The sequence below is a fragment of the Mustelus asterias genome, chromosome 17 (assembly GCF_964213995.1).
Source record: "Mustelus asterias chromosome 17, sMusAst1.hap1.1, whole genome shotgun sequence".
In the NCBI taxonomy this organism is placed as follows: domain Eukaryota; kingdom Metazoa; phylum Chordata; class Chondrichthyes; order Carcharhiniformes; family Triakidae; genus Mustelus; species Mustelus asterias.
This window is the reverse complement of record NC_135817.1, coordinates 66,964,456-67,214,927: the sequence shown is the minus strand read 5'-3', so window position 1 is coordinate 67,214,927 and position 250,472 is coordinate 66,964,456. Positions and strand designations below refer to the sequence as shown.

Sequence of the window (250,472 nt, the reverse complement as noted above, 5' to 3'; positions counted from 1 at the left end):
CAGATGCTGCCTCTATTTTGACCTCCAAATGCCAATGTCTGACCGGGTCGCTGTGGGGGTGAAATTGAGTGAATGTTCATCTTATACCTCTTGCGTATAAAAGGCACAAGGTTAAGGTTGTTTTGAGGAGTCGGGGGGTAAATAAGAGGGGATTGATTACACCATCAGACGCTTGAAAATCAGAAAAGACAGTGAGATGAGGAGAAAGTGGGATATGAGAGGGAGGTTGAGGTATGAAGATACTGTCACCTTTGAAGGTTTCAGCTTAGTTACTAACCACAGACTCAGTAATAGACATCCCAACATACACATCTTTGGACACTAAAAATCAATTTAGCATGGCCAATCCACCTAACCTGCACATCTTTGGACTGTGGGTGGAAATCAGAACACCCGAGGAAACCCATGCGGACACGGGGAGAACGTGCAAACTCCGCACAGACAGTGACCCAAGACCCGAATCGAATTGTGGTCCCTAAGGTTGTGAAGCAGCAGTGCTAACCACTGTGCCACCCAAGCCTTCATTGTTAAAGATTGCGATGGAGTGACTATGTTGGTGTGACGAATTGAGGAGTAACTGAAGTTAATGGTGCATTTTGTAGGAGATGACATTTCAAGAGTCATTCATTGATCTTGACCCCTTGTGTCAGATCATTGAATTTCTTACGCCACTCCTTCCAAGTCCTTGGGGCTTGACTCCTAACATTGACCCTCAAGGCAATCAGTTCCCACTGCCTTTAGAGCATGCCTCTGGAGGACCTCCTGCCTACCTGTGGATATCTCTCCTCCTTTCCACCTCTTCCAGCAAGGAGCAAGGAGCCCTCCCTCTCCCATGTTGTGCCATTCTTCACAGTTTCTCATGTTAGATACACTTTCCACACAACAAGCTGTACCTCTTCCAGCCACAACACACATGCCCATAAGCAGGTTGGCTTTGAGTACAGCAGTCCTGCTTTAAGTGGTGCTAGAACATTACAATTTTGGGATCCCTACTGATGTGTGCAGCCAGTAAATAACACAGTTAGTGTTGGCTCCATACAGCAGCCATTCAGCTGAGCAAACAGCATGAAGTTAACATGTTTCCTGCATTACATGGAAAGGGGTGGGTTAATCTCACAATGTCTGCACCATTTTGGGGGGTGCGGGTAGGGGGGTCTATCCAATTTAATCCTCAAATTGTTTTAGGGTACAATAACTCCAGGAATCAGCTGTAAAGGAACAGTGTTTTATTGCACAAAATAAAGCAAAAGCCACAAGCCTGTGATGAACGCAACCGGTACCAACCTGGTCAATGGAATAATGGACCCACTCAGGGGCTTGCTTTATACAGGGCTCAGTATATGAGCTCCACCTGGTTGATTAATTACCAATCTCCAAGGAGCTCGTATTCTACGAGTCCTACAGGGAGGTCAATCAATGCTTCCCCGTGCAAGTCCTGGGGGTTATCACATAGGGAAATAAATTTAATTTTATGGGTCAGAGGAGGGGTTCAAAAGGCTCCAATCAGATCCAAAGAGGCAGTTTGGACCTCACTGATTTGGCTAACTCAGGGAAGACTTTTATGGGGGTGCGGAGAAGTTCTAGAAGAATTTCTTCTTACTTGGATAGAGTCTCAGGGTAAGGCAAAAAAAAAATCGGCCTAATAGATGAGTGCATGAATGATTTTAGTATGTATCTAAGTGTCAGTTGATAAGAATAACAATGAGAAAATCACTAATTTAAGCTGGATTCAGTGCCAGGCCTGGAGGGGAACAGAATAGTTCTGCAATCAACTCGGCCACCCAGTTAGTCAATGTTTAGCACATGTTGCAAATAATAAGACAGCAGAGATTGATTTCAAGACTTGAATCATTCCTAAAATTGTAAATTTCCTGTGATCGCGGAAAGGTTATGCCGACTAACTTAGGATGAAAAATAGTGGACATGAAATATTAATTCAATCCTTGTGAATGGGAAGGTTTATCTTTATTCCAAAGGATCGATGACACAGTAGTCAGCACTGCTTCCTCACAGCGCCAGGGATCCGGATTCAATTCCCGGCTTGGGTCACTGTCTGTGTGGAGTTTGCACATTCCGTGTCTGCGTGGGTTTCCTTCGGGTGCTCCAGTTTCCTCCCACACGCCAAAGACGTGCTGGTTAGGTGGATTGGCCATGTTAAATTCTCCCTCAGTGTACCCGAACAGGTGCCGGAGTGTGGCAACTTGGGGATTTTCACAGTAACTTCATTACAGTGTTAATGTAAGCCTACTTGTGACTAATAAATAAATAAACTCTCTCTGGAATTAAGTTGTCTTTACGGTGCTTGAGTAAAATGTATTGATAGAGGTTTTTATTTCAAATAATTTTGATAGACTGTGCTGTAAGAATGTCCAAATTATGTGACTGTGGGTTGAGTAATGAATCAATAGCTCATATTCAGTGCTTTAAATTGATTTTTAATGGGACGATTCTCCCATTCTGACCCGCTAATTTTTTGGTGGGTTCAGTCAGGAGATGCATGCATGAATGCCAATTCGCAGGATTCGTGCATGCGTTCCCGACGCATGTGTGTCTCCACCTCCGGAAATCAGGCGCGCTCGGGACAACGCAGGAAACCAGCGGGAAGACCAGGTAAGTACTTTTAATCTATTTTTACTGTTATTTGCATGTGATAATCGGGCCCGGAGACTTCAGCAATCTGAGTAGCTATTTCACTCTGGCGGGGTTTAGAGTAGCTCCCACTCTCGGGGAACGAGCGGGAGACCCCACTGGAGTGAAGGAGGGGCAATTGGGGCCCCACAGGGGGTCAGGCAGTGGGGAGGGGTGGTGCCTCCTGGGCATGGGCACACTGGCAGTGCCAGCCTGTGCCCCCAGCACTACCAAAGGGTCAAAGTGCCCATGTCCAGGGGGCACCATGGCATTGCCCACCGGACATGAGGAAATGTAAAGGGGTCGGGGCCTAGGGGGCAGTGTCAAAGAGGTGGAGCCTAGGGGTGGGGTCTGCTGTGGGCGGGGCCTAGGGGCAATCGGGGGGGGTCACTCTGCCACTCTGCATTGGGATCCGGTCGGGGCTGGAGGGAGATCAGTGATCGGAGTGGATTGGGGGGGGGAGGGGTCTGCCAGGGTGGGGGAGCGAACGCCAGGGTTGGGGGGGGTCTGCCTCTTGTGGGGGAGCATCTGCCAGGCTGGGGTGCTGTGGGGATTGTCACTGCTTGGGGGGTAGGGGGGACTGGAGATTAGGGCTCTCCGTGATGGGAGGCAGGTCAGGGCTGGCCCGGGAATGGTCATGGGGGCCCCAATTGGGCCGTGGGGGGCATTGGAGGGGCAGCACTATGGGGATCCTGGGCTGGCCAGCGATCGAGCTGGCCAACAAACTGCAGGCTGACAGATCAGGGCCACTGCGCATGCGCAGAGATCCAGAACTGTCAGACTCCGCCGTGAGTAGGCCCCGCCCCCTCTGAGCTTTTAATGATATTCACGATTGTGACCTCTGCATTGCACAGAATGGGGAGATTCAGGTCTGAACTCCCACTGAAAAAACAATCGTGATTTACACCATTTTTCCTGCGAATTCAGCACTTAGAATTTTTTTGGGAGAATCGCCCCCTTAGTCTTTGAGCTTCAGAAGTTGCCAACCAATCCACATGCTTTAAGTTATCAGCCGGTTTTGTCTGTTATTGCCGTGTCAGAATGCTGGAATTTTGTCAAGCAGAAAACTTGCAAGTTTATTTCTTAGTGTCACAAGTAAGGCTTGCATTAACACTGCAATGAAGTTTCTGTGAAAATCCCCTCGTCCCCACAGTCCGGCATCTGTTCGGATAACACTGAGGGAGAATTTAGCACAGCCAATGCAGCTAACCAGCACACCTTTCAGACTGTGGGAGGAAACCGGAGCACCCGGAGGAAACCCACACCAAAACTGGGTGAACGTGCAGACTCCACACAGACAGTGGCCCAAGCTGGGAATCGAACGCGGGTCCCTGGCGCTGTGAGACAGCAGTGCTAACCACTGTGCCACTTGAACTTAGCAGATTGTACAGCTATTAAAAGTGATGGTTAAGTACCTGTACACAACAAACAATCGCCCGTGTGTTGCAAATGAAACATTTGTCAGTGTGTCATTCTTTCTCCAGCATTGCCCCACAAAGTCTGGAAGGTTTTAATGAAGCAGTTGCTCTTAAAGTATTGGAGCAGGACATCCACTGGGTAAAACAGGTATCGCCGGCATCTCCACATCATAAAGCAGTTTATTTCTGACAGGCAGTCCCTGTTTAGATACTCAGTGAGTCTTCCACCACAAACTTTAATTTAGGACCTTATCTTAAATGGATTAGATGCCTTTGCATGTTATTGCTGTTACAGCAAAACATCAGTCAACCTGTCAACAATATAAATCATTTTACACTACTGAAAGCCACTACAGAGTGACACTTAGAAATCATAGAAACCGTACAGTGCAGAAGGAGGCCATTCGGCCCATCGAGTCTGCACCGACCACAATCCCACCCAGGCCCTACCCCCACATATTTCACCCACTAATCCCTCTAACCTACGCATCCCAGGACTCTAAGGGGCAATTTTTAACCTGGCCAATCAACCTAACCCGCACATCTTTGGACTTGATAAGAGCATATTACAGTGAGTTTAATCTTTTATTAAATGTAGTATTTCTTGATCCCTATCATAAAAAGCTGCACATTAAACACATGAATCCATCTGCTCTTTTGATAACCGAGGTAATGGTTTGCTACATTTTCTAGGCCCAGACCACAGTGACAGAGCCATAAACTTCCTCCCCATCACTGCCCCATCGGAGGGAGGTTTCCAGCAGGAAGGAGGATTAGCTGCCCTGTTGCTGGAATTTTACTGGTAATGAAGTGTACCACATCCACCCCCACCCCCCCCTCCCCCACCCCACCCCCCTTACCAAGGCTGCCAGTTTAATGGGGCTGGGCTCCCTGTGACAACCTGGGGAGTTATCAGAGATGGAGGCTTCTGTGGCCCCAAAATCTCCCTGAAAGGATTTCCCCCTCTAACACTCCACCTCCTAATTATTTTTTATTTTCTTGCTTGGAGGTTCTCCTCGGCCTTTTAGCTGCCTCAGCAGTGCCCACCACTCCCACTGGGGTTTCTGAGGTTTCAGCGCTGGAGGATCTCTAATTGGGCTTAATTGGAAGTATGGACTCGTGAACTGTTCACTGCCTCCACGCTGAGTTCTGAAGCCCTGGGTAAAAATCAGCCCATAGAAACAATCCGCTCAATTATATTGTAGTTATCAGTGATAACTTGCTCAAACTATCTTTGTGACTAAATAATACAGCTGCTTATAAGCATACATCTCTGATTATGATGCTAAAGGTAATATGCGTGCATATTTATGAGTGTGTGTATGGTTATGTGTTGTGTATGTTTTTATGCGTGTGTGTGACTATTTATTCCTGCAGAAAGAAAGAGGCATGTTTTGTTAACTGATTGCTGCATGTAGTCTTCAGATCCTTCAGTCTGAATTCCAGATGTGAGGTGAGAGTGACTGCCTTTTAACATCAAGGCAGCTTTTGACCGAGAGTGACTGAGTGTCATTGGGTCAGAATCCTGGAACTCCCTCCCTAACAGCACTGTGTGTGTACCTACACAGCATGGACTGCAGCGGTTCAAAAAGGCAGCTCCCACCACCATCTTCTCAAGGGCAACTAGGGATGGACAATAAATGCCGGCCTAACCAGCGACCCCCCCATCTCTTGAATGAATAAAAATTTAACATAAAGGAGCAAAGTTGACGTCAACGGGAATTGGAGGGGGAAATGTCCCAGTGGTTCGAGTCATGTAGCACAAAGCAAGATGGTTACAATTGTTGGAGACCAATTATCGCTACCCCAGGACATCACTACAGGAGTTTCCCATGGTAGCCTCCTAGACCCAATCATTTTCATCCGCTTCATCAAGAACCTTCCTGCCAACATAAGGTCACTGGTGATTCCACTATGTTCAGGAACATTTGAAACTCCTCAAGTAATGCAGCAGGATTAGGACAACATGCAAGCTTGTGCTAAGTGACAAATAACATTCAGGCCACACAAGTGTCACGCAATGCTCACCTCTAACAAGATAGAATTTAGCCATCTCCTCTTGACATTCAATGGCATTACCATTGCTAAATAACCCAATATCAACATCCCACAAGCTATCGTTGACAAAACTTAACTGGACCAGCCATATAAATCATGTGGCTTGGGGTGCAATTCTGCAATTCTGCAAATAGGGTGCAATTCTGGTCACCCTATTATAGAAAGGATATTATTAAACTAGAAAGAGTGCAGAAAAGATTTACTAGGATGCTACCGGGACTGGGTGGATTGAGTTATAAGGAGAGGCTGGATAGAATGGGACTTTTTTCTCTGGAGCATGGGAGGCTGAGGGGTGACCTTATAGAGTTCTATAAAATAATGAGGGGCACAGATCAGCTAGATAGTCAATATCTTTTCCCAAAGGTAGGGGAGTCTAAAACTAGAGGGCAGAGGTTTAAGGTGAGAGGGGAGAGATACAAAAGTGTCCAGAGGGGCAATTTTTTCACACAAAGGGTGGTGAGTGTCTGGAACAAGCTGCCAGAGATAGTAGTAGAGGCGGGTACAATTTTGTCTTTTAAAAAGCATTTAGATAGTTACATGGGTACGATGGGTATAGAGGGATATGGGCCAAATGCGGGCAATTGGAATTAGCTTAGGGTTTTTTTTTTAAAAAAGGCGGCATGGACAAGTTGGGCCAAAGGGCCTGTTTCCATGCTGTAAACCTCTATGACTCTCTGACTCTATGGCTACAAGAGTCAGTTAGAGGCTTAAATTCTGAGTGAGTAACTCAGGCTAAAATCCAGGTCCACCTGTCCGAAACCATCCTGCTGTAAAACAGGCCAATCACTTAAAAATATATATAGTTTTAAATTGATTCTATGTCAAGGGTGAGACAGGTGTGGCCATTTGTATTTTCTATCTGGTTTCCGATTCCTGCTGTTGGGAGGTTTCTCATGTTACCTAACATTTGCCCTTCCAGTAATATATTCCTGACCTTGTGTTTCCCAGATCACTGTTTCATCAAGGTATGTCCAAAGTAGTTTTCAATGAAGCATTTATTCCTTGGCCCAGACATTTTTTTTTTCTATTGTGAATCAGGCTGTGTTTTTCCTTGACTCTCAGCAGTAGCTACATATCTTGGATCAAGTCCTTGTGGAGAGTTCTGAGGGAATGCTTCCAGTTCCAAAATTCCAATCTCCAATGACATTTCACAGAAAATTATTGAGTGCTTGTGAAGGAAAGCATTCGCCCCAATTTGATGATATAATGCTTGGGAATGCTTGCTTCTTTGCCCGTACAAATCCGAGCACGCTAGCGGTTTCAAATAATGATCAGGAGCCACAATTTATATCTTTTGCTTGTATTTATCGAGCAAGAACGTTAAATCGATCAATCTTTAAGAACAATCTATCAATTATAAGAGGCTGGTGTCCACGAAAGAAAAATATTTGCCCAACACCATGTAGATCATAATTCGGTTCACTAAACTCAGCAACTTCATATTTATAAGTGTATCAATGTCTCAGCGTAGGCTATCTTAACATTTATTCTGAATTCCAAATACTTTGCCCTCCAAAGAGTGTTTTCTTTTTCATTGCAGCTCAGTGTAAGTTCTTTGTTCTGTCCTGTAGTCAACATTATTCCATGTGATACTGGTGCACAACACCTAGGGATGTAGGCAGTATCCTAAGATGAAGAACAGGCAATGGAGCTGCTTTGGTGGTGAGCTTGGTGTGCCCGAGTGAGGGGTGAAAATCCCATCTGCAGCCAATTAGCGCTCCGCAGAGTGTTAAATGGTTGTGGCGCCGCTGTGATCAGCAGAGGTGCCTTCCCCGCCAACTCTTTGGGTAACAAAGGCTGCCATTCAAAAGATCTTGCCCAGTACATCCAAATCTTTTGATCTCTGCAGATTTTGAAGTTTCGCTCTGTACACCCAAGCCCGAGTCATTGATATATGCCAAGAAAAGAAACGACCCCTAGGGAACCCCATATGTAGTGTCACCCTGCCCGAAAAACAAATGTTCACCATCACTCTGTGTATGCTGTCCCTCAGCCAGCATCCTGGCCACACAGCCACTATCCCTTTTATTTCATGGTCTCCAATGTTGCTGGCAAGCCTGTTACAACACTTTTTTGAACCTCATTTGGAAGGCCATATATCAACCACATTACCCTCATTAACCCTCCGCCACCTCATCAAAAATTCAATCCAACTACTTAAACACAATTTGCTTTTAACAAATGCAAGCTGGCTTTCCTTAAGCACTCCACGTTTGACAAGTAGTTGTTAATTTTGTCCTGGATTATCGTCTCTCAATGCACCACCACCATTAAGGTTAAAGTTGTTGAGTTTATCCTTACACCCTTTTTTTGAACAGGGTTATAATATGTTTGAAATTCTCCAGTCCTCTGGCATGATTCCCTGTATCTAAGGATGACTGGAAGATTTTTTTACTCAGATGCATCCCATCCAGTTCTGGGTAATTAGCAACTTTACGTACAGCCAGCTTTTCTAAAACCTCCTCTTTATCAGCTTTTTCTGAACAATATTTCAGGCATTATTCCTGTATATCTGTTGTGGACATCAAAGCAGAGGCATCCTCACTCGATGGCTGAGACACTCCAGTCTCCTCATTCAACTATGCTGAATCCTCATCCTCCCTGGCAAATTCTATGACCTCTTCCTCGACTGGGGTGAAGATTCTTGTGTCTAGACACCTCCTTCAGTTATATTGCATTCCCAGTGATTATAAGCATTTTTTTCCCCTACAGACAGATGATTGAGTGCCATCCCAATGGGTAAATAGTCACTTTATGAGCATGCATGCCTGCCTCAGCTTCTGAGCCCTCTCCAGTAGGTGATTGACACCCACACTGAACTGCAACATTCACCGCATGAAGTGGTTCCCACGCATTCAGTCCACATGTTCCATCTTGCTGCTGAGGCCTACAATGCAAACTTCTAATTGGCATCCCTCTGCACTCACACATTTACACCGCGTGGTGCCCTTATGAGTGTCACTTTGCTGCGACTACACAGTGCCATTTATTCTGGTGGAGTACAGCAGACCGTTCAACCTCTTCCTATAGTGCATCCGGCTTGAGGATTGTACCCCAATGGGGCTAACCAGCGCTGCAACCTCCATGCCGGCCAACTTGATCAGGAGAAACAAAGAGAAGTACAGCACAGGAACAGGCCCTTCGGCCCTCCAAGTTCTAACTAAACTTAAAAGAAATCACCTGCCCTTACTCGGAACATATCCCTCTATTCCGTCCCTATTCATGTCCCCATCCAGATGGCCTTCCTGCCTTTTCCAGGCAGCATGGAGGAGAACCTGCAGTGAGATTTCTCTGAACTGTGAGGCCATCCTTTTGCCTTCTTTGAGACATATCTGGAGGTGGGGGAAGATCCAAAGATCTGGCTGTAGCCTCAGCATCCACTTGGACAGACAGACTGATGCTGCTGGCTTGCAGGGAATTAATGTTAGTCCTAGTGCCCTTTAAATATGGCGCTAGGACTTTTGACCCCATGAGGTAATGGTGGGGCTGCCGATTCCTGCCAGGACCTGCTGCAAGCTTTGCCACGCTCCTCCACCATGCATAGCTGACTGGCTGGTCATTGTAAGGTCTCACATGGCTATTCACCCCCCCTCCTCCCCCCCGCCAAATCAGAGGTGCTGCTCACTTCCTGTTATGCTACAGGAGCCTCACCGCTACCACAACATTCCACTCCACATTTCAGTAACTCTTCCCCCTCTCTTCTCTTAGACTCTTCCTAGCCCAGTCTATTTTGGGATAAGTAAAGCCTTATATAATTTCTACACCACCAGGTAAGCAGAATCAAATGATCCTGACATGTCAGTGCAGCTGCTTTATCTGCTCATAGGTTACACTGAGAACAGCAACAGTCAGAAATTTAGGGGTATGGGAAATCATTCAATTTAAATGTGACAGTGATGTTAACTGCTAGGAGGAATGTCGCAGTTTTTATTTAGTGGAGTTACCTGTATTTGCAAAAGTGCCTTCCTGCATCTTATTGCTCATTAAGCATAAACAGTTAGTGACAGCTGTGTATATTTTAAAAGAATAATTCCAGCCGATGTTTAGAAACCTTTTTTAACAGTCTGTTACGCCTTATCTATTCTTGTACATAGAAGTGGTACATACTCCAAGGTCTGCCAGTGTCAAACCTTCACCAAATCATAGGTGCAGTTTCCAGTTTTGTGCCAGAACAGACAAGTGAACGATATATTCACAGCACAAATCGCCCATCATGTTCTGTGCCTTGTAACATACGCTTAGAATACAATTTATAAAAGAGACACATTCTCTCTTCCTCTCATAGAATCTCTGCAGTGCAGAAGGAGGCCATTCGGCCCATCAAGTCTGTACCAGCCACAATCCCACCCAGGCCCTATTCCCATGGCCACACACATTTACCCTACTAAGCCCGCTGACACCAGGGGAAATTTAGTATGGCCAATTAACCTAACCCACACATCTTTGGACTGTGAGAGGAAACCGGAGCACCCGGAGGAAACCCACACAGACACAAGGAGAACGTGCAAACACCACACAGACAGTGACCGGAGGTTGGAATTGAACCTGGCACCCTCATGTTGTGAGGCAGCAGTGCTAACCACCATGCCACCGTGCCGCCCTCTCAGATACATATCAGGTGGAGAACAATCCCATTGAGAGTTCAGTTACCACTGTCTCCGTGAGAATGCTATTAACTGCGTGTCTCTGCCACAATGCAAAGTACAGCAATGGTCTTCCTTTAACAATGGCTTCAACTAAATTAGAATTGATGCTTCAAAACTGGATGGATTCCTGAAACATTTTCTTAATTAGAACAGTCAGTGGCTGAATGATTTGCTTCACTGAAATAAAGACTTCCCCAGCTCCCGCTGTGATGTTTGTCATTCTGGGTCACCGAATCAAACTGCTTCAATGTCAGCTCAACGAAATGTACTGATTTTAATAATGCCAATAATTCATATTTCGCATCAGTTCTTCACGGTGGTACAGTGGTTAACACGGCTGCCTCACAGCGCCAGGGACCCAGGTTCAATTCTGACCTCGTGTGGAGTTTGCATGTTCTGTCTGTGTGGGTTTCCTCCGGGTGCTCTGGTGGCCTCCCACAGTCCAAAGATGCGTGGGTTTGGTGGATTGGCCGTGCTAAATTGCCCCTTAGTGTCCAAAGATGTGTAAATTAGATGGATTAGCCATGGGAAATGTGTGGGGATAAGGCAGAGGGGAGGGCTTGGGTGGGATGTTTTTCGGGTATTTGGTGCTGACTCGATGGACCAGATAGCCTCTTGCTGCACGATAGGAATTCTATGTTTAATTTATATTAGGCTTGATTGGGTCCCATGATCCAATTATCAAATAAAATTCATAGCTGGTATATTGTGATACTCCCTTTAAATTTCTTAAATGTTAAATCTATGAGAATATTTCAATGTATATATATATAGTTATTCATTATTGTTTTTATAAGGAATGAAGCATGCTGCAACCATTTTGATTATTTATCCTATTGGAACATTAGTTTAGGAGAAGGATTCACATAGGATGGAAATAAAAATACACAGCATCTGTTTAAAGATTCTACATTGTGGAGACAGGAACGGATTGCTTTGATCCATGCAGGTTAGCAACTTGCCTTCACACCCAAATCATTCACTTCCCCATTCATGTCATGGAAACCTATCTCTCAATATTTGGATAATGGAGGAGGGAAAGTTCACCCAAATGCCAGGTCTTAGAAAGTGGCTTTTTAAACATTTTCCTTTAAGGACCAGTGCTTCTCCCAAACGTTTGGTGACTGTCTGACCTTGGACGTGCCTCTCCCTGTTGCGAGCACTGCCCGCACCCCCACCTCCCCCACCCTCCAACCACTGGAGCCTCTTACCCATGTGACAATATGAAGAGGATCAAATGCATGTTAATGAAGGCCATGGGCTGAAATAGCCACATCCGAACCCTGCCATAGGCCGCCTGCAAACTAAATCATCGATTGGTGTTTTATCATAGAATCCCTACAGTGCAGAAGGAGGCCATTCAGTCCATCAAGTCTGTACTGACTCTCCGACAGAGCATCTTATCCAGGCTCCATCCCCGTAACCCCACATATTTACCCTGCTAATCCTCCTCATCTACACATCTTGGGAAACTAAGGGCAATTTATCATGGCCAATGCACCAAACCTGCACATCTTTGGAGTGCGGGAGGAAACCAGAGCACCCAGAGGAAACCCACACAGACACGGGGAGAACCTACAAACTTCACACAGTCACCCAAGGCCGGAATTGAACCAGGGTCCCTGGCGCTGTGAGGCAGCAGTGCAAACCAGTGTGCCACCGTGCTGTGTACCAGGGGGTACATTACGCCGCCATTGTAGCGGGATCCCTCTTTTTAACTCCACTGGGCTTATTTTAGGTTTGGTTCTCCGTTACCCAAACCCCACCAATGCCCGAGTGATTCTCTCTCCCGCCGATGGAACAACGGCCACCTTGCGCCTACTTCACTAGAGTAGCGCTCCCAAGAGAGAGAAAAGGAAACTGCTGCCTATCCACTACCTGGCAGCCTTTCCTGAGTGGGCGGGTTCGAATCGCCCAGAGTACCCTCGGTTCTCGACTCCGGAATTATGGTAAGGAATATTAAAATGTGACCTGACCAGAGACAGCTGATGAGAAAATGAAAGAACAAGATGGGCTCCAATTGAGTTCAAATCATATATCTTTTATTAAACACCAAAATTAAACCTCATCAACACCAGAAAACAACATATAGGTATCTTATACTCTATGACTATAACTATGGGACAAAACTAAACGGGCACAACGGAAATTCTAACTTTAAACAGTGTTAGCAATATCTTATACTATGAAAAGGTTCATGCACCCACCATTCCCACAAAAGCCTCCACTGCTATGTTACCCTCGGGAACTTCACGAATTACTAGGAAATACTCAGTTGAGCTGATCTTGACCTTCTGGGCTGGCTGTGTACTGGAAAACTGCTGTCTGCAATGCAGTTCAGGAGGGTGAGAGAGTTGCCATGCTGGTCCGAAGAGAAAAGAGAGAGAATGGCTGTGAAGCCACACTTTTTAAAGTTCAGATTTCAAAAGTCCCGTGAGCTACGCCCCCACCGGCAATTGCAAGAACAATGGTCCCAGATCGCTATCAGCCTCAGTGATAGCACAGTCTATTGAAATCACAAATGGCTGAGACTGCCTTGTCCAGTATGAATGGCCCATCGATGTTCCTAATCACTTTACCGGGGCTTACAGATTGTTTTCCCATCATGGAGATGGGTTTCTCCTTACTGCTGGATAGCCCCATTATCATATCTATTGTATCTTATCCAGGTACATTGTGGCTGGTATTGATCTTCCAATCTCAATGCAGGTCTGGTCTGGTGACGTCATCTGCTCCCTTTGTGATACAGTTAATCTAATCAGCAGCCCGTCTGGACGCTGACTGTTTGTGAATTCAACTGGAGGCAGGCAGGGCTGAGCCTGCTGGGAGAAAACAGCCAGTTTCTGCAGCCAAATGTGGCCACTTCTACCATTTAAATGGCCAATGTGCGTTTTACAGTCCTTATATGCATTGGTGTTGCCCAAAAAACTTACAGCCGCCAGTGACTTCCCACCAAGGAGTTCAGAGCAGATTTCCTGGAATGGAACCAGAGATTACAGTTATATGGAGAGGCTCGAGCAACTGGGGTCGCTCCCCTTAGAGAGAAGGAAATTAAGGAGTGACATAGTAAATCTGTAAAGCTGTTCAAAATTAGGAAGGACTCTGATAATGTAAACATGAAGGATCTCATTCCAATGGTAGAAGGTTTGGTAACCAGAAGACACAGATTTAAGATGATATTTGGCAAAAGAACCAGAGGTGAGATGTGGAGGAATGTTTTAATGTTTTTATGCAGTGACTTGCAATCGCCTGGAATTCTCCTCCTGCAACACTATTGCAACAGCAGGTTATAAAGAGAATTTGGATAAATACTTGGAGGGAAAATGTTTGCAGATTATGGGGAAAGGACAGAAGAATGAGACAAATTAGATGCTCCTTTAATCTGCATCATGGGCTAAATTGTGCTTTCTGCATTGTATGATTCATGAACAGTACTTAATATTTGCAATGGAGGTGGAGCCTGTCAAATGGCTGGAAAACAGGTGGGAACCCCAAGGTACTCTTTTTTCTTTGGGAGACCTGATGGTAACCAGACACTTAAATGGACAGTGTCAGTCCTCGTGTAGAAGTAAACACTGGGCGGGACAGAAATCCTCTCCTGAGATCTACTAGCCAACCAGAGGCTGGCTGCCCTCCAGTTCTGACAGCGCCACTGGGAAAGGTGGCCACTACTGCAACCACACTCAGGCCTTCACCAGATATGGACAACGGAACCCTGGCGAGGGGTAAACCTGGACATGAGGACAGATCAGGGAGGGGGGGCACCGGCAAAGGAGGGGGAGAGCTGTTGATAGGGTAGCTTTCTGTGGGATACCCCTTCCTGAGGCCTGGTCCCTCAAGTACAAGGGACACCTGCCGCCACTCCACTCCCCACCACCATCCAGTAGGCTCCAGGAATATTCATCAGGATTCTCCCATGGTCTGCATGAGTTCCAGTGGTGGCAAGATAAGACCTTTAACTGGCTTCTTAAGGGTCTGAATTAGCCTCCTTGTGGGGAATGTAACCCTTTACCTTTTCCACCCAGAACTTGATTTGGGGGGAGTTGGCAAGCTGGCAGGATCTCCAGCCCTTATGATTGCATAAACTGACTGGCGATTAAAATCTTTGCATTCCATCCAGCTCCAACTCAAGGAATGAATGTTTGGGTTGCTTTGTGGAATGGGTTTGCAGATTCCGAATCTGGTTCCAAATGGACATGGCTTCACAGTGAAAGCTACCCCTGCTACACCAGAGTATATATATATAAATGTTTAACATGCAAATCCTGTTCAATTGCACAGGTAGCCTGTCAGGATTCTGATCAAAGTCTTAATTGGGAACAATTCTGTCATATCGATATTACTGATTAAATGAATCATCATAGAATCATCATAGAAACCCTACAGTGCAGAAAGAGGCCATTCGGCCCATCGAGTCTGCACCGACCACAATCCCACCCAGGCCCTATCCCCTTTTTCCCTACATATTTACCCGCTAATCCCTCTAACCTACGCATCCCGGGACACTAAGGGGCAATTTAGCATGGCCAATTAACCTAACCCACACATCTTTGGACTGTGGGAGGAAACCGGAGCACCCGGAAAAAACGCACACAGACACAGGAAGAATGTGCAAACTCCACCAAGCCGGGAATCGAACCCAGGTCCCTGGAGCTGTGAAGCAGCAGTGCTAACCACTGTGCTACCGTGTCGCTCTGTGTCATTAAATGAAATTTAATAACAAATTAGCAGATATCTTCCAGATAGGACTGTCTGACGTGGTGATGTGATTTACAGGGGCATCCGCTTACATTCTAAATTGGCATGAAATTCAGTGCGTGGGATTAATCAGGTGGCAGAACTGGTGGCATCAATGTTGGCAATGCAGGGCAACACTGTAGAGCCAGACAATATTGATGCTCTCGGGCTTGGCTGCCTCACCTGCTCTAGTCTCCTGGGGTTGGTGTGGATAAATGAAGGTTCTTTGGGCTGCTTCCGCAAACCACACAAGCAAAGCAGCTTGAAACAGGAGTGAAAAATGAGAACATCAGCCGGGATTCTCCCCAAAAACATTCTAAGTCCCCAATGTGCAGGAAAATGGGAGTAAATCCTCCTAGTTTTTTTTAGCGGGATTTCCAGAATGAATCTCCAACACTGTGTGCATCACAGAGTGCCTCAGCGTGATTCCCTCTGGAAATCTGTGGGCGGGGCCTATTCCCGCTGGAGAGGCCGGCAGCATGGCGCTGAGCAGGCCACTGCACATGCGCCGATCTGTCAGCGCAGAGATCCACACGTGCGTAGTGGCCCTGCATGTCCGGCCTCCCCGGGCAAGTCCCGATGTCCCCCCACCCCCCCCCCCACCCCCCACCCACCCCAGCTAGCCCCAATCTCTCAATTCCTCCCCCCCAACCCCCGGCAATTCTAATCCCCTGATCACCCCCTCTAGCACCCCAATCGCCTCCTCCCTCTCCCAGTCATCCCAATGTAGAATGGGGTCCCCCACCCTCACCAATCACCCCCCCCCCCCCCCCCCCCCCCCCAATAGTCCCCGCCGGTGAGTGAAATGTAAATGCTGATTTCCATGTTGTAATCAGCTCCGCGCCAATTTCCGGGAAATTACGCTGAAAATCTTAGTTTCGGAAACTCGCGGAGGACGTGATGCCCAGCAGAAAGCCCTCTGCTGATGAACCGTCCCTGTCATGTCTCCAAGAGCTGGGAAAATGAATCTAATTTGAAGACACTGTCCTAGGAGATAGCGGATAAGTTCTTTTATAAATGTGAAAGTAACTAGTGGAATACTTTCTACTCCCCTAAGCTTTACTTTTTAAATTCCATTGGAGAAAATGGACAGGTCTCAGAAATAAGACCCTGTCAACCACAAACAGGACAGGGTTGATAAATGAAGAGTAGTTAATGAAAACAGTTGAACGCAGTTACATATGTCTTACTGTTTGCTTATAACGCAGGAGAAACATTATTTCGACATGCTTTGATGCTTGGGTGGAACAAATTCAAACAGGTTTGAACTATGTACATTGGTTGTGAGCAATTTCATAGTCACTGCATTTCATAATAAATAAGCACATTTCAACATAGCAATCGCCATGCTGGTGGTCTTCAGAACAGGAGAAGCTCTTGATCCAACAATTCTCCCAATTGTAATACCTTCTGCATTATGCATCAAAAATCTATGCACTTGTTATTCTCTGCAATTAGCAACTAACAACATCAAATAAAAGTGAGAAAAATTGTTAATTTAAATTTAGCATGTAACAATCCACCAGAACTGATTAGTGTTGGAATGTTTTTGTGTGGTTCCAGTGAGGTCTCTTCTGGTCTCCTGCTTCACCCCTATTCATAAATTGTTTGAGGAGCTACAGAACCAAAGTGACCAATACATTTCTGGAGCAAATAGAATCAGAGAATCCCTACAGTGCAGAAGGAAGCCATCAAGTCTGCAACGACCACAATCCCACCCAGGCTGTCTTCCCATAACCCCACATATTTGCCCTGCTCGTCCCACTGACACTAGGGTCAATTTAGCATGTGATGCGCGATATAACACACGAGAGGCTGGATGTACTCGGGAAATAAAGGCTTTTATTGCCAACAATAACAGAGCTACTATATACAGTATACAATCCCAGACTAAAGGGTCACCAGGCAGAGCAGTGACCTTTATACCTCTCCCAGGAGGCGGAGCCAACTGGGGTGTACCATAGGACTATATTAACAGGTAGAACAGCCCAACCCTAACCCCAACAGTAACATATATACAGACTCATAGTACTGGCCAGACCATGGCTCAGCACTACCTGGTGGGAACCAACAATGGTTCACCACATTCACCCCTCCTTTGAAAACAAAGGCCGGCGGGGTACAAAACACAGAACAATTGTTCATCTGTCTATAAGTTCAAACGGTCTGGGGGACCGCACCGTCGCTGTGACCTCCTCAACACCGGCGATGACACCGGTTCAGGCAATGGCGGTGACGTTCTCTCCAAGGCGGTGTCCAGCGACTCCTCCAGTGCCTCACGGGCCGGTAGACCACGAGGTGGTGACAATCCGCTGAACTCGGGCACGCCTTGAAGTGGCGACCATCTCCTGGACTCAGGCAAGCTGTACACGGGAGTAAGAGGGTTAAGTGGTGGTCCCGATACTGCCCGCGCCGTGTCAGGAGGGGAAATAATGGTTGGGGGGTCCCTAACAGGAGGTGTGGGAGCAACAGGGGTTTCCAAGCCCCCTGCTGGCGCCAGATCTTGAATCGAGACCGTGTCCTCTCGCCCGTCAGGATATGCCACGTAGGCATACTGAGGGTTGGCGTGGAGGAGATGGACCCGTTCAACCAAAGGGTCGGACTTGCGGGTCCTAACATGCCGCCGCAGGAGGACAGGTCCTGAGTACGTCAACCAAGACGGTAATGAGGTCCCAGAGGAAGACTTCCTAGGGAATGAAAACATTCTCTCATGAGGAGTAGCGTTGGTTGCCGTACACAGGAGTGAGCGTATGGAGTGGAGCGCATCAGGGAGTACCTCTTGCCAACGGGAGACTGGAAGACCTTTAGACCTCAACGCCAGTAAGACAGCCTTCCAGACTGTAGCATTCTCTCGTTCGACCTGTCCGTTGCCCCTTGGGTTGTAGCTCGTGGTTCTACTAGAGACAATCCCATATGAGAGCAGGTATTGCCTCAAGTCATAGCTCATGAACGACGAGCCCGTATCGCTGTATATAACAGGGGTAACCGAACAGGGTGAAAAGATCACGAAATGCCTTGATAACCGTGGCAGCGGTCATATCAGAACAGGGAATGACAAAAGGGAATCGTGAGTACTCATCAACCACATTGAGGAAGTACACGTTCCGATCTGTCGAGGGAAGGGGGCCCTTAAAGTCCACACTCAGTCTTTCGAAGGGATGAGTGGCCTTAACGAGGTGTGCCCTGTCAGGTCGGTAGAAGTGCGGTTTGCATTCCGCGCATACCCGGCAGCTTCTGGTTATGGACCTGACATCCTCCACCGAATAGGGTAGATTCCGGGCTTTTATGAAGTGGAAGAGCCGAGTGACCCCCGGATGGCAGAGGTCATTGTGGAGAGCCTGCAATCGATTCTCGTGCATACTAGCGCATGTTCCACGCGACAGGGCATCCGAGGGCTCGTTGAGCTTCCCTGGACGGTACATGATATCATAATTGTAGGTAGAGAGTTCGATTCTCCACCTCAAGATTTTATCATTCTTGATCTTACCCCGTAATGTGTTGTTGAACATGAACGCCATGGACCGCTGGTCCGTGAGTAGAATGAACCGTTTTCCCGCCAAGTAATGGCGCCAATGCCGAACGGCCTCCACAATGGCCTGGGCCTCCTTTTCCACCGCCGAATGTCGAATTTCAGGGCCTTGGAGGGTGCGAGAGAAAAAGGTGACGGGCCTGCCCGCCTGGTTAAGTGTGGCGGCCAGGGCGAAATCAGATGCATCACTCTCCACCTGGAAGGGGATGGACTCATCGATAGCGTGCATCGTGGCTTTCGCGATGTCGGCTTTTATTCTTGCAAAGGCTAAGCGAGCCTCTGGTGCTAGGGGAAAAGAGGTAGACTTGATGAGCGGACGGGCTTTGTCCGCGTAATTGGGAACCCACTGTGCATAGTATGAGAAGAAGCCTAAACATCTTCTCAGTGCTTTGATGCTAGTGGGCAGGGGAAGTTCGAGGAGAGGACGCATACGGTCTGGATCAGGGCCAAGGACCCCGTTTTCCACTACGTATCCGAGGATAGCTAGGCGGCGCGTGCGAAATACACACTTCTCCCTGTTGTAGGTCAGATTCAGGCGAGATGCAGTGCGTAAGAATCTAAGAAGGTTGGCATCGTGGTCCTGCTGCTCATGGCCGCAGATGGTGACGTTATCCAGGTATGGGAAGGTAGCCCGCAGCCCGTTCTGGTCCACCATTCGGTCCATAGCACGCTGGAAGACCGAGACCCCATTCGTGACACCAAAAGGAACCCTTAAAAAATGGTACAGGCGACCATCCGCCTCAAAGGCCGTGTATTGTCGGTCCTCTGGGCGAATGGGGAGCTGGTGATAAGCAGATTTTAAGTCGATGGTGGAGAACACCCGGTACTGCGCAATCTGATTGACCATGTCAGATATGCGCGGGAGGGGATACGCATCCAGCTGCGTGTATCTGTTAATGGTCTGACCATAGTCTATGACCATCCGGGGTTTGTTCCCATTCTTAACCACCACGACTTGCGCTCTCCAAGGACTAGCGCTAGGTTGGATGATCCCTTCCTTGAGGAGCCGCTGAACTTCAGATCGAATGAAGATCCGATCCTCAGCGCTGTAACGCCTGCTCTTTGTTGCGATGGGCTTGCAGCCTGGCACAAGATTCTGGAATAGGGAGGGTGTGGTAATCCTGAGCGTTGAGAGACTACATGTGGAGCGCGTTGGGCAATTTAGAGGCTGCGGGTCTCCCACTGAAAGCGGAGGGAGTGGCCCATCGTACTGCAGGGTTACACTCTTCAAGTGGACCATAAAATCTAGTCCTAGGAGTATTGGCGCGCAAAGGTGCGGTAACACAAGGAGCCTGACGTTCTCGTAAACCGTGCCCTGCACCGTCAGATTGACCACACAACTCCCTAGCACGGTGACAGACCGGGACCTTGACGCCATCGAAATTGTCTGATTGACGGTCCGAATCTGAAGACCACACCGCTTCACGGTGTCCGGGTGAATGAAGCTCTCCGTGCTCCCGCTGTCAAACAAACAATAAATCGGGCGTCTGTTTACCTGTATGTCCATCATGGACTTGTCGAGTCTGTGAGGCTTGGCCTGGTCCAGGATGATCGACGCCACCGTTGGTTCGTGGGTGCAACTGCAGGCAGCTGAGATGGTTGATGACGACCCCTGCTGGTCATTCGCGGTCGGTGCCGACAAAAATGGCTGCCCCCATAGGTCGCACGTGGACGATGGCGCCAAAACCTGCGGCCCCTGCAGGTCGCACGTGTCTTGCGACTCCGTCGTTCAGAATGGCGACGTCCTGGAATCGCACGTGGTAGAAGACCTTGAAGACGCAGAAGACAAGGAGGCCGGCTCCGGGGAGTCACACGCCGCACTGCTGTTTTTGGATGGAGGTTTGGACCGGCATACTTTGGAATAATGCCCCTTCTTGCCGCAGGCGGAGCACAACACCGCTTTAGCTGGACATCGCTGCCGAGGGTGTTTCACCCCCCCCCACAGAAGTAACACCGCGGGCCACCTGGAGCTGTTGCCGTCGTCAGGTCCGAGGCTGGGAACGCAATTGCGCAGTTTTTCAAAACCGCTGAATAAAGTGGAGTCTGCGACTGCCCCTGCCACACTGTCTCCACGTGGTCGTCGGGGTACATCTCCAGACTTTTGGAGGCCGTTTCTAGAGCGTCAGTTAACTCTATGGTTTTAGTGAGATCGAGGTTACCTTGCTCCAACAGCCGAAGGCGGATGTACGACAAGCCGATTCCCGCCACGAACGCATCTCGAACTAGGTCGCTCATGTACTGGGCTGCCGACACTGACTTGCAGTTGCAGGCTCTGGCTAGCTGTTGAAGCTCGCACGCGTACTGTTCCGTCGTTTCGCCGGGCTGCCGCCGTCGAGTGGCTAGAAGGTGTCGAGCATGGATCTCATTCGGCGGTTTGTTGTATCGCTTCTTGAGAAGCTCGAGGGCCCCTTTGTAGTCGGTGGCCCCACGGATCGCTAAGTATACAGCGTCGCTTACCCTCGCGTGGAGGACCCAGGAATTTCTTTTGACAAATTGGCACAGTGGGAGAGGACAGTTTTAAATATGTTAACGAGGCCTTCGCTGTGGCCTGCCATGAGTAAAAGTTACCCAAGCCATGTACCACTGTGCAGCCCAAGGATGTAAGGAATGCCAAAAATGTGAGGAAGGTAGAGTCCTTCTGTGAAAAAGGGATTATTCAGCCCAATAGGCTAAAAATAGGCTTCCTCTTCCTGAAAATTCTTAATTAGCTCATGCAATTTGATGGCATAAAGTGATGTGGCTGCAACAGTTGAGATGATTGATGGAATTCAGTACTGTAATGTTCACAATACTCAATACTCTACTGGAGGGATCGACATACTGCAAGATACAAAGGAGGGTTGGGTCGCATTTAAGGGAGAGGTTGATAACACTGATATTATTCAGTAATGTTAAGAGGAGAGGAGATTGATAACAATTACTAATACAGAGGAACAATCAGTAACACCCAATGATGTAAGAGAGGGATTGCTCATTCTACAACAAGAAATTAAGCAGTGCTTTAGCAAAAAAACGCATTTAAGTTTTAAATAACCCATGAAAGGTACTTGGGAAAAAACTACAGACATTAGGATTTTAAGGAGTTTTATGGCTCCTAGATAGAGATCACCAAAAAAAGTTATATTGGGCAAACTGATTAAACAATTTAAAGCACATTAAACTTTTATTTTCTACAACTACAGACTTTTCCAATTCAGTAGGATACATGCTGCAGAATAACAGAATGAGGATTCATAACTGCACTGGGGCGCCACGGTAGCACAGTGGTTAGCACTGCTGCTTCACAGTGCCAGGGACCTGGGTTCGATTTCTGGCTTAGGTCACTGTCTGTGTGGACTTTACACATTCTCCCCGTGTCTGCGTGGGTTTCCTTCGGGTGCTCCAGTTTCCTCCCACATTCTGAAAGACGTGCTGGTTAGGTGCATTGACCCGAACAGGCGCCAGAATGTGATGACGAGCGGAATTTCACAGTAACTTCATTGCAGTGTTAATGTAAGCCTTACTTGTGACTAATAAATAAACTTTACTTCTCAGTACACCAGGATCATTGCAGGGTGCGGGCACTACCTCACCGTCAGGGAAGGCAAACTTAGATGTCATGTCACCTGGGCAGTCCCGATGCAATTTGAAGCAGATGCAACAAGAGTTCCTGGGCAACATATCTAAAACTCTTATAGTTCAATTTGTCAAAAGAAATTCCTGGGAGGGGACAGTTTTAAATATGTTAACGAGGCCTTCGCTGTGGCCTGCCATGAGTAAAGGTTACCCAAGCCAATATGGTGGCTGGCACAGATCCAGGGGAACTTGAACACAGGAGATCAAAACCCAAAGTTCAGCTCCATACAATCTTACAGCAGATCAACTTAAAATTACTCCCCGCCAGCTCATGTCTAACAGACAGAGTGCACTGACGATAATTCAAGGATGCCAGTCTGGGAACTAGGAGAGAATATAAAGAATCAATTCATTATTTCACACTTACCATAACTACTTACTTCAATTTTCCAAGTCTGTTTTATGATATTGATTAGAGTATTAAATATGGATTATTTAATCCCGAGGTCCCTTTGCACATAATAACATTTCCATTTATTTTAACCGTGACTCACGTAAAACAGGAATTTACAGACCTGCATCAATGAAACTGGATGGAAAGTTATGACAAGGGCACTTTGATTAGTCATGATGGAAAATTAGAGCACTTACAAGAAACAATTAGTCAGTGAATGGTAATAAAAGAAGTTTTAAAGTTTATTTATTTGTCACAAGTAAGGCTTACATTAACACTGAAAATCCCCTAGTCGCCACAGTCCGGCGCCTGTTCGGGACAATGCACCTAACCAGCACATCTAACCAGTGCTGTGAGGCAGCAGTGCTAATCACTGTGCCACCATGCCGCCCTGAACATGTGGCAAATAGCGACCACAATTCTGTTAGCTTTAGGATAGTGATTAAAAGGATGAGTGGTGTCCCAAGGGTAAGGTGTTGGATTGGGGGAAGGCTAACTTTAGTGGGATTAGGCAGAAATTGGCAGCTGTTGATTGGGAGAGGCTGTTTGAGGGTAAATTCACATCTGGCATGTGGGAGTCTTTTAAGGAACAGTTGTTAGGGCTGCAGGATAGGCATGTGTCTGTAAAAAGGAAGGATAGGAATGGTAGGATTCGAGAACTGTGGATAACCAGGGAAATTGAGGGATTGGTCAAAAAGAAAAGAGAGGTGTACGTTAGGTCCAGGCAGCTAAAAACGGAGGGAGCTCTGGAGAAATACAAAGAAAGGAGGAAAGAACTCAAACGAGGAATTAGAAGGGCAAAAAGGGGTCACGAAATGTCCTTGGCAGACAGGATTAAGGAGAATCCCAAGGCATTTTATTCATACGTTAGGAACAAAAAGGTTGTCAGGGAAAAAATCGGACCTCTCAGGGACAAAAGTGGGGAATTATGCTTAGAGCCCAAAGAAGTAGGGGAGATCCTAAATGAATACTTTGCGTCGGTATTCACAAAGGAGAGGGAAGGATGTGTTGACTGGGAGTGTCTCGGAGGGGAGTGTTGACCCGTTAGAGAAAAGCTCCATTACAAGGGAGGAAGTGTTAGGTTTTTTGGGGAATATAAAGACTGACAAATCCCCAGGGCCTGATGGAATCTATCCAAGGCTGCACAGGGAGACGAGAGATGAAATCGCTGGGCCTCTGACGCAAATCTTTGTCTCGTCACTGGACACAGATGAGGTCCCAGAGGATTGGAGGATAGCTAATGTGGTCCCGTTATTTAAGAAGGGTAGGGAGGATAACCCGGGAAATTATAGGCCAGTGAGCTTGACATCCGTGGTAGGGAAGTTGTTGGAGAGGATTCTTAGAGATAGGATGTATGCCCATTTAGAAAGGAATAAACTCGTTAACGATATTCAGCATGGTTTTGTGAGAGGGAGGTCATGCCTCACTAACCTGGTGGAGTTTTTTGAAGAAGTGACTAGAATGGTTGACGAGGGAAGGGCCGTGGATGTCGTCTATATGGACTTTAGTAAAGCATTTGACAAAGTCCCTCATGGTAGGTTGGTGCAAAAGGTTGGATCTCATGGGATAAAGGGGGAGGTGGCTAGATGGGTGGAGAACTGGCTTGGTCACAGAACAGTAAGAAGTCTCACAACACCAGGTTAAAGTCCAACAGGTTTATTTGGTAGCAAATACCATAAGCTTTCGGAGCTTGCTGCTCCTTCGTCAGATGGAGTGGTCTCTGTTCTCCAACAGTGCACAGACACAGAAATCAAGTTACAGAATACTAATTAGAATGCAAATCTCTACAGCCAGCCAGGTCTTAAAAGGTACAGATAATGTGGTTGGAGGGAACATTAAACACAGGTTAAAGAGATGTGTATTGTCTCCAGACAGAACAGCTGGTGAGATTATGCAAGACCAGGGGCAAGCTGTGGGGGTTACTGATAATGTGACATAAATCCAACATCCCGGTTTAGGCCGTTCTCATGTGTGCGGAACTTGGCTATCAGTTTCTGCTCAGCGACTCTGCGCTGTCGTGTGTCGTGAAGGCCGCCTTGGAGAACGCTTACCTGAAGATCCAAGGCTGAATGCCCGTGACTGCTGAAGTGCTCCCCAAAGGACTGTTCCCTTCCTGTGGGGGAGCACTTCAGCAGTCACGGGCATTCAGCCTTGGATCTTCAGGTAAGCGTTCTCCAAGGCGGCCTTCACGACACACGACAGCGCAGAGTCGCTGAGCAGAAACTGATAGCCAAGTTCCGCACACATGAGGACAGCCTAAACCGGGATGTTGGATTTATGTCACATTATCAGTAACCCCCACAGCTTGCCCCTGGTCTTGCATAATCTCACCAGCTGTTCTGTCTGGAGACAATACACATCTCTTTAACCTGTGTTTAATGTTCCCTCCAACCACATTATCTGTACCTTTTAAGACCTGGCTGGCTGTAGAGATTTGCATTCTAATTAGTATTCTGTAACTTGATTTCTGTGTCTGTGCACTGTTGGAGAACAGAGACCACTCCATCTGACGAAGGAGCAGCAAGTTCCGAAAGCTTATGGTATTTGCTACCAAATAAACCTGTTGGACTTTAACCTGGTGTTGTGAGACTTCTTACTGTGCTTACCCCAGTCCAACGCCGGCATCTCCACATCTTGGTCACAGAAGGCAGAGGGTGGTATTGAAAGGTTTTTTTTATCCGGCTGGATGCCTGTGACTAGTGGTGTTCCGCAGGGCTCTGTATTGGGACCTCTGCTGTTTGTGATTTATATAAACGATCTGGAAGAAGGTGTAACTGGGGTGATCAGTAAGTTTGCAGACGACACGAAAATGGCTGGACTTGCAGATAGTGAGGAACATTGTCAGAGGCTACAGAAGGATATAGATAGGCTGGAAATTTGGGCAAAGAAATGGCAGATGGAGTTCAATCCAGATAAATATGAAGTGATGCATTTTGGTAGAACTAACGTAGGGGGGAGCTATACGATAAATGGCAGAACCATAAAGGGTGTAGATACGCAGAGGGACATGGGTGTGCAAATCCACAGATCCTTGAAGGTGACGTCACAGGTGGCGAAGGTAGTGAATAAGGCATATGGCATGCTTGCCTTTATAGGACGGGGCATAGAATATAAAAGTTGGGGTCTGATGTTGCAGTTGTATAGAACGTTGGTTTGGAATACTGCGCCCAGTTCTGGTCGCCACACTACCAGAAGAACGTGGAAGCTTTAGAGAGAGTGCAGAGGAGGTTTACCAGGATGTTGGAGGGGCTTAGTTATGAGGAGAGATTGGGTAAACTGGGGTTGTTCTCACTGGAAAGACGGAGGATGAGGGGTGACCTAATAGAGGTGTATAACATTATGAAAGGCATAGATAGGGTGAACGGTGGGAAGCTTTTTCCCAGGTCGGTGGTGAAGTTCACGAGGGGTCATAGGTTCAAGGTGAGGGGGGGGAGATTTAACACGGATATCAGAAGGACGTATTTTACACAGAGGGTGGTGGGGGCCTGGAATGCGCTAACGGGCAAGGTGGTGGAGGCGGACACACTGGGAACGTTTAAGACTTATCTAGATAACCACATTAACGGAGTGGGAATGGAGGGATACAAAAGTATGGTCTAGTTTGGACCAGGGAGCGGCGCGGGCTTGGAGGGCCGAAGGGCCTGTTCCTGTGCTGTATTGTTCTTTGTTCTGATAAAATACAATAGAGTAGAACAGCAATAAATGCAAAGGATTCTGAGAAAATGTATGTTCTTAAATACAGCTAGTGGAAAGAAAGTGCCTCAGTGTTGTGTCTGAGAAAGATAACAGAGATCCATAGTCACTTCAGGGTTTGTTTTTAATATTCTGCAGACCGATTTATCTGTGTCCTGGTTACTGTCTGCTCCATTTTATACACAAGATTCATGGACAAAATAAAACGCGAATGAATTTATAAATCTTCACATGAACCCAGGTGGAACCCAGAACATGAATGAGCCACAGAGACAGAGAGAGCAGACAGTTCCTTACATTCTCCACTGAAATGTAACTTAACAGCAGCATTCCTCTGGCTGCCAAGGAATAATTCAGCCTCACAGTTCTACATTGTTCAGAACCTAATTTAACATATTTGTAATGGTAAATTTTAGTGGCTTTCAGAAATATTCTATTCATCCACCAACCAGCCCCCCCCACACCCCCACACCTCCACCCCCCCCCCCCCGCCCCCCCCCCCCCCCCCCCCCCCCGCCCCCCTCCCACCCATCACCACCTCCTTTACTCTATATTAACTCCTAAAATTGTAGAGAACCAGTGTGAATATCAGTCAATTTTGTGGGAAAACTGTTTTTCCTAAGGTGACATTATCAGATACAGAAAGCATTCCTGTTCCAGGTTAGGTGGACTGGCCATGCTAAATTGTCCCTTAGTGCCCCAGATGTGTAGGTTAGGGGGATTAGTGGGATAAATATGTGGGGAAACAGGGATAGGGTCTGGGTAAGATGCTCTTTCAGCGAGTCGGTGCAGACTCAATGGGCCAAATGGCCTCCTTCTGCACTGCAAGGGTTCAATGTTCTACGAACCAGGATGTACTAATAAAATGTCTATCATTTTATCAAAGATATTTATAAGCATGTTATGGGATCCTATGCCTTGGATTGTTGGGATTCCCTACCCAAAAGTAAAGTAGAGTTTATTTATTAGTCACACGTAGACTTACATGAACACTGCAATGAAGTTACTGTGAAAATCCCCAAGTCGCCAAACTCCGGCACCTGCTCGGGTACACTAAGGGAGAATTTAGCATGGCCAATGCACCTAACCAACACATCTTTCGGACTGTGGGAGGAAACTGGAGCACCCGGAGGAAATCCACTCAGACACGGGGAGAACGTGCAGACTGCACTATACTGGCAGAAAAAGGTGGATTATATTTCTTAGAATTTATTTTATCAAGACAAAAAGAAAAGGTAAATGATCTTCCTAAACTCTGGTGCTTGGTTTATTTGTAAACCACGACACTCATTATTATCAGCATCTCCTTTTCTCACAGCAGATCATCGGGTTTCCGAGTATTTAGTCAAAAAGAAAAATGTTGCATTTTATTTTCAAATGTGCTGCCTATGAAATTCCAGTAACATGTTACCTGCATTAAGAGGTCACATACAATGAAGCCCTTCATTATTCCACCAGTTTATCATCCTGATGTGAAGAAAACAAACCTTAGCTTTACAATGGCGACCAAATACAGGGAAATGAGTGTGTGTTGACTTTTCAGCTCAGACTAATATTTATAATTACTTTAGTCCAGTTAATTGTCAGGTGTATTGCTCTGTAAGAGAACAATTGCTGAATTAAAGCATTTCTATAATATAACTTAATTCCCCTTTTAATTAGTGTGTTTGACATACACTGATCCTTTGACAACATTCTATATGTAGCACTTTTGGTGGTCTAATTTCTCACTGATCTGATGAAGTTAAAGTACTAAAGTTTATTTATTAGTCACAAGTAGGCTTGCATTCACACAGCAATGAAGTTACTGTGAAAATCCCCTAGTCGCCACACTCCGGCGCCTGTTCGAGTACACTAAGGGAGAATTTTGCATGGCCAATTCACCTAACTTACACATCTTTGGACTGTGGGAGGAAACCGGAGCACTCAGAGGAAACCCACGCAGACACAGGGAAAATGTGTAAACTCCACATAGACAGTGTCCCAAGCCGGGAGTCGAACCTGGGCCCCTGGTGCTGTGAGACAGCAGTGCTAACTACTGTGCCACCGTGCTGCCCCAACCACTGTGCTACCGTGCCAATCATACATTGTAGAAGTAGCCATAAAATCTACTGTCCTTGCTGACCTATATTTGCTCCCACAGAGTCTTTATAGTGTAGGTGGAGGCCATTCAGCCCATCCAATCTGCACTGGCTGTCTGAAAGAGCATTCTACCTAGAACCATTGCCCTGCCTTATTCCCGTAACCTTGCACATTCTTTCTTTTCAAATAGCAATCCAATTTCCTTTTGAATACCTTGATTGAATCTGCCTCCACATTCCAATCAGGAAGTCCGTTTCAGATTCCAGCCATCCAGTGAGTGAAAGAAAATGTCCTTGCATCACTTTTACTCCTTCTACCAATTATTTTGAATTTGTGCCCTGGAGTTCCGGATGCTGTCTTGTGCGGGAAAAAATTCTCATTATTTACCCTGTCCATACTTTCTGGATCCTGAATCCTTCTATCAAGTCTCCTCTCAGTCTTCTTTTCTCCAAGGTAAACAGTCCCAACTTCTCCAATCTATCCTCATGGCAACAGTTCTTTATCCATGGAATCGTTCTTGTGAATCTTCTCTGTACTTTCTCCAATGCTTTCACGTTCGTTGTACTCCAGATGAGGCTTCACTCGTGTCTTCTGCAAGTTCAACATGGCGGCCTTACTCTTGTACTTATGCTCCTATTAATAAATCTTAAGATACGAGATACTTTATTAACGATGCTCTCAACATGCCCTGTCATCTTCAATGCCTTACGTACACATACACTGAGATCCCTCTGTTCCTGCACCTCACTTAGAGTTTCTCCCTTTTCTATACTGTTGCTCCATATTCTTCCTGTCAGAATGAATCACCTCACACTTCTCTACATTGAACTTCATCTGTTACTTGTCTGCCCAATCCTCCACCATGCCCGTGTCCTTCAGAAGTATAAACAATCCTCATCACAGTCGACAACATTTCCAATCTTCGTATCATCTGTAAATTTTGAAATCACACTACAATATAGATCATTAATATATCCCAGGAACAGCAAGGGTTCCCATGTTGACCCTAGGCAACTCCACTACAACCCACCCTCCAATCTGAAAAACAACCATTTATCACTGTGCCCTGTTTCCTATCATTCAGACAATTTCTTATCCAAGTGTCTACTTTCCCTTTTATTCCATGAGCTGAAATTTTGCTCACAAGTCCGTTGCGTGGGATTGTATCAGACGCCTTTTTGAAAATCCATATAATACATCAACAGTGTTGCCCTTATCACTCTTCTCTGTAATCTCCTCAAAATCTCCAGCAAGTTAGTTAAATGTGATTCTCTCTTAATTAATACATGCAGGCTTTCCTTAATTATCCTGCATTGGTCTAAGTGATTATTGATTTTATCTTGAACTATAGTTTCCAGAAGTTTTCCTACCACTGAAGTCAAAGTTGCCAGTTTTGTCCTTGCAACCCTTTTTGAACGAGGGTGTGACATTCACAATTCTCCAGTCCTCTGGTACCATCCCTGTGTCTAAGCAATACTGGAAGATTATCACCACTGCCTCTGCAATTCCTACTCTCACTTCCCTCAGTACCCTTGGATGCATCTCATCTGGTCCCGGTACCCTATCTTTCTTATATAATGATAACCTTTCTAACACTTCCTCCTTCTCAACTGTAAATTCTTTAATTGTACCAGTTACCTCCTTTTGGTAGATTGAACCAGGGCAGGACTTATTCAGTTAATGGTCGGGCGTAGGGAAGAGTTATAGAACAAAATGATCTAGGGGTACAGGTTCATAACTCCTTGAAAGTGGAGTCACAGGTGCACAGGGTGGTGAAAAAGGCATTCGGCATGCTTGGTTTCATTGGTCAGAACATTGAATACAGGAGTTGGGACGTCATGTTGAAGTTGTACAGGACATTGGTAAGGCTACACTTGGAATACTGTGTACAGTTCTGGTCACCCTATTATTGAAAGGATATCATTAAACTAGAAAGAGTGCAGAAAAGATTTACTAGGATGCTACCGGGACTTGATGGGTTGAGTTATAAGGAGAGGCTGGATAGACTGGAACTTTTTTCTCTGGAGCGTAGGTGGCTTAGGGGTGATCTTATAGAGGTCTATAAAATAATGAGGGGCATAGATCAGCTAGATAGTCAATATCTTTTCTCAAAGGTAGGGGAGTCTAAAACTAGAGGGCATAGGTTTAAGGTGAGAGGGGAGAGATACAAAAGAGTCCAGAGGGGCAATTTTTTCACACAAGAGGGCGGTGAGTGTCTGGAACAAGCTGCCAGAGGTAGTAGTAGAGGTGGGTACAATTTTGTCTTTTAAAAAGCATTTGGACAGTTACATGGGTAAGATGGGTATAGAGGGATATGGGCCAAATGCGGGCAATTGGGACTAGCTTAGTGATTTAAAAAAGAGGGAACATGGATAAGTTGGGCCGAAGGGCCTGTTTCCATGCTGTAAACTTCTATGACTCTATGACCTCCTCTCTCACCTCAACCTGCGTAGTATTTCCTTCCTTTGTAAAGATAGATGCAAAGTCCTCGTTTAATGCCTCCATTATTTCTCCTGCCTCCACATGCAAGTCCCCTTTTTATCCCTAATCAGTCCTAGTGTATCTTTTACCAGCATTTTATTGTTCATATGTTTATAGACAACCTTGGGATTCCCTTTAATGTTGGCTGTCAGACTCGTTTCATGCTGATTAGTTTTTTTCATTTCCCCTCTGGTTCTTTTATATTTAGCCTGATTCTCCATTGTATTTTCTACCGGATAGGGGTGGCACGGTGGCATAGTGGTTAGCACTGTTGCCTCACAGCGCCAGGGACCCAGGTTCAATTCCGGACTTGGGTGACTGCCTATGTGGAGGCGAATTTTCCCATTCAGCGGGAATCATAGCAAGTGAAGAGCGAACCATGGAAAGGTCCGTTGACCTTGGGCGGGTTTTCCAGTTTAGGGGCGAGCGCGGCTGGTGAAGTTTGCATATTCTCCCCGTGTCTGAGTGGGTTTCTTACGGGTGCTCCAGTTTTCTCCCACACTCCAAAGGCGTGCAGTTTAGGTTAATTGGCTATCCAAAATTGTCCCTTAGTGTCAAGGGGATTGACAAGGTAAGTACATGGCAGTTACGGGGATAGGATCTGGGTTGGATTGTTGTCGCTGTAGGCTCAATGGGAAGAATGGCCTCCTTCTGCACAATAGGAATTCTATATCTGTCAGGCATGTACTTCTTCCTTTCCATCGTCACCTCTATCTCTCTCGTCATTCAAGAAGCTCTGGATTTATTTGTCCTACCTTCCCCCTTCAAGGGAATATACCTTGACATGGCCTGCAACATGTTTTCTTTGAAGGTGCCCCATTGTTCAGCCCCTGTCTATTCTGCCAACATTTGATTCCAACTCATTCGATAGAGATGCAATCTCGACTGATTGAAGTTGGCTTTCCCCCAATTCATGATTCCTTGCTCCCAGTCCTTCAACATTTTGAGTTTAAAATTCTCAATCTCAAGGTTTCACATCTCTCTCTAATACTGGGACTCCTTGAGCCTACTACCCAATACTCCTGCCCCCTGAGTACTCTTGTCCACATTTTCTGTATTCAGCTCATTTGTATTCGATCTAACTCCCAATCCTGAATGTAAGTGGAGAGTAAAAATTGCCACGTTGCAGCAGGCTGTGAACTCAGCGAGCATTTTCTCTTGCCCAGTTATTCATATGATTTAATTCAGACACTGCCACACCTCGACACTGAAATGGAGAGTTGCAACTGCTTGAGCTTTTATGCTTGTACTAAAGTTAACAGACAAGGATCCAGACAAAGAAAGAGCCAAACTGTCAGGCTGCATGGGCCACTATCCACGGTCTCCAGCAGTGATTATTTTAACTATCATAAAACTGCTATTTGATATTTGCAAAATCTTGATTAATTGTGCAGTCCATTAGATCTGTGCTTGGGGATAAAGTTTTGATTGGCACATGGTTTTCTTGCTTTCTTTTAAAGAAACAGTGAAACACAGCCTTGTTCTATGATTAAATATTACCATATCCTCAGTCAGAGCCCAAAGATGAGCCCCTTCAGATCAAACATGTGGACACATGGCTAAACTAAGACTTCTTCAGACACTGGGAGAGGCATCTGTTACAAACCGAGCTGTATCCGTAGCTATCAACATCAATTCTGTGTTCTGCTGCATTCAAGTTTGCCAAGTTCATGTTTGATATTAAAAATGAAGACAGACTTTGTACTTTCAATCTGCAGTCAATAGTTATATAACAGTTTAAAACCAGGCTAAGAATAAACAATAAAATAAGTCAAAATGATTTTCTATTGCTAAGTGGCAAAAATTGTACTCAATATTTAAGTTATGTCAAATTTTAATGCAGTCAAATAATATTTTTAGTGGTGATTAATTCAAATGTTTTTCATGGTGTGTACAGAACAATAAATCATTTTTCTCCCCATGTTCAGCTTCCACTGTCTGTTCTTCCTGAATGCTGACATATCAGCACAATAGCAATGAGAAACTCAATGAACATTTCAAATGCAATATTCTATTGTTGCTGCTTACAGATTGCTCTTTGCTTCATTACTCCCCGCCTTCCAAACATCCTTCTGTCTGACTTCCCAACGCATACCCTCGTCGTATGGCTTGAGCCATTGAATCTTCTTCACTGCTTAACCAGTGGTGGTCAAGTGTTCCGCTGTCATGGTCCTGTGTACTAAATGCCTATAACTCATTTTATCTGTCAAAACATCTTTATAACCTTGCTCTTCACCTGTACCTTTGAGCATTTCCCAAACCCTTTACTCAATTCCTGCTAGGTGTAGGATTTCACCTTCCTTTTCTCTTTTTCTTCTTCACTATGTTAAAGAAGCTGTAGACGTGGAACCTGTTGTTACAATTCAATGTCACTCTCAGTACTCTCAACTTTAATGGAGCACAGCCCTTCTACAAACCCCAGGGAAGATTGCAGGACTAAGTCATCTTATTTGAACTTTGGACAACAGATGGTTTATGTTTATCACAATGCAAGGATCACATACAGACTACAAGACATGGTAATAGCGGCTCTGACAAAGGGCCATCCAGACTCGAAACAAGGAACAAAGAGCACAGGAACAGGCCCTTCGGACCTCCAAGCCTGTGCCGATCATGATGGCCTAATTAAACAAAGAAAAAACCTTCTGCCTTTACTTGGTCCATATCTCTCTATTCTCTCCTTGTTCATGTACCCATCCAGATGCTAATGTGCCTGCCTCCACCACCTCCTCTGGCAGCGTGTTCCAGGCACCCACTACTCTCTGCATGGAAAACTTCCACCGCACATCTCCCTTAAGCTTTCCCACTCTCATTTTGAATCTGTGCCCCCTTTTTAATTGACACTTCCACCCTGGGAAAAAGCCTCTGACTATCCACCCTGTCTATGCCTTTCATAATTTTGTCGACCTCTATCAGGTCTCCTCTCAGCCTCCATCGTTTCAGTGAAAACAATCCTAGTTTATTCAATCTTTCCTCATAGCCAACACCCCCAAGACCAGGCAACATCCTGAGTGAACCTTCTTTGCCCTCTCTCCAAAGCTTCAATGTCCTTCTGATAGTGTGGTGACCAGAACTGCACGCAGTACTCCAAATACAACCTAACCAAGGTTTTATATGGGGGCAAAATGATTTCCCAGCTCTTGTACTCATTAGCTCTATTCTCCACAGGTGTTATCAGACCTGCTGAGATTTTCCAGCATTTCCTATTTTTGTAATAGCAAGTTCACTTATAGTGGTCAGAATGTTCTTGTTTAACATGTTTGCTGATATCCACCCTTTGTGTGTTACAAGCACCTCTGCATTGTCTGAATGCAATACTATGAGAGCAGTGATGGGCGACATGTTGGATACTCACGAGTTGCAGGATGGATGTTACTGCATCACCGAATAACCGTGAATGAACTGTATTAGTGCCATGAATATCTTTTAGAGAGGTCACTTTCATTGGAATATGGCTGGATGATGGCACAGAGTTCCACTGAATGGTTGGAAGCGCGGATAATGCAGAGATGGGTAATGTTTTGTAGCTGAAGGTAAACAGTAGTTCATGAGGCCTTGGGGACATCTCATCACAAAATTAAGATTTTCTATGTCTGCAAAATACCGCAGATGCTCGAAATCTGAAATAAATATAGGAAATACTCAGCAGACCAGTCAGCAAGTGTGAAGAGGGAATGTTTCAGGACCCGGGACTTTTCTATGCTTGTGTTGGCCCATTCTCAACAACAGTCCCGTGCTCCCCAGATGGATTTCAAACACTTTTTCTCTCTTGATACTAGTTTTTCTTCCCCATTTTTCCTGTAGAGTTGGATTTTCATGAATCATAAGCTTCAAAATATACATTTTGTTTTCAGTTCATTAATTTTAGCGAAACAATTGACATTTTATTCATTTCTCAAAAAATCAGTGATTTGGCCCTTCAATTATACAGTAATTTAGCAGAATGGGAAATGAAGAATAATGGTCCAGAGTTTACTGGAATGGGACATCTCACAGAATGCCTCCAGGTGGATTTTTCCTCACCCTTCAAGTTCCAACAGTTTTTTGCCTTACAAATTGCTGAAAGTCAGAAGTGACAACAGCAGCCTGAGATAAACATGGCATCTGGGACCTTGGAGAATGCTGGGGCCAATTGTCTATCTCCTTAAACACTGGTATTATAAGGATAGAGAAAGAAATGGAGTGAATGACCGAGAGGGAAATAGGGTGAATTAGAAAGGAATAAAGGGAGGGAAAGAAAGATTGGATAAAGAGAGAAAGCAGAGAAAAAAAAATCAGGGAAAAAAAATGGTCGACGGGATTCTCTGGTCTCCCCGGGGCGTTTTGTTTGGTGGCAAGAGACGATATACTGGTGGCCGGTGGCGGGATCTTCTAGTTCTGCCGCTGTCAATGGGATTTCCCACTGATTCCACCCCACACAGCCAGGAAATACCGATGGAAGTGTGCCTTAGTGAGACCAGAATTCGCGGCCATAATTCTGAAATTTAACTTTTAGAAAAACCTGGAGGGACAAACTGCTTTATGCAGAAATGGAAGTCCATAAATTGAATTGTTCCTATACTGGGATATATCAGGACCTTTAATTACCCCATTAATTGGTTCCTTGTGCTGTAAAATAGTAACTGCATCTCTTTACGGTTAGTTCAATGTGTATTTGTAGCATGAATCCAGCAGTTGATAATGCTGATGGGGAGGTTGACAATAGGATCAGTATTTTACCAAGGCAGCTTGCAACAATTTGCAACTCACAGCATTGCTACACACTGCTGTTTTTATTGTGTAATAAGGACAATGAGCAACTCATCATTATTTTCCCAGAAAATTCTGGGCCCACGTTAAAATAAAAATGAATTAAAATTCAAAAAGGAGGAAGTGATTGAGATGACAATTAAAGAGAAGACAAGTAAAAACTCAAATTCTTACAGATTTGGGGAAATGTTAAGTATGCAGTGCACAGACCAAAGACAAGTAGATTTCCATGCGAATATTATCAGTTGCATTTCCTTCAGTGCTTTCAAACTCACTGTTCATTATCCAAGGCCCAACATTATGCAGGCATTTTGCCCACCGCTTGGTAAGACATCAGGCTTGGAAATGAAATCATAAATTCAACCACTGCTTCATGTTTGACAGGCCTGCAGCATCAGTAATGGCCATCACCTGGCTACTGTCCAAAAGCAGCAGCCAAAAGAACACTCGCCCCAATCCTTTTCTTCTTACAAATACTAAAAGAGATACATGCTTCCTGCTTGTCTCCAACTGGTGACAGCCCAGGCTGTGCTCAGACCATCTGATCTGAATAGACTGGGCACAAAGCCTAAGGTCTTTTTCTTCTGGGTTGTTCTCCAAATGGGGCACCCACCCTTCGTGGGGCAGGATAAGGAAGGCAAGAAGTCACATCAATCCAGTCTCATTTTTATGATGTTTGAATGCCTGTGTCTGATCCAGGCGCAAGTGCTCCATCTGCCCCGGACCCTGGAGAAATCCTAGAGCAACGGAAAGGGGGGCAGAGGACTGGCAATGCCAACTGCATGCTCCTTTTTCCTGCGCTTTGTGTGAACTTGGCACAAAGCAAAGAAAACTGGCCCTTTGAGAAGGGAAATAAGATCCTTGCACCTTGGGATCATAGAATCATAGAATCCTACAGTGCAGAAAGAGGCCATTCAGCCCATCGAGTCTGCACCAAAGACAATCCCACCCAGGCCCTATTCCCCCCCCCCAATCCCATGCATTTACTAGGGATTGTAGTAAATTCTTAGGGTCTAACCTGGTTGGTCTCTGAAACAGCATTTAAAGGGATCCTCACCTGCAGCAGATTGGATCATAGGGCCAATGTACTAATTGAGTTGGCAGGAAAGGTTCCACTTTCCAGTTCATTTCATCCTCGTTTAGTTTTGATTTCCCACTCATAGCAAATTTTATTTGATGGATGCTAGCTAGTCCCCCTGATGCTAAGGGGTAATTTAGCATAGCCAATCCATCTAACCCACACATCTTTGGACTGTGGGAGGAAACCGGAACACCCAGAGGAAACCCACACAGATGTCAGGAGGACGTGCAGGCTCCACACAGACAGTGACCCATTCGAACCCAGGTCCCTTGCGCTATGAGGCAGCAGTGCTAACAACTGTGCCACCGTGCCGCCATTTACAGCAGAGATGTGAATGGTGGCATTGGGTGGTAATATGCAGTGACGACAATTAAAGTATGAGGGATTTTGTGCATTTGCAAGTGGGACTATGAGAAGCAGTTGATGCTCCTGTAACAGACTGGAAGGAGTCAGTGGTGAAGATGTTAACACAGTGATGGCTTTAACAGCCACTGGCAAAGTACAGCCCATGGTCCAACAGGCAGCAGGTCTGTGTGCAAGTGGCTACAGAAGACATTGAGTTGCCTGACTGGAGAAGTGCAGTCCCCCGATGTACAACTGATGGGTCCAAGGGAGTGACTCTGGGCTTGTGCGCCATATACCAGGTATGGCCTCCTACAAAAAGAGAAGTGACACTCCGAGAGCTTGTGCCACCAAATAAACCTGTTGGACTTTAACCTGGTGTTGTGAGACTTCTTACTGCTCTTACAAAAACCTACCCTCCCACCCAAGCCCTTCCCTTCCCTGCTGCTTTCCTTTAGGCCTAGCTATCACTGCTGGCTGTTGACTGCTGCTCCTCCTCTTCCTGTTTATGCTCCTGCAGTGAAACACAACAAAGAATAATAGCATCCATCAAATAAAATCTGCTATGAGTGGGAAATCAAAACTAAACGAGGATGAAATGAACTGGAAAGTGGAACCTTTCCTGCCAACTCAATTAGTACATTGGCCCTATGATCCAATCTGCTGCAGGTGAGGATCCCTTTAAATGCTGTTTCAGAGACCAACCAGGTTAGACCCTAAAAATTCTGTGATTTCCTGGTAAATGGTCCTAACTGTGGTACATGCTGCTATTGTTAATGGTTCCTCAAACATGAAGCCCGCACTTGCCTGGGGCAGGTCCCTCTGTTCACCTCAGAAAGAGGTGCAGTTAAAGTGGCATCAAGTGGAATGCATCGGGAATGTAACAATAAGTATTTAATCACCCACCCAGCTTATTTCTTGTTGAGTGGATCCGGTTAAAATCAAGGCTTTTGACCATTCAAAGAAAACAAAAGGAGTCGCTGTAAGGAACAGGCTGTTTGGATACACCTATGGTGCTGCATCGTACCAGCGATAACCTCTGGAGATCAGCCACACACTGTGCATATCTTCAGACAGGCATGCATCTGTATGTTATTAGGGAAGGCTTCAGCACAAGTTATTCGAGGTGAAGAATGTTTATTTTGTAATTTCAGAAAAACGGCCATTCATTTATTCATTTTTGTGCGTGGGCCACAATCAGAAAGTCTGAGCCCAGTCATTAACTTTAATTTGCAAGATATCAAATGGTTTGGCATCACATAACTGGAAATTCCTTGTAGATGGTCAAACGTGAAAGTTGAGACAAGCCCACCCAACTCCTGAAATGATGGCAAATAATTCTACTGCTGCTGTGACAGAAGAATTATTCTGCCATATTGCTCATTTTGAAAATGGGACCACTCCTGATGTCTGGCATAATTTGTTTCGATTTATTGTTGCCACATCTATTAGAATACAGTGAATTGTTTCCTGTGCATTATACAGACAGAGCATACCGTTCATGGAGTGCGTACAGGAGAAGGAAAGGAGAGGGTATAGAATGTAGTGTTACAAAGAACAAAGAACAAAGAACAATACAGCACAGGAACAGGCCCTTCGGCCCTCCAAGCCCGCGCCGCTCCCCGGTCCAGGATTGAATCCTGAATCCAGGATCCCCGCCCAATTTTCCAGCCTATCTACATACCAATATCCTATCCACCGAGCTGTCCCTCACAGCTACGATGCTTTGTTCATCACAACCTATTAACTCACCCCCACCCCCCCATTCCAGACCATGTGATCTCCAGGGAGAGGCGAAAACCCAGAGTGAAAACCCCAGGGCCAATATGGGGAAAAAAAAAATCTGGGAAATTCCTCTCCGACCCCCTGAGGCGATCGAAACGAGTCCAGGAGATCACAATGGCCCTGATCGGAAAATGCTTCCCAACCCTAGTCATTTCCACTTCCACGAACACCATATGAATTCCCTGCCCCCGAGACAGGTTCCCAACTATCCGCAGTCTCGCTCTGTACTGGCACCAGCAAGATGATCATAGAATGAAGCCTTGAAACGAGAAACAAGGAACAATTAGCCCGCGCCGCTCCCTGGTCCAAACTAGACCACTCTTTTGTATCCCTCCATTCCCACTCCGTTCATATAGCTGTCTAGATAAGTCTTAAACGTTCCCAGTGTGTCCGCCTCCACCACCTTGCCCGGCAACACATTCCAGGCCCCCACGACCCTCTGTGTGAAATATGTCCTTCTGATATCTGTGTTAAACCTCCCCCCCTTCACCTTGAACCTATGACCCCTCGTGAACGTCACCACCGACCCGGGGAAAAGCTTCCCACCGTTCACCCTATCTATGCCTTTCATAATTTTATACACCTCTATTAAGTCTCCCCTCATCCTCCGTCTTTCCAAGGAGAACAACCCCAATTTCCCCAATCTCTCCTCATAACCAAGCCCCTCCATACCAGGCAACATCCTGGTAAACCTCCTCTATACTCTCTCCAAAGCCTCCACGTCCTTCTGGTAGTGTGGCGACCAGAACTGGACGCAGTATTCCAAATGCGTTACAGTCATAGCTAGGATGTAGAGAAAGATCAACTTAATGCAAGGTAGATCCATTCAAAAGTCTGACAGCAGCAGGGAAGAAGCTGTTCTTGAGTCGGTTGGTACGTGCTCTCAAACTTTTGTATCTTTTTCCTGACGGAAGAAGCTGGCAGGAGTCTTCAGAGGCCTGAGGATTGCCAAATCTGTAAGAGATTGAGATAGAGCTTTGTTGGAGAGTTTATTGGTGTCAGAGTACAGTTTTAGAAGCATAGAATGAAAGTAAAAGATAGAATTAGAAGGTATGCTGGGGACAGCTCGCAAGAAGTCGCCACGCTCCGGCGCCATCTTGAATTTATAATCTTTATAATTTTGCAAGAATTTCTCTTACATGCAGTGAAAGAGTGGATATGTGGTGAACCATAGATGGTTACCACTATGGGTACTTGTACATATGTTACTCTTGTTGCTGTTGGGGTTAGGATTGGGGTGTTCCACCTGTTAGCATTGTTCTGTGGTACACTCCGTTTGGCTCCGCCTTCTTACAGGGGTATAAAGGTCACTGCTACTTCCTAGTAGCCCTTAGTCTGGGATAGTATTGTTAAGCAGTGTGCTCTATTCTTGTTGTGAATAAAAGCCTTTATTCCCGGGTACGACCTTGTCTCCCGTGTGAATCAATCGCGCATCAATTTTATTCACAACAAAATACCGAAAATTTTGTTCGAAGAAAAATGGAGCAGATGCTGAAACCCGATCGGCTAACCTTGGATCCGCGTGCCGCTGGAGCGTCGAATACTTTTGACCATTGGTTGAAGTGTTTCGAGGATTACATCGACGCCTCGACAGCAGTCCAGTCCGACAGATTGCGGATCCTCCACGCCAGGGTGAGCGACACCGTGTATGCAATAATCCGTGATTCCCAAAATTACAAAGAGGCCATCGAATTACTCAAGAAGCTGTACCATAAACAGCCAAACGAAATCCATGCTCGTCACCGATTAGCCACTCGACGGCGGCAGCCCGGAGAAACTACGGGACAGTACCTGCGCGAACTTCAACAGCTAGCCAGAGCCTGCAACTGCAAGGAGGTGTCGGCTACTCAATACACCAACGATCTTATCCAAGACGCATTCGTGGCAGGAATCGACTCATCCTATATTCTCCTGCGGCTGCTAGAGCAGGGTAACTTGGACCTGGCTTAAGACGGTAGAATTGGCCGATGCAATGGAAACGGCCTCCAGAAGTCTCAAAACCTACCCCACTGACCACGTGGGAACAGCGTGGCAAGCACAGCCACCGCCTCAACTGTACTCAGTGGCTCCTCGGAACTGTGCGATAATGCTCTCAACTTCAGACCTGACGGCTGCGGCAGCTCCTGGAGGCCCGCGGTGCTATTTCTGCGGATTGGCGAAGCACCCTCGTCAGAGATGTCCGGCCAGGACGGTGTTTTGCTCCGCCTGTGGAAAGAAAGGTCACTATGCAAAAGTGTGCCGAGCAAAGACCCCTTCCAAGCCCAGCAGTGCTGCGTGTGACTCCCCAGGATCCATCTCCTCGTCTCCGGCCTCGTCAATGTCTTCAGCCACGTGCGATCCACGGGCGCCGCCATTTCCTATGACGACGACGCGAGCCACGTGCGGCCTGCGGGTGCCGCCATTTTCAACATCATCGACCACGTGCGATTCATGGGCGCAGCCATTTTGGTTGACACCGGCCGCAGAAGACCAGCAGGGGTCCTCGTCGTCGGCTATCTCAGCTGCCTGCAGTTACACTCGGGATCCAACAGTGGCATCAATCATCCTGGACCAGGCCAAGCCTCACAGACTCGACAAGTCCATGATGGACATTGAGGTAAATGGGCGTCTGGCACATTGCCTGTTTGACAGCGGGAGCACGGAGAGCTTTATCTATCCGGATACAGTGAAACGGTGCGCTCTCCGTGTGCAAACTGTCAGGCAGACAATCTCCATGGTGTCGAGGTCCCGATCTTTCGTCATTCTTGGGAGCTGTGTGGTAACCTTAACAGTGCGGGGCACAGTTTACGAGAACTTCAGGCTCCTCGTGTTACCGCACCTTTGCGGTCCGGTACTCCTGGGGCTAGACTTTATGGTCCACCTGAAGAGTGTGACCCTGCGGTACGATGGGCCACTCCCTCCACTTTCAGTGGGAGCACAGCAGCCTCCAAATTGTCCAGCGCGCTCCACATGCAGTCTCTCGACACTCAAAATTATCCCGCCTTCCCTATTCGAAAATCTCGTGCCAGGCTGCAAGCCCATCGCGACTAAGAGCAGGCGTTACAGCGCTGAGGATCGGATCTTTATTCGATCTGAGGTTCAGCGGCTCCTCAGGGAAGGGGTCATTCAACCGAGCACTAGCCCATGGAGAGCACAAGTCGTGGTGGTCAAGACTGGAGACAAGCCCCGGATGGTCATAGACTATAGTCAGACCATTAATAGGTACACGCAGCTGGACGCGTACCCTCTCCCGCGCATATCTGACATGGTCAACCAGATTGCGCAGTACCGGGTGTTCTCCACCATCGACTTGAAGTTAGCCGACCACCAGCTCCCCATTCGCCCAGAGGACCGCAAATACACAGCCTTTGAGGCGGATGGCCGTCTCTACCACTTTTTGAGAGTCCCTTTCGGCGTCACTAATGGGGTCTCGGTCTTCCAGCGTGAGATGGACCGAATGGTGGACCAAAACGGGCTACGGGCTACCTTCCCGTCACTATCTGCGGCCATGACCAGCAGGACCACGACGCCAACCTCCAGAAGTTTTTACGCACTGCGACTCTCCTGAACCTGACCTATAACAAGGAGAAGTGCGTATTCAGCAAGCCCCGCCTAGCAATCCTCAGATACGTGGTGGAAAACGGGGTCATCGGCCCCGATCCAGACCGTATGCGCCCCCTCCTTGAACTTCCCCTACCCACTAGCATCAAAGCACTGAGAAGATGCTTAGGCTTCTTCTCGTACTATGCACAGTGGGTCCCCAATTACGCGGACAAAGCCCGTCCGCTCATAAAATCTACCTCTTTTCCCCTGACAACAGAGGCTCGCCTAGCCTTTGAAGGGATAAAAGCCGACATCGCGAAAGCCACGATGCACACTGTCGATGAGTCCATCCCCTTTCAGGTGGAGAGTGATGCATCTGATTTTGCCCTGGCCGCCACACTTAACCAGGCAGGCAGGCCCGTCGCCTTTTTCTCCCGCACCCTCCAAGGCCCTGAAATTCAGCACTCCTCTGTGGAAAAAGAGGCCCAGGCCATTGTGGAGGCCGTACAGCATTGGCGCCATTATTTGGCTGGTAAACGGTTTACCCTGCTCACGGACCAGAGGTCCGTGGCCTTTATGTTCAACAACACGTTAAAGGGAAAAATCAAGAATGATAAAATCTTGAGGTGGAGAATCGAACTCTTCACCTACAACTATGATATCATGTACCGTCCGGTGAAGCTCAATGAGCCCTCAGATGCCCTGTCACGTGGAACATGTGCCAGTGTGCAGGAGGACCGGTTACAGGCCCTCCACAATGATCTCTGCCATCCGGGGATCACTCGGTTTTTCCATTTTGTAAAGGCTCGGAATCTGTCCTACTCCATAGAGGATGTCAGGTCGATAACTCAAAGCTGCCAGGTTTGTGCAGAGTGCAAGCCGCACTTCTACCGGCCTGACAGGGCACACCTCATTAAGGCCACTCGCCCTTTTGAACGACTGAGTGTCGACTTCAAGGGGCCCCTTCCTTCGACAGATCAGAACGTGTATTTCCTCAACGTGGTTGACGAATACTCCCGATTCCCTTTTGCCATCCCCTGTTCTGATATGTCCTCTGCCACGGTCATCAAAGCCCTGCGGGGTCTCTTTACCCTGTTCGGTTACCCCAGTTATATCCACAGTGATAGGGGTTCGTCGTTTATGAGCGACGACTTGAGGCAATACCTGCTCTCAAAAGGGATTGCCTCAAGTAGGACTACGAGTTACAACCCCAGGGGTAATGGACAGGTCGAGAGAGAAAACGCTACAGTCTGGAAGGCTGTTTTACTGGTGTTGAGGTCGAGGGGTCTTCCAGTCTCCAGTTGGCAAGAGGTACTTTCTGATGCGCTCCATTCAATCCGGTCCCTCCTGTGTACGGCAACCAACGCTACCCCACATGAGCGGATGTTTACCTTCCCTAGGAAGTCTTCCTCTGGGACCTCACTGCCGTCTTGGTTGACGTACTCAGGACCTGTCCTCCTGCGGCGGCATGTTAGGGCCCTCAAGTCCGACCCCTTGGTTGAACAGGTCCTCCTCCTCCATGCCAACCCTCAATATGCCTATGTGGCATATCCTGACGGGCGAGAGGACACGGTCTCTATCAGAGATCTGGCGCCTGCAGGGGACCTGGAAACCCCCGTCACTCCCGCACCCCTGGTTAGGATTCCTTTGCCCATTCTCTCCCCTCCTGACTCGGCGCGGGCAGCATCGGGACCTCAACTTAATCCTCTTACTCCCATGTACAGCTTGCCTGAGTCCAGGAGATTGTCACCACCTCGAGGTCCACAGGTGGGTGAGGAACTGGAGAAGTCACTGGACACCACCTCGGAGAGAGGGTCGTCACCACGGTCACCAGAACCGACACTGGAGCCAGTATTGCGGATGTCGCAGAGACGGTGCAGACCTCCGATACGGCTGAACTTGTGAACATATGGGACGGTTCGTATTGTCTCCTTACCCCACCGGCCTTTGTTTTTAAAGGAGGGGTGAATGTGGTGAACCATAGATGGTTACCACTATGGGTACTTGTACATATGTTACTCTTGTTGCTGTTGGGGTTAGGGTTGGGGTGTTCCACCTGTTAGCATTGTTTTGTGGTACACTCCGTTTGGCTCCGCCTTCTTACAGGGGTATAAAGGTCACTGCTACTTCCTAGTAGCCCTTAGTCTGGGATAGTATTGTTAAGCAGTGTGCTCTATTCTTGTTGTGAATAAAAGCCTTTATTCCCGGGTACGACCTTGTCTCCCGTGTGAATCAATCGCGCATCAGGATATAACACATCAATTCCTGTTATGCTACCAAACATCAATCAGTAAGTTTGAAAATAATCTGTCTGACTGCGGCAGTTGAGGTAACCCTGAGTACCTGTAACAAATCTTCCATCCACCATTTTTATCCAGTTTATTGTATGTAAGTGACTGTATAATAAAATTACATTTCCGTTTAGTAAATAAAAGTCATATTCCATTTACAGTCCTTGCACTGACTTCTTTATAAGCGAATGATTTCAGCTTTAGAATCCCGTGTAGTGATTACACATCTTGCCTTTATTGGACGGGGCATAGAATATAAAAGTTGGCATATGATGCTGCAGCTGTATAGAATGATGGTTAGGCCACATTTGGAATACTGCGTCCAGTTCTGGTCGCCACACTACCAGAAGGACGTGGAGGCTTTGGAGAGAGTACAGAGAAGGTTTACCAGGATGTTGCCTGGTATGGAAGGTCTTAGCTATGAGGAGAGATTAGGTAAACTGGGGTTGTTCTCCCTGGAAAGACGGAGGATGAGGGGCGACCTAATAGAGGTGTATAAAATTATGAAGGGCATAGATCGGGTGAACAGTGGGAGGTGACGAACACAAGGGATCACAGGTTCAAGGTGAGGGGGGCAAGGTTCAACACAGATGTCAGGGGGACGTATTTTACACAGAGGGTGGTGGGGGCCTGGAATGCACTGCCAAGCAAGGTGATTGAGGCGGACACGCTGGGATCGTTTAAGACTTAGCTAGATAGCCACATGAACAGACTGGAAATAGAGGGATACAAACGAATGGTCTAGTTGGGCACATGAGCGGCGCAGGCTCGGAGGACCAAAGGGCCTGTTCCTGGGTTGTATTGTTCTTTGTTCTTTGTTGTCTGTATCACTTCCACATTCAGCTGTGTATTTTCCTGCTGTGTACATAACAGTGAGATTTTCAACAACGAAAGTACATCAGATCACCAATTCACAGTGACCTAGGGTGATATTTTATGGGGCCTGTAAGAACAGGAAATGTGACGGAAGGGTGATGGTATTATTGCTACACTATTAATCCAGAAATTCAACTAATGTTCTGGGGACCCGGGTTCAAATCTCGCCATGGCAGCTGGTGGATTTTGAATTCAATAAAAAAAATCTGGAATTAAGAATCTACTGATGACCATGAAACCACTGTCGATTGTCGGAAAAACCCATCTGGTTCACTAATGTCCTTTAGGGAAGGAAATCTGCTGTCCTTACCTAGTTTGGCCTAGTTTGACCCAGTTTGACTCCAGAGCTGCAGCAATGTGGTTGACTCTCAACTGCCCTCGGGCAACTAGGGATGGGCAATAAATGCTGGCCAGCCAGAGACACTCATGTCCCATGAATGAAAGCGTGAATTAATTTTGGTAGGAACCAAAATTTAGCTTTCCTGATGGGTGGGCTGAGATGCAGAGATGAAGCCAGCAGCATTGCAGTGGCAGGTTGGGCCTAACGCTAACCCTGGCAGGTTCCTACACGCTATACATTTGCATGCTGTGAATATCATTGACCTGAATTTTTATGATGGTGGGGCCTTGAGCCCCATCATCCTGAGAGACTGCAGGGAACACATCCCCGCTGACTTCAACAGGCCCGTTGCCATTTTACTCTCTAATAAGCATTGATTGGTAGCAGCCGGGACCTCTCTCCTCATTGGAAAGAAGCCCCACCTTGGAGTGCTGCTGGCAATACAGATTGGCTGACAGCTCTCTAGCCCATCTAGGCACAGCGCTGCGGTGGCCAGAAGAGGCACTGCGGTGACATACCTGGGATGAGGTGTCAGGACATGGGAGGCCAGGCTGTGGTCTGGGGGGGTGGTTGTATGCAGAGGAGAGCGATTGAAGTATCGGTGGATAGGGAGGTCCTGAGGCCTCTAATCCTTGACAGGAGGGTACCCCAGTCACAAGGGGGAACTGGTGGAGGCACACCCTTCCCTCACCCCCCAACATTCTCACCCAAGATCTTGAATTTAAAATCTTTCTATTTCCCATCTTGATATATCCGGCACTCGCCAGCCTACAAATTGAGTTGGGCGGGAGAAGTTGCCATTAAGTGACCATTTAAGGGCCTAACTGGGGCAAGGCCGGCCTTTCCATCCATTGCTCTGCCAGTTCCAAAGTAAAGTCGTAACCAGGAGGGAAGCCCATCCATGCAATTTCCCACTCCGGCCCATCTCAAAACTTGCCAGGGGAGTGTAACATTCAGGCCATTATACTAAAGATTTTTGTGAATATGTCCCACCTTCGAGATTAAGTGAGAACAGCTTTATGTTCTGGTCACCGGGCTGTGGGGAAAAATCTGACATTCAGCAACAGGAGGTCCAAGTTATGAGGAAAGACTGTAAGATTTGCAATTTAGAAAATAGGCAAATAAGGGATCACCTGATTGCGACATATAGCATAATAAAGAGTAAAGAAGGTAACTTTGGAACATTACTACAAACTAAACCATGATAGTAGGACAAACGGAAACCAGATTGGACTAATAAAAGAAACATTTTACCGAGCTCTTATTTTACAGCCCATGGAAAGGACTTTTGGGCAGGGTAAGGGGGTTGAAAGCCATGGAATTAATTTAAACCCTGTTTGATCTTGTTGATGGGGGACACATCTGTCCTTTCTGGATGGATGAGCTAAGGTGAGTCAATAGTCTTCTTGATGACAACCTGTCCTGGTCCCCCCGTGCCGACACTATAGTTAAGAAAGCCCACCAATGCCTCTACTTTCTCAGAAGGCTAAGGAAATTCAGCATGGCCACTACAACTCTCACCAATTTTTGCAGATGAACCATAGAAAATATTCTTTCCGAATGTACCACAGCTTGGTATGGCTCCTGCTCTGACCAAGACCACAAGAAAAGGGTTGAGAATGTAGCCCAGTGCATCACACAAACCAGCCCCCCATCCATTGACTCCGTCTACACTTCTTCCTGCTGCTTCGGAAAAGCAGCCAGCATAATCAAGGCCCCCATGTGCCTGGACATTCTCTCTTCCACCTTCTTCCATCAGGAAAAAGATACAAAAGTCTGAGACCACGTACAAACCAGTTCAAGGACAGCTTCTTCCCTGCTGCTGTCAGACTTTTGAATGGACCTATCATACATTAAGCTGATCATTCTTTACTCACTAGCTATAACTGTAACACTATACTCTGCACCCTCTCCTTGCCTTCTCCCCTATTTAGTCTATGAATGGTATGCTTTTGTCTGCACAGCGCAAGAAACTGTATCTCAATACATGCGAAAATAATAAATCAAATCAAAATCAATAATGACCTTGTAATTTGAAATGTTGTTTTAATATTTTGGGACCGCTGCTAGTGGATTACAGAGAGAGATAGTTATTTCAACTTATGTGGCAAAGTGACTGAATAATTTGCAGGAAGACAAGCCAACCAACAAACTATTGCTCATCTTTTGGTAAAGGACACACATGAAGATATTGGTGCCATCAACAACACTGTTTGACCAATATGTATGTTTGTGCCAGCACTGAAGTAAAAAATCTACTGCTAGATATGAAGAGTACATGCCACACCATAACATTTTCTAACAGATAGCTGAATAGAAGGATTTAACCAAATGTTTGAAAGCATTCTTCTAAAACTCTATACATCAGTAACATCATTCATTTTGGGCTACTTTTGGCACATGCCTATGGAACCGCATCTTACAAGTCCACATGATTTCTTTTGCATGATGTACGGGCACAAGGTGATTTTACATATTGTGGTCTACTTCGAAAGAAGTTTGTGCTGACAAAGGCAACTATTCACTAAAAATACTGATGTTATTGGAGCAAGTCCGAACAGATGTTAAGCAACAGCTTCCAAGGTACAAACTAAGTGCAAGGAATGTTATGATAGGAATGCTTTTCTAGTGAAATATAGAAATGGAGACTATGCTTGGCTGTACATTCTGATTGTTAAGCCAAAAAAAGAAGCAAACAGTGAAAGTACGCTATGGAAAAGAGAGTACCACGATGCTAAGCACGTACAGGCCTAGTGGGAAACCGAGTCCAAGCAATAGAATTCAATCAAGCTTATATTGTCACTCTGGATGTTAATGATAATGGTGATAGAAATGATAAATGATCAACTCTAATTCTAGTCTGAAACAAGCTGGCTGATCTCAGCTGGGGCAACATGTCAAACCACAAAATTTGCCTTCACCGCTTATTCTAAAGAAGGAAATAAATCAGTCACTCCAAATTGCTATCCAGCGATGCCCGTTAGAAAGTGATTGCCAGAATAGTGTAGGACCAAGCTGGACAGAAATGCCTCCATTAATGAATAGCCGACTTGCCACTTGTTGTCCAAACTCCTACATAAGGACAGTGTGAGGTGCCAGAGAGCTTCATTGAAACTCAGTGACAGGCAGAAGGAAGGAAAATTTGATTTGATTTATTATTGTCACATGTATTAGCATACAGTGAAAAGCATTGTTTTTTGTGTGCAAGACAAAGCATTACGCTCATAGAGAAGGAAATGCAAGAGTACAGAATGTAGTGTTACAGTTATAGCTAGGGTGTGGAGAAAGATCAATAGAAATGAATGGGGGAGTAGGGCAGGAGGGGACAGATGTTTCCGGACACGATGTTCCATCCATGATGAGAGTGGGGCAGGGTCTTTCTATGTAACTCATGAAAAAATGAAGACAGAGTATATATGCTTCAAAAAACAAACACATACAGTCCAACCTAAACATGTCATCACGGCAAAGGTAAAGAATTTAATTCAAGAAACAAAAAGGTGAGATATCCATAAAGAAACAGAACCTGATATGAAGCTGTTAAAGACCTTGGTGGCGCAAACCAGCAAAGGGACTTCACAACCTCAAAAGTGTCATCCAGGAAGACATGGAATTTCCATATGGAGTATTAATTCTGGGCAAACAATTGGATATGACCTGTGAGTAAGCATGAGGGTCATGATGCACAATGACCCCGCACTCGGTGGAAGTGATGCAAGCAGCATGCAAATTTCATGCTGCCCACTCAATTCCATGATTGTAGTGTGCAGCCCAGTGCTGCTGAATAGCTGCACGTTCAGCAAGGGGCTAGCACCCAACCTGCACCTCTTAATGGGACCCTGCCTTCTAGCTGCAGCCAGTGGTGAAGTGGAAGTGAGAGATTTTCTGTGCAGGAGCCATGTAGCAGCATGCCAGAAAAAGGCATCCCAGATTCTCAGATCAGCATTAGGGGACCTTAGTTCAAGAAAGCTCGTCTTTCCAAAGGGAGCTCTCCAGACATACACTGTGATGGTAATTGGAGCAGAGAGCTGAGGAGATCAACGTTCGGAGTCTGGCCCTGAATACAGTATTGGTTAAAAAGTTGAATGAGCTCACAGAAATGGTACAGGTCAGAGAATGCAGCTTAAAATCTTCTATCATCCACACTACCAACCACTCAATGTACCACACTCACATCACTCACCCATCAGCACTGTCTACCACTCAAGATTTATGCCTAACATTTATCGACTCCACCTCACCCTCACACTTATGCAAGTCTCATACCCACATCTCACGGCTTCCACATTCTTCCACCTATTCAATGATGACACAGACATATAACCCAAACACATTGGTACGCACTCAATGACATGTTACCTTCACTCTTATTGGACAAACTGATACATAACAGGAGGCAGCAGCAAGGAACCAGCAGGGGACAAGTCGGGCTGAATGTCCTTACTCTCTCTTAGAATGACAATACGCCTACTACCACCACTGTCACTCTGCCAGTGCCTCTGCTGCCAGCTGGCCAAGACTGATGCAGCCCATGCTAAAGTGGAGCAGTACAAAGACCAGCCTTCAAGGCCCAGAGATCTTTGAGGGAATCCAGCAAGACCATCTGGAGTCTCCTTGAGCAGCCTTTCACCAGCCATGCTACAGCATTGTGGTAGCGCTGCACAGGGGCACCAAGACAGGCATGGCACCCACGGCACCCGTAAGACTGGCACGATGGGAAAGTATAAAGATGAGTAGTTGAATATTGTGTGCACGATTGGAAGCGTTGCTTGATAAAGTTGCTATATGGAATGGTTGTGTTGTAGTGTTTATTATTTCAAGATGGCCAAGAGAATGCGATGATGGTCCATAGTGATGGAAAGATGGGGAAATGTGGAGCAATGGTGAACCACAATTTCTCAAGGGGCTGGAGTCTGATTAGACATTCACCCATTTGGAACAGTGGTGTCCTGCATTCCTCTTCCTTTCATCTTTCGTTTCTCTTCTTCCTCCTCCCAAGGTGATTGCCGAAGACCTCATGACAAGGGCTGTACCTGATAATGGCCAGGATGTGGAGGACACAGAAGATCACCACATGCTTCAGTGAGTGTTGGAGGGTTTCGCCAGAGCAATCCAAGCAACAGAACCATTGTTTGAGAATGCTGATGGTCTACTCTGTGATGTTCTTGATCACAGCATGGCTCTCGTTGTATGAGCACTGCCCTTGGGTGTTTGGCTGACAGAGGGAAGGCGTGAAAGACATGTAGAGCAGGTATCCCTTGCTGCTGAGCCGACACCCTCTGATTTAATATGATGGCTAAAAGGTGACAGGAACAGATGACTGGCACAGCAAGAAAGCAATGTGACTGCTGCTAGGATAACAGGAATTCACCAACATGTTGATCTATGCATATTCTCACACAAACAGCACCTTCAGGGAATGGGACCTTTGCAGTTCCAGCATATCTCTCCATTGAGAGACGGCAGCCATGTGTATGAAATTAACAGCTTCCCACATCATTGTGAAGCCGTCACGAAGCCACATAACCTCTCCACTTGCTTCTCTCTGTTTAGAGAGAAGACAATAAGCTCTCCTCTCTTGGTGTACGGGAATTCATGATCTCCCTGTTGCAGCAATGTACAGCAAGTTGGAAAACGTTGGCAATGTTGCCTGAAAGAATCCACTGGTATAGAAATGAAAGATCTTGTGGTGTCATTGACGGCTACTAATGTGTCATCCTCACCTTGTTCTGCGGCTGCATATCCGGTTCAAAGAGGTAGCACAGTTCAGTAACCACCTCCTTGGTAAAGTGTAGCCACCGCAGACACTGCACCAGGCTGAGGTGCAGTTAGAAGTGTTTCCTGAAGATGCAAGGTATTAAAGACCATTGACTGAGAGCTCCCCTGCTCCTTCCTTTGTGAACAGCTTTTCCTCCGGGATGGCACGGTGGCACAGTGGTTAGCATTGCTGCTTCACAGCGCCAGGGATCCAGGTTCAATTCCCAGCTTGGGTCACTGTCTGTGTGGAGTTTGCACATTCTCCCCGTGTCAGCGTGGGTTTCCTCCGGGTGCTCCGGTTTCCTCCCACATTCTGAAAGACATGCTGGTTAGGGTGCATTGACCCGAACAGGCGCCAGAGTGTGGCGACTAGGGAATTTCACAGTAACTTCATTGCAGTGTTAATGTAAGCCTTACTTGTGACTAATAAATAAACTTCACTTTACTTTACTCCCTGCTGCCCCTGCTCCATCAACATGCTATGTTGTAGTCCACTGGTGATCGCAGCTATAACCTCCGTGACTGCGAGTAAGTGTTCATTGACTTTTTAATTAAACAGCAGTCTTTCTAAAGGGAGCAGTCCTACTCCCTTCTCCCATCACATACCAAATCCACCAGCATCTGTGAAAGAGGAAGGGTCCCTCCCAAAATAATTCTCTGATAATTACTAAATTCCCAGCAGCTGTTTGTTCGTGCTTCACATTTTACTTCACAGTAAATTAACTGAACTAAGGCATCAAAGAACTTCTCTTAATTCCTCCAACAACCAAACATACGAAACGTATCTGCAGCAGCAAAAGAAAATCAAAAGCACCTCACCTGAAAGTTGAATGGTGATCTTCTTAAGTAGCAGAGATGGGGTGGAGGAGTGAGTGTTTGATCGGGATGGGTGAGGTGGGGGGGAGGGCGGGTGGGTGGATTCTCATGCTGTTTAACAGTGTGTCGCCGACTTGGGTACAATCAAGACTATGGCACTTAGAGTACTCAAACTTCCAAGCTTTATTACTTGTGCACAAGGAGGATACCCATACAGTGGGGTGCACTGCTGGGTGTACTGTCAATTCATACAGATGATTTGCTGAATAGTTAATTACAGCAAATGAGAAATGAGCAACATTCTAATCCTTAATTTACATACATAGTCCACCAATCATAGTATATCTTTTTGTCCTTTCTTATCCAATTGAAAACTATCTCCTTCTAATCCATCATTAGCACAACATGTCACCATATCTTGTTTTTGGTCTTTGTTCTTGTCCTTGTTTTGGTTCATTCCCTGGCCACGCCCATGGCCGGGAACACAGTGTTTAAGAAACTGACACAGGGTTAGATCAGTCACGTCTCTGAATAAGCAACCTTTGGCCTTCCCCAGGCCTTGTCTGCACATGAGCACTTTCCATCCTTGCTGACAGAGCTGTCTGCCATAGTAACTTAATTTCCACAAATTTCCACATTTTGAGAGGGCAATAACAAAACGGGTAAGGTCCAAAATGACAGGCCCCTCACCAAAGTAGCATCAAGATGCTGACTGTCGTCATGATCCACCCACTCGGCATGCTCTAGGCGCACATTTTGTCAAATTTTGATCATTCAGTGCAGAAGGAGGCCATTCGGCCCATCAAGTATGCACTGACCACAATCCTACCCAGACCCTATTCCCATAACCCAATGTATTTACCCTGCTAATCCCCCTGACACTAGGGTCAATTTACCATGGCCAATCAACCTAACCTGCACATCTTTAGACTGTGGGAGGAAACCGGAGCACCTGGAGGAAACCCACGCAGACACGGGGAGAACGTGCAGACTCCACACAGACAGTGGCCCGAGGCCAGAATTGAACCCGGTGCTGTGGGGCAGTACTGCTAACCACTGTGCCACCGTGCCGCCCACCTGTACTATCTATGGATTTTATTCTGTAACTACAATTTTAAATTAAGTGGTTCAGTTTTGACTTGTTGGGCAATTAACAATCAAAGTAACTGGGAACCAAGGAAAGCAGTTGTTTGTGAAGAAACAAATTGTTTTGTTGCTTAATGATGGCGCTCTTTCGAGTCTTGAGCTGAAGCTGTTTTAGTGGAAATGCCATTATGTGTGAGGAATTTTCCCGATCCGGTTGCCACGGGAATCGTAGCAGGTGAGGGCTGGGTGAGTGGCGGGGGGGGGGGGGGGGGGGGGGGGGGGGGCGGGGGACCATGCAAAGGTCCATTGACATCGGGCAGGATTTTCCGGTTTTGGGGGAAACACGACCGGAAAATCCCACCCTTTGTATTTGTTTTTAAATCAGTTTGAAGGAATAGCTAACGCATTGAAAAGTTAAAGTTAACACTGCAATGAAGTTACTGTGAAATGCCCCTAGTGGCCACACTCCAGCACCTGTTCAGGTCAATGCACTTAACCAGCACATCTTTCAGACTGTGGGAGGAAACCGGAACACCTGGAGGAAACCCACAAAGACACAGGGAGAACATGTAGACTCCACACAGACAGTGACCCAAGCCAGGAATTGAACCCAGGTCCCTGGCACTCCACCCACATTGTCTGTATCTTTAAGACCTGGCTGGCTGTAGGGATTCGCATTCTAATCAGTATTCTGCAACTTGATTTTGTGTCTCTGCTCTGTTTGAGAGCACATTTCCACTCCATCTGACGAAGGAGCAGCTCTCCGAAAGCTTATGGTATTTGCTACCAAATAAATCTGTTGGACTTTAACCTAGTGTTGTGAGACTTCTTACTGTGAGACAGCAGTGCTAACCACTGTGCTACCGTGCCGCTTAAGCTGATACCTTATGTTTAAACAAACCATACATTGCTTTTTTTTATTTCAAAAATATACTTTATTCATAAAAAAGAACTCTCAAATAAACCATTGCAAACCGACATATCTAAAAATTACAAACAGTGCACAAAAAGGTCATTTTAAAAGTCCTATACAATGCCTATTTACACATTACATTCATTACATTTCAAAACTTAAAACTATGTACATACATCAGAGTTTACTGTGTGCTGTTATTTTTCAGGTTGGCACACAGTTACGCAGGCCGAGGGTATTCTGCAGTTACCGGGCCCTCGGTCTGGTCTCGGTTGAGACGCTTTACACGGTGGCCTTTCCCCACTGTGCCTTTGCGGCGGCTGCCCCAAGCTTGAGTGCGTCCCTGAGCACGTAGTCCTGGACCTTGGAATGTGCCAGTCTGCAACACTCAGTCGAGGACAATTCTTTCAACTGGAAGATCAGCAAGTTTTGGGCGGACCCAAGTGCGTCCTTCACCGAGTTGATGACCCTCCAGCAGCGGTTGATATTTGTCTCGGTGTGCGTCCTTGGAAACAGCCCGTAGAGCACAGAGTCCTGCGTCACCGAGCTGCTCGGGACGAACCTCGACAAATACCACTGCATCTCACTCCAGACCTTCTTTGCAAAGGCACATTCCACAAGGAGGTGTGCGACTGTCTCATCACCCCCGCAGCCGCTTCGAGGGCAGCGTGCGGTGATGTTGAAACCTCGAGCATGCATAAAGGATCTGGCAGGGAGTGCCCTTCTCACCACCAGCCAAGCCAGGTCTTGGTGCTTGTTTGTGAGTTCTAGTGATGAGGCATTCTGCCAGATGACACTGACAGTCTGCTCAGGGAACCATCTGACAGGATCCGCCGTCTCCTTTTCTCTCAGGGCCTCAAGGACGTTACATGCTGACCACTGCTTGATCGCCATGTGGTCAAAGGTGTGTTTGCGGAAGCATTTCTCCACGAAGGACAGGTGCTGCGGTACGGTCCAACTACTTGGAGCATTCCGAGGCAGTGTGGCCAGTCCCATCCTCTGCAACATTTGGGACAGGTAGAACCTCAAAAAGTAGTGGCACTTGCTGTTAGTGTACCGAGGATCTACACACAGCTTGATGCAGCTGCACACAAAGGTGGCCATCAGGATGAGGGTGGTGTTGGGAATGTTTTTCCCTCTGTTCTCTGGAGATTTGTGCATCGCTTCCCTCCAGACACGATCCATCTTTGATCTCCAGATAAATTTGACGATGGCCTGGGTCACTGCTGCTGTGCAGGATTTGGGGATGGGCCAGACCTGCGCCACGTACAACAAGGACAGTACCTCGCACCGGATGACCAGGTTTTTTCCAGTGATAGAGAGGGAGCGTTGCTCCCACAAGCCCAATTTTTGCCTGGCTTTGGCGATGCGCTCTTCCCAGTTTTTGGCGCATGCCCCTGCCGCTCCAAACCATATCCCTAGCACCTTGAGGTAGTCTGCCCTGATGGTGAAGGGAACAAAGGATCTGTCAGGCCAGTTCCCAAAGAACATGGCCTCGCTCTTACCCTGGTTGACTTTGGCTCCCGAGGCCAGCTCGAACTGCTCACAGACTTGGAGGAGCCTGCGAACAGACGAGGGGTCCGAGCAGAAAACAGCCACATCATCCATGTAGAGGGAGGCTTTGGCTTGCGTCCCTCCGCTGCCTGGGATTGTAACCCCTTTGATGCCTGGGTCGCTTCTGAGGGCCTCGGCAAAGGGTTCAATGCAACACACAAAAAGGACGGAGGAGAGAGGGCAACCTGCCTGATTCCAGACCTGATCCGAAACCTATCTGATTCCCACCCGCTGATTGAAACTGCGCTACTGATGTCTATGTAGAGCAGTTGGATCCAATTGCGGATTCCCTCCCCAAAGCCCATTTGGGAGAGCACATCCATCATGTGGCTGTGCGATATTCTGTCAAACGCCTTCTCCTGGTCTAGACTGATGAGGCAGGTATCCACCCGCCTGTCCTGCACGTAGGCGATCGTATCCCTGAGTAGCGCAAGGCTATCAGAGATCTTCCTGCCGGGTACAGCACAGGCTTGATCAGGATGGATCACCGACCCCAGAGCAGACTTGATCCGGTTGGCGATGACCAAACCATACATTGCTTTAATTGATCAGCACCAGAGAGGAAATCTTTATTTGCTGACGTTATGTTAAGAATGGGTCTTAACTGTTGATTTTAATAGCTTTAGTGTGGGGTTTGGGTTAAAATATGTTGACAACAAGAGAATGTGACTTTATTGATAGCTTCTCTGCACCTGGAAAGAAAGGTGCATTTATTTGTATTGGAAGGGAAACTCTGGAGTTTATGATCCATAAGGCAGGGGTTGTCATGAGATCATTTGCATCCGATAGCCAATAGGAGGAGTGAATTTGAACAATCTCCAAAAAAGGAAGGAGGAATGGGAAACAGGGGATAAAAGTTGGAAAATTGTAATTTTGGTTGGCACGATGTTACCATGGCTTCTGGGGCATGACTCTTCTGGACACAGTTCAACATCACTTCAAAGACAAAGAAGAGGGACAACATCCTTGCTGACAATGATCCTGGGATCTTGAGAGATGAGAAACCTCTATGTTGTCTTCATTGCTTCTTGTTAAGTGTATGCAAAATCTTGCTGAATAAATTCTATTTGAATCATAGATACTAATTATTTGTACCTTGTAGATCAAGCATTACAGAGGACCCTCGTGATAGAAATAACAAATTCAGGCATTTAGAGTTTTTTTTAATTAGAAAGGTTTTATATCTCAGACCTTACACATGGCACGCCCATGCTAGTACCATTCAAAACATGGTGGTTGGTACAAGCAGGGAAGGGAGTTGGCATGAGTGGACTGTGCCATGTTTTCATTTCCTGGCTCTCATTGCAATGAAATCAACAGCTCCAGCTGTTTTGCAACATTTAATTTATATCTACAGCTTAAGAATTGTCCTTCTTTATCAATATATTTTGAATATACCAACCAAGTTTATCTGGAAACAAATCAAGTCGCCAAAGTCTTATGAATATGCCTAACACCATGAGATAACGCCTGTCGCTAATCGGAAAAGCCAGTAGCAATGCAGACAATTTCTGCATTTAATTTGGTTTGATTTATTATTGTCACATGTGCTGGGATACAGCATATTGTTTCTTGCACGCTATACAGGCAAAGCATACCGTTCATAGAGTACATGGGGAGAAGGAAAGAAGAGGGTGCATAATATAGTGTTCCAGTCATAGCTAGTGTGTAGAGAAAGATCAAACTAATATGAGGTTGGTCCATTCAAAAGATGGCAGCAGGGAAGAAGCTGTTCTTGAGTCAGTTGGTGCGTGTCCTCAGACTTTTGTATCTTTTTTCTGACAGAAGAAGGTGGAAGAGAATATATCTGGGGTACGTGGCATCCTTAATTATGCTGGCTGCTTTTCCGAGGCAGCGGGAAGTGTAGACAGAGACAATGGATGGGAGGCTGGTTTGCGTGATGGAATTTGAATAAGACAGGTGTATATTTTTGTGATATCCCTGAAAATTCAGAACACTTATCCAAATACACTTTAGCAACAGTGAAGGAATTAGAAGAAAAGTTAAAGTCAGTCCTCAGATAATCTGGTCATTACGCCATGCTATTGGAATTCTAATAAAGTTTTTTGGAGTCAGATGCCATAGTGCCAACAGGACATTCTATGAATAAAATGCTACAAAAATATTCTATTCCAGAATAATAGCAATTCACAATATACTGCTACTGTTAAATAATTTATTCCAGTTTCTGGACAGGGTGATGCTATCAACCAATTACACTGATACGCGCATCAGGGGACATTTTTACCCGATCCTGTTAAATGATACTTGTTAAAATCAGGATCCTTGTATTTTCTGTGGCAACTGTATCGGTCCCTAGTTCTTTGACAATTATAGCCTTGTTTTCCAGGGGATCATGCTGCTTCTTCGGCATCCAAAAAGAGTTTTAAATATTTCAACATTATGTCCTCTCCTCCATCTGTGCCTGAACATAAAAAGCCCTGTTGTTGTCTCTCATCTGCCTGGGTTCTTAAGGACCACCGCCCCCCCACCACCCCCCACCGACCTCTCCTGCCTGCTTCTTGGAACAGAATCGCTTTCCCTTTCTGATAGTATCATACTACCACAACATCTGTGAATCAATATTTATTAAGGGCAGTGTCACGACTTAAATATTCCAGAGGTAATACAGGACGTTTCTTTAATGGAAGCCATGAATGCTGGAAATCTAAAATAAATGCAAAAGAGCCGTTACATATGCATAGCAAATCCACTGGAATCTATGAAAGAGAAAGGGTCCCACCCAAAAAAAACTTCGATAGTTGTTAAACTGCTGTGAATTCCCAGTAGTTTTACCTTATGTTTCACATTTTATTTCATGGTAAATTAGCAGAACTAAGGCATCAAATGTGAACTTTCACAACAACAAATGAAGGTTTGTCAAATGAAAATGGAAATGTTTTAATTCCAAGAATGTGTTGCCATGGGAAAGGTTACACATTGTCAAATTAAAACACTATGGAGCACTGCAATAAAAGCACCACATAAAACTTTTTCACACTACCATCTCATGCAATTTTTCTTATTTATTCAATTTCCATTTTATTATGGGATGAAGGATCACATTAAAAAGGGCGCTATAATTTATTAAAACCTTCTGCAGTTCCGTCAAAACACAATGAGACACTCCAGATATACAGTTTGTTTCAGTTAGGATCAACTGTTACCCTTGTAAAAATGAAAGTGATTTTTCTATCCAGAAAAGTAACCTTGCTTTTCAGTATGTGTGTAATAGATTTTCATCTGTGCTACCTGTAGGTTGGGGGAGGTTGGGTGGAACATTTGGGATGCCTATCTAATGGCACTAGTGGGATGCCCCAACATTTTTCCATAGGACCTCATTTAAAATTCATGATGAGCTGCCCATGAGTTTGGAGTTGTCCAGCTTTCTGATCGAGATGACAAAGTTCCCAAGACACTGTCATAAAGTCAAGCAGCAAGGAGGCAGTTGTCAATTGGAGTTGGAGGAGATCTAATAGTTCCAATGGCGGACAGATCAAGCATTAACATTCTTCCTTTCAACCAAAGAATATATTTTTATATAATCCTGACTTGTGTTGAGATTGAGTTCAGGTGCAATGCTCATTAACTCTGAACTCAGTCAAGGCTACATTCAGTGCATTGCAATTGGTCTCAGCGTTCATGCCCTAGAATAAAAAGAAACCCAGGCACCAGTTGCTGTTCCTTATTGCTATCTCTAATGCACCAGCTGGAAAATGCGCAAGTGTGGACATCGGATGAAGACATAATTGAGCTTAGTTTCAATATTCCTCATGATCAACTAGTTGTCCAACACTTGTTGAATAAGGTCAGGGAACAGAGGTGAATTTCCACAGCAGTTCTCTCCCACATGTCTTCTGTAGAAGAGAGAATCGTAGAATCGTACAGTGCAGAAGAGGTCCTTCAGCCCATCGAACCTGCACCGACACGAGAAACACCTGAACTCCCATCTCATCCCATTTACCAGCACTTGGCCCATAGCCTTGAATGTTATGACGTGCCAAGTGCTCATCCAGGTACTCTTCAAAGGATGTGAGGCATCCTGCATCTACCACCCTTCCAGGCAGCATATTCCAATCTGTTACCACCTTCTGGGTAAAAAGCATTTTCCTCACATCACCCTTAAACCTCCTGCCCCTCACCTTGAACCTATGTCCCCGCAATGTCCCCTCCCCCCCACCATCCCCCCTCCTGCCCATGCAGAAACTCTGGAATAATGACAGGGATAGCTTTGGAATACTTAATGCTGGAGGTGACAAAGGCACATTTGAGGCTTTCAGTAGCATAGAGGCTAAATTAGGAGGGCATCTTTGCGATGCAGGTAATATGAGATCTGCTTGTTGGAATTTATTTGTCAAAGAATTGAAGACAATAACTTCAATATTTCAAATGTTTAGCCAACAGAAGTCATGCCGTAAGCAAGATTGACAGTCAAAAAAGCAGTTGGACAAATGTTTATTTGTTTGTGTCACAAGTAGGCTTACATTAACACTGCAATGAACTTACGGTGAAAATTCCCTAGTCACTACACTCCAACGCCTGTTCGGGTACACTGAGGAAGAATTTAGCACTGCCAATGCACCTAACCAGCACATCTTTCGGACTGTGGGAGGAATCCGGAGTACCCGGAGGAAACCCACACAGACATGGGGAGAACGTGCAAACTCCGCACAGACAGTGACCCAAGCTGGGAATTAACCCAGGTCCCTGGCGCCATGAGGCAGCAGTGCTACCCACTGTGTCACCATGCCACCTGCAAAGGATGCAGTCATAAGGGATGGATAGATCTGGGTGTCAAATGTACATGTGAAAATTGACCGCATGACATCAATGATGTCTTCCAGATCCAATTTGTCAATTAGGAAGAGAAGGAGGCCAAGGATGAATTCTCGAACAATTCTGAATGTTGATGGTGAGCGGATGGGAATTGAAGTCATTGCTAGACATGTGTTGGCTACAGGTAGGTAGATAAGATTTTAACCAAATAAAGACAGTACCTAGACAACGCAGGACAAACAATGGTGGAGGATCTTTTGATCAACTCCGAAAAAGACCACAGAGAGGTCAAGGAGGTGAAGGAGTAATAGTAAACTGCAGTCACCATCAAGGATAGTGTGGTTCTAGACTTGGTTGGGATTTGATTCAGTGCTGTGGGAGGGGAAATCTGATTGAAATAATTCAAATAGAAAATTGGGGGGAAAAGGGCATGGATCTGGGAGGCGACAACACATTCGAGGAACTTGGAGGAGATAAGCAGGTTGGAGATGGTATGCAGTTAGAACAGAGGAATAGAAATGGGGTTTATAGAGGCAAGCGTTTAGAATATTGGCTGGAATGAAGATGAGGAGAAGAGTGAGTGAGCAAGAGTTTTTAGAGGAAGTGTTGAGGGAGCTGGAGGTGGGTGGCATGGATAAGTTAAGCTTGGAGAGAGAGAAAACATTGACATGGAGGAGATACGATAGAGAAATGAGTGATCAGGGCAGCCTTTGGCATGAGATTGAGTGAAGGTTGGCATGTTCAGAAAGAGAAGAGCAAGAATCAATAAAAGCAACTGGATAGATGATGTCTGTCTTGGAGTCAAAGAAATTCATGAGTTCCTAACACTTAATATTGGAGGAGGGATTGAAGAAGGAAAGAAGAGGTGCTAAAGAAGGTGATGGTAATAGAAAAAAGGAGACAGTCATTATCTTTTCCTGCTAAGGCAACACGGTGGCACAGTGATTAGCACTGTTGCCTCACAGCACCAGGGGCCTGGGTTCAATTCCCAACTTGGGTTACTGCCTGTGTGGAGTTTGTACATTCTCCCCATGTCTGCATGAGTTTCCTCCGGGTGCTCCAGTTTCCTCCCACAATCCAAAGATGTGCGGGTTAGGTGGATTGGCCATGCCAAATTGCTCCTTAGTGTCAGGGGGATTAGCGCGGGTAAATGCACGGGGCTACGGGGATAGGGCCTGGATGGGAGTGTGGTTGGTGCTGACTCAATGGGCCGAATGGCCTCCTTCTACACTGTAGGATTCTAAGATAATCCAAGAATGCTGGATATCTTTTCGGCTAGGTTCAGTTCCAGTATATTAGAACAAAATTTTACAGTTTACCTTAGAGTAATTTGAATAACCCAGAATGGATCATTTGGAGACAGCTATCTTGGTCTTGCTAAATGAGCAGTAACAGGCACTGCGGAACTTTTGGAGCCATGTTTTTGTTTCAGATCTCCGATGGGAATTATTTTGTTTAAAATGGAACATGTTCCTCAGCTCCACCTGCTTATTTCTAAACATCCATTGCCACAGATGATCTTTGGCCGCAGTTTTAGCAAATCAAAAATATACAAGCTGAACAAAATGGTTTATTTTGGTTTGAATACAAAAAGCCAGATGAATATTTCATGATGGTGTCGTACTGAGAGATTAGCTTCTTGTGTTTCAATATAAACCATTTAGAGTACGGACACTGCAGCCTTTAAAGATCTTCACAGATTGAGCAACATGGACTGAGTAAAGTGAATATAGTTTTAAATGTTAGCAGACTGATAGCACAGTGCGGAGATCGCCATCATCTCTGGGGAGGTGGTGGCCTAGTAGTATTATCACTGGACTATCAATTTAGAAACTCGGCTAATGTTCTGGGGACCATTTTTTATCCATTCTGGGATATGGCCATCGTTGGCTAGCCAGCATTTATTGTCTATCTCTAGTTGCCCTTGAAAGGCAGTTGAGAATCAACCACATTGCTGTGGCTCTGGAGTCACATGTAGGCCCGACCAGGTAAGGACAGCAGATTTCCTTCCCTAAAGGACATTAGTGAACCAAATGGCTTTTTCTGACAATCGACAATGGTTTCACGGTCATCAGTAGATTCTTAATTCCAGATTTTTTAAAATTAAATTCAAATTCCACTATCTGCAGTGGCGGGATTTGAGTCCAGGCCCCGAGACCATTAGCTGAGTTTCTGGATTAATAGTTTAGTGGTAATACCACTAAGCCGTTCAATCCCACCACAGCAGATGGTGGAATTTAAATTCAATGCAAAATATCTGGAATTAAGAATCAAATGATGTCCATGAAATTACTGTCGATTGTCGGAAAAAACCCATCTGGTTCACTAATGTCCTTTAGGGAAGGAAATTGGCCGTCCTTACCTGGTCTGGCCTGCATGTGACTCCAGAGCCACAGCAATGTGGTTGACTCTCAACTGCCTTTCAAGGGCAACGAGGGATGGGCAATAAATGCTGACCCAGCCAGCGACGCCCATGTTCCATGAATGATAAAGAAAAAGGTCCCCAGAACAAAATCTGCCATCCTTACCTGAGTTTCTCTTTCTCACATCTGGTTCCTCCACCCTTCTTCATGGATACACCTTACTGGGGTGCCCGGTTTTCTTGGGCAGCAGCATGGCCTGGATATTGGCCAGGACACCACCCTGAGCTCCTCTTCGTTGCGGATGCTGAGCTGCGGGTGGCAGGGGATGATACAGGTCTTCTTGTTGTCCCAGGCCGTGTTGCTGGCCAGCTCGAGAATCTTGGCGGTCAGGTATTCGAGCACGGCGGCCAGGTAAACGGGCGCCCCGGCACCCACCCGTTCGGTGTAGTTGTCCTTACACAGCAGCCGGTGGATGCGGCCCAACGGGAAACTGGAGCCTGGCTCTGGAGGAGCGGGTCTTGGCCTTGCCCCCAGTTTTACAGCAAACCAACGACATCTCTGTGGATCAACCTTTCCTGGTCTGGCCTACATGTGATTCCAGAGCCACAGCAATGTGGTTGACTCAACTGTCCTTGGGTAACTAGGGATGGGCAATAAATGCTGGCCAGCCAGCGACAACCATGTCCCACGAATGAATTAAAAAAAGAGATGCTCCAGTCTCCCACAAAGACGCTGGATGTAAACTTGGCACCCACTGTTCCAACTTCTCGTTCTTGGGAAGATATAGGCCAGGTACTTAATGTGAGAAAAAATCATTGGGGTATTTATGGGGTGAAATAGGGTTGCGTCCTAACCCCACTTTGTTTCATAGCTTCTTTTCCATGTTTCTAATCTTTACAGCATGGTGGCACAGTGGTTAGCACTGCTGCCTCACAGTGCCAGGGACCCGGGTTCAATTCCGGCTTGGGTCAGTGTCTGTGTGGAGTTTGCACATTCTCCCTGTGTCTACATGGGTTTCCTCCGGGTGCTCCGGTTTCCTTCCACATTCTGAAAGACGTGCTGGTTAGGTTGACCTGAACAGGCACCGGAGTGTGGGGACTAGGGGAATTTCACAGTAACTTCATTGCAGTGTTAATGTAAACCTTACTTGTGACCAATAAATTAACTTTAACTTTACCTTCCCTTCAGCTGTGGAAGGAGTCTATTTGCATTCTAGAGCAGAAAGCAATCTCTACAATCTATTAAGATTGAAAGTGAAGATAAAATCACACCATGTCCTGATCAGGGGAATCTACACGGATGATGCTGTGCTCATTACCCACACAGAAACTCAGCTAAAAAAATTAATGGACTGCCTTACCCAAGTCTGTAACTTGTTCTCCCTCATTGTTAGTGTCAAGAAAACTGTGGTCATGGGACAAGGCACCTCCGGTCTTGATCCTAATAACACCTCATTGGAAGTGGTTAGCAATTTTTTTTTGAATTTTTTTACTCCATCTTTAAAGTTACAAAGCCAATGCTCAGAGTGGATTGGACAAACCTGAATCCATCCCAGAAACCAAATTCAAATTCCAGTTGAATCCAATTCACGACCCCCACAAGAGAGACAAACAAGATCCAAGCTGACAAGATAAGGCATTATACCCCATGCCGACACTATAGTTAAGAAAGCCCACCTCTATTTTCTCAGAAGACTAAGGAAATTTGGCATGTCAGCTATGACTCTCACAAGGTTTTACAGATGTACCATAGAAAGCATTCTTTCTGGTTGTATCTAAGCTTGGTATGGCTCCTGCTCTGCCCAAGACCGCAAGGAACTACAAAAGGTCGTGAATGTAGCCCAATCCACCACGCAAACCAGCCTCCTATCCATTGACTCTGTCTATACTTCCCGCTGCCTCGGCAAAGCAGCCAGCATAATTAAGGACCCCACGCACCCTGGACATTCTCTCTTCCACCTTCTCCCGCTGGGAAAAACATACAAAAGTCTGAGGTCACGTATAAACCGACTCAAGAACAGCTTCTTCCCTGCTGCCATCAGCTTCTGAATGGACTTACCTTGCATTAAGTTGATCTTTCTCTACACCCGAGCTATGACTGTAACACTACACTCTGCACTCTCTCGTTTCCTTCTCTATGAACGATATGCTTTGTCTGTATAGCGCTCAAGAAACAATACTTTTCACTGTATGTTAATACATGTGACAATAATAAATCAAATCAAATCAAATCAAATCTTGGGTTTGATCTGAAGCTTGATCTTAGCCAAAAGGCTGAGAAGCAAATTCTACAACCTCGGGTTCACAGTGACAGACACAATATCCCTTGGTGCAGAGCTCAACATATGCAGAGGGAAAGCGGCTACCAACGTTACCTTACAAAATGCTCTTGGGATACCACCATGCTGACGCTTAGGGCCAAGCTGATGGTTTACAAAAGCTCCTGCTCTCAGCACACTGTTACCAGGAAAGGAAGCTCAATAAATTCCACCTTTGCTCTCTGAAGTGCATTATGGGTATATACTTGCCTGACAAAATCATAAATGTGGTCGTCCACCCCAAAGGCCTCTCAATGAGAACAGGCCCCGTCCCCTGGTTTTCAGAGGGAATCCCGCTGAGGTCCTCTGTGTCGGAAATTTGCTCTGGAAATCACGCTGAAAAAATCCAGCGGGAGTTACTCCCTTTTTCCCGCAAACTGGGGGCTGAAAACCATCTTGGGAGAATCCAGGCCAAGGTTACCCAAGACATTAGAGTTCCACAGTCACAAATCAATCTACTTTCCCATCACTTCACAAACTGAGAGAACAGATCAGTGTAGTTTGTCAACACTTCACACACTGGGAGAACATATCAGTCCAGTTTATGAGAACTTACCAGACATGGAAGGGAAAAATAATCCAGTTTACCAACATGTCATAGTTTGGAACCACAAAGCAATGTCGGTCACCAGCGTTACATAGACTGGGAGAATAAAGCAATATCTCACAGACGATGACCATCAGCAGCTTAAGGAGCTTTCACAGTTTTCCTTCCACCACAATGGAATTATTTATCCAAACTGGAGGTTGAAAATCTAAGGCAATAACAAAAACGTACTTGAGATAATTCTGACACAACCTGTAAAGAAAGGACTGACAAGTAAGGTTAAAAACTTTCGGGATTACAATTCTGATGAGAGGGCTACGGCCCAAACATGAACCAATCTTTTTGCAGTTGGTGAAGGACCTCTTGTGTTCCTCTTGCGCTTTGTGTGAACAATTCAACGCAGGTCTACATTTTACAGGCAAACCTCTGTAGGACGTCGGGAAGAGGTCAAACTCCACATTCTGACAGGTTTAAGGAGCTCTCTCCTGCTGGGCAGACAGTTTGTAAATGTTTAGTCTGGGATATTTATTATCTATCACCCTTAAACATGACAGCGGATACTTAACCTGTCCATTTTCTGTTGCAATTCATAATTTATGCTTAAAAATTCCAAAGGGAGCACTGCTGTATGACTGTTTCTTTTCATATTGAGTAAGAATGAAAGTATATCCTCAGAAAACAGGCAGGTGCATTGAACTGTGCATTACATGGCCTCTGGACCTGAGTTTTGTGCCAAGTCACATATTTCTGTTGGGACATTAGTGGACTAATCCTTAATATGTTCACATCACATTACTTTGTCAAATATTTGAGTGGAGCTGTTAACCTGTTTCAAACTAACAGTTTAATACCTGTGATAAATATAAACACAATAAACTCTTAGCTGTTGCTACCACAACCAGAAATTTCTTACCTATCTTCCCCTATTCCACTTAACATATTTCATCATTGTTACAGACAGGGGGGAGAAGGTACGATGGTTCCTCCTTCTCCCACCTCTCGACTGAATACGTGTTCTTCAAAGGGAAAGAGTGTTTTAATGTCTTGAGTACCATGAATCTCAAAAGATGAACAAAAGATGAGTTTTCTCCAGCATTTTTAGTAAAAAATGAAGAACTGAGGGCAGCTTGGTGGCACAATGGTTAGCACTGCTGCTTCACAGCTTCAGGGATCTGGCTTCAATTCAGGCCTTGGGTGCTTGGCTTTGTGGAGCTTGCACTTTCTCCCCATGGGTTTATTCCAGGTGCTCTGGTGCAAGCAGGCAAGAATGAGGGCATTGACTGTGAGGAGAGGTTGAATAAACTAGGATTGTTTTCACTGGAAAGACGGAGGCTGAGCCTGATAGAGGTCTATAAAATTATGAGAAGCATAGACAGGGTGGATATTCAGAGGTTTTTTTTCCCCCAGGGTGTAAGTAACAATTACAAGGGGGCACGGGTTCAAGGTGAGAAGGGGAAAGTTTAAGGGAAATGTGCGGGGGAAATTTTTCACAGAGAGCGGTGGGTGCCTGGAATGCGCTGCCAGAGGAGGTGGTGGAAGCAGGCACATTAGCAACATTCAAGAGGTTTCCGGATGGGTACGTGAATAGGTAGGAAATAGAGGGATACGGACCAAATAAGGGCAGAAGGTTTTTTTTATAGTTTAGTCATGGCATCATGATCAGCACAGGCTTGGAGGGCCGAAGGGCCTGTTCCTGTGCTGTACTTTTTTTTGTTCTTTCTTTGTTCTTTGAACAAGGAGGGGAACTGGCACAGCCTCCTCCTCCGTGACTTTCCCACTTCCCCCAGCCTCGCACCTCCCCCCACTTCCGAACGTCCCTGGGAAAGCTCCTCCCATCGCTGCACGATACGCCTTAACTTAATGACACCCACAATGGCAAGCAATCCACACCATCAATTTATAGCATTGCTACTATTTACATTACAAAATGACTTATCGTTCAAGGGACCGGACCTTTAATAGGAACAGTTCACAAATCTCAAGTGATAGACTTCTGAGCAAGCCAACCTCAACATACACTTACATCTGTTCAAGGAAGAATATCCAGATCAACTCTATAGATTTGGCTTTAACGGGCACACGGCCACAGGCTCCGAAGTTCGCATTTAGTTGTGAAAGTTAGTGTCATGCAGAGAGAAAGCCGTCGGTTTCTGAAGCACATTTCATGACCTCAGGATGTCCCAAGGCACTTCTCGGCCAATGAAATATTTTTGATGTGTAGTCACTTCTGTAATGTAGGGAAATGCTAGAGATTCTTTTGTCTGCCCTCTTTCTCCATGTGTACTTATTACACTGAAGCTCGTCAACGCCTCACTTACTGTCTGCTTCCTGGTAATCAGATAGCAACGGAATGCTTTTGCCAGGCCTGATGACAAATTGGAGCATCCAAAAAATTGATCCGGATGATCAACTTGAAGCCCCAAGGAAAACAAACTGTGCTTTACTTTCTTTAAACCTATTCAAAGTAAGCTCACATGCCAAGCAGCATATCCCTGGTCACAATTCTGAGCTCTTTGTGAAAAATAGCAAGACTGCTAGTAAAACACATGAGAAAACCTATTCTGTTATTTGTAATAACTAAACTTTCATCACTTTTTCCAATGAGGGCACGGACGTAGAAATGATGGCATAGCATTAGAGAGCATCGACAACACAGAAATAGGACATTTAACCTAATGGGCCAAAGCTGGTGTGCTTCATACAGGCCGCCTCCCATCCTTCTTCATCAAATTCCACCAACATTTCCCTCTATTCCTTTCTCCCTCACGTGCTTATATAGCTTCCCTTTGAATGTATCCAGGCTATCTAGTATTTAATTCATGGGATGTGGACATTGCTGGCTCAGCCAGCATTTATTGCCCATTCCTAGGACTGAGTGGCTTGCAAGGCCTTTTCAGGTCGCAGTTAGAAGTCAACCATATTGCAGTGGATTTGGAGTCACATGTAGGCCAGATCAGATAAGGATGGCCCTCAGCCTTCTCTTTATTTAAGGAGCCCCATGCTCAATCTTTTCTGATAAGTATAACCTCTCATTTCTGGTATCATTCTAGTAAATCTTTTTTTTTTTGCAATCTCTACAGTGCTTGTATATCCTCTTTGTAATAAACCAGAGCTGTTCACAGGATTCCAAGGGCGGGATTCTCCAGCCTCCCAGCCCCGTGTTTCATGGTGGCATGCCGGTTGATGATGGCGGGGTTCTCTGGTTCCGCCGCTGTCAATAGGAATTCCCATTGAAGCCACGCCACACCGCCGGCAAACCCACGGCAGGAATGCGCCACCGGTGGAACCACAGAAACCCACCAGCGTGAACGGCCAAAGAATTCTGGCCAAGTGTGGTGTAACCAAGATTCTATACAAGTTCAACATTCCCTCCTTTTTAGTTCTTTTAGAGGTGATTCCCATGATGAATGATTATGTAGAAGCAATGTTACGAGAAGTTGCCATTAGATGCCAACTGTGTGTTGTGGTGGGTTAGTGCACCAGTCTTTCATCACCAGGTCCTAGATTTCAATCCAGCTCATGCTAATTGGATGAAAATTTCTTCTTTCAGCCTTTCTAAGGCTCCCTATATAAAATGACTTGAAAATAGTCTTAATGCACCCCTGAACAAACAGATGCTCACAGTGTCAGTCCATTTTGTAAAAAGTGACAATCTCGTTCAGCAGGGATACAGGATCTTTGGGGGCGGCACGGTGGCACGGTGGTTGGCACTGCCTCACAGCGCCAGGGACCTGGGTTCGATTCCCGGCTTGGGTCACTGTCCGTACGGAGTTTACACATTCTCCCTGTGTCTGTGTGGGTTTCCTCCGGGTGCTCCGGTTTCCTCCCACAGTCCGAAAGACGTGCTGGTTAGGTGCATTGACCCAAACAGGCGCCGGAGTGTGGCGAATAGGGGATTTTCACAGTAACTTCATTACTATGTGAATGTAAGCCTTACTTGTGACTAATAAATAAACTTTAACTTTAACTTTTCTCTTTGATGTCAGGTCTGGAAAACTGGAGCTCGCGGTAATTTTTTGAGGTTTACTGGGAGCGTTACATTGCGTTAAACATTTAAGAAGCCTTTAAATAAGCACATGAAATGCTGTAGCATACAAGGCTATAACCAAGTGCTGGAAAATGGGATTAGAATAGATAGGTGCTTGACAGCCGAAGCAGTCACGATGAGGTGAAGGGCCTTAGCTGTGCTGTAAAACTCGATGACTCTATAGCTAAACCAGACTGCAACTGATCAGGAAATGCTTGCTACTGACACAGGGCATCAAATATTGAAAACTTCCAGAAACTATCTCCAGTGCACATTACTTTGACGTTAATGCACACCATTCCAACCGACTCAAGCACAGCTTCTTCCCTGCTGCCATCAGATTTTTGAATGGGCCTCCCTCGCATTGAGTTGATCTTTCTCTACACCTTAGCTATGATTGTGACACTGCGTTCTGCACTCTCTCCTTTCCTTCGCTATGTACGGTATGCTTTGTCTGTATTGAGAGTCATGGTAGCACAGCGCCGCGGACCCAGGTTCAATTCCCAGCTTGGGTCACTGTCTGTGTGGAGTTTGCACGTTCTCCCCATGTCTGCGTGGGTTTCCTCCCGGGTGCTCTGGTTTTCCCCCACAGTCCGGAAGACACGCTGGTTAGGTTCATTGGCCATGCTAAATTCCCCCTCAGTGTAGCCGAACAGGCGCCGGAGTGTGGCGACTAGGGGATTTTCACAGTAACTTCATTGCAGTGTTAATGTAAGTCTGCTTGTGACACTAATAAATAAACTTTAACTTTAAAAGAAATTCACAATTGGTTCATTTTAAAGATTGCCGACTTGTGGTCCGTACCCTGGACTTGTGAAGGCAAATTGTTGAAGAGCAGTTGAATTAATGGTTTCATGTCATGGTTCACAGTTTTCACTCAGTCTTTTCCTTCTCTAACTTACAGTAGTAAACAGTAGATCACACTTTACATCAGCAGCTCAGTTGCCAGTGCAATATTTAGTCTCAGTGCATTGAAGCTGCACCTCAATGCACCAAGATTTCAATGTTTGATTTGAAACATTGCTTTCATGTTGGTGTTTGTGTTTAATCTTGTTTAATCTTTAAAATTACTGTTTTCTTTCAAATATTTATTAAACATCTAGAATTGACAGCATGGAGTGTTCGGTAATAGATTGTTGCACGTGGCCTTGTAAATATTCTGGCATTTAAGAACATTTAGTTCATGTTTTTTGGTATTTGTGATTTAAAAGTATACATATTTTAGCTATGAATTGTCTCTGTTATGTATATACGTTATATTGTTTTTTAGAGCCCAAAATGTTCATGGTTATTTCATTATGTTGCTAAAGATACATGGGTGCATTAGGTTAGGTGCATTGGCCATGCTAAATTCTCCCTTAGTGTACCCGAACAGGCGCCGGAGTGTGGCGACTAGGGGATTTTCACAGTAACGTCATTACAGTGTGAATGTAAGCCTACTCGTGACTAACAAATAAAATTTAACCTTACTTTTGGGTGATGGGCATTGTTTGATTGAGGATTGAGAATACATATAAAGAGAGTCAGGTGTCAAGGCAGCTCAAGCATAGGTTAGAATCCATAGAATCCCTACAGTGCAGAAGGAGAGCATTTGGCCCATCGAGCCTGCATCGACCCTCTGACAGGCCCACCTCCCACCTTGTCCTCGTAAGCCTGCACATTACCACAGCTAATCCATCTAACCTGCCCATCTTTGGACACTAACGGGCAATTTAACATGGCCAATCCATCTAACCTGCACATCTTTGGAGTGTGAGAGGGAATTGGAGCACCCGGAGGAAATTCTCGCAGACACAGGGAGAACATGCAAACTCCACACAGTCACCCAAGGCTGGAAATTGAACCCAAGTCCCTGGCACTTTGAGGCAGCAGTGCTAACCACTGTGTCACCGTGCTGCCCCAAAGTATACAGTAGGCTTCCATCTGAACTGACCGCCATTTGGATAGAATTTCACGTTGGTCCTGAGTCCCACATCCAGAGATCAGGGTAGCTTGAAGCCCTCATGGATTTGATTCCAAAATGGGCCTGTGGCTACGGGATAAATTTTCCAATCCTACCCACCACAGGGTGATCGAGGGTGAGACGAACCATTATATGGTTCTCACCTCCGACACCAACCTTTCTTCCAACCTTCTGGACATGGGACAAAAGGTGGTTCTCCAACACACTCCCATGAACCGGGCATTTAAAATATCATCATGAGGTTGATAGCCTTCCAATTAACCTGCTTAATTTACAGTGACAGCTGAGACTCCCAGACCTCCAGAAACCCGGCAGCTGCCATGAAGTGAGGGCAGTTTGAGGGAGGAGGGAAGTGCTTCTACAAGAGAACTTGTGGACAGAGAGGAGCAGCCAAAGGCTCCCTAAGCTCCTCCTCAACAGGCCCTTCCCACCATAAAACAACCCCCAAGGGGGATGATCAGACCACACCCCCTTCACTGGGATCATTTATTAGTGTCACAAGTAGGCTTACATTAACACTACAATGAAGTTACGGTGAAAACCCCCTAGTCGCCACGCACCAGCACCTGTCCGGGTACACTAATCGAAGAATTTATCATGGCCAATGCGCCTGACCAGCACGTTTTTTGGTCTGGGAAGAAACCGGAGGAAACCCACGCTGACACAGGGAGAATGTGCATACTCCGCACAGACAGTGACCCAAGTGGGTATCAAACCTGGGTGCCTGGCACTATGAGGCAGCAGCGCCAACCACTGTGCCACCGTGTCACTTCCCTCAAATGATTGAATGGACTGGGAACGGACTATGGCAGGTCAAGTTGGACATGGGAATGGGCTTGATCAGGAATAGACATCCTGAATATAGGGATTGGACCACCCACTCCACCGGGATTGGGGTCAGACCTTCAGGCTTTGGGAATCTGACCCTCCTGAACCCAGAATCAGGTTCACTCCGCCCCTGTGATCAGACTCCCCATCCTGAACCACGTAGCCATGAAGCAGACTTACCCAGTCCTCTGGCCTGCTCAGGAGTGGGTACTCAGCCTGCCTGGAAGTCAATAAGTGAACCTGTCAGGGCCAATGGATGCAGAGGAAGATTCCTTCAAATGCAAGGAATGCCAGACTTCTGGATTTCCCTTCAGAAAACAGAACTCCTGCTTTCAGTTTTAAAACCCGATATTGACAGGAAAAATTTCCTTCATCGTTCAAAAATTTGAGTTTTACAAGGTAAGTCCATGTTACAGTCATGGGAAACATTGCTCTCTTGGTAATTAGCAATGACAAACCATTTATAAGTTAATTACTAAAAGGCTTATCTGCACCTAAACTATATAAAAATAAGCAGAATATTGCGGATGCTGGAATCTGATCCCTTACTGTCTGGTACAGAACTATAAAAAAAGCTGTCAATTTGGACTAACAACTATTTTACTCACTTTGTTACACAAGAACATTAATGTGAGACATCGTGCACTTCTTTAGTTCCCACTTATCCCCAAGTTAAAGCGACGTTCAACACTGCCCTCATGTGTTAGAGTCTCTTCAGCTGGTTTTACACCCAGTCTCACTTAGACTAACAGGCCTGTCATTCACTGCCCCGCAATAAGGTCTAATCGGCTATGAGAGGAAATGTATTCACAAATAATAGAACAATTTTTCAATTCTTTCAACAATGATAGTGCTGGATAAGTGCTGGACCATCCTCCCTCATCGGAGTGTGAAATGGCTGCGGCGGGGGAGGAGGGGGGGAGTAGTGTTGGTGGGAATGTGTTCCCCATCTTTAGATGGTGGGAAGGAAAACCCCATCATTCTAAAAACCCTGACCGTGGTCAAGTTTCTACAAGTAGGCTACAATTCTCCCATCTCGCAGCGCAGCAGACCGGGAGAATTGTGCATCAGCCGATTCACGGGGTTCCCACGAGTGTTCGTGCTGTGTTTGTGTTCCCCAGTGCCGGAATTTCGGCGCAGTCTGCTCCGTGCTGGAAATCGGTGGGGAGGCGTGGTCACCATTTAAATAGCATTTAGCATTCTATTTAAATACTATTAGCAGGCCCGGGACTGAATTTTCTAGACCTCTAGTATCCCCCACCCTGCCAGAGTGTTTCATCCAGAGGGGATTACACTAGCTCTGCACTAATGGGGAGCGAGCGGCCTGACCTTCCTGGAGTAAAGCAGGGGCAATCATGGGCCACCCAGGGAGGTGGGGAGGTGGTGTCCCCTGGGCATTGCCCCTGTCACTGCCCAAGGGGCAAAGTGCCCATTCCCAGGGGCACCTTGGCACTGCCCATCAGGCATAGGGCAGTGTCAAGGGGGCATGGCATATTGAGGCAGGGCCTGGTGGGGGTTGGGGGGGGCAATCAGTGGGGGTGGGGGGTTCCGCTGCCATGCTGCCATTGGGATCGATGGAAACAAGAGGGAGGCCAGTGATTGGGGTGGGCTGCTGGGGGTGTGTGCCGTGGTGGGGGGGGGGGGGGGGGTCTGCCTGCGGGGGTGTCTACAGTGCGGTGGGGTGGGGGGGGATTGGCACTGCACAGGGTGGAGGACTGGAGATCAGGGCGGTCTGGGAAGGGACGGTGCGGGGGGTGGTTCAAGGCTGGCCCGGGAATGGTCGGCGGCCCGCATTCCGGCCATGGAGGGTTGCGGGGGCAGGATTGTGGGGATCGTGGGACTGGCCAGCAAATGGAAAAGTATTGTTTCTTGTGCACTATATAGACAAAGCATACCGTTCATGGAGAAGGAAACGAAAGTGTGCAGAATGTAATGGTACAGCCACAGATAGGGTGTAGGGAAATGCAGGATAGGCCCATTCAAAAGTCTGATGGCAGCAGGGAAGAAGCTGTTCTTGAGTCGGTTGGTACATGACCTTTTGTATCTTTTTCCGACGGAAGAAGGTGGAACAGAGAGAATGTCTGGGGTGCGTGGAGTCCTTAATTATGCTGGCTGCTTTGCCAAGGCAGCGGGAAGTGTAGACAGGGTCAATGGATGGGAGGCTGGTTTGTGTGATGGATTGGGCTGCGTTCACAACATTTTGTGGTTTCCTGCGGTCTTGGGCAGAGCAGGAGCCATACCGAGCTGTGATACAACCAGAAAGAATTCTTTCTCCTTTCTTCTTTAACCAAGTGCTTCTGCCAATTGATTCTCAATGGCAGGTATGTCAGCTGAAGTTACCAACTTTTGGACTTCTGGTGTCAGCCTATCTGAACTCTGTTGTTGGTGTTTCACTGCATGTGGCACGTTTCAGTGAAAGTAACAGGCAGAAATTTCCACTTAGAGTGCTGGCTGAGGCGAGAACACCATGTGCAGCTCTCCAGTTGCGCAGCCGAGTTTTCTCCCCAGATAAGCCAGCATTCTGTGCAGACAAAATGTGGAGGAGTGGTTCACAGATATTGGGGTGTCTTTTTTAAAAGGATCTGCCCATAAAAAATCCATCCCCTCACATATATATGGGGAACAACACCACCCCAACACCCCCCCCCAACACACACACACACACACACACAAACACCGGGGCATAAACCCTACCCCCCACTCCATGGATACAGGGAACCTCTCAGCCCTACAAGCATCAGGGCAAACCCCACACACACATAAGTGCACCCCTCTCCCCTCCATTGGAGCTCCTGAGAGGGCGCATACCTGGAGGCAGTGCTTGGGTGCCAGATGCAGTGCCAACCTGGCAATGACGGAGCAGTTGCCAGGGAACTAATCAAGCATGTCCCTCTCCCCCTGGGAGTTATACTTACATGTGCCCCCAGTGGGTTCCCCTGGATTGCTTCACATTTTTAAATACCTGTTGTAAACCTTGCCGACGGGAGGTGATTCTAAATATGGGAGGATGATATTGCGGGGAAGCCTGCTAGTTATATTAAACTTTGCTCAAATGCATTGAACTGAGGGAACCTTGTTACATCACCGGTGAGGGGCAGGGGAAAAGCAGACCTCGCCAGTAAGAATCTCGCTTTCCAATTCTTGCAAGATTTTGCACTCGTGTTGCCATTGGCGTTCACGAAGGATGTAGGCACAGGTTCGCACCAAGTGTGTGTGTGTGTGCGATTTATGACTTTAATTGCCGTTCGATGGAATAAGCTTCATGGGCCAAATGGCTTTTTGTTATCATGTGGTTGCCACTGTGAATGTTTATTTATTAGTGACACAATTAAGGCTTACATTAACACTGCAATGAAGTTACTGTGAAAATCCCCTAGTCACCATACTCCAGCGCCTGTTCGGGTACACTGAGGGAGAATTTAGCATGGCCAATGCACCTAACCAGCACGTCTTTCGGACTGTGGGAGGAAACCGGAGCACCCAGAGGAAATCCATGCAGACACAAGGAGAACATGCAAACTCCGCACAGACAGTGACCCAAGTCGGGTTCCTGGCACTGTGAGGCAGCAGTGCTAACCACTGTGCCACCGTGTGAATGTGGGCTCTATTTGAGTGAAACTGAATGGAATTTATACCTGGTGCTTCTCTAGCAGGAACCTGGTGTAAATCAGCTTTGTCAGAAACTTTTGACCCGGAAAAGTAGTCAATTTGTGCCTTCCCCTCAATCCTCAATTATGCGTCAACCTGCGTTTGCCTAAAGCTCCGCTCCCATTATTATCAGAAATCTCATGGTGCACAAACTTTCACCACTGTCACTTGCTAAGCGTGATCTTTGCAGTGGCAGTTTTAAGGACCCAACAGAAATGTTCTGCCTTCTACTGTGTTCACAAGAGGACTTGTGGCCTTTAACTGAAGTAGTACCTAATGCTTGACTGATGCAGTAGCACCCTCATAAATTGTCTTCTCTTTGACCATTGACCTTTGCAAGATATGTAACCATTGAAGTCAAGTCGTGAATTTGCTGAGGAAGTGTTTTTTGTGTGATATGCAAGAATGAAATAAGATATTTTAATGGGTACTTCAGAGTAATCTGAGTTCGGAAAGGATTACCAAGGAATCTGTGATCAGAAACATTTTCCTGTCTTTGGTAAGTATGATAACCAACTACAGCAATAAAAGGCTTACAAGTCTTACATAGTTAGATTAACTAAATTAGAAAAATGTCTCATTCTCGCTACAACTATAAAGAGGTCAGGAGGTTATAAGCAGCCTTTCAACAAATCTCAACCCATACACTTGGCACACATAAGCGGTCTTTCAAACCCTTCATCCATCAAGCTGTCTTACCTAACCTAATTGCGCCATTCCTAAAATTCCAAGAACTTGGAGGAGGATTAGGCCGGAAAAGCACGTAACAGCAGGGCTTTGAAGAATCGATGTTTCTAACACCAAGGTGTCCTGACCAGGAATAGAATGGTGAATTCTACTGCTTTCAGTCAGCACAAAACTGTTAGATGTCAAATGCAGAGATAGATAGAATAACTTGTGTCCCACGTCTCAAAATAGTGGAAGATCTTAGATGTGCTGTAGTGAAAAATGAAAAATAAATGGGAAACAGTTGGGAGACGGGGGGAAGGGGGAAAGAAATTTAAACCCCTTTCATTGGAATTAAATGTTTAATTCTGTTTGAACTGATTAGAAATTATCTTTGTTGGATTCTCGACAAATATACATTGTAATCTTACCCACTTATACCTGTACACAGACTGTCCTGATGATGAGAGGTTTATCGTTCACAATACTGAAAGATAGAGATCTCAGGTATGGATAACAGACTGAGTCATCATTTGACACAGCCTCAGTGCATGTGGATTGCTCTCATGCATCTCCCAGTAAACGTCATATACGCCTGAGGGAATGGTTCCCATTTACCTTCAGTAAATACATTTACTTTTAATGAGCTTTTTTTCTTCTATTCAAAACATGCAGAATTATTTTTCCAGCATTGTATTTATTTAGCATCTGATTATATCTCTCAGAAATATAGCAAGTGCTTCAGATACAAGGCATTACTTTTAGGTGCAATGACTGACCTGGATTGTCCTGGGACACAATTTTGGCACGGCAGTAATTCCACAATAGCCCCTCTGGCCCATTCACGATTCATTTTCCTGGGTCGAGGTTTATTAGACAAACCCCAGAATGGGCTTTCACCATTGAGTAAACCTACCATTGCCAGCAGGTAGTGAGAAATCTAAATTCAGTAAATTAAATCAAACTGAAATTTAAAGGTATTAATGGTGACCGTCTTGTACAAACCCAGTCTGCTAATGAGCCTTAGGAAAGGGAATCTGCTTTTCTTACCGAGTCAAACCCAAATGTGACTCCAGATCTGCAACAAAGTAGTTAACTCTTAACCATCCTCTGAAATGGCTTAGCAAGCCATTCAGTGGTACCAAGCTGCTATGCAGAACAATAAGAATAAAACCAGATGAAACACCTGGCATTGAGCTAAGCACCAGACACAACAAAGGAACACCCAGTTTCTAGTCAATCCTGCAAATTCCATCTCACTAAAATTTGAGGATTTGTGACAAAATTGGGAGAACTGTCCGACAGGCTGGATAAGCAACTGCTTGACAGTCACACTGACATCATTTCAACCAAAGTCTTTCCAAGGCACAGAACATGAAGAAATTGAATTTTTGCCTGGATGAGTGCAGCTCCAACAACACTCAAGAAGCTCAACACCATCCAGGATGGAGGATCCCACATCATTTCTACCCCTTCCACCACCGTAAACATTCACTTCCTCCTCCACCAATGCACAGTAGCAGCAGTGTGTATGATTTAAAGTTTATTTATTAGTCACAAGTAAGGCTTACATTAACGCTGCAATGAAGTTGCTGTGAAATTCCCCTAGTCGCCACACTCCGGCGCCTGTCCGGGTCAATGCCCCTAACCTAGCATTTCAGAAGAGGAAATCGGAGCACCCGGAGGAAACCCACGCAGACATGGGGAGAACATGCAAACTCCACACAGACAGTGACCCAAGCCGGGAATCGAACCGGGTCCCTGGCACTGTGAAGCAGCAGTGCTAACCACTGTCCCAACGCGAATTGCAAGATGCACTTGCCAAGACTTCTTCAACACCCTCTGAAACCTTTGACATCTACCAGGTAGAAGGACAAGGACAGCTGGCATATGAAAATATAGTAAGAAGTCTCACAACACCAGGTTAAAGTCCAAAGGTTTATTTGGTAGCACAAGTCACTAGCTTTCGGAGCGCTGCTCCTTCATCAGGTGAGTGGGATTTCAGTTCACAAACAGGGCATATAAAGACACAGACTCAATTTACAAAATAATGGTTGGAATGTGAGTTTTTACAGGTAATCAAGTCTTAAAGGTACAGACAATGTGAGTGGAGAGAGGGTTAAGCACAGGTTAAAGAGATGTGTATTGTCTCCAGCCAGAACAGTTAGTGAGTTTCTCGTTTCTCACTAACTGACCTGGCTGGAGACAATACACATCTCTTTAACCTGTGCTTAACCCTCTCTCCACTCACATTCTCTGTACCTTTAAGACTTGATTACCTGTAAAGACTCACATTCCAACCATTATTTTGTAAATTGAGTCTGTGTCTTTATATACCCTGTTTGTGAACTGAAATCCCACTCACCTGATGAAGGAGCAGCGCTCCGAAAGCTAGTGGCTTGTGCTACCAAATAAACCTGTTGGACTTTAACCTGGTGTTGTGAGACTTCTTACTGTGTTTATCCCAGTCCAACGCCGGCATCTCCACATCATTTGAAAATATCAGAACCCGCAAATTTCCCTTCTAGTCATGCATCATCCTGACTTGGAAACAAATTGCCATTCCTTCATTATCATTGGGTCAAGCTGGTTGTTAATATTTGTTGCATCTCTCCTGAGCTCCCAGAAAGGCCATGATAATTCCCATCAGGCTCTACTGCAGGATATGCCCCAACTCCCATTCATCAAGGTAATTGAAACAAGTCTTTAAAATTCCTAAAGAATGCTGTACTACAACGCAAATAGTTTCAAGGTCCCCATTCTAGTTGTTCTCCACTGCTGAATTTAGAAGCCAAAGCTCTGTCATCAGCCAGGGCTACAGGGGTTACCTCTAGCCTTCAATCAACCAACCTGAAATTATGTTCCGGGTCAATGATCAGACTCTCTGAGGTAAAAATAAATCCTGAAGCTTTCTTGGTGGTATATATTCACATGCTAGCTGTGCATAATGAGAATGAAATCCCTTCCTATTGATACAATTTCATACGGTGCCTTTGATGAGTACCGTCAATGTGTCAGAAGGAATCCTGTCAGCCTATGAATATTGACTATTTGCTCTCACTGCTTGGACGAGTCCAGTAAGAAGGCGATAAATTGAGAGGCCCACCTGAACAGCATCTTAATGCAATATTGCAGAGTAAATTGATTGATGTGAGAGAGATCACACAAGGCAACCTCGTGGCATGAAAATTCAACACATGGTCCCTTTAACAGCTATTTTCAAAGCATTACCCAAACTAAGTTGGCTGAAAGTCAATAGTTAGCAGCCACCCTCCAGGGCAAAGTCCTCCAATAAGGGCTAATTAGGGTTTTAAATAGGCTCATTATTATTATCTTTTCTACTTATATTCTATACCTTTTAAGCTAAAATCTAGAATTCCATGAGCTTCATCAACGTACAGTGTTGCATTTAATCATCCAAGGAACAAAACAAATTATATAACCTTCACTTCCAACTTTGTTAATTTTTCAAATGCTCGAAGTTTAGAAGACCATCAGACTTGTGTTTTGATATAGGAAAATGGTTAAATGTGAAAATAAGATTAATGTAATGAGACAACAAATAGCCAGTTGCCAGAAATATATACAAGTGTAGTTAGCCAGCCAAGAAAGAGAAAAAAATAAACTAGCTGCTGATTTCAATACAACTTTTCAGCACCTGGTCCATAACCTTGCAGGTTCCAGCAATTTAGATGCAGATCCAGGGACCTTTTAAATGAGTTGAGCATTTCAGCCTCAACCTCCAACTTAGGCAGCGAATTCACCCCCTGGATGAAAAAGATTTTTCTCATGCCCCCTCTAATCCTTCTACCAATCACCTTAAATTCATTGACCCCCTCAGCTAGGGGAAACATGTCTTCCCTGTCTACCCTGACTAGGTCCCTCATAATTTTGTACAGCTCAATTATGTCACTCCTTAGCCTCCTCTATTCTAAGAAAAACAATCGTAGCCTATCCAACCTTTCCTCATTGCTGCAATTTTCAAGCCCTGGCAACATTCTTGTTAATCTTCTCTGCACTCCCCCCAAAGCAATTATGCCTTTCCTGTAATGTGGTGACCAGAACTGGACACAAAGTTCCAGCTGTAGTTATCAAGTTTTAGTTCCAGCATTACATCCCGCTTTTGTATTCAATACCTCGTCCAATAAAGGAAAGCATTCCGTCTGCTTTCTCTACCACTTTGTCCAGCTGTCCTGCCACCTTCAAAGACCTGTGGACAAGCACTCCAAGGTATCTCACTTCCTCAACCCCCCTCAATATCTTCCCATTTATTGTGTATTCCCTTGTTTTGTCTGGCCTCTCAAATGAATTACCTCACACATCTCTGGGTTGAATTCCATTTGCCACTTTTCTGCCCACTCATCCAAACCATTGACATAACTCTAGATGCAACAGCTATCCTCTTCACTATCAACTACACGGCCAACTTTTGTGGCATCTGCAAATTTCCCAATCACATCTCTTACATTTTAGTTCAAATCACTAATATATACAACTGCAAGGGCCCTCACATGGACCCCAATTCACACAAGCATCCATCGACCATTCCCCTTTCTTTCCTATCACTGAGCCAATTTTGATCCAACCTGCCACCTGTCCCTGTGTCCCATGGGATCTCACTTTTCTGACCAGTCTGCCGTGTGGGACCTTGCCAGGTGCCTTATTGAAATCCATGTAGACAACATCCACTGCACCACCCTCATCAATCCTCCTTGTTCTTCCTCAACGTATTTAATTAAGTTAATAAGACATGATCTTCCCCGAACAAAACCATGCTGACCATCCCTGATCAATACCATCCATTATTTCCTCTCCGGCTTCCTTCAACAGCCTGGGATACAATTGACCCGGCCTTGGTGATTTATTCATCTTCAAGGATGTCAGTCTCTCCAATACTTCCCCTCTCATTATGCTTATTGTAGCCAATACTTCACACTCCTGGGGTGGGATCTTCTGGCTGCGTTCACCCCAAGACTGGAAAATCCCGCCCGAGGTCAACGGACCTTTGCATAGCGGGTGGGACGTGAAAATTCCACCCTGCTCTTTGTCTAGAATGGCAGCATCATCCCTCCCCTAGTGAAGACAGAGACAAAGTTCTCATTGAGAATCCTGCCCACATCTACAGTATCAACATATAAAGTGACAACTTGCATCTCCGATAGGCCTATCCTTCCGTTAGTTGTTCTTGTGTTCTTAATGTGCTCATTTAAAAGGTACTGTTAAAACATCTTTGGGTTTTCTTTGATTTTACCTGCCAATATTTTTTCAATCATTTTTTTGCTTTCCTAATTTCCATTTTTACTTCATCCGTGCACTTTCTATACACTTCTAGGCTTTCTACAGTATTAATCTTCATCATTAGCTTTCTTCTGGTGCTTTATCTTATTCAGTATACTTCTAGATAACCAGAGCACTTGAGATTTGGACAAATTCTCTTTGTGTGGACATGTCTACACTGTGCCCGTAGGATCTCACTTTTAATCCCTCCCATTAATTTGACTGTTTTCCCTTGAATCCAGTCAACTTTCACCAGTTCATCTATCAGCCTTATAAAATTTGTCTATCCAATTTGGAAATGTTACTCTCATTCTATGTTTGACCTTTTCATAATGATGCTAAATGTAACTATATTATGGTCACTATGTCCAAAATAGTCCCCTTCATCCAATTTCCCAGTTTCATTTCCTAAGACTAAATCTAGAATTGCACCCCCTCTCATTGAGCTTGTTACGTGCTGGCTAAAAAAAGGTCTCTTGAGCACCCTCTGTGCTCTTTACACTGCTCATATCCAAATTGATGTTTGGGTAATTGAAGTCCCCAATGATTACTGCCAACTCTATGTTTAAGCACTTGGTTTATGTGCAAAACTGAGGACAAGCATCTGAGACCCTAAGAAGGAAGAGCTGAGTGTGGTCCCTCCTGCCTCTCTTTAATGCAAGCTTCAACCCCTGTTTGCTGACTTTGACTTCCAGGAACCTCTCTGCTGCAAACACAGATTTCTTAAAAGGATTCATAACCAGCATTACAATCTCTAAAAGAACAAGCAAATCAGCTGTCTACATCTTTAGATCTGAAGCATCTAGATCACAAAAGGAGAGTTGGAAGATCACCAAATTCAGCCTGAAACCAACCAAGTCAACAGACTACAGATTGTATATCCCTTTCACTTTTGATGGACTCGAATTTGTCCAACCTATTCTCCATTTTGCAGTGTGTGTGTACGTTTGTATGGGTGCATGCACACATATGTGCATGTGAATTCAGACAAGTGCATGCCTGCCTATTTGTGCGTGCGTGCATTTGTGTGTGGCACAGTGGTTAGCACTGCTATCTCACAGCACCAGGGACCTGGGTTCAATTCCTGGATTGGGTCACTGTCTGTGTGTGGAGTCTGCACTTTCTCCCCGTGTCTGCATGGGTTTCCTCCACGTGCTCCGGTTTCCTCCCACAGTCCAAAAGACATGTTGGTTAGGTGCATTGGCCATGCTAAATTCTCCCTCAGTGTACCCGAACAGGCATTGGAGTGTGGCAACTAGGGGACTTTCACAGTAACTTCATTGCAGTGTTAATGTAAGCCAACTTGTGACACTAATGAATAATAACAAAAAGGAATGTTGGGGACTATTATTTCACTCAGTTTGGTTTAAGTATCATAAGGCTTTCTTTGTTAAACTCAAGGTAACCTGTCTGATTGATTTTTTTATGATCATAATGCTTAAATAATTAAATGCTCACTAAATTAGTAAGTATATCAGTGTCAATCAAAAAGCTTCTCACCTGATCATGACATTGTGAAGAACTGAAACATCCAATGTACTATCAAGCATTGGTAATACATCTTCAGTAACATTAGCATTAGAATTATTTCAGGATATTGATCCAATGGTAATTGAGAAATGGTGATACTTGTCCCAGGTTAGGATGGTGTTCCCTCTATCTCATGTCCATCACTGCGGTCACAGAAAAGGGAGTGTACCAATCTGGCACATTGCTCCACTTCGAAGACCGAGAGTTAATTTTGTTTTAAATTTATTAGTCATAAGTAAGGCTTACATTAACACTGCAATGATGTTACTGTGAAATTCCCCCAATCGCCACACTCCGACACCTGTTCGGGTCAATGCACCTAACTAGCTCATCTTTCAGTCTGTGGGAGAAAGGTGGAGCACCCGGAGGAAACCCACGCAGACACGGGGAGAACATGCAAACTCCACACAGACAGTGGCCCAAGCCAGGAATCGAACCCGGGTCCCTGGCGCTGTGAGGCCAGTTTCCAGATGCAATTTTACAACTCATCCGCTTCATCCTGGACCACAATATCTTCACCTTCAACAACCAGTTCTTCATCCAGACACACGGAACAGCCATGGGGACCAAATTCGCACCTCAATATGCCAACATCTTCATGCACAGGTTCGAACAAGACTTCTTCACCGCACGGGACCTTCAACCGATGCTATACACTAGATACATCGATGACATTTTCTTCCTTTGGACTCATGGTGAACAATCACTGAAACAACTCTATGATGACATCAACAAGTTCCATCCCACCATCAGGCTCACCATGGACTACTCTCCGGAATCGGTTGCATTCTTGGACACACGCATCTCCATTAAGGACGGTCACCTCAGCACCTCACTGTACCGCAAGCCCACGGATAACCTCACGATGCTCCACTTCTCCAGCTTCCACCCTAAACATGTTAAAGAAGCCATCCCCTACGGACAAGCCCTCCGTATACACAGGATCTGCTCGGATGAGGAGGATCGCAACAGACACCTCCAGACGCTGAAAGATGCCCTCATAAGAACAGGATATGGCGCTAGACTCATTGATCAACAGCTCCAACGCGCCACAGCGAAAAACCGCACCGACCTCCTCAGAAGACAAACACGGGACACAGTGGACAGAGTACCCTTCGTTGTCCAGTACTTCCCCGGAGCGGAGAAGCTACGGCATCTCCTCCGGAGCCTTCAACATGTCATTGATGAAGACGAACATCTCGCCAAGGCCATCCCCACACCCCCACTTCTTGCCTTCAAACAACCACACAACCTCAAACAGACCATTGTCCGCAGCAAACTACCCAGCCTTCAGGAGAACAGTGACCAAGACACCACACAACCCTGCCACAGCAACCTCTGCAAGACGTGCCGGATCATCGACACAGATGCCATCATCTCACGTGAGAACACCATCCACCAGGTACACGGTACATACTCTTGCAACTCGGCCAACGTTGTCTACCTGATACGCTGCAAGAAAGGATGTCCCGAGGCATGGTACATTGGGGAAACTATGCAGACGCTGCGACAACGGATGAATGAACACCGCTCGACAATCACCAGGCAAGACTGTTCTCTTCCTGTTGGGGAGCACTTCAGCGGTCACGGGCATTCGGCCTCTGATATTCGGGTAAGCGTTCTCCAAGGCGGCCTTCGCGACACACGACAGCGCAGAGTCGCTGAGCAGAAACTGATAGCCAAGTTCCGCACACACAAGGACGGCCTCAACCGGGATATTGGGTTCATGTCACACTATCTGTAACCCCCACAGTTGCGTGGACCTGCAGAGTTTCACTGGCTGTCTTGTCTGGAGACAATACACATCTTTTTAGCCTGTCTTGATGCTCTCTCCACTCCCATTGTTTTGTTTCTGAAAGACTGGATTAGTTGTAAGTATTCGCATTCCAACCATTATTCATGTAAATTGAGTCTGTGTCTTTATAAGTTCTGTTTGTGAACAGAATTCCCACTCACCTGAAGAAGGGGCTTAGAGCCTCGAAAGCTTGTGTGGCTTTTGCTACCAAATAAACCTGTTGGACTTTAACCTGGTGTTGTTAAACTTCTTGCTGTGAGGCAGCAGTGCTAACCATTGTGCCACCGTGCTGCCCCAATTTAATGTGCTATAATGAAAGAATGTGGAAACAAATGCTGAAAAAATGGCAGAATTTGAGAAAATTACCAAAATAAGGCTAATCAACCGTACTGACCTACAATTTACAATTGAAACCATTGGCATACTAAGATCTGAGAAGAGCTTGATGTGATAAAATCACAATAATATAACTTTGCTTCATGATACACAATCATTTAACTAACATACAGGATGGATTGCAAATTGATCAATAGGAGAAAAGGACCAGAATTTGCAAGCTTTTTGATTCCTTTTAAGGTGATGACCAATCTCGACAGTCTTGTCTGGAATGAATAGGCAGAATTGAAATTGAGGGCCTTTCCAAGATCAGAACTGATATCATACCCCTCTTATATTTTGCACTTTACTTACTCACATACTCACTCACTCACGCATTCACTCACTCAATCACTCACTCACTCACTCACTCACTCACTCACTCACTCACTCACTCACTCACTCACTCACTCACTCACGCACTCACTCACTCACGCACTCACTCACTCACTCACTCACTCACTCACTCACGCACTCACTCACTCACTCACTCACTCACGCACTCACTCACTCACTGTCATATTGGAATGTTATATAAAAAAGACCACTCACAGCATCTTGCGATGTATACTTTGTTAAAAAGTATCTCTTGGAGACAGTCTTCCAACACATAGAGCAGGATTCTCCGGCAGTTCATGCCAGTGGCAGCAGGATTCTCCGGTCCCACTGCAATGAACGGATTCCGTCCTCTCTGGCAACGACGGCAATTAAGGACTCACCTGATGAAGGAGCAGCGCTCTGAAAGCTCGTGACTCCAAATAAACCTGTTGGACTTTAACCTGGTGTTGTGAGACTTCTTACTATGCCCACCCCAGTCCAACGCCGGCATCTCCACATCATGGCAAGGAACTGTGACAGTCTCAAAAGTCATTGCTGTGAACCTAGAGAACGGACAAGCTGAAAATGCTCCCATTCTAAGCAATTTTGTTTTCAAATTTATTGGTGACTTGCTTGGCCTTTCCCAATTAGGAGAGAAAAGAGAAACTTCAATCTTATGATAGGTATTTATCTGGGGCTTAGAATTAGCAGCCTTAAACAAATGCCCCGTTTACTATCAATATTTGGAAGAAAGTAAAACTAGCAAGGGGAAATTGGCATAGAGACTCTTCTCAAAGGGCATTCATAAGAAATTTGGTTTTCAACTGCGCACAAACATTTTGTATTGAAACCATGTACATCTACTAGCAGTGCATTTTTAAAAATGTTTGACCATTGCTGGGATCACATAACACTACATTCTGCACCTTTAACACTACTTTCCGCACTCTCTCCTTTCCTTCTCTATGAACGGTATATTTTGTCTGTGGGCAAGAAACAATACTTTTCACTGTTCACTAATATATGTGACAATAATAAAACAAAAAATAAGCCATGTAAGCTGGTCATTGTGTCAGTTTATTGAATTGAGGGCACTGTGAAGAAAATGTGTCCACTCAGACCCTTAAATTATATTGTGCAAAAGCAACCTAGTACATATAACTATACCTCGTTCTGATACAAGAATTGCCTCATGTTAAGATATTCTTTTAAATCTAATGGCAATACGTATCAATAACAACATTTAACAAGTGAATAGCTTCCGTTGGGTTCAAGCTCCTTTTCCTCTTGAGCAGATACTACTTAATCATGATGCATCAATACTCTGACAAGAGGCACTATCTTCTAAAATAAAGTCTGCTGTGTCATTACATTTCAGAGCTCTTAATCATTTAAGCCATTTGATTACACAGCGCTAAATCCAATCCAGACAGCAAGACATTTTCTGCATTATTAGACAGTGAATTCACTTCTTCACATTTATTCCTTCCATTCATGTGACCTAGAAACTCAGTAGGGTTTTCTTCGTAAACACACATTCTTGTGTCATTCTCTTAGGATTTTATTTTTTCTGACAAGGCACCAAGGTAAAGAATTTTTTAAAAACATGGAGAAAAAGAGTGAATTCATGTCTGCGGTTCTAGAACAATTCCATCAAGAGACATAGAAGGAGAGAAAGCCCTATTTTGCTGACATAATTTATGTTCACAAATGTTAACAGTAAAAGTAAAGTATATTTATTAGTGTCACTTGTCAGTAAGACTTACATTAACATTGCAATGAAGTTACTGTGAAATTCCCCTAGTCGCCACACTCCGGTGCCTGTTCAGGTCAATGCACCGTTTTCAGACTGTGGGAGGAAACCGGCACACCCGAAGGAAACCCATGCAGACACGGGGAGAACGCGCAAACTTCACACAGACAGTGACCCAAGCCGGGAATCGAACACGGGTCCCTGGTGCTTGTGAGGCAGCAGTACTAACCACTGTGCCACCATGCTGCCCCAACAGATAACAGATAATAAATATATAAACAAAAGAAGAATGCTTCACCCTTTCTTGCCAAGTGAAAATGTAGATGCTACAAGAGTTATGTCGGGCATGCGCACACACGTTGTGTGTGTGTGTGTGTGTTGAGTTGCTGCCTCTTTTGGGGGCATATTCAGTGCAGTGGCAAAGCAGGATAAGTTGATTGAGGCAATAGCCTCAAATCTGTCCCCCGCCCCAGAACTGCACCTGATTTCTCTTCCCAAAACAAGTTCCCTTCGAAATCTGCTGAGAATGCTCAATATCCCCATATAAATAGGACCAAAGGCAAATACTCAACCCCCTTTGTCCGCTCTCCTATATTCCCCCTAAATAATGAACACGGCTATAAATGTGGAGGTCGAGGCAGCAGTAGGTAACCCTGAAGTGGATACAATTTGGAGAAAACTGCAGCGACCTCAACGAGGTCCATGAGGTTGGCTTCTTGGAGTACAAGCTCCCTGATTGAGGTACTGATTGCCTGCCCAATCAAGGAGTCTCACCTGGGTATATATTGAGTGTCAGGATTACTGACACTCCGGATTCTGAGTTTGTACCTGAAGCACTCTTAGGTGTGGAATTGAGTTTGTGATTAAATGGAATTTGCTGAAGGGACACTGGCCTCTGAAAAGTTATTTCAGAAACCTTTTAAGTGTTGGTGCTTCTTTGCTTGCATAGTGATTTTTTACTTAGATCTGCTCAAAGTGTCTCATACTTTAGACATGGATTCCCCTTTGGGATTGCCTTTTTATGTATCAGCAAGACATGAAGGATGTGCAAGAGGCCAGATTAAAAGCTCTTAGATACAGACATCTCATGGACAGATAGTCACCAGGGCCTACAGACCAAAAGAACCTTAAAGTTTGTGCTTCAGAAAGTTATTTTTACTTCTCCCAGAGGCAATTAGAGAAATATGCCAAGTCCAGCTAAATAATGAAATCTATTTCCACCAGGATTATCTATACTGGTCCATGTCACCACCACCTTAAGCTTCTTCACATCTGGATCCTTTCAGGTAACATCAAATCATAGATCATAGAAACCCTACAGTACAGAAAGAGGCCATTCGGCCCATCGGGTCTGCACCGACCACAATCCCACCCAGGCCCTACCCCCATATCCCTACATATTTATCCACTAATCCCCCTAAACTACGCATCTCAGGACTCTTAACGGACAATTTTTTTTAGCATAGCCAATCAACCTAACCCGCACATCTTTGGACTGATCTGAAGTGAAAATGATCTGTGCCTTGTTAGGCAGTCAGATGTTCACCGTAGCAGCAACAAGGTCACTAATGTTAAAAACATAGAAGTGCAGAAGGAGGCCATTGGACCCATTGAGTTTGCACTGACCACAATCCCACTAGGCCCTATCCCCATAACCCCATGCATTTATCCTAGCTAGTCCCCTGACACTAAGGGGCAATCTAGCATGGCCAATCCACCTTGCCTGCACATCTTTGGACTGTGAGAGGAAACCGGAGAACCCAGAGGAAACCCACACAGACACAGGGAAATTGTGTAACACAGACAGTGACCCAAGCCAGGAATCGAACCTGGGTCCCTGGCGCTGAGAGGCAGCAGTGCTAGCCACTTTGCCACCGTGCCACCCCCTCTCTTCAGGCAGGATGTACAATTCATATCTTTCCCAGTGAAGCAAAGAGAGAGAGAGAGAGAGTTATCCTGTTCATGTAGGCTGCTGGGTTTTCTGCATGTGAAGGGAGCAACTGATTGAATTCATACGCCATTCAAAGGTAACGATGAAAAATGCTACAATTTTATTCCATCAATGAGCAGATAGTGTGCAGTGTTGATCATGTGATCTTGCACATATCTAGAAGGTCTTATGACTCCTCCAGGATGCCACAATCCATCATTCCAGCTTCATGGCCCAAAGCCAGATATCAAGGTGGTTAATTGGTGACCAGGGCAATCCCTGGCACTCATGTCTGACTGTAATGAAAATGGAAAGAACAGATTTGGTTTGATTTGATTTGATTTGATTTATTATTGTCACGTGTTAGTATACAGTGAAAAGTATTGTTTCTTGCATGCTATACAGACAAATCATACCGTTCATAGAGAAGGAAAGGAGAGGCTGCAGAATGTAGTGTTATAGTCATAGCAAGGGTGTAGAGAAAGATCAACTTCATATATGGTAAAGTCCATTCAAAAGTCTGATGGCAGCAGGGAAGAAGCTGTTCTTGAGGCGGTTGGTATGTGATCCCAGACTTTAGTATCTTTTTTTCGGAAGGAAGAAGGTGGAAGAGAGAATGTCCGGGGTGCGTGGGGTGCTTGATTATAAGATATATTATAAGATGCTCTGAAGTCTCATTTTAGATACCTGGATAAATTCAGTGAATACATTCTAGGCTAAATCCATTAGATCCCTGAAGCATTTCCCAAGTTTCATAACTGTGCCATGGGGGATGGCTTTCTGCTTCTTCAAGCTGTTGGTGATGAGAGGGGAAGGGGCATTTCTGACCCCACAGTGCACAGGAAGGAAATTAGAGCAGGAAAGCCAACAGCCGGAACAGGGAAAACACAAGTGAAGATGGAAACAGTGACGGTGGACAGTGTGGCGGCCATCTATGTCCAGAGGAATTCTCCAACGACAACCCCTCTGACTCACTAAGTAATTTCCTGAAAGACGGAGTAAGACATCTTATCTTACAAGCTGGTGCTTGTAAGATAAGATGTCGCCATGGAGTCAATGATGATGCTTAAGGAATGACAGATCCAGAAGTGGCACTGACTTCTTGAGAAGCGTAACAATCCTGAAACTGTTTGGCTAGTGTCAAAACAGTTAACCAACTCATGTTAATTTGGAATAAAATGGTCTTTATTCTGGCATTAAGGGTCTAAAGCAATCCAGTTACACCCAAGTTGGTGTAAACCATTTGATTTTATTGGAACCTCGACTGGTTTCCTGTTCTGTCTGACATATGAAGTATGTGCCTTGGGCAAGCAATTCAACACTTTATAGCTCATGTCCTGATCTGGTACTTTGGTAAGCTTAAACATGAAGGAGATAAAATCCAAAACAGAACAAATACAATCAGAGCAGTACATCATCTCCACAATCAGTCAGCCAAAGTCTTTAACCACAAAGCATTCTACCATCATCTGATAACAGGCAGCCAATATTAAAGAGGCACTTTGGAGGTCTCTGCATGCATGTTGCTAGCAATTAATTCAGTAGCGAGTTTAAACACCCCAATTTGCATCTTTAATGTATTTTCCAGGTAACAATATCATTTTGTCAAGCCTTACTACATAAAATAAAGTTTATTTATGAGTCACAAGTAGGCTTACATTAACACTGCAATGACGTTGCTGTGAAAATCTTAAATCATTGGGAAAATCCTGAATGTAATTATGGTCAGATGAGATTAATTCATTATTAAATTAATTGTGGTGGAATCAGAGCCAAATTCCATAAAGCTAATATCAGGAATTGCATCAGGTGCAGCTCGAGCATGAAGGTGCCTTAATTTTTGATTTGATTTATTATTGTCACACGTATTAACATACAGTGAAAAGTATTGTTTCTTGCGCGTTATACAGACAGAGCATACCGTTCATAGAGAAGGAAACAAGAGAGTGCAGAATGTAGTGTTACAGTCATAGCTAGGGTGTAGAGAAAGATCAACTTAATGCAAGGTAGGTCCATTCAGAAGTCTGATGGCAGCAGGGAAGAAGCTGTTCTTGAGTCGGTTGGTACGTGACCTCAGATTTTTGTATCTTTTTCCCGATGGAAGAAGGTGGAAGAGAGAATGTCTGGGGTGTGTGGGGTCCTTAATTATGCTGGCTGCTTTTCCAAAGCAGCAGGAAGTGTAGACAGAGTCAGTGGATGGGAGGCTGGTTTGCGTGATGGATTGGGCTACATTCACGATCTTCTGTAGTTCCTTGTGGTCTTGGGCAGAGCAGGAGCCATACCAAGCTGTGATACAACCAGAAAGAATGCTTTCTATGGTGCGTCTGTAAAGGTTGGTGACAGTGGTAGCTGACATGCCAAATTTCTTTAGTCTTCTGAGAAAGTAGAGGGGTTGGTGGGCTTTCTTACCAATTGTGTCATCACAGGGGGGGCCAGGACAGGTTGTTGATGATTTGGACACCTGGACATCGGGACACCTGGACTCTATATGCAGAGTCACATTGAAGCCTCAGCATGTGAGAACCCCCGACATGAGAAATCCCCAACTAGCTCCTCACTACTATCCCCACCCTCACCACCACAGTGGTAAAGATGCTGCAGAGTACAGGTCAGATCAAAAAAAGCAGGAGAAAGAGGAGCGGGGGCCAGAAGGGGCATTTTACATTTTATGCCATCCTTCTTCCTGAGACAGCCCAGTGGGCTGGTACTACCATTTACCCGTTGCTGATGGATAGCCTCTTGTCCATGTCACCAACGCCTGGTGAAAAGTCGGCCTGTGAGACCTAAATGAAACCCATGGAGTAAAATCGCATGGGCTTCATCTCTGGAGTAGCAGGGGAGTCTCCAACTCATTTTGCTATCGAACTTCCCAAAACCCAATCAGAATTAGGCAGCACGGTGGCACAGTGGTTAGCACTGCTGCCTCACAGTGCCAGGGACCCGGGTTCAATTCCTAGCTTGGGTCACTACCTCCAGGTGCTCCGGTTTCCTCCTACAGTCCAAAGACATGCTGGTTAGATGCATTGGCCATGCTAAATTCTCCCTCAGTGTACCCAAACAGGTGTTGAAGTGTGGTGACTAGGGGATTTTACTACTGTAATTCATTACAGTGTGAATGTAAGCCTACTTGTGACTAATAAATACATTTTAAAAACTTTTTAAGATCAGAGCCTTGCGTTTTTCCTCTTGTTTTTGACTTAACCAATGTGAACTTTGACCGATAGCTAGTCAGCCATGATTTAACATGTGGAGTAACTTTGAGGGGTTGGGTGCTCTACTCCTCTTTTTGCAATCCCTCTGTCTTTCCTCTGCTCCCTCCATTTGTATTTCTGTACTTCAGTACACCTTTGGTGCAGTCTCAAAACCTGACATTCTTACAAACATTTGATTGTAGCTACAAACACAGTGCTCAGCATTACACCGGGTTTGTTAATGGTTGCCTGGTATTGGAAGGAAGAGAAAGGAATTCATGTTCACTCCAAAACCAAATAGCAACAGTCAGACTCTTCACTGCAATATGAAAATATCTAGAGGTATCATTTAACTCTTCAGTAACATAATCCTAGAAATGACTGCTACCAGTCTGAGCAGATAAATAGTTAACATGTTCATCAGATGTTCCTCTGTCTATGGTGTTAATGCTGCGTTAAATTAGTAGTAAGAAGTCTCACAACACCAGGTTAAAGTCCAACAGGTTTATTTGCTGCCAAATAAACCTGTTGGACTTTAACCTGGTGTTGTGAGACTTGTTACTGTGTTTATCCCAGTCCAACGCCGGCATCTCCACATCATTTAAATTAGTAGACCATGAAATGTTGTTGCATCTGCTGTTCATGACTAATACCTCCAGACATAATTTCTGCCATTACACTGTCAGAAGTGGGAACACTGCTCCATGTCTACTTTCTAACTTACACTATTCTTTTTAAGATAAAGCATTTTCATAGCACCCAAAAGATCTGTGCTTCCATTCCAGAGACTTTCCAGAAATTCTAAAACATAAGAATAGTAAAGGTTTTCTCATTAACAAACCGCACCTCATTAAAGACACAATTACAAAGGGGAGAAGCAATTGAGGCTCACCTTTAACTGGAACCTGCTCTTGGAAGTTGGGCATGACAGGATATTTTTTACATGTTGTAGGAGTGATCGTAGTCTCTTTGCTGGAGCTATTTCCACACATAATGATTAGGGACCAGACCAGAAACTCCAAGGTATATTATGCAGTCAGCCTAGACCCCGAATTTTACATTTTATTTTGGCATTAATGTGAGCATAAGTGTTTCACTCCAGGTATGATTCAATTGACCCACTAAGAAGCTTTTATCGAAACAACTTTATTTAAAAACACAGTGAGACTATTTTTAAAATTAGCATAACGTTTGCCAATTAAAATATTTAAACATGACAAAGTATAATTCTTAACAGCTAGCTATGCATATCTCTATTATTCCAATTTAAAGCAATATCCCCATAGACATATACCCTTCTTCAGAATTGCCAAAAATCTTACACTTTTCATCCCCCACCCCCAACTGCACAGTTGGATGGCCGGCTGATGGGAGGAGAAAGGACACTTTCCCCAGTGAGGTTACAGCAGCATTAAGGAGGCAGAGTAAGCAGCTTTTGCAGAATCCTACACAAGGCCATGATGCCCTTCACAAATATAATGATGCAGAATATCAAAAGACCTGTCACCATAACCCTGCAGTCCTTGCCTCGCTGCCCCTTAACACATTACATCTCATGCCCAATGCCCAGACCCCATTAAAATTGTATCCCCTTGATTCTCACCCTTGCCTCCTCTCGACCAGCAGATCTCACTCCCTGTTCACATGCCAATTTTATAATGTCTCCTCCATCAGTGCTAGAACTGCTAGATTAGAAACTGCACTACCTGCACAGTCACGATCTTGCACATTGTGCTTCCTTTTCTCCAGTGAAGGCAAGAGGGCATTAATGAGTCTCCATTCTATATGGCGGAGGTGTACATGCTCCTCCACAACATTGTTAGATGAGGAGAATATGAAGAGAATGCAGGACATTGGGATGTTCAGCAAAGATCCTGCATATCCCCTACTTGCCCTTGAACTGAGTGGTTCACTAGGCCATTTCAGAGGGCAGTTGAGAGTCAACCACATTGCTGTGGCTCTGGACTCACATGTAGGCCAGACCAGGTAATGATGGCAGATTTCCTTCCTTAAAGGACAATAGTGAACCAGATTGATTTTTCCAACATTCGACAATGGTTTCACGGTCATCAGTAGATTCTAAACTCCAGATATTTTTTATTGAATTCAAATTCCACCATCTGCCATGACAAGATTCGAACCCAGAACATTAGCTGATTATCTGGATTAATAGTCTAGCGATAATACCACTAGAACACCATCTCTCCATCTCTCTCCCTGGCAACAGTTTGCGATTAAGCCACTCTATTTTCAACTTCGATGTCACAATTAATCCAAGATGCCACTCTGAATTTATTTTTGCACTAAGAATGTCAAATTCCACCTCCATAACGTTGTCCAACTTCACCGTCTCAACTTATCCGCTGCTGAAACCCTCATTCATGCTGTTGTTACCTTTAGACATGTCCATTCCAATGCACCCCAGCCTATTCTCTTAGTCTATCCTCCATGAACTGGAGGTTGTCTGAAATCTTGCTGTTCATGTCTTAACTGAATCCCATTCCCTTATCACCCCTGTGCTCTCTCACCTACCTTGGCTCTCAGTCAAGCAATGTCTTGATTTTAAAATTTCCATCTTCCTTTTCAAATCCCTCCATGGCCTCACCCTCCGTATCTCTCTAATCTCCGCCAGCACCACAACCCTCCGAGATATCAGTGCTCTCTTATTCTGACCTCTTGTGTAACCCAGTTTGAATTGATCCTCCATTGGTGACTGTACTATCAGTTGCATCAACTCCTAGCTCTGGAATACCCTCCCTACATCTTTCTGCCTCTGAGAAACGCAAAATACTGCGGATGCTGGAATCTGAAACAAAAACAGAAATTGCTGGAAAATCTCAGCAGGTCTGGCAGCATCTGTGGGGAGAGAATAGAGCCAACATTTCGAGTCTAGATGACCCTTCATCAGAGCTGAGAGGAAAGAGAGTCAGCAGAGATTTATACGATGAGGGTAGCGAGGAGTGGTAGAATTGGAACCAAAAAAGAAAATGCTGTAAAATCTCAGCAGGTCTGGCAGCACCTGTAAGGAGAGAAAAGAGTTGACATTTCACATCCAGATGACCCTTTGTCAGCTCTTTTCTCTCCTTACAGATGTTGCCAGACCTGCTGAGATTTTCATGCATTTTCTCTTTTGGTTTCAGAGTCCAGCATCTTCCATAATAGGGTGGCAGGGTGACACAGTGGTTAGCACTGCTGCCTCACAGCGCCAGGGACCTGGGTTCAATTCCTGGTTTGGGTCACTGTCTGTGTGGAGTTTGCATGTTGTCCCTTGTCTGCGTGGGTTTCCTTTGGATGCTCCGGTTTCCTCCCACAGCCTGAAAGGTGTGCTGATTAGGTGCATTGACCCGAACAGATGCCAGAATGTGGCGACTAGGGGAATTTCACAGTAACTTCATTGCAGTGTTAATGTAAGCCTTACTTGTGATTAATAAATAAACTTTTAACTTGAATTTGCTTTTATCCAGTGGTAGAATTGAACAAAGGGAACATAAATGAGGATACAGAAGGCTAAGAAGATGTTGAAAATGTCCATTATGTGATCAGACTGCGTGAATGGCAACACTAACAGACACATTCAACATCTTCTCAGACTTCTGTATCCTCATTCATGTTCCCTTTGTCCCATTTAACCACCCCTCCCAACCCTCATAGTATCAATCTCTGCCAATTCTCCTCCCTCTCAGCTCTGATGAAGGGTCACCAAGACTCGAAACATTGGCTCTATTCTCTCCCCATAGATGCTGTCAGACCTGCTGAGATTTTCCAGCATTTTCCATTTTCCTTTCTGCCTCTACTTCACGTCCCATCTTGAAGACAATCCTTAAAACTTACCTCTTTGACCAAGCTTTTGGTCATCTGACCTAATATCCCCTGATATGGCTTCATGTAATATCTTTTGCGTTACACTCCTTTAGTATTTTAAAGGTTGACTGGCTTTTTTCTCTGCAGTATTGGTGTCTGGAGTTCTAAAGACTCCACCAGTTGTCTTGCTCTTGGGAATTGTAACATGCTTGTATCATTCTTACATGAGATCTGGTTCTTTTTTCATTCTTATTGGTATGTAAATAAAACTGGACATTGTCAGCAAAGTTGGTATGCCCTAATCATGAGCCAAGTCTGTTGGACGCGCAGAGATTTCCTTTTCAATTTCCGTGGCAATAATTGCACGTTAGTGCAATGGTGCCCAACAAATTGAACCATTTTCCCATCAGGCTTTGGCCATGGCTCAGTTGGTAGTACACATGCCTTTGAATCACAGGGTTCTGGGTTCGAGTCTCATTCCGTGGTTTGAGTGTGAAATGAAGGTTGACACTCTACCGCAGTCCTGAGGGCTCGTTGCACTGTGAAGATGTTCTTGATGAGACATTAAACTGAGGCCTAATCTGCCTGATCGAAGGTCCCTTCCAAAGAAAAGTAAGGGAGTTATCTCCCCCCACCTTGCTTGATGCTTATTCCTCAATCATTGTTGTTCGTGGGCTTTTGCTAAGTGCAAATTAACCGCCATGTTTCCCTACAGTACAACAATTGACTAGACTTGAAAAAGTATTTCACCGTCCGTAAAGTGCTTTGAGATGTCCAGAGGTCGTGAAAGGTACAATATAAACGCAAGTCTTCCTTTTACGAGAAATGCTTGTTTATTACCAAGTGCTTCAACATTTGCAATTGCTTCATCCCACCACTGGATGGCAGGCCATCCTTGCATTCTCCCTTTTATGAGGGAAATTCCCATTCACATTCATTGTTGCTTTAATTTGATTTATTATTGTCACATGTATTAATATACAGTGAAAAGTATTGTTTCTTGCATGCAATACAAACAAAGCATACCGTTCATAGAGAAGGAAAGGAGAGAGTGCAGAATGGAGTGTTACAATCATAGCTAGGGTGTAAAGAAAGATCAACTTAATGCGAGGTAGGTCCATTCAAAAGTCTGACAGCAGCAGGGAAGAAGCTGTTCTTGAGTCAGTTGGTACGTGATCTCGGACTTTTGTATCTTTTTCCTGACAGAAGAAGGTGGAAGAGAGAATGTCCGGGGTGCATGGGGCCCTTAATTATGCTGGCTGCTTTTCCGAGGCAACGGGAAATGTCGACGGAGTCAATGGATGGGAGGCTGGTTTGCGTGATGGACTGGGCTTCGTCCATGACCTTTTTGTGGTCTTGAGCAGAGCAGGAGCCATACCAAGCTGTGATACAACCAGAAAGAATGCTTTCGATGATGCATCTGTAAAAGTTGGTGAGAGTCATTGCAGACATGGCAAATTTTCATAGCCTCTTGAGAAAGTACAGGCGTTGGTGGAATTTCTTAACCATAACATCAGTGTGGAGGGACCAGGACAGGTTGTTGGTGATCTGGACACCTAGAAACTTGAAACTCTTGACCATTTCCACTTTGTCCCTGTTGATGTAGTAAGAAGTTTAACAACACCAGGTTAAAGTCCAACAGGTTTATTTGGTAGCAAAAGCCACACAAACTTTCGGAGCTCCAAGCCCCTTCTTCAGGTGAGTGGGAATTCTGTTTGTGAACTGTTAAACTTGTTAAACTTCTTACTGTGTTTACCCCAGTCCAACGCCGGCATCTCCACATCATGACTACCTGTTGATGTAGACAGGGACGTGTCCTCCACTACGCTTCCTGAAGTCAATGACTATCTCCTTTGTTTTGTTGACATTGAGGGAGAGATTATTGTTACCGCACCAGTTCACCAGATTCTCTATCTCATTCCTGTACTCTGTCTCGTCATTGTTTGAGATCTGACCCACTATGGTGGTGTCGTCAGCAAACTTGAAAATCGAATTGGAGGGCAATTTGGCCACACAGTCATAGGTGTATAAGGAGTATAGTAGGGGGCTGAGAACACAGCCTGGTGGGGCACCAGTGTTGAGGATGATCGTGGAGGAGGTGTTGTTGCCCATCCTTACTGATTGTGGTCTGTGAGTTGGGAACTCTTGAACCCAGTTGCAGAGGGAGGAGCCGAGATCCAGATCACGGAGTGGGTAAAGATTACATTGATGCAAGAAACAAAGCAAAAAGCCAAACATTGAAAAAATCTTTACTATCACTCAGGCACCTACATTTAAATGACTAGATGTAAAACTACCATGAATAATATGTTATTCCACATGTATCTTTCAATTTTTCAAGAAAAGTAGGGGAAGATATTTTAGAATGTTAAAATATATTGTGCATGTTAATTGAGATAATACTTGTAAACACATGACAAGAATTGACTAAATTTTAATTCTGGTATATAAGTGTATATAAGATCTGGTGTATAAGATTTTGATGGGTATAGATAGAGTGAATGCAAGCAGGCTTTTTCCGCTGAGGCTAGGGGAGAAAAAAACCAGAGGGCATGGGTTAAGGGTGAAAGGAGAAAAGTTTAAAGGGAATATTAGGGGGGGCTTCTTCACGCAGAGAGTGGTGGGGGTGTGGAATGAGCTGCCGGATAAAGTGGTAAATGCGGGGTCACTTTTAACATTTAAGAAAAACTTGGACGGGTTCATGGATGAGAGGGGTGTGGAGGGATATGGTCCAAGTGCAGGTCAGTGGGACTAGGCAAAAATGGTTCGGCACAGACAAGAAGGGCCAAAAGGCCTGTTTCTGAGCTGTAATTTTCTATGGTTCTATGGTATGCTATGGCAAATACTATTAATATTGTCAAATAAGCTGCTGTTAAAGTTTATTTATTAGTCACAAGTAGGCTTACATTAACACTGCAATGAAGTTACCGTGAAAATCCCCGAGTCGTCACACTCCGGCATCTGTTCAGATTACACTGAGGGAGAATTTTGCATGGCCAATTCACCTAACCTGCACATCTTTGGACTGTGGGAGGAAACTGGAGCACCCGGAGGAAACCCACGCAGACACAGGGAGAACGTGCAAACTCCACACAGACAGTGATCCAAGCCAGGGTCCCTGGCGCTGGGAGGCAGCAGTGCTGATCACTGTGCCACTGTGCCGCTCCATACATGACCACTCGAGGGATTGAATTTGAAGCATCTCACCCTCAATGGGCGTCCATTATATACGTTGCTCTTTGTCTGAAGAACTTTCTGATATCTACCCTAAATTTGTCTTTTTACTAGTTTAACCCTCTAACTCTTTGTCCTATTCTCATAGTTTAATTTAAAGTCATTTTCTGGATTTACTCATTGCATACTTTCTGCAATCTGGTATGTGCCTGTAGGAGAATTCTCAGCTGTCTCTTCTTTCAAAGTTGCAGAGCCCGAGTTGTTCCATTTTGTTCTCAAGACCCAGGCTTCTAAACACTCAGCCTTGTGGAGTTTCTCAACATGATTTCCAGCTCTGGAATATACCTCCTGCGCCTTTGTGATCAAGAACAAGACACTAAAAGTAAAGTTTGATCCTGAATTCCTCTCATTTCGAATTCAACTGTTGTGGCTCTCTGCTTCAGCATTCCATTGGCTTTGCTGATTACTGCAGTGCATTGATCAGACACTGATAGAACCAAGACCAGGTGGGCACGTGCCTCTAACATGTGACACCGGACGCCATGGCGCACTCACGCGATATTTCGGTTGGTGAGCACGTGTGAGATTTGAAACGTGCCCACAGCAATCAAGCCAGACAACTCAGCCATTAAGGGACCAGTTGAAAACAATTTTACGAGGCCCGTCTGTTTTTAGGGTTGGTGTGCCCACTCTCCAAAGGGCCTTTACACTTTAGCTGCAACCTCGATCCATGGCGGAATAAAATGTCAGGGCTGAAATAAAATTTTACAAGGTGTCGGTGCCTGAGGTTTGTCTTTGAGTGTGCTGCCCAGACACTCTTTGCAGCATTTTCCCCTGGCAATTTATTCTTTACAGGGCAGCAGCTCTCTGCGGCAGCTCTGCAGCAGCTATCCCCTTGCGGGAGCGCATTAGAAGCTCCAGCCCCCATCTTCCTGTTTTCCCCACACCCACCCTCTTTCCCACCGTCCCTGGCATTTCCCAGCATGCCTTTCACACTGACTGGTCTTTAATTAGCCAGTCAGTGTAAAACCGTGTTCCAGGGTTGATCGCAGCCGGAAGTGGGTTTTGCCGAGTGTGTGCGCCCAACAGGTGAAAGATTCAGGCCCAAGTTTCCTCAGAATTCTATTTCTTCTAGGTTGCCAATTTCAATCCAATTCATGGCTACATCATCAACTTCTCCCTCCCCCCTCTAATCTCTTACGTGCAATGATTATATCGTTCCCACCTCACTGTGGAGGATGAGGACAAGTATGTTACAAGTGACTAAACTTCAAAAGTAATGCAACTGGTTATAGAAAACCTCGGGACATCCTGAGGGTCATGAAAGGCACTATGCAAATACAAGTTTGTCCATTCATCCATAAATACCAAACAGTACACCGTCTCCACTATTAGTGCTATTAGGTGTGTAATACAAGAGATTCTGTCTAACAACACAACTCTGCAGCTGTGTAACAGTGTCCTACAGTGCATCACTATTCATATCTTTAATCCAAAACCTTTTTCAAGAATTATTAACTGCACCCTGGGAGCAACTTTAATCTAGCCCACCCAGGTGGAAACTGATGAGATATGGATCAGTAATCCTTATTACACCAAACTCATCTGTAATTTCTATTACAGTGAAGTAGTACCTGGGGCAGCACGGTGGCACAGTGGTTAGCACTGCTGCCTCTTAGCGCCAGGGACCTGGATTCGATTCCTGGCTTGGTTCACTGTCTTGTGCGGAGTCTGCACGTGAATGTAGCCCAATCCATTACACAAACCAGCCTCCCATCCATTGACTCTGTCTACACTTCCCGTTGCCTTGGCAAAGCAGCCAGCATAATTAAGGACCCCACGCACCCCGGATATTCTCTCTCCCACCTTCTTCCGTTTCGAAAAGGATACAAAAGTCTGAGGTCATTTACCAACCAACTCAAGAACAGCTTCTTCCCTGCTGCTGTCAGACTTTTGAATGGACTTACCTTGCATTAAGTTGATCTTTCTCTACACCCTAGCTATGACTGTAACACTACATTCTGCACCCTCTCGTTTCCTTCTCTATGAATGGTGGTTTCTCTGTATAGTGTGCAAGAAACAATATTTTTCACTGTATGCTAATACATGTGACAGTAATAAATCAAATCAAATCAAATATGTTGAGTGAATTTCACTTTGCATATTATAAAATAAATCGCTTTTATTCCTACCTGCACCTGTCAAATCTTTTCAAAAACCCTACAAGTCCTGAAACGAGGAATCTGTACCTTAACTAGCTTAAATTCTGATGTATCAAAGCAGAGGGAGATGTTGGCTGAGTGATATTATCGCTAGACTATTTATTCAGAAACTTAGTTAAACACCCGGATTCGAATCCCACCACGGCAGATGATGGAATTTGAATTCGGTAAAAAATATCTGGGAATTAAGAATCTACTGGTGACCGTGAAACCATTGTCGATTGTCGGAAGAACCCATCTGGTTCATTAATGTCCTTTAGGGAAGGAAATCTGCTGTCCTTACCCGATCTGGCCTACATGTGATTCCAGAGCCACAGCAATGTGGTTGACTCTCAACTGCTCTTGGGCAACTGGGGATGGGCAAGAAATGCTGGCCCAGCCAGTGACACCCATGTCCCCTACAAATGACTAAAAAAAAAATCAAAACCACACACGTGAAATGTGCAACCAGGGAAGAGTAACATCATAGAACTATATCATGACATCGAATAAGATAAGCAATGTGAAAATGTTTCCTGTACAATGGCCACTAGATGGAGGCATTGTACAGTGATCAGAGTTCTTTGCAACAAACAGTGCAAAAAAAGCCAATATTGCACTAACTTCAATTAATTCAATTGTGACAGCCTGAGATCCATCAAAATCTTCCACCAATTCCATCTGTCACTTGCCAAAAATAAAGTGACAACGATTTAATGAAACTGTCCCGCTAATTCCCTCAGTGTATATTGTTATGAATAATGCATGGGCTGGAGTATGTTTCAAGGCAATTGTGACATGAGTTAATGCGCTACTTTCCTCTAACACAATCCAGCCTATGTACGATGTATGGACACACTGACTGAAAAATGTGGCCCCTTCCTGCCAGTCTTAGGGCACAAGCATTGGGGTGGCACGGTGGCAAAGCGGTTAGCACTGCTGCCTCACAGCACCAGGGACTAGGTTCGATTCCCAGCTTGGGTCACTGTGTGGAGTTTGCACGTTCTCCCCATGTCTGCATGGGTTTCCTCTGGGTGCTCCGGCTTCCTTCCACAGTCTGAAAGACGTGTTGGTTAGGTGGGTTAAGTGAATAAAAGGCAGGAGAATGGGGATGAGAAAAATATCAGCCATGATTGAATGGCAGAGCAGACTCGATGGGCCGAGTGGCCTAATTCTGCTCCTATGTCTTATGGTCTTATGGATTGGCCATTCTAAATTCTCCCTCAGTGTACCCAAACAGGCGCCGGAGTGTGGGGACTAGGGGATTTTCACAGTAACTTCATTGCGGTGTTAATGTAAGCCTATTTGTGACAGTAATAAATGAACTTAAACTTAAAACTTTAAAAAAAAGTATGGTGGGAGGACCAGCAACTGGACTGGGCTTCTGATTCAACAGGCCTGGGTCTCTGCAGCTAAGCTTTAGAGACTCCATTTGAAAGTGGAATCTCTGGCCACCATTAGTGACCCAGGTTATAGAATCCTACAGTGCAGAAGGAGGCCATTCAGCCCATCAAGTCTGCACCAACCACAATCCCACCCAGACCCCATCCCCATAATCCCATGCATTCACCCAGCTAATCCCCCTGACACCATGGGGCAATTTAGCATGGCCAATCCACCGAACCTGCACATCTGGGCGGAGAAGTGGCGGAGACTGGGCGGAGAAGTGGCAGATGGACTTCAACCCAGATAAATGCGTAGTGGTCCATTTTGGTAGGTCAAATGGGATGAAGGAGTACAATATTAAGGGAAAGACTCTTAGTGCTGTAGAGGATCAGAAGGACCTTGGGGTCCGGGTCCATAGGACTCTAAAATCGGCCCCGCAGGTGGAGGAGGTGGTTAAGAAGGCGTATGGTGTGCTGGCCTTTATCAATCGAGGGATTGAGTTTAGGAGTCCGGGGATAATGATGCAGCTATATAAGACCCTCGTCAGACCCCACTTGGGGTATTGTGCTCAGTTCTGGTCGCCTCATTACAGGAAGGATGTGGAAATGATTGAAAGGGTGCAGAGGAGATTTACAAGGATGTTGCCTGGATTGGGTGGCATGCCTTATGAGGATAGGTTGAGGGAGCTCGGTCTTTTCTCCTTGGAGAGACGTAGGATGAGAGGAGACCTAATAGAAGTATATAGGATGTTGAGAGGCATAGATCGGATGGACTCTCAGAGGCTTTTTCTCAGGGTGGAAATGGCTGCTACGAGAGGACACAGGTTTAAGGTGCTGGGGGGTAGGTACAGGGGAAATGTCAGGGGTAAGTTTTTCACACAGAGGGTGGTGGGCGAGTGGAATCGGCTGCCGTCAGTGGTGGTGGAGGCAAACTCAATAGGGACTTTTAAGAGACTCCTGGATGAGTACATGGGACTTAATAGGATGGAGGGTTATAGGTAGGCCTAGAAGGTAGGGATATGTTCGGCACAACTTGTGGGGCCGAAGGGCCTGTTTGTGCTGTAGTTTTTCTATGTTTCTATGTTTCTATCTTTGGACTGTGGGAGGAAACCAGAGCATCCAGAGGAAACCCATGCAGACAAGGGGAGAACGTGCAAACACCATACAGACAGTGACCCAAGCCGGGAATCGAACCCGGTCCCTGGCACTGTGAGGCAGCAGTGCTAACCACTGTGCCACCGTGCCACCCACCTGGTGGTGAGGGTGCTTCATTGATCTGAAGGCAACAACCCGACCATGTGACAAAATTGACACCAAAAAGACTGAACTCTTGTCATACTTGGAATTCAGATTGGTCGGTTGTAATTAAGGTATCCTTGACACCAAAGATTTCAGTTCTCAGTCTTTAGTCCTTGATTCTGCTTCTTGTCGTTGCAGTGACTTTAATAGAAATAAAAATCGAGAGATGTAAAATGGGTGGCCAATTTGCTATCACCCCTTTTCCACATGGGAACATCACCACCTGCAAGTTCCCCTCCAAGCCACTCACCGTCCTGACTTGGAAATATATCGCCGTTCCTTCACTGTCGCTGGGTCAAAATCCTGAAATTTACCCCCCTGACGGCATTGTGGGTCAACCAACAGCACATGGACTGCAGCGATTCAAGAAGGCAGCTCACCACCACCTTCTCAAGAACAACTAGGGATCGGCAATAAATGCTGACCAGCCAGCGACGCCCATGTCCCACGAATTAATAAAAACAAATCACTGTCACACAAATTTACCCCCCGTGTCTCTCATATCCTCTTCAGATATCCCGATGGTTCTGCGACTTTTTTTCAGTAAGCATTGCAGTGAATATTAAGGATCTCCCTGTCTCTCATTCTTTTACGGTAAGAAGTCTCACAACACCAGGTTAAAGTCCAACAGGTTTATTTGGTAGCAAATACCATAAGCTTTCGGAGCACTGCTCCTTCGTCAGATGGAGTGGAAATGTGCTCTCAAACAGTGCAAACAGACAAAATCAAGTTGCAGAATACTGATTAGAATGCGAATCCTACAGCCAGCCAGGTCTTAAAGGTACAAACAATGTGGGTGGAGGGAGCATTAAACACAGGTTAAAGAGATGTGTATTGTCTCCAGACAGAACAGCTAAGACCTGGCTGGCTGTAGGATTCGCATTCTAATCAGTATTCTGCAACTTGATTTTGTCTGTTTGCACTGTTTGAGAGCACATTTCCACTCCATCTGACGAAGGAGCAGTGCTCCGAAAGCTTATGGTATTTGCTACCAAATAAACCTGTTGGACTTTAACCTGGTGTTGTGAGACTTCTTACCGTGTTCACCCCAGTCCAACGCCGGCATCTCCACATCATGACTCTCATTCTTTTATTCAGAACATAGTATGCTTAGTAATTTAAGGCTATTGGAATTGCATGATATTGTTTCATTTCTCTATGTTACAGATGATTGGCGAGTGATAACACATGACGTTATGTTTCCTAGTAAGTTGATTCTTCCTGTGCATTCGTTCAAATTGAACTAACCCAAATGGGTTTTAAACAGGAACCAAATTGTCAGTTTGTTAATTTGTGCAGAATTCTTAACAGGGAATAGACATAAAGGGTAATCCAATTCACTGAACCCAGTGTACATACTTAAATCAATTGAACAAGAAAAAGCTGCGAAAGGCTTACAACAATCAACAGTGATAGAAGCTCCTATTTTGCCACTTAAACTCACCGTTAGAAACAAGTGGCAGAGTCCACAAAACATTTGTTTCATTTGATCTTTGATTGTGGAGAATTTAGATGATTATACAATGAAAGGAAACTAAGGCTGGAATTTTACTGCCCCGCTCGCCACAGAATCGGAGCAAGCGAGGGGTGGACTATGGAAATGTCCGTTGAACTCGGGCAGCATTTTACGGTTTCGGAACAAGCGAGGCCATAAAATCCCACCTTAAATGTTTGGAAGGCTTCCATTGGTAGCGGCGCAGTGGCACAGTGGTTAGCTCTGCTGCCTCACAGCGCCAGGGACTTGGGTTCAATTCCTGGCTTGGCTCACTGTATGTGCAGAGTCTGCACCATTCTCTTCGTGTCTGTGTGGGTTTCCTCCAGATGCTCCGGTTTCCTCCCACAGTCTGAAAGACGTGCTGGTTAGGTGCACTGACCCAAACAGACGCCGGAGTGTGGCGACTAGGGGATTTTCACAGTAACTTCATTGCAGTGTTAATGTAAGCCTTACTTGCGACTAATAAATAAACTTTAACTTAACTTTCAGCTTTAGAAAACCTATTGATTGTCTGGTTATTTACCTTTTAAAAAAGGAATCCTTTCATCTCTCCCCACCTTGGACCTTCCTCCAGTAATATCATTGGCCAAGGGGACATCCATGTGGCTTGTTGCCAGGCCTCTCCCACTGAGATTTGATGCTCACAAATGTTCCATATCCGATTTTTCTTTCTTCTCAGCAACCTGCCCTCAGCTTAGTACTTCACTACAGCATCCTTAGTACTTCACTACAGTATCCTTAGTACTTCACTACAGCATCCTTAGTACTTCACTACAGTATCCTTAGTACTTCACTACAGCATCCTTAGTACTTCACTACAGTATCCTGACTACAGTATCCAGTATCTTCACTACAGTATCCAGTACCTTCACTACAGTATCCTGGCTGAGGACCTGGAAATAAAGGGCTGATTTTAACCTGTGATGAGTTTCCTAATTCAGATTGGGTGAGCGGAGCAAGGCAAACATAATTAAAATGGACCTCCATCCCCTAATTTCCAAATGACAGGGACTTTAGAGGCGTCAGTTATTTGCAATCGACTCTCGCATCAAATCCTGAAACTCCAGCTCCAAGGGAGTAGGGAACAGCTTGCATTGGCTTCTCTCAGGATGTCAGTGTGTGTCTGCACATTCTTCTCCCCTGCACCTTAGTCCCCCATTCAATACGCGCCATGATGCCAGCAGGTTAGCTGGGCTGGATTACTCTGATGGTAACCTGGGTCCCACAGGCTGTGGCTAAACCCCCGCAGGTTTGAGCGCTCAGACGTATCAGGGGCACTGTGAGGGTCTGCACACACGAGATAGTAGGCTCTCACCAGCTCTGCTAAACCACTATTGTTGAGTGGTTCGTATGAGAAGTACAGTTAGTGAGCTTTTCCTAAAGAGGTTTATCACCTGGCTGGAAAATTAATGGATGATATTTATTATGATTGGCAGTAAAGAATGACAGAGGTGGTGAAGAATGCGTTAAGGATTGTTATGCAGAAGGGTTCTCTCTCCAAGTTGCCAGGACGAAGGTTCATGGGATGTGGGTGTCACTGGCCGGGCCAGCATTTATTGTCCATCCCTGAGGACATTTGAGAGTCGACTACATTGTTGTGGGCCTGGAGACAAATGTAGGCCAAGCCAGGCAAGGATGGTAGATTTCCTTCCCTAAAGGACATTAGTGAAACAGATAGATTTTTTAAGACAATCGACAATGGTTTCATTGTCATCATTGGACTTATAATTCCAGATTTTTATTGAATTCAAATTTCACCATCGACAGTGGTTCCCAGAGCATTACCCTGGGTCACTAGTCCAGTGACAATACCACTGCACCACCGCCTCCCCTAAGCTACAATGGAGCAGCCCTGTAGCAGCCCTATAAGAATTATATGAAACAGACCAGCAGAAAGTTGGCCAATACACCGCAGCATGCTGGGAACTCTCTAATGCCAGAGACACAAGACACAGAGTCAGTCCTACCCCCAATAGCCCCTGTAGCGACTTGATAAAACAATAGAATCAGGATCTCACCTGAATACATTTAGGAAATAATAAGACCCTCATCGACAAAACAAGCACCTTTAGATACTGCGTCAGACAAAATCAATAAGAATAAAAAAGCAAATGCATATTCTAACCCAAAAATGAGACATACAGGCACCAGGAAACTAGCAAACAAGCAATGACCATCGAAATTCATTAACAAAGTTTTGAGATGACAAAACTAATCAAGTCACGGCCCCAAATTGGCCGAAAACACCAGAAAGTTCTGGAAGGTAGACAGAAAGGTATAAGACCCCCAGTTCAAGCAGGGAAAGTAGAGACCCCCCCTCTCCTCCCATCCCAAGGCACGGCTGGACACGGTTGAGACATGAGCAACTCGCCTTCTACGCCGAGGGAGAGTGACCAAGACCAAAGACCAGAGACAGAGAGAGATTGACAGTAATAGGCTGCAGGAATCAAGCAATCAGAACCAGCGAATTGACAAGGAATAAAAATCTGGGAAGTGTCCATACTCTGGTGAAACGGGCAGTTAAGGTAGATTGTTAGAGTTAGAATTCTTAGAATTAAAGTGTGCTATCCTATCTTAAAATTGTCTGAAATAAAGTTGCGTTGGTTGACCTGACTCGTGCTGGCAGTTATTTGCCAGTAACTTGTTGAAGCACCAGGGTAAAACTTATTAGACAAACACATTGGTTGGGTGGAATCTGCAGGGTCCTAGTGCTCCCTGCGTACAAACATGAGCAGATCCCTAACATCTCATGCTGCAAGTGGCCCTGCTTCCTTTGTTGCTTCCCCACTTCTCCCGGTGATCCGCAGCTGATGCTGACTGCTACTCCAGGATTTTGACATCATTTAAAATCCATTTTATATTGTGCTGAAAATGTGAAATGTCGAAACTCAAATTCCATTGTTTCCCATTTAAAATATAATTATTTAAATATTATTTTCTAAAGCAAAAAAAAGGTTTATGAACCTTAATTTTCAGAAGAGGTTTGCTATAGAACAGAGTCGAACTGTCTTGCCTGGTGGGATGAAGAGGGTCCCTCGGACTCTGCCCTCTCTGACTGGGATCCTGCTCACCTCTTCTTTCAGAAGCCAGCGTTGGTTGATAGAAGCAGCCATTGGCTGGTCTGGGGGCGAGTAACCTTTGAGAGGCTCAGCATTCAAATAAGAAGCAGGTCTATAAACAAATGGACCACTTAATGGCTGTAGTTTAATCTCCGCCCAAAAACATCACTCCACGAGTGACTGACACTTCATTCAAACCCAATGAGACTGAAGGAATTCGGACTTTGATTGCCTGGGGTGGATACATGACATGCAACCACAAACAGATCATTATTAAAGTTTATTTATTAGTATCACAAGTAGGCTTACATTAACACTGTAATGAAGTTACTGTGAAAATCTCCCAGTCGCCACACTCCGGCACCTGTTCGGGTACATTGAGGGAGAATTTAGCATGGCCAATGCACCTAACCCGCATGTCTTTCAGACTGTGGGAGGAAACCGGAGCACCCGGAGGAAACCCACGCAGACACAGGGAGAATGTGCAAACACCACACAGACAGTGACCCGAGCCGGGAATTGAACCCAGGCCCCTGGCGCTGTGAGGCAGTAGTGCTGACCACTGTGCTACCGTGCCCCTGGGAATCGAACCTGGGACCCTGGTGCTGTGAGGCAGCAGTGCTGACCACTGTGCCACCCTCTCTCTTCAGGAGAGATGATGAGTGAAAACAAAGGTAAATCGCCAGAATCCAAGATGACCATGGGCTACTGATTGGTAGTGATTTAACCTGAGGATCACCACACCTCAGAAGAGGGAGAGTCTTGAATAACCTCAGATGGTGCAGGAATTGAACCCACGCTGTTGGAACTCCCTCCCCCACTCTGCATCACAAGCTAGCCATCCAGCCAACTGAGCTAACCTACTCCCCATTAAATGATGAAGAAGGATGCAGGACAGACAAAGTGGCTATTTGAATTCTGCATCACTCAGACAGGGGGAAACAGCTCTCAAATATGTGGCAGGTGAAGGGCTCGAGGTAAAGTGGCTTTAATCAGAGACTTGTGTCCATGACATTTTTGTCAAATCTTTCCTGAACTTTCACCCTGACCTTCTATTTTGCTCCACCTGCTCCATCCCCTTTCTTCAACAGTGTAAAACTCATCATGTTTCTACCCCTCCTCAGATCTGAAGAAGAGTCACACAGACTCAAAGTATTAGCTCTGTTTCTCTCTCCGCAGATGCTGCCAGATCTGCTGAGTTTATCTCGCATTTTCTGTTTTCATTCCAGAATTCCTGTATCCGCAGTACTTTGCTTCCAATCAGTGGAGCCCTGGACTACCTGTAGCTGTAGGAAGAGTCAGTGAGACTGCAAAAACCAGTCAGGGGTTACGTGGATACAGGAGCAGTTAGACAGCAAGGTTTCAGAGACAGCACAGCGATTCACGGCACACAGGTGTGGATAAGCAGAAAGTAAGTACAAAGGCAGCTCCAGACCAGGAACCCACTGGCTGGAGACTTCAACACAGTCCTCAGTCCCGCTGCAGCACATAAATAATCAGATCATACAGGAGCTGGTTACAAATGGAGATCTCTGCCTGAGCAGGGGTACACATCTGGAGAACACAGCCTGCAAGTCAGGAGCTTAAGGGTCGGCACGGTGGCACAGTGGTTAGCACTGCTGCCTCACAGCACCAGGGACCTGGGTTTGATTCCCGGCTTGGGTCACTGTCTGTGTGGAGTTTGCACATTCTCCTCGTATCTGCGTGGGTTTCCTCCGGTTTCCTCCCACAATCTGAAAGACGTGCTGGCTAGGTGCATTGACCCGAACAGGCGCCAGGGTGTGGCAATTATGGGAATTTCACAGCAACTTCATTGCAGTGTTAATGTAAGCCTTACTTGTGACTAATAAATAAACTTTAACTTTAATCCACTATGCAAATCCCGGCGGCCTTGAATAAAGCAGCCTTTAGGTTCATGAAGTGTAAAGGGCTAAAGTGGACAACTATGGAAGGAACAAAACAGAAAATGCTGGAAATTCTCAGCAGGTCTGACAGCATCGGTGGAGAGAGAATAGAGTCAATGTTTCGAGTCAGGGTGACCCTTCATCAGAGCTGGATGGTCGGGGCTTGGTGGGGGAGGGAGTTCCAGTGGCCAGAAGTGGGAGCACCCAAAGATGGGAGTGGACTGCTGAAAGAGCCCCCCCCACTCTCCCGCCTGAGGCCGAAGCCTAATCATTTTCCACCACCGCCATGAAATCCTCCCACCAGCCTAAAAGCTGGGCAGGGAACGACACTTAAAGTGCCAATAATTGGCCACTTAATGGCCTCAGTTGGAGCAAAGGCATAAAATCACTGATTGGTTGGGGCAGACGGATGGGAACCCAGCAGGAAGCCCATTCCTTCTATTTCACACTCCCCCCCCCACCTCCCCCTCCTCCCCTCTGAAAACCCGCTGGCAAAACAGCGTGAAATTCCACCTCATGTCTTCTCTCAGTTCTTTTTACGATGGTGTCTGAACCTATCTATATATAGTCCCATGTTTTCTGCACTGATTCGATGTCAGTCTCATTCTACTTTGTTATAGATTGTGGTGTGTGTATCTGAGGATCCAGATAGTTTTGCAGTGATTCACCGGAACATTTTCCATTTTATGGCATGCAAGTCGATCATTTTTATCTTGTGAAAGGCTGCATTGATTTTGCCTGCTAACAGTTCTGTCATATTTCCATCAAAGCCTGAGCGAGGTATCTGTTCACACCACTTGACGTTGTGAGAAATTACTTGGTCTCTGGCTTTTAAGTTAAAAATAGAGAAGTCAAGTTTTTTAAAAATCATCACCGTTAATCACTTTGGTGTAGGTAGTTACATTCTGCAGTTTACTGGTACATCATTTCCGCTGATTAGATCATTTGTGACTCTACAGTGAGTCATTTGTGGTTGTACAGCAAGTAAATGCCTGGCTATCTGTATGATCGTCTTTGCTTGGGTACTCAGCTGTTGTAGGTTAGACTGTTGGTCCTACATTGGCTGCTTAATGAAAATCAAAACTTTATTTGCTTCATCTTTATAACTTACGCCAAAGGTTTTGAACCAACCTTAATAAAATGAGGACAACCTGCTACCGACCAAACAGGAATCCCCCACCAAAATGAAAGGATAGCTTTAAGCTATACATCAATAGAGGTTCAAAAGGTCAAGCTCCCCTCTGCCAATGAAGAAGAGATTAAGTGCAGAGGGGCTGGAATGTTAACAAGTTTGTATTGCAGCAGAGCCCGAGAATGCACTCCTGAGGACAGTGTTTTAATCCCTGAATCTTCCTACAAAACAGGGATTCTATTGCCATTGGAAAAGGGCAAGCATGTTCGCTCGCAAAATGTTCAGCTGATATGTCTCGCTGATCGAAGATATAAAACATTTTCATTCACTGTAGAAGTTTATTTTCACAATTTCTAAAAGAGTTGCTTATTTCTTGGTGTGACTTGCCCCCCACCGGTCAGTTTATTCAGGTGTCAGTCTTGTGAGTGACATCAAACTAGTTAGCCACAGGAGGCATTGTAGCTTAACCTGATCCAGTTCTCAGCCAACACATGCGTGCACAGAGGCAGATTTACAATGAAATACACCATACCTAGGCACAGGGCCCCACCAGTATGGGGGCCCCCTGCCAGCCAGTGGCTGTGGGGGCACCAGTCAGAGCCTGATAGCTCTGCATTTGCTGATAAACCTATTTGTATTTCTTGAGCTGACAATGCAGAGCAACATCGTACTCTAATTGATCGAGCCCCCTTGAGAGTGTGGGACCCAATTATCATAGAATCCCTACGGTGCAGAAGGAGGCCATTCGGCCCATCGAGTCTGCACCGACCACAATCCCACCCAGCCCTATTCCTGTAACCACACATATTTACTCTGCTAATCAGAGAGTCGGAATAAATGGGTGCTTTTCTGGTTGGCAGATGGTGACTAGTGGCGTGTCGCAGGGATCGGTACTGGGGCCTCAACTATTTACCATTTATATAGACGATCTGGAGGAGGGGACTGAGTGTAGGGTAACAAAGTTTGCAGACGACACAAAGATAAGTGGAAAAGTGAATCGTGTGGAGGGCGTAGAAGGTCTGCAGAGAGATTTGGACAGGCTGAGTGAGTGGGCGAGGATCTGGCAGATGGAGTATAACGTTAACAAATGCGAGGTTATTCACTTTGGAAGAAATAATAGCAAACTGGATTATTATCTAAATGGAAAGAAATTACAACATGCTGCTGTGCAGAGGGACCTGGGGGTCCTTGTGCATGAGACGCAAAAACCCAGTCTGCAGGTGCAACAGGTGATCAAGAAGGCAAATGGGGTGTTGGCCTATATCGCAAGGGGGATAGAATATAAAAGCAGAGATGTCTTGCTGCATCTGTATAGGGCATTGGTGAGGCCGCAGCTGGAATACTGTGTGCAGTATTGGTCCCCTTATTTGCGGAAGGATATATTGGCCTTGGAGGGAGTGCAAAGAAGGTTCACCAGGTTGATATCAGAGATGAGGAGTGTTGACTATGAGGAGAGACTGAGCAGATTGGGTTTGTATTCGTTGGAATTTAGAAGGCTGAGGGGGGATCTTATAGAGACCTATAAGATAATGAAGGGGCTGGATAGGGTAGAGATGGAGAGATTCTTTCCACTTAGAAAGGAAACTAGAACTAGAGGGCACAGCCTCAAAATAAAGGGGGGTCAGTTTAGGACAGAGTTGAGGAGGAACTTCTTCTCTCAGAGGGTGGTGAATCTCTGGAATTCTCTGCCCACTGAAGTGGTGGAGGCTACCTCATTGAATATGTTTAAATCGCGGATAGATGGATTCCTGACTGGTAAGGGAATTAGGGGTTATGGGGATCAGGCGGGTAAGTGGAACTGATCCACTTCAGATCAGCCATGATCTTATTGAATGGCGGGGCAGGCTCGAGGGGCTAGATGGCCTCCTGCTCCTATTTCTTATGTTCTTAATCCCCAGACACTAGGGTCAATTTAGCAGACTGGAGTCATGTTTTACTCAATCCCCAATGAAAACCCTGGGGCTTGGATCGCGGTGTTCCCTGGCAACAGATTGGACGGTGTTGCAACCTCCCAGGGAGATTTCAGATTCCAGCAACCCAGGTGGTAAAAAGGTGCAGACCATCCATTGCTAATGATGCCCCTGGTTTCCATGCCCCAGACCAGCCTGCTCCAGGCAGCTCTGGCCGGCTCCGGGTCCCTCCAGTGCTGCCCTGTTCCCTGAGTCACCGAGCTGGGATGGCCATGAATGTCCAGCTTCATCCCAGCCCTAATTTCCAGACCAGTATGGCTGAATGGGATGACAAGAGCCTCCACAATTTCTTCACCTAAAGTGACGAGAAGAAGAAGAAGAGAAACCAAAGTGGTCAAAGCCATGGTATTGACTGATGTTCCCCACCCCTGCCCGGCTCTCGGCCTGGCTCCAGACCCACCCCAAGCCATCGCCTGTCCCAAGAACAGGTGGCAAAGAGCGAATGTGAGGAACCTCAACAGGAGCAGGTCAGGAATGATGAAGATTTTTTATTCATTCGTAGGATATGGGCATCGCTGGCTGGACCAGCATTTATTGCCCATCCCTCATTGCCCTTGATCAGAAGGCAGTTGAGAGTCAACCACATTGCTGTGGCTCTGGAGTCACAGTGTAGGCCAGACCAGGTATTGATGGCAGATTTCCTTCCCTAAAGGACATTAGTGAACCAGATGGATTTTTCCGACAATCAATAATGGTTTCATGGTCATCAGTAGATTCTTAATGCCAGATATTTTTTATTGAATTCAAATTCCCCCATCTGCTGTGACGGGATTCGAACCCAGGTTCCCCAGAACATTAGCTGAGTTTCTGGATCAATAGTCTAGCGATAATGCCACTAGGTTATCGCCTCCTCCACAATGGAAAGAGTTTGACTTGAGCAAAAGGAAGTTGACCTGGAAGAGCTCATTGAACTGGGAGTCGGGGCTGGGCTGAAGCTGCACACTCACAGCCATCCCGGCTCAGTGATTCAGGGGGACATTACTGCACCGGGAGCTGGTCTGAGCCGCTCAGAGTTGATTACAGTGAATTGAGAATTCATGCCTTACAAATCAGTGATGAAAGAGAGGAAAAGGACAATGGGAAATATTGAAGTTGGATGAAGATGGTGTTAGAATATCTTGTATAGAGAAGGCAACAAGACAGGCGGGTCCTAGAACAAGATAACTCCAGCACCAGCGCTACATTGCAGTCACACATACCCTGGAGTCAAAACCATTTGGCATGTATCAATCTCCTGCGGCCAGATTGGGTAATGTGAGAACATTACCCTATCACAAGCTCCACCAGAGATTTACAATGATGCACAGTTTCCAGCCCTACAAGCTTCTGCAAAATGTAGAAACCAGAAAAGCTAAAGAAATGGAAAAGATCTTTCAGATGGTGAAATACGAAAACAGAGCTAGCGAAGATAGTTCTAAAAGTCGGTCTGTTTGGCTAGGACTTGGCAACCAGTTTGCTCTTGGGGAACAGTAAATATTGGTGCACATTTTACAGACTGTGCTCTGTATTCCATCTCAGGTAACTAATCGACATGGAACCCCATCTGTCTTCACCCCACAACGCAGAACGATTTTTAATTGATCTGATATAGTCATCTGCGGACAAATGAGGCATCTGCAAGGCACCATGGGAATTATAAGCTCAAAGAACAGTAGCTTCATCTACTATGGACGGGAACTAATAAAGGGTTTGAATGAAGTGTCAGTCACCTTTGGAGTGACGTTTTTGGATAAAGATTAAAAATGCAACAATTAAGTGGTCCATTTGTTTATAGTCTTGCTCCTATTTGAGTGTTGAGCCTCTCACAAGTGACTAGCTCCCAGACCAGCCAATGGCCGCTTCTATCAACCAACATTGGTTTATAGAAACATAGAAACATAGAAAAACTACAGCACAAACAGGCCCTTCGGCCCACAAGTTGTGCCGAACACATCCCTACCTTCTAGACCTACCTATAACCCTCCATCCTATTAAGCTCCATGTACTCATCCAGGAGTCTCTTAAAAGACCCTATTGAGTTCGCCTCCACCACCCCAAATGAAGGAAGGGGTGAGCAGGATCCCAGTCAGAGAGGGCAGGGTCCAAGGGACCCTCTTCGTTCCACAGACAAGACCTGATTTTAAATTTAACATCAACTTTATTCTGTGTGTTTTCCTCACCTTGTGCTTTCTAATGCTATTGATATCCAGACACTGGGTTGTGCCCTAACAGTGTGTGGATCCAAAGGGTGGGATTTTATGGCCAGACCAGAAATTCCGATTCTGTGGCGGGCAAGGCGGTAGAATTCCGATGAAAGTGTTCGACCCAATCATCCCAAATGATATGTCTTCGTAAAACTGGACTCTCTCCTATGACAAACGTTTTCTGAAAAATAAGGTTCATACTACTTCTGCTTTAGGAAAGAATATTTAAATAATTATATTAAAGTGGGAAACAATGGAATTCGAATTTAGACATTTCACATCTTTAACACAATATAAAATGGATTCGATATGATTTCCAAAAGTCTGGGGCGCGATCTTACCTGCCGTCCAGGCCACACTCCCGCCGCAGTGAAGTCGAAGAATTTGGCGGTCGGCCAAATCTCCGTTCACTGCGGCAGAATGGGAAAATCCCATCAGCGTTAACGGGGTTGAGATTCTGGCCCTGATTTTTTTGTTGTAGCCTGCCATGAATTTACACACATGAGCGGGCATCTACTGTAACAACTTCCTTTCCAGGAAGTTTTTCAAAGTACATATAAATGTTTACATCATCACATTTAGCAATATTGATTGGAAATGTAAAATACTAATCTGAGTAGACAACTTCTATTAATTCTTGAGGGATGAACATCGGCTAAAGTAAGAGCAATAACTCCTTTGCATTTAAAATTCAAAAGTCTTTGGAGCCAGGTGTGATGTCATTGGGGTGGGCCATGACACCATTGGAGGCAGAGTGTGACATTATCGGGGGCAGGACATGACGCATTGGGGCAGGTTGTGACATCACTGGGGAGTGGGGCGTGATACCATCAGGTGTGACATCTTTGGGGGTGGGATACAATGCCAGTGGGGACAGGATGTGATGTCACTGGGGAGGAGCCCAGAAATTAAGGTGAGCGCAGGACCCCACAAAGTTTAAGTCCACCACTGCACACAAACTGAGAGGTCTTGACAGAGTAAATGTGGAAAGGATGATTCTTCTTTTGGGAAAATCTGGAATTAGGAGTCACTGTAGATTGTGGAGAGCTGGGGCTCAAGCACTGATCCTTGTCGTACCGCACTTGTATCAGTGCTCGTGCCCTGCTAGAAGGGGCATGTGCAATAGTTTTGGGGCCAGGGAGAAGCGGAAGAACTAATGAACAATCCAAAAGAGGACAGAAGATTAGTTTGGGGACATGGAGGAGTGAAGTGGGAAGGGCTTGGCATCCTGGGTGTTTGGGGGGGGGGGGGGGGGGTGCGGTGGGAGGAATGGTCAGCCAGAAAGTGAGAGGCCTAAAGGGCGGTGTCAGTATTGACCAAGTTTGGGTCTATCTCAGAGTGCTTACAAGAATTCGACTTCATCTGCATTTTAGATACCCACATTTTCCCCCCACCCTGCTGAGTGCACTCAGACAATATCCATTGAAAATGCATAAGGGGGTGGGCCAGCTGAGCCTGCAAGTTTGGCCTTGACCCAGAGTGGAGAGCACTACACTGGACACTAAGAGAAGTATTCAATAAAAAATGAACAAACAAACACAACATTGCTTCTTCCACAATAATGGAAATGTCCCTCAGCCTTTTGGCTAAGATGAAGCCCAAGATGGAATGCAATGCCTTACCTTGTCAGCTTGGATCTTGTATGTCTCTCTTGTGGGGACCAATTCATAGTGAATTGGATTCAATTTTAATTGTTTTTTTGGAATAAGCAAAGAGATGGATTAAGGGCTTGCCTGGTCCACTCTGTGCTTTGGCTTTGTATCTTTAAGAAAGGATTTTTAAAAAACTTCACTATAATCATCAACTTGCCATCAACCATAAGGTCTGCTAGTCCACTTCGCTCGCTGACTCAGCTAGTCTCAACAAATAATGATGATACACAAATGAATAAAGTGAAACCAATGTCATGCAAAATATTTACAAGTGAACGTCATTTTGAAAAGCACACATACCACCCTTGTGCTCTCAAGTCTTAGGTTAAAGGCAGTGGAGTTGGGCTGGAAAGTTCTGGCCCATGTTGTAGAGCCCTCTTGTTTGACCATCCGTAGCAACAGTGTTGTGATCTGATGCTGGATTTCACCACTGAAAAGCCCCCTTCCTGCTGCAGAATTGCACATTTCCCTTACACGCTGTTTGCACTTTATATTTTATTTGTAATCGCATGGGGAACAGGAACAAGCAAGAGAGCAGAAGTTGTGAATGCTTCCAATTCTACTGTCAGGAACAGTGTGCCACCAAAAACATCCCCCGACATACTTCCAGCTGGGGTTATTGAATAGCAGTGGGAATCCTGTCTAGTCTATTTCAACCAGAAGTACTAAGATCACTAGTGCCTGCCCAATTACATCTCTATGATCAGTCAGTTCTTTTCTACGGCATTCTTCAGGTTGTGGCATCATTGGCAGAGCTAGCACTTATTGCCCAAGTCTTGACGAAAGGCTAGTATCAGTAATGATGAGCAAAAAACTACCAGATCTTTGTAAAAGTTCACAAATTTCCTTTGGGAAGGAAGTCTGCTGCCCTTACCTGGTGTCATCTGTGAGTGGCCCCAGACTCCCAGCAATATGGTTGACTTTTACCAGCCTCTAACATTGCCCGGAAAGCCACTTACATGTACTCAAGAGGGCGGCACACCATCACCTTCTCAATGGCAATCAGGGACAAGGTATAGCTGCTGGCCTCACCAGCAACATCTACAAGCAGTGAATGAGAAATTAAAAGGTGGAAGACGATGGTGTTGAGTCTTTATCTTGAACCACTGCTCTCTGTTTGGTAAAGGCATTCCTACAGTGCTGTTGGCTAGAGTTCCAGGATTTTGGCCCAGGAATGATAAAGAATGATGAAGATATATTTCCAAGTCTGGATAGTTTGTGGCACTGATGGGAACTTGCAGGTGATGGTGTTTTCATACATCTACTCTTCTTGTCTGTGTGGGAGAGGCTGCGGGTTTGAGAGGCGCTGTTGATGAAGCCTTGTTGCTGCTGTGCATCTTCTAGATGGTACATATTGCTGTATTAGTTTGCAGAGGTACAGAGCTACCTACTGTCCATGCTATTGATCAAACCTGAAATCATCCCTTTTGTATACATAAAGATTTTATTTTTAACTTATAATTATCCAATACTAATTGTTTTTTTAAAGAAAAATCACATTTGCTCGTTTGCACAAAGCATCGACAGCTGTAAATTTCCATTCTTCTCATTTCCGAGCATTGGAACCACACCACCTGACTGTACACCCCGAGAAACAATGGAGACATTTTATCAGGGTGGACCACTAATGGGGAGCCTTAGAGCATAAGTATATGAGACACATAGACAGGCATCTCTTCTCATGTTCTGGCCATCTACTTCAATGGTCCTGACTTCTAACCTCTCCCACTCTCAGTTCCAATCTCCGATCTCCTTAGCTCCCTAACCCAACCTTTCCCATTTCCTGCTCTGGGCTCCAACCTCCCCCATTCCTGGCCCTAATGTTTCCCCACCATCACCACTTCCAGTACTGACCTCCCTTGGTCTCAGCTGTGAGTCCTGGCTCCTTCCCCCCCACTACCACCTGTCCCAATTCCCGACCTTCCCTGTTCCCAGCTCCAACCACCCCGCTTCCCCAATCTCCCCCCTATATTGGATAATGCCAAATGGGTGATTGCGAATCAAGGCCTGTTTTACATCCCTCCTGGTTGTTATCTCCATTCTCTTCAATAGAACCAAGATCAGGACCGATGGAAAACTGAGGACTGAAGAATTGCCTTCAACAAAATTATTGTAGAAGATACCATTGTGGTGCTGAAACAGCTTGTTCAAAGTTTGGAGAGCTCAAGTGGGATTCTACTCTACAATCACATCTCACGACAATTTTGTTGCAGTTAGAATTACTGGGAGGTGGAAGGTAACCTACATTTCTGTTGCAAAGGGCAAAGAGGTGGAGGAGATGAAAGAGACTCCAGTGAACACAAAACCAAGCAGTCTGGTGTGCTAAAGAATGATTGATGTGACTTTAATTAAAAACAGCCCCAAAGCCCCTACAGAAGCCGTCTTCTGGATCTCTGCATGCTCCACTGGTCCTAGTAGGCTGGTCAAATCTTATCTGCCTTCACAACCATTTCTATATATTTGGCCCCAACTCCAAAAGTTGTATACTACTTCTCATCAATAAATGATCAGTTGGCACCAAAGAAGACCCAACTGTTTAACTCACCATTCCAAATGTGTGTCCCTACAGCAGAGATTGCTTCCCCAGTGCTTTCCCTCAGTGAGATTGTACGGTATGTGTCCTCTACTTGCTACTCTCTTGCATTTTCTAAATGCCATCAGAATGGAATAAGCAACTACAATATCGAGTTGCTGCTTCTCAATGGGGATCCGAGGACCCACCTAAATGCCCTATTCTACTGCATGGTGAGATATCTATACCTGAAGCTTCTTCCTCCCAGCTGTTGCTCGATTTCACTAGTCTTGTGTTGTGATATCTAAATAACAACTTTCACTTCCAATGCTATTTGTTTTAAATCAATTTTCCCTCAGTTATCCCTGATTTAAAATCAGCTCTAGAAACAGAGAAAAAGGGAGGAAGATGTTGCATTTAAATATCACAATGTTGAAGAAGTGAAGTCTATCTCTATCAGCTGTAGTTTCTCTCCTCCTGGACTGGGAGAATATACACCAGGGTGGGAAATCTGAAGCTATTCCAATAAACTTGGAGTCAATCTTCCAAAAGAGTCACAAGTTAGGGCAAGACTCAGACATGATGGTCTTATACTATACCTTCAGGCATGATCTGTTGGGGCAAATGGTCAGTGTTGACTTTTCTTTTGTCAGTTATTCTCGTTTTTCTGACCTTGGCAAAAGCTTCCCTTCCCCCCCTTCCTTTTCCCTCATGAAACCCATATAAAGGCATTCACAGGAGATAGCTTCTGGAGGAGACTCGTACACCTACTGACACCCACCTCTGCAACACCCTCAACCTGAGCAGATCATTCTTCAGGCAGACGTTTCAATCTCTTTTGCAAGCCAGTGCTCTAAATGCAAACCCTGGTGACATCTGGCCCAGCAATAACAAAATGGATATTCCCCTGACCCAAAAAACCCTGGCAAAGTCACTGGTGGAAGTCAGAGGCTACTGTGCACCTGGACCACTCACCCTAACCCCTACAGACATAGAGGTCTACTGCGTTTTCAGGCCTAGGACATCCTTAACTTCCTGCTTGCGATGACTGAGTTTTGTAGGTAAAGTTTTCCACATTTTGAGGAATTATCATATTCAAGCTTTTCTCACTTCGAGATTGTATTATCAAACTTCTCACCAATTATTCCAGTTAAGCTACTTCAGAAACTGAGTATTACTACCAATACTGTTGTGGTATCATAATACAAGGACCAATCACTCATAAGCATTTGGGTAAACATATTGTGGGTTTATTTAGACTAGGCACATGAGAACAGTTCTATATCATTATAAAGCATTTGAACGGAGCTGTTTGCTCCGTTCAAATGAAAATTGGATTGCATGACACATTTCCCTTCTAATGCTATCATGACGATATCCTTTAAAGGCAAATGACAACATAAAGCTTAGATTCTATTACTCCAATTTTGGGTTAGGGCACAAAGTCATTCGGTCCAACTCGTCCATGCCAGCTTGATACCTTTTGTTAAGAATGAAATGGAGTCGGGTGAATTGGCAGAATGAATGGGATACCAGGTCTGGTAAAAGTCATTTTAGCAAATAATACATAGGTAAGGTGGATAGCGCAAGGAACATGGGTACGAACCATTGGTAGCTTACAGAAACATACAATTGAATTCAGACTGGCATGATGCCAATTCCTGCTGTGAATATTATTTCAGATCGTGCTGTTTTGGCTCAGGTAAGTTAACCAAAAATGTTGACAGATATCTGACCTAATCCTTCGATGGTACAACCCACCACTGCCTTGCTTATTGTATCTGTTTTAAAAGGAAAAAATAAACTATCTCAGACTTAAAATTTCGTCTGGCTCATGAAGAAATATTTACATTTTTTGCAGGAAGTAATCAATTTTGTCATGCCTTATACAAAACAAAGGTTTTCCTGTATTACTGTGTGACAACTGTGGCTCAGTGGCAGATGGTAATTGAGAAACTATCAGATCGTGGCCTGACTTTTACATTCTGAAGTGGTCTGTGCACTCGACCCAAATGAACATAAAATTGAGGGAAATGACATAGGGCGTGCGTCCCAACATTATCACATACTCGTGTTATCTTGAGGTAAAAGGACACGCATGCAAGTCAGCCCGCCAACAATTAAAGGGCCAATTAAGGCCATTAGCAATCCTACTGAACACAATTTTACGTTGTCCGAGCAATTTTTTGCTCGTTGTACAGGCAAATCAGGTAAGTGGCTAGCCAGTTTTCATCAACTTGTCATCCAAGGGCAAGATTTAAGGGCCCCAGTGCACAAGCATTTTCAGTTTCATTGCGGGTTTGTTGCTGTCTAAGTTCAGAGTTGTTCCGGATTTCCTTTTGATTTGTGTAGCTTTTCAAGCCTGCCTAGCTGTATTTGAGGACCTCATCTTCCCTGCCAGGTTTGCTTAAGGTTTACGCCACAGTGCACCCTTAGTCCTTGTGCATTTCATCTATTAGGGATAATATACTCAGCTGGTGGGACCTCCTCTAAAAAGCAAGAGAAGCACAGGAGGGAGGGGAGATCAGCTGAGCCTGGGCAGGGTCCCAGGAGAGATCTTTGGTAGGAGATGCATGGGCTTACTTGGTGTAGGGCCAGCAGGGAGGTCAAGGCAGTAGGATCCACAGAAGATACCACTACCCTGCAGCTAGAATATACAGGCAGTGCTCCAACTACCTAACATGTCTGAGGTCCAGTGCCAATGGAGGCTGCACTTTTCTGGGGCACAGTGATAGCAATACACCTGATGAGTGCGCCAGACAACACCTCCAACTGCGGGGATGGGCACCTCTTGCCCGTGGCTCTGAAAAATCACAGTGGCCCTCAATTTCTACTCTCCTGTTTCTTTCCAGGGTTCAGTGGGGGACTTGTGTGGTGTATCCCAAACAGCTACACACAGTTGTAATAATAAGCTCGTCACTGACGCTTTCTTCAGACATGTCTGCACATATTTCCATGATATGGAGATGCTGGTGATGGACTGGGGTGGGCACAGTAAGAAGTCTCACAACACCAGGTTAAAGTCCAACAGATTTATTTGGAATCAAGATCTTTTGGAGCGCTGCTCCTTCATCAGGTGAGTGGAGAGGAGGGTTTCACAAACACGGCATATATAGACAAAGACGCAATTGCAAGATAATGGTTGGAATGCAAGTTTTTTCATGTAATCAAGTCTTTACAGGTGCAGACAGCATGAGTGGAGAAAGGAATAATCACAGGGTCAAAGAGGTGTGAATTGTCTCAAGCCAGGTCAGTTAGTAGGATTTTGCAAGCCCAGGCCAAATGGTTCCATGTGGTGTGATATGAACCCAAGGTCCCAGTTGTGTCTTTGTCTATATATGCCGTGTTTGTGAAACCTACCTCTCCACTCACCTGATGAAAGAGCAGCACTCCAAAACCTCGTGATTCCAAATAAAGCTGTTAGACTTTAATCTGGTGTTGTGAGACTTCTTACTGTATACATATATCCATTCCCAAAGAGACAAGACCAGCCAGGCAGAGAGAGCCAGAGGGTTTGTGGTGAATGCTGGATTATCCCATATCCAGGGTGCCACAGCTTACACTCATGTGGCCATCCCACCCCCGCCTGCACTGACAGCTCAACTGGGAGATATGTTTCACACTGAGTGGGCCTTAATTGAATACCCAGTGGGACATGATGTGGAAAAAGTGATCTTGGCTGGAAGTGGGTTCTATATCCACTTCCAGCCCTGCCGACCCCATGCACACACCAAGTGTAAAATTCAGGTCCATATTGTTCCAAATGTAAAAGGAAAATGCTGGAAATACTGAACAGATCTGGCAGCAGAAAAACAGAATTAACATTTCGGGTCAATGATGAAAGGTCATAGACCTGAAAATTTTACTCTGTTTCTCCCTCCAAGACATGCCAGACTTGCTGAGTATCTCCGACACTTACTGTTTTTATTACAGATTTCTAGCAACCGCAGTATTTTCCTTGTGTCTTTCCAAATGTTACTGAGTTCAGTTACTATGAGATGACACAGAGCATTCAGATCATGAATTTACAAGATTCAGCACATTTCCCACCAGTCAGACTGTGCTAAATTTCCTCTCTCTTCTGTTAATATGGTGACTCATGTTGGAAAATGATATTCACCAGCCTTTTTGAGCTGCTCTGATCACAGATAAAACACATCCCCACCAAATGTGCAGCACTCCAGCAATAGTATTTGGAAGAAATGAGGAATGTGGATCCAGGCTGATTTTCCTTCGCATCATGAGGTTACTTCACCCCGACACTCCCCAGAAACCAGGCACAAGCCCAGCATTAAGGCCAGTGATGTCCGTACTTTGTCCTCAAAATTTCTGCCTCCCTTTCAGCTATCTGTCACACATTAAATATAAACTTAAAGAAGCAATAGATACAAATACTCCATCGAGCGCATGTGTGGGACAATCATTCATGTGCAAGACAAATGGACAAATATCTTGGCACGGTCCCAAGGTGCTGAAGATAGGGTTGCAATAATCAATGTAGCAAGGGTGCAGAGCTGAGAGGGAAAGGAGGAGAGGATGAGGCAAAGGGGAGGGAGATGGGAAGAAAATGTGAGGTCACAGAGGTTTACAGCATGAAAACAGGCCCTTTGGCCCAACTCGTCCATGCCGCCCCTTTGTTTTTAACCACTAAGCTAGTCCCAATTGCCCACATTTGGCTCATGTCCCTATATAGCCATCTTACCCATGAAATTGTCTAAACCCTTTTTAAAAGACAAAATTATAAGTGAAGTGAGAGGAGAAGGTGAGGGTGAGGAGGTGAGGGTGAGGAGGTGAGGGTGGAGTGGCTTGAAAACAGAGGGTGACGTGAGAAGAGGGGGTGAGAGAGGTGAAGGGATGAGGTGAGAATGTGAAGAGGTGAGGGGTATGAGGTTGAGGGGTATGAGGTTGAGGGGTATGAGGTTGAGGTGAAGGAGGGATATGAGGTTGTGAGAGAGATAAAGGTGAGGGGGAGGTGAGGGAGGGATACGAGGTTGTGAGAGGGTGAGGTAAAGTTGAGGGGGAGGTGAAGGAGGGGTATGAGGTTGGGAGTGGGTGAGAGGGAGTTGAGAGAGGGTTATGAGGTGGTGAGAGAGGGGTATGAGGTGGTGAGGGGGAGTTGAGAGAGGAGTATGATGTGAGTGGGTGAGGGAGGAGTATGAGGTTGTGAGTGGGTGAGGTGAGAGGAAGTTGAGAGAGGGGTATGGTGTTATGGGAGGGTGAGGGAGGGGTATGAGGTTGTGAGTGGGTGAGAGGGAGTTGAGGGAAGGTTATGAAGTTGTGAATGGGTGAAATGAGGGGGAGTTGAGAGAAGGGTATGATGTTGTGAGGGAGGTGAGAGGGAGTTGAGGGAAGATTATGAAGTTGAGGTGAGGGGGAGTTGAGAGAGGGGTATGATGTTATGAGAGGGTGAGGTGAAAGAGAGGTATGAAGTTGTGAGTGGGTGAGGTGAGGGGGAGTTGAGAGAGGGGTATGATGTTATGAGAGGGTGAGGGAGGGGTATGTGGGTGAGAGGGAGTTGAGGGAAGGTTATGAAGTTGTGAGTGGGTGAGGTAAGGGGGAGTTGAGAGAGGGGTTTGATGTTATGGGAGGGTGAGGTGAAAGAGGGGTATGAAGTTATGCGTGGGTGAGGAGGAGTTGAGAGAGGGGTATGAGGTTGTGAGTGGGTGAGGTGAGGGGGAGTTGAGACAGGGGTATGGTGTTATGGGAGGGATATGAGGTGGTGAGGGGGAGTTGAGGGAAGGTTATGAAGTTGTGAGTGGGTGAGGTGAGGGGGCTGAGTGAGGAACCCCTTATCCAGGCTGGTTAGTGTGTCCAGCAGACAGGCTGCATTGTGGGATGAGCGGAAGCGGAGGAAGTGGGTGACCAGTGAGTGGGAGTGAGTGAGAGTTGTGTCCAGGCGGCAGCGGGAGGAGAAGGAGAGGGAGTGAGGAGAGAGATCGGGAGCCGGAGTGCGATCGCTCAACAACTCCGCCGCATTATGCCTTCCCTTCTCATCTCGGCATGGAGGCAGGAACGCTGAGAGCAAAGCGCATCGGAAAGCTCGGCATCTTCTACTTGGTGGCGGCACTGAGCAGCGCGCTCGGGCAGAAAGGTGGGTCAGAGAGGCTGCTGTTGCTGCAGCTGGAAAACTCTCAGCCTTTCCTCTCTATACTTCCCCACTCGGTAGGGGCACGGGCTGCTGCTGAGCTTCGATAACTTCTCTGGAGTTAGATTGTGCTCTTTACCAAGTGTTTAATATTCCTGAACTCTTCCTTCCCCCTCCCTGTCCATGAACTAGTGAAGTGAGCTTTTCGGCAGTAGTTTAGAGATGGGTGCGGGGGATGGGCTCTTGTGAACATTTAAAGAGGTAGGATCTGTTCTTTTTTACATGGCCTACACATCAATTTTCCATTCCCACTTGTAAAGCTTTCTGCTTCGATCTACTTTGAACGCTACAAACTAGGTCGATAGTCAGGGTATATATTTTTTGAATCTTTTTAAGTTTAAAGTTCATTTATTAGTTTCACAAGTAGGCTTACACTAACACTGCAGTGAAGTTACGGTGAAAATCCCCTAGTCGCCACACTCCGGTGCCTGCTCGGGTACACTGAGGGAGAATTTAGCCCAGCCAATGCACCTAACCGGCACGTCTTTAGGATTGTGGGAAACCGGAGCATCCGGAGGAAACCCACACAGACACGGGGAGAATGTGCAAACTCCACACAGACAGTGCCCCAAATGGGGAATCAAATCTGGTTCCCTGGCACTGAGACAGCAGTGCTTACCACTGTGCTGCCCTGAACACTGCATTGCAGTGTTTCAAGGTTTACATTCATAATTTTTCAATTTAATTTCTTTCTTTAATTCTTTCTGAACTTTTAATTTCCAGCGGTGTCTGTAGGAGGCACTTGTCTTCCTTTTTAATAGAGTCACATCTCAATTTGACATAATTCTGGAACTGAGATTACTCGGAGGTTGATTTTGTTATATGGCAAGGAGGTATAAGAGAATATGATTGCATGTTGGAGAGAAACTTTCTCCAGTGTTTAAATTTATTGCAGTCAAAAAATAGGCAATTCGTATATAAAACCAACCGTCGCTTCTGCTTGTATTCTGCCAAGAGTAGGATTTCATTTTTGACCTGGACAAAGATAGCAGGCAAGTGAAGTAAAAACATAAAGTGCTGGAAAAACTCAGCTGGTCTGGCAGTATCTGTGAAGCAAGAAACAGAGTTAACATTTCGAGTCCAATACAACTCTGCCAAAGAAGAGTAACGTCAGACTTGAAATGCTAGCTTTGTTTCAATCTCGAAGGGTCATCCAGACTTGAAACATTGGCTTTATTCTCTCTCTACAAATGCTGTCGGACCTGCTGAGATTTTCCAGCATTTTCTGTTTTTGTTTCAGATTCCAGTGTCTGTATTATTTTGCTTTTAGCAAAGTACTTTATTTCTCATGTACAATAAGAAAATTATGGCGTATTACCATGCTTGTGACATTTAGCTACTGATAAATTGATTTTTGAGTTAATTGAAACGTCAAAAGGGGGGAGGTTTGCCACTCGCCTTTATAAATATTGATTAATTTAAATTTTGTGCTGCTGCCCTTCTCTCTCTCCTCCTGTTCAACCCAACATGTCAAAGCTTTCCTCCTGATTTCTGCACTCCACTCTCTGTTCCCACACTTTTTACATAGGTGTTAGCCATTGTACAGTGGTGGCACTTCTGCCTCTGGGACAGAAGGTCATGGGTTCAAATCCACTCCAAAGAGTTGAGTACACGACCTAGGCTGACAGTTCGACGCGTTTTTGAAGGAGTGTTGCATTGTTGGAGGTGCTGGCTTTCAGATGAGATGTTGCACTGCTTTCTCAAGTGGACATAAAAAAATTCCATGGAGCGGTGCAAAGAATAGAGAGGGTGTTCTCTCAAAATATTCTTGTCAATGTTTCTCAGCATCAGAACAGATATCCACTCCATCTGACGAAGGAGCTCTGCTCCGAAAGCTTATGGTATTTGCTACCAAATAAACCTGTTGGACTTTAACCTGGTGTTGTGAGACTTCTTACTGTGCTTACCCCAGTCCAACGCCGGCATCTCCACATCTCAGCATCAGTACAGATTATGTGGTCGTTATCACTATTTGTTATGCACAAATTGGCTGCTGCATTTCCTACAGTACAGCAGTGACCACACTTTTAAAATGCTTAATTGGCTGTAAAGTGCTTTGGGACATCCCTGTGGTTTGGAATGTGCTGTATGATTGCAGGTCATTCTTTTGATGGAGGGTCAACCAGACTCGAAAACGTTGGGTGGAATTTTCTCATCCCGCTCACCACAGGAATCCTAGCAGGCAGGGGTGAATCATGCAACGGTCTGTTGACCTCGGGTGGGATTTTCTGGTCTTGGAGCGAGTGTGGCTGGAAATTCCCACCCTTTGGCTCTATTCTTCACAGATGTTGTCAGACCTGCTGAGATTTTCCAGCATTTTCTGTTTTTGTTTCTGATTCCATCATCTGCAGTAATTTGCTTTCATTCTTGTTATAATTGCACTGCTGTTCTACCGTGAGTAGAGTTGCTTTCTATTGCCTCTCATTCCAGATCCATCTTCATCACTCCCACACTCTAGCTTTTTACCAGCCTGACGGCTGCTGCACTCCCAAAGCCCATCTCTGTGTTCTCCACTAACTTCATACCATTGAACTATGTATGAGCCCCTCACTTCATCCTGTGCAGTAAGCCAGAGCCAATGCAACTTCTATCTGCTGCCTCAATCCATGGAAAACAGAATCTCTCTCATGCCGCCACCTCCGTTTTTATGTCTCTACAAGTGGGGAGCCATAAATCAAGAATCTACACCAGCTCTCATTTACAGTGCATCAGTAGCTCTGTGCCAGATTGACCTGTAATAATCAGAACCTTTATGAGCACAGATATTACAAACTAAACTCAAGAACCTTTGCAATTGAACTGAAGTATCCTGTGTTGCTCAGAGTTTCAAGTGGCACTCTGTTTTTCCCCTGGATTCAATGACCAAGTGGCACTAATTCAGAATGCCCTTCTAATCTCTCTCACTGCTCCCAGTCCCAGCAAAGTATAAACCCATCTTTCTGCTCATCATTGACTTCCTCACCACAAGATGATGCATTTTCTCATTTCAGTGATATATCTCCTTGTATCTTAGAAGAATCATAGAATCCTGACAGTGCAGAAGGAGGCCATTCGGCCCATCCAGCTGCACCAACAACAGTCCAACCCAAGTCGTGTCCCTGTAACCTCACATATTTGCCCTGCTTATCCCCCTGTCTGTGAGGGGCAATTTAGCATGGCCAATTCATCTAACCCACACATTTTTGGAGTATGTGAGGAAACCGGAGCACCCGGAGGAAACACACGCGGACACAGGGAGAACGTGCAGACTCCACACACACAGTGACCTAAGGCTGGAATTGAACCCAGGTCCCTGGTGCTGTGAGGCAGCAATGCTTGCCACTGTGCCGCCCATTAACCTTGCTTTGCACACCTATTTGTTTTCTGCCTGGATAGTGAAGGCTGGTTAATATGTCTCAAAATTGTGTGTCTGTCACACACCAGGCATCATACAGTGTTACAAGTGGAAATAATTTTGAAAAAAAGAAAGGCAGACACTTGAGACTGGGGTTTAAAAGTCGCTGCAGTTACCTAGGTCCCACAGATCACATGAGCAGTTCTCTTAAAGGGACAGGCCAGATTTACAATAAAAATAAATAACTGCTCTCAATTACAAATAAGTAACGCTAATAATATGAAACTTTAGGAGCACCATTGTATTTCCCGATGTTGCATTGCAGGGCAAGTCATGGAGACCAAGAATAAGCAAGAGATATTTGTGGGTGGGGTGCCTGAGGGGAAGAGAATGGTTGTTTCTGGTTGAGGTTGTGCTGGTGGCAAATTGGTCAGCAGAATGGTCGGGCATTGCAGAAAGGAATGGTCGGACCTAAATCATTATTTTTCTATGTTGAACTGGTGTTCGACAAGCAGACAATTAAGAGCAGAATGGAATTATTTTTCCGACATGCTAATGCTTTCTACTGTGGAAAAACAGTAACTCAGAAAACAGGAACACAAGATCGAGGCGACACCATCTTCAATGATGGGGAAGCCCAGCACATCAGTGCAAAAGACAGCTGTGCATCTTCAGCCAGAAGTGTCATGAGAATGATCCATCTAAATCTCTACCTGAGGTCCCCAGTGTCACAGATGCATAGTAAAGTCAAGTTGGATTTGAAATATTAGCTCTGTTTCTCTCGCAACAGATGCTGCCAGTCCTCATGGGTTTAGCCAGCACTTTCTGTTCTTATCACAGATTTCTTTTCACCGTTCAAGGGATTAGGGCATCACTGGCTAGTCCAGCATTTATTGCCCATCCCCAGTTGCCCTTGAGAAGGCGGTGATGAGCTGCCGCCTTGAATCGCCGCAGTTTAAAGTTTATTTATCAATGTCACAAGGAGGCTTACATTAACACTGTAATGAAGTTACTGTGAAAATCCCTTAGCCGCCACACTCTGGTGCCCGTTCAGGTACACTGAGGGGGAATTTGTCATGGCCGCTGCACCTAACCAGCACATCTTTTAAACTGTGGGAAGAAACCGGAGCACCCGAAGGAAACCCACGGAGAATGTGCAAGCTCCACGCAATGTTCCAAGCTGGGAATTGAACCCGGGTCCCTGACACTGTGAGGCAGCAGTGCTAGCCACTATGCTCGATGTGGTGTAGGTGCACCCACGGTGCTATTTGAGAGGGAGTTCCAGAATTTTGACCCAGCAACAATGAAGAAACAGTGATAAAATCAGGTTGATAAGTGGCTTGGAGGGGAAACTCTGGTGGTAGCTCCCACCACTAAACAGCTAATCTTTAGTTAATTCAATTCATTCCTTGTGATATCAAGAAATGACTGAAGATATTGGATACTGCAAAGGCTATGGGCCCTGACAGTAACCTGGCAATAGTACTGAAGACTTGTGCTGCAGAACTTGCTGTGCCCCTAGCCAAGCTGCTCCAGTACAGCCACAACAAACATTGTGCAACATTGCTCAGGAACGTTCTGTCATAAAAAAGTAGGACAATCCAACCTGTCCAGTTACTGCCCTATTCGTCTCCTCTTGATTATCAACAAAGTGAAGGAAGGTGTCATCGACGGTGCTTTCAAGAAACACTTGTACAACAATAACCCACTCGCTGATGTTCAATTTGGGTTCCGCCAGGCCTATGTGGCCCCTGGTCTCGTTACCTCCTAGGTCCATTAATGGACAAAAGAGCTGAATTCCAGAGCTGAGAGTGACTGGCCTTGACATCGAGGCAGCCTTTGACGGAGTGTGGCATCATGAATCCCGAGCACAAATAATGTCAGTGGGAATCAGGGGGAAATTCTTCACAGGTTGGAGTCTTTCTTGCCACAAAGGAAGATGATGGTTGTTGAATTGTTGAACGCTAATTGTCACAGTTCCAGGACTTCATTACAGGAGTTTTTCAGGGTAGTGTCCTCGGCCCAAACATCATCAGCCGCCTCATCAAATGACCTCGCTCCATCATAAGGTCAGAAATGGGGATGTTCAGATGATTGCACTATGTTCAGTACCATTCACAACTCCTCAGAGACTGAAGCAGTCATTTTTAAAATTAATTCTTGGTTTGTTGGTGTCACTAGCTCGGCCATCATTTTTTGCCCATCGCTACCCTGTCCCTGTGCTGCAAGACTTGGACAAATTCAGGCTTGGGCTGATGTGTGCTGCGAATAACACTTGTCCCTAACCTCCTGATTCCCCAAAACCTGCCCCGGTAATGACCATCTACATCAAAAGGGAATCTAGCCATCTCCCTTTCACATTCAGTGGTATTACCATCACTAAATCCCTCACCGTCAACACCTTGTGGGGTGGAGCGGGGGGTTGCCATTGAACGGAAACTAAACTGGGCCAGCCACTAAAATACTTCGGCTACAAGAGCAGGTCAGAGGCTGGGAATTCTGCGGTGAGTAACTAACCTCCTGACCCTCCAAAGCCTGCCCATCATCTACAAACCATAAGTTAGGAATATGAAGGAATACTCTTCACTTGCCAAGATGAGTGGGGCTACAACGACCCTCAAGCAGCTCAACACCATTCCGGACGAAACAGCCTGCCTGATTGGCACCCCATCTACCAACCTAAACATGCATTTCTTCCAGCACCACCGCACAGTTGCCGCAATGTGTGCTGTATACAAGATGCACTGCAACAACTTACCAAGGTTGCTTAGACAGCACCTTCCAAACCCCAAATCTCTACCACCAAGAAGGACAAAGACAGCAGATGCATGGGAACACCGCCACCTGGAAGTTCCCCTCCATGCCACACACCAACCTAACTTGGAATTATATCGTCGTTCTTTCATTGTCACTGGATCAAAATCCTGGAGCGCTCTTAACAGCTCTGTGCATGAACTCACATCACATGCACTGCAGTTAGAACATAGAAAAAAATACAGCACAAACAGGCCCTTCAGCCCACATGTTGCGCCGGTCATGTCCCTACCTACCTAGGCTTACATATAGGCTTACCTATAACCCTCCATCCTATTAAGTACCATGTACTCTTCCAGAAGTCTCTTAAAAGACTCTATCGAGTTTGCCTCCACCACCACTGATGGCAGCCGATTCCACTCACCCACCACCCTCTGAGTGAAAAACTTACCCCTGACATCTCCTCTGTACCTAGTCCCCAGCACCTTAAACCTGTGTCCTCTCGTAGCAGCCATTTCAGCCCTGGGAAAAAGCCTCCGAGAATCCACCCGATCTATACCTCTCAACATCCTGTACACCTCTATCAGGTCACCTCTCATCCTTCGTCTCTCCAAGGAGAAAAGACCGAGCTCCCTCAACCTATCCTCATAAGGCATGCCAACCAATCCAGGCAACATCCTTGTAAATCTTCTCTGCACCCTTTCAATAATTTCCACATCTCTCCTGTAATGAGGCGACCAGAACTGAGCACAGTACCCCAAGTGGGGTCTGACGAGGGTCTTATATAGCTGCATCATTATCTCCCGACTCCTAAACTCAATCCCTCGATTGATGAAGGCCAGCACACCATACGCCAGTTGTTCAGGAAAGCCACACATCACACCACCTCGAGGGCAATTGGGGATGGGCAACAAATGTTGGCTTTGCCAATGACATCCAAATCACTTGAAATACTGAACAAAAATTCCTGTTGTATGAGGGGATTTAATGTCCATCGTTCAACCTTCAGATATGTGCCTAAACAAGCCATTCATGGATGACATTTGTGCTGAATGGAATAGGCTGATGGAGAAAAGTTCTTCACAAAGAGTGGAAATGTGTGAGCGACTCCGCTTGATGCCTTGTGTGGATGGACCATCAAATTGTAGAATGTTACTTGTCAGTACAATATCTAATTCAGTGGATGGAGAGGAAGATGATGTGCTGTAGAGGGCTGATTGTAAAACAGAGCACCGTAGCTGATCCAGAGTGGGATCCTTGCTATTGTGTCATAGTCAAAGTGATTCAGAATGAATTTGACCAGCTTTTACGCGGCTAACCAAAGTCGATGACAATCTTTAAAATGTTATGATTGTTGTTCAAACTATCCTTGTACAATTATTTTATTAAATACAATGCAAAACGTAGATTTAATTTAAATTACTGGTATCATTTTATTTGCACATTTCAAAATGGCGACTGCTACCACCAACACTGATGGTTTATATTTTATACTCGGTTTATAAGTCAGCCCCTGTTTTTGGAACGGTTTTTTAAATTTTCAAAGGTCAGCTTGTAGGCTGCAATCTATGGCATTAATTAATGATTGCAAATACATGAATGTGGAAGTTAGCCTAAATTTTACTCGCTGGAAGGAGGTCTATGGAGTTCTTTATTTGGCTAGCTTTTAATTCTCCTTTCTCAGCTAGGTGATTGCATTTTCACAGGCCTTCCTCAGGTTGTTAAGCGCAAGTTGTTGGGAACTACAAGCTAACTAACAGTGAAGAACTATTTAATATCGAAGTCTGGGAGAATCCACTTTGTGTATTCTGGATGGGCCCAAGCTCTTCTATAGTGTGAAATTCCATAAAATCTGATGTGGTTTTGAAAGCACAGATCATTTGCTGAAACCTACTATGAATTGAGTGGAAGAAATCTTTTGGAATGCCAAGATCTCAGTCTGCCTCATTAGATGAGATGGATAAGAAAGTATATTCAACAGAAAATGAAGTTATAACATCACCGACAGCAATGGTCGGCATAAAAACTTGCATTGAGTGCTTAGTGTACCAGTGACTTCCACTGCAAAAACTTGTATATTAGAGCACCATCAACATAACAGAACATCCCAAGACATTTCACAAGAGCATTATAAAGTACACTGGATAAAAGCAAATTACGGCGGATGCTGGAATCTGAAACCAAAAGAGAAAACGCTGGAAAATCTGAGCAGGTCTGCAGCATCTGTAAGGAGAGAAAAGTGCTGCCGTTTCGAAGCCAGATGACCCTTTATCAAGGCTTTGACAAAGGGTCACCTGGACTCGAAACATCAGCTCTTTTCTCTCCTTACAGATGCTGCCAGACCTGCTGAGATTTTCCAGCATTTCCTCTTTTGGTTTCATAGAGGATAGCGAATGTGGTCCCGTTGTTTAAGAAGGGTAGCAGGGATAACCCAGGAAATTATAGGCCGGTGAGCTTGACGTCCGTGGTAGGGAAGTTGTTGGAGAGGGTTCTTAGAGACAGGATGTATGTGCATTTAGAACGGAACAATCTCATTAGTGACAGACAGCATGGTTTTGTAAGAGGGAGGTCGTGCCTTACAAATTTGGTGGAGTTTTTTGAGGAAGTGACAAAAACGATTGATGAAGGAAGGGCCGTGGATGTCGTCTATATGGATTTCAGTAAGGCATTTGACAAAGTCCCACATGGCAGGTTGGTTAAGAAGGTTAAGACTCATGGGATACAAGGAGAAGTGGCTAGATGGGTGGAGAACTGGCTTGGCCATAGGCTTTTGCTACCAAATAAACCTGTTGGACTTTAACCTGGTGTTGTTAAACTTCTTACTGTGTTGGCCATAGGAGACAGAGGGTAGTGGTCGAAGGGTCTTTTTCCGGCTGGAGGTCTGTGGCCAGTGGTGTTCCGCAGGGCTCTGTACTGGGGCCTCTGCTATTTGTGATATATATAAACGATTTGGAAGAAGGTGTAACTGGTGTAATCAGCAAGTTTGCGGATGACACTAAGGTGGCTGGACTTGCGGATAGCGAAGAGCATTGTCGGGCAATACAGCAGGATATAGATAGGCTGGAAAATTGGGCGGAGAGGTGGCAGATGGAGTTTACTCCGGATAAATGCGAAGTGATGCATTTTGGAAGAAATAATGTAGGGAGGAGTTATACAATAAATGGCAGAGTCATCAGGAGTATAGAAACACAGAGGGACCTAGTCCACAAATCCTTGAAGGTGGCAACACAGGTGGAGAAGGTGGTGAAGAAGGCATATGGTATGCTTGCCTTTATAGGACGGGGTATAGAGTATAAAAGCTGGAGTATGATGATGCAGCTGTATAGAACGCTGGTTAGGCCACATTTGGAGTACTGCGTCCAGTTCTGGTCGCCGCACTACCAGAAGGACGTGGAGGTGTTAGAGAGAGTGCAGAGAAGGTTTACCAGGATGTTGCCTGGTATGGAGGGTCTTAGCTATGAGGAGAGATTGGGTAAACTGGGGTTGTTCTCCCTGGAAAGACGGAGAATGAGGGGAGATCTAATAGAGGTGTACAAGATTATGAAGGGGATAGATAGGGTGAACAGTGGGAAGCTTTTTCCCAGGTCGGAGGTGACGATCACGAGGGGTCATGGGCTCAAGGTGAGAGGGGCGAAGTATAACTCAGATATCAGAGGGATGTTTTTTACACAGAGGGTGGTGGGGGCCTGGAATGCGCTGCCAAGTAGGGTGGTGGAGGCAGGCACGCTGACATCGTTTAAGACTTACCTGGATAGTCGCATGAGCAGCCTGGGAATGGAGGGATACAAACGATTGGTCTAGTTGGACCAAGGAGCGGCACAGGCTTGGAGGGCCGAAGGGCCTGTTTCCTGTGCTGTACTGTTCTTTGTTCTTTGAATCCAGTACTGATTGTTGGATAAGCAGCCTGACAATTCAGAGACACTGTAGGTGTGGAGAGGTAGAGCACAGCATCAGTTTTCAACTGATGCTGTGCTTCCAGATGATATTACCATGGGCAACATATAGATGAGAAACCGACGGGCCAATTGATATATGGAAGTAGGCAAGTGCAGACCCTTCCAGCTAGACATTGGTGGAGAATGGTTTGGTCAGCTGTGTCAAAAGCTGCAGATTGGTGAAAAGGATGAGGAAGTATTGTTTACTGTACTCCAGTCACATGGGATACACTTGTGACTTTGATTAAAGCTGTTTCAGTTCAGTGGTAGGGATAGAATCCTGAATAGAGGGATGTACAAGCTTGTTGCTGGAGAGATGGGCATGGAATTAGGTGATAACACGTTCAAGGACTGGGGAGGAAATGGAAGTTGGAGATGGCGTGGCAGTTTGCATGGATAGTGGAGTCAAGGATTGTTTTTATTTAAGGTGATGACTCCAAACTTGAAGAGGACAGAGGGAGAGTCCCTAAGGAGAGTGAACCGTTCACAATATTAGCTAGCATGAGGGAAGGAAGGGAAGCTGGGCGCTAAGCAGAGCAGTGGGAATAGAGTCCCAATTCCCTATAGAATTAGGTGGGTCTTATTGAGCTGCTGAGTTGGAGAAGCACGAGATGGAGGTAGGTGGGAAAATTTTAAAAAGATGAAAGCTCGGGGCTAAGGCAAGGGTGGAACCTCATTGGAAGATGTTTTGTTAGGTGGGCTAGGAGAGGAAGGAATGTGGTGAAGGCAGCTGATTGGATGGTCTCAATCATAGCGCTAAAGGAGCCTGTGTCCTTGTGCTTGTTGAGGGTAGAAGATGCAGAGGCAAGGGGTTTAAGAAGACGGTTTACAGTCGAGAAATGAAGCCAGGGGTTTCCTTTGAATTCCGGGATGATCTAGGATTGGGGAGCAACTTGTCAACTAATACAAAAGCAAGTTATTGCAGATGTGGGAGATCTGAAATAGAAACAGAAATTGCTGGAAATTTTCCGCTTTCATAATTTGCTGAAATTCCCAGATCATTTCTATGACCAACACAACTGAACAGTCAAGCAACAGTTTGTATAACAACTCTTACGGAAATTGTCACCATTTCGCTCTTTTTCTTTTAACTATAGAGGCACTCATTTACCTTAATTCTGAAACTTAATTTGGTATTAAATGGAAAGAGGAGGCATTGCTTTGTGGAGCTTTATTAAAAGGCAGGGAAAATGCCAGGTATTCTCTTTTCATCTCCTTTGGTTGCAATGCTCCCATTTATTGCAGGCTATTTTTTAAAAAGCAAAAACATTAAAATGTAATCATGCACAGATGCCTGAGGCTTTTTGATGTTTTATTTCTTACATATTTAAATGCTCAGAACTTTATAAAACAGCTTGATGTATTTTCTCTTGCAAATCTTTCATATGAAAACACTGCTGATTTTCAAAGCAAATTCAGATACGACCTAAAAAAAGGCAAAAAGTGTTTTCCTTCAGAGACATCTACAATATATATACTTTTAAAGCAAGATTCTTTTCTAGCTTCGGGGCTTTTAGTTTGGTTGCCAGCTTAGCTTGATATATTTTTAAGCTGGTGGGGCTCATACTGCTTTGTGTGTAATTGTGTCACTGCTCAGCTAAGAGGTTGAGAGATGCATTTAATAAAGGAAAAATGACATTGATGTTTTGCAGAGCTGTCTCGTGTTATTAAAACGACAGTTTCACAGCATACTAAGGTGAAAAATCTTCATATACGTGTACAGAATGTACAGGGGGAAGAGCTGGGATCAGTGAAGGTTATGAAGTCAGGAAATGGGCTTTTGCTTTACATGTATTTGTTTTAGTGAACCAGTTTAATTCGTTTTTTTAAGTTTAGGGTTTTGCAAAGAAACTTGGATTTACATCATCCCTTGCACGGCATCAGGACACCCCAAAAAGCACTTTGCAGCTAATACAGTACATTCAATTCTCTCATAGAAATGATCTGGGAATGTGTGAATTTCAGCAAATTATGAAAACGGAAAATTTCCAGCAGTTTTGGTTTCTATGTCAGATTTCCCACATCTGCAATAACTTGCTTTTGTATTAGTTGACAAGTTGTTTGGCATGGTGGTGCGGAGAGGGGGCCGCGATTGTTAAAGCTCTCGCTTTGATTTGATTTATTATTGTCACATGTATTAGTATACAGTGAAAAGTATTGTTTCTTGTGCACTATACAGACAGAGCATACCGTACATAGAGAAGGAAAGGAGAGGGTGCAAATGTAGTGTTACAGTCATAGCTAGGGTGCAGAGAAAGATCAACTTAATGCAAGGTGGGTCTATTCAAAAGTCTGACAGCAGCAGGGAAGAAGCTGTTCTTGAGTCAGTTGCGACATGACCTCAGACTTTTTTTCCCAATGGAAGAAGGGGGCAGAGAGAATGACCGGGGTGTGTGGGATCCTTGATTCTGCTGGTTACTTTGTCAAGGCAATGGAAAATGTCGACAGAGTCAATGGATGAGAGGCTGGTTTGCGTGATGGATTGGGCTACATTCACGACTTTTTGTAGTTTCTTATGTTCATGGGCAGAGCAGGAGCCATACCAAGTTGGGATACAACCAGAAAGGATGCTTTCTATGGTTTGTGTTCTCATGTACTAGTGAGCCTTTGCTTGGCAAGAGTGCTAAAATTTATTCATTTCTTAATAATTGGAGGCCTGAAAGTGCAGTCATGGAAAGCAGGAAGGCTGAGTTTGCAACTATTGCGAATCCAACTCAAACAATACAAACGTTTTTTTGGTGAACTCTCAAATTTGAAACAGAATATAGCTGCCTGCATGTTGATCGTCCTGTGTCGAACTGATGTGTGAATCCAAACGTTCCCCAAAATCCCTCAAACCAGTGACTGGGAATTTGTAGGTAGCTTTGCTGCAAGAATTGGTTTGGACAGCCAGATTTCTTGCTGCTCACCATTGCATTGGCTGTTGGAATGCAGTTCGACAGTCTGATTCCTTGTTTATTTTTACAGCACTATATTTGGCAATAGCCCTGCTTCTGGAGACAAAGCCGCAGCATAATTGAGACACCATGGCTGTTCCTTGGGACGGAGGGCACCACCTGTTGGAACTGGTTTGGTTCCCAGTCTCCAGAAGCAGCAAAACACTGCCAGCGATTAATAGAAATGTTTCTTTTATTGTCACCAACCTCAGAGGCCGAACTGCCAGCAGCTCCAATTTGATCATGGCAGCTGCATTGCATTAATAATAATAGACTCTTGCTCTGAACATAGTCCAGCTTTTCATCAGCAGTGTCATACCCAAATTCTTAATTAGCTTGTGGTGCAGTTTGTTGGATATATTTGAACGTATGTAGAGCAAGGCGCATACGTTGCTGGGATTATTTTGTGGAAAGGTCCAGGTATCACTCACGCAACAGTAATACATCAAGTCTCGTAGATTGTTCTTATTTATTTTGCTGAAGAAAGTAAGTGGTTTTCACATGTAGATTCAAACGAACGACAGTAGATTTATTCTAGGACCTCTTGCCTATACAGAGAACAAGCTAAAAATAAAATAGCAGCCTGTGCAACATCCTAATGACATCGCCATCAAATCATGTGATTATTTCTTAAAGCAATTTGCAACCACTTAATCATATAACATCCTTCCCCTTGCCTTCTATGCTCATGACAGCAAATTACTATGATATGCATAGGATCGATAATACTCTAGACATAGTATTATGCATCATCAACCATTATACACAGTCAATAAAAAAGTCCATTGATAGGATGCTTATTCCTCTTTGGTTGTATACGATATTCTGGAAGATGGATTTGTGGAGGGAGTGGCAGAAGCAACCTGTGCAGCAATCGTCCAGCTTGTTTATGTCGAGCTTAGAGCAACAGCTGATAAAAGTGAAACGTTATTTGCTGAGCTTCTCTTTGACAGACTGCCAGTTGTAATGTTGGGGAGGGGAGAGGATGTGGTGATGTAATGACCTGCAGCCAAAACACTCATCCTGTCTTTTTTATCTCCAGATCTGAATATTCCATTGCTCTCGTAGCTGGCCTGCTATGTTTCATCCCGTCTATACCTTCACCCATACAAAACCACTGCCCTTTTCTTTGCTGTTTATCCATCACCCTCATGTTCCCTTACATTAATTAACTGTTATGCTTCCGTTACCTTGTTGTATTCAAGTCCATTAAGCCTATTCAAACCTCCAGCTGTACAACTGAGAGCCGTCCTCCAATTGTGACATCTTAAAAGATAGAACATCTGAAAGAGGAGCAGAGCCAGGCCATTCAGCCCCTCGAGCCTTCTCTGCCATTTAATAACATCATGGTTGACCTGTTTGTGTTTTGAACTCTACGTTCCCCAATAACCGTTGATTCTCTTATCTAAGAAGACTCGTTGTCTAACCCCATCTTTAAAAATATTCAATGATTCCACCTCTATTGCCTTCTGAGACAAAGGATGGGATTTTCCGGCCGTGTTCACCCCAAAACCAGAAAATCCCACCTGAGGTCAACTATCCATGGTTCACCCCTCACCCGCTATGATTACCATGGCGGGCAGAATGGGAAAATTTGCCCCAGAGAGTTTCAAAGTCGCATGTCCCTCAGAGAAACAATTTATCCTCCTATCTGTCCAAAAAGGGCAACCCCCTAATTTTAAATCAGTGTCCCTCTAGTTTTGGACTCACCACAAGTTGACATTTTTGTTTCATATCAACCTGGTCAAGACTGTTCAGGATGATGTACACTTCAATCAAGTTACTCCTCACTCTCCTAAACTCCAATGGAAACAAGCCCAGTCTGTCCAGCTTTTCCTCATTCTAGGTAGCAATCTAATAAAACTCCTCTGAACTGTCTCAAAGGCATTTACATCCTTCCTTAAATAAGAAAGGCCAAAACTGCTCACTGATATCCAAGATGTGGTTTCACCAATGTCCCATAAAACTAAAGTATAACATCCTTACTTTTATGGTTCAATTCCTCGTGTGATAAGGATAGCATTCCATTGGCCTTCTAGATTACATGCTGTACCTGCATATTAACTTTTTGTGACTTGTGCACAAAAACACTTAGATTCTTTTGCACCTTGGAATTCTGCAGTCGTTCTTCGTTTAAGTAAGGCACTGCCTTTTTATTCTTCAGTGAGCAACTTCACATTTTCCCGCATCTGCCAGATTTTTACCCACTTTGTCAATCCAGCTATATCCATTTGCAACCTCCTTGTGTATTCTTCACAACACTTTCCTATCTATCTTTGTGTCATCTGCAAATTTAGCTACCATGCCTTTGCACCCTTCATCTAAATCACCGATATAAATTGTAAAAATTAGAGCCTAAAGCGCAGACCATTGAGAGGCTCCACTCCTCACATCCTGCCAATCAGAAAAAGACCCATTTATGCGTATTCTCTGTCTTCTGTCAGCCAGCCAATCTTCTATCCATTCTAATATGTTACCCCCTAGACTGTGAGCCTTTCTTTTTTGCAATAACCTTTGCGATGGCATTTTATCAAATGCCCTTTAGAAATCCAAGTGGAGTATATCTACAGGCTTCCCTTCATCCACAGCACATGTTACTACATCAAAGAACTCCAATACATTGGTTAAACATGATTTCCCTTTCACAAAACAAAGCTAACTCTTCCCAACTACTTTGCATTTTTCTAAGTGCCCGATTGTAATCTTCTTAATGATTGGTTCTAGCATCTCTCCCACGGGGGCGGCACGGTAGCACAGTGGTTAGCACTGCTGCTTCACAGCTCCAGGGTCCCGGGTTTGATTCCCGGCTCGGGTCACTGTCTGTGTGGGGTTTGCACATTCTCCTTGTGTCTGCGTGGGTTTCCTCTGGGTGCTCCGGTTTCCTCCCACGGTCCAAAGATGTGCGGGTTAGGTTGATTGGCCAGGTTAAAAATTGCCCCTGAGAGTCCTGAGATGCGTAGGTTAGAGGGATTAGCAGGTAAATATGTGGGGGTAGGGCCTGGGTGGGACTGTGGTCGGTGCAGACTCGATGGGCCGAATGGCCTCCTTCTGCACTGTAGGGTTTCTATGATTCTATGACTGATGTCAAACTAACTGGCCTGTAGTTTCCTGTTCTCCACCTTCCCCCTTCTTGAATAGAGCAATCACATTTGTTACTTTCCAGCCTGATGGAACCTTTCCAGAATCTAACATTTTGAAAATGAACACCAACACATCTGCTACCTCATTAGCTACTTCTTTTAAGACCATAGTACGAAGTCCATTAGGACCTGGAGTCTTGTCAGCGCGCAGCTTGCTCAGTACTGCTTCCCTCATGATTGTACTTTCACAAGTTCCTCTCTCCCTTCCACTTCCTGATTTAGGAACATAGGAATTAGGAGCAAGAGTAGGCAATTCAGCCCTTCGAGCCCGCTCTGCCATTTAATATAATGGCTGATCTTATCCTGGTCTCAACTTGACTTTCCAGCTTGCTCCCTATAGCCGTTTATTCTGCTTTTAATCACAAACATATCTATTGCTTTCTTGAATCTGTTGATTGATTCTGCCTCCTGCACTTAGGGCAGTGAGTTCCACAGATTCACAGCCCTCTGAGAGAAGTAGTTTCTCCTCATCTGAGTTTTGAACCTACCTCCTCCTCAGTCCATAAAAACTGGGTAAAAGCAAATTACTGCGGATGCTGGAATCTGAAACCAAAAGAGAAAACACTGGAAAATCTCAGCAGGTCTGGCAGCATCTGTAAGGAGAGAAAAGAGCTGACGTTTCGAGTCCAGATGACCCTTTGTCAAAGCTAAAAGGCAGAGAAAGTGAGAGATATTTATACTGCAGGGTGAAGCACAACGCAAACTGGAGGAACAGCATCTCATCTTCCGGCCAGGCACTTTACAGCCTTCAGGCCTCAACATCGAATTCAACAACTTCAGATGATTTGCTCTACCCCTCCTCGACCCCTTTGTTTTCATTCTATTTTATTTAATTTTTTGCTGTTCTCTACCTTATTTTTCTGTATTGTCTTTCTTCATTTTTCTTCCCCCCGACTCTTTTCCCCCTACTTCATCCCCCTTCCCTTACCTTTTTCGCCCCCCCCTTCTCTACATTCTACCTCTGTCCCATCTCTTACCCCCCCGGCCAACATCTTCATCTGTCACAGCTTCTCTGCCATTTGGTCGTTCGCACCCTCTTCTCTTTGTGGACAGCTATTAGCAGTCTTTTCCCCTGGTTTCTGTGGCTACGACTCATCTTTCATTCCCTCGCCCTGCTGTATAAATATTTCCCACTTTCTATGCTTTTTAGCTTTGACAAAGAGTCATTTGGACTTGAAACGTCAGCTCTTTTTTCTTACAGATGCTGCCAGACCTGCTGAGATTTTCCAGCATTTTTTCTTTTCCCCTCACTCTATATCCTCTTGTTCTAGACTGTCCCACTAAGGGGAACAATCATTACTGGAATTTTTTATAACTCCTATTTGTATATTTATTTTAAAAATTGTTAATTCAATCTGCCATTAACTATTTATCTACTAGTATCTCCCCGTTGTCACTCTCTAGCGCACCAACATTCACTTTACTTCTTTTCCTTTTTAAATATCTGTAGAAACTCTTACCATGTATTTTTACATTTCTCGCTATCTTCCTCTCAAACTCTAATTTCTTTCTCCTGATTAACCTTTTTGTAATTCTCTACCCTTCTTTATATTCTAACCAATCATCTGACCTTCCACTTTTCTTTGCATTGTTATATTTTTTTCCCTTAAGTTTGATACTTTCCTTAACTCCTTGAGTTAACCACAGATGGTTGTTCCACCCCTTAGAACTTTTCTTTACAGTAGGAACATTCTGAAATATCCCCTTGAAGGTTTGCCACTGCTTGTCTATTGATCTATCCTCTAGCCTTGTATCATAGTTCAATTCAGCTAGCTCAGAATTCATGGCTGTATAGTTGCCCTTATTTAAGTTTAAAATAATAGTCTTAGACCCACTCTTCTTTCTTTCGAAATGGATGTAAAATTCAATTATCTTGTGGTCTCAATCTTGTCATCCCGATTTCCGTCATTCCATCGTTGGTAACCACACCTTCAGCTGTTAGGTCGTAAGCTCTGGAATTCCCTCCCTAAATCACTGTCTCTTCCTCTCTCTCTTCTTTCAAGCCACACCTTAATATCTAGCTTAGCTTTCATTCACCTGATGTAATGTCTATGTAGCTTCTTGTCTGATATTTTATTTGTAAAATATCTTAGGACATTTTACTATGTTAAAGACGATATAAAAATTGAATTGTTGCTGGTTTATCACTGGTCAAAAACAGAAAACAGCAAATCAGCTGTCTTTGTGCCCTGTACAATTTTTTTATTTTTCAGTTACATCATTACTTTTTCCTTTTATGTTTTTCTTTTATTCCTTTATTCCCACTGAGCAGAGTGTACTGTGGGCAGCACGGTGGCATAATAGTTAGCGATGCTGCCTCACAGTGCCAGGGATCTGGGTTCGATTCCCGGCTTGGGTCACTGTGTGGAGTTTGCACATTCTCTCTCCTCATGTCTGTGTGGGTTTCCTCCGGGTGATCTGGTTTCCTCCCACAGTCTGAAACACGTACTGGTTAGAATAATTGGCTATGCTAAATTCTCGCTCCGTGTAGCCGAACAGGTGCTGGAGTGTGGCGATGAGGGGATCTTCAAAGTAACTACATTGCAGTGTTAATGTAAGCCTACTTGTGGCACTAATAAATAAACTTTAACTTAAACAGAGTACATCCTCTGCCCAGTACTGTTTTAAAATGGCAATCAGGCTTTTGCTTCTGGTTAAACACATGTTTATCCCTTCGACTCAGACGGTTCAGGTTCGGAATTTGGGGAGGAATAAATCTATGCCTTGAGCATAATTCCAGTTGGAGGACACCCAGCAACAACATCACATTAAAGTAATCAGTATGAAATGTCTTATTAAGTATCAAAGTACCATTTAGTGATTGCACACAACCTCAAACAACTTTATGAAGGGCTTGTGATATTTTTATTAAATATATATTGTTCTTTATTAAAATGAAAGGGATAGACTGCAGCTATTGTGTTTATTGAAAGGACAACCAATCCTCAATTCATGGGGATCAGACAGATGATTCAGTTATTATTAGATGAACCAGTTCAAAACTTAAAGGTCATCTCTGTTTTGTAGTTTCTAGTTAATCACTGGCCTTTGCCTTTAAATCAGCATTTTCCCCATCAGTTATAATAATAGCAGTGCAAAGAAGCAAACAGCTCTTCATTGTCAAGTGCCGTGCTGGTCAGTTCATTATTTGGAAAAGGCATGCTTGCTCCCAGTTGAAAGGTGAATATATGAACCTTTTTTAAAAAAACAAATCCAGGCCAGCTTTCAAGTATCCCAGCAATGCAATGTCCTTCCATATTTTAAAAGAAAATATTGTCCTGGAAGATATGGTTCTAACAGATTTGATTAAATTGTTTGGACAGCAATCTTGCAAAGGACAATAAAGTAAATTGCTAAAGAGCATGGACAGTATTAATTACCGCTGGATTTACAAGATTTTCTTGAGGTTTCCGACAGCAGCATCAGGGTTTTTAGATAATCTGATTTTTCCCAATGCAAACTAGCAATGGCTGGACGGAAAGAAGTCCAATGGACATCTTGGCCAGAATTTTCCCACGGGAATCGGAGCGGGCAAGGCACGGACAATGGAAAGGTCCATTGAGTTCGGACGGGATTTTACGGTTATGGGACAAGCGAGACTATAAAATCCCACCCTTTGCTTTCTTTCCACCATCCTGGTTTTTGTAAGGTACACTAATAATGAAGTAATTAAATAATCACAGGGATTGGTCTCTGATTGTCTGTCTGCAACAGAGCCAGACATGATGTGAGGAAAACCACAATGGTAAAGGTTTCTGGGAACTAAAGGAGTCACCTATTCCTTCAAGCATGCCACAGTTACCTCATCTCGTACCTCAGATTACCCACATAAGAGATCCCAAATTATTATTTTTTGAAAGAACATTAAGAGCATTAAAAAATAGAGTGGAGGAGCCATTCAGCCCCTCAAGCCTGACTTGTTCAAATTAAGTAGCACAAGAGCCCAGGAGTCCCTCTTCTCAGGTTTTACTGAGAGATTGTCTAACTAAATATTAATTCCTGGGAAAAAGAGGGAGAGAGAATAAAAAGAGAGGCAGATAAAGGATGGAAGTGTAGAGAAAGAGAGAGCCTACTATTCAGCAAGATCATGGCTGATTTTCTACATTAGCTGCACCTCCGTGGGCTATTCCCATAAACATTGATTTCCTTAGGATCCAAAGGTCTGTTGATCTCTGTCGTAATTTTACTTAATGACTGAACACTCTCAGATCTTTGGAGAATTCTAAATGTTCCCAACCCTTTGAATGAAGACATTTCTCCTCATCTCAGTCCTAAATTGCTGAACTCTGTGATTGTGAGACTGTGACCCCTGCGTTCTCGATTCCCCCAGCCAGGGGAATCATTCTCCCAGCATCCCAAAGCCCCTGAAGAAGTGAGGTTGATGAGATCACCTCTCATTCTTCTAAACTCTAGGAAATATATGCAGAGTCTACCATCTCCAATTTCTGCTCAGAACCAATCATCTCATCCCAGGACTCATTTGTTGCACTCCCTCAAATTCAAGGATAACCTTCCTTTAGTAAAGAGACTAAATCTATCTAATTTTCATTTGAATAAATCAATACTAACTGCTTTCACCGTCTCACAAGGGAGTCTATTCCACGGATTGGTTAGTTGCTCACTGAAATATTATTTCCACAGATTAGTTTTGAATTTACCTCCTTTCAGACATGGGCCATGTCCTTTATTTCTACTGTTCAGCTCAATGTGAAATAGCTCGTCATGATCTACATTATCCAGTCCCTATAGAATCCTAAAAGCAACAATTATGTCATCTCTAAACATAATTGCTCCTTGTAATCGAGTCTTTCCATCGCCTCAATCATTCAAGTTATGCGCTCCTATATTTCTTCAGTAGCTGTACTAGTCCTTTGGTACTGTGACAACCAGAACTGTGCATGGTATTCTAAGTAAGGCTGCAATGATGGTTTATAAACTGCAAAGTTGTTTCACTATTTTGGCTCAAAATTGACCTTTGGGCAGCACGGTGACACAGTGGTTAGCACTGCTGCCTCACAGCCCCCAGGGGCCTGGGTTCAATTCCTGGCTTGTGTCACTGTTTGCTTGGGCGGAGTCTGCATGTTCTCCCCGTGTCTGCGTGGGTTTCCCACAGTCCGAAAGACGTGCTGGTTAGGCGCAGCGGCCATGTTAAATTCCCACTCAATATACCCAAACAGGCGCCGGAGTGTGGTAGGTAGGGAATTTTCACAGTAACTTCATTGCAATGTTAATGTAAGCTTATTTGTGACGCTAATAAATAAACTTTTAATACATCTCAATATTTGACTTGCTTTACTTGCTGCCACCGAACATTGTTAGAGTAGCTTCAATTTGCTGTCGGGGCACCATGGGGCGGATGTGAAGTATAAAAGAGAGTACAGGAAAAATTTATGAAAATGTTTCCAGGAATGTGGGACTTCACGTACGTGGATAGATTGGAGAAGCTGACATTGGTTTCTTTGGAGGTGAGAAGGTTGAGAGGAGATTTTGATGGCGAAATTCAAAGAGAGATCAGGTAATAGTAATTGAGAGGAGCTGTTCCTATTGGTAGAAGGGTTGAGAACTGGAAGATAATATCTGATTGGCGAAAGAAGCGAAGGTGACATGAGGAAAACCTTTGTTATGCGAGGATCTGAGTGTGGTGGAGGCAGGTTCAATCATGACTTTCAAAAGGCAGTTGGATTGTTTACGATTTACATAGATGATTTGGAGTTGGGGACCAAGTGTAGTGTATCAAAATTCACAGATGGCACTAAGATGGGTGGCAGAGCAAAGTGTGCAGAGGATGCTGAAAGTCTGCAAAGGGATATAGATAGTCTAAGTGACTGGCGATCCGCGCCTGCCTCCACGCCAGTTCCCGCTTTACCAAGGCCCAAAAATGGCTGCGATAGGGATGTCGCCTGAGACGGGTGTGACGGCCATTTAAATGCATTTAATAATCTTGCACGCCCAACTTTACCGGCACTTCCCCCTTTACCGGCACTTCCCCCTTTACCACCACGTTCGCCAATCCGGAATCAGCGCGAAACAGACATGCTCCATTTAAGTCCGATTCGGGCGCTCCATCAGTGAGGGTTAGTGCGGAGGTAAGTGCCGAGCGTCCGACGGCTCTCTGTTCGAGATCGTTGGGGGATGGGGGGGGTGGGGGGCTGTTGCTACTCTGTCTGAGATCAGTGGGGGGAAGGGGGATACACTGCTACTCTGCCTAAGATCGGTGGGAGGAAGGGGGGGGCGGGAGAGGGGGCCGCGATCGGTCTGGGTGGGGGAATAAGGGAGGGGTCAGTAATGTTGTGGGGGTGGGACAATGTGTGTTGGGGGCCAGAGGGAGGCATTATCCAGCCCGGCGGCGATGTGGCAAGGGAGCGGCATTCTATCTTTTTTTTCTGCGCATGCGCAGTTGGAGGCGCCGATCGGATCTGCAGGATTTTGGGCACGTTAAGCCCCGCCCACAGGCTTGTGCAGCACCATTCCGAATCGCTGATTTTTATTCAGGCAAAGTGTGAGTGGGGGCGCCTCAGAACGTGTCTAAAAATCGGATCTGAAACACTCCCAGTTTCAAGTAATGGCAGCACTAAGAATCAAAATGGTGAAATAGGGCCCATAGTTTTATTTTATGGCTATTTTGCCACAAAAAGGAATAGTAAACATGTTTTGGAAGGAAATGCTGAGAGGCGTGAGAGGGAGTTCTGCTGATGAAGTTGAAAACTGAATATATTTGTCTTGCTTGTAATAATAGAGCAGTGTTCCTGATTGTGGAAATGTTCCCAAAAGTTCCAGTTGGTATCAGTTTTAAACCAATTCGGATCAACTGGTTTGAATAGATTGTGGATGGTTCCATCTTGGATTTGTCTGGAGTTGCCATTCCTGAAATTTAAATAGAGAAATAGTAATCTGCTACAATCACAGAGTGGGATGAAGTATGCTATTTGCTAGTGCATTATAGGAACCTTTTTAAATCATTTCCTTTCTGAAAGGTTTCTGTCCACAGGGTTCCGTCTTTAGGAAATGTGTCAGAATTCAGTTTTTGCTCCTGTTTCCTACTCTGCTCGCCAGTATTGGCAAGTGGCTCTGATTTGAGTCTTCTAGCTGTGAACAGCAACTTCATGGAGAAATTGGGCCCAGTATGGCCTACTAGCGCTCTTGGACAATATGAAACTTGTTTGCTGATGTACTTATGCCTTTATGATGGTTTAACCTGTACTTGTATCTGTCCTTTATACTTTATGTTCAGCCAAAGCAGCTAACTAGCAGTGGCCATCGTAAAAAGTGTGCATTTATGAACTGAAAGACAAATGTTGTCACTGGACTTGTATATCTTATGGTGCCGGTGCACTGTTTTTAAAAAAAAAAGTTAAAGTTTATTTATTCATCACAAACCTTACATTAACACTGCAATGAAGTTACTGTGAAATTCCCCGAGTCGCCACAGTCCAGCGCCTAAAATTATCCATAGAACCCCTACTGTCCAGTTGGTTCATCCACCTATCCTACATATCTTTGGAAATTAAGGGGCAATTTAGCACAGCCAATTCACCTAACCTGCACATCTTTGGACTGTGGGAAGAAACTGGAGCACCCAAAGGGTGCATGCAAACCATGCAAACACGGGGAGAAGGTGCAAACTCCACACACACAGTCACTTGAGGCTGGATCCTCATCTCATGAATGAAAAAGAAATTTGCATTTTATATGGCATCTTCATGACCTTAGGATATCCCAAAGCACTTGATAGCTAATGAAGGACCTTGCAAGTGTAATCACTACTGCTTTAAAACAGTTGCCAATTTGAACACAAGAAATGTTTAACAGAGAGTAATGAGAAATGAGCATTTAATCTGCTTTTCAGTGATTTTTGCAGATGGTTAAATATTGCCCAAAGCACCTGGAGTTATGTCCTGCTGTTACTCAAACGTGGCATTATTACGTCTACCTGAGAGGGCCTCAGTTAATGCCTCATCCAAAAGCTGCACCTTCAACAGTGCAGCACTCGCTTGGGACTGAAGCCTCAGCCCACGTTCTGTACTTGAGTCTCTACAAGTGAGGTTTGAGCGGGCAAGAGTGCTGCCACTGAGCAAAGGCTGATAAATATGTTCAGAACAGTTCAAGGCTACAGAGCAGTCATTGGATTTTCTTTATGCTGCAATGCTGACCAAGAGTTCAGTGATGCTGAGGTGCCATCATGACACTCTCTCTGGTATAACTCAATTCCTAAAAAATTAAAAATATTCCTGCAAAGCATATGTCGCATTGCATGGCATTTTTTTGTAATTTGCTCATTACAGCTTTTTAAAGTATTTATTATTCTATTTCAGGTGATGGTTGTGGACATACTGTTCTTGGCCCAGAGAGTGGAACCTTTGCATCAATAAATTATCCCCAAACCTACCCCAATAACACTGTTTGTGAGTGGGAGATACGGGTGCAGCCCAGTCAGAGGATTATTTTTAAATTTGGGGACTTTGATATTGAAGGCTCTACCTCTTGTCACTTGAGTTACTTGCGACTGTATAATGGGATTGGTCCAGACCGGAGTGAAATTGGTAAGTAATTTATATTAATTGTCAGATAATATAAGAATGCCGTTCAGTATCTGGTGAATACTGAGTATGTACTGCTGCATGATTAAAAAGTCTGAACAGTTTCACTCTGGGACTAATTGAAGCGTTTTAGGAGGATAGAAGTTACTGTGAGCAAGATTATCCTTATGAATTTGAAATCTCATTAAATTTTCCAATTCTGCATCAATGGAGGAGGTAACCATTTATTAAAAGAAGGAATTAATATCATCACCAAAATAGCCAATAAAGGAGTTTGAGAATGTATTTAAGTATGTCTACAATAAGATTTCATAATTATTCCTACACTAATATTAAAAACTGTTTGTGCAAACGTGCCATACTCTTTCATATGTGTAGTATTCTTGATTTTTAGTTACGAAGAAGGCTGTGACTTCAGGGTGCAAGGTATCTTGATCTGGAGGCTGTGGCGGTCTTTATTTCTCCTCCCTGCCCCTGCATGTGCTGTGTTGGCAAGAGCACCGAGTGTGGCAGAGAAGTAGACAGAAGGCTACAACTGGGATCTTCAAAGGTCTTGGCTTAGTGGGATGATAGAGGGAATGGAACAGTAGATTGCCCAAACAGAGTGGAATGTCAGCCAAGTGTTACAAAACAATGGTTGGCCGTTATCCGACCCCCTTGAGGTGATCTCATAGCATTGTCCTAAGCATGCCTTGAGTGACTTTGCATCCAAATTGCAATACTTAGTTTGCACTCCCCAGAGTTCTCCTTGGCACAAACTGGGCAGTATAACTGATTAATTATGTCAGCCTTCAGTTTAAGAGGGAATGTTAGCACAGAAGAATAGATTCGCATACGTCCCTTCCATTTGCTCCTTTAAAATGCTTGCCTGATGGTGAAAGAATTAAATACCATGCATCCCAGGCTTTTTTTGAAAAATGTGGGAATTTCATACCGCATTCCTTCGAATTCTGAATGGTATTTATCAAGTGTGCGTTGCATGCAGGAACCTTGCCTCATCAAACTTCTTATCAACAAGCAGAGCTTCTGATTCCAGCACTGATGCTATCAGTTATGTTCAGCATTAGGGTCGAGGCAAGCAAGATCTTTTATTTATTTAAAAATTGAATAATTCATTGCAGTGCTGCTGTAAAGCAGATCAGGAATCTAAGTTGGAAAAGTGGATCAAACCATTAACTTGCTTTAACTCTTTAGATGGTGATGATGGTTATAATTCATTTGCATTTAGCTTTTTTAACTTTTTTAGCAGGGTGGCACAGTGGTTAGCACTGCTGCTTCACACTGCTAGGGACCCGGGTTCGATTCCCGGCTTGAGTCACTGTCTGTGCAGAGTCTACATGTTCTCCCCGTGTCTGCGTGGGTTTCCTCCTGGTGCTCCGGTTTCCTCCCACAGTCTGAAAGATGTGCTGGTTAGGTGCCTTGGCCATACTAAATTCTCCCTCAGTGTTCCCGAACAGGTGCCGGTGTGTGGCGGCTAGGGGATTTTCACAGTAACTTAATCGCAGTGTTAATTGCAGTGTTAAACCTACTTGTGACACCAATAAATAAACTTAGCTTTATCATCAGGATCAACCCTAGTTCAATGTGTTCTCACATTCTCCCCATGTCTGTGTGGGTTTCCTCCGGGTGCTCCGATTTCCTCCCACAGTTCGAAAGATGTGCTGGTTAGGTGCATTGTCCATGCTAAATTCTCTCTCGGTGTTACCCAGACAGGCATCGGAGAGTAGCAACTAGGGGATTTTCACATTAGCTTCATTGCAATGTTAATGTAAGCCTACTTGTGACACTAATAAACTTAAACTTAACACGTAGCATATTACAAGTACAATTTGGTTATTCCATCAGTACAATTAATTAATTAACTCACTCCTGACCTTTCAAAAGCTGTCCGTGAAGATCTAGTAATCTCCGTGGTGTGGAATTCCTCTTTCCCAATGTTAGCTTGAATTGGGCGTCAAGATATGGGGACCTCCAGGTGTCCAGCAACAGTGATGTCATTGAACAAGGGAAACAGCCAATCACATTGAATTCTCATGGATAGCAAACCAAGAAGTAAAATGCTCTGATTATCTATCACTTCTATTATATTTTACGGAGAAGTGAAATGAATGATTGGGGCATGCAGAGTAGAAGCTGAAATATCATAAACTTAAGAAAACTAAAAAAAGAATGGACCATTATCAGAATGGAAAAAAATTGATATTGCACAATCATAAACTTAGTTTTCACAGGCCGGAGCGGATCTTCAGCAACAGTTATGACTAATACACCATTAAAAAGCTAGTTATACCTCATTAACAAGATGTATCCTTATCAGAGAGATGGGGGTTGGGGAATGGATTTGATACTGCAGTGTAAAAGAGGGAGTTCAATGATTTCTGACTGCAATCTGTAGAGACTGTATAGAGAAGCACAGAATCACTTCCAAAACCTCTGGATTTCCGTGTTTAGCTACCTGTGCAGGCTGCAGAAGTTGCTGTTGGTTTCAAAGGACCAATGTGGTTAACGGGCCAATGTTTTAAGGAGATGTGCTAAGAATTTTTTGGTGCCTCTTTCACATGCTGAAATCCGGTTGAAAGTTCTCCTGGGAGCTGGCTGGCACACTTGGTCAGTCCATTCTTCTTTGACTATATACGGGAATTTGTTGCTAAATAAGGATCTGAATCCCAAATAAAACTTTGGACAGCAGAGTTAAATTGTTTGATTTTTGAGTGAAACAGTTTGAAACATCACAGAGGCATTTTTTGTTTGAAAAGTGATTTGAATCAGGACGAACAGAGTATACATAATCCTGGTCTATTTAAGTTGAGCACAGTTGTTTGTGACCCAAGTTTCTCACTTTCAAATGAATGCGAAATTCTGCTGTGTTATGGTCACTATTTCCTAGGGGATCTTTAATCTGAGATTTCCTTAAAAACACAGTTCTCAAATAATTTATTTAATTCACACAAGAGTTAATATTTTGAAATGGTCGTCAACATGAATGTTGACTGTTTCTCTCCACAGATGCTGCCAGATTATCCGAGTTTATCCAGAATTTTTTCTTTTTATGTCAGATTTCCAGCATCTGCAGTATTTTGCTTTTGTATGTATAAAGAATATAGAATCCCGACAGTGCAGAAGGAGGCCATTCAGCCCATCGGGTCAGCACCGACAGCAATCCCACCTAAGTCCTATCCCCATAACCCCATATATTTACCCTGCTAATCCCTCTAACCTACACATCCCGGGACACTAAGGGGCAATTTAGCATGGCCAATGCACCTAACCCGCACATCTTTGGACTGTGGGAGGAAACCAGAGCACCTGGAGGAAACCCACGCAGACACGGGGAGAATGTGAAAACTCCACCCAGACAGTTACCCAAGCGGGAATCGAACCCAGGTCCCTGGAGCTGTGAGGCTGCAGTGCTAACCACTGTGCCATCTTGCCGCCCTATTTTGAGTACTATTACCTCGAGTAGAAAAATGAAGTATGAGAAAAAAACGGTAATTAATTATAAAGGATGGGGCCTTTGGCTTTAGCTCCAAGTCCCGTTGGTCATGCACATTGACCTACCCAACATAAAAAAATCTAAACCTCGCATGTGCAGATCTTTCCCGGCCAGCACATGTGCTTGAGGCCTTGGGTTCATCAGGTCTTGGAAATGCCAACCACTGACGAAGGTCAGTTTTAGTTTAATTGCATGAATTTTGAGTCTATTTTCATGGCACATTTGGAGAGGTGGGGAGGTCTTCAAGGCACACCAATGTGCCGTGGCACACCTGTTGGGAACCACAGGCCTAGTGACCTCTGCTCGGAAAGTAGCTTTCAAGCAAATCCTGAATTGGAGTCTGCTCTTTAATTAAACACTCTGCCAACATTCTGTCAGGGCTCACACTTTTAGAATGGTTTCTTGGATGAGATACCTAATGGCAACTCAAAGGGATGGAGAAGTATACTGCAGCAAGAAGTAAAGTTAAAAGTAAAGTTTATTTATTAGTCACAAGTAAGGCTTACATTAACACTGCAATGAAGCTATTGTGAAATTCCCCGAGTCACCACACTCCAGCTGTTCAGGTCAATGCACTTAACCAGCACGTCTTTCAGACTGTGGGAGGAAACTGGAGCACCCAGCGGGAATTCACGCAGACACTGGGAGAATGTACGAAATCCACGCAGACACGGGGAGAACGTGCAAACTTCTCACAGACAGTGACCCAAGCCGGGAATTGAACCCGGGTCTCTGGCGCTCTGAGGCAGCAGTGCTAACCACTGTGCCACCGTGCCGCCCCAATTCCTTTAGGAGTGTAGGGTAAAAAGTTAGGACGGGATGGTTAATGACCTCCTGCATAATAGGTATTTACATGCTTTTCAATGATCCCGACGGGGAACTCTTTGGCCTGAACACCAGACTTTGATCAGTGCAAGCTAACAGCTAAGAATTTCCACGTTGGGTTTCTGATCACAATAGCGCAAACTGCCAAAACGATTGTTTTCTATCTGTTCTGTGATGCATCATGCACATAGTTTGTCTTAAAAGTTGATGAATATTTTGTTGATTTTCAGATAAATATTGTGGACTTGGAGTTCAGTGGGACAAGGTTATAGAGACAGAAAGCAATGAAGCTACTGTTCAGTTCATGAGTGGGACTCACGTCTCTGGCCGAGGGTTTCTTGTGTCATACTCTACATCAAACGAATCAGGTATTATATCACCGTCTCCTGTTTGAACAACTTCCAGGATATTCATTCACTTATTGCCAACCCAGTTCTGTGGATACTCCTATTCTCAGCTCAAATGTGATACAATCTCCAATTTGATCTCTTTCAGATAACTAAAGGGTTTTGGTTAAATTAGAACTTTAGTGAATTAGTGACTGCTAAGAATGGTGGGATTCTGAACTGCAAACCAAGAAATTTTGCTTCAGGTTGCCCACAGTGTCTTTATTTTCGCATGTTTTCAATGGGATCTGCTGGCTCTGTAGCAGAATGGGGTATGAGATGATAGATAGCAGCATGCTGTCAGCTGCAGGCTACACTGGAACTGCTAATAGTTGGATCAAACATGATCATGCTTTCAAATGAAAATAACATTCCTGCAACATGAGATCCAGTTGGGAAGAAAAGCTCACCATGACATACACATGAAAAAGGTTAAGTACATATGATATAGAGGTCGGAATAGTATCTGCCTTATTGTGTCTTATTTATCACATTAAAATGCTTCTCGGTATTTTACATAAGTTATTTTTGACATTGCATTGAAGTACTGTTATGTAGACAAATGCAGTATCTATTGTATGCCAGCAACTTCCGCTGACAGCAATGAGTAAATTGAATAACTGGTTAATTTGAGACATTTTTAAAGTAGTTTTTTGAGGGAGGACTGTTGGCCAGGACAATAGAGAAGATTAATTAGGGATAACTAACTAGACTCCTATTTTAAGATTGATAAGTACTAACTGTGACCATTTTTAACTCTCTTTATTTGCACCTGTTAGACCAGGAATGTGTTCAATCATTTCCGAATGCTTTGCATGGGGGCTTCTAATTTACTAGGCTCTTAATTCAAAAACACTTCGTTCAAAAGATTTGCTGCTTTGATCTTCAGCATGCATGTTCTCCTTTTGCAATGTTATTTACATTCTTAGTTGAGATGAATTAAATAATTCAAATTTATTTAGTGCAAAAAAGAACTTTGAATTATCATTAATTGACTTTTTCTGCCTCTCATATGAAGTAATTATTCCTCATGATACATTGTGGCTTTTGTTTATTTAGTTTCTAGTTGTGTCTTAGATGATCTAATTGTCCATTCTAAGCACTTTGTGCTCCCAGTTCTCTAAGTTTCAGCTTGGTGTTCTATAGCTCATGTAACTTTCTTGTCAGATTGCTCTGAGCAGAAAGTTCAGCTCCTTGTGTGGATTATGGATCCCTGTGAAAGAATGCAGCGGGGAATGATGCGAGTGAGTTGAAAGGTGGGAATGATAAGAATCAGAGTATTCTTAGCTTTAGTTAATCCAAAGAATAATGTCCTTAACTGATGGACTAAAGATAAAGCTGACAGTGCAGAAGGGAGGTAACTAAGTATGTCCACTGTAATCTGATTTTTCTGCCCTTTCCATACCCTCTTGTGTTCTTTTCAAATAGGTACCCAATTCCCTTTTTAATTATATTATAACCTTTGCCTCAATAGTCTTTTGTGACAAAGCTTTCCATTTTCTAATAGCCCTCTGTATTGAAACAAATATTTTCACTTTGATCACCTCACAATAATTACTAGACCCTGCTCTTGTTGATAATTTGCTAACCACTGGAAGGAACTTTTCAACCTTTACACTTCCTGAAACATTTCGGAATTTTAAAAACCTTTCCTCTAATCTTCCCTGTCCACTTTAACCTTGGTATGGCTGTAAAATCCTTCATCTAAGTATTACACACATTTTTCAGGTACAAATTCTATGTCTCTTCCTTGCTTTTGTATTCAGTTCCTTACGTGTAAAGAATTGGAATCATATCTGCCTTTTGTATTCTCATTTCCTGATCTGTAGCTCTAGATTTTCCTCCGCCCAGGTAGTAATCTTACTGTTCAGGCTACGCCTGCATTCAATGTTCTTCTGACTAAACTGCCCTGCTGCACATGTTTCTGGGGAAATGCTGATCTGTCACATGCACTTGACATTCCCATAGTAACTGAAATTCCTGCTGGGTTGTGGTGGTGCCTGCAGAATAAATTACACTATAAATGATATTCTACAAATTTTTAATATGACCCATTTTATTAATGAAATGTACAGGCAGAGATCAATGCTGGTATGCACGTCTGGTAGTATTATCTATATGCCTTAATGACTCAATATCTTGGGAGACAAGGCAGTCATTGTAAACATGATGGAGAATGCTGTGAGTATATTTGACTTTCTGCCAAACCGTTGTCACCGTTAACTTTCTGGATGATCCTTAAAATGTTCAGACTATGACTCTAGTCAGGTGTGTATTCAGGTGTGTATACGTTCCAGTCAGATATCTAGCATGACCTTGTATTCATTTACAGGGTTGCAGTTTAGGCAGTACTCTTAAAACACTGCATCCCGTTCACAAACGGATAACTCTAAAGGTCTCAAGAAGGAGATAGATGTATTTCTAATTTCAAAAAAGGGATAAAGGAATACGGGTGGGGAGGTGGATTTGAGACCAGGGAGAGATCAGCCATGATCTGATTGAATGGCGGAGCAGGCTCGAAGGGCTGAATTTGCCCACTTCTGCTCTTAATTCCTATCCTCCCATAACTTGGGAGCAGTTGATGATTGGAAAATGTTCAGAAGATTAAATTGCACAGGGTAAACAGCGTGGTTGTTTCTTTAAATAAATTCAGTGTTATTTCCTCTGTAAGCGTCAGGATTTATTGTCTCCTTGGAGAAATAGGGGAAAATAACTTGGTCACAAAACTCCTGCGGCAATTTTCTGTCCCAATTTCAATGCATTCTTACTCTGGTCCTGCTATTACTCCTGTAGTAACTCTCAGCAGAGTGGTTTTTCCTGTTTTTCAATTCTATTACAGTGAATTATCAAGTTGTGAGACAATTAAAACTAACCAAGGAAGTAAAATCTGTGTGAAGACAGCTTGTGATTGCACAGTATGTGTGCTTGAAGAGATGAGTGTACTGTACTTGTGGTGCACCACATCCTTTTATGTAGCTGCTGAGTTGGTCTCTTGTTGTGCTGTAACCATAGCCACAATTACACACTGTGTTGGACGCAACATAGCTGCTGAGATACAGCTGGACTTTCTTCGTTCATGTCTATTCCTTTCACATCTCCAGATGTCTGATCGACAGGCATCCGGCCAAATATTTTGTACCAGCACCTGAATATTGGGGTCCACAGAGAGAATGCATCTATCTGTTATTAGCGATGTACTACAGTGCTGACAGGTGTAACAAGATGCTGCCAGTGGATGGCAGTAATCTTTCTCAGCAAAACTGGACATTGAAACCCTTGAGTAATCTGGACCTGCCTTTTGGTCTCCATAGTAAGAAGTTTAACAACACCAGGTTAAAGTCCAACAGGTTTATTTGGTAGCAAAAGCCACACAAGCTTTCGAGGCTCTAAGCCCCTTCTTCAGGTGAGTGGGAATTCTGTTCACAAACAGAACTTATAAAGACACAGACTCAATTTACATGAATAATGGTTGGAATGCGAATACTTACAACTAATCCAGTCTTTAAGAAACAAAACAATGGGAGTGGAGAGAGCATCAAGACAGGCTAAAAAGATGTGTATTGTCTCCAGACAAGACAGCCAGTGAAACTCTGCAGGTCCACGCAACTGTGGGAGTTACAAATAGTGTGACATAAACCCAATATCCCGGTTGAGGCCGTCCTTGTGTGTGCAGAACTTGGCTATCAGTTTCTGCTCAGCAACTCTGCGCTGTCGTGTGTCGCGAAGGCCGCCTTGGAGAACGCTTACCCGAATATCAGAAGCCGAATGTCCGTGACCGCTGAAGTGCTCCCCAACAGGAAGAGAACAGTCTTGCCTGGTGATTGTCGAGCGGTGTTCATTCATCCGTTGTCGCAGCGTCTGCATAGTTTCCCCAATGTACCATGCCTCGGGACATCCTTTCTTGCAGCGTATCAGGTAGACAACGTTGGCCGAGTTGCAAGAGTATGTACCATGTACCTGGTGGATGGTGTTCTCACGTGAGATGATGGCATCTGTGTCGATGATCCGGCACGTCTTGCAGAGGTTGCTGTGGCAGGGTTGTGTGGTGTCTTGGTCACTGTTCTCCTGAAGGCTGGGTAGTTTGCTGCGGACAATGGTCTGTTTGAGGTTGTGCGGTTGTTTGAAGGCAAGAAGTGGGGGTGTGGGGATGGCCTTGGCTTTTGGTCTCCATCCCATAGCGCGGTGAGGTCTGAATCATTAAATGGTTTCAAGAAGGAGGTAGATATACTCCTAATAAGAAACGGGACAAAGGGATCTGGGCAGCAAGTGGGGAGGTGGATTTGAGATCAGGGAGGGATCAGCCGTGATCTGATCGTAGGCTGAATTTACCTACTTCTGCTCCTAATTCCTATGTTCCTAAGGACCTAAACACTCTTTTTAGGTGAAGGAGTGCTTCACATGCACCTCTTTAATCTGGTCTATTGCATTTGCTGCTCTCAATGCAATCTACTCTACATTTGTTCTGCCATTTACACATCCTGATCTCTTAATAGCCGCTATAGCTTCTTAGCCATGGTCAGCACTTTTCCAACATTTTCTGTTTTTGTTGCACTATCCCTCCTTGATTATCTCAACATATCTGGTCTGATGCCTTTAACACGATTGTTCCCACAATGCTCCTCCACCTCTGACTCCTTCTTATCCGTCCCCTGTTGCCTTATGGTTCTGTTTATTGCTGTGCCCTATTCTCTTCCCCGACCCCCAGGGGTTAATCATTGGTTCTCCTCCCAGACTCTCAGAGGTAGCTGTTGATGCTCTAATTGCAATGTATTCAGCTGGACCCACATAAACTCAACAAATTTCTGAAACTCGGAATTCCGTAACTTTTTGCAGCTGTTCGGAGAAAGCAGCTGGAGTTCACTCCCAACCAAATGTCTTTTTTTATTATCTTTGTGTCTCAGTTTAAATCACCTCCCCCTAAGCTGCTGCTTCTGCTGTGTAGCTGTCTTGTCTGGTGTTGGGTAAACAAGGTTGCTGGGAATGTGAGTTAGCTTCACGTCAAGCTCAGAACTTAAGGGGCAAAGCAGCTGCAATAGATAAAAAAATCACCCCAAAGGGCTTGTGCATTAATTCTCAACAGTTGACTGCCCCGTGCTGCCCATTATGACAACCAATTAAGTCTAACAAGTTCTCTGTTAATTATCAATTCCTATCGCATCACTTACCCTGTGGAATGCTCTGGCATTGCCCATCTGTAACTGCCACCACCTCGCCATAAGAAATAGAAAAAGAAATCTGCCTCAAAAAATATGTCGACACTTGTACAAGGGAGGAATTTCAGAGGAGGTCATTGATCAGTCACGGGTGTGTGCACCTCTTGGGCCAACAGATTGAGGCCTGTTCGACAAATAGTAATTCAAATCTTCAGCTTTGCTTCATAACTTACTAAATGTTTAATATTGCTGTCCCTTTTATTACGTATTAGTGCCTTTGTAATTTTTTTTTACTAAGTATAAAGTATGCTATCATGTTTTTCTTCAGCATTGTCTTAATGCAGGTTTCTCCCATAACCCCCCCCCCCCCCCCCCCCAACCCCGCTCGAGTGAGTTGAATTGGGAATGAGGGATTCTAATTAAAGCTAAACTGATTTTGGTGGATATTTAAGCTATTGTTTGGAAACTCCAGTCTAATATCCTGAAATAAAAACAGAAAATATTTGAAACAAGGTTTGTCAGTCTGTAAAGGTAAAGGGAGAGTTAACAAAGGGTGCATGCCTGAAATGTTGGAACTAGGAGGCTAAGACTGAATGAGCCCATTCGAGTAGACATGAAGGGAGACCTATGACAGCTTTAAAGAATAGGAAGATTTTCAGCAAAATGGCTCCGTTACTGACCGGGTAAATGAGAATGATTTGAAGTGAGGTGGCAGAATGCATGAAGAAGTTATTCTGGGGAGTAATATATCAACAAAGAAAATTACAGCACAGGAACAGGCCCTTTGGCCCTCCAAGCCTCCACCGACCATGCGGTCCGTCTGAACTAAAACCCCCTACCCTTCCAGAGACCATATCCCTCTATTCCCATCCTATTCATGTATTTGTCAAGACACCCCTTAACTAGTAATTGAGTTTGGTTTGGTCTCTGATCATCTTCCATATGAGCTCTTCCTGCAGATGGCCGTTACTGTTTTGTGAGGGAAGCATTATTGAGTGTCATAGTCAACCAGCCCACTTGTGTTTGTGGACAGGGTGGGGTTGGTGCCAGCAGGCTTTGCTTTGTAGTCTGGCGTACATGTGGTGGGCCTGCAGATCAGGCAGAGGAACCCACGGGAGACCCCAATTGGGCCTGCAGATCAGGCCCACGGGAGACCCCAATTGTTTCTTAAGCCAGTCTGCAACCACAATGCTTTAAAACATGTCCAAACGAATTTAATAAACTTTACATTTTATTTACACTCTTTTGAACTAACTACAGAAAAAGTTAAAGTGCCAAAGATCTTATGGAACTTGAGCACTTTTCAAACACTTACAAAACATAAAACTTTAATACAATTAAAATACTTAGTTGGTTCCAGTGGGGTTCAGCAATGAAAATGCCTCTAACTCCCTCTCTGCCTGGCACCCAGATTAAACCCTACCGCCCCATCCACCACCAGCACAGGAAAAAACTAACAGGAGTAATAATATAAAGAAAAAGAAAAGGCCCAGAAGACTAGAAGACGTCGACAAGCCACAATATAAAGGAAAGGCATCACGGGGCAACAAGAGTTGGACGTGAGCCCAATGAAAAGAGGCAGAGCATGAAGAAAAGGGGACATGCCCTCTCTCTGTCCGACCCCAAAAACCTACCGCCCTTCTTTCCCTTTAGGCTGTCTCCACTGCCAGTAAAGGAAACAAAGGGTGGAACTAAATGAACATACGGCCCTGCAGCAAACCCCACCTCTCTGTCTTTTTACATGTGGTGGGGGGAGGTTATAGCAGCTGAATATCTGTCCACATCAGGGCTAAGGCATTTCTGCAATGACGCACTACCATTGGGTCACAAATCCTCATTTTGCTCCATTGTGTACCCAAGGTACATCCAAAAATAGGCGATTAAATGTGGGTAAATCTAGCTCAGGTGTCTACTACTAGATAAATACATGAGTACTCTGAAAACCTGTATAAATAAATCTCTCTGCCTTTCAATAAAAAAGCACACACAACATTATCGCACTTTGCACTCACTTGAAAAAAATCGAGGACTCCTGGGTTAGCTGTAGCATTAGTAAAGGTATATAGTGCAGCTGTCCAATGATTATTCAGACCTAAACTGATTCAATTTTAAAAAGGAATCTCTGCTGTGACAATGACTTTTCTATTTCATGTATTGACTGTCCCCGACCTCTGTGAACTAGGTTACCTTATTAGTGTTAATTGGGGCATTGTTAATGACAGAGTTATGAACTGAGGTCCACTGGGAATGAGGTTTAGATTGACCGAACTCCTGTCTTAACAGCTGCAAGAGAGAAAGGGGATTGCTTCCCATCTGTCGGTGTAAGGGTAAGGGTCAAGGGTCTGTTCACAAAAGCAAACGGGAACTACTCGAACACAAGAAAAGCACTCAATGCCCTTCTCTCTTTAATTGATTTTTTTTCCCTTTTTGAATGGTGTAATGTAGATTTTTTTTGTTTTATGAAAAGGTTAATGTTTGAAGAGAGCATTTAACAGCTATGTATATATGCTCAAATAAAAACAATGGTTGAAGCACATAGCCAGTTAAGTAGTATCTGTGAGAACAAGATTAGTTAACTTGTCAGGTGTGACTTTTCAGTTGCGCTGAGAAGATAAGGCCATAAAACGTAGAAGCGGAAATAGGCCATTTGGCCCATTGAGTCTGCTACCCCATTCAATGAGATCATGATTGCTCTGATGATCCTCAATTCCAATTTTCTGCATTATCCCCATGACGTTTGATTCCCATACTGATTAAAAATCTGTCTATAAGGAGTCGTCAGCCTTGGTACTCTTCCATTTGAGTTAGAAGGTTGTGGGTTCAAGCCCTATTCCACAGATTTGAATAAAGAATCTAGCTGGCTCTTCAGTCCATTATTAAGGGTATGCTGTACTGTTGGGGGTGCCATCTTTCAGACGAGATGTTAAAATTGCCTCCCCTGTTTGGTAAATACAACAGATTCAATAGCATTTTGAAGGAGAGCTGGGAGGTTTTCCCAGAGGCTTGATCAGCATTTATCTCAACCAGCACCACTAGAATCGCAATTTGAATAAAAGCGATATTCTGGTCAAATATCTCATTGTTGCTTGTGGGACCTTGCTGTGCAAATATTGGCTGTCGATTTGCCTGCAGTTTAGCTGCAAACGCCTCTCAAATGTGCTTCAGGCTCTGAAGTCACTTTGGGATGTCTTCAAGCCATGAAAGGTGCTACATAAACACAGATTCTTACTGCATTAATTTACCCTTATCTTTACCCCCTCCCTCGACTCCTGCACTGGTCTGAATTACCAGATTGCTTGTTTGCTATCCCACACTGGATGAGCAGAAATTTCTTCCTATCAAGTATTGGGAAGACAATGTTTACAGTCCCCACTCCAAACTCCATTCCCAAGTTACCGACTCCATCCCTCTACCTGGCAACTGTTCAGGGCTAATCCAGTAATATTTGTACTCTTGATGATACATTTATTTGATTTGATTTATTGTTGTCACATGTATAACATACAGTGAAAAGTATTGTTTCTTGTGCGGTATACAAAGCATACCATTCATAGAGAAGGAAACAAGAGACTGCAGAAAGTAGTGTTACAGTCATAGCTGGGGTGCAGAGAAAGATCAACTTAATGCGAGGCAGGTCCATTCAAAAGTTTGACGGCAGCAGGGAAGAAGCTGTTCTTGAGTTGGTTGGTACGTGACCTCAGACTTTTGTATCTTTCTCCTGAAGGAAGAAGGTGGAAGAGAGAATGTCCGGGGTGCGTGGGGTCCTTAATTATGCTGGCTGATATTTGAACCCAGGATGAATTTCCAACCATATGTCCAGACCATTGCTAAGATCAACTATTTCCAGTTCTGTGACATCAGCTGACTCTACCGTACCTTAGCTCCTCTGATACTGAAACCCTCAACTATACCTTTGTAATGGCTAGACTTGACTATTTCAACTCATTTCCAGCCACCCTCCGACATTCTGCACATTGCAAACTTATGCTCACTGATCTAAATTCTCTCTCAATTAAGCAAAGCCTTGCTTTTAAAATTCTCATTCAGATTCCTTCATGGCTTCGCCCCTCTAGTTTCCTCCAGTCTCTCAGCCCTAGATATCTGAGCTCACCTAATCCAGGCCTCTTGAGCATCCCCACGTTGATTTTTAAAAAAAATTATTCCTTTGTTCACGAATGTGGGTGTCACTGGTTAGGCCAGCATTCATTGCCCATCCCTAATTGCTCTTGAGATGGTGGTGGTGACCCACCTTCTTGAACCACTGCAGTCCGTATGGCGTAGGTGCTCCCAGAGCACTGTTAGGAAGGGAATTCCTGGGTTTTGACCCAGTAATAGTGTAGGAACAATAATATATTTCCTAGTCAAGATGGTGTGTGGCTTGGAGGGGAACTTGAAGGTGGTGCTGATTACATGTGTCTGCTGCCCTTTGTCCTAGGTGGTAGAGGTCACAGATTTGGAAGGTCTATTGTAGCAGGTTTGATGACTTGCTGCAGTATATGTTGTACATCGTACACTCTGCTACCACTGTGTGTTGGTGGTAGAGAGAGTGAACATTTAAAGAGGTCAGTGGGATGCCAATCGGGTGAGCTGCTTTGTTGAAGCAACCTGTCTAATATTATTTTATGGTTTGGAGTCAAATGTTTGCTTTATAATGCTCCTGCGAATTGTCCTCAGATGTTTTATTATGTTAAAGATGCTCTATAAATAAAAGTCCTCATTGTTTGAGACGCTGACTTACTTGCTCTGCATTTCCAACGTTATCTACTTTTATTTCAGGTATTCATATTTCAGGCATTTGGTTCTTCCCACTTTTTTCCATTAATTTCCTTCCCTCACATATAACAACGGCACTGCTTTTCTTGGTCACATGGCCAAAAGACTTTTTTTAAAAGTTTAATTATTAGTCACAAGCAAGGCTTACATTAACACTGCAATGAAGTTACTGTGAAATTTCCCTAGTCGCCACAGTCCGGCGCCTGTTCGGGTCAATGCACCTAACCAGCACGTCTTTCAGAACGTGGGAGGAAACCAGAGCTTCTGGAGGAAACCCACGCAGACACAGGGAGAACGTGCAAACCCTGCACAGACAGTGACCCGAGCCTGGAATCGAACCCGGGTCTCTGGCGCTGTGAAGCAGCAGTGCTAACTACTGTGCCACCGTGCCAACTGTGAATGCTTGCAGAGTATTTGAACATGCACGGCACCAAAACTGAGCTCAATCTGGCCCTGACTCAGTGGCCAAGCAGGCAGGGGTTACTGGATGCTGATCAGAAGTGACATTCCCAGTTGATATTTCCCTCCTTAACCTCGAGATGTTGATGCCAGTTGTGATGCGATGTTGATGCCAGTTGTGATGCCTTTGCTGGCACCCTGGTTGAGATTAGTTCACTCACACATTCACCAGTATGGTTGAACATGTAAACATTCAGTTAAAGAACAAAAGCTTAGATAAGTAGTTTGGTAAATTTTCCAGCCAAAGGCCTGACAGCTACAGGCTTTCCTCCAGATACTTATGTTGCCTTTGCTAATCCCATTCAGAAAAAAAAACCATGGTGCCATTTTAAAATTTGGCATTGATTTAAGCAGCTCACTGGAACAGGGCATGGGCACTCTTAATGGGCTGTATCCTGGAGGAGTAGGATGCAGGGTTTAACTAGAACTAGGGGGCATGGCCTCAAAATAAGGGGAAGCAGACTTAGGACTGAGTTAAGGGGGAACTTCTTCACACAAAGGGTTGTGAATCTGTGGAATTCACTGCCCAATGAAGCAGTTGAGGCTACCTCATTGAATGTTTTTAAGGTAAAGTTTTGAACAGTAAAAGAATTAAGGGTTATGGTGAGTGGGTGGGTAAGTGGAGCTGAGTCCACGAAAAGATCAGCCGTGATCTTATTGAATGGCGGAGCAGACTCGAGGGGCCAGATGGCCTATTCCTGCTCCTAGTTCTTAGGTTCTTATTTTTTATCATTTTCCGAATTGGCAAGGAGAGGTGTTTTGTCAAGACCAGGCATTTCATCACAGAGAGAATTGGAGCTCTCGGATGTTTGACAATTATATTATCATCAGCAAAATACTAACAAGCAGTGGCTGGCAAATGTACTGTATTCTAATTCTAATTTTTGCGCAGTTTATAACTAGGGAAGGCAGATGTAACAATTTTTTTTGTTTTATTCCCCTTGCTTTTTAGAAATATGTTTCAACTTTTTGTGTAGCTTTTCCAGTGTGATGCAAAGCAGAGATGGAATCACAAGAAGGTGAACCAAGAGCAGAAAATCAAATTTTTGTCACTCCATTGCAGCAAGTCTATTGCAGTGTTAATTATTTTGATGTATGTAATCCGCCACCTAGGAAACATGGGCAGGCAGGTTTAGTACAAAGCCATCACTACACGAATCCTAATTCTTTACTCAACTTTGCAGACTTCCATTTCTGATGGACTCGAGTCATGTTTTATTTGCAGCTCACAGTATCTCTCGGATAAAAATTAATTATGGGCTCTGCACAGATGTCAGACCCTGCACTGAGAGCGTTCAATTTGTGTCAGACAGACAGATTGGCAGATATGAAATATGAGTACATCCAGACTTTTCATGCAGCATGCACACAGCAATCCATCTTGGCCACTATGGTATTGATCTGAAGGTAGGAAATATGAGTGGACTTAAATTTCCTCCATCAACAGCATAATCTCAAAGCCCTGCCTGACCTTACATTGAGTTATTGGTTGCCCGTCATTCTAGTTAATGTGCTTCAATTTATTAGTTTGAGGCTATGCTATCTTTGCCATTCTGCTGGGAGACTAAATTATCATGTGTATATTTTAGAAGGCCGTGGTGGACATGATAAAATGTACTAAGAATTTTTATTAGAAATATATGACTGTGGTTGCTGAGTATGCACTAATCCCTCTTCAAGCACTGATGCCTCACAGCACCAGGGACCCAGGTTCGATTCCCGGCTTGGGTCATTCTCCTCGTGTCTGTGTGGGTTTCCTTTGGGTGCTCCGGTTTCCTCCCACAGTCCAAAGATGTGCAGGTTGGGTGAATTGGCCATGCTAAATTCTCCCTCAGTGTATCTGAACAGGCGCCAGAGTGTGGCGACTAGGGGATTTTCACAGTAACTTCATTGCAATGTGAATGTAAGCCTACTTGTGACCAATAAATAGATTTTAACTTTTAACACATTGCTTTTCATGTTACACAGTAGTCTTTAGATAATAATAACAAGTGAAACATTCTTAGGCCTCTTGTCAAGCCTGTTCTCAAAGTGCCAGTGCATGATTACCTGTACTGCTGCTTGTCTTGCTGCTCTGAGCACCTTTGATTGATGGTACACGGAAGACTGGAAACTAATTTGTGTGGGAAATCAAAGACATACAAATTTATCCAGCTGCTCTCTGGTACAACAAAGGGACTACTGAGGTCACAGTATGGCAGGCACGAGATACACATGTATTTTAGGCCAGACATTCACTCCAGATTAGGGCAGAAAAGGTGTCTTTTACTTTCAAGGGGTGGAATAATAGTAATATCACTGAACTAGAAATCCAGGGAACTGGGGTACTGCTCTGGGGACCCGGGTTCAAATCCCACCTGGTCACACCTACATGTGACCCCAGACCCCACAGCAATGTGGATCACTCTTAACTGCCCTCTGAAATGGCCTAACAAGCCACTAAGATCAAGGCCAATTAGGGGTGGACAACAGATGCTAGCCTTGCCAGTGATACCCACATCGCATGAAAGAGTAATTTTTAAAAACTCCTGAAACCAGTACTGGGCCTTCGTATATGCAAATAAGGGACCTACAACCTGTTTGGATTACCCATTTGTAAAATTGATTTACAAAAGCCTAGGGATTATAGACTGGAATACAGGAAGGAAATACCTTCTCCTGAAGGTGGAGCTGGGAGGAGAGGCTGTGTTCTGTTTGACCTCACATAAAGGGTATGGAAACATAGAAGATTGGAGGCCATTTGGCCCTTCGAGCCTGCCCTGCCATTCATTCTGATCATGGCCGATCATCCAACTCAATAACCTATTCCTGCTTTTTCCCCATAACCGTTGATCCCATTCGCCCCAAGTGCTATAAAAACATAGAAGATAGGAGCAGGAGGAGGCCATTTGGTCCTTCGAGCAGAACTTGCAACCCACTCCCTCATCCCTGCCTGGGATCCCTCACCAGCCTCGCAATTTCTGAATCAAGCAGAAATTCCAATGCTTGGACCTGACAGCTGGTGCCTTCCAACACCATCCTCAAGTGTCTCAGTTATTATGGTTGTTACTGTGCTCATGATGTGGAGATGCCAGCATTGGACTGGGGTAAACACAGTAAGAGTTTTAACAACAGCAGGTTAAAGTCCAACAGGTTTATTTGGTAGCAAATGCCATTAGCTTTCGGAGCGCTGCTCCTTCGTCAGATGGAGTGGAAATCTGCTCTCAAATAGGGCACAGAGACACAAAATCAAGTTACAGAATACTGATTAGAATGCGAATCCCGACAGCCAACCAGGTCTTAAAGATGCAAACAATGTGAGTGGAGGGAGCATTAAGCACAGGTTAAAGAGATGTGTATTGTCTCCAGACAGGGCCTGTCTGGAGACCTGTCTGAAGACAGAACACTGCCTCTCCTCCCAGCTCCACCTTCAGAGAAGGTATTTCCTTTCTGTATTGCAGTCTATAATCCCTAGGCTTTTGTAAATCAATTTTACAAATGGGTAATCCAAACAGGTTGTAGATCCCTTATTTGCATATACGAAGACCCTGTGCTGGTTTCAGGGGTTTGTACTGTCTGGAGACAATACACATCTCTTTAACCTGTGCTTAATGCTCCCTCCACTCACATTGTTTGTATTTTTAAGACCTGGTTGGCTGTAGAGATTCGCATTCTAATCAGTATTCTGTAACATGATTTTGTGTCTCTGTGCCCTGTTTGAGAGCAGATTTCCACTCCATCTGACGAAGGAGCAGCGCTCCGAAAGCTAATGGCATTTGCTACCAAATAAACTTTTTGGACTTTAACCTGGTGTTGTTAAAACTCTTACTGTGTTACTGTGCTCACCAGAGGAGGGTGAGGCCCTGCAAGGAGACAGCTGAACAGGGAGGAGCAGGAGGTGAGAGAGGAGGAATTGGAAGCGGGGGGAGATGGCGCTGATTTGAAGGCTGCCTCTGCTGGTCGATGAGGTGGCTTTCTGGTGCCGTGCTATGGAAAGAAGACACGCTCCTCTCCCTCACAACCGCCAGTACTAATTTAGCGAGTTTTTTTTGTTATTAGCCTTATTAACATAACGCCAGTGAGCAATGGGCACCAAAAGGACATCCCACCGCAACTCGCTGACTGAAGGAGGGAATCAGAATAATATAAACTGTCATGCTGAACTAGCAACAAGTCGAACAATTAACCTGAGCTCGACTGCATTCCTTTGTTGGTGTGATTTTTCGTGCTTGGTTGACATAAAGTTATGGCCATATCAAGATCACCTTGATTCTCCGCATGGCTAAGCCATTGCCCAATGGTCAATCCATGAGGTAGTTACAGTGTCCAGCCGCATAAAGGCTCGGAATGGAAGCCCTTTGTGCATGTGTAAGGCAGCATTGCAAAATAATCCACAGAGGGAGATTTTCTGAACCATTTTTGTGCATTCTCCAGCAGTCCCTTTATATACCATCGGATCACCTAGTTTTGCATATTTAGGCAGCCTTCATGCACATTTCTTCCATTTACAAGCCAGCCTGAAAGTTACATCAGGGAAAACTTGGGCATCAGTGGCAAAACTGAGGTGCTCAATGTTGTGGAATGTGCTTATCTTGGATTCTAACGAAGAGCTGTAGGAATATCAGGATATTTATTTGAAAGCTCATTTACTGACACTAAATGTAGTATGTGCATAGAGGGTTGCAGGGAAGTCATGTCTCCCCTTGAGGTGCCTGTCTGTCACCTAGAGTGCCCAGCACATGACATGTCAGTTCTACATTATCATGCACCTCATGGATTAGCATATCCATTCTGTTAACCCTTTGTACCATACCCTATTGATTTTCAAGTTCTGCTCACCCATCTTACAGCTAGGAAATGGGCAGCATTGGTACGCAAACATACCACAAGGTTTTGCTAATAAATAGAAAACCACCTATCCATCCAATGTACCCTGCCTTGGAATCTAACAATAGTCAAGATTATATGTATGTTGATGATTATAGCAATTCATTTATAAAGATAGATTAGGATAGGTGCCACTGAGGTGCTCTTGAAGAAACGAGCAGCCCACCCACACTGTGCAAATGTTCTTGCAATTTAGGGCATGAGCTGTATGAGTGTGCATGAATGGAGATGCATCCCAGTCTACCACATTTGCCCCACAGAAAAGACTTCCAGGTTCGTAGAGTGGCTATAAACAACCAGCTGGCAAAACTCTACAGATGGGATGTCCACTATTTAAAAAAAGTACAACTATCTTGACTTGCAGTTAAGACATCTGTGCTTTTGAACCCTATCCCTTGCTCAGAGTCTTATTTTAATCACAGACCCAATTCTGCAGTATTGTGCAACATCACTAACATTTTCTTTAGAGCATTATGAGGCCTAGGTATAATTAGAGAGTAAATCTGTCTTTTTGGTTTCAATGATTATAAGATTAGTTTCAACAGCCACCACTGATTTCATTACCAAGTGTCTTTGGTGATGGAATTAAATTCCATCTGATAGAAATGACAAAATATTTGAATACCCAATGGTAACACATTGATTTGAAAAATTTGCTTTACCATAAAAGGATAGCAAAAACGTTCAGGTTCTTCTTCCAGGACTTGCCCAAGCTATTCCTCAGAGGTGTCTCAGTTTAAAAAATGGATGCTTTCTCCATAGTGGGGGGGAGGGAAAGACCAATTGACCTTCCGAACAGTAGCAACATGAGGGCAGAACAAGTTGTCCAGCTGTTGTGTTATTCAAGACTGTTTTCTGTTACCTGGTAATTAAAAAATGGGGGAGAATTATTTGTTTCAAATTCATGAATGCTGAACTAGCGAACTAGACAATGCCAGCGCAGTTGATACAGTGATTTTAGTTGGATATATTTTGTCCATTTTTATTGCTATTCACCTCCAGACTCTTAAATTTGGTCTCGTTCTTTTTCTTAAAATTTGTTTTCTCAGTATTGGATGCTTTCTGCCTTGGGTACAAAACAGCGAAAGCTGTTTCCTGTATCCAAAGAAAAGCCAGACTTTGTCCTCCTGTGGTTCTCCGCTCAGATGTGGAATGAAGGCAGACTCATTGTACCAGGGAATCTGCTGGCTGGTAGCCCAGTTGAGAAGTCACCAGAGTATGTAGTTTGCCTGCCAAAATCCTTGTCTTTGTTCGGTTCTCAGGCCTTGCCATCACAAAGATGAATTTACACACCTTAATAGGAATAGTCTTGTCTCTCCATACTTGTGTTCATCAACCTCAGTGTTTCCACCGGCAGGGGACAAAGAATCAATAACACTTTCAGAATTAAGTAGGAAAAACATGAAATTGCCACAGCTGCTGGAAATCTAAGACAAAAACAGAATGTGGTGGAAACACTTAGCATTGGCACGGTCGCACAGTAGTTAGCACTGCTGCCTCACAGCACCAGGGACCCCGCGTTCGATTCCAGATTTGGGTCACTGTCTGTGAGGGGTTTGCACGTTCTCTCTGTGTCTGTGTGGGTTTCCTCCGGGTGCTCCGGTTTCCTCCCACACTCCAAAGTTGTGCGGGTTAGCTTGATTGACTATGCTAAATTGACCCTAGTATTAGGGGGATCAGCAGAGTAAATATGTGAGGTTACGGGAATGGGGCCTGGTTGGGACTCTTGTCGGTGCAGACTCGATGGGCCGAATGGCCTCTTTCTGCACATTAGGGATTCTATGATTATCCGTGGAGAGAATGAACAAGTTAATGTTTCGGGGTCGTTCATTCTTTCAAAATCTCTTGTGCGTTTGGTTGTTAGAAGAACATCAGGGGCACGTGGTGCTCCAGCCTATAACAACTTGGCATGCAGAACTCTGGAGTTGGAGTTAGCAAAAGCTAATCACCCCTGAAGGGATAGGGCTGTCACTGGGTCCAAGGTTCTTCCCATCTGATTGGCCTCCAGATAACCCTGCAAAATAATTTTGCAATAAGAAGGCTTATCCTAACTGGCAAAGAATAGGTCTGTCTTCAAAAAGCTGTCCTGGTTTAGGTAGTTCAATTTCAGAAGTATCACAGTACAGTCGGGGTCCCTAAGGTCTGGGTTCTGCCAGCTGGAACCTGATCTCTCAGCATGAGGGTAAGAGGTATATGACCCTATGCCAGAAGTGTGTGCACTCCATATTAGGCAATCAGAAGTCCTGCATATAGGTTTCTCAGTAACTTGAATAGAACATTTTAAGTTACTGCAAGTTTCAGATACCAGGCTGACAGAATAGGAAATGGAAAATTACTTTTTTCTTTTACGATTTGCTTTGTCAAGATCAGGAAGTATGGGAGAGATTCGGCGATGCCTGTGAATTGCAGAGATGTTTTAGTGCAGAGATATGTGGTTCCTTTCCCTTTCCTTCCTGCACAGTCCCACCCCCCACTCCTCTACGAGTTTCCTTCCCTCATCACTATCCCTGACAATTGGTTCCAGTTTTGTTGTAGCCAGAATGTTGGAGGATTATTATATCTGTTAGCTTTGCGTTCTGTCCTCATATTTACTTGGGTGGCGCTCTGGTGCATAATGTTGATAGGACATCAAAATATGCCAATGATGCTTCACATTATTGACTTCCTTTTCTGAGATTTGCCTTCAGAGAATGCTGGGTGTAGACACAGGGCATTCTATTAGTGAGGGACTTGTCGCGCTTATTTCCTGCTGACTGTTTCAGAGTAGCACTAGTGAAGGTCTTGGACAATGTAGCATCATCTCCATTCCACACACAGTCATTTGGGAGGTTGGGGAAAGGGGTGTGGTTGGGCCTTCAGGATAATGTAAGAAGTTTCACAACACCAGGTTAAAGTCCAACAGGTTTATTTGGTAGCAAAATCCACTAGCTTTCGGAGCGCTGCTCCTTCGTCAGGTAAGTGGGAGTTCTGTTCACAAACAAGGCATATAAAGACACAAACTCAATTTACAAAATAATGGTTGGAATGTGAATCTTTATAGGTAATCAAGTCTTAAAGGCACAGACAATGTGAGTGGAGAGAGGGTTAAGTACAGGTTAAAGAGATGTGTATTGCCTCCAGACAGGACAGTTAGTGAGATTTTGCAAGCCCAGGCAAGTCATGGGGGTTACAGATAGTGTGACATGAACCCAAGATCCCGGTTGAGGCCGTTCTCATGTGTGCGGAACTTGGCTATCAGTTTCTGCTCAGCAACTCTGCGTTGTCGTATGTTGTGAAGGCCGCCTTGGATCAGAGGCCGAATGCCCGTGACCGCTGAAGTGTTCCCCAACAGGAAGAGAACACTCTTGCCTGGTGATTGTCGAGCAGTGTTCATTCATCCGTTGTCGTAGGGTCTGCATGGTCTCCCCAATGTACCATGCCTCGGGACATCCTTTCCTGCAGCGTATCAGGTAGACAACGTTGGCCGAGTTGCAAGAGTATGTACCGTGTACCTGGTGGATGGTGTTCTCATGTGAGATGATGGCATCCGTGTCGATAATTCAGGATAATGGGCAGGAGTGGATGGGATTGGGAGGGGGGGAAGGAAGGACTGATCTAGTAAAAAGATGGAATTTGAGTCATAACTGCTCTGTGTTCCTGCTTCCAGTTTAACAGTGCTGGATTTGGAGTCGGCTGAGCAATCTGGCGGACTGGTTATCTCTTATCCATCTCTGTGGTCTCTGCCCTGCTCCTCAGGCCATGATCAGTTTCCCCCCCCCTCCTCCACCACCGCCCCCACCACATTTTAACCTCTTGATCCATGCTGTAATTATTGTACAATTACGAGAGAGACCGATATTGTGGAATGACAAGTACCAGAGAAGCCCAGAAATGCCTGAAATGTGCGTTGTTTAATACTTCGCTTTCACGCTTAATTTTAAAAATGCCTTAAATCCTAGAAATGTAAGTTAATTTTAGCAGTCTAACTGGAGGTTTTTGTTGAAAAAATAGTTAAGGGTAAGGTTTTGCAAACCACACAAACAACACGAGAAAGCCCGAGCAGCAGAATATATCCCAGATACTAACATCGCAGAATAGAGCATGATATTTTATAAGTATAATTGCAGTAATCCGTGAGAAGAGCTCATTAAACTTACTGCTTGCAAAGGTAAATCCATTTTCAAATAAAACAAAATTCATGAAATACCTCAGTGGCATGCGATTCTGAGTTATCATTTTTCATGCTAATTAAAATGAAATGCTTATCATACCTTTGAAATGTCCCACTGTGCCAGTCCTACGCACAAAACAGAATGATGCCTGATACAACTACTGGTGCCTTCGGACACTGTCGCCACAGATATCTCTCAAATCTACGGGCCAGAATTTAAATTAAAACCACTCAAAGCTGCTGTAGATCCTAAATACCTGTTATCAATCCAAAATACCAAGTCAGCCTCACTGACATACCCCTGCTTTTAAAAAAAATCCAGTGTTGCCTGATGCGAAGGAACCCAGTGGAGTGTGTGTGTTGTGGGAGACAGTTAGGCACTGGTGGGAAATGAAAACTCAGGAGGAAGGAATGTGAGCCATGGGTTGCAAAGTTGGCATTTCTGAGTAAAGGATTTTTCAACAGTTCTACATACCAGGGCCCTGACCTATTCTAATTTAGCTCAGTCCATTTTGTTTGTTTAAGAAAGCTGCCGAGTTAGAATGCTCATGTGATCAGAATGTAGACACATGTTCTGAAAAAGTTCTGCAACAAAGTTCCTGCTTCAACTAATCATTACAACATGGTCCACATTAATTTAGTTTCCCTGGTAAATCGCAGTAGCCAAGGGATGTGGTCTAAGGCACTTGGGTTGGCCATGCTGTAACTGGCATAAAGTACCATGTCAGGAGCCAAGCAGGTGAAGTACATTATCCATGGTATACGCAAAATTAACTGCAAGACTGGAAATGAGTGGTTTCCAAAGTTCCTCTCCGAGGCAGCACGTTGGCACGCTGAAACAGTGGCTTAAAAGGCTGCGGTGTTCATGAAGATATGCTGATGAGGATGATTAATGCCTGTTTCAAGACCCCTCTGGGAAATTTTGCTGCTCTGAGAGGAACATGCACCAGGACCACTCAAGTCAACGGCTTTTGCTGTCGTGGATGTGGTGGGTGTGATTATAAAGGTAGGTTTCAGAGAGCCAAAAAAATATTTTTGATGTTGAGCCATGAAGAGGAGGATATGTATTCCTGCAGCTCAAATGCACAATAGGCAGTGTAGTGTCTTCCTATAATGCTGAATGCTTGTCTGTTACTCCTATCTATACTATTTTGGGACATGCAATGTACTTTCAACCTATTCCCTCGTGTGTGTCCTAATATTTCAGTTAGCTGATACACTTCTCAGGAGGCATGCAATAGGATTGGAAATTTTTTCAAATTTAGGTATAAAAAATTAAACCTGCGACAATCTGATAAAGCTGCCATTCAGAAATTTCTCATTGTTACAACGAAAAAACTGTACTCGCCTAGAAAAAGATTTAATCCCTTGAGTGGTTGTTACGTTGTGTAAAGAAATAACTATGTATTGAGAAACCACATCAAAGATGGAATATTTTATTACAACCTCTTTATGCTGTCAATCATTCTCCCAAGAACCTGTGTTAATAGTTCACCCAATGAACACAGGCGCTTCATAGCTTTTGGAACTCAGCCAAGCATTAATCATAGCCACAGGTAGCAAAGCAAACTATTACAACGTCAAGACCCCAAAATTGAAATAATGGATGCTGTTACATTTTCATTTCAAAGCAGATTGCCAGGCAGCCAGTAGAGTGGAGCATGTGCTTTTTAAAAAACTTTCAACAGCAGGAGACTTTTTTCTCAAACTCTGAGCTGACTGTACATATAAATCACAAAACTGAAGATGATACATCATTACCAACACATTTTTGTAAATTTTTGAATGCATTTTGGTACTTTCTCCAATGGAAAAAATACTGTAATGCACTTACACAAAGCTGGTCAATGTGATGGTCAACTAACTTCAAAGGACAAACCCTAGACTGAATCACTCCATGCATTAAACACACATATTGGTCTACAGCATCTAATGGTGACATTCAAAGGTGTCAAAACATTTTGTGTTTACCTGTCAGAATGTTCCCAACTCCTCAGCAGGATTTTCCAGTAGACATGAATTCTCCAAGGAGGCACATTCTTTTAGGCTTCCAGAGCCCACACCAACACATTGAAGATGGTGTGTGGAAGGGAATACAATTTTCCTGTGGCCCTTACAATAATGATTCTGACCTGGGAAAAGTTTGAACCTGAGGCCTTCCCAACTCATGAAAACGTCACACAAGAGTGCTGTGGGGTCAGGAAGGCGGATAAAAATGTGTTGTACATTTTGAAGTTGATTCTTGACACCGCGAGGTGTTGAAAAGAATACTTCACTCAAGGTGCTCTAAAATGCTTGGAATTTTACACATGTGCATCTGACCTTTGTTTATTAACTGGTACTCCATCTGATTGTTGTAACAGAGTGCTCTACGATTGCTGAGGAAAAGATACTGCGATTATCATCAAAGACATTATAATTAAAACCCGAGTTCAAGCAATATCTTTAAATACAAGTCAATGCAGTCGCCTGACATGAAAAACAGTCCCAGTAGTGTATATACAGAGACTGCTATATCAAGGACTTCTGCATTTCAAACATCACCATGTGTGTTGTTGTATGCAACACACCCAGAGAATGTGTACTCTGGTACCATGGGGCATTTCAATGTTCAATTCTGTTTGCCAATAACCCTGATGAATGTTGGGTTTTGAACTTTGGGTTATTTAGTTATTTAATCGGTTGGGTTATTTAGCTAAAATTAATCACAGAAGTCTTGCTGTTTGTTTGACCTACATGCAGCTGTTCTGGGCTAGACGCTGCAGGATTAACATATTTCTTTTGCCTGAGGTTGCCACACAAATCTGAACAGAAAAGAAGCTTTACAGGGCATTTTACTGACCTCCTCCTGACCCAATCAAGCTTTTGTTTGTCTCCTGGAGAAAGAGCAATTTTGAATTAAAGTCAAAGTTGGCAACAGTTTATTCTTTTCCAGCCTGGGGCTAAACTGTAATAGGCATACAGGAGAGTGCTGTCACAGTTTTCTGTGTGCTCATCGCTTCCAGTTTGAGTGTAATAGTGGTGGTGTGATACTAATTTTAACCCTATGGACCAGTGTTTCTGTTTTGATTGATAAGGTGTCCCCAGGACAAGTTTACTGCTCAAACATTACATACAGTGGGGCACCTCTATGGTAGTTTATCAGCATAAAGGCTGTCTGCATACACCAGGCTGATGCTGTGCAGTTGTCTGTTCAGCTCAGTTATCAAGTCCTCAGGAATACAAAATGACGTTGTAGTCCATAATTTATCAACCCCACCGGCATCCTGCCATTGAAGTCATAATTAAGATCATTAAAGTTATTTATTCTCTTCCTCCCCGTGTGAAATCTCATTTCTAGGTAGCAAGCGGACTTTTACCACTTTTCAAACAAACCAGAGCAGCGCACTAAATAATTTATTTTTCTTTGATGAAAAATCTGGTCAGCTTTTTTGCTTTTGGCATAGAAATACTAACACCTCCCTCAGTGGGAGTGGGTGGGGAGAGGGGTTTTAGGAGCAAATCCCATTTCTGGGCACTGGTGCACTTTGCACATGTGTTTCAGGAACAGCTGGGTGACCGTTTTACAGCCAATCGTGAGGTCAGTTGGACACAGATAATCATTACAGAGTGTCGCTGTTGTATTGTATAATTGCAGAGAATATAGCTAGAATCAGCATCAGTGTGCTGGTTCCTCTTCAACTTTGTGATTTTCATCAGGAGAGGTTGGGGCTGTTGTCCTTGGAGAGACGATGGTCAAGAGAAAGTTTGATAGAGATGTTAGTGATGAGGGGCTGACAGAGTAGCTGGGGAGCAACTGTTCCCCTCGTAAAAGGATCATGCATGAGAGAGCACAGATTTAAAGTCATCTGCAAAAGAAGCAAATGTGATATGAGAAAAACAGTTTGTCTTGCAACGAGTGGTTTGGGTCTGGAATGTACTACCTGGAAGTGTGATGGAGATAGGTTCAATTGAGACATTCAAGAGGGCATTAGATGATTATTTGCATAAAAACGCTGTTCACGGGTACGGGGAAAAGGCAGGGGAATGACACTAAATCTTAATGCTCATTTGGAGAGCCAGTGCAAACAGGATGGGCCAAATGGCCATCTCCCATGTCATAACAATTCTGCGATCAAAAAGAAACATCCCACCAGATACGTTACACGCTGTTTTATTTGTGTTTCTGTTAAACTGTTGACGCCTTATTTATCCTTATTCCTTCGCGCCATGATCCAATTGAAGCAAATAGACAAATCTCCTCGGTTCTATATTTTAGTTAAATGCTATTGCTTTTTCTCTTTTTAGTTTTAGATGTGGTTAATTTATTTCCTAGCCCCTAATTCTACCCTGTCCCGGCCACTGTCTGAGGATGAACCAAACCATTTGCAACCCTGGTCTCCATTTTTAACAACGTGATGAATTTCTGACCCAATATCCACTTCATCAAGAACGCCTGCTTCCACTTCATAACATCACTCATCTCCACCCTGTCTTTGCACATCTGTGCTAAGACCCTCATCTGGGCATTTGCCATCTCTGGACTTGACTATTCCAATCCTCTCCTGGCCAGCCTCCTTCCTGCCTGTCAACCTCTTAAGTTTTGAGCCCATCCAAAGTTGCTGAACATATTCTCATTCACATTCTTGTTTTCAAATCTTGCATTGCCCGTCCTTATCTATCATTAGAACATCCTCCAACCCTCTCAGATATCTGTGACCACTAATCACCACCACCACTCCCTCCCCTCCATGCTCCCAACCCCTCTTCCAAATTCTGGCATTTAGTCCAGTTCTTGTTTTAGTGCTCCATCTGTTGCAGTTCAGCTACCTAGGCTGTAAGCTCTGGAATTCCCTCCCTGGAGGGAGAAATAATTAATCATCTCATTCTAAAGGAGACTCTAGGGAAGAATGACCATAAAAAGACAGAGGCCGGAATTTTACCGGCACACCCGCCCCGATTCTGGGGGCGGGCGAGGCTCGGAGAACAGCATTCTCCGTTGGCCTCGGGCGGGATTGTACAAACCTCGGGCGGACGTGCCGGTAAAATTCCACCCAGAATTATATATTAAAATTGAAAATGAAGTAATTCAATCCAAAACTATGTTCTTAAATCTAAACAGAGAGAAATACGAGGGAAGTAAATACGAGGGAAATACAGAGAGAAGTAAGAGGTGGCAAATTGTCTCTGGTGGATTGTGAAACTTTAAAAGTTATGATAGTAGACAGGAGATGGTTAGCATTTAAAGAATTAATACATGATTTGCAACAAATTACTTTGAGACACAAAAAACCAGCAGGAACGGTGATCCAACCATGGCTAAGGGAAGTAATCATTGCATTAGATCAAAGATACTTATAAAATTGCCAAAAAAAGTTGTAAACCTGAGGATTGGGAGCATTTTAGAATTCGGCAATGGAGGACCAAGAAACTGGTAAAGAAAGAGAAAATAAAATATGGAAGTAAACTGATGAGAAACATGAAATAAGTTTAACTTCTTACTGTGTTTACCCCAGTCCAACGCCGGCATCTCCACATCATGAGAAACATGAAAACAGTGTACATTTTCTGTGTTTTGCGTAGTTCTGTGTAGTTTTCTATGCTAGGTATGTAAAAAGGAAAAGATTAGCAAAGGAAAAATGTGGACCCACTTTAGGCAGGGACAGGAGAATTTACAATAAGGAAATGGCAGAGACACTAAACAAATACTTTGTGTCTGTCTTCATGGAGGAAGAAATAAAAACCTCCTGGTATACTAGAGAACCAAGGGACCAGCGAGAATGAGGAACTGAAAGGAAATTAGTATTAATTAAAAAGTAGTACTGGAGAAATTAATGGGACTGGATGTTGATAAATCCCCTGGATGGCTGATCTTCATTGTAGAGTTTTGAAAGAGGTGGCTGTAGAGATAATAGATGTGTGGGTTGTCATTTTCCATAATTCTACAGATTGTGGAACAGTCCCTGCAGATTGGAAGGCCATAAATGTAGCTCCACTATTGAAGAAAGAAGCGAGAGAGAAAATGGGGAACTACAGACCTGTTAGTTTTACATCAGCATAAAGAAAATGCTAGATTCTTTAATAAAGGATGTGATAACTGAACACTTAGGAAAAAAATGGTAGGATTGGACTGAGTCAACATGGATTTATGAAAAGGAAATCATGTTTGTCATACCTGTTGGAGTTTTTTTTAAGGAACAAGCAGAAAAGATAACGAGGAATCAGTGAATGTGGTTTTATTTTAGATTTTTGGAAGACATTCAATGTGGTCCCAGATAGGATGATAGTAAACAAAATAAGAGCGCATCGAATTGGGGGTAACATATTGGCATGGATTGACAATAAGTCAAGAGTATGAACAAATGAGTTATTCTGAGGCTAGCAGGCTATGTCTACCTCAAGAATCAGTGCTTGGTCTCCAGCTGTTCACAATCTGTATCAAAGGTTTGGATGTGGATTTTGGAAATGGTGAGTTCTGTTGGATGGTTCCCAGAGCAGACTGTCAAGGTCATTTGGCAGAAAGTCACATTGCCAGAACTTTCAAATAGGGACCAAGACATAGCTTGGCTGGTGGTGAGAAGGGCCCTCCCTGTCAGATCTTTCCTGCGTGCTGGGAGTCTGACCACCTCTGCATGCTGCTCTCGAGGTGGCTACTGTGGGGAAGGAGACCATTGTCTCAATAAAGTTTGGGGCAACCGCCGCTAAGACATGATGGGATAAAACCACTGTCTAAGGCCCGCCCGCCATAGTATACCAAAGGGCTGAGAAAAGTCTCGAGCTATATGTTTTGACATGAAATTAATATTGCAAGTATAACCCTGTAATTTTAGGGAGGCATCTCACAGGCTGCCACAAACTGTAAGGAAAGAAACTGTTCTGCTTTGTATTTATGGACAGGATGTTTCCATTGGCATGGTTTACCAAACGGCCACTCAAAGAATCGGTGGAGAACACATCCTACTGAGCACAGCAGCCCCACAGGATGCGGGCCTTGGCAGAGGGTACAAGATGTGGAAAAGGGGTCCTAGAGGCAGATGTCCCCACCCGACGCCCAAGCAGGGTGACCTGCCTGGCTTTCCCCTGCCTCTGACCGCCTCACATTACCCTTAATAACTGGCCACTTAAAAGCCTCAGTTGGAGGCGAGGGGGGCAAGCTGCCCATGCCCTTGACCACCCTATGTAAAATTGCCTTCGGGTCAGGAGATGGTGGCAGGTAGGCCACCTGGGGAACTTTATACCCCCACCCACCACCTGCAAACCCTCTGGCAGAGACTGTTAAATCCTGTCCCTTGTATGGTTAAATTAGAACCGTAATGTAGTGTAATGTTCGTAACATTTTATGAAGAACATATATTTTTGGAAAAACTGATTAACCCGGTTAATTTGATGATGGTGAGAGTTTGTATTGAGTTTACACTGTGTGGGGCATCATTGTGACAAAATCTTTTTTGTTTGTGATTTTAAAATGGTTAGGTTAAAAATTGAGGTTTCTGTCTCGTTAAATTACAAAATGGAAAGCACACTGGCTGGATTTTCTTTTCACTTTGGTTTGGAAAACAAAGTAAACGAATAAACGGTCCTGATGGGATTTCTGACGGATGACATCATGCTGCAAGTCCATCCTGGGGAGAATGGGCAGGTGCAAGAAATATGAGCCCACATAAACTGTTCCACTTTGCATTTTACGGACAATTTAGCAGCAAACAAAAGAGGCTGGAGCCCTGGGGAGAAACCAAATCTCATATTCTGGTCTGTCCGCCCAAACTTTGCTGCTGCTGCACCTCTCCCAGCTCAGGAAATTTCGACTTGTAGTTTATAGTTTGTACCCAGCAGCGAGTTATTCCACATTTGGAGATGGCAGGAGGGAGAGTGTAGTGGGCATCCCAAATATTCTTTAGCGAATGATTAACTGTAAAAGTCTAGCCATGAAGAAAAGTGTTAGAGGAAGCTAATCAGAGTTGAATGGATTTGATTTATTATCATCACATGTATTGGGACAGTGAAAGGAATTGTTTCTTGCGCACTGTTACAGAAAAAAATGAGTTAATGGGGAGAAGGAAAGGATAAGGTGCAAAATATAATGTTGCAGTTACCGATAGGGTGAAGAGAAAAATCAGCTTAATGTGTGATAGGAACATTCAAAATGTTGACTGCAGCAGGGAAGAAGCTGTTCTTGAGTCGGTTGGTACGTGTTTTCTGACTTCTGTATCTTTGTTCTAACAGAAGAAGGTGGTAGAGGGTATGTCTGGTTTGCGTGGGGTCTTTGATTTATGCTGGTTGCTTTCTGAGGCAGCGGGAAGTATAGATGGGGTCAGTGGACGGGAGGCTGGTTTGCGTTATGGACTAGGCTACTTTCATAACTCTTTGTGGTTTCTTGCTGTCTTGGTCAGAGCAGGAGCCATACCAAACTGTGATGCAACAGGAAAGAATGCTTTCTACGGTGCATCTGTAGAAATTGGTGACGGTTGTAGTGGACATGCCAAATATCCTTAGCCTCCTGAGAAAGTAGAGACATTGGTGGGCTTTCTTAACTATAGCGTCAGCGTAGAGGGACCAAAACAGATTGTTGGTGGCCTGAACACCTAGAAACCTGAAGCGCTCGACCATTTCCACTTCATCACCTTTGATGTAGACAGGGGATGCCCTCCACTATGTTTCCTGAAGTTGATGACAATCTGCTTCATTTTACTGACATTGAGGGAGAGATTATTGTCATCGCACAATTTCACCAGATTCTTTTATCGCTTTCCTGTACTCCATCTCATCACTGTTTAAGATCCGACCCACTACAGTGGTCATCAGCAAACATTCATCTTCTTCAAAATGGTTTTGAATATCATGATGAGTGCATTGTTTTCATTATTTATTGCAGTATCAAAATAGTTGGTTAGATGCATTGGCCATGCTAAATTCTCCCTCAGTGTACCCAAACAGGCGCCGGAGTGTGGCGACGAAGGGATTTTCACAGTAACTTCATTACAGTGTTAATGTAAGTCTACTTGTGACACTAATAAATAAACTTTAAAAAGTTTAAAAACGTATCATTCAAATGAAAATGTTTGAATGAATATTTAAGGTCGTCAATCCTCCACGATTGTATCTATGTTTTTATGTTTATGAACTGTTCTGTGGTGGTCTATTTCTCCACTTTGCAGGTTTTCTTTTTCTCTAACTGGTTTTCAAGTCTCCCAGTTCAACCAACTCCTTTTCCCCACCTTGTTTCTAAGCATTCACCCCTCTTTTTTCAACTTCAGGAAGATATAGCTAGGAAGAAGTGAACCAGAATCTTAAAGATAGGTAAAGTCTACTCCTTTGAATATGTTTTGGCCAAACTTAAACATCTTTCAAAACCCATTGGCATCTTTCACCAATATTAGTCTGTGGCCAAGGGGCACTGTGGTAAACATAGAACATAGAAACCCTACAGTGCAGAAGGAGGCCATTCGGCCCATCGAGTCTGCACCGACCACAATCCCACCCAGGCCCTCCCCCCACATATTTTACCCGCTAATCCCTCTAACCTACGCATCCCAGAACTCTAAGGGACAATTTTTAACCTGGCCAATCAACCTAACCCGCACATCTTTGGACTGTGGGAGGAAATCGGAGCACCCGGAGGAAACCCACGCAGACACGAGGAGAATGTGCAAACTCCACACAGACAGTGACCCGAGCCGGGAATCGAACCCGGGATCCTGGAGCTGTGAAGCAGCAGTGCTAACCACTGTGCTACCGTGCCGCCCAAGAGGTGCAGGAATCCCTATAATGTGGAAGACAGGAAGCCAATATAAATCAGAGATGCCTCTTTGCAAACTCCTTGATGGCCGACACTATATACGTACAGTTCCAAGTTGCTTCATGTTATTGATAATGAGGAATAACAGTTGGACACATTTTTGTATGAATCACCTTCACTTGGGTGATCTCCACAGATGATTTCCATAAAAATTGGTCTCTGATCGTTTTAAAGTTAGCCAATCCTAGCAGCCCACTTAGTGCTTGAACTGGGACCTTCCAATCAATTTTCTTTATCCCCTCAATTAAATGATGTCAGGAATTGAAAGTTTCTGAGGAGAATGGTTTGCACTTGCCTTCAAGTATCTTAATGTTAGCCTTTGCCATGGGATGAGTATAATTTGTCCTGCCTTCCAAACATAGCTTCAGCCCTTCAGATGTCCAATCCTTGCTGCCTTCCTATTCCCTGGGGATGTGTGCCTCTCTTGTAAAGTGTCTTAAAATGTTAGGTTACATGAAAGCACCTATATATTTAAATATAAAATGTGTCTTGTTGCACACAAGCACGCACACACACACACACACACACAGACACGCGCACATACACGTACCCTGTCTGAAAATCCATGGGTAGCAGACTCGGGTGATTCAGCCATGAAACCTATTTTTAATTCTGACGTGTAATCTTGGAGGATTAATTTATAATTTCATACAAGTGTGTACATTGAATCCATAAAAAGAAATGATGTGTGTAAATTCTGTGTTTGTGATTGACTTTTGCCTCATTCTCTGCCTTTTTTTCCCCATAGATTTAATTACCTGTTTGGACAAAGGAAGCCACTTTACAGAGCCTGAATTCAGGTGAGGTTTGATTAAATTAATGGGTTAGGTTTAGAACTTTGTTTGGTGAAAGTGAGCAAAGGACATTTTAAAACAGTGTGAGGATTTGGTTCCGTTTCTGTACTATCAGGTGTTAACCTGGATCGTGGATTACTTTTCTTGAATACAGTTGTTAGCTTTTAACAGGGAAAACAAAATAAACAAGATGTAATGTATTATTATAAAGATTGCTTGCTGTATTACATAGATTCACAACATGGAGATAGGCTGTTTGGTTTGTGATTATCCTCCACAGGAGCAGTAATCCTAATTTCATTTGCCTGCCCTGATCCCTATCCTTCGTTCCCCTTTCCTTCAGTCACCCATCTAAATGGTGACATGTTCTCTGCTTCGGTCACTAGTTCTGGTAGTGCGTTCCACTATCTCACTACCCTTCTCTGCCTTGGAGCCTCATGATAGCACAGTGGTTAGCATTGCTGCTTCACAGCGCCAGGGACCCAGGTTGGATTCCCAGCTTGGGTCATTTCTGTGTGGAGTTTGCACGTTCTCCCTGTGTCTGCATGGGTATCCTCTGGTGCTCCGGTTTCTTCCCAGTGCCCCGATTTACTCCCACATTCTGAAAGGCGTGCTGGTTAGATCCATTGACCCAAACAGATGCCGGACTGTGGCGACTAGGGGAATTTCACAGTAACTCCATTGCAGTGTTAATATAAGCCTTACTTGTGACTAATAAATAAACTTTAACTTTTAATTTTAACTTTAATAGGTTTCTGCAGCTTTCGGTCATATTCTTAATTTTATTCATATTTCTGCGTCCACTCATTTCAGATCCCTCTGTCTCTGTTTTTACCTACTCTGCCCAGGTGATTTTAATCCCCTCTATCAAGTCATTCCATAATCTCCACTGTTTTAATGATGACAGTGCCCAGTTTTTCAAGTGTTGCTTCTGCAGACGATGCACCCAGGCAGTACACAAGGTGTGCTGTGGCACGATGTGCTATAGTGGACTGAAACATGAGGACACTCCTGTAAGTTAGCCACCCAAGTGAGTTTGCAGGAGGAGAGTTCAGCAGAAACATTTAGCCTTGCTCAAGGAAACAGGAAAGATCATTCCCAGATGCGCATTCACGCTATCTAGCAATGGTTCAAGAGCAGCACTGACTGACTCAGGGAGATGTAAGGCCAGGGCAGTAAATACAAATACCAAATAGGTATTTGTATTTATATCATAAATTAACACTGGGACAGTCATATGGCCATAATTTCAGTAACATTGTGTGTTTGGCCTCTAATCTTTTTATCCATAAACCATTGTGTTATCATTTATATGTACTGATACCCAGGTTGCAAAGAGACAGTGCTGAAATGTGTTCATTGTTCAGATTCTGATGAATTGGAGCCAGGATAGCCATTGTTATCAAACAGATAATATTTGACACAAATATGCACAAAACAAGTTTGAGGTTAGTGGGCATTTGTTAGGCATGGAATCATACCCCAACAGGAATGACTATTGCCAATAAAAACCAGTTAATCTGTACCTTTTCTTAAGAAAGCAAAGAATTTTTTAAAAAACCTTCCTATGACATCCTGACAATCTAGTCGGACAGCGTACCTCACTGAAATGTGGAACAGAAATAAGCAGAGAAACTTTAACAGACAATTGGATCTGTTTGCTGTGTTAGAATGGTAGTTATTTTGCATTGGGCTGCGCTCAGATCATTGGACTCCCATTCCTGATATGCAAGGGTTTCATAAAGGCTGCAAAATTATTGAAAGTAACCAGCTGCAATCTCCTAACATTTGCTTTAGAAATGTGCAGGGAGTGCTTTAGGACCCTCTTACTGCTCAGAGAACTGTTAAGAGTTTTTTTTAAATTCATTTATGGGCCAGCGTTTATTGCCCATCCCTAACTGCCCTCCATTTCAGAGGGCATTTGAAAGTCAATCGGATCTGGAGTCACATGTAGGTCAGACCAGGTAAGGATGGTAGATTTCCTTCCTTAAAGGACATTAGTGAACCAGACGGGCTTTTACAAAAATCGACGAAGGTTTCATGGTCATCATTAGACTTCTAATTCCAGGTTTTCATTGAATTCAAGTATCACCATCTGCCGTGGTGGGATTTGAACCCCGGTCCCCAGATCTTGCCCAGGGTCTCTGGATTACTAATCCAATGATGATACCACTATGCCACCGCCTCTCCACAAATAGAAGGCCCTTTCTAGAGGATCTAGATGGATTATATGGGCCTGGCATTACTTCTGTTGACCCCTTCAGAGCAACTTTGACATTTCAGAGAATATTAGATTTGATAGATTTTCCAGAAGGCATTTGATAAGCTGCCACATCAAAGGTTATTGCAGAAAATAAAAGCTCTTGGTGTTGGGGGTAACATTTTCGCAAGGAAAGAAGATTGGCTGGCTAACAGGAAACAGAGAGTAGGCATAAATGGGTCATTTTCTGGTTGGCAAGATGTAATGAGTGGTGTGCCAAAGGGATCAGTGCTGGGACTTCAACGTTTGGATGACTTAGATAGGTTAAGTGAGTGGGCAAAGATCCAGCACATGTGGGAAGATGTGAAATTTTCCATTTTATCTGAAAGAGTAAAAAAGAAACCTATTGTCTAAATGGTGAGAGATTGCAGAGCTCCTGAGATGCAGAGGAATCTGGATGTCCTAGTGAATGCAGTTAATATGCAGGTACAGCAAATAATTAGGAAAGCTAATAGAACATTATTGTTTAATGCAGGGGAAATTGAAAATGAAAGTAGGGAAGTTATGCTTCAGTTATACTGCGCATTGGTGCGACCATATCTGGAGTGCTGTGCACAATAATGGTCTCCTTATTTAAGGAAGAGTGTAAATATATTGGAAGCATATTGGAGAAGGTTTATTAGACTAACACCTGGAACTGGCTTATGAGGAAATGTTGGACAGGCTAGGCTTGTATCTGCTGGAGTTTAAAAGGGTGCAAGCTGACTTGATTGAAGAGTTGAGATTCTGAGGGGTCTTGACAGGGTGGATGTGGAAAGGATATTTCCTCTTGTGGGAAAACCTAGAACTAGTGGGTCACTGTTTCTAGATTCATGGATGTTTACAGCATAGAAGGAGGTCCTACCTTATGCTAGGCTGATCTTTCTCTACACCCTAGCTATGACTGTAACACTACATACTGCACCCTCTTTTACTTCTCCTCTGTGTACTCTATGAATGGTGTGCTTTGTATAGCACACAAGAAACAATACTTTCATCCCAATGCATGTGACAATAAATCCTACGTTCATTTTTTACTCATGTCTATGTTGGTTAATAATGATCTGACTACACTAATCCCACTTTCCAGTGCATGGTCCATAGCCATGGAGGCTACGGTAGAGCAAGTGAATATATAAATACTTCTTAAATGTTACAAGTATTTCTGACTCAACCACACTTTCAGGCAGAGAGTTCCAGATTCCCACCAGTCCACTGATATCCACTTTGCTGCCCGTTGATTTACAGAGTGACTTTCGCAAGTCCACAAAAGTGCTTTTCAGCTACTGTGAAGTAATTTTGGAGTCAGTGGTGTTAGGCAGGATATTGTGACACTCAATTTGCACTTAGCAAGATTATAAACAGAAAGGAACAGATGCTGGGGGCAAAGTTGGATTGTTGGATGCTTCGAGCCCACTTAAAACTTTGAAATAGAGTATGTGGCATCAACACACACTTCTGATGCAAAATGTGCCGGATGCCATGTTTGTGAGGTGTGCATTGGGGCAATGAGGGGCTCAGAAACAGGAATGGCACCAAGCCCACAATTTCTCTTGGTAAAAATGTTTCTCAACTGCCCTCTTACCCTGAATCCATGCCCCCAAGTTATTGACCCCTCTACTAATAGAAAAAAAAGCCTTCTTAATCATCTTATCTATGACCCTCATAATTGTATACACCTCTATCAGGTACCCTCTCAACCATGGCTGCTCCAGGGAAACTGCCCACTGCTATTCAACCTTTCCTCATAGCTCAGCCTCCCCATCCCAGGCAGAATCCTGGTGAATCTCCTCTGCACCTTCTCCAGTGCAATCACATCCTTCCTATAATGTGGTGACCAGAACTGCACACACTCTCCAGTTATGGTGTAACCAGCATTTTATACGGTTCCAACATGACCTCCCTGCTCTTTTATTCTTGCCTCGGCCAATAAAGTCAAGTATCCCATGTGTCTGCTTGACCCCCTTATCCATCAGCCCTGTCACCTTCGGGGATCTGTGGATATGCACCCCAAAGTCCCTCTTATTTCCAGTACTTTCCAGGGCCCTAGCATTCATAGTGTAATTCTTTGCCTCCCCAAGTGCATTACCTTTTCCAGGTTGAATTCCACTTGTTAATGCTCTCCCCAGCAGACCAGTCCATTGATATCCTCCTCACTATTCACCACCCCACCAGTTTTTGTGTCACCTGCAAACTTCTTGATCCTAGATTTAAGTTCAGATCATTAGTGTACACGATAAATACAGAGATGAAGAGAAGCTTTTTTTCTCTTGAAGGTCATAAGTCTTTGGAACTCTCTTCCTCAAAACACGTTGGAAGCAGAATCTTTGAATATTTTTAAGGCAGAGGTAAATAGGTTCTTGATGAGCAAAGGGTTGAAAGTTATTGGGATATGTTACAAATGTGTAGCTGAGGTTACAATCCAATCAGCCATGATCTTATTAAATGGCAGAACAAGTTCAGGTGGCTGAGTGGTCTACACCTCCTAATTCGTACCCGGACGTACGTACTTCCACCTTCTTCCATTAGAAAAAGATACAAAAGTTTGAGGTCACGTACCAACCGACTAAAGAACAGCTTCTTCCCTGCTGCCATCAGACTTTTGAATGGACCTACCTTATGCTAGGCTGATCTTTCTCTACACCCTAGCTATGACTGTAACACTACATACTGCACCCTCTTTTACTTCTCCTCTGTGTACTCTATGAATGGTGTGCTTTGTATAGCACACAAGAAACAATACTTTCATCCCAATGCATGTGACAATAAATCCTACGTTCATATGCAACTAGCACATAGGGACATAGCTAGATGGAAATAGATTAAGGTCCATCTAATTCACCTGATATAAACCTTTGTTGTTGCATAATGCAGCAACAACAGAGTTGCTGACTAACCATACCAATCAATCTCATCAATTAGTCTAAATCAGACCAAGACATGAGATGAAGAAAGCCCCAGAGGTGGAGAGATTTGGGATGTGCAGTTCTAAAGGAACTTTATTCTCCCAAGTTGTCTATACTTGCTACTTCACTTAGGAGGCATTTCTCCAGCTTAGAATTATGCCCTCAGGTCATGTATCTTCTTGATAAAGAAGCAGAGAAATAATCTTCAAACGATGCAAGTTAAAAGAATACGTGCACAGTGCCCAATGTGTGCGGTGTCATTCAATGATGTGACCCTTCCTGACCTCCCATTCAATGGTGAGGCCCTGGCTCCTCATAACATCCCCCGCTTCAGTGGTGAGGCCCTGGCCGTTCCTGGTCTTCTCCCTCCATGGTGTGGTCATAGTTCCACTTTGCTGCCCGTTGATTTACAGAGTGACTTTCATAAGTCCACAAAAGTGCTTTTCGGCTACTGTGAAGTAATTTTGGAGTCAGCGGTGTTAGGCAGGATATTGTGACACTCAATTTGCACTTAGCAAGATTACAAACAGAAAGGAACAGATGCTGGGGGGCAAAGTTGGATTGTTGGATGCTTCGAGCCCACTTAAAACTTTGAAATGGAGTATGTGGCATCAACACACACTTCTGATGCACAATGTGCCGGATGCCATGTTTGTGAGGTGTGGATTGGGACAATGAGGGGCTCAGTAGCAGGAATGGCACCAAGCCACATTTCTCTCTATAGAGCAGCTATACTGACGTGAAGTACAATAGCGTTGGAAGATGCGCAGTTGGGGCTGAACTCCCTGTCGGGCTCCCAATTGCTTCTCCAGGACATCTATGTTTCAACACAGAAATGGGGCTCTTCTGTCCTTGTAGTCTTTCCTGGTGCTTCTCTCTACTCAAGCAACTCCATATAATCCTCACTCCCCATATTGTATAACTCCCCATAAGTATTAACTTGCCTTTTTCAAGTAACTATCTAATTCCCTTTTCAGAAAGCTTATTTATTCTACTGAAACAATAGTTTGTGACAGTGATTTTCATATCCTAATGACCCTCTATAAATAAACCTTCCCTGATTTCCCATCATTTTCTTAAACTTGTGTCCTCTCATTGTCCCATTAATTGATTATGTTGTTACCGCAGTAAAGTATGAGATTATATCCATGACCTAACTTAAATTTATTTCCTATTTTCAGCAAGTATTGTCCTGCGGGCTGCTTGACCCCTTTTGGTGACATTTCAGGAACTATTCCTCACGGCTATCGAGACGTAAGTAACAAGAGAGAGAAAGACAGCAAACCCATTGATGGGGATTCGCCAAGTAAAAACCTTTAATTGCAATGTACAGTATTTGTAGCCATCCATGCTCTGAAATGTGCAATTGATTTGGTGAATTTATTGTGAGAATTTAGATTTCACACAGTTGGTGTTGACATGTTATCTGTAACTACCTGTACTAACTGTTGCCTTACAAAATTGTATTTTTAATCTTAATGGGGGCACAAATCTCACCAATATGCCTCTACCCTCCTCCCAACTGTGATTACCTCTATTTTTTCACTTCCCCATACTGAGAATAATAGAATGTAACATTGAGAATCACAGTCGCTGAGGGATCGTAGATATAATCGCTTCAGAGTTCGATGTGTTCTTGGAATTTTTTTAAACCTTTCTTAACTTCACCTCCATTTAGGTCAAAATAAAAGGAAAAAAGTCTTTAGAAAATGACTAGATAGACGAAGATGGTTATTTCACCTATTTTAACCAATTGATCCAGAATGACTCTATAGTGTCTTAATAATTTCAAGGTCTTGCCTCCACTCTTACTCTACATAAAATTTAATGCCATTCCCCTGTGCTGGTATTAACCCAGCAGTGGGTGAGGGGATTGCTATGCGGGAACGAAGCAAGCAAATCTGTGCCCGGGGGGTGTCAGCAGTGGGATTTCTACCCCCGGGGTGCGTGATCTCAGGGAAGATCCACCACTGGGCACTTAATGCAGCAGATCTTCCCCAAGTGAGGCAACCTGGGGTTCTCACTGACCTTCCAGCCAGCAGGTGAGACCCTAATTGCCTCCATTAAATATCAGCCTCTGTGTGTTAGCAGTAATTTCCAAACATCAGTTCTAGGTTTGTCTTTTTCTAGCTTAACCCGGTGTCCTTCTGTCCTGTTCTCAGGATGTAATGCTCTATAATTTTTTTCTGTATTATTTTGCCTCTGTCATGAAGCCAGGAAGAGGCAGTTGGTCAGCTGATGTGAATTCTGCTGTTTTTTGCCAAAAGATTCAACTTTCCACACATACTGTCATCTACTGCTCCCGTGGAGTTCAATTTGTTAAGAGTCTTACATTTATATCAGACTGTAACGAATGGAATGCATACTATGAAGTGTGCTTGCACGCAGAAGCAGGAGATGTTCCTTTAGTGGTTTGCACAGCTTCTAACATGTTCTTTTTTAGTTGCTTTATCAATTACTGTATTGAAAAATGTAATTGTGAGGTCCCTTCTCCATCCACCAACCCAGTCAGTTGTACAACCATCATGACTGAAGACCACTAGAAATGAACAGTGAATAGGGGAGGCAATAGTCTCGTGATATTATTGCTAGGCTATAAATCCAGAAACTCAGCTAATGATCTGGGGACCCAAGTTTGAATCTCGCCACGGCAGATGGTGGAATTTGAATTCAATAGAAAAAAAAATCTGGAAATAAGAATCTACTGATGACCATGAAACCATTGTCAGAAAAACCCATCTGGTTCACTAATGTCCTTTAGGGAACGAAATCTGCTGTCCTTACCTGGTCTGGCCTACATGTGACTCCAGAGCTACAGCAATATGGTTGACTCTCAACTGCCCTCAGGCAACTAGGGATGGGCAATAAATGCTAGCCCAACCTGCAACGCCCATGTCTTACAAATGAATAAATAAATTTTAAAAATAAGATCTCGCCACAAGAAACAGAAGATAAATCGGGTCATTCATTGAGTCATTATTTGTGGGATCTTGCTAGGAGCAAAGCAGCTGCTGTGTTTGTCTTCGTATAGCAGTGATAACTCAAAGTAATTTATTGGCTGTGAGTTGCTTTGAGAGGTTATGCATGTGCAAGCGGTGCTGTTTAAATGTAATTGCATACTTTAGTTGGAGAGCATAAAAAAGTAATTTCTTTCATGGATTGGAAACAGATGTTGGTTTAAAAAGTTACATGTAGTGCATTTTAAAATAGTTAAAAGTCTGCAAGCCTACACTTAACAGAAATATTTGAATATTCGGTTCAAAATGGAATTTATGGTAACAGGAGTTTTTTTTAAGCTAACAAAATTATTGAAGGTATTTAAGGAAATGATAACTTTTTTTACATCCCTTTTTAAGTAACCCCAGGATAAGTCCCTTTCCTGTTCCGTTCAGTTTTCCTATTTTAAAAAAATCCTTGCCCTCCACCCCCACCCCCTATTTTTAATCTTTAAAAACTTGGAACCTAACACTTTATTTGTTGAAAATTATATCTGGCAATGATTGGCTTCCTCCTCTCACTGGAGCAGCAGAGAGGCAAACCTCAGGAACATACATCAGTGTTTCAGTGGCAGCTGATGGAAACAGCACTCATTAGATGTCATGAGCATCAGGTGGCACTCCCATAGTAAGCTTGACAACATATCCCAACTGGATGTATTCATCACAAAGATTAGTTTTCAGTTCGCAGTGGCAGCTAACAGCGCTGGTATGGGTTTGGTCCCACATCAAAGCAGTTTATGAGCCTTCCAAGATCCTGACGCTCTGAAATCTTTCTGCAAGATGCACAAATTGGTTTTTCTGTTCTTTGATTTGATTTATTATTGTCACATGTATTAGCTTACGGTGAAAACGGTTGTTTCTTGCAAGCTACACAAACAGAGCATACCGTTCATTAAGAAGGAAACAAGAGATGCAGAATGTAGTGTTACAGTCATAGCTAGGGTGTAGAGAAAGATCAACTTAATGCGAGGTAGGTCCATTCAAAAGTCTGACGGCAGCAGGGAAGAAGCTGTTCTCGAGTCAGTTGGTACGTGACCTCAGACTTTAGTATCTTTTTCCCGAAGGAAGAAGGTGGAAGAGAGAGTGTCCGGGGTCCTTAATTATGCTGGCTGCTTTGTCGAGGCAGCGGGAAGTGTAGACAGAGTCAATGAATGGGAGGCTGGTTTGCGTGGTGGGCTACATTCACAACCTTTTGTAGTTCCTTGCGGTCTTGGGCAGGAGCCATACCAAGCTGTGATACAACCAGAAAGAATGCTTTCTATGGTGCATCTGTAAATGTTGGTGAGAATTGTAGCTGACGTGCCAAATTTCCTTAGTCTTCTGAGAAAGTAGAGGCATCTGATAGCCATCTGTTTGAGGTGGTAGATAAGGAGCAATGGAGGTCATATGCTTAATGGTTTTTGATCGATTGACCAGAAATGCACAGATCCTGACCTACATAAGAGCATTAGCACTGCAGAAAGATGCTTTTACCAAGGCTATTTGTTATCACAGATGCACTTAGCAGGAACAAAAGAATTATTGTTAAAAAAAATGCTGCTATGCTTGTGTTTAAATTTAACATACCTTTCTACACGACGCATTTACCACAAATTTGTCTGAGCAAAATTAATTTTGCAAGAAAGTGCTTGCAGCCTCAGGTTGCATGAAAGATTCTTTGTTTTAATATTTCTTGACGTACAGTATTTCTTAAGTTGTGGGATACTTCAGAAAAAGCATCATGATGGGTCATAGTCGTTAGCTGCAAATGTCCTCGAGCACATTCTTGATGCTTCATTACCAAAGCAATGTTCCAGGTTGCCTGTGGCTACTGTGGATAAGCAGCCATTTGTTACTCTGCTTCCAAAAGCACCTAATTGACTGTTAAAACATTTTCTCGAGTTTGTGAAAGGTGGTACATAAAACATCAGCCCATATTTTCCTTTTTTAATTAGCTAAAATGAGAGAATGTTAATATCACCCTTCATGTCAGAATAATAGATTGCAAAGAATATTTGAATTAAAGTGTTTTTTTTTGTAATGAGAGGGACTGGGGTTCAGTCTGTACTTCAGCAAGTTGAGATCACCCTGATGAGATGGTGGGTATTCACTGCTGGAGATCAGAGTCTCCAAGGTGAACATGCCCAGAGTTAAGTTCAGAAACCACAGTTCTGTCAGCTGGTGCCAAGCTTGGCAATTGGAACATTTATTTAAGCTCTGCCGAAGCATTCACTTGATGAGGTTTATCAGGTCTCGCCTCAGATCTTACACAGAAACAGCTGGGTTTCAGCAATCTGCAGGCATAAGTAGAGCAGAGGGCATAGAGTGCACCCAACCACTTCACTCCTTGGCTTTCAGAGTGCTTACTTCACATTCCACACAAAAGACTCACTGGACTGATTTCATTGAATTCCAAAGAGCGCACAAAGGTTAATGAAATACCAAGCCAGTAATGTCATTTTTAGTAATATCTTTATTCAGTGGCTTTGTAGAATACCCCCACTGAATTCATTTAGTGGTGCTAATGCCTGAAGAATGAACCAAACAAAAACCAGCCAAATTGTTCCTTTTGGAAAAACAAAAAAAATTCCTAATGCCATCAGTAGTGAAACAGAACAAGTAAAATTGATTTAAACTTCTGCCCTCCTGCACTGTGCTTGTCCCTTCCTCTCTTTCTCCCCACACCCACTCCCACGAGCCCTTTCACCTCCTCCAACTTCCTGCAGCTGCTGACTGGGTCAAATTACTGACATTCATATAATTGCAGTTCTCTCTGCCCTTCAGCCAATGGAAAGTGCACTTCCAGCAGGAATAGATTGGACTTCTCCCTGAGGTAGGGGGACTACACTACTACTGCAGGTAGTGAGTGTCAAACAGTTCTGACTATTTAACTCCTTAGGTACTGACCAACTGAGGTTGTCACAGTTCAAATAGCTTGTACATCTACCTCATCATATTAGAGTGCTTCACATACAGCGAATTGCTTTTAGAAGTGCACTGACTATTATCGCACTGCACAGAAGGAGGCCATTCAGCTCTTGATAACCAATCAATCCCACTCTTCCGTCTTCTCCTAAAGCTTGGCAAATTTCTCTTTTGCCAGTAGATAGGTATATATCCAAATTCCTTTTTGAAAATTACTTTTGAAACTGTTTCCACCACCTTTTCAAGCAGTGAATTCCAGATCATAACAATTTGCTGCATAAAAGTAATCCCACATTTGCAAAAACCACCCCCCCCCCCCCCACCCCCCCCCCCCCCCCCCCCCCCCCCCCCCACACACACACACACGTGTTTTGCCAATGATTTTAAATCTGTCCTCTGGTTATAGGTCCAGCCCAAATTGGAAACGTTTCACCATAGCTGCTATAAAAGCCCCTCATAACTTTGAACACTGCTATTAAATCTTTCCCTAACCTTCTCTGTTCCGACGGGAATAATCTCAGTTTCTCTAATCCGCCTGCAAATTGGAAATTCTCATCCCTGGTACCATCTCCATCTGTAGCTTCTCCAAGGCCATGACGTCTTTACTAAAGTACTGTGCAGAATTGGAAACAGCGCCCTAGTTGAGGTTGATGAGGTGATTAATAAGAGGATGCTATAATTTCTTTGTTTTTGTACACTTTGGGCCCTATTTTACCATTTTGATTCTATGTGCTGAATCTGGGCGTGATTCAGATCCAACTTGAAAACCTGTTCTCTGGCGCCCCCATACACACTCAGCCTGAAAAAAAAGTCACGAGTCTGAATCGCGCTGTGGGCGATGCTTATCGTGCCTGAAATGCTGCAGCTCCAATCGGAGCCTTCAATTGTGCATACGCAGTGAAAACAAATTTGAAAACCGCTCCCCTGCCATATTGCTCCCGGGCCGCAAAAAGCGGATAAAGCGGCCCGGGAATGATGGCCCCCACAGACATTGCCCCACCCCCACAACATAACTTTCCTCCTTATCCACTCACCCCCCTACGTTAGCGAGCCGCTGGAAACTCTGAACTTACCTCTTCAGAAGCTGGAGAGCCTGAAACAGACCTTTGCCGAGCAAACTTGGGGAAATAAATACTGATGTCTTGAGGAGTGTACATATTACAGAGAAGGAGGTACTGGAAGTCTTAAAGCGCATCAAGGTAGATAAATCTGCGGGACCGGATGAGATATATCCCAAGACGTTGTGGGAGGCTAGGGAGGAAATTGCGGGTCCCCTAGCCGAGATATTTGAATCGTCGATAGTCACTGGTGAGGTGCCTGAAGATTGGAGAGTGGCAAATGTTGTGCCTTTGTTTAAGAAGGGCTGCAGGGAAAAGCCTGGGAACTACAGGCCAGTGAGCCTCACATCTGTGGTGGGTAAATTGTTGGAAGGTATTTTGAGAGACAGGATCTACAGGCATTTAGAGATGCAAGGACTGATTAGGGATAGTTAGCATGGCTTTGTGAGTGGAAAATCATGTCTCTCAAAGTTGATTGAGTTTTCTGAAGGGGTAACCAAGAAGGTGGATGAAGGCAGTGCAGTTGATGTTGACTACATGGACTTTAGCAAGGCCTTTGACAAGGGACCGCATGGTAGGTTGTTGCACAAAGTTAAATCTCACGGGATCCAGGGTGAGGTATCTAAATGGATATAAAATTGGCTTCTTGACAGAAGCCAGAGGGTGGTTGTAGAGGGTTGTTTTTCAAACTGGAGGCCTTTGACCAGCGGTGTGCCTCAGGGATCAGTGCTGGGCCCACTATTATTTGTCATTTATATTAATGATTTGGATGAGAATATAGGGGGCATGGTTAGTAAGTTTGCAGATGACACCAAGATTGATGGCATAGTGGACAGTGAAGAAAGTTATCTCCAATTGCAACGGGATCTTGATCAATTGGGCCAGTGGGCTGACGAATGGCAGATGGAGTTTAATTTAGACAAATGCGAGGTGATGCATTTTGGTAGGGCGTTGGGGAGAAGTACAGAACAAAGAGATCTAGGGGTACATGTTCATAGCTCCTTGAAAGTGGAGTCACAGGTGGACAGAGTGGTGAAGAAGGTATTCAGCATGCTTGGTTTCATCGGTCAGAACATTGAATACAGGAGTTGGGACGTCTTGTTGAAGTTGTACAAGACATTGGTAAGGCCACACTTGGAATATTGCGTGCAATTCTGGTCACCCTATTATAGAAAGGATATTATGAAACTAGAAAGAGTGCAGAAAAGATTTACTAGGATGCTACTGGGACTTGATGGATTGAGTTATAAGGAGAGGCTGAATAGACTGGGACTTTTTTCTCTGGAGCGTAGGAAGCTGAGGGGTGACCTTATAGAGGTCTATAAAATAATGAGGGGCATAGACAAGGTAGATAGTCAATATCTTTTCCCAAAGGTAGGGAGTCTAAAACTTGAGGGCGTAGGTTTACGGTGAGAGGGGAGAGATACAAAAGTGTCCAGAGGGGCAATTTTTTCACACACAGGGTGGTGAGTGTCTGGAACAAGCTACCAGAGGTAGTAGTAGAGGCGGGTACAATTTTATCTTTTAAAAAGCATTAGATAGTTACATGGGTACGATGGGGTATAGAGGGATATGGGCCAAATGCAGGCAATTGGGATTTGCTTAGGGGTTTTAAAAAAAAAAAAGGGCGGCATGGACAAGTTGGGTCGAAAGGCCTGTTTCCATGCTGTAAACCTCTATGACTCTATGTCAGTTGTGTGCCGAATCTGGACGGGCGAACACAATGGTAAAGGGGGAAATGCTGGTAAGATTGTGCGTCCAGCTCAATTGACGTCACGCCCGTTTTGGGCGCGGTGCTGATCGCGGCCATTTTCGGGCCTTGGTAAAGTGGGAATCTGCACGGAAGCAGGTGTGGGTCGCGCTATTCACCTCACGCCCGATTTTACCAAGTTTCCGCGCCCGAAAACGGGCACAACGCAATGGTAAAATCGGGCCCTTTGTTTCTTTTGGTGTACACCGGGTCCTGTGAGCCTTTTTAACTGCCTTCTCAACATGCCCTACCTCCTCCAAATATTTGTGTAGCAATCTCTCGGGTCTCTCTGCTTCTGTAACCACCCCCTCCCAATTTAAACATTACGCCATTTCATTTTTATATTAGGTAGCTAGATTAACATTACATATAGGTAATTATTTGGGCTTAAACTATCACAGCCAGGGAAAGATATGTTGATGAGCAATAGTGGGGGATTTGAATTCCCCACCCCTTCCCTCAACTGGAAGAAGCAGGTTTAAATTGAAGTGGTGAGCTACCTCTGCCTTACTGCCACATTTGGACAACTGCAAGTGCATTCACCAAAAGCCAACATAACAGTGATTAGCACTGCTGCCTCACAACACCAGGGACTTGGGTTCGATTCCGGTCTTGGGTGACTGTGTGGAATCTGTACGTTCTCCCTGTGTCTGCGTGGGATCCTCCGGGTGCTTCCGTTTCCTCCCACGGTCCAAAGTTGTGCAGGTTAGGTGGATTGGCCATGCTAAATTGTCCCTTAGTGTCCAAAGATGTGTAGGTTAGGGGAATTAGTGGGGTAAATAAATATGTGAGGTTACAGGGATAGGACCTGGGTAAGATGCTCTGTCAGAATTGGTGCAGGCTAGATCGGCCAAATGACCTTCTCCTGGCACTATAGGGTTTCTGATTCTACATGGATGCTGGCCTCCAATGACATTCAGTTAAAACTGTTGGGGTCCTAATTACATCTTAAGGCCCCTATTGCATTTGTTAATGAAGCACATTCTAGTTTCCATCAGCATCCTGTGTTAAAACGCCGGCTGTCAGCATTTTCCAGCAGTGACGAGGCAGTAAGTTGATATTTTTGCTATTATCTACTCACCGCCCCCTTCCCATCAGCGCTGTCCTTTGTTTTGCGAGCCACTTGCGCTTCACAAAAGCCATCTGATAATCCTTGCAATCTTCAATGAGGTCTATTAGTTAGACGTAGAATGCATAATGTTCTATTGAAGCAATTCTCTTGTGACTTTTTTTAAAAAAAAATTCAAGGATACAAGATAGGCAGCAGACACGGAATACAGCGAAACCAGTGAAACATCACCCTGCCGAATGTGGTTGGGAATGGATAATGCAACATTGTGCATTCCAAATTCTAACCTGACTCACTCCGACCCAGTACATGTTTATACCACTTGTGGTCTCTTGCAAGATAAACAAGATGACCAGTGACTGGTACTGTTCAGTCCAGTGAGATGTGGTCAGACATCCTCCCTAAACGCATTCCTAGCCAGTTCCTATTTGTATCACTCTGGTAGCAAGGCTGTTTACTCAACTTGCAGTTTGAAAGTATTACTGCAGACGGTGGTCTGTAGACATTGTTAGAAGGCGGAGTGCACGTTACGCTTTTCAGCAGTGTTGTTAGTGCTCTCGCTGAATTTCAGGTCATTGCTCACCACTGTCACTGCCCTGGAGTCGGCAGATGTGAAGATAGAAACTACATATGGGTAAATTTCTTGTTAGAACACTTAATAATATTTGATGTGGAGTTGCCAGTGTTGGACTGGGGTAGGCACAGTAAGCAGCCTCACAACACCAGGTTAAAGTCCAACAGGTTTATTTGGTAGCACAAGCTTTTGGAGCATTGCCCCTTCACCAGGTGACTCCGAAAGCTCGTGCCACTAAATAAACCTATTGGATTTTAACCTGGTGTTGTGAGACTACTTACTGTTAGTAACACTTGGAAGAGATTTATGCAGCATTGTTTAAAATAAGCAGGTTAGCAATAATACAACAATAATAATAATAGCAGCTCGGTATGGCTCCTGCTCTGCCCAAGACCATAAGAAACTACAAAAGGTCGTGAATGTAGCCCAATCCATCACGCAAACTAGCCTCCCATCCATTGACTCTGTCTACACTTCTAGCTGCCTCAGCAAAGCAGCCAGTATAATTAAGGACCCCATGCACCCCGGACATTCTCTCATCCAAAAAGTCTGAGGTCACGTACCAACCGACTCAAGAACAGCTTCTTCCCTGCTGCTGTCAGACTTTTGAATGGACCTACCTTGCATTAAGTTGATCTTTCTCTGCACCCTACTGTAACACTAAATTCTGCACTCTCTCTCATTTCCTTCTCTATGAACGGTATGCTTTGTCTGGATAGCACTCAAGAAACAATACTTTTCCCTGTATGCTAATACATGTGACAATAAATCAAATCAAACCATCCTTAAACTAATGCTGGCAAAGGGCACACTTTGCGTTTGTACCAAGCAATTGTGGATTTGAAAAATCTACCCTGCATATTGTTCTGTCTTTTACGCCCAGAAATGACTGTAATGAATATTTAATATATGTGCATGATATTCCCTTTCCCCGCTTGTTTAATGGAATTTAAAATAAACAGCTCATTGCCTACTTTCAAATAATAGACAGACATTGTTTTTTGTCTGTGGTAATTTCAAGCTTGAATGAAGAGAATAGAAGTAAGTGATGCTATTTTCTTTACCTGGCACCTTTCAAAATTACCAAGAGTCTGGTGGTCCCTTGTTTAATCCTCATGGAAGCTAGCCTGTGTACGTCTGCTGCAGGCCTTTTTTCCCTGTCTCAGCCCTAACAGCAAAATTGCCTGTTTCCTATATATGCTGTACATGATGGAATCACACAAAATTAGCATATTCAGATGCAGACAGAGTTGAAATGATCAAAGTGCAAATGACTAATTAGTTGAGTGTTTTCTCCTTGGGTGGCATGGTGGCACAGCGTCAGGAACGTGGGATCAATTCCAGCCTCGGGTCACTGTCTGTGTGGAGTTTGCACATTCTCCTCGGGTCTGTGTGGGTTTCCTCCGGGTGCTCCGGTTTCCTCCCTCGGTCCAAAGATGTGCAGGTTAGGTCGATGGGGCATGCTAAATTGCCCCTTAGTGTCAAGGAGATTAGCAGCATAAATATGTGGGATTACAGGGATAGGGCCTGGGTGGAATTGTTGTCGGTGCAGGATCAATGGGCTCTTTCTGCACAGTAGGGGTTCTATGATATGATTCTTCTAGCTTATCATCTTAGCTTTGAGTTCTCTCAGTCCCAGAAGTTTGTTTCCTTTGTTGTCACCATACCCTTAATCACATCATTTTGCTACTTTTGTCTTTCTTTGAACCTCCCTCAGTCCACATCTCAATGTTGTCCACCCACCTGATTTTCCTTCTTCCTCTTCTGTTTTTACCTTCAATTTCTCCTTCAGTTGTTGTCAGGACAGGTTATCTTTTCCAATGTCCGCACTTGGTAGGTCTGTAACATTCTGGCTCCCCAGCATCAAATTTGGCGGGACCCCAGAGATGCACTGGGAAATCCCTCTCGGAAGTTCCCATGTAAGGCTTTACGCAACAATTGTCCAGAAACACGAACTTCCCCTGGACAATTGCACCTCTAATTTTAGCGTAACCATTTTGAATACCCAGACTGAGGTGCCCACAGAACACCCCCGCACCCCCAATACTCTGTATCCCCACCCTGACTAAACATTCCCCCCAAGCCCTCCACCCCCAACCCAGTGTCTGAAGCCACCCTCTGACTCAATGCAGCCCTCCCAATGATCCAAATCTCATCCAGTTCCTTGGATACTTATCTTTTCCCTGGCCTCTTTAAACCTGATGTGGAGGTGCCGGCATTGGACTGGGGTAAACACAGTAAGAAGTCTCACAACACCAGATTAAAGTCCAACAGGTTTATTTGGTAGCACAAGCCACTAGCTTTCGAAAGTCAGTGGCTTGTGCTACCAAATAAACCTGTTGGACTTTATCCTGGTGTTGTGAGACTTCTTACTCTCTTTAAACCTTGCATGCTTTTCAGTAAGAGTTTTAACAACACCAGGTTAAAGTCCAACAGGTTTATTTGGTAGCAAATACATTAGCTTTCGGAGCGCTGCTCCTTCGTCAGATGGAGTGGAAATCTGCTCTCAAACAGGTTTGAGAGCAGATTTGAGAGCCCTGTTTGAGAGCAGATTTCCACTCCATCTGACGAAGGAGGAGCGCTCCGAAAGCTAATGGTATTTGCTACCAAATAAACCTGTTGGACTCTTACTGTGTTTACCCCAGTCCAACGCCGGCATCTTCACATCATGCTTTTCAGTAGCCAGTGCAGTGAAAGTGTAAAATGGAAGCATGCCTCCCCCTGCCTGTTTGCCAGAACTGTACTGCACTGGGACCTTTGGGAACTCTTCTGCTGCAGGCCCCAAGCAGCTCCAGTCAGCAGAGATTTCAATGAAGTTTCCCAATGCAGGTAAGTGCACTTTAAACCCTTGTAATTCCAGTGGGCCATCACTTTCCGATGCTGGGAGTAAGTGATGACCCGTTATCTTTCTCTCTCTAACTGTACTCAGCAGTCCTTTTGATTCCTGAACTTCTACCCTTGATCTGTCCATTTAGCTGATTCTGAGTATCCTCCGCCTTGCCCACACTTCAAAAGTTCTTATCCACCTCTCCAACTCCAACTTCTGCCCCCGTAGAATGCAGCACTCCACACCAATGACCGTACAATAAGTTTCTTCAGCTTCAGGCTGAGTAACATATAAAAGCCTAGTCGGTAGGAACAGTCATTTCAGCAGTTTCAAAGCCAGCTGTGGGGGCCACAGATAGTTTGACAGAGACATTGAAGGTTTCAGTGTAAGTAAAAAGAAAAATATTTCCAATGGTGAAAATAGGAAGTGAAGAAAAATCAGGGAACATCAACAGATCAGGCATCATCTGTGGAAAGGAATAAAGTTGATTTTTTAATGCTATTCACCTGTAATGCTTTCTAGTTGTGAAGAAGGGTTTATACCCGAGGTGTTCACTCCTGGTCGCTCCACAAATGTTGCCTGGCTTGCTGAGTGTTTTCAGCATTTTTTTTGTTTCAAGGTTTTGCTGTTGAAAGTTTTTAAAGTCTTTAAAGTTTATTTATTAATGTCACAAATAGGTTTACATTAACACTGCAATTAAGTTACTGTGAAAACCCCCGAGTTGCCACACACTGCTGCCTGTTCGGGTACACTGAGGGAGAATTTAGTGTGGCCAGTGTACCTAACCAGTGTGCCTTTCGGATTGTGGGAGGAAACCGGAGCACCCGGAGGAAACCCACGCAGACATGGGGAGAATGTGCAAACTCCACACAGTCAGTGACCCAAGCTGGGAATCGAACCCGAGTCCTTGCCGCTGTGAGGCAACAGTGCTAACTGCGGCCCCCATCAACTTTAATCCTTTCTACAGATACCTGACCTGTTGATGTTCCCTGATTTTTCTTCACTACCTATTTCCACCATTAGAAATATTTTTCTTGGTGCCACCGTGCCGCTCTTTTGTCGTGACACAGTTTCATCAGCCATTAATGTAACCAGAAATTTACTGAGTCCCCTGAGAAATTGGTAACAGAAATAGGTTCCAGTACATAATGCTGAATAGTTTCATTGACTCCTTTTAAATAAACTTTATTTTACTGTGATTCCCTTAATCTTCAATAGCTTATTTTCATAATTCAGAGCTGATCCATGACAACCGTGTGCATTGTATCATTCCAGTTGTTGTATATCTCATAAACCATGCTGGAGTTTTGCATAAACATGAATCTCTGCTGCCACCTCCTACTATCCAAAGCAAGTGCAGTTATTATGCTCAATTGTTTGAGACACTCAGTTGCTCAGTCAGAGAACAGGTTAAAGCTGCCTCAACAGTGGCAGTTAAACTAGAGTGAGCCAAGAAACTCAAGTCTTTGGCTGGAGGCAGTCAACTAATCTGCTTGTGGGCCGTATGTAATCGGTTAATTTTTTTATCCATTTCTCTGTCAGTGACATCCCATTAAGGTGTGGAAGTTTATTTTGAATGAATTCCAGTGCTAAACATGAGGCAGGGAAGTCTGACCAGCTTCCAAAACCTCCAGGCCGAAACAAGTTGCCTGAACCCCTCCCCACCCACTTTGTTCCTGATGTGAAGACAGTTATACCAAGAAACATGGATGTATTATTAATGCATTCCTCCTGCAACTATATATTCAAAAGTTATATGTCAATGTAAAGAAAAATACAGTTGTCTTGAAAAATGATCAAATGTTTAAAAGCTGTTTTGTGTCAGCTCAACACCAAAGCAATGACATAACTATATCACAGAATTGTTATGGCAGAAGGAGGCCATTTGGCCCATCATGTCTCCAGCTCTCCAAATGAGCATCTTGGCTTCGTGCCGTTTCCCTGTAACCCTGCATATTGTTTCTAATCAAGTAAATATCTAATGCCCTTTTGAATGCCTCGATTGAACCTGCCTCCACCACATTTCCAGGCAGCACATTCTAGACCTGAACCACTCGCTGTGTATAAGCACTTAAGAATTTTGAAGAGCAGGAGGTAAGGTCATTGAACCTATGATGCCTGTAAATTTCTCCCAATTTCCTGCCATGATATTAATGGAATTGACAGAAACCCTGGTGAAACAGTGTAAATGACTATCTTTTGCCACTTACATTAGCTCTCTAAGATCACACTAAAATTACATCAGGAAATTGGAATAATCCTTGTGACAATTCCAGGTTCCAGACTCCACTGCACTTCAGTCACATGTCCCTCAATCACACTTTGATTCCACGATTCCATCACATTCTCAAAGGTCTTCCCGAGTAGCACATTTCATAAATCTGTTACCTTTTGAGTAAAACAAAGCTTTCTTAAACTTGAATCCCCAATCTTTTAACCGATCTATCCCTTGTGTTTGAACTCTTGGCTTTAACCATAGTGAACAATTTGTCTGGATCAACTAAGTAAAACAAATAATGCCTTCAACACAAAGTGAAAACAGACATGTTTTAGGCCCCTAAGCTGTTGTATGGATCTGTAATGAGTTACTGTTCATGGCGAATGTTGCCTGTCATCTCTTTTCCAGTCCTCTCTGCTGTGTATGGCTGGTGTTCATGCTGGTGTCGTGTCAAATTTCCTGGGTGGCCGGATCAATGTTGTCATGAGTAAAGGCATTCCATACTATGAAAGCACTCTTGCAAATAATGTCTCCTCAAAACTGTAAGTTCAATCATTGAGAAAAAAAAATTGCTGTGATCATTTGCTTATAACAATGAGGTTGGGAGAGTCATAATTATGTAATGTTCAGAGGAATGCAAATATTGCATTTATGTTAGTAAAGATATCGTGTTAGTCAAAAATCCAAAAAGGACCATCTTGATCCTTGCTGACACATGCTATTTTTTGCAGAGCAATCCATAATATCACTGTGCACTAAAGTTGCACAAAGTCAGCTCAGTGAAGGCTTTGCGTCCGGTTTTCTCACTCTTTCTAATATCTTTTGTGAGAAAAATTAATCCTCTGCCTGATACTTCATTGCCGCTGCATAGCTGAAACTGAGAGCGTAGAAAGCTGAGATAACTGAATGTTGGTCAGCTGAATAAGAATGGGAAATGATAGAAACACACAGCAGGTTGATCAGCATCTGAAGGAGAGTGGTTAAGGATTTGGATATGATCATTCATCAAATCTGAAAGGAGTGATGGTTTTTATATTCCAGTAAAAGTGATAATTCAATTGTTTTGCACCCAAGTTAGCTGATATTATAAATTATTCAATTTGTTAAGGGACAGCCCACTGTCTTTCAAATCACCATCCTAATCTCCCCTCTCAAAAGACTTGTCCTTAATCCCTCACTTCTTACAGACTCCTTCTCTCCAACATCCATTTCCTGATATATCCATGATTGTATTGTTGCCTCTCAAATCCATCTCCACACCTCCTTCAAAGTCCTATTTGAATTCCTTCAATCAGGCTTCCATGCTTGCCACTGCAACAAAGTGGTCCTAACCAAATATCACACTGGGGCGTGAGCTTCAACCCCACCCACCCGGCATAAATGGATTTCGCTCAGGTGAGAAAAATTTGGAAATGTAAAATCTGACCCCCGGTTTTAACAGGAGCTGGCAACCAGCCCATTCTCATGAGGTGATTTTTGGTCATTTAAATATCTTGAAGAGGCTGCATGCCTCATTTGACCTACCTTCCAGGCTTAACACTGGCCAATTGGCTTTCCCAGGCCTTGGGGAAACCCAGCAGCTAACGGCTGGTGAGGAGTGAGGACTGCCTCATGATGAAGTGGCTTTGCAGCACTGCTTGTGGGCCAAGAATAGCAGGCATGCTTCCAACTAGCCCACCAAATGTACAAAAAGATTTGGGTTAAAACTGCACAACATGTGGGCCCCCACCGAAGTGGCTATCCTCACTGCCTCTGCCCTATTCTCACCTTACTCACAAAACCTAACCCAGTAACTTTCATGACCCATAACTGTGGTATATTTAGTCTGCCAAATGTTTCCGCTGCTGTTGGCAATGCTACCCAAGTTATCCTCTTCCAATACCTCTCCTCCATTGTCCAGCACATTTTACACTTTCTTACCTATCCAGTTATAACCAGAGCACCTTGGTTTCTCTCATTGCTCTGGCTAACAATTACTGGTTGGAAAGGACTCAATGTATCTTGTGCTTGTTGATCACACTGTAACCTCTGTGGACCTGCCAGACCAATGAGGTGTCATTTCCTTTATTTGTATACTTTTTGAAATAACCTATTCGAAAGGAATGGGAATATTTTAAATACAATATTTAGTAGCTCATGTCAGGATAGTTAAACGATTAATTCTGAGATATTTTATTACACAGTAATGTATAATTTAATCATACTAGCTTCTTTAATTTTACAGTGGCCCATTATCAGCCAGTCTGTTTACATTCAAGACCAATGGTGAGTATCTGGTCAAAGAAGCCAACTGTGATTTTATGCTTCTGCATGTTGCCTTAAATATTGAGCTTCTCAGTTTCTAAATGCAGCATTTAAAACAATCACTCGTGTCTGCAAAAAAAGCCTAATCAATTTTCCACTCTACCACTTCATTCTGGCATATATACGCCTGTATTTACAGATGTAATTTTCCCATTTTTCTTCTGTCACTTCAGAAACCCATAACTCATGCTGGATACAGTTCCAAAGGTTCTGACAACTCTCTTGAGTGCCTCATCTAAATGGCCATTTTACATCCATAAACCTTCAGTGTAGCAGGAAACAACATGGCACCGTTGCCCAGCCTGATTTTTGCCGTCATGTACCTATATCTTCCAACAATGTAGTTGGAACCTGACGAGGTTTTCTTTTCTGCTCTGCAACACTGGAAACACAAAGGCCAATTACAGTTGTAGCTGCTCGTTCAGCAGATTCAGAACATGGGTCCTACCTGGAAAGCTTCCATATCTTTATGGGTTGGCGCCTGATCAAATGGCGCTTGCAACATTCTGAAAGGGCTTTTGACAAGATGGACACAAGAGGTTGCTTCCCCTGGCTGGGGAATCTGAAACATGGGGGCATGTTTAAGACTGAATTGAGAAGAAATTCCTTCATTCAAAGGGGTGCACATTTTGGGATTGTCCCCTCCAGATGGTTCTGGATGTCCCATCGTTGGATGTACTTAATTCATAGATTCATAGACATTTGTAGCACAGAAGAAGGCCATTCGGCCTATTGCGTCCATGCCAATCAATAAAGATCTGACGACATTAGTCCCATTTTACAGCACTTGGCCCATATCCCTGGAGGTTACTATATTGCAAGTGAATATCTAAATACTAGAGTTACAAGGATTTCTGACTCAACCTCCCATTCAACTGTTAATTCCAGACTCCTACCATCCACTGGGTGAAAACGTTTCTCCTCAACTCCCCTCTTAGCCTTCTACCTTTTACCTTAAATCTATGCCCCCTGATTATTGACTCCTCTACTAATGAAAAAAGTGTCTTCTTATACACCCCATCTATGCCCCTCATAATTTTATACACCTCCAAAAAGTCACCTCTCAACCTTCGCTGTCTCAATGAAAATAGCCCCAGCCTGTTCAATCTTTCTTCATAGTTCAGCCTCTCCAGCCCAGGCAGCATCCTGGTAAATCTCTGCACCCTCTCCAGTGCAATCACATCCTTGAGGCTGAAATGGACAGATTTGTTTGGCCTCAGGGGATCAAGAGATATGGTGGTGTGGGCAAGAAAGTGGAGTTGAGACGGACAACAAGGCTCCTTCAACAGCACTTCCCAATCTGCGGCTCTACCACCCAGAAGGACAAGAGCAGCAGACACATGGAAACAGCACCACCTCAAATTTCCCCTCCTAACCATGCAGCATGTCACCATTCCTTCTCTGTCACTGAATCAAAAATCCTGGAATTCCACCACCCTTTCCAATAGTCCAATGGAAGTACTTGCACTAGATGGACTGCAGTGATTCTTGCAATTAGGAATGAGTAATATATTCTGGCCTTGCCAGTGCCAATTTTGCATCAACAAATTAAAAGTAAATAATGCTGGGACTAAAAGTCGTCATATGAGATGAATAAAAACTAGTGGTCTTTCATGCTTTTTTTAAACAATTGTTTGATTTTAGTTAGTCCTTTAGTCCTTGTGTGTACATGGCAGGTTGCAGTCTGATGATTTTAGATGTTTGCTATGTGTTTTATAGGTTGCTATGGAACACTGGGAATGGAGTCTGGGGTCATCGGAGACAGCCAGATCAATGCGTCTTCAGTTCTCCAGTGGCACGACCCTTCCGGACAGTTTCATGTCTGGGGACCAGAAAAGGCGCGTCTGAAAAAGCCTGGTTCACCCTGGGCTGCTTTTCATACTGATGAACCCCAGTGGCTTCAAATAGACTTGAAGAAAGAGAAGAAAATAACAGGTAACAACTCGTGTCGTTGGCAAAGATTGATTTTATGTGCAGATCTATACGAAGTTTTATGCTAAGACCATAAGACATAGCAGCAGAAGTAAGACATTTGGGCCATCAAGTCTGCTCCGCCATTCAGTTAAATCATGACTGATCTGATGTGATAATTCTCAACTCCACTTTCCTGCCTTATCCACATAACCCTTAATTTCCTTGCTGATTAAAAATCTATCTCAACCTTGGAAATGTTTAATGATCCAGCCTCTTCAGCCCTCTAATTGAGAGAAGAAACTTCTCCTTATCTCTGTCTTAAATGGATGATCCCTTATTCTGAGATGATGCCCTCTGGTTCTAGATTCTCCCACAAGGCGAAACAACCTCTCAGCATCTGTCCTGTCAAGCCTCCTGAGAATCCTATATGTCTCAATAAGGTCACCTCTCATTCTTCTAAACTCCAGTGAGAATAGCCCCAAAGTACTCAACCTCACCTATCAAGAAATCCCTCCATACCCAGGATAAATCTAGTGAACTTTCTCTGGACTGCCTCCAACACCAGTGTAGTAGATAAGGGGACCAAAACTATTCACAATATTCCAGGTGTAGTCTAACTGGTGCCTTATATAGTTTTAGCAAGACTTCCCTATTTTTATACTCTATTCCCTTTGAAATAAAGGCCAGCATTCCATTTGCCTTCCCTATTACCTGCTGAATGTGCATGCTCGCTTTTTGTGATTTATGCATGATGACTCCCCAAGTCCCCCTGTGCTACACCTTTCTGCAGTCTTTCACTATTTAAATAATATTCAGCTCCTTTATTCTGTCTGCCTTCCAAACCCATTACCACTACCACCTAGAAGGACAAGGGCAGCAGATATCTGGGAACACCACCATCTGGAGCCTCCCCACCAAATCACTCACCATCCTGACTTGGAAATATATCGCTGTTCCTTCACTGTTGCTGGGTCAAAATCCTGAAATTCCCTCCCTAACAGCACTGTGGATGAGCCTACACCACTTGGACTGCAGCGGTTCATGAAGGCAGCTCACCACAGTCTACTTAAGGGCCACTAGGGATGGGCAATAAATGCTGGCCTAGCCAAAGTGGCCACATCCCATAAATGAATTTTTTTAAATTTTCCGTGGATTTGGAAAGTGCTGTCGAAGTTGCCTTGTTGAAATGCTGCAGTGCATCTTGTAGATTCTATGCTGTCACTGTGTGACACTGATGGAGGAAGTGAATGTTTAAGGTGGTTGATGAGGTGCCAATCAAGCAGGCTGCTTTGTCTTGGATGGTGTTGAGCTCCTTGAGTGTTGCAAGAGCTGCACTCATCCAGGCAAGTGGACAGTATTCCATCGCATTTTCTTTGTTTTCTCGAATGCCAGTGCCAATACACACAAAATAAACTACCGCAAAATAATGTGCTCCACTATTTTCTTCTATGTGTTTATCTCATCAAATTCTTAAACTTATAGACAACACTGCCCTGGATGTACATCCAAATGGAGGATAATTTGGTGGTTCCTTTACAGGCACGCTCTCCAATCACCTCAATTCCCTAAAATTTGTTGCACTCAGAAAATACAATTGACCTGGGAACAAACTTGGGAAAATTTCCTCCGTTTGGCTTGTTCAAACTGACATAAAATATAAACCATTCGCAAAGACTAATAAAAGGACAATTTTAACAATGCAAATATGAGTGTAATTATTTATTTAATCCATGCCAGAGTAGTACAATGAATGAACAACTCATGCAGCCCATGACAACTTTGGATGAATGATGTATATTATCATTGCAGACTTATGTAATAGAGACCCCTTTGACAAAGTTTAGAAGTCATCAGTTTACGTTTAAAATCTGTACAGAACATTTTGTCAGGACTGATGCATTTATATTTACACAGAGGGATGAGTCTGGTACTAATATCTGGTACCTCTGACAAAGGGCCATCCGGACTCAAAATGTTGACTATATTCTCTCTCTCCATAGATGCTGTCAGCCCTGCTGAGTTTCTCCAGCATTTTCAGATTCCAGCATCTGCAGTATTTTGCCTTTAACTAATATCTATCACTTGTTCCCCCTTATTGTTAATATTGTTTAAGATCATGCTGCCCCCATCCTCTATTTTAAAATCTTTAGTGCAATAGGTTTTCGATCATTCTCCATTCAGTATCCAGTAGTAGATAAAGACATTAAGGCATTAATGCTTAAGGTGCTACAAACAGGCTTTGCTGCAAGCCAGTACCAAATAATGGAGTTAGGCAAAGGCTAGTTGCGTCTCATAAACTGACTTCTGTGTGTTAGATCCTTAGGTTACTGTCTGCTTATATTTTTTCTGTCTTCAGGTATAATTACCACGGGTTCTACCCTGGGCGAATATTCTTTTTATGTATCTGCATACCGAATCCTCTCCCGACATGATGGGCAGGATTGGAAGGTATATAAAGAAGCCAACAGTGACCTGGACATGGTTAGTACACTAAAGTGAGTTGCTGTTTGTAAAGCAAAGTCCTCAATTCTATATAATCCCACTACACTGAGTCTTTATGATAGCTACATCTCTGCAATAGTTGATTATACATTTTATTTGCTAGCTAATAGACATTAGGATGCCTCGATAATAAAAATATGATCAGAATTTGAAAGCCATATCACATGTGACTTTGTGTTCTAAGTGTTTAAAGTGTTTTGTAATCTTTACTTTATATTTAAAGTTCTCAAAAAGCAGTCTCATTAAAGTTATATTTGTGAGTGTGCGGGAACAATAAGGTTGTTTCCAAGTATTAACTCTCACTACTTTCCACTGGTAATGGGTTTGTTGGCATGTTCCTGTGACTTTGCGTATATGAAATCAGTGGGTGGGACTTTCCAAAATCCAAGTCACCAATGGGGTTTTGAATTTGGGAGATGACTTACCAGCAAATAATGAGTGCTTTGACGGCAGTTCCCATCTATTGATATTAATGGATGGGGGAGAAGTCACAAGGCATGAAGCCTGTGATTGACAAATCAATATTGTCCAATACGTTAACAACTAGCCCCATGGCTAATTTGAAATCCAAACGTTGGAGTTGCATTTTTGATTAGTAAATGAAAAATATGCGATTATAAATAAGATTTGGATGTGGTGATCAGGAATCTCATAGAAAATTATAAAATTTAACAGGATTAAACAGGGTAGATTCAGAAAGAATGTTCCTGATGGTGGAAGAATCCAGAACTATGGGTCATAGTTCGAGGATAAGGGGTGAACCTTTTAGGACTGAGGTGAGGAGAAATTTCTTTACCCAGAGAGTGGTGAATCTGTGGAATTCACTGCCATAGAAAGTAGTTGGGTCCAAAACATTGTACGATTTCAAGAAGAAATGAAAGTTTAAAGTTTATTTCTCAGTGTCACAAATAGGCTTACTAACACTGCAATGAAGTTACTGTGAAAATCCCCTAGTCGCCACAGTCTGGCACCTGTTCAGGTACACTGAGGGAGAATTTAGCATGGCCAATGCACCTAACCAGCACGTCTTTCGGACTGTGGGAGGAAACTGGAGCGCCCAGAGGAAACCCACGCAGACACGGGGAAAATATAGCTTTTGGGACCAAACAGATCAAAGGATATGGGGAGAGTGGGGGATCAGGATATTGATTCTGATGAACAGCCATGATTAAAATGAATGGCCATGAAAAGAGAAAAATTCTGGTACACTTTTTTTTCCTCAGATATTCCAAGGAAATTCTAACAATTACCAAGAAGTTCGGAACAACTTCATCCCACCCATTCTCGCCCGTTACATTCAGATTAATCCAGTGCAGTGGCATCAGAAGGCAGCACTGAAAGTAGAGCTGTTGGGTTGCCAGCCATTCCAACCTTCATTGGGTAAGATTCCCATAACATACTCAGTGACAAATTACAGTGGAGCTGCAGTCGTTCAAGAATGTAGTGGTGTGCCCCCTTTCCAAGGGCAGTTAGGGATAAGCAACAAGTGCTACCCTTACCAGTGGTGCTCTTATCCCATGAAAGAATATACTTAAAAAAAGCTTGTTCAGATTAAGGGCCTGGGTGGGACAATCTTTCGGAGGGCTGGTGTAGACTCGATGGGCCGGATGGCCTCTTTCTCCACTGTAGGGATTCTATGATTCTATATAAATTTATTATAGCCACTCTCTATCCTTGCTGAAATGTAACTACACAAATGCTGAATTTTTAATGGAAAGAGAAAAGCCATTTGTAGATAATGTTGGAAAAATGCTTTGCAATGTAGTTGTTATGTGCCATGAGAACGCTCAGCAACCAGCTTCCCTAATGCACTTCTGCTCTAACATTGGCAGGAGAATGTGGAAACTGGACCAGATCCTGAATGCAGTAGGTCCAGCTTTTAAGTTGTGCATTCTGTAATAGGCTATTAGGTGCAAAACCTCCATCCACTCCAAGCATTGCTATCAATATCAGAGGATGGAGGGTCAGAAGCTACCAAAGTTTGGGACCACACGTCTGGTCCGTAGATGTACTCTTGGTAAGGCACCCATGGGGCTACTTGAGTGGTCCTGTCTGGGATTGAAACCTGGCTCCCTGAAGAGAACCAACATGTTTTTTCAAAAAAAGCATTGAGCACCATGCATGACTGTGGTATGCACCCATCACACAGACACTCCCAGGTATCCCTCCTGTGGCACAGATCATTAATATTGAGCTGTGTGGAGCTTCACACAACCCTTATAAGCTTTGGTGAAGTCAGCAGGAGTGATTGCAAGAAGGCACATTCCAGCACCAGCAACTCACCAAGGCACCTTCGACAGCACCCTCTAAATTCACCACCTCGAAGAACAAGGGCAGCAGATGCAGTGGAAACACTGCCCACCTGCAAGTTCCCCTCCAAGCCACACACCACCCTGACTTGGAAACATATGGGCGCTCCTTCACTGTCAATGGGTCAAAACCTTGGAATTCTCTCCCTTACAGCCCTGTGAGTGTACCCACACCACATGGACTGCAGCGGTTCAAGAAGTGGCTCGCCACCACCTTCAAGAGCAAGTGGGGATGGGCAACAAATGCTGGTCTAAGCAGTGTTGCCCATATCCCATGAACGAGTTAAGCAAAACTGTCCCAGATACTTTCACCCTTGTCCTCTTGCTGATTATCTGGGCCTCAGTGACAGTGATCACGTCTGAAACAAGTGCTGATGATTTGTTCCCAGATGAATTTTCTACACAGTAAGACCTATAATACGTTTGACACATTTTCCACAGCTCCTCTGGTTGTCAGTATATTGATGAGGTCTATAAAATGCAACTAGAAATACTTTTCTCTATACTCCTTCATGTGGCACTGGCTGTTGCATCCAAACCCTGTCAAATTGCACTTTCTATCATTCAAAAACAAAGATAACCCAGGGGTTGGAACTTGACTCTGTTTTCTCTTGCCGGTGATTTGACCTTGGCAAGCACCATATAGTAACTGTGGGTGCACAGAGTTCTTCTACATTCGGATTCTTTACTCCCAACTCCTCCCAGATAATTGTTGCACACAGACGTTTGCAAGCAGCGCTGCAGGAAGCGTGCTCACAGCTGCATGTATGGTTGAGTCTAGGAGTATGCATATTGCTTCCAATCTTCGTGAACTAGTCCTGAGTTTGCTCATTTCTGTGGGGGCGAAGGAACAAAGTTATAGCCTTGGGACCGATTCCAGTTCACAGAAGAGGAGGCTGGTCCATTAAAGAGAAGCTATCACAACACTTGAAATGTTTTCCTGGCTAATTCTCGTATTACATCATATTCCTGTTATTTGTTTTTGCAGCTCGGGCTCCATCCCAGTCTCTGCCTCCTGTGCTCAGCACAGAAATCCCTCCAAAGTTTGATGAAATGACCTTTACGCCAGAAGTCAAGAACAATTCACTGACTCCTAAGGTGACCAAAGGTATGCCAAGCCATCAGTGAGGCCCTTTACTAACTGAAATATTGGCAGCTCTGCAGACACTAATATTATTCAATCCTGTTTCAGGGTTTGGGCCTCTGCAACCAGCTGGAAATATTAATAGAAAAGTGGGAAAAAAAATTCTTTAAAATGGAATCCCATTTAACTTTTAAAATTAGGTAACAGTATTATCAGACTTGTGATGAAATAGTCATGCCTGCAACTGTTCTGACTCTTTAAAATCCCTGATGTAAGTTCTCAGTTTAATTGCTGAATGAGTGGTGTGAGAATCACTAATATGTAAGGTAATGCGCAAAGCTTATCCTTAATTAAGTCAGTTGATAGAATTAGCAAACAAAGCTTTGCGATCTGTGCATTGTGGAACAGTGCAATCCAATACAATTGAAGCAAAGCTACTGGTTTTCAATTTTCACAGAAAAATGGGTGATATTGTGGAATGATATCTCCAAAACGCTGGGTTAAAAAAAAAACTCAATTAAAATCAGCATTAGTCTTACTTAATCAAATCAGTGTGCTGAATACAAGACACATCAGTCCCTTTGCATTCTGGTAAATAAAACCACATGTTTTCTGGTTCGATGGAACAGAAGAGAATTACAAATTCATTCCCCGAAAACCACTGTTAATTCCTGGAAATCTATATGATATTTAACATATTCGGTCGTCACAATACATTGAACCTGGACATACGTTCCCTTAATTTTTCTTTCCATCCTTTAAGCCTCCTGGCCTGAAGATGGCAGTCCTTAGCTGGGTGTGATTCCACATGGAATAGGGCCGTACCAGGTGGTAGGTCTTTATATACGAGCACTAACAGTTACCATCGGTGTGCTATTCTTTCCATGAAGACCATCACAGATGTCTAACCCCTGACCATTTCTATTGTATTTTTGTCAGCCCACCCAGCTGAGAACAGTTTACTCGCCACCACACAAGGATTGGTTTGAATTGAGTCCTTCCCTGTCTGAATTAAGTTGTTACCTCAGGGCCTTAACTTATGGTGCTTTACTCTTGAACTACTGGGTGGGTGGAGGCGGGGAATTAACTCACAGTTACTCCCATGTACCATTATTAATCCTTCTGAACAGGCAATCCTGAGTAGAATTCAGTTAGTTACTATTAACCCACTGCTTTGTTGAGTTAAGCATTTAAATACCTTTTAGTGCAAAGGTCAACTGTGACATAGCAGAATGGTAACCAAGGTAATTCAATCAATTAAAAAGCATACCTATTTTCTTAGAGATCTGAGTTAACGATTTGGTTAATTCAGATGTAGAGTTGCTTGCTAATAGAATAGAAGAATAGAATCCCTATATTGCAGAAGGAGGCCATTCAGCCCATCAAACCCGCACCAATAACAATCACACCCAGGCCCTATCCCCATTTATTTACCCTGCTAATCCCCCTGACGCTAAGGGGCAATTTAGCATGGCCAATCAACCTAATCCGCACATCTTTAGAGTGCATTGGTTGGACTTTGTTTCGGTCTATGTTTTATCCAAAGGTACAACAGGCCAAATATTTACAGAGCATTCTGTGCCCCTAGTTAATCACCTGGATAAAGTTTGGGAAGCTTAAATCATCTTTACAGTTTCTCCCAGTTGTATTCTGTCACTATGCCATAATATCTACAGCTTTCCTCTTTTTAAAAAGTTACTTACAAGTGCACCCGACTCATTTGGAATGGGTAGTTCAGCTTGAAAGAGAAGTTCAGGATGATTGAGGTTACCAGGAAGAACTTTCTGGAAGATTTGCACATGTAAAATTAGTGTTTCTGGTTTTGTTTCTAAAAGTTCACACATGCCTATGAGTACAGAATGTCATCAGACACCTCAGAGTTTGTGTATAATTGTGTATTGGTACAAATACAACTGATATTATTGAAGGTTCTACCGTAAGTGTGCTGTGAAAATTTGCGACTGTAAATGTTGTTGTTCGCCAGAAACTTTAGAAGTGTTTGCAAACACAAACTGTTTAGTTTCACATTTCAGATTTAAACATAGAAATGTGAGATTACTGGCCTAATGGATCCTTTTTTTCAAAGCTAGTCTGTACTTGGCTTTAGCTGAACTGCAGCTGTTTTCAATGGGTTTCAGATGTGGCGTTGGCGGCTGTCCTGGTGCCTGTGTTAGTCATGGTGCTTACTACCCTTATACTGATCCTTGTATGTGGCTGGCATTGGAGAAACAGGTGAGCAAATGGTCAGCCGAGGAGCAGGGATTGCATAAATAAAGATTATGTTCCTTTAAAAAAAGTAATGAATAACCTTATTTAAACTTTTGAAATATTATTCCCAATAATTTAATGTTAAGATGGATTTCTTCTAATAAATCAGGCTTCTGCGTATAAAAGGTTAAAGCTGACTTTGCGAACCTGAGAAAAACAAAACTCTGGATGTTTTTCATTCATTATCACTTTTGAGTTATGATGAATGGTCGGGCAGTCACAATTCTTTCTCTATCTAGATCCTTAAAGTAAAGTAAAACGTTTATTAATTAGTCACAAGTAAGGCTTACATTAACACTGCATTGAAATTACTGTGAAATTCCCCTAGTTGCCACATTCCAGTGCCTGTTTGGGTCAATGCACCTAACCAGCGTGTCTTTCAGACTGTGGGAGGAAACCAGAGCACCCAGAGGAAACCCATGCAGACACGGGGAGAACGTGCAAACTCTGCACAGACAGTGACCCAAGCCGGGAATTGAACCCGGATCCCTGGCGCTGTGAGGCAGCAGTGCGAACCACTGTGCCTTTTATTACTAAAGGTCTTTATTCTAGATGTTAAAAATACTAGGGATAACGTGCATGCATTTTCCCCTCTGATGCAGCACTGGGGCGGCATAGTGGTTAGCACTGCTGTCTCACAGCGTCAAGGACCCAGGTTCAATTCCGGCCTTGCGTCACTTCTGTGCGGAGTTTGTACATGCTCCCCATGTCGGCGAGGCTTTCCTCCGGGTACTCCGGTTTCCTCTCTCAGTCCAAAGATTAGGTTGAGGTCTAGGTTGATTGGCCATGCTAAATTAGGGGGACTACCAGGGTAAATGTGTGGGGTAACAGGGATGGGGCCACGATGGGATTGTTGATGGGCATTCAGCCCATCAGCCCAGACTCAGCGGGCTGAATGGCCTCCTCCTTCACTGTAGAGATTCTATGATTCTAAGTGCATTGTCTGTGAAGTATTAAGTCACAGCCATTCAGCTGATAACTGAAATTATTTCCATTGCAGAAAGAAGCCTGTAGCAGGGCCTTACAACTTACCGTATTGGGATCGAGCAGGTGAGTGATGCTCCAGCTAAGTAGGCAGATAGAGAGGGTGGTTTAGCATCTCATCCAAAAGCCTGATAATTCTGCAGTGGCCCGAGATAGCTGTTGAAGTCAGCAGTGAGTCTTGAATCTAAACTCATGTGCTTGATGGTGCTCGAACTGAGTCAAATAAAGGCAACATACTGCGGATGCTGGAATCTGAAATAAAAGCAGAAAGAGTTGGAAAATCTCAGTCGGTTTGACAGCATCTGTGGGAAGAGAACAGAGGCAACGTTTCAAGTCTGGCGAAGGGTCATCCACGCTCGAAACATTGACTCTATTCCCTCTCCACACATGCTGTCAGACCCGCTGAGATTTTCCAGTATTTTCTGTTTTGGTCCCAAACTGAGTCAAGCTGACATGGTTACAAAACGGCTGCGTTTTGTGATTGAATGTAACGTTTTCAAAAGCAAAATCTGATATGAAAATAAATACTCAGCAGACTTGGCAGCGTCTGTGCAGTGAAACATTAATGCTTCAGGTCGGCAACCTTTCATCAGAACTGGAAAAGGTTATAGATGCATCGGGTTATAAGCAAGGACAGCAGCAGGAAAGGGGGAGAGTGCAAAGAACCAAAGGGAAGTTCTGTGTTGGGGAGGGGGGGAAGGCGGGCCTTGAAAGGATAATCTCATGTCTCTAGCCTGTAAAGTTCATCCACATAATTTGTCAGCAGCACTCTTTTAGGAAAATATGAAACCAGGTGCAGGGACAAGTGCCACAATACAGGCATCAAAAAGCTACGGTAGATCAGGAAATAATGACCAAGAACCAGATGGCACCAAACTTGTGTTTCAAAAATTAATGAACGAGTGAGGGATGCATGTAATAAAACTATTTTTCATTTCTCCTAATAATTTCACATATTCTTTGAGTATGAGGAGGATTGAGCAATTCTTTCTGAATACTGTTCTTTGTAGCCAACAGCTGCATTATACATATACAAACCTGTTTACAGGGAGTAATATGCATTTTCCTCTCTGGTGCAATACAGTTCAATTGCCTAAAGGTCCAAGGAAGCAATGAACTAGAATCTAAGACTACATATATAATGATATGGAGATGCTGGTGTTGGACTGGGATGGGCACAGTAAGAAGTCTCACAACACCAGATTAAAGTCCAGCAGGTTTATTTGGTATCACGAGCTTTCAGAGTGCTGCTCCTTGATCAGGTGAGTGGAGAGTTGGGTTCACAAACACAGTATATATAGACACAGACTCAATTGCAAGATAATGGTTGGAATGCGAGTCTTAACAAGTAATCAAGTCTTTACAGGTGCAGACAATGCGAGTGGAGAGAGGGTTAAGCACAGGTTAAAGAGGTGGTAGATGGTACACAGTGTGTGTTGGTGGTGATGGAGTCTTTACAGACGATGTGAGTAGAGAGAGGAATAATCACAGGTTAAAGAGGTGTGAATTGTCTCAAGCCAGGACAGTTAGTAGGATTGGCCTGGGCTTGTAAAGTCCTACTAACTGTTCTGGCTTGAGACAATTCACATCTCTTTAACCTGTGATTATTCCCCTCTCCACTCGTATTGTCTGTACCTGTAAAGACTTGATTACCTGTAAAGACTCGCATTCCAACCATTACCTTGCAATTGAGTCTGTGTCTGTATATGCCCTGTTTGTGAACCCACCTGATGAAGGAGCAGCGCTCCAAAACCTTGTGATACCAATTAAACATTTTGGACTTTAACCTGGTGTTGTGAGACTTCTTGCAATACATAATGAATCTTGATTTCAACAATGAGTATAGAGAGAGGAGGAAAGGCCTTTAGGATGGCACGTTTGGAGACAACGAGAACAGAAAGCTCTGAGGAAGACAGGCCCGATAGCGATTTTAAAAAAAGAAAAATTGCAACGGGAATTACAGATGAGGGAGAGATTATCAATCAGTTTAAAAGTTTTATCTGTAACGAAATGTCAAAGTTGATGTCAAACTAATGCAATAGATTTTATAACTTTATGAAGTTAAAAAATTTGAACTTGTCTAACAAAATTGGGTGAATGTGTAATTAATGTAGGGAGCTGGCCTTGATTTTGTCATTCAATGAGAGGCCATAGGATTAGTTGATTATTGCATAGATCGATGTTGATAATTCTCCACACACACACACACACACACACACACACACACACACACACACACACACACACACACACACACACACACACACACACAAATCCAAGGCCACACAGAAGCAGGTTCACTGCCAGCTAATGAATCACAAATGGAAAGTCTTGAGTAATCCAGACTCTCTAACGGTTTGAAATGAAAGATGGGCTTTGGTTGGCTTTTCTTTCCCATTGGCATTTCTTACTTCAATTCCTATGACATACCTGATAGGACAAACGTGTATCATGACACCTGGAATAGTGGTGCAGCCGTAACTTCCGAAAGGGAGGTGGGTGAATACCTGAAGGGAAAGCATGTACAGTGCCATGGGGGGGTATAACATTTGAATTGGAGTATTGCTGATAATATTCGAAGAATATTGATAGCCTGTGTGGCTCTTCTGACCAGCAGTAGTGTTTGTGACTATTTAACTAACTGGAAATTATGGTGCAGGCTGGTGGAAGGGGATGAAACAGTTTCTACCTGCGAAAAATGCTGAACCAGATGACACTTCTGTGCGCTACAGCAGCAGCGAGATGAGCCGTCTGAGAGCCCGGAATGCCAGCACAATGATCCAGACAGAACCCGCAGGTATTCGACAGCAATAAATGTAGAGACTGAGCAATCATTTAAAACAGGCAGTCCCATGAAACCGCTTACTATAAAATAGGATCAATAGTGTCTTGCTATGGTCATGTCTGCAGAATGAATTGTTGTGTAGATACGTGGCTGCAAAGTTTCAAACTGCTTTTTCCTTTCCACAAAAAAATCTGGTAAATATTAACTCTCTCTAAGGCCAGAATGTGTTGGCCCATCAGGCTGATATTCTGGTTATCGGAAATGATGCCTTCCTCAAGTGCTTATAGGTGACGCAAGTCCTGTTCCTGAAGGAGCTGCTGTCCCTCAAGTTTCTATCAGTTCCACCGCCATGAAAAATTTGATTCATCTGCCATTGGCCATGGCTCATAGCCCTAAGCATTGGATCCTTACCTGGGTCTGGGGCGATTCTCTAAAGGACAGGGAAACCCACTCCTAACTGAGGTCTCAAATGATCCTGCTACTCTACTTATTCAAGTGTTGATTCTTTGTGTATGAGCTCACAGTAAGCCTTCTTTTGTCCCCCTCTGATAACTAACTGGTTTTCAGAGAACTCTTCTGAGGCCCATTGTTATAATTCAGGTCAGAAACTCCAAAGTGTTTTATGAAGCCTGCCTGGATCATAAGTTTTGCAACTTGATTTTGGCTAGGGTGAGCATGCGATGTTTCACTTCAGATATGATTCAACTGACCCACCAGGGAGCTTTTATTAAACAAAGTTTATTTAAGAATACAGTTAACATATATAGAAAGAAAATTAGCAATAATTTTTACCAGTTACAAACAAGAACAAAAACAACCATGATATTGTATAACCCTTGACAAATATATGAAATGTTCTAAACTTTCCTATACTAAATCCTTGCCACAGGTTTAGCACAGAAAATATGAATGCTTGCATGATGCTGGAACTTAGTCCTTTGGTTGGATGCTGCAATTCTCTTGAGATGCACATGCACACACACACACACACACACTCACAAGCCTGAAGTCAGAACGGCTTCCCAAAACACCAGGGAGAGTGGGACAGATTCTAGTTACTAACTAGCGAACCACCAGCAGCAGAATTTTCACTCCAGGAAGGCAAGAAGCCTTGCTTCCAGCTAGCCAGCAGAATTTACAATCCCAGGGAGAGAAAGAGAGAAGCACTTGACAACCAGGCAGCTTCTGACGCTAAAACCAAAACTGAAAATGAATTCTTTGATTTTTCTGGGGAGGAACCACTTGACTTTGACTTGTCAATCAATCTTCCCTCTCACAATGCAGGGTCATAAAACAAATCCCAGAAAGCACCTGAGGTCCAGAGTAAAAATAAAACCCCATTTGAACCATTGAAGCAGCAATAAAATAACTTCTAGCAGGCCTCCCAGCAACAATGAAACCAAAAGTCCTGCTTACAACTGCAGAGAACATGATTTTTTTAAAAAACATTCCTTAAAGGTACACTAACGTCACACTGTTGCTTTGTTCCATGAGTCCTTAGTCTATGCACATTTTATAGCATGATGCTGCTGAGTATTTGTCCTTCAACTTGCACCCTGCATTCATGTCTGGATCTACAGTTGAGGTGAGGATACTCCAGGCATTGTCTCTTGGATTCAGCAGCTAGTTACAGGGCACCGGTGACAGAGATAGGAAGCATGCTTCTCTCTTGCACCCTCAGCTCCAAAGAGAGGTAGATAACAGCAACCTGGAGAAGTGTGGGGAGAGAGAACTTTGTTTTAACTGGCGTGTGAACAGAGATTTATTTAAAATGACCGTGGTTCTTCTTCCACCCTGCACTGGTCTGTTGTCAGTGTTTGGTAGCTAGATCGCCAGAAAAGGTGTCATGGAGAGGACCCGAATATAACAGCCACAGATCGTAACTTTTATTACTTGGGACTAAAGTGCAGAAAAGTAAAATAATGCCAATCCATTATTCAGAGGACTAATGATATGACTTTACATTTACAGAATATGCCCAGCCCCTCGTGGCAGGAGTAGCAGGGACACTACGACAGGGGTCCAGTTTTAAACCAGAGGAAGATGCTGAAACAGGATACAGTGATCCAGATGGGGACGGTCACTATGACGCTCCTGTGTCAGAGATTTACCATGCATATGCAGAACCTTTACCAGTTTCAAGCCCTGAATATGCCACTCCAATCATAATGGAAATTTCTGGTCACCCAACTGGAACCTTGGGATCTGCAGCAGCCTCCACCTTTAAATCAGTGGGTGGCACAGGCCCTTCCGTGGCGGGTAGTTTAAGCACATTGTTACCTAGAACTGAGGGTGCCCCTTCTGGACAGGTAGGCTATGATACACCGAAAGGAACGGTGGTCCCAATGCCTGCGGAGGAACTAGGATACCAGGTACCAATCAGTGTACCGCAGATACTAGCAGCGTCAGATGCTGAGTGAACTTCCAAAAGGAGACAACGTACAGAAGGTATTTTGGCGGGAAGAAGAGAATGAGTTTAAAAGAATATTGCTGCAGCGAAAGAAATGATTGTCCAAAGCTAATGGGTAGGCAAGTTACCGTGACAGAAACTGTTGCCTGTTTATGGTTGGAATACAGAGTCTTCTTGAATGTTGCCGTTCAACTGCATGTGCCTGGATTGTAGAGGCTGATTCATACTGGTATGGTATTCCATGTTGCCCGGTACCAAACGGTTAGATAATGCTCCACGTTAAAACATGAAAAAAATTGTTGATTCCGGTCAGTCCGTTGCGGTTCAGTTCAGCTGATTTTATGCTATTAGCTGCCAACCATTACCTACTGAAATCTGAATTAAGGAAACAACCTCATAGAACTGCCTACAATGGCAGGTGTTAAATTGGAGAGGCAGAAGACAATACTTAATGTCAAGTCTGAGCTGGGTTATATGGGGGAGACATGTGGAAAAAGCCTGGAGAGAACATCCTCTCCCATTAACACTGCAGCTTATCTTAACAGCGTTGAGAACCATCGCTTCTCGGCCTTTTGGCTAAGATCAAGGGTAGTATCGACATGCTGTATGTACTTGGTTGAAGTCATTAGGTTACATTTTAGCTTCATTTGAAGCAATTTTTAAAAGCAGCACCTCGGCCTTTTGGCTAAGATGCAAATGAGATCAAGCCTTGGAGGAGGTGCAATGCCTACTCCAATCAGCTTGGATCATGTCGATCAAGCCCAAGACAGGGGGTGAGAGCCCTGTCTTGTCAGCTTGGATCGGGAATGTCTCAACTTGAGACTCTGAATTGGACTTGATTTGATTGAATTTGATTTTTCAAAAAACAGCGTTGAGAACCATTTTAAATAGCTTATCCTGTAGGCCCTAAAATTCCTCAGGAATTCTACCAGTCTCCCACTGTAACTCGTAGAATAACAGTACAAATAAGTGGCAAACAGAGATGCTTTTCTCTGGAGTTCTGTCTCTTTTTGACTGAGACCAGCAGAATCCCCATTTAAAGTGAGGGCCATTTTTTTTTAAGGGAGCAAATTAGAGTTAGTCTTTTTGATGAATTTAATGTGCTTTGTAGATTGAATTTTAACTTTCTCTCGGAACGTGATCGAGCCTATTGAGGATCGTTAGTTATGGGTATGTTTTCACTCCAGCTATGTCTGGGAGTAGTTACACAATGAGTGCAGACCTCTCCACTGTGAGGTGTTTCCTTCTGCGGACGGGTTTTTTTTTAATGCAGTCTGAGCAGCATAGCTGTCTAGACAATTTCAGATTTGTTTTCCGAATACCCTCACTTTCTAAATGAGATGGATGCCATAGGGAGGAAATTTTAACCATTGGTGTTCAGCACAGGACATGCTAGACTCTCGGCAATGTGTGTGTAGGGTGGTGGGCAAGTCCCTGTAGCAGCAAATGTATGTTGCTGTTGTTGCGTGAGAAGCAATCACCCCAAACCATCACACTTTCTTTTTGTCTTGTGTAAAGCCTATTATGTCCTCAGTGTCTCCCTGTCCTCAGTGTCTCCCTGTCCTCAGTGTCTCCCTGTCCTCAGTGTCTCCCTGTCCTCAGTGTCTCCCTGTCCTCAGTGTCTCCCTGTCCTCAGTGTCTCCCTGTCCTCAGTGTCTCCCTGTCCTCAGTGTCTCCCTGTCCTCAGTGTCTCCCTGTCCTCAGTGTCTCCCTGTCCTCAGTGTCTCCCTGTCCTCAGTGTCTCCCTGTCCTCAGTGTCTCCCTGTCCTCAGTGTCTCCCTGTCCTCAGTGTCTCCCTGTCCTCAGTGTCTCCCTGTCCTCAGTGTCTCCCTGTCCTCAGTGTCTCCCTGTCCTCAGTGTCTCCCTGTCCTCAGTGTCTCCCTGTCCTCAGTGTCTCCCTGTCCTCAGTGTCTCCCTGTCCTCAGTGTCTCCCTGTCCTCAGTGTCTCCCTGTCCTCAGTGTCTCCCTGTCCTCAGTGTCTCCCTGTCCTCAGTGTCTCCCTGTCCTCAGTGTCTCCCTGTCCTCAGTGTCTCCCTGTCCTCAGTGTCTCCCTGTCCTCAGTGTCTCCCTGTCCTCAGTGTCTCCCTGTCCTCAGTGTCTCCCTGTCCTCAGTGTCTCCCTGTCCTCAGTGTCTCCCTGTCCTCAGTGTCTCCCTGTCCTCAGTGTCTCCCTGTCCTCAGTGTCTCCCTGTCCTCCGTGTCTCCCTGTCCTCCGTGTCTCCCTGTCCTCCGTGTCTCCCTGTCCTCCGTGTCTCCCTGTCCTCCGTGTCTCCCTGTCCTCCGTGTCTCCCTGTCCTCCGTGTCTCCCTGTCCTCCGTGTCTCCCTGTCCTCCGTGTCTCCCTGTCCTCCGTGTCTCCCTGTCCTCCGTGTCTCCCTGTCCTCCGTGTCTCCCTGTCCTCCGTGTCTCCCTGTCCTCCGTGTCTCCCTGTCCTCCGTGTCTCCCTGTCCTCCGTGTCTCCCTGTCCTCCGTGTCTCCCTGTCCTCCGTGTCTCCCTGTCCTCCGTGTCTCCCTGTCCTCCGTGTCTCCCTGTCCTCCGTGTCTCCCTGTCCTCCGTGTCTCCCTGTCCTCCGTGTCTCCCTGTCCTCCGTGTCTCCCTGTCCTCCGTGTCTCCCTGTCCTCCGTGTCTCCCTGTCCTCCGTGTCTCCCTGTCCTCCGTGTCTCCCTGTCCTCCGTGTCTCCCTGTCCTCCGTGTCTCCCTGTCCTCCGTGTCTCCCTGTCCTCCGTGTCTCCCTGTCCTCCGTGTCTCCCTGTCCTCCGTGTCTCCCTGTCCTCCGTGTCTCCCTGTCCTCCGTGTCTCCCTGTCCTCCGTGTCTCCCTGTCCTCCGTGTCTCCCTGTCCTCCGTGTCTCCCTGTCCTCCGTGTCTCCCTGTCCTCCGTGTCTCCCTGTCCTCCGTGTCTCCCTGTCCTCCGTGTCTCCCTGTCCTCCGTGTCTCCCTGTCCTCCGTGTCTCCCTGTCCTCCGTGTCTCCCTGTCCTCCGTGTCTCCCTGTCCTCCGTGTCTCCCTGTCCTCCGTGTCTCCCTGTCCTCCGTGTCTCCCTGTCCTCCGTGTCTCCCTGTCCTCCGTGTCTCCCTGTCCTCCGTGTCTCCCTGTCCTCCGTGTCTCCCTGTCCTCCGTGTCTCCCTGTCCTCCGTGTCTCCCTGTCCTCCGTGTCTCCCTGTCCTCCGTGTCTCCCTGTCCTCCGTGTCTCCCTGTCCTCCGTGTCTCCCTGTCCTCCGTGTCTCCCTGTCCTCCGTGTCTCCCTGTCCTCCGTGTCTCCCTGTCCTCCGTGTCTCCCTGTCCTCCGTGTCTCCCTGTCCTCCGTGTCTCCCTGTCCTCCGTGTCTCCCTGTCCTCCGTGTCTCCCTGTCCTCCGTGTCTCCCTGTCCTCCGTGTCTCCCTGTCCTCCGTGTCTCCCTGTCCTCCGTGTCTCCCTGTCCTCCGTGTCTCCCTGTCCTCCGTGTCTCCCTGTCCTCCGTGTCTCCCTGTCCTCCGTGTCTCCCTGTCCTCCGTGTCTCCCTGTCCTCCGTGTCTCCCTGTCCTCCGTGTCTCCCTGTCCTCCGTGTCTCCCTGTCCTCCGTGTCTCCCTGTCCTCCGTGTCTCCCTGTCCTCCGTGTCTCCCTGTCCTCCGTGTCTCCCTGTCCTCCGTGTCTCCCTGTCCTCCGTGTCTCCCTGTCCTCCGTGTCTCCCTGTCCTCCGTGTCTCCCTGTCCTCCGTGTCTCCCTGTCCTCCGTGTCTCCCTGTCCTCCGTGTCTCCCTGTCCTCCGTGTCTCCCTGTCCTCCGTGTCTCCCTGTCCTCCGTGTCTCCCTGTCCTCCGTGTCTCCCTGTCCTCCGTGTCTCCCTGTCCTCCGTGTCTCCCTGTCCTCCGTGTCTCCCTGTCCTCCGTGTCTCCCTGTCCTCCGTGTCTCCCTGTCCTCCGTGTCTCCCTGTCCTCCGTGTCTCCCTGTCCTCCGTGTCTCCCTGTCCTCCGTGTCTCCCTGTCCTCCGTGTCTCCCTGTCCTCCGTGTCTCCCTGTCCTCCGTGTCTCCCTGTCCTCCGTGTCTCCCTGTCCTCCGTGTCTCCCTGTCCTCCGTGTCTCCCTGTCCTCCGTGTCTCCCTGTCCTCGTGTCTCCCTGTCCTCAGTGAATCCCTGTCCTCAGTGAATCCCCTCTCTCTCTTCACGTCTGGTAGCGATAGTTGAATTAGTAATAAGCAACAACCTTTGGCGTGTATTTTAGTTGTCACTGCGAGGCGTTGAGAGAGAGAGGGGTGACACTGTCACGGAGGACAGGGAGTTCCTATCGCAAGTTTTTTTGCTGTGATAAATGCTGACAAATTAAATAGGTTTTACACAAGACAAAAAGGAAGTGTGATAGTTTGGGTGATCGCTTCTCCCGCAGCAACGGCAACATACATTTACTGCTACTCGTCCACCACCCTCCACACACGTTGCTGAGAGTCTAACGTGTCCTGTGCTAAACACCAAGGACTGACCGGAACTCTCCACAATCTTTAGGCTGATGAAAGGTTAGGTGAGCTTTCAGAGAGTCAGCTCCTGGCACAAAGTTTAAAGTAGAAATCAGTTGTCAGCATGCCCAAATTTCCGAGTGGCACTCCGGTCAAGTCAGACTCCTGTCTCGAGAGCAGAGTTGCTTGAAAAGAAAGTTTTAATTTTCCTTTTAAGCATTTTATTTATCTTCATCCCTCCATCTCAGCCCCTCTCGCTCTCTCCCTGCCCAGTGCTCCTACTGATAAATGTCCTTTATAGTGACAGTAAATGGTGATTTGGACATACTAGATTCTGATGGAAGTTGGAACTAAAGAGAAACACAGTCAGAACCAAAAAACATTGAGCTAACCTGTATATTTATTCATGTTGAATTTGATATAAAATGTTCGTCTAAGCACAGTGGGAAGGAAACCTTAAAAAAACAAGTCTATTTTGCACTCCTGCCATTTGCAATTTCCATTTTGTTAGAAAAATTAATGTAATAAATTTCCATTTCGTATTCCTGTCACTTTGTTCTTTGAGCAAAGCACTCTTGTGTCAGACTACACCATAATTATGAATGTTTATTCCAGCCCAGCATTTGCCATTGAAACCCCCCCCGGTATGAGTCATTCTCTACAAGAATGTACTTTTTCTGTTGTCTTACCTCGGCATGTACTGTAGTCCGTTTATTGTTTGTATATTTTGGTAGAAAATAGAATGTATGCATAGAATGGAAGAGATTTTTTTCTGATCTGTTGATAGATGATTGAAATATTTGTACATAGATTACCAGGTGGAAGTAATTGGTTGGTAGAAAGTTAATGAAAGCCTCAAGTCTCAGTTGTTTGTTTACCTAGTTGAATCCGAACATGTTCTCATCACATTTCGGTCCTAACAGCTCATATTCCAGCAAACCCGAAACAATCAATTAATTTCCCACTGCCAAACTGGCGTAGGGTTTGTTAGTCGCGCGTTTCATTGCATGAAGTGTTGAGGCCATTTATTTTGAAACAAAAATCGAAGATTATTTTGAATGAATACCTGAATTGCATTGAAATTTGACCTTTCCTTTTCAAGATTTCATCAATTTTATTTCTGCCGACAATGTATAGTTGTTAGCTATGAGATAAGATTATAAATATAATAAGGTTATAAATGTTGAGGTTCATGCCAGCCTGACGAGTTTGTTCCAGCGAAAGACCATATTGACCTGAAACGTTAACTCTGCGTCTCACTGCACAGAAACTACCCAACCAGCTGAATTTTTCCATCATTTTCTGCTTTTCTTATACCATTAAATACAAAATCGATGCTAAGAAGCTTCATCTGACAGCTACTTGCCATCAGTGAGGTGCTGTATTTGCTCCTGATTCATTTCATCCTCAGCTTATCCTACTGTAACTATGGATGAGCTTAAAGATTATCATCAGTCCCGTGTGACCAAAATGTGACACAATTCCTCAGATTGCTGAAGGTGGAGACAGATTTTTTTTTTGGCCGAAAGGTCACATCATTTCCTGATAAACAGAAAGTTCCACTCTAAACAATTATTTTGCTTTCTTTAATTCACATTTTTTGCAGTTGATCTTGAGAAAGATTGCAGCTTTGCAAAAAGGTTGAAAGTGGTCTTTTTCTGCTGATTGATGTATAGACAGTTCACCCTGTGGTACCAAGGATGTGAGCATCATCGTTGTTAAAGACATCATACAAGGCTTCAGAAATTGACACTTTTTTTCTTGCACCACCAGCTCAATCGATAAAATAAGGATAAACACATCATAGCGATTTAGACCGTATATGCCTTGAGGTAGTAAATGAGTCTCTTAGCATACTAGAGTAAAATTTTAAAAGTTAGAAAAATGAAAGCAAATATGTACAGAAGAGATTTCCGTTATTTCCACAAAATGTGTCTTTGCCAATTAGTTGGATTGAGAGCTCCACGTTAGCTCTGTTGCACTGGTAATGTATGGATGAAATGTGGCCTGCAGTAAAGTTAAAGTAAAGTTTTATTTATTAGTCGCAAGTAAGGCTTATATTAACACTGCAGTGAAGTTCCTGTGAAAACCCCCTAGTCGCCACACTCTGGTGCCTATTCGGGTCAATGCACCTAACCAGCATGTCTTTCAGACTGTGGGAGGAAACCGGAGCACCCGGAGGAAACCCACACCGACATGGGGAGAGCGTGCAAACTCCACACAGTCAGTGACCCAAGCCGGGAATCGAACCCAGGTCCCTGGCGCTGTGAGGCAGCAGTGCCTGCCACCGTGCCGCCCCCGGTGGGGACTGTTGAGTCTTATGGTGGAGTTCTCCACCCTGCTCCATTACATGCATTAAAAATCTTCCAATAATGGTCATGGTACAGCTTTTTAAATCACTGGTTAAGACCTCCAAATACAGTATTGTGCCCAATTCCGGGTCCACGTTTTTGAAAGGATGTGAAGGCCTCCGAGAGGGCATAGAGCAGATTTACCAGAGTAGTGCCAGGTGTACGGGGAGCTCAGTTTTGTGATGAGGTTAAGGGGAATTGTAACCAGTTCAAAATTGAGGGGTTTTGAGAAGGTCCAGGAGAGAAATTGTTACCACTAGCAGACAGATCGAAAACCAGCATACTTACAGATTTGACGAAACTGTCAAGAGGGAGAAGAAGACTTATTTTTAATTGGTGATTTATGACGATCTGGAACACACTGGCTGGAAGAGGGGTGGGAGCAGTTTTAATAGTAACTTTCAAAGGGAATTAGATGTGTACTTGAAAAGGAAATACTTGTAGGACAATGGGAAAAAAAGAGTGGGGCTAACTTGGTGGTTCTTTTCAGAGAGCTGGCACAAGCAGAATGAGGCAAATGGAAACATTCTGTGCTTGTCTGCTTAGGTTGTCTGAGCCTTGTATGAGTCATTTGGGGTCTAGAAAGTTGGAAATGAATGATAAAGTTATAACTTTCTGTCCATCATAAAATATTTTCCAGCTATCCTGTGGATATTCAAAGACAAACACAATATATGATTCCAGAGTATCCAGCATGTCCTTGCAAAGCAAATCATGCAGTATTCACTCAACAAATACACTAACATTCCCATATCTTGCTGTATATCTGCTTTAATCTAACTTGATAATGTTTAGACTAACCTAGGGGGAGGTGATCAACAACTAGAGGCAGAATACTAGTTGAAGATAGGGCACTGATTCAGTCACAGCTAGATGCTAGATTGGTTGATAATCTGAAATGAAGTCAAATGGGGTGAATGCCCTTTTTAACCTAAGTCTCATCAAATTAAGGAGATGAAATGGAATAACCAGGAAGTGGATCTAAGTAAGTAAAAAGATGTGATTCTCTAACCCTTCATTTCAGTCACACTCACATAAAGATTATTTTTCTCTCTAATTTTTGTTCTCCTTCAGGGAGAATGCAGCTGCACCCTTCATGCATTCAGGTTCTCCAGTCTCACCAGCTGCAACACGTTCATAGACTGAGATTTGAAGAATATATGTCATAAAAGTTTTTTAAGTCATGTCGTTTTCCCTGCACGGTACAATATTGAAAAGCAGGTCCGGTTTAAAGTGGGACTTATTGAACTGGCCCTGATGTTGGAGTTGATGCCATTGTCAATTCACAGTTGGATCGGGGTGGGGGCATGGCTTCGATTCAGAAGTCTCTTCAATACCGATGAATATGTGTTGAGGCATTTGATTTGATTCATTATTGTCACATGTACTGAGATACAGTGAAAAGTATTGTTTCTTGTGTGCTACACAGTCAAAACATAGAGTACTTAGGGGAGAAGGAGAGAGAGCAGAATGTAGTGTTACAATCATAGCTAGGATGTAGAGAAAGATCAACTTAATCATCTCGATAATGCTGCCACACTGAGGCGCAGAAGTCAATGGGAAAGTTGAATTTTCTTTAAAACGTGTCCAGTTTACATTTTTTAAATTTCCAGACAGCCCACTAAGAGGAAAAAAAAAGATTGTCCAGTCCAAAACCACACATGGCAACCGTAATTGAGACAGCTGTTTGGTCTGGTCTGGTCTGGTCTGGTCTTGAAGCCTCAATTCTAGGACAGAAGCCTCATTTGGAAACAATGTGAAAAGGAGCAAACCTAAAACAACCCTGATGGCTCACAACTTGCTGGGTAAACTCACCCAATGAGACTGAGGGTATAGTAAAGAAGAATTATAAACGTGCAGCCCATGTTTGTTACAAGGTACGTATTTGTGAAGAATTTATCACAGAAGGTTAGAACTACTGTTACTACAAGAGAAGTTTCTTTGTTTGACAATGTTTTACGAATCTTGCTGTAAGGAATGATAAGTCTCTCAAAATGATTTATTTCTGTGAAATAATAATATGAAATAGTATTTGCTCCACAGTATTACACTGCAAAGTGCATTCTTTCATCAGTGTGATTGCCAGCACAACAATGTGTTCTATTTTTTAAAAAAAGGTACTTTTTGAATCTGTTCGTGGGAGAATGGGTGTGTGTTAACGAACAGTTATTTTGCAAAAATAACTCCACTATTTCTCCTGGCTCAGAATTTAATCTTCCTATGGTATTTAAAGACAACAGTGTGGCTCATCCCATCGCAATCTCTTCCTTGGATAGTGGCTTTGTACCAATCTGGGTGGGATTTTCCATACCCACCCACCCTCCCGGTGGGATCTTCTGCTGGCACCACTGTGAGCAGCTTCTCTGTTGCTCGCACTCTCTGCTGCTGGGGAACCCATAGGGGTTGAGGTGAAGAGTCGCCATCGGCAGGACTGGAAGATCCCACTGACACGAAGGGCTGGAAAATTTCAGTCATTTTTTTCTGGTCATTGTTTTAAAGCCAGCTTCATTTTTAATTTAATCATTGAAAGAGTTGCAACAACACTGAAAAAAAATTCTGAAGCTGAGCTTATCTTAACCTGTCGGTGTATGCCACACAAAATGTGAACGGAACTAGGAGTTTGGCTCCCAGCCGGAATTAAATCTGAGATTAAAAAGAGGTCCAGTGCAAGGGATCAATGGTCTTAAAGCAGCAATTAATACGGGTGAACAAGTCATGCAAAGCATGCATCCCACACACCGTCACCTGTCACCACCCTATCATAGAATCATGGAATCCCTACAGTGCAGGAGGAGGCCATTTGGCCCATCGAGCCTGCACTGATGACAATCCCACCCAGACCCTTTCCCATAACCCCATATATTTAACCTGCTAGTCCCCTGACACTAAGGGGCAATTTAGCATGGCCAAACCACCTAACCAGCACATCTTTGGGAAGAAACCGGAGCACCCGGAGGAAACCCACGCAGACACCAGGAGAATGTGCAAACTCCACACAGACAGTCACCCGAAGCCGGGATTGAACCCAGGTCCCGTGGTGCTGTGAGGCAACAGTGTTAACCACTCTTCCACTGTGCCGCCCAGTATGTCAAGACCATTTTGCAAGATGCACCTTTTGAGTTATTTTTGTGAGAATCACTGTTTGTATAGAAACTGTGAAAACTGCTTCCTGAAAGAAGATTGGGTGGATTTCCCAGTTTCAGCCCTGTCATCACATCAGTGTGTACAGTAGTCTTTCTTAGTTTACTTTTACAATACAAAATTTGCGTCAAGTTTTCTACATTCATTTTGTATTTGTCTGCAAAACTGCTTGATTTGAATTTATTGCCGACAGTTCTACACAATGTAGAAGCCACTAAGTTTGCTAATTTTTACTTGTAGTACTTTTGAAATAATTTTAGTGCGAGTACTGTACTGTCGCAGTTAAAAGAACTGTCGATTCAAGTGAAGTTCTATCTATAATAAAATTACACTGAAACAATAATGGTCTAATGGTCTTCATTGTTCCACACCAGTCAGAACTCAAAAGTCAAATAAAAGCAGAAAGTGCTGGAAAAACTCAGCAAGTCTGGCAGCATCTGCGGAGAAGGAAACAGAGTTAACATCTCGAGGCCGATATGACTCTGCTTCGGAACTTTTGATTTTCATAGAGGAGTAATCTCGGACTTGAAATATTGACCGGAATTTTCCTGTCCTGCCCCGCCATGGGAATTGTAGCGGGCGGAACATGGACCGTGGAAAGGTCTGTTGACCTCGGGTGGGATTTTCTGGTCTTGGGGCGAGTGTGGCCAGAAAACCCATTAACTCTGTTCCTCTCTCCACAGATGCTGCCAGACCGGCTGAGTTTTTTTTACAGCACTTTGTGTTTTTATTACAGATCTCTCGCATCTGCAGTATTTTGCAAATTTTTTTTGCAAAAGTCGAAAACCTGTTTGCCTGTTGGTCTTAAAGAGGAATGCAAAAACTGTCCGAGGGCTCAATTGTTGAACACGCGGTGGTATAGAACTAAGTAAGAAGTCTCACAACACCAGGTTAAAGTCCAACAGGTTTATTTGGTAGCAAAAGCCACTGCTGGAGTCTTGTAGTGGCTTTTGCTACCAAATAAACCTGTTGGACTTTAACCTGGTGTTGTGAGACTTCTTACTGTGTTTACCCCAGTCCAACACCGGCATCTCCACATCATGTATAGAACTAAGACACAGAACAGGTAGGAGATGAGGCCAATCCCAGTCTGAGCCAAGTTAACTAAGCTTCACGGTAGAATCGGAGATAGCGCAGCTGAGCTCAGTACCCTGGGGCTAAGGAGGAGACCAGGTGTTCAGGTTCCTTTCTGTTCTTTTCACACCTGTAAACAATGACCAGAGTGACTTTATTGACAATTACCATAGAAACCATAGAAAATTACAGCCCAGAAACAGGCCTTTTGGCCCTTCTTGTCTGTGCCGAACCATTTTTTGCCTAGTCCCATTGACCTGCACTTGGACCATATCCCTCCACACCCCTCTCATCCATGAACCCGTCCAAGTTTTTCTTAAATGTTAAAAGTGACCCCTCATTTACCACTTTATCCGGCAGCTCATTCCACACTCCCACCACTCTCTGCGTGAAGAAGCCCCCCCTAATATTCCCTTTAAACTTTTCTCCTTTCACCCTTAACCCATGCCCTCTGGTTTTTTTCTCCCCTAGCCTCAGTGGAAAAAGCCTGCTTGCATTCACTCTATCTATACCCATCAAAATCTTATACACCTCTATCAAATCTCCCCTCAATCTTCTACGCTCCAGGGAATAAAGTCCCAACCTATTCAATCTCTCTCTGTAACTCAGCTTTTCAAGTCCCGGCAACATCCTTGTGAACCTTCTCTGCACTCTTTCAACCTTATTTACATCCTTCCTGTAACTAGGTGACCAAAACTGTACACAATACTCTAAATTTGGCCTCACCAATGCCTTATATAACCTTACCATAACACTCCAACTTTTATACTCGATACTCCGATTTATAAAGGCCAATGTACCAAAGGCACTCTTTACGACCCTATCCACCTGTGACGTCACTTTTAGGGAATTCTGTACCTGTATTCCCAGATCCCTCTGTTCAACTGCACTCTTCAGAGGCCTACCATTTACACTGTACATTCTACTTTGGTTTGTCCTTCCAAAGTGCAATATCTCACACTTATCTGCGTTAAATTCCATTTGCCATTTTTCAGCCCATTTTTCGAGTTGGTCCAAATGCCTCTGCAAGCTTTGAAAACCTTCCTCACTGTCCACTACACCTCCAATCTTTGTATCATCAGCAAATTTGCTGATCCAATTTACCACATTATCATCCAGATCATTGATATAGATGACAAACAACAATGGACCCAACACCGATCCCTGTGGCACACCACTAGTCACAGGCCTCCACTCAGAGAAGCAATCCTCCACAATCACTCTCTGGCTTCTTTCATTGAGCCAGTGTCTCATCCAATTTACTACCTCCCCATGTGTACCCAGCGACTGAACCTTCCTAACTAACCTCCCAGAAGGGACCTTGTCAAAGGCCTTGCTGAAATCCAGGTAGACAACATCCACTGCCTTCCCTTCATCCACTTTCCTGGTAACCTTCGAAAAACTCTAATAGATTGGTCAAACATGACCTACCACGCACAAAGCCATGTTGACTCTCCCTAATAAGTCCCTGTCTATCCAAATATTTGGAGATCCTATCCCTTATCACACCTTCCAATAACTTGCCCACCACCAACGTCAAACTTACTGGCCTATAATTTCCTGGATTTCTTTTGGAACCTTTTTTAAACAACAGAACAACATAAGCCACCCTCCAATCATCTGGCACCTCCCCCGTGAATACTGACATTTTAAATATGTCTGCCAGGGCCCCTGCAAGTTCAACACTAGCTTCCCTCAAGGTCCATGGGAATACCCTGTCCGGTCCTGGGGATTTATCCACTCTGATTTGCCTCAAGACAGCAAGCACCTCCTCCCCTTTAATCTGTAAAGGTTCCATGACCTCCCTACCTGTTTGCCCTATTTCCGTAGACGCCATGCCCGTTTCCTTAGTAAATACGGATGCAAAAAACCCATTTAATATCTCCCCCATTTCTTTCGGTTCCATACATAGCCGACCACTCTGATCTTCAAGAGGACCAATTTTATCCCTCGCTATCCTTTTGCTCCTAACATACCTATAGAAGCTCTTTGGATTTTCCTTCACTCTGTCTGCCAAAGCAACCTCATGTCTTCTTTTAGCCCTCCTGATTTCCCTCTTAAGTAGCTTCTTGCACTTTTTATACTCCTCGAGCATCTGATGTGTTCCTTGCTGCCTGTACATTTCATACAACTCTCTCTTCCTCTTAATCAGTGTTACAATCTCCCTCGAGAACCAAGGTTCCTTATTCCTATTTACTTTGCCTTTAATCCTGACAGGAACATACAAACTCTGCACTCTAAAAATTTCTCCTTTGAAGGCCTCCCACTTTCCATTTACATCCTTACCAGAGAGCAGCCTGTGCCAATCCACACTTTCCAGATCTCTTCTCATTTCATCAAATTTGGCCTTTTTCCAGTTCAGCACTTCAATCCGAGGGCCAGATCTATCCTTATCCATGATCAGGTTGAAACTAATGGCATTATGATCACTGGATCCAAAGTGTTCCCTCACACTCACATCCATCACCTGCCCTAACTCATTTCCCAATAGGAGATCCAATATTGTATCCTCTCCAGTTGGCACCTCTATATACTGATGTAGAAAATTCTCCTGAACACATTTTACAAACTCTACCCCGTCTAAACCTTTAACAGTATGGGAGTCCCAATCTATATGTGGAAAATTAAAATCCCCTACTATCACAACTTTGTGTTTCTTGCAGTTGTCAGCTATCTCCCTTCTGATTTGCTCCTCCAATTCTCGCTGACTATTGGGTGGTCTATAATACAACCCCATTAATGTGATCATACCTTTCCTGTTTCTCAACTCCACCCATAGGGCCTCTGTAGACAAGCTCCCTAATCTATCCTGCATGAGTACCACTGTAACATTTTCTCTGACCAACAATGCCACCCACCCCCCCCCCCCCCCCAACCTTTTATCCCTCTGCCTCTATCCCATCTGAAACATTGGAACCCCGGAACATTGATCTGCCAGTCCTGCCCCTCCTATAGCCAAGTTTCACTAATGGCTATAATGTCATATTTTCATGTGTCTATCCACGCCCTCAGCTCATCTGCCTTCTCCACAATACTCCTGGCATTGAAATAGACACACCTCAAAAGGTTATTTCCACCAAACTCAACCCTTCCATTTGTGATTTTACTTGAACTAACCTGTCTTTTTACCCCTGCTCCACTATCTGCTCTGGCACTCTGGTTCCCATCCCCCTGCAAATCTAGTTTAAACGCTCCCCAATAACACTAGCAAACCTCCCTGCAAGTATATTGGTCCCCTTGTAGTTTAGGTGTAACCCGTCTCTCTTGTACAGGTCCCACCTGCCCCAGAAGAGGTCCCAATGATCCAAGAATCGGAAACCCTGCCCCCTACACCAGTTGCTCAGCCACGTGTTCATCCGCCCAAGCATCCTACTCCTACCCTCACTGGCACGTGGTACAGGTAGCAATCCTGAGATTACTACCCTCGGGGCCCTGCTTTTTAACTTCCTTCCAAGCTCTTTGTACTCACTCTTTAGGACCTCCTCACTCTTCCTACCTATGCCATTTGTACTGATGTGTACCACAACATCTGGCTGATCACCTTCCCACTTTAGAACGCTGTGCACGCGATCAGAGACACCCCTGATCTTGGCACCCAGGAGACAACAAACCATGCGGGAGTCTCTGTCCCGACCACAGAACCTCCTGTCCGTACCTCTGACCATTGAGTCCCCTATCAGTACTGCTCTCCTCTTCTTCCTCCCACCCTTTTGCGCTGTAGAACCAGACTCAGTATCAGAGTTCCAACTGTCACAGCTTGTCCCAGGTAAATCATCTCCCACAACAGTATCCAATTTAGTATACCTGTTGTGGAGGGGTATGGCCACGGGGGAAACCCTGCTCTGCCTGTCCTTTCACATTTTCCTTTCCTCTCCTTACAGTAACCCAATTTCCTGTGCTCTGCTGCTTAGGTGTAACTACCTCCCGAAAGCTACTGTCTATAAACTCTTCATTCTCCCGAATTAGATGGAGGTCATCAGGCTCCTGCAGCAGCAGTTCCCCAACACACTTTGCTAGCAGCTGCAGCTGGATGCATCTTTTGCAGGTGCTGTCGTCAGGGATACCAGAGGTCTCCCTGATCTCCCACATCCTGCAAGAGGAGCATTCCAACATCTTGCCTGGCTTTTGTTTTTGATAGACAATAGTCTCCAAGTCCCAGGGAGTTATTGGGAATGTCGAGTTTTGTAAACAGTTGTACTTTAAGCTATCAATTTAATTCTAAGATAGAATGGAGGGGGTGGGGGTGGGGGGTGCGTTCTCATGGATAGCTAATGTTAGCATTTCTTCCTGGGTACAATGCTGATTAACATTGCCATGGAGATGGGCTTTGAGACGGGAGTAATCCATAAGAAGCCTTAAAAACAAATTGTTGAACTTCGCAGAGTCAGTGAGCAAGACGCCAAGAGAGAGCACGGAGAGATAGAGTCAGCAAGACTCCAATGTTCATGCAAAATGCAGGTGGGAGCTTGCTCTCGGATTGAAAAGACCAAGATTGAGAGTTTGAATGAAGCTGGAAGATGCACCTAGCTTTTTCTAGAGGGAGGGACCGCCAGGGTAAGCGACTCCATGAAATTTAGTTGAGGGTTGAGAAGTAGAATAGGAAAAATGAGCTATCTGGCATTGGTTCCTGGAGAATGAAGTGAAGCCGTGGAGAGAGATTTTCAGTCATTTTAAATATTAAATGGAGGATCTTCGCTGTAGTTTAGAGTATAAATTGCCATCTGAAGTATTGTTTAGTCAATAATGCTTTTATTGTGCAAGATACAGTAAAAGTCTTAAAACTTGACACCTTGTGTGATCCTTTCAGCCATTCACCGGAAGTTCAAATTTCTTTTTTAAAGTCTTCATGAGGATTGTAACATAATTAACTGGTTGTAAAACACTTTGGGACACCATGTGGTCATAAAAGGCACTACATACTTTCAAATCGACCTTTCATGTGAAGATTAAGCCATCATTGTGTAGAAGTGGAGGCTAGGAGGCATTTACCGACCCAAATCCACAAGTTAGCAGCCACAGCACAGGAGGAGAAAAGTACAGGGGTCCTAAAGGGAGGGAGTCAATGCTGACATCAGGCTGGATTAAATAAAATCAAAATATTGATGATGCTGGGGATCTGAAATGAAAGCAGAAAGTGCTGGGAAAACTCAGCAGGCCTGGCAGCATCTGCGGACAGAGAAGCAGGGTTAACTTTTCAAGTCCAATATGATTATTCTTTGGAGTCTTTATATCGGACTGGATTTAATGTTCCCCTGCTGCTGGGTTTGAAGATTGGGAGGACATGTTAATTGCAGCAGATGGTTTGCCTGTCGCCTGCTCCAGCCCCCACCATAGTGTGAGCAGCAGTGGTCTGATGTTAGGCACTACCTCCAGTGGCCCGCTTGAGGCCCTTCGCTGGTTTTCACCATATCAAAGCGATTGGCTTTGTCTTGCTTTTCTTCTGAGTTTCTACAATCTTCCCTCAGCCCACATCCCATTGTTATTCACCTATCCCAATTTTTTCTTTATCTGGAGAGAGTGCAGAGGAGATTCACCAGGAGTATGCCGGGGATGGAGCACCTGGACCATGAAGGGAGGCTGGATATGCTTAGGGTGTTCTCTTTAAGGCAGAGAAGGCTGATGGGGTACTTGATTCTTTGTTTTGGCCTCAACTACGTTCTGTGGTAGCAAATTCCACAGGCTGACCGCTCTCTGGGTGAAGAAATTTCTCCTCATCTCTCCTAAACAGTGGACCCTGTATCCTCAGGCTGTGACCCCTGGTTCTGGACACCTCCACCATCGGGAACATCCTTCTTGCATCTACCCTGTCTAGTCCTGTTAGAATTTTACAGCAGTGATAGAAAGTGTCATCAATAATACTATAAGAGACACCTACCCACCAATAAACTTCACTGATGCTTGATTTGGATTCTGCCAGAGCCACTTTGCTCCTGATCTTGTTACAGCCTTAGTCCAACATGGACAAAAGAGCTGAATGCCAGAGATGAGGTGAGAGTGACTCTGACAACAAGGCAGCATTTGACTGTGAGACTTCAAGGAGCCCTCGCAAAATCAAAATCAATGGACTCCATTGGCTGGAATCATACCCAGCATGAATGAAAATGGTTCTGCTTTTTGGAGGCCAATCATGTCATCCCCACAATATCATTGCAGGAGTTCCTCAAAGCAATGTGCTGAGCCCAAGATTCTTCAACTGCTTCATCAATGACTTTCCCTCCATCATAAGGGCAGGAGTGGGTATGTTTAAATATATGAGCATACGAAACAGGAGCAGAAGTATAGGCCATTCGGCCCTCGAGCCTGCTGTGCTACTCAATAAGTTGAGTTGCACATTCCCCATCTTATCCCTGATAGCTTTTGATTCCCTTGGCTAACAAGAATCGATCTGCCTCCACCTTGAAAATATTCAAGCAGAGTTCCCAAGCCACACAGCCCTCAGAGAGAAAATATTTCCCCTCATATCTCCCTAAAAGAGTGACCCCCCTCATTTTAAAACGGTGCCTCTTAGTTCTGAACTCGAGGAAACATCCTTTCCACATCCACCTTGCCAAGACAATTCAAGATCTTGCATTCTTCAATCAAGTCACCCCCGAGCCACCTCAGTGAGAATCTATATTTTTATTTGGTGTGTCAATTAACTCTTTAATGCCTTACTCTCAAGTTGCAAGATGATTCGAAATGAGAGCATTCATTGGTGACAGTGGTTCCATTTTTTTCAATATTAGTATGATGTGATACATGTTAAGTTGTGCTATTGAAGTGTAACAGCATTACCATTACACAGCGGGGTGAAGCCCAATGGCAAGGTAATGATTCACTGGTTATGGCCAAGGTATCATCAGGTGAGTAAATGCAACACATGGATTCATTGATATTTACAGCACAAAAGGAGGCTATTCGACCTCTCGTGTTATTGATCCTTGTTCTGTCCACTCACAACTCCTCAATAATGAAATAGTCAATGCTTGCATGCAGCAAGATTTGGACAAGTTTCAGATTTGGGCTTACAAATGACAAGCACCCAAGTGCCAGATGATAACCATAAAAGAAGACTTGCATTTCAATTGTGCCTTTCACCACCGCTGGATATCCCAAAAAAGACTTCACAGCCAATGAGGTACTTTTCTGAAGTGCAGTCAATCTTGTAGAAAATGCAGCTGCCAACTTGCTCACAGTAATATGATAATTACCCAGAATGTGTTTTCTTGTGATGCTGATTGAACAATAAATGTTGGCCAGGACACCAGGGATCATTTGCCAGCTCTACTTCAGAACAATGTCAGGAGTTCTTTTGCATCCAACTGAGATGACAGACAAGGTCTGTACACTACATTTTTCTGGATGAGTGCATGCCCCACGTTTCACAAGAAGCACAACGCCACCCAGGGTAAAGCAGGCCTCTAATTGGCATATGTCCACCATTTTGAATATTCACTCTCTTCATCACTACCCTGCAGTTTCTGTCTTTGACTGCATTTTCCAAACCCGCCATCTCTGACACCCAGAAGGATAAGGGTGTTCCTTCATTGTCACCATCTCAATATCCTGGGACTGCCTCCCTATCAGCACAGAGGGTTTACCTATACCATGTGGACGGCATCAGAACAATTAGTGATGGGCAACAAATCTGGCCTTGCCAGAGACACACAGATTAATACAAAAAATGAAATTGGACCAGATTTTTAGGCATAAGGTTGGAACGGGCAGGAGAGGTCCAGCAGAACTGGACCCCAAATATAGAGCACAGAATTCAATCAAATATCGCCTCTTCCAGTGATGCAACACAGACTTATCTCCGTCACAGAAAGATAGGGGATGCTGCTGTCTTATTCTCATACAGGCTCTGAGTGGTTTCAGTGACTGGAGGGAGGGACATACAAGAAATAGTAACAGGAATAGATCATACGACCCATCAAGTCTGTTCTGCCATTCAGTAAGATCATGGCTGACCTTGGGCTTGAACACCATTTTCTCACTTTCTCCCCGTATCCCTTAATTCCCCGAGAGACCAAAAATCTATCTCAGCATTAAATGTGTTCAATGACGGAGTGTCCACAAATTAGGGCAGCGCGGTGACACAGTGGTTAGCACTGCTGCCTCACAGCGCCAGGGACCCGGGTTCGATTCCCAGCTTGGGTCACTGTCTGTGTGGAGTCTGCACGTTCTCCCTGTGTCTGCGTGGGTTTCCCCCCCACAGTCTGAAAGACATGCTGGTTAGGTGCATTGACCCGCGCGGGCGCCGAAGTGTGGTGATTAGGGGAATTCCAGAGTAACTTCATTGCAGTGTTAATGTAAGCCTTGTGACTAATAAATAAACTTTACTAATAAATAAATAAACTTTACTTCACACTGGGGACACAATCTGTGTTGTGAGACTTGGGTATGCTCATATAAGGAATGCAGAAAGTTAGCATGCAAGTGTAATTTGGAAGGCAAATGGCATGTTGACCTTTATTGTAAGGGAATTGAAGTACAGAAATAAACAGTCCCTTAATGCAATTGTATAGGGTTTTGGTGAGACCATAGCTGGAATTATGTGTGCAGTTTCGATCTCTACAGTTAAGAAAGGATATATAGAACATAGAACTGTACAGCACAGAACAGACCCTTCGGCCCACGATGTTGTGCTGAGCTTTGTCTGAAACCTAAATCAAGCTATTTCCTCCCTATCATCCCGAAGCACTCCATGTGCCTATCCAATAGCTTCTTAATTGTTCCGAAAGTTTCTGACTCCACTATCCCTGCAGGCAGTCCATTCCACACCCCAACCACTCTCTGAGTAAAAAACCTACTTCGGACATCCTTGGTTGCATTGGAAATGGTACAGCAAATATTCACTGAATTGTTCCCTGGGATGAGGAGGTTGTTCTTTGATGAGTAAATTGGGTTTATATTCTCTGGAGTTTCAAGGAATCAGATGATCTCACTGAAACCTACAAAATTCTGAAGGACCTTGATAGGTTGACCACAGGAAGGCAGGAAATTACTTTGTCTTGTAAATATGTGGGGGCATTAGTCACTGTGCCACTTGCTCTGCAGAGTTAATAACCTGAGAGGTTATTAATACTGCTCGGAGAAACTAAAACATAGTCTCAGGATACGGGGCCGATCATTCAGCAATGAGATGGGGAGAAACTACTTCACTCAAATGGTTGTGACTCTTTGGAATTCTCTCCTCCAGAGATTTATTTTATTTACTTATTTTTTATTAGTGTGACAAGTAGGCTTACATTAACACTGCAATGAGGTTACTGTGAAAATCCCCTAGTCGCCACACTCCGGCGCCTGTTTGGGGACACTGAGGGAGAATTTAGCATGGCCAATGCACCTAACCAGCACGTCTTTCAGACTGTGGGAGGAAACCGGAGCACCCGGAGGAAACCCACGCAGACACGGGGAGAATGTGCAAACTCCGCACAGTGATCCAAGCTGGGAATCAAACCCGGGTGCCTGGCATTGTGAGGCAGCAGTGCCAACCACTGTGCCATTGTGCTGCCCCAGTGTGTGCCCAAACAGCTTGGCAGAGTGAGATGAGAACATCACTGATTGCGGATGATTGACAAGCTGACGCAACATACAAAATACTAAACCTGGCCTACAAAGTTGCAGAGCAAACCTTCCTTATTCCCTCCTGAAACACCAAAGGTTTGAAAGATGAGCTATTTGAATTGCTTTTAACTTGTCCTGAGGCAAATTTGGCGAAGGAACTGTGGCGAGTTCTTGGAGAAGTTTGAACGTCTCTGTTGACTACAGGAAGGCAGGAAATTACTTTGTCTTGTAAATGTGTGGGGGCATTAGTCACTGTGCCACTTGCTCTGCAACATGAGCAGAAGATGCACAGGAAGAGAGGGGAACTTCTATAAGGAGGGGGGAAGGACACAGAGAGGGGAACTCCTGCAAGGAGGGGGGGAAGGACACAGAGAGAGGAACTTCTACTCGGAGTGAGAAGGACACAGAGGGGAACTTCTACTAGAAGGGAGAAAAGATCCTATCCTGAGATAATCTTCCGGGAGCACCCATTCCATGTTGGGATGAACCAGCAATAATGTTTTAGAAAGATTGGCTTTAGTAAAGATGTGGTAACCGAGTTATGTCATCACCTGCCAGAAGACCTGGCGCCTCAAACCAGGGTGAGGAGCACTTTCCCAGAGCCAGTGAAGATCTTTGTAACCGGTTCATTTGGACATCAGCAATGTATCCCCAATCTCCATCCACAGAACTATCCGAAAGATGACTTCATCCTCTTCTCCATGGGGAGGGTATACCAGACTGAGAGTGCACACAGGTTCAGCAAGATGGCGGGCATCCCAGTAGGGCACCATTGACTGCACACACACGCAGACTCAATACAGAGCAACATGGCAACAACAAGGGTTACATTCTGTCCATGTGCAGTTAGTGTGCGACCACACCAAAAAGTTCAACATGGTGAATGCCTGCTATCCAAGAAGCATCCACAATGTTTTTACCCTGCGACAGCCAGGCCTCCAGTACAGACAACAGGAAAGCTGCTGAGACATAGCTCAGGACTACCTTTGCCATCCCATCATGTGAGGTCAGAGGGCATTCAACAAGAGCCATGGAGCCACATGTAAATCTGTGGAGTAAGGCTCTGCTGAAACAGAGATTTCACTGACTAGATTGTTCTTTTAAAAGTAAAAGTAAAGTTTATTTATTAGTGTCACAAGTAGGCTTACATTAACACTACAATGAAGTTACTGTGAAAATCCCCCAGTCGCCACACTCCGGCGCCTGTTCAGGTACACTGAGGGAGAATTTAGCATGGCCAATGCACCTAACCAGCACGTCTTTCAGACTGAGGGAAGAAACCGGAGCACCTGGAGGGAATCCACATAGACACGGGCAGAACGTGCAAACTCCACACAGACAGTGACCCACTGGGAATCAAACCCGGATCCCGGGAACTGTGAGGCAGCAGTGCTAACCACTGTACCACCGTGCCATCCTCTGTGCTCGGAGAATTGCAGCTGTATATGGCCAAGAGGGTCTCCAGGTTTGTACCACTTTACCCACAGTCGGTCTGGTTGGTGCTGCTTTGCTCCACAGTTGGTGTAATTGGTGCCACTTTACCCACAGTCGGTGTAGTTTGTGTCACTTTATCCACAGTTGGTGTAGTTAGAAAGAAACATAGAAACATAGAAAAACGACAGCACAAAACAGACCCTTCGGCCCCACAAGTTGTGCCGAACATATCCCTACCTTCTCGGCCTACCTATAACCCTCCATCCTATTAAGTCCCATGTACTCATCCAGGAGTCTCTTAAAAGACCCTGTTGAGTTTGCCTCCACCACCACTGACGGCAGCCGATTCCACTTGCCCACCACCCTCTGTGTGAAAAACTTTCCCCTAACATCTCCCCTGTACCTACCCCCCAGCACCTTAAACCTGTGTCCTCTCGTAGCAGCCATTTCCACCCTGGGAAAAAGCCTCTGAGAGTCCACCCAATCTATGCCTCTCAACATCTTACATACCTCTATTAGGTCTCCTCTAATCCTACGTCTCTCCAAGGAGAAAAGACTGAGCTCCCTCAGCCTATCCTCATAAGGCATGCCACCCAATCCAGGCAACATCCTTGTAAATCTCCTCTCAATCATTTCCACATCCTTCCTGTAATGGTGCCACTTTACCCACAGTCGGTGTAGTTGGTGCGACTTTGCCTCACAGTCGGTGTAGTTGGTGCGACTTTGCCTCACAGTCGGTGTAGTTGGTGCGACTTTGCCTCACAGTCGGTGTAGTTGGTGCCACTTTACCCACAGTCGGTGTAGTTGGTGCGACTTTGCCTCACAGTCGGTGTAGTTGGTGTGACTTTGCCTCACAGTCGGTGTAGTTGGTGTGACTTTGCCTCACAGTCGGTGTAGTTGGTACTGCTTTACCCACAGTCGGTGTCGTTTGTGCCACTTTGCTTCACAGCGCAACATTACATTTCCAGATAATGTGTGAAAGACAGTTCAGGGTCAGACAGGCAAGAAGATGGGTGGCAGGAAGGTGGACGGTACTTAGTTGTCTGAGTTGTTTATATTTGCAGAGCCTGGTTTCTTCGGAAGGTGGTGGGGAATTGACTTTGAAAAGAAGGAAAGACCGCAGTTTGTGGCTGCTTCACTTGTTCCAATGGAGAAGGTGTTGTACCTGAGGAGCAGCAATGGGAAATCTGTCCGTGTTGTAAGGGAGCGCTAACTCGCGGGGTCACAGTTTTCACATTTGAAAATCTGGCTCAACCCAGCTAGAGCAGCCGGCCAATCATACTGGCCAGCGACTTTCAAGGATGGGACTTCCTCCCACCGCGGAGCGGAATTCCCACTCTCATCAAGGAGACACGAAATACACAAAACACCTCACCTCCCCGTAGAATTCAGCCCATGCAGTGAGGAAAATGTAATCAGCATCTCTTAGAGATGTGACCGTAATTATTACAGATGTGGTGGCACGGTGGCACAGTGGTTAGCACTGCTGTCCCACAGCGCCAGGGACCCAGGTTCGATTCCCGGCTTGGGTCACTGTATGGAGTTTGCACGTTCTCCTCCCATGTCTGCATGGGTTTCTTCCAGGTGCTCCGGTTTCCTCCCACAGTCCAAAGATGGTTAGGTGGATTGGCCATGCTAAATTGGCTCTATTGTCAGGGGGATTGGCTAGGGTAAATGCATGGGGTTATGAAGATAGGGCCTGGGTGGGATTGTGGTCGGTGCAGTCTCGATGGGCCAAATGGCCTCCTTCTGCTCTGTAGGATTCTACGATTCTATCACTGTCAACATTGAGTATTGGAATTGGGCGGTACGGTAGCACAGTGGTTAGCACTGCTGCTTCACAGCTCCAGGGACCTGGGTTCGATTCCCGGCTTGGGTCACTGTCTGTGTGGAGTTTGCACATTCTCCTCGTGTCTGCGTGGGTTTCCTCCGGGTGCTCCGGTTTCCTCCCACAGTCCAAAGATGTGCGGGTTAGGTTGATTGGCCATGCTAAAAATAAATTGCCCTTAGTGTCCTGAGATGCGTAGGTTAGAGGGATTAGTGGGTGGATATGAGGGTAGGGCCTGGGTGGGATTGTGGTCGGTGCAGACTCGATGGGCCGAATGGCCTCTTTCTGTACTGTAGGGTTTGTATGATTATTCTATGAATTCATATTATTGCGCCATCTAGTGGCCTGACTGGTAATTATTTTAACATTGGAATTCCCATCAGGAATGATTATATATTAAAAGCAAGTTACTGCGGATACAGGAATTTGAAACAAAAACAGAAAATGCTGGAAAATCTCAGCAGGTGTGACAGCATCTGCGGGGAGAGAAGAGAGCCAACGTTTCGAGTCTGGATGATCCTTGGTCAGAGCTGTGAGATGAGATGCTTATATAATAGACAATTAACAACCGCTGACTTTCCCCCGCTTATCCATCAAGGCAGCAGCAAAACAGCTCGGGAAACAGTGGAAAAAAACCACACAATTGTT

At 44.4% G+C, this 250,472-nt stretch overlaps 1 protein-coding gene and 1 non-coding gene across 2 annotated transcripts; both read left to right on the top strand.

Moving 5' to 3' along the window:
- The first annotated feature begins 127,355 nt into the window (after positions 1–127,355).
- dcbld2 (discoidin, CUB and LCCL domain containing 2) lies at positions 127,356–227,610 on the top strand. The gene is made up of 15 exons (XM_078232888.1): positions 127,356–127,555; positions 152,021–152,248; positions 156,794–156,931; positions 186,874–186,925; positions 193,246–193,318; positions 207,872–208,005; positions 209,688–209,728; positions 211,487–211,702; positions 214,038–214,162; positions 215,407–215,563; positions 217,481–217,600; positions 219,715–219,808; positions 220,845–220,894; positions 223,488–223,625; positions 225,585–227,610. Exons 1-15 carry the CDS (start codon positions 127,465–127,467, stop codon positions 226,031–226,033), a joined length of 2,106 nt encoding a protein of 701 aa, XP_078089014.1. The 5' UTR covers positions 127,356–127,464; the 3' UTR covers positions 226,034–227,610.
- LOC144506709 (U2 spliceosomal RNA) lies at positions 226,580–226,775 on the top strand. The gene has a single exon (XR_013499948.1). It is a non-coding gene; the product is annotated as a U2 spliceosomal RNA (small nuclear RNA).
- Positions 227,611–250,472: the final 22,862 nt, after the last annotated feature.

Coding starts and splice junctions, on each gene's coding strand:
- dcbld2 (XM_078232888.1), top strand. CDS start 127,465: ATGGAGGCAGGAACGCTGAGAGCAAAGCGCATCGGAAAGCTCGGCATC. Junction 193,319..207,871: donor TTCCTCACGGCTATCGAGAC/GTAAGTAACAAG, acceptor TCTCTTTTCCAG/TCCTCTCTGCTGTGTATGGC. Junction 217,601..219,714: donor GACTCCTAAGGTGACCAAAG/GTATGCCAAGCC, acceptor AATGGGTTTCAG/ATGTGGCGTTGGCGGCTGTC.